At 36.4% G+C, this 274,917-nt stretch overlaps 6 protein-coding genes, 1 long non-coding RNA gene and 1 pseudogene across 12 annotated transcripts; 2 read left to right on the forward strand and 6 right to left on the reverse strand.

Annotated features, from left to right (window-relative positions):
- Positions 1-14,276: 14,276 nt before the first annotated feature.
- CALR3 (calreticulin 3) lies at positions 14,277-33,138 on the reverse strand. Its single transcript, XM_051969612.1, has 9 exons — positions 33,036-33,138; positions 31,112-31,213; positions 29,973-30,176; positions 28,114-28,208; positions 26,148-26,351; positions 22,853-22,960; positions 22,589-22,732; positions 20,480-20,572; positions 14,277-14,854 (listed from the first exon to the last, which is right to left on the reverse strand). Exons 1-9 carry the CDS (start codon positions 33,130-33,132, stop codon positions 14,720-14,722), a joined length of 1,182 nt encoding a protein of 393 aa, XP_051825572.1. The 5' UTR covers positions 33,133-33,138; the 3' UTR covers positions 14,277-14,719.
- Positions 33,139-33,361: 223 nt separating this feature from the next.
- Positions 33,362-60,173, forward strand: C1H19orf44 (chromosome 1 C19orf44 homolog). 5 transcript variants are annotated; one of them, XM_051972085.1, is made up of 10 exons: positions 33,366-33,483; positions 34,900-35,051; positions 35,666-35,769; positions 37,383-38,109; positions 39,172-39,493; positions 41,535-41,611; positions 42,556-43,045; positions 43,996-44,088; positions 47,996-48,162; positions 54,610-54,719. In XM_051972085.1, exons 4-10 carry the CDS (start codon positions 37,384-37,386, stop codon positions 54,688-54,690), a joined length of 1,956 nt encoding a protein of 651 aa, XP_051828045.1. In that variant the 5' UTR covers positions 33,366-33,483; positions 34,900-35,051; positions 35,666-35,769; position 37,383; the 3' UTR covers positions 54,691-54,719. The 5 variants fall into 5 exon arrangements, with proteins under 5 accessions (XP_051828046.1, XP_051828043.1, XP_051828045.1 ...); XM_051972086.1 differs by lacking the exons at positions 35,666-35,769; positions 54,610-54,719 and adding an exon at positions 60,083-60,173 and having other exon boundaries at positions 33,362-33,483; XM_051972083.1 differs by lacking the exon at positions 35,666-35,769 and having other exon boundaries at positions 33,364-33,483.
- Positions 57,333-88,832, reverse strand: CHERP (calcium homeostasis endoplasmic reticulum protein). The gene is made up of 17 exons (XM_051972088.1): positions 88,416-88,832; positions 87,933-88,106; positions 83,438-83,634; positions 82,612-82,749; positions 81,667-81,818; positions 77,855-77,966; positions 77,168-77,257; positions 76,163-76,451; positions 72,929-73,110; positions 70,111-70,540; positions 67,867-68,105; positions 62,206-62,339; positions 61,160-61,246; positions 60,399-60,542; positions 60,163-60,279; positions 59,738-59,832; positions 57,333-59,094 (listed from the first exon to the last, which is right to left on the reverse strand). The coding sequence occupies exons 1-17, from the start codon at positions 88,438-88,440 to the stop codon at positions 58,901-58,903; spliced, it is 2,799 nt and encodes a 932-aa protein (XP_051828048.1). The 5' UTR covers positions 88,441-88,832; the 3' UTR covers positions 57,333-58,900.
- A 3,401-nt stretch (positions 88,833-92,233) lies between these two features.
- SLC35E1 (solute carrier family 35 member E1) lies at positions 92,234-114,159 on the reverse strand. The gene is made up of 6 exons (XM_051972087.1): positions 113,700-114,159; positions 112,590-112,660; positions 109,807-109,944; positions 107,597-107,722; positions 97,122-97,367; positions 92,234-95,993 (listed from the first exon to the last, which is right to left on the reverse strand). Exons 1-6 carry the CDS (start codon positions 114,130-114,132, stop codon positions 95,763-95,765), a joined length of 1,245 nt encoding a protein of 414 aa, XP_051828047.1. The 5' UTR covers positions 114,133-114,159; the 3' UTR covers positions 92,234-95,762.
- A 210-nt stretch (positions 114,160-114,369) lies between these two features.
- Positions 114,370-158,534, forward strand: LOC127545062 (uncharacterized). 2 transcript variants are annotated; one of them, XR_007949582.1, is made up of 4 exons: positions 114,370-114,714; positions 139,994-140,117; positions 143,744-143,827; positions 157,840-158,534. It is a non-coding gene; the product is annotated as an uncharacterized LOC127545062 (long non-coding RNA). The 2 variants fall into 2 exon arrangements; XR_007949583.1 differs by lacking the exon at positions 157,840-158,534 and having other exon boundaries at positions 143,744-144,837.
- MED26 (mediator complex subunit 26) lies at positions 117,549-231,318 on the reverse strand. Its single transcript, XM_051972091.1, has 3 exons — positions 231,005-231,318; positions 122,848-122,922; positions 117,549-122,004 (listed from the first exon to the last, which is right to left on the reverse strand). Exons 1-3 carry the CDS (start codon positions 231,074-231,076, stop codon positions 120,313-120,315), a joined length of 1,839 nt encoding a protein of 612 aa, XP_051828051.1. The 5' UTR covers positions 231,077-231,318; the 3' UTR covers positions 117,549-120,312.
- Positions 231,319-246,692: 15,374 nt separating this feature from the next.
- On the reverse strand, positions 246,693-249,061 carry LOC127548353 (glyceraldehyde-3-phosphate dehydrogenase-like; annotated as a pseudogene).
- Positions 249,062-264,396: 15,335 nt separating this feature from the next.
- Positions 264,397-273,493, reverse strand: SMIM7 (small integral membrane protein 7). The gene is made up of 5 exons (XM_051972093.1): positions 273,374-273,493; positions 273,223-273,264; positions 271,924-271,976; positions 268,418-268,508; positions 264,397-265,606 (listed from the first exon to the last, which is right to left on the reverse strand). The coding sequence occupies exons 1-5, from the start codon at positions 273,397-273,399 to the stop codon at positions 265,591-265,593; spliced, it is 228 nt and encodes a 75-aa protein (XP_051828053.1). The 5' UTR covers positions 273,400-273,493; the 3' UTR covers positions 264,397-265,590.
- Between the last annotated feature and the right edge of the window lie 1,424 nt (positions 273,494-274,917).

Raw genomic sequence — 274,917 nt, forward strand, 5'->3', positions numbered from 1 at the left:
AGGGATAATGTTGTAAAAAAATTATCCTGGTATGGATTCTGTCAATATAAAGTTAAAATAAAATAAAATATTTTTTTAAAAAGTGAATGTTGAAAACTCTTTACATGTGATTTAGGAAAATAAAAATTCAAGTGCAAAAACAAAAACAAAAAGAGAATACTTGTAGAACTACATATCAAATTGTTAAAAAAAAAAAAAAAAAAAAAAAAAAAGGATCACTTCTCTCTGTGTTGCAGAGGATTCCGAAGCAGAAAAATGGGCTCAGATCTGGACTCAGTAGCTGTAACTTTATGACTCTGAGCAAGTCACGGCCCAGTTACTGCACTTGTGACTTTGGACTGTTCATTGGGGCTCTATAGCTCTATCTGTAAAAATGAATGAGTTGGACCAGGTCTTTTGTGTGACCTGAATTTGTTTGGCAGTCACAGAATCCTGTGGACTCTATAATCAGATTTTTAAATGCATCAAAAAATTTTATAGGATTAGAGAGGAAATCAATTATATTGAAGTAAAAGTATACACACACACACACACACACACACACACACACACACACACATATTTTTTTTAAATTCAGGTACCACTAGATTGAGAAATTATTTGACTGTCTTTAATTCCAAAGCCTTCTCATGTACCTCCTATTTATTCTATCTATAATTTGCTTTGTAAATATTTGTTTGCATATGATTTGCACAGACTGGTTTGCATAAACTTCATTTATACTTGTCTCCCCCATAGCTTTGAAAACTCTGAGAGAATAGGAACTATGTTATCTTTTTTTTTTTTTTTTTTTTTTTTTGATATCTCCAGGCTTAGCACACTGCCTGGTACTTTCTGGCATTTGACAAATATTTATTACAGTGATTGATGTCTAAACTCAGATTTCTCACTCTCAACATCCCTCACATCCAATTTATTGCCAAAGCTATTTTATCTTCCAAACATCTCTTCTGTAAGCCCCTTCCTCTCAACTACACACCTTAATGCTAATTCCTCATCATCTCACATCTGCACTACATTATGGCAGCCTGTTGAATGGTCTCTCTGCCATGCTCTGGTCCATCTTCCACTCAACTGCCAAAGTGATCTTCCTGAAGTACAGATGTGATGACCCTGTCACCTCCCTACTTAAACTCCAGCACTTTCCTATCACCTCCAGGATCAAATATTAAAGCCTGGGTTTTGGGGTTCAAATCCCTATTAACCTACCACCACCACTACTTTTCCAATTTTACAACTGATATCCTCTCTTATTTTTCAGTCCTATGACTAAACAAGACCCTCCATGTCCTGACTCCAGGCATTTTCACAGACTGTCTCCTATGCCTGAAATGCTCTCTATCCTCCTCCCAGCCTCCTGGCTTCCCTGGCCTCCATTAAGTCTCAATTAAAACCTCACCTTCTACAGGAAGCCTTTCCTGATCTCCCCTTTTCTCTATTGTTTATTTCCAATTTATATTGTATGTAGTTTATTTATGGGGCAGCTAGTGGTACAATGGATAGAGTGCTGGACCTAAAGCCAGAAAAACTCCTCTTCCTGGTTCAAATTCAGCCTCAGATACTCACTAGCTGTAAGAACTTGGATAAGTTACTTAACACTGTTTGTCTTGGTTTCCTCATCTGTAAAATGAGCTGGAAAAGAAAATGGAAACCACTCCAGCCATTTTTCCCAAGAAAACAAGAAGAAGAAAGGAGAACAAGAACAAGAAGAAAAAGAAAAACAAGAACAAATACAAAAAGTAGAAATAGTAATTGTAGTTGTAATAGAAGTAAAAGAAGGTAGAGGAGAAGTAATAGTAGTTGATGAATTCTGGGGTAAATAAGTGAGGTTGGCAGAGAAGGCCTGAATCACTGATAAGATTATTCCCTGAGGCAAGCTGGGAAAGACACTGTTGGGAGTCAGCTCCACCTTACAGTCTCACTCCCTTGGAAGTCTTGGGTAAACCCCTTACTATCCAATAGAAAGCCGAAATAGGATGTCAAACTCAGAGGTTAAATTTCTCCTATACATTCAAGAATGGCCTATGCTATCTTTGCTGAATCCCGTTTAGGTTAGTTGGCCATAGTTCTGCTTTGTAGTGTCTGTCCTCTCATCCTCTCCCATATCTCATAGTGTCTTTCTTCTGGTTGTAATTCTTTTTTTTTTTTTTTTTAACCTAATAGCTTTTTATTTTTCAAAATACATGCAAAGATAGTTCTCAACATTCACCTTCACAAAACCTTGTGTAAATAACTCTTTTAGGATGCTAAACTCCCCTATAGATTTAGCCTGTCAGTTAAGGACATACTCCCACCTCATGGTATATTCCTATTTCTCCTGATTAATTTGTAGGTTCTACTAGGGAACTTGTCTTTTCCATTGTTAATTTTTTTTTTAACTTTTTTCTAACTATATGCTCTCCCAAATCTATTTCAGATTTACCATTCCTAGTGTACATAGTCATTTCATTTGTAACTTTTTCTTATAAATAAAAATACCTTTTGGCAAAGAAAAAGGATGTAAATTCGTCAAATGACCAAACCCCAATATTTGGTACCTACACCAATCTCATCATTTGGTACAAATTGTAGTCCTCAATTCTGATCAGTAGTAGTAGTAATAATAGTGGTAACAGTAGTAGTAGAAGTAATAGTGGTAATAATCATAATAATTGATAGTACTTTAAGGTTTGCACAGCATTTTACACTTATTTCTTTTGATATTCCCAACAACTCTGGGAGGAATGGACATACTATTACTATTCCCATTTTACAGATAAGGCTGACAAAGGTTTAAGTAACTTGCTCAAGATTATACAGCTGACAAAGTGTCTAAGGCCAAATTTGAACTGAGATCTTCCTGACTCCAGGACCACCTACCTTCCTTCCTCTCTTTCTTAGCTAGCTGTCCTTCGTAGCCTTCTTTCACCTGCAAATTTGACGAGCCTTCACTGAAGCCACTAATTAAAAAAAAATGTTAAGTGACACAGAAGCAAGAATAAATAGCTATCCCCCATATCAAATAATTTTTTTAAAAAAGGAAACAAAATTCAGCAAATCCTATCAATACATAGGAAAAAGCTGACATTATATGTGATGTCCCATACTTATGTCACCCTCCCCCCCCCCATCTCTTTAAAGGAATGGAGATCTTTGCATGACCTCTTCTTGATAAAGATTTAGGTGTTCTTCTTGATCAGTACAAGATTTCTAGATGTTAATCAAGACCCCCTCTAGATATTAAAAAAAAAAATCGACCCATTTTCTAGGAATTACAGATAAACTCACTAGACTACAATTTGCAATCCTTATTTATTTTGATCTTTTTCATTTTACATGATTTTTCAAATATCACCAAAAGTGACTCAGACATCAGCTCTTCCCCCTCCTTCAGAACCCAAGAATGTGATTCATCCAGCTCAGGTAACCTGAATTCTTCAACAGCATCTAGGTGCTCACTTACCCTAATCTTACTTAACTTGGCTTGAACTGGCTTTAGCAAGTCTTTCATTTTAAGAAAGAAGGTAAGAATAACCTCAGGCATTTTGACCCTCCACTTATCCCCTGATTCTGCCATGAATTTATGTGATATTTTGGGAGTCCTTCTGATTAGAAAAACCAAACCCTTTTTAGGGTTCCTTATCTACCCTGGGTGAAAAGTGGTGAAAAACAATATAAACTGTGATCCTACAGTCTTCCATTTCTTGTTCACACTTCAAAATTATTGTCTATAAGTATCATTTATGCTCACATGAAAATCATCAGAAATGGAGAGTCATCATTTATTTTGATAAGTCTTGAGAGGTTCTCTGTTATGTCCAGGCTACATGGCCCAAGAAGATGTATTGTTGCATCTCTGCTTCAGAGGCTGCATTGAGTGCACAATCATTTACAAACCAAAATTCATGCACTAATACTCCCTCCATTTTTGTTTTAGCTTGTAGCCTTTTCAAATCAAAGAATTCGCCATCAATGAGATAGCTGACTTTGATTCCATGTTTATTCTCCCTGAAGGTATTTAACAATATGGCTACAAACAAGCATCCCAATTCTGCTGCAGAGAGCACAACCCCACTGGAATGGCCACATTGTTCAAATGATAAATGTACGCTTGCCAAAAAAGATTATTTTATGGAGAACTCACACAGGGCAAGTGCTCACTATGCGGTCAGAAAAAATGAAAAAAGAACCCTCTCAAGGCCTCTCAACTTTAGGATTGATTGTATGACATGATATGGGAGACACTGGCACAGGACCACCCAATGTGATGTGCCCTCATCAAAGAAGGTGCTGAGTTCTATGAGCAAAGCAGAATTAAATGATCTCAGAAGAAAAGGGAGATGCACAAAGTTAGAGCATGTACCACAAATGTTCATTGGGAGTATTTGGGTCCAACCTGTGGCAGAAGTCTCTGAGCTTGTATTGGTCTGATCAGCCACTCGACACAATGTAACTTGACTTTAATGTAGTGGTATAATTTTGGTCCTCTTCAAGAACAAAAAAACAACAAAAAACAAAAAACACCTTTTCTATAGATGTCTGTTCCTCAGTAAAGAATCTACTACTAATCCCACTACTCTTTTCTTCTTCAGCCCCTTGCTTTCTGATCACTCATCTGACAAGTCCTCTGACTCCACTCTATCATTCTTTGGAAGCCAAATGACTTCTTTTTCCTAAGAGTATACAGCTCTTTCCTCCTCATCAAGAGTCTCTAATCTGTCTTTTCTTTTTTTTAATTTCTCCCTTCTCCAAAGACCTGATAAGTAAATTATCCCTTGTTCTAATTTGTTTGTGATATCATCCTTTATGCCCAAATCATGTATCATTTTTGACATTTTGGTATGGGGTGTGAGATGTAAGTCTATGCTGAATTTCTGACATACTATTTTCCAGTTTTTCCAGCAATTTTTATCAAATAGTGAGTTCTTATTCCAGAAGCTGGAGTTTAGGGTTTTATCAAATACTGAATTACTATAGGCCTTGATTATTGTGTCATGTGTATCTAATCTATTTCACTGCTCCATCACTCTATTTCTTAGCCAGTATCAAATGGTTTTGATGATTGCTGCTTTATAAAATAGTTTTAGGTTTGGTATTGCTAAGACACCATGCTTTGTATTTTTTTTTCATTAATTCTCTTAATATTCTTGACCTTTTGTTCTTCTAGATGAGTTTTGTTATTATTTTTTCTGTTCTATAAAATAATGTTTTGGCAGTTTGATTGGTATGGCACTGAACAAATAGACCAATTTAGACAGACTTGTCATTTTTATTTTATTAGCTCAGCCTAGCCATGAACAATTGATTTTTTCTAATTGTTTAAATCTGATTTTATTTGTGTGAGAAGTGTTTTGTAATTATGTTCATATAGTTCTTGGATTTGTTTTGGCAGGTAAACCCACAAGCATTTTATTTTATCTACATTAATTTTATTTTTTTTATTATGGCTTTTTATTTATAAAACATATGCATGGATAATTTTTCAACATTGACCCTTGCAAAAACCTCTGTTCCAACTTTTCCCCTCCTTTCCTCTACTTCCCTCCCCCCCCCATGGCGGGTAGTCCAATACATGTTAAATATGTTAATATATTGTCTTTAACATATACTTTAAATAAATAAACTAAACTTTAACATATTTAAAGTATACGTTAAATACAATATATATACACATATTTGTAGTTAACCTCCTGCACAAGAAAGATCTAATCTAGAAAGAAGGTAAAAAAAATCTGAGAAGGAAAACAAAAATGCAAGCAAACAATAACAGGAAGAGTGGAAATGCTATGTTGTGGTCCACACTCATTTCCCATAGTTTTCTCTCTAGGTTCTACATTAATTTTTAATGGAATTTCTCTTTCTATCTATTGCTGCTGATTTTTGTTAGTAATATATGGAAATGTTGATGATTGTGTGGATTTATTTTATATCATTGCTAAAGCTGTGAATTTTTGGATTTTTGATTTTCTAGGATTCCCTAAGTATATTATCATATCATCTTCAAAGAGTGATAGTTTTGCTTCCTCATTGCCTATTCTAATTTCTCTAATTTCTTTGTCTTTTCTTATTGCTAAAGCCAGCATTTCTAATATAACATTGAATAAAGTGGTGATAATGGGCATCATTGTTTCACCCCTGATCTTTTTGGGAATGTGAACAGCTTTTTTCCATTACAAATAATGCTTGCTGTAGATTTTAGATAGATACTGCTTATTTTAAATAAAACTTCTCTTATCCCTATGCTTTTTAGTGCTTTTAATAGGGGTGGTGCTGTATTTTGTCAAAAACTTTTTTTGCATCTATTAAGATTATCATATGATTTCAGCTGGTTTTGTTATTGGTAAGAATTGATTATGCCTTTTCATTCTAATTGTATAGTTGTCCTTTTTTTCCTCCTCTTCCTTTATGTAATGCTCTTCTATATTTCATCATCTTGACATCTTTGATGTCTTGATGACATCAATTCACCTGTCCTCTAGATTTGATCTGCCCACCTGCCCCATACACAACCTTTTTTCCAGTCTTTCATCTATTTACTTTAGGAATCTTTCATTCTCCTAAAAACCTGGAATATGTTAAGGCATCCCTCTATCTCTCAGAAGCTGAGTCTATTCATCTCCAAACTATCATCTGTCATCCATAGAGATCAGTCTATACTTAGAACAGTTAACCATCTACTAGTCTGTGACAAAAATGTAAATATTGTAGATTTAATGCAAGTCATTTACATGATTGTCCTTGCTTTAAATAATTGTTGATATTTTCAGCTTTGTTTATTTGGGCTTTGTGGGTATTTACACCTCAGCCCTAAAAGGGTGAAAACTTTTAAAAGACAATTAGCAGCTCGGTGGCGCAGTGGATAGAGCACCAGCCCTGAAGTCAGGAGGACCCGAGTTCAAATCTGGTCTCAGACACTGTCTAGCTGTGTGACCCTGGGCAAGTCACTTAACCCCAATTGCCTCAGGAAAAAAAAAAAAAAAAAAAAAGCATGTTTAAAAGACAATTATCTTTTAATAATTTGACAAATCCACTTAAATCCCTTTTTTCATTAGTCGTGCTCTTCTTCAGACTTATACCAGGCCAGTCTATTTCACCAATTTTCTATATCTATCAACACACTCTATCAATATGCTTAACCTTCAAATTATTACATTTTTCTTTTCTAATTTGTCTTGGCTATGCCTTGCCAACTGCCTTTTCCTTATGAAGTCTGCATCTTCAGGCTATCTCTAATCTTCTAGACTCTTAATCCTCCTTAACCATTTTAAGCCTCTTTGTCTTGATCCTGCTTTTAACCAAAAAGTAGAATCTGGCCCAATATCTGGATCTGAGATTGTTGTCCTTTCAATTTCCTCAACTTCACCCAAATTTTACCAAATTTCAACTTATCTCTTCTACTATTCCTCCCACAAAAGACCCAAGCAAGAGTATACAACATATTATAAATTTTGTTTAGTTGTTTCATTTGGGTCTGACTTTGTGACCCCATTTGAAGTTTTTTTGGCAAAGATACTACAGTGGTTTCCATTTCCTTCTCTAGCTCATTTTACAGATGAGGAAAGTGAGGTTAAAAAAAAAAAAAAGTGAAGTGATTGCCCAGGGTCACACAGCCAACAAGCATCTGAGGCTAGATTTGAACAGGAGAAGACAGATGAGTCTTTTTCACTCAAGACCCAGCACTCTACCTACTTCACCATGTGGCTATACCAATATTACCAATATATAAAAAAATGCTAACTATAACAGTTATTGCCAGAGAAAAGTGACTTAAGATGGCTTTAAAAATATATGATATGGTCATGTTAGGAAGAGAGATAACTAGTAGACAACCTGCATAATCCACTCAAGTGTTATTTGTTGTTCTTTGACTTTCATCTTTACATACTTTTAAGATAATTCTTAGATCTCTCACCAAATTTTCCATAAATTTTTTTTGATCAAGTGACATAATAATTTGTCTTTAAAAGTTTTTTTTTAAAAAGGAAACTATTTGTCTTAAAAGCTAAAAAAAAAAAAAGCACTTTTAAAAAGTCCTTAGCACCATTACTGACACATAATAGAAGCTATATAAATATGTATTCTTTTTCTTCCCTTTTATCATTGTTTTATGAAGCAATATTCGGTGGAAGACATCTTGTGGTAGATTTATGATATAGAGAGGGTTATATAAGATGAGAAGGCAAGATATTAGTTTGCACTGCTGGAGGGTGTACTAAGGAGATAACAAATCCATCAAAATATTAAAGTACCTCTTTAAGGGGAGGAAGGTTGTGTTAATAAAGTTTGTATAGTTTTAGCTTCTTGAAGAAGAATTATGTATAAGAAGAAGAAATATTGAATATTTTAAAGATGATCAGGTGGGGAGGGATTAGATTTGTTTTACTTAACCACAGAGAAGGATGGGGAGTTACTGAGAGGCAGATTTACTTTCATGACAAGAGAGAAACTTCAGATTTGTTTGGATTTTTTTCGAGGCAATTAGAGTTAAGTGCCTAGCTCAGGGCACACATTTAGGAAGTCCATCTAGTTGCCCCAAGAAAGAACTTCTGGACAATTAGAGCCATCTAATGATTATAAATTGATTTGAATCTAAGATGAAATTTAATAGGAATGAAGTCAAAATTTTATATTTTGGTTAAAAAAAGACCAAGCACAAAAACCTAAATTGAGGGAAGAGAGTGGACCCTGGTTGGGCTGGGGATTAGTTTGTATGAAAAAGACTTGAGCTTTTGTTTTTGGTGGGCTTATTTGGTTGATGATAAGCATAAAGCCCAATACAAAATGCTGTACAAATACAAAATACATTTGTATTTTACAATACAAATACAAAAGCTGAAAAAATTAATATATATTTGGGACTGGTTTAAGAGAGGCACTGTTTTGAGGAATAAGGAGTGAGTAGGTCTACTGATTTCTGCTCTGATCAATCTACATCTGGAGCACTGTGTTCTGTTCTAAGAACCACATTTTAAGAAGACATTGGTAAAATGGATATTGTCCAAAGGAGAGCAAGTATGGTGAAGAGTCTTGAGTTCATGCGTATATGTAAGAATTAATTGAAGGGAATGTTTATCCTAGAGAAATTTCACAGGTCATTAGATTTGAGAGTTAAGATTATTAATAACTTTGGAGAGAGCAGATCCATTTGAATGATGAGGTCAGAAGCAGAGTAAGAGTGAAAGAAAATGAAGTGAAAGCCTCTACCTCAGACAGCCTTCTTCAGTTGAGCCACAAGAGAGGAAAGCTACAGAACTATGGCTAGTGAACATATGAGGATACTCTCTTCTCTCAAAGATACCATTGTGAGGCACCTAGATGGGGCAGGAGATAAGAGTACTGGTTTGGGAGTTAGGTGGACCTGAGTTCAAATCTGACCTTAGACACTTCACACTTCCTAGCTGTGTGATTCTGGGCAAGTCACTTAACCCCAATTGCATCCAAAGAAAAAAAGGCAGGGAAAACAAGATTTTGTCTCAGATTTGAAATCTTGTAACATTCTAGACTCTTCATTCTCTAATCCAATGAATTTTTGTTACTTTTTTGTTTGCTTGGTTGGGGAAGGAAGGGTGCTCTGGCAACAATGGTCTCGAGTGACTTACCTGGGGTCACACAGCTAGTAAATGTCTGAGGGTGAATTTGAATTCGGGTCCTTCTGACTCCAGAGCTGGTGCTCCATCCACTATGTCATCTAGTTGCCTATGCATATCCAAATAGTTTGCCAAAGTCTGCCATTTCTATCTTAACAATTCCTCTTGTTTAAGAAGATAGATAGAAGTTACTAAGAAGCAATTTTAGGCTAGACATGAAAAAAAAATTAGAACCATACTGGAACAGAATGGAATGAGGTACCTTGGGAAGTAATCGCTTCCCTCTTGTTGTAGGTCTTTAAGACTCCTAGAACAGTGTACATAGCAACAAGATTATGTGATGATCAACTATGATGTACTTGGCTTTTTTCAACAATGAGGTAATTTAGGGCAGTTTCAATAGACTTGTGATGGAGAGAGCATCTGCATCCAGAGGGAGGACTATGGGGACTCAACATGGACCACAATATAGTATTTTCATTCTTTTTTGTTGTTATTGTTATTTGCTTGCTGGTTTTTTCTTTTTCACTTTTTTCCCCTTTTAATCTAATTTTTCTTGTGCAGCATGATAATGTGGAAATATGCTTAGAAGAATTGCATGTTTAAAAGAAAAGAACAAAGAAAGAAAGAAATGATTCCTAAGCCCTGTAATCTTCTAGGAGGGATTCTTCAGATATGGAGTGAACTAGATGGCCCCTAAGGTCCCTTCAAACCTTGAAATTCTCTTTTCAAATGAAATTCTAATGGTTCTCATTTTTTTCAATTAGGATATCCCTCAATATATGAGAGGGATATCTCTCTCATAAAGATTTTCTTCAGATGAGAAAGTGTATAAACATTTAGGTTAGTAGCTATTAATATTTTCCTAATTTCCTTATTTGGACAATAATAATTTTTAAAAGTATTACATAATTTTAATACTTTGGGAAGATCTTTTAGAAGTTTTTTTTATTTATTTTTAATTTTAATATAAAAAGACAAAAAAAGAATATTTGCATGTGTGCATTTCAGCATAAAAAGAGAATTCAATATGAAACAATGAATTTCCTTTTCAAAATATGTAATAAATCAAAGCTAACTTGCTTTTCTGTGCTTCCTTCTAAAATTTCTTCTGTTAATTGCTATATACTTTTTTTCTCCTCCTTCCCCACTTCACCCTAGAGAAGGCTACAGTTAAACACAAATGTGTGTGTGTGTATAAAACCATACTGTGTGTATTTCTTTTTATCAGTTCTTTTTTTGGAGATAGCATCTTCCTTTATAGGTCCTTTATGGTTGGCTTAAGCATTTATGATGCTGAAGATGAATTAGTCATTCAAAGTTGTTCTTGCCTCAATTCTTTCAGATGACTTAGAGGATGATCCCTCAAAATTGTTTTACTTCCAACAAAGATATTGCCTAATACTAATTCCCAAGGGATTTAGACCAAAAGAATCTCAGCAAAAGCTCTCTCAGTCGGCAAACATTAGATCTCCTTGCCAAGAAGAGATATATCAGCCAAGGACAATATTTGTTTAAGAATATAAACTTGATGGTAAAATGTTATGGATGGTAGAAAATAATATGCAGTATTGATTCATAAAATAATGATAAAAGGAGAGGGAAAGACAAGAGGAAGGAAAGGTGAAATGAATACACATTGATATAACATCAATTGTATGTGAAGCACTGTGCTAAGCTCTTTTTAATACAAATTATGTCATTTGTTTTAAAAAAGTATGGAAAATTTGGTGAGAGATCCAACTAAGAAGAATCATCTTAAAAGTATACAAAGATGAACCTAGAAGGACAATAGATAAAAGATGGAAAAGATATATAAAGATGGTTTTCTCCATCAATGAAAAAGGAGTCCTCATTTGTGGATTCTAATTTCACAATCACTAATGTGGTATATGAAGAAATAGAAATGACACACAAAAATGTATGGCTGAATAAATTATGGTATATGAATGTAATGGAATATTATTTTCTGTAAGAAATCACCAACAGGATGATTTCAGAGAAGCCTGGAGAGACATGAATTGATGCTAAGTGAAATAATCAGAACCAGGAGGTCATTATATACGGCAACAACAAAATTATACAATAATCAACTCTTCTGAATGTGGCTCTCTTCAGCAATGAGATGATTCAAACACATTCTAATTGTTCAGTAATGAAGAGAGTCAGCTACACCTAAAGAGAGAACTATGGGAAATGAGTGTGGACCACAACATAGTATTTCCATTCTTTCTGTTATTGTTTGTTTGCATTTTTGTTTTATTTTTCAGGTTTTTTTCTTTCTTTTTAGATCTGATTTTTCTTGTGCAGCAAGATACTGTATAAATATGCATATATATATATAACATGTATTGGACTAGCTGCCATCTAGGGGAGGGAATGTGGGGAAGGAGGAGAAAAGTTGAAACAGAAGGTTTTGCAAGGGTCAGTGTTGAAAAATTACCCATGAATATGTTTTGTAAATAAAAAGCTATAATAATAAAAAATAAAAAAATAAAAATAAAAATAATTTCCCTTCCTGAGGCAGAGAGACAGAATTCTAGTCTGATGTCCTCTTTTTGAAACATAGCATGGGTCTGCCTCATGACCCTAAATTCCTTCTCTGCTTCAGACAGAAATTGAAGTCTCCCTTGTAAAGCAAGATTTCAGATATATCTATCCATGCTTCCCTTTTAACTGCATTTAGACATGGCTTATACACATATTTATACAATGTGTTCCAATGCAATCTTAAGCTTTAAACCTTTTTTAAGCTATTAAAACTCTTAAATTGTGTAAGTTTTAATAAATAGCCTAAAGATGCATTAAGATTTTTGGAATAATTGTTCTCCCTCTTTTTTTTCCCTCTCTCTCCCCTAGGGAAAATTCAGGGCTCATATATATACTGGTTCTGCTCCTAGGGGCTAACATAATTTTCTCTTTTTTATCTGGAATTCTATTAGAAATCTCCAAAGTACAGCTTAGGTGATAAGAATTTGTGCATATGATTCTTCAAATGTAGGCAATAGGATTTAGGCTCCAATGCAGGCATTGAAGGTAGTAGTGCCTTAAGGACAACATTTCACCAGAAAATAAAATGTAGAAGATGCAAAAGATATGATATAAAACCACAAAGAATACCTGGGAAGCAGCCAAACAGGTAACCCTTTGAAATCCTGGTAGATCACAGGCCCTCTTATACACAATGCCATTCAGTTCTTCCAAGAGTCATAGTGTCAATTTGAGATTAGAATCCCTAGAAATTCTAGAAAATAATTACTAAATAAGTTTCTGCCTTTTCAAGCACTTGAATGCTATAAAGCATTTTACCTTAAAAGAGAGGTGTTAAACTCACCACCCTTCAGGTGCTTAAGGCTTACAACATTCCAGCAGCTTGAATCAGATCAAAATGTAGTTGGGAAATATTTTTAAAAATAAGTAGAAATACAATAAAATATAGATATTACATTCTAAAACTAAATCAGTATGCAAGCTGCAGGATCTTAGGTAGAGATTATGGTCCCCAGGACATTTGAGATTGATATTACTGCTTTATATATATTATTTCATTTAATCTTGGCATCCAACTGTGGCCTTGGCCTATTTGGGAGGAAAGAGCTATCTTATTTGTACAGATAAAGACTCAAGCTCAGGGCCAACTAAATATCTGTAGCTTTGCTTTCTAAATACAATAAGACTCAGAAACTATATGCAAACTTTGTCTCTTCCAATAAAGGATAAACTCCTTAAGAGCAGCAATTATCATTTCGTCTTTGTATGTTCAGCACCCTGTCCAGTATCTGGCATGTGATAAATGCTTGTTGATTGATAGAGTTTCACTCATCTTTCTCTGATACTTCATTGTGGTGCGGAGATCCCTTGAACTCTTAAAGAATATTAAGAATACACGTTCTACAAAACCCCTCTTAATTTTGGGTACCTTTCCTGTTAACAATTCCCTAGTTATTCTGTGTATAGCTTTTGTTTGTTTTATTTATTTGTTATAGCATATATTTGTTTGCAATTTGTCATAGGGATAGGGTTAGAGATTTCCCTGGCATAGGAAATTCCAGGTGAGAAAACACCCCTCTCTCAGTACCTTTTCTATCATTTATGATCTTTTTTTTTTTTAAATTTTTTATTTAATAATTACTTTATATTGACACTCGTTTCTGTTCCGATTTTTTTTTCCCCTCCCTCCCTCCACCCCCTCCCCTAGATGGCAAGCAGTCCTTTATATGTTGGATATGTTGCAGTATATCCTAGATACAATATATGTTTGCAGAACCGAATAGTTCTCTTGTTGCATAGGGAGAATTGGATTCAGAAGGTATAAATAACCCGGGAAGACATTTATGGTCTTAAAGAACTACCTAGAACATTAAGAAGTTAAATGGCTTTTGCCTAGTATCACAGAGAGTGTTAGTGGGAGAATTTGAACACAGATCTCCTGACTCTCAGTTGAGCCATCTATTTATACTACATGGCCTCTTTATCATAATTGATAATATTTTTTAAAATTACACCCTAGGTTTTCAACCTAGTATCTTAAATTTAGACCATTTCAATTGTCTTATGTCTTATGAAATTTGTATTTTCTTCAGAAAAATTTCTCATTTAGTTTTTAAGAAAAAAAGTAACTTCTAAAGATGTTATCACACTTAAAATTATTTTTATTCTCAGCAATATAACAAATTGCTATATAAATGACCAAAAGCTTAAAATATTTATTGCAAAGGAAAATGCATGTGTGAAAAAAATTGCTCTTTCCAATAAAAACAAAATATGAATGATAAATATGCACAATTTTTTTATGCCAACACTTTTGGCTACATTTTTAGACTGAAAAAGTTCATATATATTACTCACAACTCAAGAAAACATTAACACATCCTTGTTTTATACAGCCTTACCAAATTCTAGCTTAAACCAAAAGTTTTCTTTTCCCTCCATCATTGATATGATGCATATCAAATTTTGATTGAAAAGTAACATATTACATACAGGAACTATCTGGGGGGGAAATGAGGACACCACCAAAAAGTAGCAGAACATTTTTCTAGGAAATTTTGACAGAGAACAAATAATTATGCAAGCATGTGAGCCTTTAAAATATAGAACTAAATAGAAGTCATATTAATATTATCAGTTATCAAAACTAAGAATAAGGATAACTAGAGCTCGTCTTTTACATGTTGAGTTTGGAAATGCTTTTCCTTAATGCTTTCTCTTAGCAATTGTTCTTCTTCCTCTCTTGCTTTTTTAATTTCTTCCTTAGCTTGTATCATGTCCATTTCCTTCTCTGGACCCTGTAAAAACAACAAAAGATTCAGTTAATTATAGTCTTAGAATTGAAGAAGCTGTCTGAGTTAACCAATCCAACTCTTGTATAAAACATGAGTTTCCTTTACATTATCTTTATGAAATTATTTCCTGTTTAATCACAATCAGTGAAGAGAAAAACTGACCTTGAAGAAGGAAATTATAAGGAAATCCCTGATAACCTAGATCAGCTTCTATAAATTCTATTCAGTAGTCCTAGTTCTCCTCTTTGGGGCCAAGTAAAACAAGTCTAATCTGGTTTTTTGATAATCCTTCAGAATTTAAAGACAAGAGTCATTACCCCTCATACCCTGTCCCCCTTGCCTCCCATACACAAATATGCACACATCTTTGCTAATCAATCAGGGTTGGCAACTAATAAATAAGACATCAAGCATTTATAAATGTCCAACACTTTGTCAGGTGCTTTCAGGGGAAAAAGAAACTCATTTTTAGCTGTGATTTTAAAAATCACTTATATACCAGAAATAATTAGAAAAATTAAGCCAATTCTATATTTGGCTGCTAAATTATATGGTTTACTAAAGAGATTAAACTGGACTAGTGTGGTTGAGGCAGGATTTGACCTGGAATCTCAAAGGAAGGGTAGGATTTGAATGAGTTTTAAGGGCAGAGAAAAGCATTCTTGGTGAATATGTGAGACAGGAGAGAAGAATAAAGGAATTTAGGTAAAAAGAGCCTGGCTTGTGTGAAAATTTGGAGTTTGAAAAGGATTGGCATGGTATATTAAATTTTTAGTGAGAACATTGGAAAAGTGGTCATTAGTGTATGCCAACATTTTCATTAACTTGAGATAATGTGGTCATAGTGTTCACATGCACACCACAGGTCTCATGACCTGTACTTACACAGGTCATGAGAACCAGGTAGTAGGCCTCTTCTTTCTTCTCTATCTCTGCCTCTTTTATCTCACCCCACCAGTTCTCTTTTCTCTACTAGATTAATACATCCAGTCCTAGCCTTTCCTTTGAGTTCAGATGACCTGTTCAGACTTGATGTCCCAAAGAAATCTTAAACTCAGATGTGTCTAAACCTGAACTCATGATGTCTTCCCCAAACCCAGCCCTCTCCCGACTTTCCTGACTTCTGTCAAAGTCAGTCCTATCCTTCTAGTACTTCAGGTTCTAAATCTTTGCATTGTTCTGGACCCATCCCTCTCCCTCACTCCACACATTCAACTCTGCCAAATCCTGCCATTTCTATCTTCCCATCTCCTCATGTATCTGACACCTTCCCCTCACTCACCCAGCTCTCTTGTTTCAAACTCCTTTACATAGATGATTTCAGTAAACTCCTAAATCCCTGCCTCAGGCTTTTCCCCACTCCAGTCCACTGGACACACTGTTACCAAAGTAATCTTCCTTAAATGCAGATCTGACAACTGACTCCATTCTTCAATTTCTCCAATGGCTTCTCTTGCCTCTCTCCTCTGTTTAGCTTGTTAAAGTACCATACAGCCGCAATCTACCTCCCCAGTCCCTGTGGGCCTTACTTTAACCATCACCCCCCCACAACCCAAACAAAAGGATCTCCTCTCTGTTCCTGGCCCACAAGTAGGGACTTTTGCTTCACTGAACACAGCACCTCTTTTTTAAGTGGTAGTCTCTTTTTCAAGAAGCTTGTCCTACTTCCTCTCACCTGTTAGTGTCCTCCCTACCCAGTGACTTCACAGATATGTTCACCTTTATTAACTTTACTTTTAGGCTGAATATATCACATGTCCTGAAGATATCATGGTCTCTCCCACTTCAAGTATGGATTATTTCATTTATCATACTTATATCCCCAGCATCTAGCATAGTAACTGGAATGCAGAATGAATTTAGTAAATGCTTGATGCTTGATTGGTTGTCTTTCCTCCACTCTTTCTGAAGCCATGGAGGATTGATTAGGAAGCTGTCTCTGCTCCTTATGTAATGTTCTAAGATCTTCCTTGCTGTTCTCTTCTGCATTCTGCTTCTTTAAGAAATCCCCTTGAATTTTGTGGATCAAGAAAGGCTTCAGGTAGAAGGTGGGACTTGAACTGGGCTTTGAAAAGAAGTAGGTGTTCTAAGAGGGGAAGGGAAGTAAGGCATGTGTTGAGAGAGGAAAGTTAATTTTATTATCTCTTAAAAACAGTTAGGTGCAGATCCCTGGACCAGGAGTCAGGAAGACCTGAATTCAAATTTTGTTTTAGATACAAACTAAATGACCCTCAGCAAGTCAGTTAATGGATCCCAAAAGCTTTTTCGTCTGTAAAATGGAAATAACATTACCTTCCAGGATTGTTAGGACAAAATAAAATAATATTTGTAAAGTGCTTTGCAAACCTTAAAGCACTAAATAAATGCTAGCTATTACAGAATAAAAGTAAACAATACACAATAATCCTGGAAGGGTAGGTTGGAGCCAAGTTGTGGAAGGCTTGAAAAGCCAAATAAGATTTTATGGACTTGATTCTAGAGGCCATATGTAGTTCCTGTCAGTCAGCCAGTCAACTACCATTTATTAAGCACCTACTATGTACCAGGCACTGTACTAAACCCTGCAAAGAAAGACCAAAAACAAAAAAAAAACAAAACAAAACAAAACCAAACCAAAAAATAGTATTCACAAGGGGCTCACAGTGAAACAATACAGAAATAATTATGTATAGATTAAATTTAGGATAGGCACTAAGGAAGTAAGAAATCACAGAGCAAAGACACTAAAATTAAAGAAGACCGGAGAACTTTGTAAAAGGTGGGACTTTAGTTTAGATTTGAAGGAAGGCAGGGAAGCTAAGAAGCTTGAGAGAATTCCAGGCATGAGGGACAACCAGTGAAAATATGTGTGAGAGATAATGAGGTGGCCAGTACCACTGGATTGTAGAGTACGATTAGCTAATAATTATAATAGTAATAGCTAACAGTTACATAGTTCCTACTTTACAAAGTGCTTCACAATTATTATTTCCTTTAGCTTCACAAGGTGCTATTATTATCCTCATTTTATAAATGAGGAAACTAAAGTAAACTAGAGTTAAGTGATTTGTCCAGAGTCACATAGTCAGCAAATATCTAAGGACAGCTTTGAACTCAGATTTTCCTTACTCTTAGCCCGGCAGTCTATTCACTGTACCACCTAGGTGGGAATAAGATATGAGAAGATTGAAGAAGGTTATAAAGAGTTTCAAAAATCAAAAAGAGGATTTTATATTTGGTCTTGAAGGTGTAAGGAACTCCTAAAGGTTATTGGATAGGAAGGTGGCATGTCACATCTACTTTCTAGGAAGATCAATTTGATAGCTGAATGAGGAATGGCTTAGAGTCGGGGGAAACTCAAGGTAGGCCGATCAACCAGCAGGCCCTTGTGATGGTCCAGTTGAGATGATGAGGGCCTGCAGCAGGTGGTGGCAGAGAGAAGGGGACATATACAAGAGCTGTTATAAAGGAAGAATTAACAACACTTGACACCTGATTGGATGTGGGGTTAAAAGAGAATGAGAAGTCAGATGATTAGGAACATGATAATATTCTCAACAGTAATAGAGAAATTAGAAAAGGGGAAGGTTTGGTGAAAAAATGAGTCCAGTTTTGGACCTGTTGAATTTAAAATGCCTATGGATTATTTAGTTCAAGATATCTAATAGGCAGTTGAAGATTATAGATTGTGAGAGAGATTTGGGCTGGACAAATAGATTAAAGAATCAACTTGCCAGATGCATAGATAAGTGAAACTCTGGGAACTAATAAAGTTACCAGGTAAAATAGTACAGATGACCAAGAGAGGTCAGGATAAAGCCCTGTGGGACTTCCTTACTCACTGTTAGCAAGCATGAATTGGATGAAGATCAAGCAAAGAGCATAGAGAAAGAGCTATCAATAAAATAGAACAAAGCAGTGTCTCAAAAACCTAAAGAGGGGAATATCAAGAAGGTGATCAACAAGGTGAAGGTCAAGAAAAATAAAAATTGAGAAAAGACTATTACATTTGACAATAAGATTATTTTTAATTTGGAAGAGAGCAGTTTCAGTTGGATGATGAGGTTAGACTGCAGAGTTAAAAAGAGAGTGAGAGTCCATTAATTGAGGCATGGCTGAATAAGTTATGGTACATGAACGTAATGGAATAATATTGTTCTATAAGAAATGATGAGCAGGTTGATTTCAGAAAAGCCAGGAAAGACTTACATGAATTGATGCTGAATGAAATAAGTAGAACCAAGAAAACATTGTACACAGTATCAGCAAGATTATGTGATAATCAACTGTGAGGGATTAACTCTTCTCAGCAATACAGTGATTTAAGACATTTCCAATTTACTTGAGATGGAAAATGCCATCTGCATCCAAGAGAACTATGAAGATTAAATGCAGTTCAAAGCATACTATTTTCACTTTTTTTTGTTTTGCTTTGTTTTTTCTTTCTAACTTTTTTGTTCTGATATTTCTTTCATGACATGACTAATATGGAAATATGTTTAAAATGATTATACATGCATAACCTTTGTTAGATTCCTTGCTCTCTTAGAAAGAGTAGTGGTAAGAAGGGAGAAAAAATTTGAAATTCAAAATCTTACAAAAATAAATATTGAAAATTATCTTTACATGTAATTGTAAAAAAATAAAATACTATTAAATAAAAAAAAAAAGAGTGAAAGGAAATGAGGTAAAGGCCTTTATTGCAGATAGTCTTCTCACTGAGGTTAGCCTTAAAAAGAATAAGAGATAGAACAGTAATTAGCAAAGAGAGATGCATCAGCTGAGAGTTTTTTGAAGCTAGAAGAGATATGAACATACTTAAAGGCAGCAGGGAAGCAAAAAATAGATAGGGAGTGACTGCATATTAGTGAGAGAACAGAATTGAGAGAGGGAGCAATCTGCTAGAGGAAAGGATGGAATGGGATCACTAGTGAATGTAGAAAGGTTTATATTATCAAGAAGAATATCCTGATTATATGAGTGAAAGAGCAGAAAGTGGCAAAACACATCTGAGTGATGTGAGTTGAAGTAAAAGGAAGAAGAACCTCAGTGAATAGCCTCAATTTTTTCAGGGAAATTCGAGACAATACAGTCCATTGCACAATGAAGATATTGAGATGCTGTTTAGCCTATCAACATCTTTCCACAGCCGTAGTGTCTATAATTAAACATAATACTCCAAATGTGGAATAACTAGGACAGAGTACAATATTACTACCTTCTTTCTGTAATTTATATATTTCTTAATATAGTCCAAGATTACAATAATCTTCTGTTTACCACATCATATTCACATTTGTGTTTTTAGTCTCTTAAAAGCTTCAGACCTTTTTCAGACAAATTGCTGTTTATTCTTATGACCATGTTGTACTTCTGAACAAACAAAGAATTGAAGAGCCAGGAGGGTACCTGTGCTCAAGACTTCTACTTCAAGATTCTGTGGAATCTTAACCTTCCCTAATTTCTCACATTTTGAAAACCTTTTGGTCAATGGTACTGACTATTCCACACTATATTGAAGTTTGCAACACTCTGTAGAAACCCAACTTTTCAGCATTTCTTATACACATGATCCCTTTCCTTCCTTCTATGATTTCTTATAGCATTTACTATCTGTTATATATTTACAAAAATCTGGATTCTATTTACCTTTGTCCTTCCCCAGGTTTTCAGTCCAAACTCTGCAGCATAATTCTCATCATCAGTGATCAAAAAGTTATCAAAGATGGTTCCAGATCTTACCTAGTTGTGAAAAGTAAACCAATGCTTTAAAAAAAATTTCATAAGATCATTAAGGTTTAGAACTATAAGGATCCTTAAAGATCACATAGATCAAGCCTTTTATTTTCCTTTTCTTCTTATGCAAATTCTTAAATGTATCTGTACTGTAATGAGTTGGATATTCCTTCAAAAGATACAGATCATAGCCCATCCTTACCATCCTACAGTACTCCAATAGGTTTATAAAAAGTGGGACCAGCTCTTGTATTATTAAAAGAAAAAAAAAAGGAAACTGAGTTTCAGAGATTAAGTGACTAATCCCAGTTTTCATAGCTAGCAAGAATCAGAGAAATGTTTCTTACACTTATGAACATAAAGAAAAGGCAAGAACTTGTGATTTATGATAATAATTCATATTAATTTTTAGATCCTTCAGTTTGGAAAAAGGAATACTGTATTTTTAAATATATAAATTTACTATAAAATTCCTACTCTGTTTTCCCCAGTACCATTTTTGTGATTACTCTTCAAGAAATCATGGTTAAACAAATTTATAGCTTTAGGTAACTCTAGTGTATTGCATTTAGAACATAATAATTAAAAAAAAAAAGATTACTTGATCCTGACCTTAGCCTCAGAGTTCATACAGTTTTATCACTTTATATTCTTTTAAAAACATATCTGTGCTAAAACCAAGAAGAAAAGAAATCACACCTTTCATTTAACTTCTGTATATGAGAAATCTTTTATTAGATTTCTATGTATCCTGCTTCTTGCTGAAAATATAAAGTTCTTAATCTATGTAACAATCAGATCAGAAGCAAAGTCTCTATACATATAATAATAATTTCACACCCATAGTTTTGCATCTCTCTATATAATATGTATATGCATTATATGTTTGATACATATATATGTATGTACATAATAGAAGCTTACTTTTTAAAAATTATTTTATTTTTCTTGATACCTTTTGTTTTTATATATTGTTCTGAATATCTCCCCTCTTCTTACCAGTGAACTACTCCTTATAACAAAGATTTGAAAAGTAAGAAAAAAAGCAATTAAGAAAGGAAAAAGTAGTTCAGCAAAACTAACCAACATACAGACAATATCTGATGGCATATACAGTATTCTACAATCCTTAGTCTGCCACCTATGCAATGAAATAAGGAGTTGTATTTTTTCAGCTTTAATATGGGACTAAGCTTGGTCACTATAATTACATTAAGAGTTTGGTTTATGGAAACTCATTTAAAACAGGATGTATTTAATATGTATAAATTATTTAGATCATGTGAAAATTGTAGTTGTTCACTTGCTCAGCTATGAACAACTCTTTTGTGACTCCATGGACCATAACATGTTTCAGAACTTTGTCTCCTCTACCATCTCCTAAAATCTGTCCAAATTCATGTTCATGGTTTCCATGATATTAATTATCCATCTACTGGGAATATTCTTTCTATTTTTGAGATAATGCCTTGGCCAAAATTACTTGCAAATAATTAAAATCTAAAAGCAAATTTAATTTTGTATAGGAAATGTTTTACTTTATCTTTTCAATAGAGATAAATTATATTCCACTGAGCTCTAATATTGACATAGCCTTTCAAGTCCAGGCCAAAAAGATAATAAAGTCCTTTATGTGACTTAATGGTCAACTCTTGGAAAGAATTCAAGAAAGATTGCTTTTACTGCATGCTTTTCAATAGTCAGTACTATTACAAGAGCTTTATAGGGTATATAGGATAAAAGAACTTGAAAACATGTTTGAGAAGCTGAATTCATCTATGTAATATTCAACTAATTTAGTTAAAAAAACAAAAATTAAAGCCTTCTCAAGATAATAAAATAAGAACCAGTTATTTCAACTTACACTGTGACACTTTTATCGGCTCTTCTTAAATATTTACTATCAACATTATGCTATGATGACTTTAATAAACCGACCAAATATACCTAGCCTGATATCAATTCAGGAGGAAAATATCAAACCTTTCAGTTTATAGTTAAAGTGAATTAAACTCAAATGACCTGCCAAAGTTCCAGTCCAATAACACCAATATTCTCATATTCTGATAGTTCAAAATCTTGCAAGTATCCTGAGCTTTCAATCTTCTGATGGAGCCAAACATCTTTATAATCTGAATTATCCATATTCTGTGATTTCAATCCATGCTGCAATAAACCACAAAAAAATCAAAAGATGACCTTATGATTACAGGACTTAGGTGCCAACCACCTCATAGTTATAGCCCCATAATGGTACAATGTAATTCTTGAAGAAACAATAGATACTTTATATTTAGTTTGCTGGATCACTGATGGCTGCCATTCTCCATCCAACTCACTATTCCAGTCACTAGGCTTGTTAGCACTGGCATCCAAAAAATGTTTATCCCAGTCCTATGAAAGAGAAATATTAGTATACATTTCTATTCTACAACAGATTCTCATGTAGTTTTCCACAGTTTAGGGGAATAGAGTCAAGAGTCTGTTCCTATCAATTTAGTCTTGGTACTCTATTGATCTAATTCTCTCAATAGTTCTTCCTGCTTCCAAGCTTATTCCCTCTCCAACTGCTAAAACAAATCTTTCTAGGGCACAAGTCTAACCATGTCTCTGCTCTGTAAACAAAACTGATGTGGTTCTCTACTGCTTCAAGGATAAATTACAAAGTCCTTGAGTTGGAGTTTAAGGCTCTCCATGGTCTGGTTCTAATAACCTATCTTTTCAACTTTTCCATACATGATTCTCCTTTATACATTCTATCCCAGTCAAACTGGACTGAGAGCTGTTCCTTGTCTTGAACTTTTCATCTTTTGCCTCAGTGCATTCACAAATTCACATTCATCTCTTCTCCCTCCTCTCCTCACCTTTCCCCCCATCCCATGCTTGGAAAACATTCCCTCCCTCCTCATCTCCATCTCTCAGAATCTTTATCATCTTTCAAGGCTAGCTTTAGATGCCTCCTTCTCTGAGAACAGTCCTCAAATGTAAGGCTATTAGTGTTCTCTCCGCTCAAATGACTTACCTGTGTAGCTGATATATCTATTCAGTATACTGTAAGTTCCTTAAAGTCAGGGACTGCTTCATCTCTGACTTTATATCTCCAGCATAGTGCCTTGTCTACAGTAAGCACTTAAACAATTAGTTGTTGAATTATTTGCTCACTTTGAATTCCCTTAACTGCTAAGAAGTCCTAGTCAAATCCATGTGTATATTCTTTTCTCTAACTAAATTAGCAAATACTTTAAAAATATTTAATGAACAACCTGGAAAGCACCAAAGATTTATTGAGTGTCTACCACATGCCAGAAATTGTGCTTGGTCTTGGGAATATAAAGATAAAAGTGAGTCAATCCCTGCTTACATGTCTATATATGTACATGCATAATGTAAGAGAGAAAGATTTGGTTCCATCCCTCCTTCCCCTAAGCTTAGTTGATGTGATGAGGTTTGGATGTATTCACAAGATGTTTATCGCATTATCCCATTACAACATACAAACACCTCTTTCTGTCTGAATTAGAAGGAGCAATGCAATTGGCTGGATTGAACTGTTAGTCACCTTCTCCCCATCCCATAATTAAGCCTGTCAGTGGTTCAAGAGACTAGTGAGCATTGCTTGAGAGACCTCTGTGCCTGTACTGAACAATCATAAAGAGTGAATAGGGATTTCTCTCAGAATTAAGAATGTGGAGAAAGTTTAGCTAGTGTGTATATATCACAAAGTAGCTAAAATAAACGTGTGTGTACAAAAATTAGTGAAAAGAATATGGCTTCTGAGGCATTTTTAGACTGAGATATTTCATTGTATTATGGAGGTGAAATTCCTAAATTGAGGTTTCCTCACCTCAAGTTTCTCTTATCTCATGTATCTTTCATGTATTTGCCAAATTGATACTCCTAATGCATGACTCTGACTATGTCACTCCCTTTCACATTCTGGCTTCCAACCTGTCTTTCTAGATTAATTTCACATTACTCTTGTTCACCCATTATACTTTCCAGCTAAACTAGCCTGTCTATAGTTCCCTCTGCACACAATATTACATCTCCTATAACTTTAAGCTATCTGCTGCATTTAGAATGCTCTCCTTTATTTTTACTTCTTGGAAATCCTAGCTCCTCTTTTAAATTATAGCTCAGGTGCTATGTACTATATGAAGCCATGTATGATCCTCCTCGTCGTCCCTCCCTACCTCTAAGTTGTTTATGGCCTTTTCCTATCACAAATCTTATATATTACTTGGAGTGAATATATACATATACCTTGACAGGAGGAACCAGCTTTTAATCCATCTCCATGCTCTTGTATAGGCAGTTCTCTATCTCTTGGAATCTTTAATTGTGTTCAAGCCTCAACTCAAGTACCATTTTTATACCAAGTCTTCCTTTCCTACAGATTACTCTTCTCCCAGATTTCTATTGCTCTCCTTGCCTCCTAAAATTTGTATATATTTTTGATATATTTATCTGTGTATCCTGCCTTCCCTCAGTAGAATGTAAACTCCCTTGGAATAGATCTGGTTTTGTCTCAGTATCCCTAGCACTTGGCACATAGTGGACATTTAATAAATGCTTATGGTTTTCTATCTTAGGTTTTCAAATACCAACAGAATACAAATTCTGGCAGAGCTTTTAAAATCTGCAAAATCTTCCTGTGATGATTTATGTGACTATCAGTTGAAGACCAAAGAGAAGATGGTTATTATTAGAAAGTTGGCACTATGTGATGTATTTTTTTGCCACTAACAAGTCATGTCAATATCTGATAAAAAAAAATTAAAAATAAATAAAATAGGGCTCATCAACCTTGTAAAATTCTCTCTATATAGAATTCCAAATCAGCTTTTTTATTTTGAAATGTTATCACTGACTAGCTCATATTATATAATTGCTTCTGTTTAGCTTGATTCTTGCTTAATACATAATATGCTCTAATATTTCTTTTAAAAATCCATAATTTCATAAGTGTGGATACTTCTACCTATGCAGTTTGCAATATCTCCATATTAGGTAGTTCAAAAATTTCTATGGACCAAAAAAAGAAATTCCAATTTGTAGTAGCCTAGCATTCTGGTAATGAACCTCTCCAATCTTAGCTAGATTGGTTGTAATATCTGTGTTCAGAATTCTGCTCAAAGTTTTTCCAGCTCAGCACAACCCATTAGAGATTTCACTCAATTAGCAAAGCCTTTAAAAACTTGAGATCACTTTGATTCCATGATAAGACACTGAAGAAAGACTAATAGAAGCAGAGTAAGTATAGCTCAAAAATTACTTCACATTCAAGTAAAAAAAAAAACTAATAAATTCTACTTTTATATGTCAGAGATACAAAAAAATATATACCACACTTACAGTAATAAGACAAAAAACAACAACAAAATCCAGCACCTAAACTAAATGTTACAGATCCTTTCTACAGTACAATGAATGCTCCAAAATATATGCCCAATATACAAGAGCTACATGCTTTCAAAAAGAGAATTGGGCATTTTCAATTGGGTACTGATAAACTAACCAGCTATTTATAAACTATATTTTATGTTTTCATAAATTCTACAACTGTTCAGAAAAATAAAACCTGAGATGGAACATCACTGAGCTTATCATTCTGAGATTTTTCCCAGTTCTTAGGCATCTTCATTGCAGATTTCTCCAGTTTTCTAAGTCTTAAATTCCAATCCTCTTCTATGTTGCCTGATTCAATTACGTCAGTATCAATTTTCACTTCATAAGTTAGATCTGGTCTTAAAGTCAGAGTGTATAAATGTGTAAAGCCATCAACCTGAAAATTTTAGAAATAAAAAAGACAATGAAACACATTCATTCTTCTCTTCCTGCCAAAATATATATTTAAAAATTCCTTCACTGGTAATAATTGTAAGATTAATTTTACAACTGTAAGTTTACTTAGCTATAAGAACCTAATATAAAAACCCAAATTAACATAAAAGATAAGAGTAAATATTTTATAGTAGGGTCTTTAATTATATAGATAAATTTCTTTTAAATAGAAAAATCCCATTCAGTACATTTATAATGATTTCTATTTACAACATGTTTTTTTGAAATGCTATATAAACTGAAAGTTACTTGTATTTCTTAAGTTATTGTTATATTTAGGAAACAACTAAGCATAATTTGCTATATTTTGTGTGCTTTAAAATCTACTTTTTAAAAAAAGAAATATACTTTTAAATATAATCTTTTTCTTCATTAAAAAATCACATAGCTTTAGCTCACTCGAGGAATATTTTCTTAGTGTTGAAAAAATTACTCAAGGCATAAAACATTATACAGATTCAATGAATTGAATTGATTCTCAAAAAATTAACAGTTTACAATTAAAATAACATGTCATAAGTCTTTTAAAAATAGCAAAACCTCTAAATTATATAGCTCTGGAATGTAATAGTTGGAAAAGACAATATAGATCATTTAGACCAGTCCTCTCTTTTTATAAAAAAAAAAAAATAGATCTCAGAAGATCTATTGCCCAAGATCATATAATTAGTGGCAGAGCCAGAAAAAAAGCGTAAGCCTTATTGCTCTACAAATTCATGCTTCTTTTTTTTTTTTTTTTTTTTTACTACACTGTACCATGTAGATCAAACTAAATAGTTTTTCCATTTCATGTCATTGTTGAAAAAGATTAGAGATGTACTTAGTATTTTATAACAGGTTCAAAGTCATATAGTAATACTTTAATTATCTTGACTTCAGACTTCAGTAACCTCAATCTTCCACAACACTAATCAGCCCAAAGGATACCAAGAAATTTTTTTTAAAAAGACCCTGGTCAGGAAACAGTAATAGCTTCTGTACAACTGGCAAGGAAAATAACTGAGAAGCAAGGATTCCAAAGAGAGGGAAAATGCTAATCTTCAGTTAATTTTTAAAAATTAAATATCTATGGTTAGGTTCTTTTTAAGTTTTTTTTTTCTTTCACAGCCAGCTAAGTATCAGAGGCAGGATTTGAACCCAAGTTTCTCCTAACTCCAAAGTAAATACTCCTTCCACTACAGGATGCTGCTTTTCCTTTAAGGTTCTAATGTTGGTTTTGCCACTGACTACTTTGTATGGTTCTTACTCAGTCTCAATTTCCTCGTGTATAAAATGAGCTAGAGAATTTCTAAGATCCTTTCCAGTTCTAATATTAGGACACTTGCATAGTACCATGTTTTAAAAGTTACACTGTCTTAGAAATGTTATGAAACAAATGTTTTTTTTTATTTTTTTTAAAATTTTTTATTTAATAATTACTTTATATTGACACTCTTTTCTGTTCCGATTTTTTTTTCCCCTCCCTCCCTCCACCCCCTCCCCTAGATGGCAAGCAGTCCTTTATATGTTGGATATGTTGCAGTATATCCTAGATACAATATATGTTTGCAGAACCGAATAGTTCTCTTGTTGCATAGGGAGAATTGGATTCAGAAGGTATAAATAACCCGGGAAGAAAAACAAAAATGCAGATAGTTCACATTCGTTTCCCAGTGTTCTTTCTTTGGGTGCAAGATTACTAACTTTTGCATGAAGGCATTTACCTTACATCTGATTGGTTTCTTGTTTGAATGATATTGATCCTTGTAAAATAAAATAACATGAACTTTCTTGATATCAAATCCACAAATATCAGGTCCTAAAAAAAAATTATCTACTCTTAACTTCTTTAGATATTTTATCATTAGTAAACACATCAAACATTTCTCCTACAATATATGAAAGCAAATTGAAGTTTACACATTAAGCAATAACCATTCAAGTTATAAGCCATAAATGTATAGCATTGTCCCACTTAAATGGATGCCAACCAATACAAAATAAGCTGCCAAAGTCCATGTAAACTTTACTTTTTCAAACTCTCATTTTAAATCCATTTCAATTATATTACATATAATTATCCATATTTGCCTTGGGGAAAAAAAAGAGAGGGAATGATCTAGTTTCCTGGGCACCAGAAGATTATGTGCAACAGATTTAAAGGATTAGGTATAAGAGGAAATGGATGGCTAGTGGCAGGCACACCATTAGCAACAATAAGGGATAGCTAATACTTTAAGAGAGACAGGGATCTCAGAGAATAAAAATCAGATACAAGAAATCAAAAAGTATAGTGTGGCCGTTTAATATAATAATATATTAATTATATTATATTATAATAATAATATTATAATAATAGCTCCATGAGAACACTAATATATTGGGTGATGACTGATAATCATAATAATGGTCCCAAGTCATCAAGAAAAAAGGCATTCTATTCAGTAGATTCTGTTTGAAAAGATAGAGAAGTACACAAAACATATTGGAAGGATTTCCACATAGAATATTAAAGGTTTAAAAATTGGCACTTAAAAGACATGTTTTATTCATGTCAAAAAGGAAGTTTTACTAGTGTACTAAATTTCTGACAAATTCTACTAAAATATTTGATAGTTTCAGTTACACATTTATACAAAACATTCAATTTTTTATTATAGTGATACAGTTAGGGAACTAACTGCATTGTGTATGAGCCCTACAAAATAATAATATAGCGCAAATAATAAGTAGTGCATATTTTATTCACTGAAGATAATTCTACTAGTCACGCAATAGCTTATATCTGCATAATTCTTAATAGTTTACATATGTTTACATATTTTATCTCATTTGGTATACAACATACACTTGTGAAGAAGGAAGGACTAACATTATATGAAATGAGTCTCAGAGAGATTAGCATCACACAGCTGAGGGATCTGGGATTTGAATTTACAACTCCTGATTCATCTATCGTTCTTTTTATTATACATGCTGCCTATCTTACTGCAAAGTAAATTCTCCCCTATTTTAAAGAATAAGTTTAATACCCAGGACCCACATAAAGGAAAAACTAATGTAAACATAATGTAAAGTATCCATGACACTTTTTCCTCTGCTATGGTCTTGAATTCACACACATTTCAAAATTCCAGAAAAATATATCATAAATAATTAAGAATCACTATCATGATGATAATAGTATATGCCAATTTTAAAAAAATTTTAATCTAGAGAAGGGTACTATCACTACTCCAGAAGGAAATATGACAAATTGTGGCTAAGAATTTTGAAAGATGATTTGAAGACATTATTTTTAGGACAATTCTTGAAAAACTTAATTCATGACTACATATCATTGTTTTCACATCGTCATTAGACAAATATTTCGATATATTTTGAAAAATAACTACATTAGGGGCAACTAGATGGCCCAGTGGATATAGCACCAATCCTGAAGTCAGGAGGACCTGAGTTTAAATGTGGCTTCAGACACTTAACACTTCCTAGCTGTGTGACCCTAGACAAGTCATTAAACCCCAATTGCCTCAGCAAAAAACAAAAAACAAAAAATACAAAAAAAGTGCATTACTAAACTCACCAAACATAATGTAATACTGTGACTTCCCATTTAAGTTCTTCTGATCCAAGTCTGAAGGAAAGATCTTAATATAACCCCCACCACAATCCATCTTCTGTTCATGTTTTACAGTATACTGAATAACCAGAGTCTTTCCTTTATTACTAAATGGTTTAAATCGTGAGGAGATAGCATAAAATTTTGCATTTTCTGTGGTTTGCAGACCTTTAAGCAAAAACATTAGTGTAAGTTAAATATTTCAACTGTAACAGCAATATGTAATCCGTGATATATGTCAATTAAAATAGTTACCTTCTCCAGACTTTACGATAAAGCAAATTAAAAATGTTTTAAGTGACCATAATACATTAGATATCTTATATCATACATATTACTAATAGGCAAGTTTACTTCCCACAAGGAATGGATTTTATATTCATGGGGATGTTTTTAATAGTAAATGTTATCTAATGTCTGTTAATGCTATAAAAAGCACTTAAATAAACAGAAATTGTATTCCTAGTAACTGAGAAGATGGTAGTGACATCAATAGAAATGAGGTTGGAAGAGGAATTTTCTCTCATTGAGAAAAGAAAGAAAACAAAAGTATAATATATAATGTATAAGGAAGCAAAACAAATTCTTACTTTAACGAGGTCCAAAAAAACAAAAACCCAGCTCTGCATGCTACATGTGTAACTCACTGGGAGGGGGATAGGATATTGCTTCTGGAATCATAATGAAGGATTTATTACATGCTTATTATATAAAAAGTACTGTGGTGTACTAAAGATACAAATGGAAGAGCAAAACAATTCTAATTGGGGAGACATGAGGAAAGTTTCACTTTGAAATAAATAATCCTTTGTTAAAATTCATTGAGAACAATGTAGAATTGCACTGGCCCACTACCAGATGAAGAAAAGGAAAGGAGAGTATAAACTTCTTGGGATCAGGAATTATTTTGTTTATGTGTTTGTATCCCCAGTACAATTTCTTGTTATACAGGTAATGCTAACATAAAGATTGTGAAACAAGGCAGGGGATCCCCTTATCTTGTGACTTCCTACCTCATCCCTATTAGCTCATTGTTGACAGGACCCAGTGACCAAACATTGAAAATAAGAGTTGGAATTTTAAATCAAAGGCTTACTACTAACCTTTATCTTTCTGTATATCACCATAAAATTTTCCTGATGATAGCCTAAAATGCCCAAAGTTGGAGTCATTAGTGGAAGGTATCCATCTATTCCTCCAACTTTCTGTTTAAGGTAAAAAACAAAAAAGATTAAGGCAAGTCAAGTATAAACATCATAAGCCAGGTATTATGATTACAGCTGAGAAGACCCTATTCTTCTAGTCAAAGATGGAAAGAGTATTCTTTCTTCTCTCACCCTATTCCCACTCCCAGAGTCCAAGAGAACCTAGGGTCAGAAGTCAGCCTAGAACCGAGCAAGAATTCTCAGGATTTAATGTTTATAATTCATCTATCTTTAAAGGTGATTTATGTGAAAATTTTCAAGAGGAAATACTAAGTGATTCATCATACTTTTAACTGAAGTGCCATGTTATTTTGCATTAATAGAGAATTACTATATCTATAATACTGAAAATAACTTGTATATCTAATGTACTGGGAAAAGTCTCTTGCCTCAGAATCTTTAAAAAAAAAAAAAAAAGGCAGTCTTTTCTAGCTCTACCTAGTATGAAGTTTTTCTTTATATCTAATTTAGCTGAAATCTGCCTTTCTGCAAATTCTACCCAATGCTCTAAAGATACAAGACTAATTGGTGCTATGGGAGAAACATTCAATTGGGAGTTGAAGACCAGTGCTGAAGACTGGTTCTTCCACTTAGTGCTCCTCTAATTCTAAATCCCATCACTTCTCTGGATCTCAGTTTCATTGCCTGTGGAAAAAAAAAAAAATGGGGGAGGGGAATTGAACTATATTACTTCTAAGGTTCCATATAACTTTAAATCTATTATCCTATAATTCTTCTTGCACATGACAGCCTTTCAAATATTGAAAAATAACTAAAATGAGCTTCCTTAGTTTTGTTTAAGCAAAACTTGGCCAAGGTCTTTTTATTGCATAGTCTCCAGTCCCTTCAGCATTTTGATCACTATTTTTGACCATGTACTAACTAGTTAATGTCCTTCCTAAAATGTGACTACTAGAATTGAACTAGTTTTCCAGACAAGATCTGATCAGGGGAGACAACATTAAAACACTCACATTCCCTCCCCACTCCCTATCCCCCCCCCAAAAAAAACCTGGTATCTAGATAAAATTTACTCATTTGACTCTTTTTGTACCAATTGATTAGTATTTTATTTTTTATTTTTTGCAGAGGCAATTGGGGTTAAGTGACTTGCCTAGGGTCACACAGTTAGGACGTGTTAAGTGTCTGAGACCAGATTTGAACTCAGGTTGTTCTGACTTCAGGGTGGTGCTCTATCCACTGTGTCACCTAGCTGCCCCCAAATGATTATTTTTAAACGACTGACTGGCTGTCAAGACATATCTCAGTTCCCTCGGGAACTCTGTAAGGTACCACTGCCGAGCTTTTCTATACCAGGAGATCCCTACAGAGAAAATAATCACAAATAGGGGCATCAAACATTATTAGGGGTACTATCTTCATGTCAGATGATGAAACTGAGGCTTAAAAGGGGTAGATGTTTTGAGCAAGGTTAGCTTCTTGTGATTGTCTGGAGAGAGGGTTGAACCCAGGTCTTCTTGAGTTAAGTGGTCAGTCAAGAGACATTGAGCACCTCCTCAGTCCCATAAGCTTCCCAAGGGCAGGGGCTATCATTTGCCTCTTTTCGGGTGCAATGTTTACTGAGACTGCCTTATCATGAAGAAGGAAACAAGGATGGAGGGCTCCGAAATTCAAAGACGGGAGAGAGGTGTGGTAACGTGGCTTGGGTCATTCGACGGGGATGTAGGGGGCCTCTCCTGCCTCTAGACAGGTCGTGGTGCCCCCCTCAGGCCCTCTTAAGGCCTTAGCCTGTTTGACAGCGGCCTGCGAGGCCCAAAGGAGGTTTCTTTCCCACCGAGCCCAGGCCTCCGTCCCCTTTCACCTCCATCGAGGAACTCTTCCTGGAAGTATACGGTGGCCAGCGCCGCCCGCACCAACCATAGAACCCATAGAGGCCCAGGTACCATGACCTGGGCCATGGCCGCTCGAAGGTAGTTCTTCTTTTCCCGCCCTCCGTCCAGCGGTGCCCTCTGATTGGCTCTCCAGAAACAGGAAAAGAAAAGAACTTCGATTCCCATGGTGCTTTGCTGAGCAGCTGGGCCCGGGCGCTCCGGCCTCCCGAGGAGTGATGCATGCTGGGAAACGTAGTTTCTCGGCCATCGACCCTTTCCCCTTTCCATCCCCCACCCGCGACGCGAGGCCGGAAGTCCAATTCCGTTGCCCTGAGAGACGGTTAGTGAGTACTGGGCCCTCCGGCCCTGGGCCGGGGGAGTAGAGTACGGAGATTTAAGATTGGACTGGGCCTCGGAGGAGGCGAACCTAAGGAACAGGTCGGTGTGTAGTACTAGGAGGAAGGGGTGGGAGGGGCCTAGGATGGGGATGGTGGCAGGGGAAGGCTTGACGTTCGAACGTAGGGAGGTTGAGAAGCCCCAGAAACCCCAGGCCTACGGGTGGGGAGGCAGAAGTCGGGGTCGCGCGCTTGGGGAAGGGAAGGGTAGAAGTAAGGAGGTGAAGGCGGACGCGTGCTCGGTTCTAGGCTTTCTTCTGACCCTAGGTTCACCTGGACTCTGGGAGTTGGGGAATGGGATGAGAGAAGAGAAGGTTGATCAGACAAGATCTAGCGGTCTTAGTGGACTGCAAGCTCGGAATGCTTTCACCGCATGACGTGGCAGCCCACAGCGCTAGTATCTGAGGCCTTGTTAAGAAGGGAGGTATAAGCATCCACGACGAAATCGATGGTTGCCGATTGAATGAATGATCGGGAGTGACCGCTGTTCCCTGAGGTTGTGTCATAGTAAATTTCAGGGTACCAGGAAAAGCCATGTACAAGTGGCAGAGTACCGGGAGCCGGGCTGCTAATGTAGCCCGATCTCTGAAGGGGCCACAAGATACTTCGTGCTATGAACTGCTGCCCTGCTGGGGTGTGTAGAGCACAGTACTTGGGGTTAGGAAAACCAGAATTCGAATGTGGCCTGAGGCACTTTGTTTGTGTGCCCCTGGGCAAGCACTCAAAGTCTTTTGGCCTCAATTTCCTTATCTAAAATGGGGATAATGGTGATGCCTGCTTCAAAAAGTGGTTGTGAGCATCAGGATAATGAATTATAAAGGGCTTTGCAAACCTTAAAGGATTGAATTCTTGCTTGATACGTGCTACGGATTTGATAAATATTTATTGACTAATTTACCTTGGTTAGCCTGGAAAAGACTAGACTCCATAGGAATTTAATTGATAACTGTTTTCAAGTATTTGAAGGGTTTTCATGTGTAAAACAAGTTTAAAGCCTTGGCCTTAACGGGCAGAATTTGGAAGAAATGGATGGAAGTTTGGGAGATTCAGATGTAGACTTACTGTAAAATGGAGATTTTTTTTTAAAGTTTTCAGCATTGACTTTTATAAGATTTGGGGTTCTAGTTTTGTTTTTCTTCCTTCCCAAGATAGCAAACATTCTGATATAGGTTACACATGTGCAATCATAAGTAAATATATTTACAGGTTAGTCATGTAAATATATTTACATTAGTCATATAGTTCCAGGTTAGAAATCAGAAAGGGGGAATGTATCTGAGAAAGAAAAAACAACCCCAAAAAAGTGAAAATAGTATGCTTCAATCTGCATTTAAACGCCATAGTTCTTTTGCTGGATGTGGTCAGCATTTTCAGTAAGATGGAAGTTCTTATTAATGTTCTCAAAAGTATTGGATTCAGAGTCAAGAGCCTCACAAAAACATTGTTTCTAATTTCTTAGATGGAGCCAAGCAGCTTAATTCCCCTTTCACATAATGGTTGTCCTTGAGAAACTGGATTGAAGGCCTTTCACCACCTTGTTGCCCTTTTCCCAATAGTCTCCAACTTAATGTCCTTCTTAAACTGTGGCATTCGGAATAAACAAAACTCCAGGTGAGATCTGAGGGCAGACACACCTTATCATCAATATTCACCCCCCACCTCCCACCCCTGCCTCCAACACACACACACCCTCCTCCCTGTTGCTGTGATCCAAGGATCTGGAATTGCCTTTTTGCTATTCACAGAAGACACTCCCATCTCCAAATTCTGGGCTTCCTTCAAATCCCAGCTGGAATTCTGCCTTCCAATAATTGCCTATCTCAAATCTCCCTCAATTCTAATATCCCCATTGTTGATTTTCTTCAATTTATCTTGTTTGTAGTTTGTATATTTTGGCATATTTTTACCATCATTAGACTTCTTGAGGGCAGGGGCTGTCTTGTGCTTTCTTTTTATCCCCAATATTCCATAAAAGTTTATTATTGACCGACAGAAAACAGAAGCAGCACCATCTCTTCTTGAAATCTGCTTGTCTTAATGCACTCAGATAAATTAGCTTTTTTGGCCACTATATCATTGTTCTGAATCATATTCCTTGCATTTCACTAATACCCCCAGATCTTTCTCAGAATTTTCTGTAGTCGTGACTCTTTTAACTTATACTTGTGAAGTTGATTTTTTACCCCTAATGTAAGACACTATATTTCTATTGAATTTCTTCTTAGATTCAGCCCAATGTTCTTGCCTGTCGAGATCTTTTTGGATTTTTACATTGCCCTCCAGTGTAGTTAGCTGTCTTCTCAATTTTTTTTTGTCATCTGCAACCTTGGTAAGTTTAGCTAGGTCATTGACAAAAATTTTAAATGGAACAGGGCCAAGCACAGATTTCTTGAGGCTGGAATTCCACTCTTCTTCTGCCTTAACATAATTCAGTAACCTCAAAATTACTTCCAACTCTGAGGTTTGTGATTTTGTAACTACTGTGGTAGTTACAAACTTTAAGAAATCTGAGAAGAATTTCTGAACTGCTATTTGCATTTATTCATTTACTATGCTTTGAATGAATTATTTTCTTTTCACTGTGGTCATCTCCCTGTTGGTTTTAAAATTCTGGAATGGAAGCTATGCTTTTTTTTTTTTTTTTTTTTGGTAAATCTTTGTGAACTACTCAATGCTGTATCCCTGTTAGGTGAGGTCCCTGTGCTAGGATCTTAAGTTGGAAGGGACTTTAGAGCTCTCCAATCTGTGAGAAATGGATGGACATTCTGGTTTCCACATGAAGTTATGAGAATTAAATTAGAGAAATGAAACTTAAGCAAACCGAAACCCATAAAGACATCAAGGAATAATCAAGGGTGGAAGTAATCTCCCAAAGAATGTAAACTCCTAGGGAGCAGGGACTGATTTTTATAATCCAGGATGGTGGCTGAGATTTGAAAAGAATATTTTGTTCTTTGCCCTTAGAAGCTCCTTTGGGGCAAGGATGTAGTGAGGGATGGAGATTCATGACATGTAACTTCTATAACATTCAATTAATGGGGAATCAGGGGAGGGACTTGTGCTTCAGGATAGGAAATAAAATGTTGTCTTTGGAGTTTCAAAGGTATGACTACTAGCCTAGGCACCCAATTTTTCCAAGAATATAAACTAAATCTTTCCTGCACTTATCAGTGAGTCATTGAAGTTCTTGATAAGATATTTTGTTTCTTACAAATCCAGCATTTTATGGGGAAGAAACTGAGATTGCGTGTAGGGATGAAAATATCCATGACAGTGGAGTGGGGTACAGAATTGAGATTCCAATCCATAAATATGTGTTGATAATTTTGTGAATCTTTTAAATGGCTTTGTCCTTCAAAGATCTCTTAAACACAAACTATACTTCATATAATGAAAACCTCCCCAAATAAAAAACTCTGACTTTAAATTTAAGCTTGTTTACAAAAAAAAAAAAAAAAATCATCTGGTTGCAGTGGCAAGAAACTGGAAATGGAGTGGATGTCCATCAGTTTTACTTAAAAAAAAAAAATCTGGGCTGCTCTCTGAATGTGATAGGCTCTCATAAGCATTTGTTGCATAATAGCAGCTTTTGTGTCACTTGAAACTTTGCCAAGTGCTTTATTCATAACAGTGTTGGGGTTGGAGTAGGTAAGGAAACTAAGGTCCAAATTGTTGTGACTTTCTCAAAGTCTTGTAACTAGTAAGTGGGAGAGCTAAGACTTGAACCTGGGTCTTTTTACTCTAACAGTATTACATTAGCCTGTATACACAAGCTACAGGCTGGTCTACAGATTGAAAACAGACACTTTGTAAGATTATAGGATTTTGGCCTTACAGGTAGATATTAGAGTTTAGAATTTAGATTCATCTCTTTGAAATTATACTGAAAATCAATAAGTAAAGGCCTCTTTCTGTCTTTCTCTCCACTCTCTAACTCTCTAGGATGTCAGCAGCAAGGAAAGCCAGCCTGTTAAATGCCAACCACTTAGCTAATGACTTTTTTTATGATTCCAGTGACATTTCCATAGGAGATATGAGGATAAAAGAAACTCAGAATAGGGTCTTTAGAAGTGAAGGCCTTGATAAGACATCATTTAGCCAAAGCAGATTCTTAAAGAGGAAACAAAATGCTGATGAAAACCAGTTTTTCTTCAAGGATAATACTGTAAAGGAGATAGGGAGCAGGACCTCTTTAAATAGATCAATGACTACTGCCTCCAAGATCAGGGCTAATGCAGCTTTGATGAAACTAGCACAAATAGAAACTAAAATTATGAGCCGAAAGCTGCAGGTTGATTTGTCTGACACTGACACAGATGGGAAAAGTGCTGATGGCCTTTCCCTGAAAAATGTAAGTGACATTCCCTGGCAACATAGGGATAAACTTCCCATTGCCGGTAGCAATGAAAGAGTGAATCGGTTTCTGAAGAAGAAAGGTCCAGCTATTGAAAAAATAGCCAGTACGGTACAGTCTGGAAATGTCAAGAATTCTCAATCACCAAAACAGAAAGAGCCGGTTGGAAAGTTGGTATCTATGGATAGTGATGAGGAGGAAATGAAATTGTTGCTGGGAAACTTCGTGAAGCCTTTTGATGACAAAGATGCACCTACGAATGCTGTTCTTATGAACACTAAACTTAAGGAGGATGAATATAAGGCATTCTCTATGGTAAGCATTTATTTACTTTCCATTTTAAAATGAGATTTTATTTTTTGTCCTTTACCAAGTTGTGTTACTAGGAACTTCTTGCAAAAGAAGTTGCCTCTATGTTACTTTAAAAGAGTTTCATAGAAGGAACTGGATTTCTACATTTATGTACCTGATACATGTGAAGCACTAAATCAATATCAATAAGGTATCAATAAGGCAATTTTTCCCACTACATACCTAACAAGCCCTTATTTCATAAGATTACAATTCTGATGATGATCTTGGTGATCTAGGGTTGAAAAAGAACTTTTCATCTGATATTTAACAATGTGGAGTCAATTCTCTTTTCAGCCTCATTATATCTTTCTCCCCTTGCTACACTGGGGAGCTCATTTCTTATACTTGACATTCTTGTATATTTTAGTCCTGGCAATTTCCTATAACTGAAATATACTCCATTATTTCCATTTTTGACAATCTTGGTGTTCTTCAGGTGCCCTCCTTTACATTATATTCTGTTTATACATACTTGCAGTCTTCAATGATAGGATGTGAGCTCCATGAGGGCAAGGATTGTTACATTTTTGTCTTTGTATCTTTGACACTTTGTACTGTGCCTGGCATTAAATAAGTGCTTGACACTTGTTGGTTGATTTCTTAATTTGTTCATTAACACTATGTCATTTTTCAAAACGGAGTGGCTAAAATAGGTGACTAAAGTGAAAGAGAAGCTGTAAATTTCTTGTGGGCAGGACCATCTTCTTTTGTCTTTGTTTAACCAGTGCCTTGTATAAATAAATGTTTGTTGAATTGAAGTAGAGAATTGTGAAATCTTGCGTCAGGCCAACTTTGGAAGAAAATGTTAAGAAATCAAAAGAAGGAAATCCACTTTGGCTCTCACACAATCTGAGCTGGACATGATAGATATGATGGGTGAATATTCAGACTTATGACCCATCAGATTTGTCTTTGAGATAGAGAAGTTGTTTTTCCTCTTTAATTGCTTAATAGTAATACAGTAGTATTTTTTGGTGAAATATCTTAAATTAATTACCATGAATTTTGTTCCCTTGAAATTAGGATGAGATTCTGAGTCCACCAGGTCCAGTTTCTCCACCTAGTGAAGAATTTTCCAGTCTCAAGCTTTTTCGAACATTATGTTTGCCTGAAGAAAGCTGTCAAGAAACTGCCTCCTGCAATAGCCCTTCAAGAACTCCTTCCCCACAGAGTGGCTTTTCAGATAACAAAACTTCAAGATCACCATCACTTTCAATAATGCATTACTTTTCAAGGCCAACATCCCCCAAAATGCAGCATATAAAACTAGCATTCTCACCTGGGGAGACTGAAATTGGATCATTGGATGAGTTGTTCTCTGAAGCATCCAGTGATAGCTTAAATGGTAATGTTTAGTCTAATATAAATTTATTTTAAGCTGAATTATTATTACTCAAAATATAAGATCAATATTTCTGTATCTTTATTCATTTAACAAAAATTTATGATACATCTTATTTGTGCAAGGTCCTGAGATACAAAGATAAAAAGAGAGCACTCCTTCAAGGAGCTTACATTCTTCTGGGGGGAAACATGTAAAGTGATAAATAAATTACAGAGTAAATCCTGGTGAGGAAACATTAGCAGTGGGAAACTCCAGATGGGCCTCCTGGAGGAAAGTGGCATTTGGCCTGGTAGAACAGCATCCCTCAAAGTAAGCCTGGGGATCTTTCAAGAGCCCTTGACTCACAATGAAGAAATCAGGTAAATGCTAGATCCAAGTAAAAACATAATTTAATAGAGTTTGCTAAGGAGAAATTCACCTGTATTTTAAATTTAGGAAAAAAAATTCGCTCAGTAAGTAAGAATATATACTTCAGTATTAGGGCTAAAAGGACAGAAAGGAATGGGAAGAAAATATGTTTGAAAACATTTATTTTCTTGCTCTGCAACTTAAAATTTTTTTTTCCACAGTAATAACCAAGTCAAATATGGGCATCTTTTCCTTCCATATCCCTGTACCACGTCAGGCATTTGTACCAGGTACACCATGAGAGAAATATGTACCAGGCTTCTTTTTTTCTTGTTCCACTAGTTGTATGTGGGCAAGTTTGGGGTGGGGGAAGAAGACACAAATTAGAAGCTAGATAATAGTGAGTGGCAGCTTAAAACAAAATAGAAACCATATCACAAGGCATGTATAATTCCTGTTTAGGAAAGATGTGCTCCAAATACATGCTTAGTTGTCATAAACTTTTGGTACTACTGGTACAAATTATTATATAAGTAGAATAGGAATCAAAACCCAGGTTTTTTTGCACTTTTCCAGATGGAAAAGTCATGTAAGCCTGAGTGCATGCTTGTACCTCTGATCACATCATGACTTCCTCTTTGTCAGCTGAATTTACAAGCAATACTTTGCTGATAACACAACTTATGACTGTTGGCCTTTCCCTCTAGAGGCCAACTGTAAAAGGCTTTTTTTTTTTCCCATAAAATAGACATTTCTTGAGAGGGAGGGGCTCTTTGTTTTTTGTCTTTCTATGCCTAATGTGTAGCACTATGCTTTGCTCAAAGAATGTGCATTTTTTAAATGTTGGCTTAATTATTATTGTTAACTATAATAGCATTTATGTAGTGCTTTAAGATTTACTAAGTGTTTTACATATGAGCTATCATTAGATCCTAACAAGAACTCTGTGAGATAGGTCCATTATTATTCTGATTCTTGAGTAATATAGCTAATAAGTATCTGGGACAGGATTTGAACTTGAATAATTTTGATTGAGTCCGATATTCTATACATTGTGTCAGTTAGCTATCTCAAATGAAAATGTTGGTTTTTAAAAATGATTTTTTAAAAATCTCGGGTATTGCTATGCATGGCTAATTGTCATGTAAACTATATAAATAGTAATGCTCTGAGAATTCTGAGGCCAGAGATAGCTTTAGGATAAAATAAGGTGTTTGGGAAAAACCTTATCAATAAGATTTGTATACTAAAGAACAAGTAGGATCTGGATAGCTATAGAGAAGCCAAGAGGCAATATCATCTTATGTCATTTAGGGAGGGCTTGAGCCCTTTGTTTTTTCTTTCATGGAACATTAACTCTTTTTCTCCATTTTCAAAAATTGGGCCCTGGAAATGTGAAGACTGATTTTCCAAGTCTGGGAGAGTCATTAGGAATTCAAGGAGTAGAAGAGACTTGACTTCCTTTTTTCTGCTCTCTCAATAATTTTGCTTTTGTCATATTTACAAAAATGATACACTTAAATTATTGTTTACATTTAAAAATTATATATATATGTATAATATGTTTACATAGAAAAATTATATATATATATTACATTTAAAATATATATACATATAAAAATTATATATTATATATACAAATAAAAATTATATCTATATTTCACTTTGTAACCAATTCATCTTTCAATGACAGATTTTAAAATAAATATTTTATCCCTTGATGATTTGGCTCCAGTTGATGTCAGTGAAAAAAAAGAACTCAGACAAAAAGTAAGTATAGAAGTTGATTTTTAAGGTTTAAGACTTCTGTGAAAGAGTTGTTAATTGTAGTGGCTTGCATTTAAATAATAACAGGATTAAGACAGCCTTGTTTATTAGCAAATGATGAATACTTGTTATAACTGAATTGTTCTATAAATGTTTCATGCTAAAGACATGCAAAAACTTATTGTAAGTATACTAATTGTAATAATGTAGTTTCATAGACATTTTAATATGTAATTAGTAATTTAATATGTAATTAGTAAAACTTACTGTAAATAGTTACTGTTTTAAATAGGAATAATGGAATGGATCGCAGAATTTTTGGTTATAGGGAATTTCTGGGTATGGAAGTTGCAGGTCAGCCCCTTCTCTGCAGCTTATAAGTCTTAAAGAGTTGTCTAGGCCAGGAGTGTCAAACTCAGAATCGGGGGCCACTAATTGGTATAGGAGTATCTCTGTGACTGTATATGGACTTGGAAAAACATATATTAATATTATCTATGTTCTATTGTATTTTTATTTATTTTGTTGAATATTCCCAACTATATTTGAATCTGGTTTGGGTTGCCATGGGTGCACTTCAGTGGATGTTTGATACCTCTGATCCAGAGAATGGAGATTGGTTTGGCTAGTAATATGGATCTAGGTAGATTTTGCTGGCTCTAGCCACTAGAGCTTGCTCCCTCTTATATCACTGTACAGAATGAATATGGGAGGCACCATGACGTAGTTGAAAAAGCAGGTTGCTTAGAGTTAGTGGACTTGGGTTTGAATGATAAGGCTTACTTAATACCAGTGTGATTCTGGAGAGATTGCTTACCTTTTCTGGTTTTTAGTGTTCTCTTCTCAGAATGAGACACTTGGATTAGATGTTCTTTGTTCCAGCTCTAAATCTATAATCCAAATCTTACAGAAATAGTTCCCATCAACAAATCACTTTTTTATTGTAGGAAGAAGATCATAGAATAAAACCATCAAACAAGGAATTAAAGAGAGATGTATCAGTTGTAAAAAATATACAAAGAAGAAATGTCAAAGAGATGAGTCCAGAGACAAGTATGAACATTACTTCTCTTGACCTTGAAGAGGAAAGTTGCATTGCAAGTGAAATATGTGAGGATGTGAATGAGAAGTCTGATACCTTTTCTAGAGAAGAAAGTATTTCCAGGAGATCACCATCTCCTAGACTGCAGGAAAATACTATAAACTCAGTATATTCTGAAGATTTTGAAAAATCAACAGCATCTGGGCAGGCAACCTACTCCCAAGAGTCATCAAACAAGACACCGGAGTCTTTGTCTGAGAGCCCTTCTCAAAGAGATCTTAGCACAGAATCAGGAGAGCCTGGTCCAAAATGGAGTGAGAATGTAAGGAGACTCTTAGTGAAAGAAGTGGCTGTTCAGACTTATGATCCTGCATTCACCTACAGCTGGAAAAAAGGTAAGCATGAGTTCAACCTGTGAAAATTTCCACAAGTGCTATTCTAAGGCAAGTGAAGGAAGATAACACTGTGAGGTGAATTAGTTCTGGTTTCAGTTTGCTGACCATTAGGTATCATCCATAAGAACAGTACTCTTAGTGGAATTAGGACTGGAATTGGAACTTAAGATCTGGAGTTAGTGTTGTGGTCCTTGACAGAAATAGCTGTGTGACTTTGGCTGTCTCTTAACTCACCTTTGGGCCTTTGTTTACTTATTTTTCAACCAAAAAGAACTGGACCAGATGAACTTAGGCACTTAAAAATGAACTTCAAAGACAATTTGAAATTGAGTTAGGTCAGCCCTTCTCCATCTTTTGTGTTTTATAAGTGAGAAAACATGTTAATGTCTTGTTTAGTAAACACAGTATTTTAGAATTGAGCCAGGAGGGACATTTAGATGTCCATCTGGCCTACTTCCCTCATTTTATCCAGGAGGAAAATAAGACTGAGACATGGCAGGGTCATACAACTAGTTAATTTTCAAACTCAGGTCTTCTTGACCTCACCTCCAGCAGTTTGAGGACAAGTCTTTGCCATATGAAAACAGGAAAATGTCTCCTATGCTTGAAAAAGTCTAATAAACAAACTGGTTGTCTAGGTCTAATCTTTTTGATCCAAACCACTCTTTAAAGACTGTCTGCTAAAGTCATCCAAGCATTATAGTTTGTGTCAGTAGAGAGAGTCATCACAAAAGACAGGACCTAGAAATATCTAAATATTTTACTAGTAGTAATATTGGTGATTTATAGAAAATAAAGAAAACATTAGTCTTCTTTTAATTTTAGGCACTTGCAGAGAGGTTACCCAAGCAATGAAAAGTTTGTTATATTACTGTGAAAAACATTTAGTTATTTTTCAATCCTTAATGTATACAGATCAGAACTCTTAATCTTTTGTCCTTCAACTGTAGAGACCATGGCGACCATTGGCCCAAGTTTGGGTAGAGCTTATGTGGACCCTGAACCTATTGCCACTCATGTGATTAGTGCAGATGCAATAGAAGGTAAAGGCCCTCAATTTATTATATCTTATATCATTTTAATTATTATAAACTTAACATTCAAAACAAATATTAATTAAAGTAAATATGGGATTAATTCTCCAACTAAACCTCTAATATCAAACTATTTATATTTTTAAAATTATATAAAACCTACCTTCTAATAAGGGATCTCAACAATCTGGTTCCATGTTGTCTTCTTAATCTTCCTGTATCCTTTTAAAAAGCAGATGCTTGTAGTTATTTTGTATATGGTTTTTATTTTACTTAGAACATTCTGAATCACTTTTTTAAAAAATGTCAATGGTATTCATTCAAATATATATAGAGATAATATTCAACATTAATTTTTGTAAGACTTTGTATTCCAAATGTTTTTCCTTCCCTTCTTTAGCTCCCCCTATACAAGACAGTAAGTAATCTGATATAGGTTAAATATGTATAAATATGGAATAAACATTTCCATAATTACCATGCTGCACAAAAAAAATCAGATCAAAAAGGGAAAAAAATGAGAAAGAAAAAAAAAAAACAAACAACAACAAAAAAGGTGAAAATACTATGTTGTGAACCACATTCAGTCCCCATAGTCCTCTCTCTAGATGCAAATGGTTCTCTCCATTACAATCTATTGAAATTGGCCTGAATCACCTCATTGTTAGAAAGAGCCACATCCATCAGAGTTGAGCATCACATAATCTAGTTGCTGCTGTATACAATGTTCTCTTGGTTTTACTCATTTCATTTAGCATCAGTTCATGTAAGTCTCTCCAGACCTTTCTGAAATCATCCTGCTGATCTTTTCTTATAGAACAATAATATTCCATAACTTTCATATACCATAACTTTTCCGGCGATTCTCCACTTGAAGGGCAGCCACTCTCTTTGCCACCACAAAAAGGGCTACTACATTTTTGCACACGTGGATCCTTTTTCCTCTTTTATGATCTCTTTGGGATATAAACCTAAAACAGACACTGCTAGAAAGGGGATGCACAGTTTGATAGTCCTTTGGCCATAGTTCCAAATTGCTCTTCAGAAATGGTTGGATCATTTCACAACTCCACCAACAATGCATTGGTGTCCCAATTTTCCCACTCCCCCTCCAACATTTATCATTATCTTTTCCTGTCATCTTAGCCAATCCAAGTATGAAGTGGTACCTCAGAGTTGTCTTAATTTGCATTTCTCTAATCAATAGTGATGTAAAGCATTTTTTCATATGACTAAAAATAGCTTTAATTTCTTCATCTGAAAATTGTTCACATCCTTTGACCATTTATCAACTGGAGAATGACTTATATTGGATCACTTTGTGTGTCTTGTTATATTTTCTTTAAAGTATAATTTTTATATATATGTACATATACATATATTTATAATATTTATAACTTGCTAGTGCCATAATATTATTTTACATTACAGACAATAAAAGATTCAACCTTTTCCTAGTATGTTAGACATACAAATTATTTTCAGTATTATTAAGAGGGCTGTTTTTGTGTCGTTGTGTTGTTTTTAATAGATAAACCCTTCTTCCTCCCATACCTCATCCCTTTCTTTAAAGTCACTTGGGGTTAAGTGACCTGGCTAGAATCACACAGTATCTGAGGCTGAATTTGAACTGAGGCCCTCCTAACTCCAGAACAAGTGTTCTTTATCCACTATGTCATCTAGCTGTCCCTCCTCCTCCCCTTCCCCCGCCCTCCATTTTAATGATATCTTTAGTGAAAAGATTCATTACTGGCATTACAGAATCAAAGGGGTAAAAGAATTGAGTGATTTTTATTATATGTTGCCAGACCAGACCCCTCTCTAAAAAGTTTGTACCAGTTCATGGTTCCATGTTTGTTTCTCTGAACCCTCTCTTTCCATCCCAACTTAGATTTTTGATGCATTTTGCTACTAGTGATATATTTATAAACTTCACTGATGTTCTCTTCTGCCTCACAAAGGCATAGAAATGGCCTTGGATTCTTAACTATTAGGCCAAAGAAGTGCAAAATCTGGCTGGCCCTCTAGAGGTGAAAGGCTTTGAGTGTTGGCCTAGTACAATGAACCTGTCTTTTATTCTAAGAGTCACCACAGCTTATAGAGAAGCTCATCCCTTGAAGGTTGGCCATTAGGTGATAAATTTATGGCCACAGCCACTCATAAACCTTTAAAAGCACAAAAGGTTTGGGATTTTGTAGAGGGCTGAAACTATTGAGTCGATGCACTGAAGTTGGGACTGCCGAGCACTTGAGGATAACTACAGATTGGACAATACTCTATGGGCATATGCTTGGAAAATGGTCCTTTCTACTATCTGTGCTGGCTCAATGATTGGTGTATACAGAGGATTGTAGGAGGGACTAGGGGGTGGAGTAAGACTAGCCAGGGTCTCTTTAGTGGTGGAGGAGGAAGAAGGCGCTTGCGGAGATTCTCTTCCATCCCCTTCACTACCCCTAAAGCCCAAGAATAAAGAACAAGGACTTTTGCTTATCCTACAGGCTGATTCTGGGGTGTCTGGGTGCTAGTGCGGTCGTAAAGGGATCTACATTTATAAATGTCCCATAAAGGTGACATTAGTTATGAAGAGTTGAATATGATCAGTTAATAAAAAGTAGCATTGACTCTTGGCTGTTCAACCTAGGTTGTTTAAAAGAACTTTTACCCATGGTTTTCCCAATAGTTTGGCAATTGCAAGAAAATGCTAATAAATACTAATTTAGTTGTTGTTATGAAAATTTCAATTTGGAATTCACAAAATCTGAGTTAAAAGGAACCTTATGGCTCTCTAGTCAGACCTCTCACTGAAAAAAGAATTTCATCTTCAAAATAGCCCACAAGAAGTTTTTTCTCCTTTGTTTAAAAGATTCAATTAGGGGAAACCCATTGCTTCTTGAAATCAGGCATGGTTGTTCTAGGCAGTTTTCATTGTTAGGAAATTTGTCAACTTTTAGCCACGGTTCCAACTTCTCAGATAACAAAAAGAACACGTTTCATCCCTCTTCCATATGACAACTTTTCAGATACTTCAAGACAGTTATCATATCTCCCCTAAGATGTCTCTTTTCCTGATATCCCTAAATTCCTTCTCAAAGGTCTTTCACAATTCTAAATAACTTTCTTTGGAAACTCTCCAAATTTTCAAAGTTCTTCCTAAAATGAGCCACTCAGAATTCAACACAACATTCCAGATGTGGTCTGAAAATGGGGATGATCACATCCCTATTTGTCTTGGTATTTATGCCTCTCTTTAAGAGTTAATCTAAAACTATGTTAATTTATTTGGCCATCATAGCACACACTGCTGACTCATATTGACATTGCAGAGTTCAAGTTTTATGGCTACAGCAGCATCAGTGTTCTATGGTATGAAAGAGTAGAATCTCCCTTGGCATCCTGCCATTATAAATGTGGATATACTGAGGATAAAGAATGATTCCAAAGAGTGCCCTCCAGTGATAGCTGAGATACAGGTTCATACCATACCTGTATGTGAGTGTGGTGGGGCTAGGATTCTGTAGAAATCGGGCTAGGTTTTTAGCCTAATCTTCCTTCTCCTCCGCTCCGGGAGGGGAGATGTTTTTATATTCTTGATACAAGAGGATATCATTTTGAAAAACTAATTGCTATTGAGCTGTTAAAAGGAACTGGTTCTTTAGACACTGAACCCCCCAAAGATAGGGGAGATAGCTTCTGGGGGACTATAAGACTTAGGATTTGACGTCTGATGTTTCTTTTCCCTTCTTTCATGTTTCATGGTTGGAAATGCCTTTAAATGTCATGTCTAAAAAGCAAGCAAAGAAATTACCTCTTTAAGATACTAACAAGGTGACTTACCTCTAAATAATGGAAAGATGACAGCAGTGCTATTTTTAACTTCATATCAGCATAAAATCTTTCTTTTAAAAAATGTTTACAGCTCTGACAGCCTATAGTCCTGCAGCCTTTGCTCTGAATGACATGTTAAAACAGCAGCTGACATTGACAAAGCAGTTTATGGAAACCAGCCGGTATCTGCATTATTCTCTCCTGAAGTCCCTGGAAGATGACACATTCCATTATCATACATTGGAAGAAGTTAAAGACGTAAGTGTAACACAAACCTACTATTTGGGGATGGGAGTGGCAAAAAAGTACTGTTCTAGTGTGATTGCAGTTTTAAGTCACTGCTTTGGTCACTTTGGCATTTGAAGTGTCTCTGGATCACAGGGAAAGGAGCAACCAAGCCTGTTAGTATTTCAAACAATGAGGCATAGATTAAGGGAGTATGGTTGAAGACTGCCATCATTCATCACCCACATATTATCCTTGCAAACTGAAAGAATTTTAGGTGGGAAAAGAACCAATTGCATTCAGCAAACAGTAAGCATTTTCTGTCCCAGCTTGGTATAGAGGTGAGGCCCTGGGGGAATATCTGAATCTAGGTAAAACTGGCCTTTTCTTTGTGAAACTTATGGTCTGTTGACATACTAATGTCTGTAATAATCATTAGGTATTTAAATATGTTAGAAATTCCACTTTTAGAATTTTGTTTTCTTGTCAGTTGATATTTAAATTCCCTTCTAACTCTAAACCAATGTTCTTATGCCTGCCATGCATCTGTTCATTATACTTTGGGTCACTCAATTTTGATCTGGTAAAGATGTAGGCATTTCACAATTTATAAGATAGACATGCACCACCCTGGGAGAATATTGGTTTCAGAGTTTGGGGTTTTGTTGTAGTGAGCAATTTGGGATCATTGAAAGGGCTATTCAATTTCCCAAAAATGTTCCAACTATTCTGCTGAACAGAACTGCAGCCAAATGGAAACCAATAAAGACAACATTTATTGGCCAAAAAAAAAAGAGAGAGAGAGAGAGAAATTCACCAAAGCGCTTATGATATAAAATACTGGTGAGGAATTAGATGACACTAAATTATGCACAGTTGAATGCAAAAGAATTTGAATCTGATTCATCCTAAGGGATGTCTATCGCAATCCTCCTAGCTGCTAATAACTTTCCTCTAGAAATTGTTTTATGAGAGGATAGAATAAAGAATTCCTGTTAATTAATGTACTCTAGATTGTTTATTAAATTATTAACCAATATTGATTAATGCAGTGTGATGTGATGTAAAGTATTAGACACCTCAAAGGAGAAATCCAGAGTATTAAGTAATAGGCTCAAAAATATAATCACATTTCATTTGGATATTGAGGAATTTTCCAACAAATTCCTCACATCATGTAAATGAACATTTAGCAAATTTGAGAGAGTTTATAGATCTAGGTCACAAGTTAAATGGTGTCATACAGTACACATCTAGTATTAGGCTGAAAGAATCCAGAGGTTTTTTGAGCCAGCTCAAACTAGCTTTTGAAAACCCATTGTTAAATGTCCAGTGTTAACATCTAGTTGGAAATCAGAATATATTACAGGTCAGGACATGATTGTTTTGCTGCACTTAAGAAACTGATAGAGAAAATGTTTAAAATACAGATTAAACTTTTAAAAAATATCTCTGTGCTTAAAAAAAAAAATTGAACTTGAGTTGGAAATAAGTAGGAAGCCACTGAAGTAGCAGAAAGACATGATCAGATTATGATCTGTAATGACCAACAGCTCCTATTTAAAGAATATCTCATATACCTTAAAGGGCTTTCATCACAATAACTGTATGTGATAGTTGGTACAGGTAAATATGAGTATTTCCATTCTGAGATTGAGGCAACAGAAGTTCAGTTAGATGACTTGGCCATAGTCACATAAAGAAATGATAAAGCCTGGATTCAAACTCAGATGCACAGAGCTGGTGGAGACAGAACAGAACATTTCTACTATGCCAGATGATTGGTAATAATGGTGTTTTACCATTATTACAGCCTCCAGGGAACCTCTAGCCATGAGCAGAAAGGACAGAAAGGAGGAGATGAAAGAAAAGGAGGTGATGGAGGCAGAGAAGTTCCTCATTTCCACCAACTAGTCATAAGAGATATATCAACTGGATAAAAGTAGAATCTGTTCTACATATTGGAGAGTTTTTGTGGTATTTAGTGGGGCACACTGGCCCCAGAGCACAGACTGACCAATGCTTAGTCATTTTATGACAGTCACAGAATTTGAAAGTTGGTAGAAACTTCAGTGGCAATTTAAGTCATATCACATGCAGAAATAAACTATAATACAACGTACCTGATTAATGGTCATCTGGCCTCTGCTTGAAGACTTTTGAAGAGGAATTCACATCCTCTTGAAATGGCACATTCAACTTTTGAACATATCTATCAAACTTGCGGTAACACTTTGCCTTCTTTAAAAGCACTAGGCATAAATGTTAGCTGTTATTGCAAGGCATTAAGTTTGCCTCCTTGCAACTTCTATCTATTGCTTTTGTCTGTTCTCCAGAGCCAAAAAGAATAAGTCCACACCTTCCTTCAAAGACCAGGTTTCATGACAGTCACATACCAAGTAATTTATCTTCCACACTAAATACACCCAGCTCCTCCAATCAAATGTCATCTACTCCTTCATCATTTCTTCACCAGCCACCATGGTTGATTTAGATTAGAATCCAAATCCTGGAGACTTAATCTTTCATACCTAGAACTGCTGCCCTGATGCCCCACTATCCTGATTGATGATGATGGTCTACTTTAACCACTATATCTAGTCCCTGAGCTCCAGCCATATTTCATTTTACTTTCTAGCCATTTCTTCTCTAGCAGAACTTACCTTGCCTCTCTACCTCCTTTTCTTTCAATTCTGGAGGCATAATCAAGTCTTTGCCATCTGGAGATGTCAGTTTATTGCAATATGGGTCTGGTCCAATAATTTTGCAATACAAAGTATCCCTTTTGGCTACCATTCCTATATATGGATATACTTCCTCCATTAAAGACCTTGAGGCCAAGACTGTCTTAGCTTTTGTATTGATTCCCCAGATCTTGACACATAAGTATTTAATAAATGCTTTCTCACTTAACATAACAAAGCTTCATTATCTTGATTACTCTCCTCTGGCTACTTTTCCCTCTTATCAATTTAAACTATGTACCCCCCAGAATTGAACAAAGTAATCCACATGAAGTCTAATGAGGGAAGAATACAACGGAACTACCATTTCCTTATTCCTGGAAATGCAATCCAAGACAATATTATCTTTTGTGGCTGTGACATCATGCTACTGCCTCATATTAAACTTGTAGTCCACTAAAACCTCCAGATCTTTCTCAGAGTAATTATTGTCAAACATGTTTCTCCAATTTATATTTGTGAAGTTAATTATTTCTATCTGACTATGAGATTTTACACTTCACATCTACTGAATTTTCTCTTTTTAGATTTAACTTTAGATTAACTAAAAGGATTTAGATCCTTTTAGATCCTGACCATCATCCACAGGAGGCAGTGTAGATTATGTGAATCAAATTACTGTCATCATTTCCCCTTAGACCTTAGAGATAATTCTTCAGATCCTAATTCTAAAGTCCTGGGAATAATAATGCCCTCTACCATCGTGGCCCCCATAGCCATCACTGTGGAGAGAACAACTTCAGTAGAAAATAATCCTATCATCCTTGACCATCACTTGACAAATTGCCAACAATCAATACATAAGCCACAAAGTGCTAATAATAACATCCTCCATACCACTGGCCCTTGCTGGTAGCCATCATTCAGGGAGCCAAGCTTTGTGGAGATGTGATCTGGCAGCTGTTTCCACAGGTGTTGCAGCCCTTGCCTCCTCAACAGTCATAGCTCCTGAAGACCTGGAAAACAAATTTCTCAACACCAAAGTCCTTGGCAGTGGCAAATGGTTCAAGATCAGAAATGAATATGCTTTTATTGTCAGTAGAAATGCTATCTCTTTTGTCATTGCACCCTAAGAACTATGGGATCTTTCCATTTGATTTACAGCTAAAACCAATATTTGTTGCTCCTTCCTCCCCTTAGAATGTGTACTCCTTAAAAGCAGAGACTATCTTACCTTTATATTTGTATTCCCAGGATTTACTTAGTACAGTGCTTTGCACAGAACAAATCTTTTTCATTCAGTGTGTTAACAGTTTCTTCTGGCTTTGTGTCTTCTGCAATATATTGTGCACGCTATCTCAACCTTGATTCAAGCATGGATTTCTGAGGTATTCTTCTGGAAGACTCCTACCCTGCTGGTATGAAACCATTAATAGCTCTACTCTTTGATTCCAGCTCCCCAACCAGTTCTGAATCCCTCCAACTATATTATTGCATAAATCTATTTTTCTCCAATTTTTGTGAAAAGAATACCTTAGGATAATAAACTTTGCTAAAATCTAGAATGGTGGTTCTCAAAATGTAATCCAGGAACCCCCTAGGACTCTCCCCAAGACACTTTTATATGTCTTTGAATCAGAACTATTTTTTAAACAATACTAAGATATTGTAATTTCTAATACAGCATATGTTAATAGATATAATCCACATAAACAAAAGTTCTTTGGAGGCCTCAATAATTTTTAAAAGTATAAAAGTAAAAAAGTCTGAGAATCACTAACCTGTAATATTTTTCATCTACTCATTTAGTAACTCAAAAAACAAACAAAAAAGAGATTGAGTTTTACATGACTTATTCTTAAATACATGCTGATTCTTTGTAATCACTTCCCTTTCTAGATGTTTACCCACCTCTCTTTAAAGATCCATTCGAGAATTTTCCCAAGAATTGGTCATACTTGCAGATTCTGATTTTTTTCTCTTGAAAATCAAGACCATAACTGTCCTCCAGTCTTATGTGACTTCTCTCATTTTATATGATCTTTCAGGTATTACTATCAGTCCCTCAGCCTTCACAGCTGCCAGTTTGGTCACCAAGATTTTAGTTTTTCTCTGCCAGCTGATACGAATCTCATCAAAGTTAATCAAATGCTCTTGATGCCTTCTGACTTGTCTTGGGTTTCAGCACTCTCTTTAGTCATTTTTGTTCAGTTGTTTCCAATCACAAAATGTCATTATTCTTGGTTGAGAAAATAGAAGAATGGAGCTGCTGTTGGCAGTCATCAGAATTCCATCCATCCATCCTGAGCAAAGATTTTGGGCGTTCTCTGAACCTTTCTACCCAATATAGCTAAAACTTCATTTGTGGTCCTTGCCTCCTTTGCCAGCATTAGCATTCCTGATGCTATCTTTACAGTCTGGTGGTATGCTCTTCTATTTATTGTTACCTGGCTTTTTGTATATTTCTTTTTAAAATCTAAGCTGGTTGGAGAGTTCCCTGTGCATCCACATCATCATCTTCTGAAAAATCATGTTTTTCTTCTTCATGGATAGTTTCCTTTTGTAATTAGACTTTTGAGCTTCTCCCATCCTTTCTGGGCTGACTTTCCCCTAGTCAATGGGATCCTCTCTATTATTGTTCTGAAACCTTTTAAATCTGTTTTGCCCAAGTCTAGGCTATCTGGTGGACTATACCTAGATTCCTCTTGTCTTTTATCACAAATTGTAGGAGGAATGGTCATTTTCTACCAAGATTCGCATCATTTCTACTCTTACCACCAATTCCTCCCTTTTAGTGGGAATAGAATCCAGAATATAATTTGTCCTTGTTGGTTCTTCCACATTTTGAAGGATTTGCTTATGTAAAGTAAGCCAAGTTATTATAGTGTTTTTGACAGAAAGATTCACATGAAAATAAATGAACATATTGCATACTCTTCTGTTCCCCATTACTAGTATCACTACTGTAAAAACATGCCTCATGGATTAAATGAGATAATATTTTAGGGGCAGCTAGGTGGCACAGTGGGTAGAACACCAGGCCTGAAGTAGGAGGACCTGACTTCAAATCTGTGGTCTTAGATACCTAATACTTCCTAACTGTGTGACCCTGGACAAGTCACTTAACCCCAATTGCCTCAGCAAAAAAAAAAAAAAAAAAAAAAAAAAAAACCACCAAAAAACCAAGATAATATCTTTAAAGAACTTAGTACAATGTCTAGCACATAATAGGCATTAAATAAATACTTATCACCACTAATCCCAGGCGTTGTTTCTCAAAATCACAAAATTTGAGAGTTGCAAATAACTCCAGTAGTCATCTAGGCAAAACGAATAACAGCAGTGGATTTGGAGTCAGGAAGACTTGAGTTCAAATCCTGCCTCAGATATTTATTAACTATGTGATCCTGATCAAGTCACTTAATCATTCTTAGTTTTATTTGTAAAATGGGAATAATAAGAACTGTCTCCCAGGGTTGATCAATGAGAATCAATGATATAAATAGTAAAGCAGTTTACAAACCTTAAATAAAGTACCATAAATTAATTGTTGTGGTAATAATAATGATGAACCAGTCCCTAAAGAGCTATCAGTTGCTATTATTTTCCCAAAGTTTTTCTATCACTTCTGATCTAGAAAGCTGGCTTGGCCAGCTGTGTTTCCAATGTTGATGCAGAAAAAACTTTTTACTTTTTACTATATAAACAATTTAAGTTAAACATCCATCATTTCAAATAGACTCTTTAATATAGATGTCTAGGTGAGAAAACTAACAGATTTCTGGTTATCTTGCAGTATATTAGGAAGCACAAGTCACCACCACTAACAATTGAGAAAGCTTTGGACGAAGTTCTGAAGGAAATGTCGGATCATTAAATGGAATAAGAGATTTGCTTCCAACATAGGTAAGGGTTGGATATCAAAGACTTAAGTTACTAAACTCATCTAGTCTACCATACTGTTGTGATCACATCCAGAGAATCATAAGAATTAGAACTGAATGGAAGCTGTTCAGAGTTCCTAAAGCTCTAAGCTCTAACAGAAAAGTTAAGTGACTTCCACAAGCAATCCCACTTCACCTGGGTACCAGACACAATTCAAATTCAGGTCCTTTCATCCCAAATCCAGTGCTCCTTCCACTGCATTGTTCGTTTGATTTTTCTACCTTAAATCTGTAAATATAATTACATTTTATATAATCTCTCCCATGTGCTTTACGAGGATTAGGCCTGGATCACCATAGATCCAAGTCCAGTCCTGTGAGAAAACCCCTCATTTGGCCCATTAAAAAGTTGCTCAGTTACTTCTGTTCTAGCTTCTCTTAAAAGGGTTTTTCCTGACTCTGTGGTCAGCCTTTTCATAGGATTTAGAGCCAAAAAAGACCTTGGAGATGATTATTGATTTAATAAGCATTTATTAAGCACCTAATATGTACCAGGGTTTAGGATACAAAAGCCAAGGATACAATTTTGCCTATGAGGAATTTACACTCTTCTGGGGGAAAAATTAAAATGTACATAGATTGAAAAAAACAAACAAACCCAAAAGCCATTATAATTGTGCATAGGGTTTGGATCTTGTTAGCAGAAGGCATCAGGAAAGTAGGCTTGAGGTTCTGAGTATTGGCATGAGCCAGGAAATTCCAAGAGGTGGAAGTGAAGAGGGAGAGGATTCTAGGTACTTGGGACATTATCCAAGGCATGGCAGGTGAGAGAAAGTGGTGATCTTATTTATCCCCCATCCCAGGTCATACATGTAATATAACTGTAATTATAGTGCCCTCTCTAGTGTGTGTTAAGCCCCTGATAAGCTTCTCCTCCCATGCCCTCAGTTCCTCTTCATCCCTTTACCCTTCTTAAGTGTAGTTGTAATCTCAAGGTTGTTCTCACTCTTTATTCCATCCATCCCCACATCTTCAAAAACCACTCCAAGTAACTATTAAGACATCACATCAGCAGCAAATCAAACTGTTTCCTCCAAAACCATCTTTTCCTCCAATTTCCCAGTTTGTGTTACTGACATTGTCTTTTTAACATAGAAACTTGAATCATCTTTAACTATTTTCATTTCTTCAGTCTCCCATCTGACTAACTGCTTAGGTCTTTGGGTTCTATCTCTGAAATATCTTTCCTATTTTCCAATCTAAATGTTGCAGCAATTACTGTAGCATTCCAACAGTCTCCCAAAGTCTTTTTGCTCCCATCTCTTAAAAAAAAATGTCCCCACATTCTGCAAAACCAAGTTTCCAACCCATAACCATGTTCTGATGATCCTGCTGCCCCTAGACCTTCAAGCAAATCCCTGTGACCTACTGAAGAAACTCTTTAGCCTTCAGCTTGCTGCCTCCATACTCTTGCAGTCTGATGTCATAGTTTCTATTTCCTGGCCAAACTGAATCTATGACTGGATATGCTTATCTTGTTCTTTCTTTTCTCCAGGTCCCTGATTAAATTGTCCCAAGTCCCTGCAATGCACTGCCCAGCGTCTCCCTCTCCATTTAAATCTTTCACATTCTTTACACAGGGTCTGTGGCCTAAAAGAAGTGTTCACTTTCTTTCCTTTCCTTTTGAAAATAGTTTCCTTTGGATTAAATTTTGCTTCAATATCAATTAAGCACCTACTTTAACTCTCATAGCATTGTTAATACCGGCGCTTATAATCAAATTTTCATATGGCTAACAACTTGTACATACTTAATGCTTAATAAACATTTGCCAAATAAAATGTGACAATGGGTTAAAACAAGTCATACTATAGGGCAGCACCCCTCCCCCCTGCCCTCGCCCCCATTTCTACCTGTAACATTGTCAGAGGACAGTATTAACCCCTATATTTCCATTCTGTTGCTATATTTGAGTAAAATGAGGTTTGGCCTGTGGTATCTTTGTAATTAACAGTAAAATAAAATAGCCTCCATTTTTTATTTTATTTTACCAAGTTTTTTCTTTGGCAGAGAAATTATACATAACTTTTCTAAAACAGATTAATGTTCTTGGCTTGTAAAAATCAGAAGGTAAGATAGGTCCACATTTGTATTTGCACTTTTTTTGTTCTATTAAAAGTCTCCCAAAGAGAATACTATTGCCATAATGACATGGAGACTCTCCTGTCATTTGGATGCTTAGAGTATTTGTGAATTTCCAGCTGTCACTAAAGCTTCAGTTCCTATTTCCTTGCCTTCTTTGAAAGTAAGGTCCATGAGGACAGGAATTGCTTCATTTTTGTCTTTGTATCCCTAACATCTGGCAAAATAGGTGCTTAATAAATGCTTGTTAATTGGTCGACTTAGAGATATCCCTGGCCAGTTCAACTCACTTATCAAGATTTATGGATCAGAAGCACTGATGAAATTATTTAAAACACTTTGTGGCATTTGTCATCAAATCAATACATTCTTGATTAAATAATTTAATCACTCTAATCATAGGTAGTGAGCTGTGCTATAATGGTATCAACTCCTAGACTGCTTAAAACAGCAAGCAAAACTCCCTTTTTTCTAAACTAAGACATTAAACATATTTCTTTATAAAAAGTCTTTATTTGAAGGCAAAACAGTAAAATCCACAAGAAATTTGTAACATCACACGTTGACATTTTATTCTGAATCAGACACAGTTGTATAGTTTCACAGCTACAGGAAATCTAGAACAGAATCAAATATTTCATCACCTTGGGTCAAAGAGTTTGGGAGAGATTTCTGCATCTTTTAAAACAAAAGTTCCAAAGTTGTTAACTGTACAACAGATGGCACTACACCAAAGTGCCCACAGCACTCAGCTCTGTATGTTGTTGTCACATACTTTTTAGGGTGTTTAGATAATGTCCAGAAAAAGAAAACTGCTCTTGGGGTTTCCAGTAATGCCTCACAATGATAATTTATACTTTTATTCCTCTTCCAACTCCCCTTGCTATTTTGGTTTCAACATAAAAATGATGAATACACAGAGCTGTAAAATGTTTAACTTTGCTTAGATGCCCAAGACAGAGTGTGAGTGGGCTGTGAGCACACAGGTGCTGGTGTTCAGGTCCTCCTATAAATAAAAACATTAAGTACATATAGCTTTTTCAAAGGTCAGCATCTCTAAAACAGGAAGATGCTTTAGCCCTATGTCCTCATATCAGTTTGCTCCCTCCTCCATTTCAAATGGCTAACATTTGAGAAAAATATAAACTTAATCCTAAGTGTCAGTGTATCCTAGAGGAATTAGGCTTTGAATGATCTCTATTAGGGAAAGTCTTAGATAAATATACATTTGACTAAAACTAAATTAAATGGTATTTTTAAAAAAATGCAGGTCATCTTCGAAACAAAAAGTTCTTACTTTAAATATTGTGTAGTAAAGTCTAGCCTTAGTTTTTATTACTACACAACCAATAATTTTAAGGTAGGGTAAAGCACATCCTGGCTTTTGATCTATTTCCTTGTTGGCTAAATGGCAATCACTTAATGTCTTTTCCTCAAGATACTAGTCTTGGCTTATGTAAGATGCTCAAATTTGATTTAAAGAAGGTGCAAGACATCCATTTCTTCAGATTTCAAGGATTCCTATTCAGGGAGTGGAGGATCCTGGATTTCACACTTCACTGGAAAGGACAAAAGTTCATGTGTAAATGGTGAAGATAGTTGTAAGGGCTTCCATATCCTTTTTCTTTTGAAATTTTTTGATATTAAGCATTCAAATCACAGATGAGCATAAGGATGCAGTTTCCATTATATTCAGGTGCGGGGCTTTGTCAGTATTACATGCCATGATCTTCCCATTTCATTTCCTGTCACTTTCTCAGAGAAGTAAACCTTGATAAAACCAAGTTGTTACTATGATCCTGACTTCCATACCAAGTATCAATTTAGGATTAAAATTTCTAACAAAGGACAGAAAAGGCTACGCAGCAGGTAGACAACAAAGAAGTGATTTTACTTATAGCAAAACTTTTCCAAAAAAGATTAACAAAATTCAAAAAAGACAGTTTTCAACAACAACAACAACAAAAAAGTTTTAACTTTTGAATCTTCCATGTTAAATTTTAGCCATGTAGCCTAGGCAACATGAGAGCCCTGCTCTCTTAGTGGAGAAACTCAACCAATTTACTTACATTCATCCCTGGCTTTCATACGTGCAATGAACGAATAACTTTTGTTTCTGCGGTAGTTTTCATATGGATCATCCAAAGCAACTCCCACTCCCTTGTACTGATCCCATTTATCTCTGATATCCCCCCCTTTTATCGGGTCCTGAATGCCTTGTTCCTTCACTCCCAGGCCACCTGATCCACTCCATCCTTGGGGAAAAAAGATGAAATGGACATTTATCAATCTAAAAATGAATTTTAATGAAATAATGCACTTTAATGTAACCTCTAACACGAATATTGAAAAGTCTTTGGAAGGTACAAATCAATTGTCTAGAAAACTAAAAATCAGTATTAAATCCGGTAATGATTATACTAAAAGTCTATTTTTTTTTAAAGCACCCAACACTTTCAGAAGTGTCTAAGAAACACTCCCAACTTTAGAAACAAAAGAATGTTATATAATGATAGTTCATGTTAAAATAAACCATAAAGTATTAAGATACTTGTGACATAATGGAAAAAAAAAAAACCACTACATAGTGGTTCTTCTAATGACTGGGCTATATATGATTTCCTGTACTATCTGCTCCTCCTTTTATCCTGTTTCCTTATGTGCAAAATGGTGATTAACAACACTTGTACTTCCTGCTCTCACCAGTTTGTTGGGAGAAAATGGCTTTGAAAACCTCAAAGCACTACTTAAAATCATGAGTATACAAAATCCTCATAAGAGCTTGCTAATAGGAGTGGTCATAAGAACCATCACCTACATTTTGCAAATAAAAAAACAGGTTCAGAAGTACGGAATTTCTTATGATATTAAGTAACAGGTTCATCAGACTAATCTTACCCATTTTCACCAACATTTGATGTCCTTTATTTTCTTCTCCAAGTCTTGAATCAGGTATAGGTGGTGCTGAATTAGAGCCCAAACCAGCTGAGGAACTAAAGTTAAGACAGGTTTGTTGTACCATAAAGTGTCTTTAGTGGATCAGAAAACTGAGCATAATACAACAGTAAAAACTAGGAAAATTCAAGTATACAAAGGCCTATAATATAATGGATTAATTATAATCATAATTAATTATAAAATTATAATTAGAATATTTAGATATAATTATAACAGGCTTATGCATAGAACTATGCCAAGGTGAATATGAGACTTCTAATTAGGACTTAATATTAATATTCACAGAAAAGCACCAGAAGATTATGATGAACTACTTATAACAAACAGTCTGCTAGCAGTCATTTAAAAGTGAAGAGGAATCTTACGGGGGAGTAGGACTCCGAGATCGGGATCGACGCCTTCTTCCCGGGGAGTAAGATTTTGACCTGGACCTGGACCTTGACCGTGACCTGCTGCGTGAAGAACGGGACCGGCTTCTGCTCCTGTATCACAAAAGTGTCTAAATTCAGTTACACTCTCCAGAAAAAGTGAGCATGAACATCCAGCCTTGAGAATCACTAAGGGGCTCTACTTCACGAAGAAAGGCCCAATTGTGACCTACCTAGACCGGGATCGTGAATATGAACGAGAACAGGAGCGAGAACGTGACCTTGAGTATGAACCAGATGATTTGGAAGATCTTGAATTGGATCGTGATGAAGAACGACCTCTACTCTTAGACCTGCTACGAGATCTAGAAGGTCCACTGCAAAGAGAATTTATAGTGAGCAAAATATTTTGATAGCTCTACTATATCTGGAGCCACACCCACAAAATACAAATATTTAATTAAACCTGCCCTAAATTAAACATTTTTTTTTTGCTTAAAAACTAGCCACATCTTACCTCTGAAGAAAAAAGGGCAGGACACTTTTTCATCTAGTCTTACTGAAGAACTTGAATAAACAATCTGACTAGAGGCCCCCTAGTGATATTAAAATAAACACCCTGTTTTTAAACCTAAATTGCTTTTTTTCCTTCCTGATATATTAAAAGTCTTTAGTAAACAATTTCCCAAAAACAATATGGATGCTGTGGTTTTAGCATCTAGAAGCAATCCTACTTCCTGATTTTGGGATTCTGCTGATTCCTAATGCAAATATTGATTTTCCTTTTGAATATTAACAAGTAGTCACAATTCAGCATGATTTCTTATTGTTGAAGGCAGATTAAGACAAACAAGGCATACATCCTATTGTATTAGCAAGAGGACATTGGTAATGACTTTGGTCTTATTTTAAACATGTAAGTGGGCCCCAGGAGTACCATTTGTCTGAACATACAATTCAAGGCATCAGAAATTTTTTTAAAAAAAGTTCTCACCTGTTTCTCTTTTCCTGCCCTTTTCTCCTCCTGGCTCTCATTTTTGCTCTGAAGAACTCATACAGCCCATTCTGTTCCCAGCCTTCACTGTAAAACACGTATATTTTCCTGAACAACTAATTCTGAGCATCTCTTCTTTAAATGTCATATTTTTTTTTAGAAACAACTTATAGAGTATGCAAAATCTGGATCAGAGGTCCCCAATATCCGAGGCCATACCATATTATCATTCCTAGCAGCCCCAAAGAAAATCTTACATAGAAAAAACTTCTACCAACCATATTGTAGTTTGTTGGAGAACTAGATGCTCTTAGCTTCAAATAATTTAGCAAATGGCTGAAGTATCAATTAATTTCTAATTTTTACTATTTAAAAGGCTATTCATCCTTTTCATTTTAATCCAGCAAATTAAATCCAGTTCAACCAACTATGAAGTAGTTGTATGGACTCTTTGGATACAATCAGATAAAACCAGACTTAAGCAGAATGTGTTAAGTGCTCAGGATGGGTGAGAAAAGTAAAAGAAAGTCAGAAGGGAGGGATTAACTTTTCTGTGAATCAGTCAGAAAAAAATTCCTATAGGATACAGGACATGAGCTAGGCTTCAATGAAAAACTGGGTTTTGAAGCAGATTGGACAGTAAATGCAAATAAAAGGTAGGATAAAGCAGAAAGATCAGGAATAATAAACAATGAGTGAATATTAGAATAAAAAGACCAGGGAGAACTATTAGAATGGGGGATAGTATAAAGGGTTAAATGCTTTTTTATACCTAGAGCTCAGGCCTGGCTGAATTAAATCCCTCTCTTCTGTAAAAATATCTTAGCTCTCCTCTGATTTTTTGACTACTCTGTGCAGTAGGAAGTCTTGCTATTAATCACTATCACTATTATTTCCATCACTTTTATTTTTAGATAACCCAACCAAGCTATAGAAATAAGCTGATTTCCCCAAGGTCAGATGAATGATTGGTGGTAGTGCTAAGACCAGAATCTCCATACTCTCCTCTGTCTGGGCGACAGTGACTACACCATACCAACCCTTACCTGTTTCTAGGTCTATCATGGGATGGAGGACTATAAAATGCCTCCACTGCTGCCAAGAGCCTCTCGCTGGGAGGCATGGGGGGTGGAAGACGTATGTCTTTTGGATCCAAAGGCTTATACTCATGATCTTCTAGCTGCAGGAGATAAAAACACACATTTGATACACCACACAATTCACTTACCAAGTCAATTCAAATAAACATTTATTAAGCATTCCCTTTTGTATAGGGCACTTTGCTACACTCTTAAGAATGCTGGAACAAAGACAGTCCTACCCTCATGGGGCTTACAGCTTAACAAGAGACTACAACATGCACACAAATAACACGTGAATTAGAACATGATAAGTGCATACATATGAGGACAAAAGCCGTAATACAAGAGACAAGGAGAAAGATTAATTCCAAACTGCAAAGGGGAAGGTAAAGAGGAAATCAAGATCACGGATGTCAGCTTGAAGCAACCTCGGAAGCCATCTAGGCCAAGCTAAACAGAACATGAGGACCAATCAAACTGTGTCTTTGCCTGGAATCTTTGACTGAGGAAGAACTTGCTACCTCTCCAGGCAGCCCACTCCATCTTACTATGTCTCTAGCAGTTAGAAAGTTTTCCCTTTAAATAAAACAATTTTACTTCTTTCCCACTTCATCCTTTGGGGCCAAGCAGAACATATTTAATCTAAATAAAAGTCCTTCATATAAATAGTTGACAGTTATCATAGTCCCCTTCCCTTCCCTCCAGATCAAGTTCCATGCGATTCCTCATATGGCATGAATCTGAGGGCTTTCATCATCCTAGTTGTACTTCCAGGAACACTGTGAAGCTTTCAATGTGGTTCCCAGACTTGCAAACAAGCCTCAAGAAGGGGCTGAATCAAAGCAGAATTCACTTCTTGTTGCTATCCCAGATTTGTTCATTCATTCTGAACTGGGAGTTCAGGAAAATCATGTAATTTTTCATACCATCAAAGACATAGCAATATTGTGAAAGTGATTTTTGAAAATCTATAAGATATTAAATTTCATACAGATTTTTTTTTTAAATTTTAACTTTTGTCTGTTAGTAACATTTGGATCATGTCATCCAGTATATTAGCTACTTCCTCTCAATTTTGCAAATTTAATAAGCAGACTATGTGTGTTTTTATCCAAGTCACTGAAAAAAAAGTTAAAACAGCTTGAGGTCTAGCACAGATTTCTGGCACCTTTGGAAATTTTTCAAGCCGATATCACACCCTTAATGATCCACTTTGTAACTAGTCCCATGTTCTTCCATCTTTTCAACATGAACGGAATGACATTTGACAAAGTCAAATGCTTTACTAAAATCTAAGTAAGAATGTTCTGCAATATTCCCTTAGTTTATCAACAGAGTAACTCAATCAACTAGATCCTATTCTGGATGACTCTGTAGAATCACTTTTGTGGTTATCCACTAATTACTGCTTTTATAACAAGTTGTAGAATTTTGCCAAGAACTTCAAGTCAAAACTCATTGGCCTGTAGCTTTTCTGTTGCCTTAAAAGAAGGGGAGAAAAAAAGGAGGCCATTTGTCCTCCAGTCTTGCAGTATATCCCCAGTTCTTCCCATTATATCCACGATCTGGAACACTAGCTCATAGGATGTATTTCATCTAGGCAAGGTGATCTGAACTCATCCTGGTGAACTACAGGTTCTAGTTTTCTTAGCTTAGATATTAACTCCTCCCTAGCTATGTTTATTCTGTCATTTTCCATACACAGATTATCTCCTTAGCAGAGGAAAAAAAAAAGCAGAAAATGAACTCTGCTTTGTTTTCATTATTCTAAGCAAAAGTTTTGTCCTGCTGATCCAAAGAAAAATTTTAAAAGCCTTATTTGTTACTCATGGCTTTACTTGGGTAAGGAAACCTTTGAGGTTTAACATTTCTGACACTAACCTTGCAACTGTTAATCACTTCTCAGGTCATCCTGTTATTCACCCTTATTTTCCTCTTCTGCACATTTTTACAAAATCTCACTAAGCTGATTGGTGAGTTCCCTATGCATGAATGCTAATGTCTTTAGATACTTTCCCATTCCATACTAGAACTGTTTCTCTTTGTACCTTCAGACTTTGTTCTGGGTTTCCCATATCTACTAGGTCAAGTTCCTGTGGGCAATTTTAGTCCGTAAGATCCTAACTACCCTTTTTCTGAATTCTTTGAAATATGCTCTGCTCCAAATCCATGGTACAATCCATATTGTTATCCAAGTCCCAGTTTATTTGTTGGTTAGAATCAGATAAAAACCCCATGGCATTTCTCTTTGTTGGTTCCTTTACCTTTTGAGAGAATTCTTTGACATGGTGGTAGTTAAGATGGCTACTGAAGATAGGAAAGGATTTCTGTGGGTGCAACTGGGGACAGAGGCTAATAATGTACAGGGTATGTAAAGACAGAAAATGCACAAATATAGTTTGTGAAGGGGAATAACAGGAGATAAAGCTGCAATGAGTTAAAACTTAAAGGCCTTGAATGCCAGACTATGCAACAGCATTTTGTCTCAAAGGCAATGGGAAACAACTATTGAGTGTTAGAGTAGGGGAGAGATGTAGCCAGACCAGCCTGTATGGTGGAGAGATTATGCTAGTAGCCTATGAAGGCTGGATCAGGGAGAGACTAGACTGGAAAACCAATTAAAGAGAGTAACATACAGGAGTTCAGATGGTAAGACGACAAGTTAATTTGGTAACACTTAGAATAGAAAGGAAGAGGCTGAGGAACAAGCTATTACGAGAGAGAATCAACAGGACTTGGCAACTAATTTATATATAGGGTAAAGGAGAAGGAAGAGTCAGATTTTTCCAACAAGTATTTTTTATTAAGTACCTACTGTGTTCTCTGCTAGCTGTGTGGCTTCTTTTTGATACCAGAAACACTGTTAGTAAACACCATCTTTGAATACAAAAGGATAGCAATGTTCCATATACACAGCTTTTTCGTCTACTGCAAGTATTTATCACCTTTCTCACCCAACTAAGTACCTTTCACCTTACAGCTCAGTAATACTTAGAATTTCTTACAATGATGCCTTCCCAGGAATGGCCTGAGTAAAACTATAGAACAACACTGGTGTGGGCATGTCTAACAACTTGTAAAACAGGCAGGAGTGCCATGCAGGATACCGAAGACAGTCTGGCCTGGTGGTGAGAGCAGCAACCAACAGTCCTCACTCCCTTAACTACAATCTGTGCAGAGGTTTACAATATAATGGGGAAGGAGTTGAAACTTAAGGAATTCTCTCATACTTTTGCAATTAAGATAGCTTTCAGAGCCTTTATCTGGATGGTCCTTCTGACAATATTGGGGCTGAAAATAAAATATAGGAGTGATGAAAAATAATGAACTAAATAGAAATGAAGGCAGCTCTTTTATCTTCTTCCCTTCTGGTTTTATCTTTTTATTACTGTTAGATTCCTATTTCAGGTCCCTACTGACACTCACCTGGACAAGTAGTTTCCTCATTGGTTTGATGAGTATTTCCTAAGGCTTCAAATTAATCTTTCTTTTAGACTAACCACCTCCTCAGTTCTGCTTTTCCATGATTTCTTACTGCCTGCTGGCTAAGCAAAGTTGAAAACCCTTCCCAGAGACTGCACTCCCTTTTCCAGCTTTCTCTCATACCTTTTCTATCATGTATCCTACAGTTGCACCTAACTGGACAGGTGCACATATCCTTTATTGTTCTCACATGTCATTATATTCCCTTTGCTGGCCTTCCTTCATCTCTAGTTATTAAACTTTTATGTATGTAGAATCACAGAGCTGGAGTTGGGAGGAAGCATGTTACCAAAGCTCACATTTTAGAGATGAAGAACCTGAAGGCCATTTCAGGGCACCTCCTCCACAAAGCCTGACCTCATACTTTGGGTGAATACAACCCCTCCTTTCTCTGATCTGACAGAAATGATAGTCTCTCTTCTACCACCTGATGCACTTCTTTAGAAAGGTAATGAAGCATAGAGGAAAGGACAGTGACGTTGGGAATGAAAAAGGATCTGGGCTGGACTCTGATGTCAGTTGCATGAATTTTAGCCAAGTCATTTCACTCGTCTGGACCTTAGTGTCCTCATGTGTAAAATGTGGACTATTATTCTTGAAATACCCATCTCACAAAGTGAGTGTAAGCACCGTACTTTGCAGTATCCTTAAAGTACTATATAACTGTTATCTTGGTTTTTTGTTATAATGAATATTTGTATATGTGTTGTAGTCCCATTACAACAATACTCCAGAGAGCAAAGATGGCACCAGATTCAATTCACAGGATGAAAGAATCTCAGTTTGAAAGAAGTGGAGGCCAAATGGTCCAACCTGTACCTGAAAAGAAATCTTTTCTTGAAGACCTGAAATTATAGGGAACCCATTGTTCCCAAAAGGAGCCACATGACCTTTGGACTGTTCAGGTTGCTTAGTTTGTCCTGTGACAACTAAATTTGCCTTTTGTAACTTCTACCCATTGCCCTTGGTTTTGGCCTCTGGGGTCTTCTACTTGACTCCCCCTTCAAACACTGCAGACAGTTCTCACCCACATAGGTTGCCTCTTTGCCAGATTAACCATTCCTAGTTCCTTGATTTCTAGTGTATGCCCTCCAGTTTTTGAATAACGCTCCTAAATAGGGCATCCAAAAATTAAATTAAATTCAACAAACATTTATTAAGTGCATATGTTATGCAGAGAACTGTACTAAGTGTTGGTAGAGATACCAAGTTTAAAGAAGACAGTTTCTGCCCTAGTGGAGCTTACAATCTAGCAGAAGTAGAAGAATACATAATATATCACATGCATTAGAATGAAAAACAAAATGCTATAAAAATAAGTAAGACTGTGGCATTAATGGAAGATGGGGGGAAGGTAGCATGAGAAGGAATTGAACAGTTGAAAGGGAGAAGGGCATTCCAGGTGTAGGATCAAGATAAGCAAAAGACTAGAGGTCAGAGATTCAAAGATTTAGAGTTGGAAGATCTGTTAGCACACATTTAGTTCAGCACTATCTTTATGGAGGAGGAAACTGAAGTCCAGAAAAGTTAATTGACTTGGCCAGGGCTATACAATAAAAAACAGAGCCAAGGTTTGATCACAGGTCTCTCAACTCCAAACAGTACATTTTTGAACCATACTAAGTTACCATCACTGTGACTGACACAGTTGTACTTAGTTTTCTATCTCCCTCATCTGGGCACTAAGCACAGGGCCCTAGCCCCTTAAATGTATGCATTTAACAAATGTTTGTGGCAGTGAATTTTCCAAATAAGTAAAAGCAGTTTTAAGACAATAGTGGGTTATGTGACTGAGGAAGGGATGAACAGTCAAGCATCACTGAAGGCAAATGCTTTCACAGACCAATCCAGCTTTGGCAGCAGCTCCTGGCTGAGAAGTCTCTCATCACACTTTAAAAAGATACCTGAGTAAAGTCCACCCGGTAAACTACAATGGGAAAAGTAAAGGATGAATTCAAAATAGCCGTTAATGAAGTTGACATTCACAGGAGCAAAATTAGGAAGCAGTTGCTAAAAAAGAAAGTGGCACATGGACATACGTAAAAGAGAGAAACCTCAGGGCAGACAGAGATCAGCAAGACTGCCCAGAAATGGACCAGAGCAATGAGAATTTCATTGCATTTCTGAGTTCTGCCACTTTACCTTCACAAGAGGAGCCATCAGTCCAGCAGGTAGGTCAAAGTATGGGACGTTGGGGACCAAGCTGGGGTCATCATGATTCATGTGAGGAGGCCCCTGCCTTCGCATGTGAGGAGGCTGGCCATTGAAGCCATGAGGGGGAGGCCCAAAGTCTGGGTGCTGGGGTCCACCCCATGGGGGATGTTCGTTGATCCCAGGATGAGGCAATCGGTGGCCAGGATGGTGATGAGGAGGTCCCATCTCTACACACAAAGGATGGAACATAAGAACTTACAGGCTATTAGAGACCATATAATAAATAGTACATTATTCAACAAAAAGCTCTCCAAAAAAGCAGTAACAAGCTTGCTAAAAAGATACCATCCTCATTTCCAGATGGACTCCAGACATGTTCATATACTTCAGCTCTAAACTCAATCTCTGAATACAGCTCCAGCTACTTCCTATATCTCAGGCTGGCTGGGGGAAGTGGATATGTCACACTGAATGAATGAAAGAAAAGACAAACTGTCTCCTTTAGAAAGAGTACTCATCATCTGACTGTGTTAGGGAGGGTCATTAAGATGCTTAGCATGCAAAAGGGTCATTAGATGAACACTGTTATAAGGAACATTTAATTCCCCAGAAACACTACTATAAATGAATGCTGAACTGGATGAATTTACAGAGGATTTCTGTCCTATTTTTGTCAAAGTCTAGTTATGAAGAAATCACAGATTAGAACCAACAGGACTGGGACTGATTAGAATGATCTGATGATAATAGGCCAGAGCTGGATCTATGTCTTTGTGGAAGAGGGAACTCCCAATGAAGGACGGCACCTGCTGCTATACAACTTAAGAACGTCAGGGAGTTGCCTGGAGTCTTGAGAGTATAAGTGACTTCACCAGAGTTACCAGAGTTCAAGTACAGCCAGGACTTGAACCTAGATCTGGTTCAGATACAAATTAGCTGAGTGATGAAATGGACTGAATGCTTGATGTGAAGTCAGAAGATTCACTTTCAAATTCTGCCTTAGATAGAGATTAACTCTCTTCTGATTTCCCATTCTTTATCTATAAAATGAGGATCATAATAGCAATTACCTCCCAGGGTTGGGGTAAGAACTAAATGGTACAACATCCATAAAGCCATGTCAGGGTGTAGTTATGCTACCCTGCTACTATAACAGGGGCTCCATTTAGAGTATAACCCTTTAAGACCTGTAGGATGCTTGATGTGTATTCTCTATTTGCTCTGGGCACATAAAATTAGTCACCTCCCTGGAACTCATTTCAAGGAAGAACACTGGAGAACTTCCCAGAGCTCCCTTGGTTTGAATAGCTGAAAAGCACTTAAACTACCATCTAATTGGGTCACTTCCCTTTGAAGAAAAGATAACTTGCCAAAGGTCACCCAGCTAGGACCAGCATTTGGTGCCCTGGTGGGAAATCCCATGTACTTCAAACATCTCTTCCTGCCTCTTACTCATGTAACTTCAAGTGTAAGCTTAGCTAATGATAAGAAAATGAAATTAGCAGAAGCCCTTCTAGAGGATTTATGAGAATAATATGGATGAAATTTGCAGAGAGGCAGTTATACTAGGGACCTGAACACAGGTAGAAGGAAGATGAAGGATACCCAATCAGATTTTGTGAAGTAATGGAAAATTTATGTATGAAAGGTCTTGCTTAAATAACTTAAGGGCTCTGATTTCACTGAGATGGGTATTCTCTCTGCTGAAAAAATATCTAGCCACTTCATACCCTATGCGTATGGTCCTATGTTAGTATGGTTAAAAAAAAAATTCCACTTAGGTAGTCTTGGTTCTGCTGATAAACTTCTCCCCAGAGTTACCATACTGTCAACTGGATCTGCACCTTAAGGGATGGTCCCTTCCCAACACTGCTCTGTGGGCATAAGAATTAATAGCCGATGAGCTTGGATTCTTTAATTTCCTTGTTTTGAAAATAGTAGATCTGGGGGCAGCTAGGTGGCACAGTGGATAGAGCATCAGTCCTAAAGTTAGGAAAATCCAAGTTCAAATCTGGTCTCAGACACTTTACAACTCCTAGCTGTGTGATCCTGGATAAGTCACTTAACCCCAACTGCCTCAGCAAAAAAAAAAAAAAAAAAATTAAAAAAATTAAAAAATATATATATATGGTCCTATGACATATATATATATAATATATATATCTATCTGCTTTCTCTACCATCCCCAACTGAAAGAATAAATAGTAAGAGCATTATCAATGGGTAACTCACCAGCAGGAAAATCTCCTTGAGGGTAATCAAAACGATGAGGGTATGGGGGTCTCTCAAATGGATGTCGAGGGGGGAAATCTTCCTGCATGAATCGTGGTGGGAAGCGGTTGAAATTGTGGGGGTGAGGAGGCTGGTTGAACTGTGGATGTTGCTGATGGGGAGGGAATGGTCCCCGGAAGTGGGGTGGTCGCTGCATCCGAAAGGGTGGTTCCCTTTGACCACCACCCCAAGGGGGCTGCTCATGCTGATTATTCCAAGGGGCATCAAATTGATTATTCCAGTTAGGGTCTGGTTGGTTGTTCCATGGAGGGTCTCGCTGATTGTTCCACCCTGGATCTCTCTGTTCATTCCACATTCCTTCATGGTTGTTGTTCCACGGAGGACAGTGAGGAGGTCCCTGGTGGTGAGGGTAAGGAGGCTGGTCAGGAGGCTATAAAAATAAAGAATGTAATAACATAATCTACTTTTAAGCCAATTAAGAGAGAACAAAGGCACACATGTTTTTACACATATATAATGTGTAATTCACAATTCTTAGTCCATTTATATTTTTGATAGGCCTGCTAAGTTGGGCTCACCACAGTTTGATGCTTCAACATGGTATGAAAGTATTTAATTCTACATAGCTGGAATAGTTGCAAATATAAACACAGTGATAATATTTCTATCTGCCACTGATGACCCAACTCACTTAAATTAGGTGAGTTAGATGAGGCTCATTACCACACCCAGCCACAGGGCAAATTATTAGTCAAAACAACTCACAAAGAATGACTAACTAATATCTCTAAACTAAAGAAAAGTTTGTGAATTTAATCAATGGAATCACAAAGTCACACATTCTTGTAGGATTAAAACTTAAGTAACAGAATGGTACTAGGGCAGCCAGGTGGCGCCATAGTGCACAGTGCTGGGCCTGGAGTGGAGAAGATTTGAGGTCAGACTGGACAAAAATCTTTTAACCCTACATGCATGCCCCAGTTTCCTCATATATAAAGTAAGCCAGAAAATGGCAAACTACTTTGGTATCTTTGCCAAGATAACCCCCAATGGGGTCACAAAGAATCAGGCATGATTGAACAGTACTAGAAAGGTAAATCAGAAGTCACAGAATATACTATATTTTTCTTGGGGGGCAAGGAGGGAGGCCCCCAACACAGGATAATATGGAAATATGCTTTGAATGATTTTATGTGTAAAATGGATATTACATTGCTTGCCCTGTTGATGGATGGAAGAAGGGCTACAGGGAGAAAAAGAATATGGTTCCCCTGACTCAAGGAGCCAGTGTTCCATATATCCACTGTGCCATCTAGCTGCCCCAAGGAAAAGAATTTAGAACTCAAAATTTTAAAAATGAATGTTTTAATTTTTTTTCCTAAAGGGGGTAGAATTTCAGATCTTGGAGGCTTCTTAGAACACAGAATGTCAGAGCTAGGAGAGCCCCAGGTGTCAGAGCTGGGAAACTTTAGAACCCAGGAGGTCAGAGCTGGAAGAGCCCTTAGAACCTAGGTCAGAACTGGGAGAGCCCTTAGAACACACAAGGTGTCAGAGCTGGGAGAGTTTTTAGAATCCAGAATATCGGGGCTGGAGGGCCCTTAGAACCTGGGATGGCAGAAGTGGTACATAACCTTGGCTAGAACCTGTTGTTCCTCTTTGTATTTAGAATTCTTAACAGTAAGGGTTCCAAACCTTTTCTTCTCCTAAAATTTCTAAAAATATCTCTAAACTAAAAACTTACTAGAGAATCTCCTGCTTGACAGATGAGACTGAGGACACCCTACAAAATTATTATTGCCTTCTACTCTTTGGTCACAAAGAGGATTGGAATGAGACCTGAGAGATCAGAATCTGAATCCAATTACTCAGACAATTCTATTCTGCCACAAGGTTCTCCTTATTCTTGTGTTAAACCCACTTACTTGTAACCTTCAACCTTTTCCCTCCTCTGTGTTAGGATCTTAGTGCAGTAGATACCCACTTTTCCTCTCTCTCTCTCTCTCTTCCCTCTCTCCCTCTCTTCTGGATCATTCACAAAATGCTTAAGCAACTCAAATTGTAAACACCTTCTATTAACTCTGGTATTAATCTCTCTTTAGTCCCACCTTTCCTCTCTACCTGATGTGGTCATTTAATTACTATTAATGTCCTATTAACTTGTACTTTTACCAAATGTCCTATTAATTTGTACTCACCTCCCAGGAGGTTCTATGCCTCACCAACATTCCTGCACTTTATTTTGTACTACGGTTAGCTATGTATGCATTCCACCCTCCTATTAGGCTATAAGGACTATGTCATAAGAGAACATTTTCTCTTTCAGCACTTAACCAAAATATCCTTCACATAGTACATTTTCATGTATTTCAGCTTAATTCTCTGACAATATTAGAGCTTGAAAGATTCTTAGAGATTATTTTACAGATGAGAAAACTGAAGCTGAGAGAAAAGCATTGCCAATGGGCAGCTTTTCAGAAATGTCTCCTCTATGGAGAACACCCAAGTTAGGGTTGCTGTGAAAATAGGTCAGATCCAACACATCTATCTACCTATCTAGCCCTCTGAGGCAATTGAGGTTAAGTGACTTGCCTAGGAGGTCACACAGCTAGAAGTGTTAAGTGTCTGAGGCCAAATTTGAACTCAAGTCCTCCTGACTTCAGAGCTGGTGCTCTATTCACTATGCTATCTAGCTGCTCCTGATCCAACATATTTTATAATTTCCTGTGATGTTCATGAATTTCCCCAAATGTTCCAATACCCAGGAAATTTTTTTAATGAAACAACAATGTGACATAACTCTCCTTCCCTGATACAGTACCTGTTGTTGGCCCCAGGGAGCAACAGGATGAGGTTGGTCAAACCAAGGAGGTTTATTGGGAGGAATGGGCTCATGGGGCCCAGGTCCTCTTGGACCAGGGGCTGCAGCAGGGTCTTGTACGCCTCCCCCTGAAGCATCATATTCAGAAGAACCTGGCATTGGGATGGGAGGTTTGTTGTCATCTACAGGAGAAATAAAAAATCAGTTATATAAGGCTGCCATGTGTCTGGAAACAAAGCAGGCATGTAAAGGCATCAGCAAGTATGACCAGAGGCCATACCTGACATCATGCCTGAAAACCTAATGCAGGATGCTTCTAACACAATTCTCTTATTTATAATTACTATAGAAATTATGCTGAATAAAACCTCAAATATGGTCTTTAAAACACTGGAGAAACACAATTTCTGGAATACTTAAGTATTCTACTTCTTAAACAGTAACAACAAAATCACATGATTCTGTACTCATCCCCTTTTCTCCATTTTTACAGCTTGAAACATCTTTCATTTCATATCTGAAGGGGTCCCATGTGAAAAGAGGAGAGTTGGTCTATTTGGCATCAACAGGCAGAAGTAAAGGACAAGACAGAGGGATACAGACTTCAGCATTTTATAAAGAAAAAGACCAACTCCCCTCCTGCTGCAGACAGAATTGATACAATAAAGGCATTCAGAGTGGGCCTGGGAGTAGACTACTTGTACAGAAGTACTCCAGTCCACAGTACGAGTTTCTTTTTAATACCAATCGAAATCACAACAAAACAATGATGTTAATGATCATTTGTAAAGCACTTTAAAATCTGCCAATCACTTAGTATACAATCTCCCATTGGAGTCCCAAAACAAGTCTTTTGAGATATTATGATCACATTTTACAAAGGAGGAAACCTGGAGCTAACACCATTTAGGACTAGATGAGAAATCTGAGATGATATAGTCAAAGCCTGATAGATTTGAAGCTGAAAGTCTCTACTCAAGTGGTAGGAAAGGCTAAATGCTAGATCTGAACGGCGGGAAGATGTGGATTGATTCCTATATTATACACTTGGAAGTCAGTTCACTTACCAATACAATACAGCCTCAAAATACAATAGTTTCCTTAGTCAAATGAGGGGCTGACGTCACTTCTAACTCCATTATTCATCAACTGCCTACTGGGCATTTCAACCTCAACAGGTCCAAAACAAAACTCATTCTCTTTTCCCCAACATTTAGACTCTATTGAATTTCCCGATCACTGTCCAGAGTGCTGATGATTATCCTCCTGGTCAAACACACTCAACTCTGAACTGTTGAACCGAAGAGTTGGCAATCTGTTTCCACTACTGATCATTTCCACCTTTACAACATCTTTTCCTCCTCTTTACTCACACCAACCCAGGATAGCTTGAACTATTGAAAAAGGCTTTCAGTGCATCTGCCTGCCTTAAGCCTCTCCCCAAATATAGTCTTGTCCTTCATTTGGTCACCAAAATAATCTTCCTCAAGCTGAAGGTCTATGTCATTTGCTAATGGAACATCACTTCCAGGATCAAAAATAAAACTCTGACGTTTGAACCCTAGTCACTTGTCCCCCATGACTTTCCAGGCTTCTAAAAATTTTACAACAATCCACTGGTTTTCCTCACACAAAACATCCCATTTTTGGGCTCCAATAATTTTCTTTCTTTTGGGGGGGTATGAGGCAATTGGGGTTAAGTGATTTGCCCAGGATCACACAGCTACTGTTAAATTCTGAGACTGGATTTGAACAGGTCCTTCTGACTCCAGGATTGGTGCTCTATCCATTGTGTTATCTCACTGTCCTCTGCTCCAAGCCTTTTCAAGAGCTGGCTCCCATGTCCAGAATGCTGTCTCTCTAGAACTCTGCTTCTTAGCTTCCCTAGCTTTCTTCAAGTTCCTATACTCTACAAGAAGCCTTTGTTCAATACCCTAAATTCTAGTGCCCTCCCTGTTGATTATCTCATTTTCACATCACATCGTGAGTTTCTTGGCAGTCAGAGACTATCTTTTTGCTCACAACAAGCACTAATTAAATGTTTGCTGACTCATAGAGGGCTACATTTTAGGTCCAGAAGACCATAGTTCAAATCTTGCTGCAAACACTAGCTAGATAGCCTTGGGCAAGTAATTAAATCACTAAGTGCTTGAGTTTCATCCTCTGTAAATTGAAGAATTTACAGGGCTATGGCCCTAAGATCACATCAAGATCCTCTGTTCTCATTTTATACAACAGGATAATGACACACAAAGAAGTCAAGTCAGACATACATAAAACTGATGCTAAATGAAATGAGCAGAATCAGGAGATCATTATACACTTCAACAACAATACTACATGATGATCAATTCTGATGGATGTGGCTCTCTTCAACAATGAGAGGATCCAAATCAGTTCCAATTGATCTGTAATGAACAGAACCAGCTACACCCAGAGATAGAACACTGGGAAATGCGTATGGACCACAACATAAGATTTCTACTCTTTCTGTTATTGTTTGCTTGCATTTTTCTTTTTTCTCCTCAGGCTATTTTTATCTTCTTTCTAAATCCGATCTTTCTTGTGCAACAAAATAACTGTATAAATATGTATACATATAGTGTATTTAACATATACTTTAACATATTTAACATGTATGGGACTACCTGCCACCTAGGGGAGGAGGTGGAAGGAAGGAGGAGAAAAGATGAAACAGAAATTTTTGTAAGAGTCAATGTTGAAAAATTATTCATGCATATGTTTTGAATATAAAAAGCTATAATAAAAAAATTTCAGTCAAACTCTAAAATACGAGCTTCTGAATAACAATTTTTAAATGTCTATAAAACAATTTTTAATAGATTATGTCTACAGTTTTATCTCTCCTGAGCTATAGCAGAAAGACAAATTTGCAGTGGATCTGTCAGAGGAAAAGAGAACCAGGCATGACATCAAAAGGCCAAAAGTGAAGGCTGTTTCTGCCACTTATGGACCCTGTGACTTGGAGACAAATGCCCCTCCATTCTATACTTATTTTTTCAGTTCCAAAATAGGATAAGAATATTCTTACTATCACTCTCTCTCTTATAGTTTCTTCCTCCACCTCAAGCAATCACTTCAAGAACTATGAAGCAAAACATCTATATGTTCTCTTTCAGAAATCAGATGCCTATCTCTAGAAATAAAGTGATGTACAGATTGTCTTGGAATAACACCTGACCTGTGGCTCAGCCCAAATGGCTTCGTACCCACCTGGTTGTGTGGTTGGAGGGGCAGAGGGTGCAGGTGTGGGCGCTGGAGGTGGGGCAGGTGGGGGAGGTGTGGATTTCACTTCGCTTTCCATGGGTGGGATCTGGATCTGCTGTGGGGGTGGCTGCTGCTGCTGTTGCTGCTGTTGCTGCTGCTGCTGTTGCTGCTGCTGTTGCTGCTGAGCTAAGCTGTTAACAAACTCCTCATGTTGAGTCTTCAAGGTCTGTATCTGTTGTTGGAAGGCCATCTGAACTGGCTGTACCACAGCTGCATATTCAATGATCAGTGTTGCCTAAACCAATGAAAACCACAAGTCAAACATGAGCCAAAAAACATTTTTACACCAGGTATCTAAACAGCAGCCCCTGGAATCATTCTTTACTTTTTAAGTATCTCATGAGCACCATTTCCTTTTTTATATCATTGTAAACTTCCCAATGATTCCTTTTTCCTAAAGAAGATTTACATTTATTCCTATTCAGTGTCACTAAGATTCTCTATTTGATGTCAATTAGATTCTAAGTCTGCTAAAATGTACCCTCCCCCAAAATAAGTAAAGCTGATCGAAACAACACACCAGTTGTTGTAAAATGACAGTCTATTACTAATTCCCATGTTCCCCATAGAGCACCCTAAGTCTTTGAGGGTGGCCCACTTACTCTATATTCATTAGCAAGTCACAACTTATCTTGAAAAGATTCCACATATGCATTCTAGTTTTAAAAACTCTCAAGTAGTTTTTAACATATAGATGAACTTTGACATACTTGTACTTGTGTACAAATGAGTTTTTTATAAAAATAAATGACATGCTCACCACACTTGAATCCTGCCATTGATGGAAATCAATGCTAGTTCAGGGGTGGGTGTGTGTGTGTGTGTGTGTGTGTGTGTGAGATGTTTTCTGATCTCATTCACAAATGAATAACAATAGTAGGGATAGCAGCATCTAATCTACTTGGGTCATGTTATTTAAAAAAAGCAAGTGGAAGGGTTATTTACACTAACCTGGTACTGTCCAAGCCCAAGGGCTGGGCTCTGCAATTGTTGGATAATTGACTCATCAAAGTAACCATTCTTCTCCCACAACTGGAGGAGCTAGGTAGAGGGAGAGTAGGAAGAAAGAAATAGAAGTGAAAATCATCCCTTTTTTTGGGTAATAGTTAATATTTTTATTTTTCCCAGTTAAATGTAAAACAATTTTTTACATTTGCTTTCAAACCTTTTGCATTCCAGATTCTCTCCCTTCCTCCCCACGTCCACCCTCACATGTGAAGTTGTGCAAAATAGTTTTATAAAAGTCATGTTGTGAAAGAAAACAGATTCCCCCACCCCCAAAAAAAAGAAACCCCTCAAGAAAAAACAAAGTTAAAAAAAGAAGGGACTATTCTTCAGTCTGTATTCAGACAAAATTAATTCTTTCTCTGGATATGGATAGCATTTTTCATTGTGTCCTTCATAGTAGTCATGGATCATTGTATTATTGAGATTAGCAAAATCATTCACAGCTAATCTTCCCACAACATTGCTATTACTTTGTACACAAAATTTCACGTCGCTCGAGTTCATGGAGGACTTTTCAGGTTTTTCTGAGATCATCCTGCTTACCAAGAAATTATCCTTTTTATCACAACAATATTTCCAGGCTTTCTCAATCAAAGCCAAGAAAGAAGAGAAAGGTAGACAATTACTTACCCGGGCAATTTTCTGCTGTTTATCTTCTTCCACAGCTAAGAAGCTGGTACAGTAAATGGGAACCACCACTTTCTGCAGGGCAGCCAATAAATCCCTTGCCTGCTTCCGTTGGCTTAAAAAAAAAAAAAGAGAGAGAGAGAGAGAGAGAGAGAGAGAGAAGTTTCCTGTGTTAGGGTTTATGCCTTAATGTAACTATTGGAGATGTGGCACCTTCAAGGGAAATGGAGGATGGGAACTGTGGTTCCCAGAAAAGAGATGAGGTCCTCTACTGCCCTTGCCCTTAAAGGGGCCCAATACACAACAAGCATGAAGCAGACTGCTCAGTTAGGATCCACCCCGACTCTACCTCCTGCATACTCTTTCTTAAATCCCCTTTTTTTTTGCTTGATATAGAACAAGTCAGGTTATATTCAGAAACAACTGGTATAAACACAAAGGGCAACAATAAAGCTTGGAGAGAGGAAAAAGAAATGAAGTAAACATCTATCAATGAAAAATTCCTGAGAAAATAGAAAGTCTATTTGGTAGCAACTAGATTAGACATTAATCAGTGTCTTACCCCACATATGATATGTTCCAAAAAGGTATATGATCAAAGATAAGGAACCTGAGAGAAAGAAAGTTCCTTTCACAGCCATGGCTGTGATGAAAATGTTTTTTTAAAAAAAGACACAGTAGATAATATAAAAAAATAAAAAATCAGATTTTTCATTATGCAAAACTTAAAAGCTGTCATGCAAACAAAATCAAAATAGCCTTGAATAAGAAGAGGGGAAAAAAATCTTTGCAATAAATATTTCTGGTAAGATTCCAGAATCCAAGATTTAGAAGGAATTCTTATAATTATATGAGGATAAGAGTCATATGCCAAGAGATAAGAAAGATAAGTTTTATTAAGTAAGATCAATGGGTGATCATTCCAAATCATTAAGAGAAATAAAACTTAAAACAATTCTGCAGTTCTACCTCATACCTGTCAAAGTGGCAAAAACAGTTTTTTAAAATGGAAATAATAAATGTTGAAAAAGCAGAGAGCAGGTCCACTAATATGAAGTTGATGGAGTTATAAATGAGTCCAACCAGTCTGATTATAAATTTGGAATTACCTGAATAAAATCAAACCCTTTAACGGAGCAATCCCACTCCAGGGCATATCCCCCAGGTAAGAAAAACTCTATACATAATGTTTGCAACACATTAAGCAAAAAGTAGAAACAAAATGAGTTTGCTGGCTGAACAAAGAAAAGCACTGAGGCGCACACATTACTTGCAATAATTTTTACAGGGCTTTACTATGTAGCAGTAACTGTTCATGTATGTATTCCTAATGACCCTAGGCCAACTTAGGCTGTTTGACTATGACTAGATGACTCCATAGCTGAGTTTGTTTCATTTAGCTCAGTTAGGTGAGTGGTGGATCGCGTGCAATATAAACATATTTCAATGCTCTCTTTCAGTTAAATTTCAGCTTAAATTTTGTAATTTGAAAGAACAGCTGTTACTTCAAGGAAATGTGCAAAAGGTCTATTTAGAGGGTGCTCTTCAAGGAGCTAATACAGAGTCATTGCTGGGAGATAGGAAAAGGTATAAAGTGGAGAAGGAAGCTAAGTGATTCAGGGATCATACAAGTTCTATTATACTGTCAGAAAGATAAAAACACAACCAACTTAAAAATCGTTACTACAAAATAATTTAAAATTAAACTTCAAAAGACAAAAATTTTAAGTTGGGTTTGCTCACTCACTCCTCTACACAGGTATGTTAAGGTTGAAAGGACAGAACATTAGGAAAAAATCAGCTGCTAACTATTCCCAAGAAAATATACTTTTCACAGGCAAGACAATGCAAAGACTGGAATGAATGGAAAAAGGTAATCTTTTACTGATGAAATTCACTTTTTCATTCAAGATATACAGAAGCTGTTTTAAGAATCCATATTATCAAAAAAAAAATAATAATAAAAATAATAATAAAAAAAAAAGAATCCATATTATCCTGTAAAATCTGATCACTTTCAGCATGTAAAACATCCGCATTCCTGACTGCCACCCTCCTTCCCCCAAATAAAAAATTGAGGAAATTTTTATTTCCAGTGGATCTGAAAGTCTTATTCCTACTGAGAGAAAGATAAATTCTGATCAATATATTGACATGATGAGAAGAACTGTTCTCAAATTACAGAAATTCCCCAGAGGAAATGGAATCCTGCAATATATGTTTTTGTATAATGCTATATCACAAAAGTTAAAATATTTATCCAAGATACTGAGATAACTAGGATGCTGTGGAATGAGAACTTGCCTGACTTAAACTCCATTAAAATATTATGGAATAACAAGACTAGAAATAATAGACTATTTATTACATATACTTAATAGGATCCATTGTGATGTGTTTTCCTAATGAATATACTAAAATCTTGTGAACTCAATTCAATTTCTGCAAAACAAATGACTGTAGCAAAAGGATATATTTTATATTAAAAGTTTAAAAAAAGTATTGCTAATAAATTCAATTACTTTGTGACACACATCACTATATATGTATACAATGAGACATTATTGAACTAAATTATAATGAACTATAATTAACATTATTGAACTAAAATTATCGAACATAATTTCAAAATTATGAAGAATTCAGAAGGATAACTCTTAAGAAGTGATATAAGATAAAGAAAGAACAAGCAAAGGAATCTAAGCAATGATTTCAAAAATATACACTGAAAATCATGTATGGAGAACTATTAAAGAAACCTATCTCCTTTTCTGAAGAGATGTTAGAACTTTGAATGTAAAATGTGGTTTCTATTGTTAGATACAGTTGCTTTGTTGTCTTCCCTAACTCCACCGCCCTCTTTATTTCTTGGCAACAAAGGATTGTTGATGAGAACTACTAAGGAGAAACAACTATGACATGAAAACAAAAGTAATGATAAAACCATTAAAATGTTAACCATAAAACTATACAAGAAATACTACATAGAAATAAAGGATCCCCTTATCTTTTCCAGATACAAGTACAAATAGGTAACACACTGTAAGACTGAATCAGGGTCCAGAAAAATGATAAACTGGAATGATATTAAAGAGTGAGAAAGGGATTCCAGGGCATAAAAACTACTTAAAACTGAAGGAAGTTGTAGATGGTGAGGTCTATACATGTAGTGGTTTTTTTCTAATAGTGAGCTATAGTAGACTGAACAAGGAAAGAAAAAATTAGATGCTGGAGATGATTCAGGAATAGGAATTATCACTGTGAAAAGTCAAGAGAATAAAAGATCTTAGCACTCTATTAAATAGAGGCAACATTTAAGGAATGGTTTGGAAAAGTACACTTATTCACATGCACACAATTCATTATAATAGGGATCCAGAGGGTGGACAATCTTTGCTAAGATATATGCATCCCATTGATCTTATCTTTCTACATTAAAGATTTAATAACAACCTCTTTTGAGACACCAGACCCTTACTACTTTGAGATATACAGATGGAAACAGATCCAAATAACAAATTAGTCTGAACATAGGCTAGGCCAGCAAAAGGAGCTATCTTCAAAAGGATAATATAGCTATATCTGAATTTGTATGTATATATATACACATCTAAATGTAAGAGTAAAGTAATTATAGAGTATGTTCAAGATTTATAAAAGTTAGATTTGGGGATTTGAGAAGGGCAGAGAACGATAAATAACAGAATGATACACAATAGAAAACCAGAGAACTTTACAGGTAAATGTACATCTGTGTAAAAGAGCTAAGTACCCCAGAAGACAATTTAGAAAATATATTTAAGGAAAGCACTTACCAGTGATGCAAAACATCATTGATCAGGTAAATCAAATGCAATCGCAGCTCAAAATGTGCTCCATCAGCAGTGATCCGATTTCGAAGGTGGCCAGCCATCAGCTCACAGTGGGGAGGAGTCTTGGCATTACTAAACATCCAATTCTTTCCCGCCTAGAAATGCCAATTTAATAACTGTCAACTGGATTAGAAATTTAAACATTCTTAAAACTTCACTTAGAATCATCATGGCAACAGTGAGGATTAGGTCACTTTTCTGCACCACATTTTACAAACATTTTCCTCAAAAGTGCTTAGGAGAAGTAGTCATGGCAGTAACCTTCTAAATGATGTACACATCTGAAAAGCACAGGAGAGTTTCTGAGGTCAACAACCTGCTCAATGTCATATGTAGGCCATGCTCAGATGTCAGTCTAAGCTCAGGCATATCCCCTATCCAGGCATATGCCAGTCAGTTGGAACTGACAAGGGATAAAATAGGTTGAGAGAATGAAGTGTTTTTGCCAAGTGTCTCAACCTCATCCAAACCTTCATTATGACTTTTCGTCTGATGCTCTTCCTTTTACACTGATCATGTCTCAGAATTAGGGAAAACACTAGAACTCATCCACACCAAATCACATATTCAGGCAAAAATTCCCAGCAAGGTCTTTTTGAACTTTTCCCAACAGCACAGAATCTATCCTAATAAAGCAGCCTACTCCACACTTTCATTTTTTTCTCAAAATAGAGCAAAGGAATAAATGGCCACTTTGTCATCAGAATGACCAATCAATGAAACACCTGTGACTTAACAGAAGAACTCTCTACAAGAATACAAATCCAATAAATGATTGAAGGAATGAACAACTCCTTTCTAGCCAAAAGAAATGTAAGTGGTCCAAAGCTTGGTCTCAAAGTGACAATACCCATCCGTCTAGGCACACTTTCTGGAGGAGTCACTTACAGAGATTGCATCTTTGGTACACGTATCAATTATTGGTTGTAGCAGGTTATCAAATTCATTCATGTCCAGCTGGGTTTCCTCCAGTAGTTTCTGCATCTGCTGCTCCACTGCATGGGCTATTGCAGATGTAACTTGCTCCTAAAGACCACCAGACCAAAGACATTTTCATTTATTTGATACAAGGATTTCTTTAAAGCTGGACTAACTATATTCTGGATTCCAGATTTAAAAAAATCCTATACCTAAGAGGAAGATCAGCCTTCAGACTATATAGTTAAATGCTTTTCTTTTCTTAAGCTTCTTGTTTTCATAGGAAGTTAACAAAATTGTTAACACCATATCAATCTTTACTAGCATGCACATGAATGGGATTACCCAGAGTTGAGAGAGAACCAATTGACATAGTAAGCTAAAGTTGAGAGAAACTTCAGAAAAGAACAATCACTTAGTCAAATAACCCCTCTTGTCCCATTTGATAGAAAATACATTGAGATCACGAAAAGGATGTGTTTTGCCCAGGTTAAATAGCTGGAAAATGGCCAAATTAAGACCAGTACCCAGGATATCTCTTTGTCCAAGGCTCTTGGTACTACGCTATACTTCATAGTTCCCATGCCCATTAATGTCCCCACAATGTGAAATTTGCATATTTTTTTCTATTAAGAGAACTTCCAAAGCATTTTCAAAAACCATTATTATCAATGGTGGCAAACAGAAAAGAGTCACTTATATCTGGTGACCTGGTGAATCTCACTGGAAGATGAGGAGGGAGAGTCGTGGGGAGGGTGAGGAGCCAGCAATATTTTAGAAATAACAATAACTTTACCTGTCTCATGGCTAGAAGATGCTGTTCCTGCTGCTGTAGGTTCCACTGGCTCTGCTGAATGAGTTCTTCCATAGAAGGGGCTCCCTGAGAGGGATTGATGGTTGGAGCTGGTGGTAAGGAGGGCTGTGGCAAAGGCTGTGGCAAGGGCTGTATCTGGGCAGCAGGTTCAAGTTCTGGGGTCTGCTGTTTGCATATCACTGCCAGGGTATAAAAGATAAAACAAAAAAATTCCATTATCAAATATTCAGTTTTTCCATTCTTCTCTCCAGTTTTGCTCTGAAACTTATTCTGTTTCTATACCAAAAGGATTCCTTCAAAGATATGGAAAAACAAAGCTATCTGAACTGTCAAAGAGACATGAGTAGATTAAAAAAATTTCCTCCCCAAATTGTTCTCTACTTTAGATTTTCTCTTCCTGCAAATGAATCTTTTCCTGTCAACTTTAGTCTCTCTTTCTCTCCCCCTACTCCACCCCCAACTTTCAACCATGCCAATGGAATGTCACAGATGGAAGAAACTAGGAATCAAGACTTATATTCAGAGGTTAAAGCTGGAAAGGGATCTTACAAGTGATCTCACCCAACTAATTCTTTTCATAGATAGAAAAACTGAGGCCCACAGAGGAGAAAGGCCTTTTTCAAGGTTCCATAAATAAGTGTTTGTAGAATTTCACAGTATTCAGAGTTGACTATCTACTCTAATTCTCTTATTCTGCCTAAGAAGAAACTTAGATCTAGGATAGGTAACGGACAACTCACTATGCTTCAACAAAGCAAATCCTTTCTTGAAGTACATCAAAAATTCCTTTGCATAGGTATCAGTTCTGATATATACATATGATATATTTTTGAGATAACAGACCCTATGCAACAAGAGAACTGTTCGGTTCTGCAAACATATATTGTATCTAGGATATACTGCAACATATCCAACATATAAAGGACTGCTTGCCATCTAGGGGAGGGGGTGGAGGGAGGGAGGGAAAAAAAAAATTGGAACAGAAACGAGTGTCAATATAAAGTAATTATTAAAAAAAAAAAAAAAAAAAAAAAAAAAGAGATAACAGAGACTTCCATTCATAAACTACACTCATTACCTCCAATTGGTCCTAGGTCCTGGAATAATTTAAATAGAATTTACTATCAGATTAGACAAACCACTAAAGTATAAAGGTTACAAGGTTAGGAAAAATCTATAGTACTATCAATCCCTTCCCCTTTTTCGAATCAATAAAAAAAGATAAAACTATACACTACTAGGCCCTAAATAAGCACTTCCTGAATGAATTAACAAACCTCCTTCCTTTTTCCTGTCCACATGGGGACCCTTCCATGTGTGTGCTTATACTTTCCAAGATATCTTGGGGCTTAGAAGTTAGTTTTTTTCCCTCTCTCTCCCTTACTTATTTATTTTATCCTTGTTATTTTCGTTTGATTTTTTAAAAATGGGACAATCAACCCTTTCGTTCATAGTTTCATTTATACTTCTTGAAATATAGCTCTGAAAAACCAGGCTTTGATAAAGCCCACTAAGATTCAAGTGAAGCTATTTAATCATATCTTTAAACCCAAATCACTCTAGTTCTGACTAATAATAGGTTTCAGGCCAAGCCTCACTTCCTCACCATTTAGGTTTTGATGGCTCAGAGTGAGTGTGTAAGTAGCAATTGTTTCTGTTCTGGTCAGAAATTTTGAGGACTCTCCCCTTCTAGATTTATTCATTTGAGGATAAATGAGAATCTTTTAATCACTGAAAGGGTATTGCCCCAGACAAACAGACCAAGGAAAGACTTTAGCTCAAAAAAGGCCAGTGTCTCCTACTTTAACTGGGGCCATCACCAATCATCCTAACCTATGTCTTGCCACTAGACCCAAATAATTTTGGAGTAGAGAGTGAGAATGATGATTCTGCACAGCCCTCACTCACTTAATCCAGTTTACTTACAATTCAAGACATCACCTTGCTGATATCAATAGTCCTCTTCGAGATGGATGACAAACAACAGTAAAGAACAGGCCCTTCTTGTCAAAGTAAATCCCTCTAGTAGTGGCCTTGACCCAAACTGTCCTCACCTCTGGCAGATACCTTGATTAGGGTTCTGATCCTTTCTTCTCATTCTTAATATTGACATGTTTTCATGGCAATATACAAACATATTCATGTCTCCTCTACCATCAAAAACCTTCACTGATGCTGCCATCTGTTAGACCTCTCCTCCCACTCATAATCTAATTTTTAGAAAAAAACAACTGTTTGCCACTCCTTGAATATGATCTCACTGTAATCAACTGAGACCATGTTAGAGGTGAGCTATGGTCTCCTAAATGCTAATAGTAATAGTCCTTTCTCAGTCTTCATCCTTCTTAACCTCTTCGAAGCTTTTTGAACCTAAGGACCATCTTGAGGGAGGACATGGTGTACAGAAAGAGTACTGGTTTGGAGTCAAAGTCTAGGCCCACCACTTACTCCCAGTGACTCTAGACCTATTCTTCTACTCCCCTTCTCTCCACCTGTAAGATTAAGGGATTGTCTTCGATCAACTTTACCTTTAAGTTTTAAATGTGGCATCTCATCTTTCTTTCCATATATTCACTCCCAAAAAACTTTTAGGTTTTTTGTTACAATGTTCTTTATCAGTTCTCTTCCTACCTATGTGACTGCTCTTTCTCAGTCTCTTTTGCTTGGATCAAAAATCTACTGATTAAGTGTATATGCCATATAGAGCTTTGCTGGTTCTACTCTCATTTCTTTCTTTTTTAGGTTTTCATGAGCTCTAATTCAATTATAATCTCTATTTCAATGATTCCCAGTTCCACATATTTCATCCTCACTTCACTTTTCTTCAGCTATAGTCTACTGCAACATATTTACAGCTTTTTCTCTAATATCCAACTTAAAATATCTGCCAGAGAAATATCTTCAATTTTCAATTCACTTCTCAGTCAGAACTTCCTTTATTTCTTGTAAGGATACTTCAATCCTTTCAGCTACTAGTCAAAATCTAGGATTTATCCTTGACTCTTCATTCATAACCATTAAGTTCCCATGTTTAATCAGTACTATTTTAACATCTTTAAAATTCTTCCCTTTTATCTCTACCAATCAGGCCTTACCACTTCTTACTTGAATTATAATTTCCTAATTAATCTCCTTAAAACCAGATTTCCTCCCTTTCTAATCCTCCAAACCAAAACTTCTTAAACTGTAGGTTGTAATCTTATATGGGGTCATAGAAGTGAATGAGGGATATCACAAAATTATGATTTATTATCAGTAAATGTTTGACTTGTAGTCCTATTTTATATATCTACAAACCAGGGATCACATAAAAATTTCTCTAGTGAAAAGAGATTGTAAATAGAAAAAGTTGAAGTCCTGCTCTATACAGATGCCCCAGATGCCCCAAATCCCCCAAATGCAGAGTTTTTCTAGGATAAAATACAAACTTTTCGGCTTGAAATTTAATGCCATTAACATTCTAGCTCCAGCTTATTTTCCCAAACATGCTTCATATTATTTAGCTTCTTACACTAAATATTACAAACTGATTTATTTGCTGTTCTTCAAATTCAATGTTTAGTATCAGAACACTCTCGGGACCATGTATAAATTTGTTTGCCATATAAAGTTCTTTATAATTTGGCCTCTTCCTAACTATCCAATCTTTTTATACATTATTCCTATCCTTGGAATCTATGCTCCAGTAAGCCTGGTCCATCTGGCATTTCCTCAAACGTAACAGTCATCACCAATCTAAGTACCTTTACACTGATTTTTCCCTATGCCTAGAAAGTTCTCCTACCTCGCCTCTTCCTTTTTTTTTCTCTAGCTTCCTTTAAGGCTTAGCTCAAATCTCACTTTTTACAGGAAGCCTTTCCCAGTTCCTCCCCAGTAGCTAGTCTCTTCTCCATTACTTTCTATATCCTCTAAACATATTTTTGAATGTACTTTGTCATTTACATTTTGTCTCCCTGATTAGGATTTAAGTTTCTTGAAGGCAGTGATTGTTACCTTTTCTTGTATCCCCTTCATTTAGCACAGTGTCGGACATATAGAAAAGTACTTAATAAATGCTTATTAAAGGACTTTATGCCTTTCAAAAAGTTGTTCCTCAGGCTAAAATGAACTCGCACCTTTTCATAAAATTCCTACTTTCCTTTGAAGCTGAGTTCAGAGGTTCAAGGACACCTCCTTTAGGATATCTTTCTTAATCTCCACTGGTCAATTTTTTCTTCCTCCTTAATATGTTCATTTATATGTGTCAAGGTTGCATGGCCCAGGAGAATGCAAGCTTCTTGAATGGAAGATCATTTTTTTCTTTCTAACCTCAGAGGAGTATTTAAAATAAAATATATCAAGTACTAACAAAGCACTAGCATATTGTGGATGCTTAATGAATACTCGCTGAAATGAATGGAGGAGGCTGTTACAATCCACTCGCGTCAGAGCCCGTTCCAAAACCCCACTGGTTCCAAGAATGTCTGGACCCACTCACGCTGCTGCTGCTCCAGGGCCAACTTGCACTTGTAGTAGTTGTAGAACTCGCCTCCGAAGAGGAAGGAGAATTTGGGGTTGTCTTTCTGTTTCTCCATCGTCATCTTCTCGAACTCTGGCCCGTTGCGGGCCACGAACTGGGCCAGCTTGTCGATGACATTCCGCAGCTCCTGGTCTGGGGCCCAGACAGAAGAGAAGAGGTCAAAGAAAAGACGGGGTGGGGGGTGGGGGTAGGGGAGAGAGGACATATGGGGGCGGGAAACCCGCCCGAGTCGGAACCTTCCACTCTCCACCCTCCTTCCCCGGAGATGGGGAAAATGATGCGGGTCCAGGGGGGAAACTGAGGCGCCAATAGGGGGCGGGGCTCACACGGGAAACGGGGACGCTGGGGGCGGGGCTGCGGGATCCTGGAGATTGTGCGCTCGATAGGGGATGGGAACGGGAAGTCATAGCCGGGGCCCCCGAGGCCTGGGCCCCGACTCACCGTCAGGCGGCAGCGGCAGCTCCATGGCTCCGGAGCCGGAGAACGTCCTCGGGAAGATCACGATTCCTCCCCGCGCCAGAGACAGAAGCCGGCCGGAAGTGTCGCACCTCACTTTTGCGACGTACCAAGCTACTTCCGCCAATGATCTACGGCCTTCGACACTTCCGATTATGAATTACGACCATCACCATGGAGAACCGGAACTGAGATCTTGAGAGGGCGGGGCTTCCAGTCTTTGGGGATCTGGGCAGATGGCGGGAAATGACTATCCCGTTGCTGTTCAATGCCTTTTTTTCTTTTAAATCCCCAGGGCTATCTGTCTCTACCGTGCTTCTCTACTTTGGATTACTGCCTTCTCTTGGGCCCCGCAGCCCACCCTCTTTCCCAGCTGGAGCCGCTGCTCAACTCTAGTGGTTTATGAGTCGCTTATTGTGTGCGAGGACTCCGAGACTGCGTTAAAGTCTGTTGGCCGAAGAACACGTGCACAAACGCTAAACAAAGAAGTTGGGGGTCAGAGACTATCTGGTGTGGGGCACCGCCGTTTGCACAAAGGCGGGGAGGCTAAATGGTTAGAACTTCAGGTACTGTGCATTGGCGCTGAGGAAGTGCAGCCTGACGCGGAACGGGGTTCCAAGGCTATCCCCCTGAGAGCTAGAGGCAGTATTTAGGATAGAAGTGCCCATGGTAGCGAGTGAGGAAAGGCATTGGGATTTTTATGCATAAGCGTTCCGTAGCCCCGGCCTGGGATCAGGGAACCCCGATTGCCCGATTTCATTATGACCTCGTGCGAAACCATACATGTTCCCATTCTTGGGAATCTCAAGGAACACACATAATCTTATGGTGTACTAAACTTTCATGTATTCTCTCTCTCTCTCTCACACACACACACACACACACACACACACAACTTTTCTGAATTTCAGCCCTGCATTTCCACACCAAAAGCCTAATTGTTAGACTTCTCTACTTGGATGTTCAATAGGTATCTCAAACTACGATTCCAAAACAAAATTTAAACCTTTATTATTTATTTTATGGCGTTCCTTCCTAATCTCACCCCATCCCTTCAAATTTCATATTAGTAGAAGGAATACTTGCTCCTAGTAATCTCACCACCAGCATATACAATCAGTTACCAAGTATCCTTGATTCTAATTACCAAGTACATTTGTTCCTTTCAACTCAGGATACTGTAGACTACCATCACCTCTTAGACTAAATATTGTAATAGTTTTCTGATCTCTTTGCTTCTATTTCCCCCCAACCCCCACCTCCCCGTAATCATTCTCTATGCACTGCCAAATAGATCTAACAAAAGCAAACACCTGAAAAATCCTGTGTTTGCCCGTTGTCATTTGAATACTCGATAAACTCCTCTGTCTGGCACTGAAGGTTCCAACAATTTAACTCACAACTACCTTTTATAGATTTCACAGTGGTCACCTTTGGGCATATATTATTCTAAAACTGGTCACTTAGCTATTTCTTAACTTTAAAAAATCATCTCCTCACAGCATTACAGTACAGCTTCCCCCATTCCCCAACCTGTTTTTTGGAATCCCTAACTGCTTCAAGGCTCCTCACAGATCTCCCTCTTCCATGCAAATTTTCCAGATCTTTCCATCAAGGTGCTCTCCTGCTTCAAACTTTTATTACTTTTACAGATCTATGTACACATCTACTTATGTTCATTATTAAAGTATTTAGTAATCACAAATTTATAGACAAGTATGAGGTATTAAGATCACAATCAAGTTAATAGCAGAGCAAGGACTTCAAACCTAGTCTTCAGGTTATAGGCCAGTACTTCTATGGAACCATAACGCAAATTCACCAAGACTAATGATTAGTTTAGTGGAACCCCAAGCCCCACTTCTTCAAGACAGGCCTTAAACTTTATAACCTTGGTCAGACAAGCTTTCTCACTTGGAAGAATGAGCATTGGCTGATATTCAAATGACAAATATCCATGCGTTTCCTGGTAGTGTTTAGGAAAACAGCTAACAAACAAAATCCCCCCAAATCTTTGCCAATAAAATTCTCCCAACTCATATCTTTAGATATTACTCACGTTATTTTTCTATGCTCGGTACCAAGTCTACATAATTTTCAACTTATTTTTCCTAAACCCTTTTTCATACAAACTGTTAAATGACTGATTTGTTATAAAATACAAAAACCAGTCAATTCTTTTAAATTAGGCTAGCAATTGTTTATATGTATACCAGGCTTTTGATAGCTACAAAGAATGTTTTTGACAATTACCCTATGAAGCTGACAGTACAAATATTAAACTTCAAGTGACCTGAGACCCAGAAGTATACTAGTGTTGGAATCAGGACTCAAAATCACAGATCAAAGCAAAAGGACTTTTGATCATTCAATTCACACTATTGCCAGAATTCACTGAAAAAATATTCATCTAACTGGTTAACTACTGCTTCCTAAGGCAACCCATTCCATTTTTGAAGAGTTTTAATTGTATAAAAGTGCCCTGAGGCAATACATAAAATTTCTCCCTACTAATTATGTCTTCAGGAAATGAGATCATCAAATCCCTTCAAACACTATTAGACATTTATGCCACTCCCACATCTAATCCAGTCATAAAACTGACCTACAAGGAACCTACCTCACTGTCTAGCTTAGTCCTCACTGATAGCAAACTCAAGACCAACCCCCAAAGTGGAGTTTGCCTGTGCCAAGCAGTGACCTCCTGTGCCATGTTGCATCCAGGGTGAGTGTTCTTTCTACTACACTACAAGGGGCTTCTAAGAGGTTGGAAAAAATTCATTTTCAAAAAGGGAGGCTGTGGTTTAGTGAACACTCAATGTGGCCTCGGGAACAAGATTCAAATGCCAGTTGCTTCAGCTAAGTAGCAACTTCCCAGAGCCTGTTTCATGTACAAAATTGGGGGGAGAAGGGTGGACAGCAGAAGAATCCTTACAAGGCTAGAAAAACAGGATGAAAGATTTTCAAGAAATGTAAATTTTTACTGAAAAAATATAAGTAGGCCAGGTGAAAGAGTAATCTCCCTATTAGACCCCCTAGAGACAAATGATTCAAGGATTCCTCAAATAAAAGAAAAATTATACATTCACAGCAAAATCCAATCTGAACGTTTCTAATAAACCAGATTCAAATTCAGGCAAATATGAGCTTTTGGTGTAGATGAATTAACTTTTAGCTTCATTCAATTGTGTCTGTACCTATACAATGAAATCCTAGTAATGGTAACAGAAACACTTTTGCCATGAAAAAAATAAAACATTGTATTGAGGAATCTAGAGAACTAGTTAAAAGTGAAATTGGTTATTTCCTTTTAATAAGATTATGTTCATATATAGGAGAGGAAAAGTGCCTAGACTATTTTAGTAAATGGTTGTGAATATCAAACAAAAGAATATGACAGGGCTTTGTATATATAAGGTATATATATAAGGACGTCATATATTTAAGGCATCCTTATTATGAAAAATGAGCTCCCAGGGTTATCAGAAGCCCTAAGAATCAACACCTCTATTTCCCCACTTAGGAAATGAATGTGTCCCACAAAACCTTTAAACATTACCTGAGATTAAAAGCTACTTGATGCTGAACCGGTTTTAGTTGTTTCAAATCCTTCCCAAAACATAATCCCTAATACTCTGTGGAGTATTATCTCCCTAATTCTACTGTGGAGTCCTACAAGAAAAGCCATTTACTTTGTCCAATCTCTCTGGTCTTCTTGAGTGCAGACACATCTTGCAACAAAAATTATTTTAAATAAAGCTCCCAGGAGAAGCTCATCCTGGAGGTTGAACGAATGCACAGTGTTCTTTGTTCCCTGCGGAGGCTTCTTTATTTTGTGGTAAATGCCACTGGTGAACACATACAACATGGAAAAATTCACTTTCACACACAATCTGGAAGCATTTTGGTCTGGAAAACAGGTTCAACATAATTTAAACAATCCTGTAAAATTTCAAGTTATTTATAAATAATGTTTTGTCTCTAAGAAGATTATAATTGTCCTATGTCTTGTTATTTTCCAGGGCAAACAAATATTTTCTTTTATGACTGTATCAAGATACATAACAAAATGATAATAGGTTAGAAAAGCTGAGAGGTTAACTAACTACAGTAATAGGAATTTCCTCTTCCTCATGTAAAATTACAAAGAAAGTAAATTATCAGAGAACTTCAACACAACTAAGTGCTCCACATAAACAGTACACTTTGAACAACACTATAATCTTAAGGATTCATTTTCTTTCCTTTGATAATAAGGAACATTTTTGTTGGATTGTCCCCCTAAAGTTTTCATTCCCAGTGTACGTACCTGCCACAAGTTGATGGTACGGGAATTAGAGACCACTCATTAAATTACACGTAGTATTTAATAGCTGTTCCACCCATATAAGACCCTGCCTTTTAAAAATTAAATAAAGACTACAATAATATCAAAAACTTCCTTTTACCAGAATTTTTTTTTTGGAGCTAGAGTTCTGTGTTCAGGAAATCAAAATGGCAAAAGTCAAAAACTTTACTGTTTTAACTAAAATGAGCAAAATGTCTCAATATTTCTCAAATGCTGCTAAAAAGAAAAAAAATCTATGTTTAGGCTCTAATCTCTGTCATGAAGAAACCTGATAAGTCTTTTCTGGATCTCTCTCCTGTCACATCTTGTGATTTTAGGTACTAATTGAACTGGGGCTTAGAAGCAAGAGCTGAAACATAAAATGATACTCTACTATCTGCAGCACATAAAAGTCCAGCCCAGTAGGGGGATTGTAAGCAGTGCTGGTACCTTACAAAGCTGATCATTTATTTTGACTGTTTTTATTCACACACTACCATATTTACTATAAAAAAGTAGCAACCTAAAAAACAGATTCAAATGTTAGGTACAATACTGGCTCATATTCAGGCCCTCCCCAAAAAATTACACAAAAAATTGAATTATTTCATTAGTTTATCAGAAGAAAAAAAAATTTCTTCATGTCTGCCTATTGTGTCGATGAGCAGTTACCAGTATGTCTCCCTCTAAAGAGAACTCATTTTGTCCCATGTATGAGCAGAAAAAGTAGTGGAACTCAGTATGTAGCAAAAAAGAGGATTAAAAGATGAAAAGTCCAAATGCTGCCCTGGTCTCTATGAAATACTTCAACATCTAGAGGAAGGCAGGCCATCAGTACATTGGGTAAATCCTTTATGAAAGGACAAAGACAAAAATGGCACAAAACAGGAAAGTTTACATGGGTAAGAGATGTCAAATTCAAAGAGAAATGGGGCCACATCCATACAGAAGGATCCCTGTGGGACATATACTGATAATAGTTTAAAAAACTCTTATTTTGTTAAGTATTTTCTAATTACATTTTAATCTGGATTAGATGCACTCAGGAGTGTTATGGACTGTATGTTTACATGTCTGACACCTCTAATCTACAGTACTATATGTCATTAAGTTCAATAAGGATGCATTAACATATCCAAATACTATTTCACATGAAAACCAGTATTTAAGATCCCAAAATTTGTGCTAATTAAGAGCTCACCAAAAGCAATACTCCCTTTAGGAGGGTAGTGGCATGGGATTGAAATACACTTACCACATGGGCCAATCATGTTCTATCAGGTTTTTCAAAATGCAATAATGATTAGGAAGTTGCAAAGAACAGGACAGAAGATACTTATATTTTCAGTAGAACCAAAATCCATGGAAGGGTCAATTGCTTTAAATTGGGACTCAACTATTATTTTCATTACCCAGGATCTAAAGTCTAACCTTATTAATCCTAGTCAATATGTTTCATTCATTTAAGTAGTTTTTTTTTTTTTTTAAATCAAAGCTCAACTAACATCCTTTTATCCTACAGGAGAGACATGATTCTGAATAATGTAATTAAAAACATATTCAATATAGTTTGACCATTTCTATTAGGAAATAGCTTGATTCCTTTCTGTTTTTCCCTGATTACAGTACAGATACAAAACTACAAAGTGAATCTTCCTACTGTATACAGAAATGTATTCGGCAAATATCATAGTTTTGAAACACTTAAAAGCAAAGAGCTTTAGATGCAAGGAGTCAAGAGGACCCAGGATACGCACATACACACATTTACAAAATCATCTATAGAAAGTGCAAAATCCTTCTCATAAAAACAGAGCTTCATTTGGCAGTATCTATTTGCCAAATCTTTGCTCAATTCAACATCAGAGAATGACAGAGTTCTAGTCCTGGGGAAAGAGCTGTTTTAAAGCACCAATTTACATTTCCTCATGTGCCTTTTGTTAATCAGGGAATATCTGCAATGATACTCCCCTTGCTGCTACCACTTGCCGCATCAAGGAGAGAAAAATATTCTGCTATCTCCTGCAGTGGAAGAGAAGATAAAATTCCTTCTATGGATATGAGCCAGTACAATTTCACAATATCAGGTCAAAGAACCAGGCCTTACAGGCAATGAAAACAAATAATGCATGCTCAGAATGCAAACAGGATGGAAATCCCATTCTACTGATTTGCAGTTCTGTTTTTTACATTTGTTGAGGATCACAAATGGATTGTCACAATGCCTCAGGAAACTACTTGTCTTTTTCTTATATTTGAAGACTACTTAAAGTACTATTCATAGTCATTAAAATTTTTCTAGCACAGACCCTTCTTTGATTAAAATTTCTTTTCTTTTCTTTTTTTTTTTTTTTTTTTTTTTTGGGACAATCTATAGAAACCATTAAAATGGGGTCACAAATTCCTAACAAACAAACCCTTTCCCACCCATGTAGTAGTTATGACCCAGGCATGTTCAAGTAGTGCAATGCAAACTTTGGTTTCTAGATAGTCAGGCATAATCCTTGCCAATGATACCACAAATAGCTGAATGTCAACCATTGAAGAGTAGACCTAGAAATTTAAATTTTTCAAAAAGGATCTCAAGTAACTTCATTCAGAAAACAAAAGTGATAACTTAGAAACACAGGGGTTCAGAAAATTAAGCACAGAAAAGTAATACTGGCCACAATTTTCCTTTCAACACAATCCTTCGGTGTCAAACTCTAAGACAACACAACCAGCAAAGACCTCCCTCTCAGGGAGTTGGAAAGTTTATCTTTCATCAGAACCCAAAAGTCTTGCACTGCAGGTACACACCCTGCTCCCATATCCCTATGGAAGGTGCTCCATGCATAAGAATGTGTTTAGCGAAAGATACCACTTGTATCACTGACACTCATGCACCTTCCCAGCTGCAGGAGAAGTACATTCTATGATTGTGAATTCCCTGGTGTGTCAGAAGTTTCTGATACTGCTTAGGGGGAAAATAATCTCTTAAACAGTCTCTCCCTGTCTTCTACATTCTATACATCATAATGATTTAAACTGTATGTGTTGGGATAGTTTTGCCTATTGTACTGAAAGTGATCTGTGAAGACGCTGCTTCGACCATAGTGATAGTCCCCATGCTGAGGGAAGAGTATTCCATTTTGAGATTTCTCTGGTATGTTCCGATGGTGATCAGGGCTTCCGAGGTCTCCAGTTACCACAGGTAGAAGATGCTTCTTGGCCTCTTGATTTGCATCATACTTGGTCTGAACAGTAAAAAGTTAGATGAAACATTCAGCATTTTTCACATAATGCCTTCTTACTGCCAAATCCAAAAGCTTAGTTATTCAAAGATTCAAGCAAATTAGTCCTTTTAGAGAGGCAGACAACAGAACAATAATAAGCCAAGGACTAACTTCTGTTTCCCAAAAAAAGATATTGGTCTATTTTTCTTTTCCTGGCTATTAAAATTCCCAATTATTGGTCAAACAAGAAGAAAAGACTTGGCAGAATTTAAGCTTAAAAAAGGAGGAGGGGAAGAAGACTATGCCATGTGAGATTTAATTAAGGAAATAATTATGTTTAGCCCAAGAAGAGATTTAGTAACACAATCACTGTTTTTAAATATTTCAAGGATTCCTTTCTGAGATGGAGCTAAAAATAGAGCCCAGGAAGACTTAGATTCAAGTCCAGTGTATAAAATTCATCCTGGCTATAAGACCTCAGGCAAGTTCTTTAACTTTTAAGTGCCCCATGCAAGTCTCTAAGGTAACAGGTATTGGTAGAGGAAGATTCCTCAATAAGTTTTCTTTATATTAGAATTCCTTTCACTCTTCCAAAGAGAATTTATTATGAATGGCTCCAGGGACCAAACTACAACAAAAAGTTTAAATGTAGAGAGGCAGACTTGAGGTCTAATATAAGGAAGTACTTCCTAAGAAAGACAGCTGCCAAAAAATTGAATAGGCCCTCTTGTTAGTTGTTGAGTTCTTTGTCGCTAGAAATGTTAAAGCACAAGTTGGACAATGATTTATAATAGGCAAGTCATGCTTTGGGTGAAGATTAAAATGCAAAGGCTCTGAAGGTTTTTTAAATTCTAAAAATTCTTGAGTTCTATGAATGCTGAAGGTAGAAACAAACTGGCCAATTTTTTTTTTCCAAAGGAGAGAGAAGGCTGCAGCACACATATCCATCTCAGACAACTTAAATACAGATGAACAGCTAGCTGCTTAAAAGGATGAATTCTCAATTTTTGGTCCTTGAAGCCTCCAACCAATGGGTCTGTTCAGGAAGCATCTGCCAACCCCAAATGCTTAAAGCACTAAAATACAATTACTGAACACTAACATTAGTGGAAGACTAACCTGAACTGGATTCACAACACATTCACTTACCTTATTATATAAGAAGACCCCTAAGATAGCTGTCATCATGCCCAGAACATTAGTGCTGGTGACTGGGTTGCGTAGCATTATGAGGGATACTGTGATAACCATGATCCTTTTTGTAGCATTTGCAACAGAATAACTCAGTGGACTGATCAAATTAAGAATACTAAAAGCAATGACGTTCTGTGCAAAGTTACAAAATCCGCTGATTATTAGCAGCATTAAAGTCCAGGGCCACTGGGAAATCGAATTCTACAGAGAAGGAAATAAAAAAATCCACAACATTGTGTTACTTCAAAATTCCAAGCCTGGAGCAGTGGAAAACAAAATTGTTACAATGTTAGAGGAAGTGCTATAACATCTGGAAGCATTGACAACTCATGTGTATAGAAGTCATTAGGATGATACATATCTTTCAAATACCTCATTCCACCTTAAGAACTATCTTATGATCTGGTTGTACAAACACTATTTTATCCCATTTTACAAATGATAAAAATGAAGTTTAGAGAAAAAGATAACTTGTGAAAGGTTAGGTGGTAGGCAACACACTTGAACCCAAGTCTTCTGATAACAAGTCTAGTGTTCTTAGCCCTATACAGATGTTTAATTGTGTGAACACAGGGAGATTGGGTCCTAGCATCCCCATTTGAAGGATGGATGTCCTATGAGATAGATTTTCAACATCTATTCCAAATGAAGTTGGATCTGATGTCCTTTTAACTCAGGTTATGGAGAGGCTATGACTGGATGGATGACAGCAAAATAATAATTAGAACTTTTTCTGCAAAACTGATGAGTGATCCATATCCTCCACAAGGATAGACAGCTGTTGAGGGATCCTCTTCCTATTGTCTTCATGTACAGAATCTTAGCATTGGAAGGGACTTCAGAGGCAATACCTACCAAGAATCCTTTCATTATATGATATTATATGTCATTATATGACACTGAAAAGTTATCATCCAGGCTCCTCAAAAGGCAGCTTATTTCACTAATGTAAAACTCAAATCAATAGAAAAATTTTGCTTTTGTTTCTATTTTTAAAACTATGACTTCAAGCTTTTATTGGATATATATCAAAGACCTATAGCTACAAATGTGAGAAATGAAGGACACAAGCCACCCAGCTCAAGACACAGCTTCAAAAAAATTTTCAAACAAGGAGAAACAAAAATAGAAACAAAGATGATTAGACAATAAAAGGATGACTAAAGGACCAATCTAGGTTGTGGGCACAGCCAATAGTTGAAGCTTCTGGGACCTTTTGATCTTTCTACATCTCATCCTAACCCCATACTTCCAACCTCAGTTTCCTACTCTCACCTTTTATGTTTTTGGTCTAGACTTGGGATTATATTAGGGTAGAGAAGAAAGAAGGCTGGCTACTCCTTTTGACAAGATGAAGAGCTATGCCGTGTCTTTCTTTATCTTAAAATTTTAAAGGATCATTTAGCAAGTTATTCAAAACTTAATTATCTTTGCTTTCTTAACTTTCACATCCTTCAAATACTTGAAAAGGACTATAAAATCTCTGTCAGTAGGCTCTTCTCCAGGCTACATATCTCAACTTTCATCATTTATCATTTTCTTATATTTGTCAGCACTCCTTGTCAAAATCTCTTCTAAAATGAGGTATCCCAAAATTCAACAGCAATATTAATATAATGCCTTAAAATTTTCAAAGTATTTTACATGAATTTTCTTACCTGATCATTAAAACAAGCCTACATTTTACGTTTTTAGAGACGAGAAAATCCTCTATGATATTCCCAAACACAGAACAAAGACCAAAAAGTAAAGAATTTTAAAATAAGTCCAAGGCCAAAATAAGGCCAAATTAGCAAGCCTATTATTACATTCTCTAGGTTTATATGTAGTATCTATTAGCTCAGATTTTCTCTTCTATTTCCTTAATTCAAAAATGACCTTAATGTTTGTGTATGCCTATAAAAGAATACATATTTAAGTTCTGACTATCCACAAATAATCCTTAAGTAGTCACTGAAGACTTAGTGTGCGTAAGGGTTCTGTGCTAGCACTGAGTAGAAAGATAACTGGGAAAATTTTAAATGACAGAAAAACCATCACTCGTAATTTGGCTTTAGAATATACACTTTTGAATTGACAGGCCAGTATAGGTATATTTAATGTTTAGGATATTCACTTTAACACAGAAAAGTACAGTATAGCATAATCAGGAAGATGTGAATTCAATTCATGTCTCTGACATTTCTTAGCTGTGTGACCATGACTGTATTATTTAACTTGAGCCTCATTTTCCTGATCAGTAAAATGGGGATTAGCATTTGCAAAACCTTTGTCAGAGAATGGTCCTGAGGCTTACATAAGACAATAAGAGAGAATGATTTGCAAATTTTAAATCACTAGACATCAGTTGCTGTGGTTGATATTAATATTACACCGAATAACAAAGTCATGGTGAAGATGGGATTCATGAGAGGCTGGAAGAATTTTCCACTTCCCCCCCAATCTGTCATATAAGCATCATAGTATATTTGGATAGAAAATTTGGATCAAATATTGGATCCCACTAACTCTCTGGGAAACACTAGGCAAATTATTTTATTATCTGTGAAATGTGATAAAAATTGCCTTCAACGTCCCTTTAAGTGCTGACATTTTAGGACTCTATAACAAGGACTTCCGGTTAAGATGGCGGAGAGGAGGCTCACAGTTGCATAAGGTCCGCGCTTTCTCTCACTATCCACTTCATTACAAGCCTCTGAATCAATGCTTGACTGAAAAAAACCCACAAATAGTTACCAAGAGAAGCCATCCTTGAGATCCGCCAAGAAAGGTCTGTCTTTACTGGAGGGCTGGGGCGGTTTTAGATCGGGCGCAGGCTGAGGGCAGCGGCAGTGAGAGCACGGGAGCAGAGCTGAGAGGGGGTGGAGAGTGATCGTAGCCGTTTCTGCGGGGAGAGCTTCGCTACAGGTTTGGATAATTTCCTCCGGCAGCAAGTCAACAGCCCAGCAGAAAAGCTAAAAACACCGGGGCTGAAGAATACAACCGCAAACAGCTGAAGTCTCTCAGGACCTGCCCCCCCCCCCTTTCCCCCCCTCAGTGACTCAGCACGCTCTGGGATCTCAGAGCGCAGGCGCAGCACAGTCCTGCTAGTGCCTCACTGCTGCCACCTGCAGTCTGTAGAGGAAGCTCGATAACACACCCAGCCCCTCCCCCAAAGAAAGACTCCAGTTTTTTTCTGTTTTTCTTTGGTAGTTTATCTCTGATTAATAGACAGAATGAGCAAGAAGCTGAAGAGGACTTTAACCCTTGACAGCTTCTATACAGATAGAGAGCAGACTCTAAATCCTGAGGAGACTAAAAACAGGCAGTCCCCAGGTGATTCCCCAAAGGAGGAGATCGGCTGTTCCTCAGCACAGATGAACCTCATAGAAGTGATTAAAAAGGCTCTCACAAGGGAGCTAGAAGAAAAATGGGAAAAGAGTCTGGAGAAAGTTAAAGAGAGAGTGGATAAAGAAGTAAAATCCTTGAAAAATAGGATTAGTGAACTGGAAACAGAAAACAGCTCTCTAAAAAACAAAATTGGCGAAATGGAAAAAAATTCCACAGAACAAAAGAACTCAATTGGACAATTAGAGAAAGATTTTAAAAAAGTGAGTGAAGAGAATACTTCACTGAAAATCAGAATTGAACAAGTGGAATTGAATGACTCGAGGAGACAAGAAGAATCAGTCAAGCAAATCCAAAAAAATCAAACAATGGAGAAAAATGTGAAATACCTTCTGGGGAAGACAACAGACCTGGAAAACAGATCCAGGAGAGACAATCTGAGAATCATTGGACTCCCAGAAAAACATGATGAAAAAAAAAGCCTGGACACTGTCTTCCAGGAAATTATCAAAGAGAACTGCCCAGAAGTCATAGGAACAGAGGAAAAAATAAACATTGAAAGGATTCATCGATCACCCACTGAAAGGGATCCTAAAATCAAAACACCAAGGAATATAGTGGCCAAATGCCAGAACCCTCAGGTGAAAGAAAAAATATTGCAAGCGGCTAGAAAAACCCAATTCAAGTATCAAGGAGCCACAATAAGGATCACCCAGGATCTGGCAGCATCCACATTAAAAGATCGAAGGGCCTGGAATATGATATTCCGAAAAGCTAAGGAACTTGGTATGCAACCAAAAATAACTTACCCAGCGAGAATGAGCATCTTTTTCCAGGGAAGAAGATGGACATTCAACGAAGTAAGCGAATTTCATCTATTTCTGATGAAAAAACCAGAACTTAACAAAAAGTTTGATCTACAAATATAGAACTCAAGAGAAATCTAAAAAGGTAAAGATTAATCTTGGGAACTATATTTTGACTATATAGATGTATAAAGAATACATGTATACCTTGTTCTAGAAATTGATGTGGAAAGGACATTGTACCAGAAAAAGGGTAAAGTGGGGGTAGTACATCTCATGAAGAGGCATAGGAAACCTATTATATCTGAGAGAAAGAATGGAGGGGGATGAATATAGTGGGTATCTTACTGCCTTCAGAATTGGCTTTAAGTGAAAAATCTTAAGACATATTCAATCTATGGTGAAACTTCTCCCATCTCATTGAAAAGTGAGAAGGGAAAAGTGGAAAGGGAAGGAATAAGCTAAGGGGAAGGGAATACGGGAACTGGGAGGGAAAGGGGTAAGATAGGGGGAGGAACTCTAAGGAGGGGGGAGGGATACTAAAAAGGGAGGGCTGTGAGAAGCAAGGGGTGCTCACAAGCTTAATACTTGGAAGGGGGGGAAAGGGGAAAGAAGGGAGGAAAGCATAAACCGGGTTAACAAGATGGCAAGTAATACAGAATTGGTCATTCTAACCATAAACGTGAACGGGGTAAACTCCCCCATAAAGAGAAAGCGGTTAGCAGAATGGATTAAAAGCCAGAATCCTACAATATGTTGTTTACAGGAAACACACCTGAAGCGGGGAGATACATGCAGGTTAAAGGTAAAAGGTTGGAGCAAAATCTACTATGCTTCAGGTGAAGTCAAAAAAGCAGGGGTAGCCATCCTGATCTCAGATCAAGCTAAAGCAAAAATTGACCTAATTAAAAGAGATAAGGAAGGACACTATATCTTGCTAAAGGGTAGCATGGATAATGAAGCACTATCTATATTAAACATATATGCACCAAGTGGGGTAGCATCTAAATTCTTAAAAGAGAAACTAAGAGAGCTGCAAGAAGAAATAGACAGTAAAACTATAATAGTGGGAGATCTTAACCTTGCACTCTCAGAATTAGATAAATCAAACCAGAAAATAAATAAGAAAGAAGTCAAAGAGGTAAACAGAATACTAGAAAAGCTAGATATGATAGATCTCTGGAGAAAATGTAATGGAGACAGAAAGGAATACACTTTCTTTTCAGCAGTTCATGGAACCTATACAAAAATTGACCATATATTAGGACATAAAAACCTCAAACTCAAATGTAGTAAGGCAGAAATAGTAAATGCATCCTTTTCAGACCACGATGCAATGAAAATTACATTCAACAAAAAAGCAGGGGGAAGTAGACCAAAAAATAATTGGAAACTAAATAATCTCATACTAAAGAATGATTGGGTAAAACAGCAAATCATAGACATAATTAATAACTTCACCCAAGAAAACGATAATAATGAGACATCATACCAAAATGTATGGGATGCAGCCAAAGCGGTAATAAGGGGAAATTTCATATCTCTAGAGGCCTATTTGTATAAAATAGAGAAAGAGAAGGTCAATGAATTGGGTTTGCAATTAAAAATGCTAGAAAAGGAACAAATTAAAAACCCCCAGTCAAACACTAAACTTGAAATTCTAAAAGTAAAAGGTGAGATCAATAAAATTGAAAGTAAAAAAACTATTGAATTGATTAATAAAACTAAGAGTTGGTTCTATGAAAAAACCAACAAAATAGACAAACCCTTAGTAAATCTGATTAAAAAAAGGAAAGAGGAAAATCAAATTGTTAGTCTTAAAAATGAAAAGGGAGAACTCGCCACTAACGAAGAGGAAATTAGAACAATAATTAGGAGTTACTTTGCCCAACTTTATGCCAATAAATTCGACAACTTAAATGAAATAGAAAAATACCTCCAAAAATACAGCTTGCCCAAACTAACAGAGGAAGAAGTAAATATCCTAAACAGTCCCATCTCAGAAAAAGAAATAGAACAAACTATCAATCAACTCCCTAAGAAAAAATCCCCAGGACCAGATGGATTTACATGTGAATTCTACCAAACATTTAAAGAACAATTAACTCCAATGTTATATAAACTATTTGAAAAAATAGGGATTGAAGGAGTCCTACCAAACTCCTTTTATGACACAGATATGGTACTGATACCTAAACCAGGTAGGCTGAAAACAGAGAAAGAAAATTATAGACCAATCTCCCTAATGAATATTGATGCTAAAATCTTAAATAAAATATTAGCAAAAAGATTACAGAAAATTGTCACCAGGATAATACACTATGACCAAGTAGGATTTATACCAGGAATGCAGGGCTGGTTCAATATTAGGAAAACTATTAACATAATTGACTATATCAATAACCAAACAAACAAAAACCACATGATCATCTCAATAGATGCAGAAAAAGCATTTGATAAAATCCAACATCCATTCCTAATAAAAACACTTGAGAGCATAGGAATAAATGGACTTTTCCTTAAAATAGTCAGGAGCATATATTTAAAACCATCAGTAAGCATCATATGCAATGGGGAAAAACTGGAACCTTTCCCAGTAAGATCTGGAGTGAAGCAAGGTTGCCCACTATCACCATTATTATTTAATATCGTATTAGAAACACTAGCCTCGGCAATAAGAGTCGAGAAAGATATAAAAGGAATTAGAGTAGGCAATGAGGAAACCAAACTATCACTCTTTGCAGATGATATGATGGTATACCTAGAGAACCCCAGAGATTCTACCAAAAAGCTATTGGAAATAATTCATAATTTTAGCAAAGTAGCTGGCTACAAAATAAATCCCCATAAATCCTCAGCATTTTTATACATCACCAACAAAACCCAACAGCAAGAGATACAAAGAGAAATTCCATTCAGAATAACTGTTGATACCATAAAATATTTGGGAATCTATCTACCAAAGGAAAGTCAGGAATTATATGAGCAAAATTATAAAAAAGTCTCCACACAAATAAAGTCAGACTTAAATAATTGGAAAAATATTAAGTGCTCTTGGATCGGCCGAGCGAACATAATAAAGATGACAATACTCCCTAAACTAATCTATTTATTTAGTGCTATACCAATCAGACTTCCAAGAAAATATTTTATTGATCTAGAAAAAATAACAACAAAATTCATATGGAACAATAAAAAGTCAAGAATCTCAAGGGAATTAATGAAAAAAAAATCAAATGAAGGTGGCCTAGCTGTACCTGATCTAAAATTATATTATAAAGCAGCAGTCACCAAAACCATTTGGTATTGGCTAAGAAATAGATTAGTGGATCAGTGGAAAAGGCTAGGCTCACAAGACAGAATAGTCAACTATAGCAATCTAGTGTTTGACAAACCCAAAGCCCCTAACTTCTGGGAAAAGAATTCATTATTTGATAAAAACTGCTGGGATAATTGGAAATTAGTATGGCAGAAATTAGGCATGGACCCACACTTAACACCATATACCAAGATAAGATCAAAATGGGTCTATGACCTAGGCATAAAGAACGAGACCATAAATAAATTAGAGGAACATAGAATAGTTTATCTCTCAGACTTGTGGAGGAGAAAGAAATTTGTGACCAAAGATGAACTAGAGACCATTACTGATCACAGAATAGAAAATTTCGATTACATCAAATTAAAAAGCCTTTGTACAAATAAAACTAATGCAAACAAGATTAGAAGGGAAGCGACAAACTGGGAAAACATTTTCACAGTTAAAGGTTCTGATAAAGGCCTCATTTCCAAAATATATAGAGAACTGACTCAAATTTATAAGAAATCAAGCCATTCTCCAATTGATAAATGGTCAAAGGATATGAACAGACAATTTTCAGAGGATGAGATTGAAACTATTACCACTCATATGAAAGAGTGTTCCAAATCATTATTGATCAGAGAAATGCAAATTAAGACAACTCTGAGATACCACTACACACCTGTCAGATTGGCTAAGATGACAGGAAAAAATAATGATGAATGTTGGAGGGGATGCGGGAAAACTGGGACACTAATGCATTGTTGGTGGAGTTGTGAACGAATCCAACCATTCTGGAGAGCAATCTGGAATTATGCCCAAAAAATTATCAAAATGTGCATATCCTTTGATCCAGCAGTGTTTCTATTGGGCTTATATCCCAAAGAAATACTAAAGAAGGGAAAGGGACCTGTATGTGCCAAAATGTTTGTAGCAGCCCTGTTTGTAGTGGCTAGAAACTGGAAAATGAATGGATGCCCATCAATTGGAGAATGGCTGGGTAAATTGTGGTATATGAATGTTATGGAATATTATTGTTCTGTAAGAAATGACCAGCAGGATGAATACAGAGAGGCTTGGAGAGACCTACATGAACTGATGCTAAGTGAAATGAGCAGAACCAGGAGATCATTATACACTTCGACAACGATATTGTATGAGGACATATTTTGATGGAAGTGGATTTCTTTGACAAAGAGACCTGAGTTTCAATTGATAAATGACGGACAAAAGCAGCTACACCCAAAGAAAAAACACTGGGAAACGAATGTGAACTATCTGCATTTTTGTTTCTCTTCCCGGATTATTTATACCTTCTGAATCCAATTCTCCCTATGCAACAAGAGAACTGTTCGGTTCTGCAAACATATATTGTATCTAGGATATACTGCAACATATCCAACATATAAAGGACTGCTTGCCATCTAGGGGAGGGGGTGGAGGGAGGGAGGGGAAAAAAAAAATCGGAACAGAAATGAGTGTAAATATAATGTAATTATTAAATAAAAAAATTAAAAAAAAAAAAAAAAAAAAAAAAAAAAAAAAAAAAAAAAAAAGGACTCTATAACAAGTAAACTGTATAAATGTACCTAATAAAAATATATTTGAATTATAGGTATGCCTAGCTAGAAAGAAGGGTATTGGGGGAGGGGGGGGAAGGAGGAAAACAGAGAATCACAGTTAGAAGAGGAAATTGAGAAAGCTGACCAAAAACAAAACAAAAAAAAAAACAAAACAAAACAGGCCAAATAAAAAGAAACCTAGTAGTTCAAAATAGAACTTTAAAAAGAGTTCAAAAGACACTCAGTCTACTTTAATTCAGAAAGTCTCTGGCAACTATGCCCAAAAGGCTATAAAACTGTGTATACCTTTGATCCCGTAATACCACTAGAAGGGCTGTATCCCAAAGAGTTTTTTAAAAAGGGAAGGTGAGAGGGAGAAGAAAGGATCTATTTGTACAAAAATATTTTGGTGGTGGCAAATTGGAAATTCGGGATGTCCAACATCTGGGGAAATGGCTGAACAAATGGTGGTATACCTGTAATGAAATGCTACAGGCTATAAGAAATGATGAGTATCGTGATTTCAGAAAAACCTGGAAAGATTTATATGAATAGATATAAAGTGAGATAAGCAGAGCCGGAAGAACATTGTATACATTGACAGCAATGTTGTATAATGATCAACTATGAATGACGTAGCTGTTCTCAGCAATACAATGATCTAAGATAATTTCAAAGACTCACTATGAAAAATGCTATCTACACCTAGGGGGGGAAAAAAACCTGATGGAGTCTGAACAGAGATGGAAGCATACTATTTCTACTTTTTTGTTTTTTGGAATTTTTTTAATGTTTTCTTTCATAAAATTACTAATATGGAAATGTTTTGCATGATTGTATATCTATAATCCATATCAAATTGCTTACCATTTCAGGGATGGAGTAGAGAAAGAAGAAGAGAATTTAAAAAAATAAAATGTTAGAAATTGTTTGTATATGTAATTGGAAAAATATTGTTTATAAGGTAAAAAAATTTTTTTCCAGGCACCTATGCCTGAAAATGGTGAGAGAATTCCAACTTTTCATTTCTTCTCTCACTGCAAAAGTAAGTTGAGATGTTGCTGCTGCTAATGTCAACAAAAGAAAATAAAAGATCACAACACGAAGAAATTGAAATGTAGATTTCTTAGGAAGAGGGTAGACTTCCAGAAAGACTTGCCAATACCATGTTGAAGGTAGTAGCTGCAGAACCATTCTCTTCTTGGCTTCTTTTACTCTGTGATAAAGTGTTAGCAGTAGGCATGATCTAACATACAGCATGAAGAATAGAAACTGATTTCCTTCTTAAGATATCACAAAAGCTCTGTGTTAAAAGGGCTACATTGGATGGTAGGGACTTTAGAAAGTTCAACAAAAAAAGTGGTAACTCCAAAAACAAAGAATCTACTTTGAAACTAGTAAGGAAAACAGGATTCTTCGCTTTGGCCAACTTACCAGGTCATTCTCTACTAGGAAAGAAGAAAGGTCAACCAAAACCCATGTTGGGATCATGAAAAAGACAGCATGACATCCAAGTATGTTCAATAACCGAAGATGATGGATCCTTGAATCTCTCAGCACCTGAAAATTCAAAACTTTTAAAGTAACCAACCAATTTTTCCCAAAGCTGAAAATTTTAAATTCACAGAATGATAGCACTGCATGAGAGGGTGGGGAGGAGGAAAGAGGAGCTCTCAAAACTATTCTAATGTCTCTGAACAGGACATGTATACTCAAGTGGTCACCCAAATTCCACTAGCAGACTGCAAGAAATAGGAACCCACTGAATATCACCAGCAACTGCAGCTACCTCCTTCATACTCCAGGAGTAAGTTTTCCTTTACATCTGTTTCATTATGATTTCCACTTCTGCTGCCAGTTCTGCCAAGAAGAATGAATCCAATTCTTTATAGCCCTTCAAATTCTTAAAGAGCAGCTACTGTGTACCCCAAAGTTTTGTTCTTCTCCATATTAAACATGACCAGTTAATTTTAGTATGACACAATCAAACGATCTGGTTGTAGTAAAACTTGCAATTGTTGTTTTTTCAAATGAGGTCCATAGACCTGAACAACAGCCCCCAAAGGATCTCATTTAGAAAGACTAGTTATCTTCCTCATTATGAATTTTTAAGTGTTTTAATGAAACCCAGATTGAATTTTTAGCCTTATACACCAAACAACCATTTATTAAGCATTTAAAAAATACTGGGTTGTGCTGGGATACAGTTTAGATAAAACAACTTACCTACCTTCATGAAGTTTACAGTCTAAAAAGACTTACCACATGTCTACGTATTTATATGGTATTTTAAAGATTATATAAAAACTTCACATACATGGACAAACAATTCTGTAAGCTAAGTACCTTGGGTAATAACTTTATTTTAGAGATAAGAAAAATAAGACTTAAGAGAGTTAAAGAGATGTGCGTACAGTCACAAAACTGGCAACTATCTGAGGCAGAATTGAAAACAAGGCCATCCTGATTGCATTTCTAACACTCTATGAACAATCCCATGCTACTTCTTTAATAAAACTGTGTGTGTATGTGTGTGTGTGTGTGTGTGTGTGTGTGTATACCTATATATACATAAAGTATTACCTAATGTCAAAAAATGGGCATCTGATGTTTTCTAAATGAATAATTCCATATCCAAATATGACACTTTAGGAAATAAGCAGTATAGGTGTTCTTAACACAGGGTAAGTGAACTTGGTTATTTGTTTTGCTTAATTTTTTTATGTTCTGATAATTTTATGATGATATAATTGGTTTCCTATGTATTTTATGTCACATATTTAAAAATATGATTCTGAGAAAATGTCCAGAGGCTTTTGACCTACGGCCAAAGAGATCCAGTCATTTTTGACCAAAAAAAGAAAAAGTGTAAGAATCCTTGCTTCATAGTATTTTAGAGATCACAACCCACCTGATTCATAAAACTATGTGAAGCAGATAGCACAATTATTATTACTATTTGTTTTCAAAGATGACGATAGCAAAATTCATACATTAGTAGCCTTGCTTAGAGTCACACAACCACTTAAGTGTTAAGAGTTATTATTTAGCCCAGTTATCTGCTGTCTAGTCCAGTATTCTTCCAATTTAAAAAGCTATCTCTTTGCATTAACCCACATGAATAGATAATCACTTTTGGCAAAAGACAAAAGATCTTCTTTGAAAACTATAAACTTTTTAAGAGAAGAGGTCATGTCTTATTTTGTTGTCTTTCCAGTACTTAGTACATAGATAATCAAGCATTACATGGTAATGCTTAATGTTTGCTGAATGTAAAGATTTCTCATTTTGAATATTCTCAACAATATTAACAGAAATTTATATTAAAAGAGCAGTTTATAATTTAGAATTCTTCCCATATACAATTTCATTTTATCTTGACAAGAGTCATAGATGGGAAGTCATGCAACAATTACCAGCTTTTTATAAGTTAGAAAACTGAGGTTTAGAGGTACACTAACTCACCCACAAAGATAGAATGAAGCAAATCTTAACATCTCCATCTTTTCAACTCTCCTGCCCAGTGCCCTTTCTACAACATCCAGCTATGTAATAAAAAACAAAATAACAAAAGACACCCCATATCATTAAGATATTTCCCATTCTTGGGAATTCAATCACACTGACAATGACTGAATGAATACCTTTTTGGAGAATATGTTCTGAAGGGAAAAGCAGAGGGTCGCTGCCAGAGCACTGATGAGCCCCCACATATCAAAGGACAACTCAGTGACTGTGGCCAACAAAACACCGCTGATGATGGGGATCAATGATAAATATACCTGGAAGAGGAAGAAGGGAAAAGAAACTTCAGTGTACATGCTGTCATGGTGGCTGTGCTGCTATACACGTAATAAACTAACTACCACTGACCTGTGACTAAAAACAGAATGTATACTATAAAAGAAATTCTTCAACTCTGCCCTCCCCTCTTCCCCACTTCATTTTCAGCTAAAGCAGGGGGCCTCAAACTACGGCCGCGGGCTAGATGCAGCAGCTGAGGACGTTTATCCCCCTCACCCAGGGCTATGAAGTTTATTTAAAGGCCCACAAAACAAAGTTTTTGTTTTTACTATAGTCTGGCCCTCCAACAGTCTGAGGGACAGTGAACTGGCCCCCTATTGAAAAAGTCTGAGGACCCCTGAGCTAAAATATCAAGGGCAAGACAAAGCCAAAGAAAAATGAAAATTAGTCAATTCTGTTAAAAACAATGCTCCAGGATTTAAATGTTCCTTCTCAGAAAAGGTTGTTTTTCTTAAAAGGAATTGATTAACCAATCTTTCTTGTGCAACAAGATAACTGTATAAATATGCATATATATATATATTGTATTTAACATATACTTTAACATATTTAACACGAATGGGGCTACCTGCTATCTAGGGGAGGAGGTAGAGGGAAGGGGAAAAGCTGAAACAGAAGTTTTTGCAAGGGTCAATGTTGAAAAATTACCCATGCAGATGCTTTGTATATAAAAAGCTATAATAAAAAAAATAATTTTTTTTGAAAAAGAAATTAAGTCTTACATCCTTTAGCAACTAATCTAGATTTTGCATTCTATTCTTGTCATACAATAATTTCAAAAACAATTCAGAAATGCCTACCTGTAATGATAATACTAACATTTATTAAGTGCCTAGCATGTGCCAGACACCTTATGAATATCATCTCATTTGATCCTAACAAAAACCCTATGAGCTAGGTGATATTTTAAATCTCCATTTTACACCTTTGGAGAAACTGAGGCAGAGGGTAGTTAAGTTGCCCAGGTAACAAGCTATTAAGTTTATCAAATTGGATTTGAACATGAGTTCTTCCTGATTATAGGCATAGTGCGCTAATCATTTTACAGTCAGGTACCCCAAAAGTGCCTCTTCTCTAGTAAGTAAAGCAGTTTACTGAAGCAACCACATGTAGAATCCCTTTAAAATTCCACAGAAATAGGGCTTTTCTGCAAAACTGAGTTTTGGAACATTTCCTAGGGTACAGATTTCTGGTGGGTAAGGCTGCTGACGTTTCATATAGTAGACATTTATCCTTCTTTACTTAGATGGATCTTCTAAACTAAGGACTTTTAGAAAAGAGAATAAATAACCCTGAGGTCCTTGGGTAGACTCTGTAGACTTTCCCGAAGGGCTGTTCCACTTTCATTTCTGTGCAAGGAAGTTTAAACTCCCTCCCTCATTTGTCCAGGCATATGGCCTTAGGCAATGTTAGATTATAATGTACAATGAGGAACACTAAATCGCAGAGACCCAAAGCTCAATTCTATCATTAACTAGTTTTGTGAATCTGGACAAGTCTATTTCCTTTTTTTTAATTAAATCAATTAAACTAAATTTCCTGTATGTCTAACTGGAATGAGGCATGTCAGAGGAGACAGTGGGCTTATTCTATAAAGTAAGGTCTTTCTCCAGAAGACAGATGACCTTGGAGGATCCTAGTCCTAATCTAAGAATGTGTAATTCTGTGACCTCTAAGGTCCCTCACAATACCAGCAATCTGTTAATCTATGCTATACTGAATGATGTGGTTTTGTAATTTAAACAATCAGTCAATCAAGCAAGCAATATTTATAAAGCCATGCACAGTGGAGAAAAGAAAAAAAAAAGATAGCCTTTAAAGAGGGGTATAAAATTCTTATATATGACAGAAGTTTAAGTGAGTAAAGATTTATATGGAATCAGCCAAAGGAGACCTAATTTTCTGTGAAATGGGCTAAGATCTAGAACACTGCATGATTGTGAGCTATATAAAACACATAGGTTACAAACCACTGGTTTTTAAAACCTTTTTATAATCCGTCAATCCTATCACCATAAATTCTCAGCTTTCAGCTACAGATGTCACAGGCTCTAGAGAACATAAAGTCTGGGTCTACATGGCGAAGTACTTCAGCCCTTTAAATATTACTAATGCAGGCTAGAAAAGTTTTATTTGTACTGTTAGGTGCTCTTGGCAGTATTGGTTATTTTCATGAGGACTAGAGACTCAAAAGACAATAACCCAAATTCTGTTTCAACTTCTAAAGAGTTCCTGGATTTCACCCAAAGGAGAAACTTTGGTTTCCAGCAGATTAAGATATCATTCCTGGTTCCTTGAAATGACCTGTTTGTTTCTTTCACCTATGTAACCAATTAGAAACTGCCTTGATTGTAGGGAGGGGAAGGGGGTGTGTGGGCAGGTTCTTTGCCAAGTACAGGAAGTGCAGCAGAAACTGAAGAATGAGCTGGAAAGGAACTGGGAGACCATCTTGTCGTCAAATGAGCCTCCTTTGACAGGAAGAAACAGACTCAAGTGTGTGGAGAAGTATCAAAAAGTCATATCAAAAGTTAGTGGGGGATCTCCCCTGCCAATGGCTCTAGTCTAGTGCTGTTGGGCTGTCCCACACTGCCAAGTCTGAGTGCCCAGTAACTGTCCATTTTACCTTGGTGCTCTGCTTCTCCTTCATGATGATCCGGGACAGCAGCACCACCCAGATTGGCATGGTTGCCTTCACTACAATGGAAGGAGTTTGGAGGATGGGGGATGAGGTGAGCTTAGGTGTTTCAACAGATACACAATTGATGTGTTAGAGGGACCCTTAGACTGGTGCCCCTTTCCACATATCTTTTGGGGTCTCCTCCCAACCATTGCCCCTCAAGCAGAATTCTCCACCCACTATTCAACCACCAGGCCCTGTCTTCTCTGCTCTATAGTTTCCTAACTGAAGTCCCAATCCGTTTCTCTTGAGAATAGGAGTCCATCTCAGTCCATCACAATTGCCTGCAATCCAGGCTCCCTATTCTCCTAATTCTTAGAGCCACCCCCCCCCCCTTTTATCTCTATCTTCTAAGTTCCTCAATTCTCTCAGACCCATCTGTTCTGTGGATTAGAGACTCTCCCTAACTTGCTCCAAAGAAGAACCCATTCCAGAACCCTTTCTGCCTCTAGACATGAAGACTTAGTCTCTCAAGTTAGTTTCCCATTCTCAATCTCCCCCCACTCCCCCATGAATCTTAAAGAGGCCTTCTTCAATTCAGTCCAATCATTTGGGAAACAGTTGCCGGTTGGACTAGAAACAAAACTGTCCCTGCGCTGCCCTTCTGCTCCCACTGCCCACCTTCATTTCCTCCGTCTCCGTTGGTCTCTGGCTGGCTTCCCTTCCTATCCTCTGCTTCCTCACCAGTAAGCTCTCATCGGGCTCTCTGCGGGTTTTCTCTCCAAGCCCCCCAGTTTCTGGGGCACCCCTTTAGGCTTCGGGAGATTCCCTCAACCCCCTCCCCTTGGCTTTCCAGATTCCAGGTTGCCGAGGGCCTCCCGCAACTCAAGTCTCTCCGATTCGCTCAGATCCTTCCTCAGCCTTTGGGACACCCAGCAGCTTCAAATGCCCCGGGCACTCACCGGGCCTCAAGGATATCTCCCCCGGGCCCCCGGGCCTTCCTCGGCTTGTCCTCCGATTCTGGGCCCCTCCCCCTAGCCCTCCTACATTCCCGGGGCTTCCCCGGTCGTGGGCCCCCCTGGGTTCCGGCTCCCCTTGGGCCCGCTAGGGCCTCACCCGTGTGCGCGTAGGACACGGGCACCTTCCAGATGCTGAAATGAGCCGATACCGAGGCGAAGTACTTGCCGAAGGCGAGCGGGAGTACGTAGCGCGGATAGAAACGGGGCGGCAGCGGGTCGGCGCCCGCAGCCGCGCCAGGGCCGGAGCCGGGCCCCGGGCCGCGAGCGGGCGGGATGCGCCAGGCCCGCAGCAGCGGGGGGAGCCCCGCGCACAGCGCCAGGATGTGGCACAGTGACACGGTCACGGGGAAAGGGAAGCCGCTTAGGATGATCTTGTTCACCACGTTCCCGCCCGCGCTCAGCGCGTACCAGAGCAGGCATAGAGCCGCCACCCGAGCGCCCTCCCGCGCCCCGGCGCCCCGCGCGCCGCTAACCGACCCGGTGCCGGCAGCCGAGGCCGCCGCCGAAGCCGCCGCCGCAGTTGCCGCCATCCTGCAGCTCCGGGCCCGGCTCGGGACCCCGCGCGCCGGCCCGGGCGGGGCGGGGCCGGCCCGGGGACGCGCGTCGGGCCTTTTCTGCCCCGCCCCCTTCCGTCGTCGCTGTAGCCTGATAGGTCGGAGTAGACCCCTACGTCACCACCACCAGCACCGTCCGGCTGACGTAGAGGAGACGACGTGGATTGCTTCCGGGAGGAGAGCAGTGGTCCACGCAACTTCCGTCCGCGTCGGACGTGAACTTTAGAAGGGGCGAAGCTGCCTTTTTTTTTCCTGCCGCTGAGAATGGTTCCCTTTCCCTAGTTCTCAGAGGCATGCATTCGGATTTCCTCGGGACTACTGTGGCCTGAGTAGGGAATGCAGCACGCGGGAGACCAGTCGATAGCGAAGGATTAAAGCTTGGGCAACCTTGCCGAGGGTCTGATGTAGCAGCAGCTCTGTCGCGGCACCCACGTGACCTTTGGACTGGCCCTTTAACTGTTGATAATAATAGCTATCTTTACTATGGCGCCTCCTATGTACTAGGCACTGTGCTAAACGCTTTACAATTTTATTTGCTCTTTCCAACAACCCTGCAAGGTAGGTGCTGTTATTATCCCCATTTTATAGTTGAGGAAACTGAGGCAAGTCGGTTAAGTGACTTGTACAGCGTCAGGTAGTGTCTGAGACGGGATTTGAACTTGGATCTTCATGAATCCAGGCTCATCATATGTAGTTTCTGGCCTGCAGGGAACTTAGCCAGATGACTTTGGTCTTAAGATTCTTGGCGAGTCCAGGGGGAATTTGCAGAGATCTAGTTCAGTCTTACTTTTACGATTGGAAACATTCCCTTCCCAAGGGCTTGCTTCCTTCCCAAGACAGGCTAAATTTAGTCCCCGGAGGTCTCTCCGGTAACAGCTGAACTTTGTACTCAGAGTGGTCCTGAGTCCAATTCCACCGTCCTGGCTAATCTAATAGCTTTTCCCTGATCGAAGAGAATAAAGGTGTAGTGGGCAGAGAGTTGATCTGTGTGACCGAACGTAATCTTTTTTTAGGAAACGCCTATTTTGTTTGGCACTGGAGAGCAAAGAAGAAAGGGAAACGGGCAACTTATAGATGGAAAATAGATAATTTGCTGGGGAAAGTGATGGGAAGAAGGGAAGTAATCAGGAAGAGAGAGTGAGGCTGATGACTGCAACTGTGTCTCACTTAAACCTAAGTCGGGAGCTGCAAGTCAAGACGTCACTCTGGGATGCCGTTGGTCTCTTGGAAAAGAAAGGATCTACAACTGGTTGTAGGGAGCTAGAGGAATGCATAAATAGGGGAGTGACATAGTGAGGCGGACCTGTGCTTCAGGAAAAGCACTTTGGCATGAGGATAATTCCGAATTAGGCTGTTGCAATGGTGCAGGCAAGAAGTGATGAAGGCCTTAGTGACGCTGGAGCCTTAAGGGCAAAGAACCGGAACACTTCTAAGAGCTGCTGTGAAGATAGGACAAGATTTTTACTTCTCATGCAGGGAGCTGTGACACTGAAGTTGCCACCTGGAGTGGAGATCAGGAAAGCTGGGTCTAAATCTTGGTTTTGCTCTTTCTTTCACTCTGAAATTGTGTTCTCCTAACTATATTTGGATTGTGAGAGATAGGCTAGACTCCATTAAAGGCTTAGGTCTACCAAGTTCAGGGCACTAAATTTCTAAGGGCCTTTCTGATTCCTTATGATGCTGGACAGATGATTTTGTTCTTTGTAAAATGAGGCTTATGTTTGTACCACCTGTATTGTTCAACACTACTTTGAGGAAACTGCTACCTAGACAGTAAGCTTACTGAAGGGAGATTCTCTATTTCTACCTTACCTATCACCCATCTTATTACAGAAACAAATAAGACACCTTGCACTTTTTTTTTTTTTTTGCAAAGTATTACTGAGACAGATGCAATGAAAAACCCATCCTCTGCCACATTGGCAGAGCCCCATTCAAATGCAGTTGTCCTGATTCATGTTACTAATCCTAACCCTTGTGCCACTTTCCCTTGTTTTCCCTCCTCAAGTCTCCTAAAGGAAGAGCATATTTTTAATTGTTTGCATGTGGGGAAGATGTTTAGAGTGTGGACTCTTAAAAGGTTATCAAAAGGACTTTCTTTTGGAGGTGCAATTTCTGTCTTATGGATTATAACACAAAAATGTGACAGGATGTTGTTCATCATGCCAGAAAAGCAATTAACTGGCTATAACTTACTTTTTACCATTGATTGCATCATCTGAAATGTTCTTTAAGCCTGTAAAATGAGTTTAAAACAATTTGTGTCTAAATTCCTTCCATCTTCAGCATTCAGTGTTGAGGCCTCTTCTACCTCAAGTGTTTTCTACAAATTAAAAACCTTTGGAGCCAGGAAGACCCAAATTAGAATTTTGAATGATCCTAACTTTTCAGATTCATTTCTTTACAGCACCTAAGAATCGAGAATCAAATGATATAATGTAAATGTTGTGAATTCCAAAGTGTTTATAAATGTGAGCTATTAAATTTCCTATTTAGGTTTTCTTTTTGTTTTCTTCTAAATTGACCCTTGTTTGCTTTCTAGTTTCTTCAAAGTAGAATTCTGAAAATAACAGGTAGAACCAAAGAGCAAGTCTAGGAGCTTTTTTTTTAAACTGTTGATAGAAAACTTTCAGACTGACTACAGTTTGAAGGTTCTCAGGTCAGTGAATTGTATTGGGTTCTAGCATCCTAGAATCAGCCTTGAGTTAGAGAATTAAATAATTTGGATAGATCTAACAAACTATCTTACTGATGAGAGTAAGGCTTAGAGGGCTTTCACTGTTACAAAGGCAAATTGGCAAAAGCCAGATCTTGTGGTTCCAAGCCCACTTCATGTTCCCCATGCTTTAATGTGCTTTCCTCATTCCAGAAACAAGGAAACCAAGACCCACTGTGATTAAGGGACCAAGGTAGAGTCACAAAGTAAATTAGGAACAGAAAATAGGTCTGACGAACAGAAAAAAAATGTTTCCAGCCAAACTTTCCAGCTCTTAGAGGAAGACGTGCTATTGGGAGATATCATCATCTTAGGGAGTCCAAAGATTTTGGATACATAACTGATTTTAATGTAAACAATTGGATTGATGTTCAGGAGACCTATGTGCAAGTTCCAACTCATCGATCCACTTGGTCAAGTCATTATCTTTCTAGGTCTTGGGTTCATATGTAAGATGAAGTTGTACTGGATCATCTCCAGAGTTTCTTCCAGGCTTGATATAATAGAATTCTAATTAGGGAGTAATCAAAGGATTCTCTTAAGGGTCTTTAAAAGTTTTAGAAGTATTCACATTGTCTCAAAAATTCAGTACCAAAAAAAAATTCCATGTACATAGTTATAAGTGTCTAAAAGTAAAAGCAAACTTAAGTAGAAAATAAAACAGCTAAGAAGTATATTTTAAAATATCAATGTAGTTATAATTGGTATACATCCAGTATAGAGAAGAAAATAAAAGGCTTGAGAAATCTTGTCCAAAGTTGCAAAACAAGTGAGTAGCAGAGTGAGAATTGATTTCCAAGTTTCCTGACTGACAGCTCAAGTCTCTTCAAAAGACAAGAATCTGGCAAAGCTTGTTAGTAGCACTAGCTATTTTACTAGACAGAATTAAACCTCACATTACAGAAAAGATTACTGAGACACAAGCTTCCTGCACATTTAGTTTGGTTTCGTAGCCTGATTAGTGGAGGAGGGTTGGAATGAGATTTCTGCCAAAATCTAGCTGCCACCAAAATTTTACAGATTGGTCTTAAAGTGCTGCTAGATAAAGACTCTTTTAATTGTTTACACATACTTTTCCTTATGAATAGCCTCCAGTTCATAGATTTAGAAATTGAGATTTATCTGTGATCACTTGGGCTGGTTAGTGGTACAACCCCCTGCCCTCACTAACCCCCCCAGAAAATTTCTCTGACAAATACAGTCCAAATAAGACATGAGCAAAAGCAAGATACTGATGCATTGTAGGCAAACAGCCAGTTGGCAGTAAGGCTGGCAGCCCTTTCCTAGGGAAAGCATCAATGTTTTATCTTGTTTTTCTATCTCCCTTAACGATATTGGTGCCATCTACATAGCAGAGAAATATTTTTCAGAAATAATGACTTGATTTCTAACAGTAACTTTTTTCTTTTCATCTTTGCCAGTTTTATTAACTGCTTATAGTAATCACTGCTATGTAGAACTTCTCATTTCCTTCCAGACTCTTATCACTTTCCCTCTCACAAGTTTTCCAGACACCTCAGTTGCTCATATCCTTCCCTCCAGTGCATTTATTTATTCTGTATGTATTTATAATTTACGCATACTTGGAGAACAGAGAATGTTTCAACTTTGGTCTTTGTAGCCCTATCACCTAGCAGTAGGTGATATTTATGTGCCTAATAAACGTATTGATTGATTACTCCCATCTCTACTTTCTTCTAATCTCAAAATGGGGGAGGAGTTGTAGGAGAATCTGTTAAATTGTTGGGAGTAAATGAATAAATAATACTTGAAGTGAATTAGACTGAGCATTAGTAACTGAATCAACCCAAATATTCGGAGAAGGGAGCAGGGAGAGGAGAGAAACAGCTTATGATTAAACTGATGGTTCATGATGTGCTTGGCTTAATTATCAATAATTCAGAAATTAAAAGTGTATTTTCCTAAGAGTTGATTATATCCCAATTGGAATTTGTAGTAGAGGAACAATTTTCCAAAAGAAAGTTAACTGGATTCCTTCTAAGAAAATGCTTTTTATTCCCAACTTACAAGAAGCTTGTGCAGTTGTCCTACATGAATAAGATACTCCAAGATGCCTGCACTAACCTTTATATAGCATTCCTAAGCAGAACCTGAAGCTTTTAAGTTGCTGACATATTGCATATTAAATCCTGACACAATTTTACTTAGCTCTGATGGAGTGGTCTCAATGATTATATATGAAACTCTCATTTATGTGGACCATATATTTAAAATCCGTTTTTTTCTTTTTACTTACAAGTGTATTCTTACTGCCTTGGGTAAGGGGAAATGGAGAGGATAATGACGTAATACAACAGCAACTCTTAGGAGCAAACACCATTCCACGATTACAGTTGGGGGGAAAAAACCATTTATCATTAATAATTCACAAACATTTTTGTGCAAATTTTTTTTATTTCCACATTTATATCACAATGTGTCCACTTAAAGGACCAAATAGCAAAGTTGCTCCCTTCTGCATCTGAAGAACACAGAAGTCTAGTCACTGTACATTCACTAAGGCTCTTTGTTTTTGCAAATCGCGTTTATGATGAATATCCGTAAGGCAAACAATATCTAAAGGAATGGTAACAAGTATATTTCCAGCATACAAAACAGGCTCCCTCTTCCCTCACAGGACAGTTACACACTAGTAGCACCCGCAGTTACATTTTTTGGACTCTAGAATGTTGAAGTTTTCTAGAAATTTGCAGGAAGGGAAAAAGGATAAAAATTATTTGGCTACTGGGTTGGGGAAAGGGTGGGGACTTTAAAAAAAAAAAAAAACACAACTAAATTTTTGCAGCATTTCTTGAAGACTGGATTTAAACTGAAACCAGACTAAAATATGTGGATGCCTACGGAATGTGAAGTTGGAAATTGATTAACTGCAGTAGTGCATGGCTGCAGTTTGAAAAAAATCTCTGCACCATGTGACTTAAAATAACCCAATCGTTCAACAGAGAGATGATGCAAATACAAATAAAACTACAGCTGTTGCACACTGTCTCACAGACATCTCACTGCCAAATTTAAAAAAAAAAAAAATCAATGCAAATAAATAGATGCGTACTTTTAAGGTAACTCTTTCACAAGTATTCTGTACCTGCCTGTAGATAAGATTCCGGCATTCACATGTGCTGGAAATCATTTGAACCTTTTGGGGACTAACACTTTTTATAGCTGGTTTGCTATAGAGTTTTGAACTCAATTCTTTGTCCTTCGTACGCCCTTCCTTTGCTATTTTTGTTAGTAAACTGGTAGCAGCATTTCACAAAAGAAGAACTTAGACAGAAGAGCTACAAAGGATCAGCCCCTCGAGACCCTCTTCCAGGCCTGTTTTCCAGGACAAGAGGTGCACTCTCCATGTTAAGCATCATGGAGTCTGCCCCGCTGTGTTTGCTAACTGCAGATGTGAAAGCATTTTAGCATCCTTATATTCAGTCTAGGCAGACATAAGGCAGGATGTTCAATCTACCATCATCACCATGTGGATCTAAAGATATGCACTGCGTCCAATCATACCAATTACCCTGTGTATCATAACAACCATTCACCCCTGGCCAATGGAGTTGCCTTATTCTGTTGAGGTCATCATTTGTGACCTCTCTACTAACTCCAGGCAGGTCTGTGGATATACTGTTTGGCACTAGAACATGAGTCTTTCTAGCTTCTCTTCTAGTGCTTTCTTCCTGCTTTAAATATTCAGACATGAAATAATGAGCTCCTGGTGTTTGTACGCCTGATGAGGAAAGCAAACTACTCTGTCTGTTTAAATAGGACTGAATTATTTCATTTCTGGACAACTCTTTCCAGTTCGTTTGTTCAAAAGGACTCTGCAGATTCGTTTTTTGCTCCGGCTTGTCCGGTTCTGTCCTGTGCTGGTCAGCAAGGGCAGGGATATCTACCTGCAAAGAATCCTTTTGTGTTAGAGGTTTAATTTGTCCAGTCATAGGATCAAAGGTGATTTTTCTTTCTTTTAACCTGACAGGCTTGACACCCCCTTCTAGAACCTGTCCGTCTAAGTTCACTGTGTAGTCTCTAGATCTGTATCTCTTCTTCTTCTTACTGTCAGACCCAGAAGCAGCATTGTCATCACTGTCCATCTTGGAAGCCTCTGGGGAAAATCCCACTCGTGGCATCAGGGTCTCCCCAGGGGGTGAGCTCACTTTGCAGCCAGGAGAAACATGTTGAAGGGTCCCTAGATGCCGCTGATGACTTTCAGAAGATGTGTGTTCCTGCCAGTGCTGAGAAGTCTCCACTCCAGTTTGATGGGAAGCCTCCGGTCTTTTTGCAGTTACTGGAGGAGTTGAGGGCTGCATCAGTGACGGTGCTCGTGACGACGGTGATGAAGCCTGTGTAGCATCTAAGAAGTGGGACCTTTGAGATGGACTAGGCAGAGAACCCTTTGGTGCATATGTGGGATGCTGCCGGACAAATGGCTCATGCCTTAGGTTGCTAGGACTAAATGAACAGCGGGGACTCTTAGGTTGGTGCTGCCCTGTAGGTTCTTCCGGCTTTTCATGGTGCTGTAGCACTGTAGTCTTTAGCTGTGAGGAAGTGCTGGAAGGTTTTACAAGTCCGGGAGAACTCGTGTGAGGTTTGACGGCATTAACTGGTATCTTACTGTGTTTATCATTCTCACTATGTTCTGTCCTGCTGCTTTCAGGCCCTGTGTGCAAGTTGACATCAAGAGGGCTAGGGAAATTTTCAGGGCTCCCCCCAATCCCATTAGTTGGAAGGGGAGAAGAATTTTGTAACAGTTCATGGCTAGCTTTGGAAACTTTGGAAGGAGGGCCTTGATGTCCATCACGGTGTTCTCCTTTTCTTTTTCTATTTCCCAGTTTTTCTGTTTTCGGGGAGTTTAGCTTTTGAATATCATTTCTATTTTTCAACTCATGAATAGGTTTGGACCCTGGAACTGTAGCAGGTGACACATCTGGTCTACAGTTGTGAGCGCCACCATTTGCCGACCCTGGTGGGTTTGGCAATCCCCTTGGCACCGGTTCATTTTGGGTCACAGGTTCAATTAACTTTTGCCAACTCCGCAACAATTTCTTGGCACGTTTGGCAAGTTCTTCATTTTTCGTCTTCTTTCTTACATCATTGATGAGTTTTCCTAGCCTTGTTTCCTACAACCAAAGAGAGATATTTTATTCCCCCAAAATCACGAACATTCTGAACAAAAGCATATTCACAAATGATATTCCTGAGAAATGGGAAATTTATCAAAAATACATAAGGATAGGAACAAACTAAGTCTGAATCAGGGCAAAGGCAGGAATTTGTATTCCCTACTAAAGTTTTTCAAAAACTAAGCCCCCATTGTGTTACTTGCAATCTATGGGAAACAAGTCTTCTTGTAACAAGCTATTTGACTCATCACAAAATAATTATACAAATCCTAGAGCAAAGTACATTTACAAAAAGCCTTATTTTAAACTGCCTTCACTACACTTCTATGCATGTATGCATATATGCATACATATATGTATATATGAAAGCAATATCCCAACACACATATAAACAAGGTACACATACATATGTGTGTACAAGCATACCTGTGTAATGCCCTACAGTTTTTCTTTCCTTAAATAAAACAAAAGCAACTCAAATTCTAATCTAATTCTCTTAAGAGAAAAAAAAAAGCAGCAACTGAAACAAACCAATTTTCTCCATGCAAATACAAAAAAAGAATCTCTAGTTGATCTCAACTAGAGATATGCTGTCACACTAAGATAGCAATACAAATTGAAATTATGTTTGAATTCACAAAGACCGGTAGATTTGATGTTCAAAATAAAGGCAAAGCTGGGTAAAAATAAGGTGAAATACTTTAGCTCAAATTGCTTTGGAACACTCCAGATTCTTACCAAAGCCAAGAATGACAATACCTGAACAGGTGGTTAGTGCTTATACTTCTGAGTCATAAAATTAGTCTCAATATTACATTATTTTATTATAATAGGTCATACCTCAAGTGCCTCTTTGGTAATGGGATATTTCTCCAAGCTGGAGATAACTTCCAGTACTGCCACCATGTTATGGATCTGCAATGATAAAATTATTGTCATTAGTTCCATTTCCTTTCCCAGCACAGGTAAAGAAATTGCTATATTGGGGTCATATCAGGCCTCTTCCCTGAAAAGACAGGAATAATAATATAAGTTCCTTGGGGCCAGGGATTGCCTTTTGCCTTTCTCTGTATTCCCAACAATTAGTATAGTGCCTGGCACATAGAAAGCACTTTACATCCATCTCCTCATCAGTAGTTAAGACAAGTAGAGGGAGGGAGATAAGAAGAGAGAGAGGTTCCTAGGACAATATCTAAGGGAAATAGATTGGAATAATAAGCCAGGCAAGGCAGAACAAACTCCACAACAGTTCTAGGGCCTAAAAATAAAATTTTAGAAACCAGAAGAAATCCAAGTTTTAACTAATGACTTATTAGGCAACACTTATATGAACAATATTACAGCCATTCCATTCCACCTCTCAGCTAGCCTGCAAAGTTTTAAAGTACTGTGTGCCAAGATGCTATGCTAGCTCCTGGGGATACAAAGACCAATTTCCTGCTCTCTAGGAGCTTACAATCTAGTGGAACACCAAGGATTACAAACAAATGACTTGTTGACAAATGACAAGTGCAAAGGTAAAGGACCAAAATGTAAAGATAAATTTTAAGAAAAGAATTGTGACCACAACATGCAACTATCACCTTCTCCAATGCTGAATTGGGGGCATAAAGATAATAACACTCATAAAAAATTAGATGCAAATTTATGCTTTTATAAAAACCACTCTGGCACAATGATTTATTTTCTACAAAACAGGGCTAATGTTATGTAGCAAATAAGTTTTCATCTTTCAAGAAGACACTAAAAGTCTGAAATGTAACTGACAAAGTAACAACATCCTATTAGAGAAATGCACACCAAAAACAGAGTTTTTACTCATACCTAGGTAAACCAGTGAAGAAGCCTATAGATGGAAATGGTTAATGTAGGAGAGGCACACTGCTATGAGGAGGTCTGTACTTGGTCAAACCTCCATGAAAAAGAATATGGATGATATGGAGATGAAAATTATACATTACTATCTGACCCAGAAATACCAAAATAATGCTTAATCTCTCTTCCCAGTTCTCATCCCTGATAAAAACAAAGGTCATAAATAAAACAAATTACTCACACAGGCCCTTTGTGTGGCGACAAAAACTTGTCGCCACACAAAGTATGGAGGTGCCCATCAATTAGGGGAATAGCTAAACAGAGTGAACAACTACATAAATATTCCACCACAAGAAACAATGAAGATGAAAAATTTAGAGAATGTCGTATGAGCTGAATCTAAAAAACAAGCAGAAATAGGAAAAAATAATTTATATAATTACAACAATGTGAACGGAAAGAACAAGGGAGCTGAAACTTAAAGCTGTGTAATTGCAATGACCAAGTCTGAACTCCAAAAATCCATCTCCATTCCTTGTTTGTAGAGAGTTTGGAAACCTACATATATACATATTCATTGTGAGACTTGGCTGATATGTTGGTTTAAAAATGAAGGTGTCTATACCAAGAGAAGGTCAAAAGGGTTCATGATTTAGATATAGAATATACTATAAGCAAATCAGGAGAACAAGGAATAGTCTACCTCTCAGATCTGTGGAAAAGAAAGGAATTGACTGCCAAAGAACTAGAGAACCTTATAAAATGCAAAAAACTGAGACACTATTACATTGGTGGTGGAGTTGCGACCTAATCCGACTACTCTGGAGAACAATTTGGAACTATGCCCAAAGGGCTATCAAACTGCATACCTTTGATTCAGCAGTGTTTCTTCTGGGTTTGTATTACAAAGAGATCATAAAAAAGGGAAAAGGACCTACATGTAGAAAAATGTTTGTAGCAGTCCCTTTTGTAGGGGCAAGGAATTGGAAACTGAGTGGACTGCCCATCAGTTGGGGAATGGCTGAATAAGTTATATGAATGTAATGGAATATTATTGTTCTATAAGAAATGATCAGCAGGATGATTTCAGAAAGACCTGGAGATACTTGCATGAACTGATGCTGAGTGAAGTGAGTAAAACCAGGAGAACATTGTACCCAGCAACAAGAAGAACATGTGATGATCAATTGTGATGAATGTAGCTCTTTTCAACAGAGAGGTGGTTCAGGTCAATTCCAATAGACTTTTGATGGAGAGAGTCATCTGCATCCAGAAAGAGGACTGAATGTGGATCACAACATAATATTGTCACCTTTTTTATTGCTTGCTTTTTTCCCCTCTTTCCCATTTTTTTTCTTTTTGATTTGATTTTTATTGTGCAGCATGATAAATGTGGAAATAGGTTTTTTTTTAAATTGAACGTTTAACCGATATTGGATTGCTTACTGTCTGGGAGAGGAAGCTGGGGAAAAGGGAGGGAGAAAATTTGGAACACAGCTTTTGCAAAGGTGAATGTTGAAAACTACCTTTGCATGTATTTTGAAAATAAAAAGCTATTAAAAATTTTAATGCCTTTAACTCTGTACCATGCAGTTTATATTTTCCACTGTTGATTAGGCACATATTAGATATTTGATTCTGTAACTTGAGATCCTTTGATTGTTTTTGAAGTTTTTGTTGTTGTTGTGAACATGGGATAAACTATTCAATTTGTCTCTCTCTCTTTTTTTTTTTTTTAAATGTGTCAATGAAACGAGGTAACATGTAAAGTGCTGTGCAAAGCTAAAAGTGTTCCTATAAATAGTGGTGATATAAAAAATATAAAGGGATAAGGATAGCTCTAGGATCACAATGAGATAGGGACCTCTCAAATGAGGACATTACTATTAACTGTAGGTCAATACTTTCTGTTCAGTTTATAGTTTTAAATTAGAATTGCCAAGAGGTCTCCAAAGTAGGGCCAGCAACAATCCCATCTTCCTGTGACAGTCAATCTGTGGGGTTTACCTCAAAAATTATCACATCTTTATTCCTCAAACTGTGCCCCATTCTTCCCCCTCTCCAATCTACCCTTTTTAAACTATAGCCTAAAACCCAATCTGTGTACCTACAACAGTAGCAAGCAAAAGTATCATTGGGAACATCCTCTCCTATCTCTAGAATGCTTGTTTCAACCCCCTAGATCACCCAGTGGCTTCAGGAAGCATTCTTCAGAGGTCAAGAATCTTTACTGCCTCCCTCTCTTCCTTCTCAGTGGGACAGTGTGATTTGCATAGGAAATCCTGGCATAGATGAATTGATAAAGATGGCATAAGGAAAACTGTCTCAACTCATCTATGTATGCTCTAGACTTTCCCGTTTGATCTCAAGGGGAAAACCAAAACTAAAAAGGTAAGAAGTTGGATGAAAATATTCATGATTTGGTGAGGACATCCTGACAATGTGAATTACCTAAAAATAACCTATTGCTTCAGTAGATATTAAGTTCACTTTTATTGAAGGTTCTCTAGCTAGATGACCATTTGTTAAAGCTGTTATAAAGGAGATGCTTCTTTTGGACAGAAGGCAAAGTGAGGTAAAAAGACAAAACAATCCATACCTATTTCAGTATACTCTAGATTTGGAGTAACAGGACTTGGGTAGAAATCCTGGCTTTTCTAGCTGAGTAACACCCCTGGGCGTACTTCACTTTTCTGTAAAAATAAAATGGTAAACTTGTACAGCTAAGTGGTACAGGGGAAAAAGAGCACCAGTCCTAGAGTTAGGAGGACCCAAGTTCAAATCTGGCCTCAGGCACTAGCTATGTAATCTTGGGCACCCATAACCCTGTTTGCCTTAGTTTCTTCATCTATGGAATGAGCTGGAAGAGGAAATGGCAAACCACTCCAGTATCTTTGTCAAGAAAACCCCAAATCGGGTCTTGGAGAGTAGAATACAATTAAAATGACTAGACAAAAGAAATAAGTTTGGGACAAGGCTAAGGGGCTAACATCAAACATGAGCCTTAGAGACACTGGAAAGCTAGTTTTTAAAGATCTGGATTGCTTGACAGAATTCTTAAAACACCAATGGCCTGAGGTGATGCTTAGTCATCACAGTACCCTGATAGTTTCAAAGGCAAGCAATATTATCTTCTGTCTCAAAACCACTCTCCTCAACCTTTCCTCTCATTCTTATTCCTAACCAGGTTATATTTTTCTTTGATTCCCCTTTCCATTGTACCCTCTGGAACTTTTGGTTTCTTGTTTAACCCCATTCATCCTGGATTTTTTCATTCTTTCCACAATTTCCATCCACTAATTTTTTTTTACTGTTTACTCCAACTATCTATATTAATGCTCTATAGCTCTGTCAAGGATACCTACCAGCCTTGAGGCTATATTATTCATTCCGTAAGGACCAACTTGGAGTCTGTCTCTCCCCACTATAACCCCTAATCTTATAATTTAGGAACTTTTAAAAGTTCTTCTTGAATATTTACACCAATCTCTTCAAATTCTTTGACCCACCTATTCAAACTCCTTTAGCCATTAGAAAAAGAAAATCATACTCTTAAATCTTACTGTCATCCAAAGCTGAGCTATCTCTTACCAAGCAACAAGCATTTATTAAGGACTTACTATGTGCCAGCCACTGTGCTAAATGTCAGGAATGCAAAGAAAAAACACCAATCTCTGCCCTCAAAGAATTCAGTCTAAGGGAAAACAAAAGAAGAAAAATAGAGTAGATGAAAGGTAACCTTAGAGAAAAAGCCCTTAACGGGTCTCTACAGGGAGTCTTCCAAAATCAATAGCAAAGGGCCCCCTCCCCCCCCACCCTTTGCTGCTCCTTATGTCTCCAGCTCTAAGCTTTTGCATTGTCTGGCCTCAAAATCTCAGCCACAGCACTTCATTTTTCTGGTTTCAAAAAGTTTCTTCTATAGGAGACTTCATAGTTACTATATGTTGCCAACCCTATTAAAATGTGAGCCCTGAGACCAAGGACAATGCATCCCTAAATGTCCAGTACATAATGCTTGCTGACACAAAGGTGAACCATGATTTTTTGTAAGATGGTCTAACATATGGAATACTGTCCACAAGCTACATAAATTATGTAACCTACAAGCCATTTTTTTAAAAATCACCTTCTTAGTCTGTTTGCCCAACCATTACAATTATCTCACTGTGCTTCTACTAAGAAAAGGGATCTTTTGTGACCTTCTATCTCTCCCCAAATCTTCACCTCAAAACCTTTCTAGCCTCTCCTCCCTGCTCTATTCATTTACATGAATCCCTGGAGAATTTGCCTCTTCCTTCCATCTTATCTCTGGCCCTGCTTCAATCTAATATACTTTTATTCCTTTCAAAAGGCAAACACTTAAGGGATTTTCAATTGGTCTCTTCCATCTTTTCATTTCCTCTCTCTTTACTGAGTTAAAAATTACCCCTTGCAATTCCTGAATTTACCACTCCTATCACTAAATTGTTTTCTCCAAGATTACTGAATTGTTTTCTTCAAGATTACTAATAATCTCAACCATTAAATTTAAGGCTCCTTTCCCAATGCATAAATGGTCAAAGCATATGTACATGCGGTTTTCAAAGAAGTCAAGACAAATAAAAATGTCCCAAATTAATAATTAGAAAAATGCAAATGAAAATAACTGGAATTCTATTTCATACCCATAGTCTAGTAAAAATGACAAAAAAGGAAAATGCCCTGTAGTTGTGGAAAGAGTTATTATGGTGAACCACCAGTACAGCTGTGACCTGATTCAGGCATTATGGAGCACAATTTGGAACTATTAACCACAAAGTCACTCAACTGTATATACTTTTCAACTCAGTGATGTCACTATTAGATTTACATCCCATGAACAGGAAAGTTGCAGAAAAACTTGGGAAGACATATGTACTGGTGCAAAGTGAAATAAGAAGAAACAGGACAACACTGTACACAGTAACAACAACTATTGTGAATGGCTTATTCTCAACAATATCTCCAAGTCAATTCCAAAGAACTTATGGTGAAAAATGCTGTCCACATCCAGGGAAAGAATTGATGGCGTCTGAATATAGATTCAAACATAATTTTTTCACTTTCTTTTCTTTCTTTTTTTTTTTTTTTTTTTTGGGGGGGGGCAACATGGCTAATAAGGAAATATGTTTTGCATGATTTTGTGCACATAAGTGAGATCACATTTCTTGCCTTTACAATGAACGGAAGGAGAGAATTTGGAACTCAAAATTTTAAAAAAGCTAAAAATAAAGAAATAAATTTTTTAAAATAAAAAAAAGATTTACATCCCAAAGAAAGGGGGAAAAGTCCCATATGTATAAAAATATTCCTAAGCGCTCCTTTTGTGCTGACAAAGAATGACTAATTTAAAGTGTGCCCATCAACTGGAAATGACATGGTAGATGAGGGTAATGGCGTATTACTGAACTATAAAAAAAGATATAAGGAATATGTTAAAGAAACATAAGACTTGTATAAAGTAAGTATAATCTAGAAACTAAATGATACAATAATACTGTAAATAAAAGCAGATCTAAATGATATGGGAATTGATCACTGCAACAACCAATCATGATTCAAAGACTATTTGATGAAATATGCTACCCAGCTCCTGATATATAAGTAGTGAATGCAATCTACAGGAATGAGATATTTATTTTTCAGACATGACCAATGTAGGGAACTTGTTTTGCTTGATTATGTACATATTTTTCTTTATTATTTTATTTTCTCCCCAATTATATATAAAAGTTTTAAACATTTTCTAAAATTCTGAGTTCCAAATTCTTTCTCCCTTCTTTGCCCTACCTCCTCATTGAGAAAGTAAGCAATTTGATACAGGTTATATACATGCAGTCATACAAAACATATTTCTATATTAGTCATATTGTAAAAAAAAAAACCAACCAACAAACAAAAAACAGAACCAAAATGATTTTTTTTTAAAAGTATGCTTCAATTTTCATTCCTATTCCACCAGTTCTTCCTCTGGAAATGGCTAGCATTTTTCATCTTCAGAAATACCTTGTATCCCCGAATTGCTGAGAATAACTAAGTCATCCACAGTTGATTATCATGTTCAAATATTGTTGTTACTGGGTACACTGTTCTCCTGGTCTAGCTCATTTTACTTTAATCAGATCATGTAAATTTTTCAGGTTTTTCTGAGGGCATACTTGCGCTCATCATTTTTTATAATAACACAATAGTATTCCATCATAATCATGTATGATAACTTGGTCAGTCATTTCCTAATTGACGGGTACCTCTCTATTTCCAATTTCTAGTAAAAGTCTTGCTGCAAATATTTTAGTTTTTTTTTGGTTAATTTTTTATTACTTTGGCATATAGACCTAAGAGAGGTATTGCTGGGTCAAAGGGTATGCACGATTTCATAGCTCTTTTAGCATAATTATAAACTGCTGTATAGAATGGCTTAAATCAGTTCAAAACTGCTAAAACAATCCATTAGTTTGCACATTATGCACATTTGGTTAAAGATTTTTTCTTAAGATTTCTTTCAATGAAAGGGAAAGTGATGGGAGAGGGGACCCTAGTGATTCGGTTACAAAAATGGAGAGGAGAGAAGGGGAAGGGAGAAAACAAAAGGAAAATAAAAGAAGCTCACAATCTTTTTTTTTGTTTGTTTTAAAGACATTTGAAAATAAAAAGCTTCAATAAAAAAATGGACAGAAGTAAACAGATTAGCAGAAAACACAATAAGCAAGTCAACTTTGAAAACAATATTTTGAATTGATTATTTACTTTAAAAAGTAAATCTTCATATACAAAAAAATAAGTTTAATGGTCCTTTCCAACTCTGAAGTTATGACCCCTATTTCAGGTTTTATCACCTCTCACCTGGCTTACTGTAATAGCATCCAATTTGATTTCTCAGTCTCTCCATTGCCTCTAGGATAAAATACAAAATCCTCTTAAATAAAGGCTCTGATCTATTTTTTTTTTCAGACTTATACATATACTCCCTTTCAAATATTTTATCTATTAGTCCATAAGCTCTTCCCCAACTCCACATGACATTTTCCATTTCTGTGCTTCTGTCAAGGTCTCTGTCACCCATGCCTGAAATGTACTCAACTACTTACCTTCATCTATCTCTTTATATCCCTAGATTGTGTCAAGGTTTAGCTCAGGTGCTATTCTTGCTCTTCCTCCTGCCCCAAGTGCTTTGTCTTCTTTCCCTCTTGAAATTATATATACTTAGTAGTAAACAAGGTTTAGTAAAACATATGCTCCATGAGGAGAGTATGTTTTCTTTTTACTTCCAATGCTTTATGCATTGTGAGTATTTTATAAAAAGAATTTTAAAAATTCAATCTAAGATTCCTTACAACTCTTAAATCCTATGGTGAAAAAACAGTAAACTTATAATAATGGAAAGGTGATATTCTTATGTCATCTCCCAACATTCTCAGCAAATTCAATCTGTCACAGACATGGTAATACAAATCATGTGGTATCACTATCTTCCGAGTTGCAATGAATGGCCACTGCACAGAGAGCAAAAAAAAAAAAAAAAAAAGTAATTTAGAAGAGTATTTAAAATGAAAAGTATAGAATTTTGGAGCTAGAAAACGAATACAGAACAAGAATCCAAAGGACCCAGAATTAGGAACTATTAACTGTGATTATTTGGAAAAAGTCTTCTAATCTAAGGTGAAAGGATAAATTTATTACTGCTCTCTTGTGCTGGCTTTTACCTAAAATTCACCAGACAGAAAGGAAGAAATGGAATGGGACAATGGAACACTTATCAACTGCTTGTAGGTATTGATTATCTTAAGCTCTTTACACTTATTTGAACCTCACAGCAACTCTAAAAGAAACTGAGGCAAATAGGGTTAACCAACTTGCCCAAGATTACACATCCACTAAGTGCCTGAGGTCACATTTGAATTCAGGTCAATGCTCTTTTGTGCAAAAAAGCTGCCTCAAGGTGAAGTAAGTTTTCTAGAGATTGCTTTCTAATCATTTTCAGAGAAAAGTTACTGGCATTTAAAAAGGCTTCATCTTGATAATGACTGTGCTTGCTAAAACCTATTTCATTCAACAGTAGAGAACAGATGAGGGAACTATGAAGTAATAGGATTGAAAAAGATAAGTTGATTTATAAATGCATCTCTGAATTAGAGTTTCCTCATCAGAAAAATCAAAGATCTGAACTAGCGGATATCTTTAAGGTTCCTTCAGGCTCTTACGGCAATTCTGAAATTTTAAATTTATAAAAAAGCAGTATAGTCTGGATGATATTCAAGATATTCAAAGGATCTCTTAAATGTAATTCAAGAGAGGGAGCATTATATCTCAAATAGTAAATGTGCTCATTAGAAATTCCTTTATTTGAAAGTTCTCCAAGAGAATTTCAATGAACCAAAATGAACAAAATAAATTGTATCCCAAAAAACAATCTAAGCCAGAGGTTGAGTCCTTTGGGTATCACAGATCACTTTGGCAGTCTGGTGAAGCCAGGGATTCTTTTCTCAGAATAGTATTTTTTAACACATAAAATATATAAATTACTAAGTAAATCAATGACATGGAAATAAGATTAAGAATCCCTCATCTAAACCCTAGTGGTTTCTCAACGGACATATCAAGATAAGATGATCCCAATTTTTGCTGATGACTAGCCACTCACCCTCTTGATTTCAGTTCTAAAATATATTATTATATTCTGCCCATACCTTTGTCTACAGACTGCTTTTAATCCCCCACACTCATTAAGTTCTATGAAGACAAGATATCTTTCCTACTTATTCTCTGTGTATCTCTTCTCTTCTGTCTGCATCTCTCTCTCACAACCCATCTCCTACCCCTACCTGCAGGCCAGCCACTCAGGAGAAACCACAGAGTAGGTTAAATTACAGAGCAGATGTGCATTGTCTAACACTGAAATGGGACATGGTCAGAATGAACAGATTGGAAAATTATTTTCCCTGAAGTACCTGTATTTGAATGACATTTAAGAACAAGTAAAGTATAGGCGAAATAGAATATGTAAAACACTGACAAATATCTGAATTAAAATCCTGCAAGTCAATTAAAGTTGTGTAAACCTAAGCAAGTCACTTACCTACTATATTCCTCAGTTTCTTCATCTGCAAAATGAGGATAATAATAGCACTTACCTTGCAGGATTGGAAAGTGCTCAGCTAATCTAAAAATGCTAAATAAACGCTAGCTATAATAATGATTATTATTAATTAGTATTACTGTTGAAGCTCAATTGAAAGATTTGAGGGAGGAGATGTTATTAGAAGAATAAAAAGATAATGGACATTAATAATTTCCAAATAATTACCAATAATTTTAGTTTTGCAGACACGTCATGTTATTCCTTTTCATATACTTTACATTCCAGTCAATCTCATCTCTATCCTCTGTAGTGTTCTCTTCTCTAAAATATAATGTTCTCTGGGAGCAGGTTTCTTGGGGAGCTTCTCGGAGCAGCCTTAGTTTCATTTCAGTGTAATCACCCCAAATGCAGGCAGGAGTTAAAAGTTCAGATCCTTTATTATTTCCTTCAAAATAGCCCGGTTAGCTTTCTTAGAGGCCTCTCTCTCTCTCCTTGGTTCCGAGAGCTCTTGCCGCTAGTCCTTTGTCTCTTCCAGTTTCTGCCTTTAGCTCCCCCTCTGAATCCAAAACCTCCAGCCACCACAAAGGTGGAATATGTGATGACTCTGCCTCTGCCTCCGAGAGTGGGCTTGTGGGCTTCTGTCTTGTGAATCTCCTCTACTGAATCCTGGCTCTGAATCTCCTGAAATCCCCAGCCAGCACTAAGGTGGAAGTTGGAATGAATCTGACTCCGCCTCGGAGAGAGTGGGCTTGTGGGAGCTCCTCCTTATAAATGCTCTCTTAAAGGTGTGAACTCTAATAAGTTGTACTTAAGCATTGTCTCTATCAATTCCAGTAATTTAGCACCTAGTTTCAAGTTGTGGACCCTAACAATCCTCCAAGGCTTTGCACAGCCTGTCCCATTTGTTTAATTTAACAATACCAATACTTGACATTAGTACTCATGTTATCAAAGTTACCTTGCAGAATATTAAAAGTGAACACGCAACTGTTCAAATGTTATTTCTCAAAGGAACACTATCTTCATATAGTTATATGATTGAAAAGTACAAAGAGAAAAAAAAAAAGATCCCTGAAATTTATTTTGTTGTTTGTTGCTTACCAAGAAATGCATTAAGTTCATGGAGCAAAAGAATATCTTAAAGCAACACCTCCAAAAAGGAGATTTTCAGGCAGGTTAAGATAAAAGAAAATTCTTTGAGAGAGTTCTACTCAATGATTATCTGATAAACCTCAAACAAATCAAAAGGCACACATTCAACCAAGGCCTTGGCTCCTATAATAAAGGATACCTCAGGGAGTAAGCTCCAAATTGAAAGTTTCTATATAGAAAGTGACCATACTTCCAACTGTCACTATTTCAAATAATATTGCAATCATGATCTTTTGGCCTTTCAGAAGCTTTTAGATGAGACCTATGAATAACTGAAAGAGGTAGAACTAAAAATCAGTATCAGAAAAACAAGAAGACTTATGACATGACTTGGGACAAGTAGCCCACCCACATATCAATTCATTTATCTCACAAACACTGCAAGTTGGAAAATGAATAACGATTCAACAATGACCTCCAAAAAACAACCTATAGTTTTAACAATAATACTATCTAAACAATATTTGTATGTTTAAAAGAAGTTGGAAACACTACAGTTTTCAGAAAATCAAACCTGTTAGTGACCTAAAAGTTAAAAAGGAGTCATGTGGTAGATGGAGGGAGAATATATTATAATTCCAAACTATGTATAATATGTATAATACATAACAAATGATAATCAATATATGATCAGAAAAAGCATTGGAGTAGTTATTTGGCCAAAGTAATAGCTAAAAGAAGAAAATCAAGAATTTTCCCCTTGATACACTGACTTAGAAATCTTGGCTACCAATATACAAACATCAAGATCCATCCCTATCTGCCTACAATCATTCTTATTTACTCTTACCCTGTCAATACTACCCCAAGAACAACTCATTATTGATCTGCCTCTTTTCCACTTCCATTGTGCCTGCTGGAACATTTGCTCCATGATTTAAAAACTTCTTCTCATTTATTTTAAAATAGATGAATGATATTTCCTGTTTTTTGATCATCTAGATAGGTTTTCCTCTTCTACCATGAGCTATTCTTCATAATATTTTTTTTTGGGAAAAAAAAAAAAAACGGAGAAAAAAAAAAACAATAACAACAGTGAAACTGATGAAAACACTGAAAAAAAAAAAAAAGACATTCTATGCAATGTTCCACACCTGGCGACCCTTCATCTCCATAAAGCAGTGAAGAGGATATTTTCTCTTAACTCTTCTTTGGAGCCAAACTGGTTTCTTTGTAATTTTGTATTATTCATTTTTCATTTTTGACAATTATTTGCATTGTGTGTGTGAGTGTGTGTGTGTGTGTGTGTTTAAAAACGATGTGTTCTAAGTTGGTTCATTAAGTCTCAATGCTTTTGGGGATTAATAATATTTGCCATTTCTTATAGCATAATAATAAAATGTTTTCCTTTCCTACTTGTATTTTCTGATACTCAGCAATACTTGGCTACTTCCTGATGATACTGCTTTCCTTCACACCCTTTACATTTTCTCTCTTACACCATACCATATCCAATCCACTGTCTTGGGAACCAGCGCTGGAAGATTCCTTGCTCTCCACAGTCACTTCCAGGGTCCCCAGGTTCCACCATCAATTAATCAGCAAGTTCTCCTTGGAGAATGATCCTTTCCAAATTTATTATTCCATGCACATCCTTTGTCTACTGAATCCCAGAATAATATAATTCTTTTTTTAATGATTTTGGTGCCACGCTCACTGTCTTTTTCTCCTACTCAACTTCAACATACTGACCTATGTGAACTACTAAATTTCTCAATCTACTTTTTCCCCATGATTCATTTAACCTTGGAGAATCATCTTGTTCATCTAATCCCAAAATTCTTTTATCTGTTCATAATTTATTATTCTTACATTAACAACTCATATAAAACTATGAGATACTAGTTAATAAGTATTTACTTACTAGGTACTTATTTAATACTCAGTAAGTACAAGTACTTAATAGGAAATGCCTCTTTTCAGTGGAGCCTAGCCTATAAGGACTAACCCTATTCTTAGTTCCCCTTACCTCTCCAATTCATTCCCAGGCCATTTCCTACACTGGATACATTCTTCTCTATTACCTCTCTTAATTCTAGGTGAAAAGAGTTCAAAACGTACAATTTTCCCTACTTTCATAAACTTATCCTGGTTCTGTTTCCAAAACCCCAAACCTATATTAGTCATAACTTTCATCTTCTTAGTTCCTTTTCATGTGCTGTTAAACATAAGTCTGCCACAAATTTATATCATTTAATTCTAACAAGAGAATGCATGTAACAAAGCCGTAAATCTAATCCTCTCTGGCAAATTTGCCATCCTATTCTACTTAGCAACTGATTCAAACATCTGTCAACTGTCCAAAAGCCCTCTTCTCCCATATTCCACATTATTTGGAAATTTTCATTCACTATCTCTTCCTGCACTCCTAATACCAGGAAAGGAAAGCAGTTTTTCTCTTTACCAAAGTAAAACCCTTTATATGCACTTTTCCCATTCCCTTCACTCTTCTCTAGCAGATCATCCCTATTATATCATCTACCCTCTCTCTTTAATCTTTTCCAATCTACCAGATATTTGCTTGCTGCCTTTAAACACACACATCTATCTCTCCATTAATAAAATCCTTATTATCCTATTGTTCTATGACTCAGAGAAACCATCTGAAAAATCATCTAAACTCTATATTTTTTTCTTTATTATCTATCTAATGACCTTTTCTTAACCTGAGCCTTCTTGATTGATTGATAGCATTAAATACTGTTGATGGATCAACTCTTCTTTCTGGATACTCTTTGTAACTAGGCTTGTTTTTTTTTTTTTTCCACATCACTGTTCACTTGTGCTTCTCTTTCCAGCCATCCAATTGCTCCTTTTCATATTCTTTTTTGTCTGATCTCCATCCATGTCTTACTCACGAATACAGTTATATCCACAAAGACTCTGAACTGAGCACCTTGAATAAAATCTTACTTGGTGATCAAGTACACAATGAATTCAATTCTCATTTCTAAGCAGCTAATTCTCAGATCTATATAACTATCCCTAGCATCTCTCCAATGGTATAGTCTCAAATTGACAACTACTTGTCAAGTCCCCAAACACCTGGAAATGGATGGCACATAAACAATGCAAATAACATGTAAAAAGCAAAACACCACATGTTGTCTATTTTTTTTGTTTGTTTCTTCAAAGCCTTCCCTTTTCCAAACCTTACTACATATAAGATCCATCTACACTACTCCTTCCCACATACATTTATTTACACCAAAAGAATTGGTGGAGGTAGTTAGTCTCAAAAGGGTAGATACTACTGGTATCTAGGTAGAACTACTGTGAAGAGCTAGATTTGAGCTAAGTCATGAAAGCAGAGATGACATGGGGAGAGCATACCAGGTATGCAGAGCAATGTCAAAGCTAATGATGATCTCCCCAATCATCCAGACTTACAAACTTGTATCATCCTTGACTCCACACTAACATGTGCTCCACTTATCCAATCTGTTGCCAAGACTCGTTTGTGCATTCAAAACATCTCTTCTTTATGTTCCCTATATCTATAATTACAAAGGCAATCTACAAAGTCTCATCACTTTTAGCTGGGATTATTTCAATAGTTTTCTAAATGATCTCTCTCTTTATGTCAATCCATTTTCATTCAATGGTCAAAGTGATATTCCTACGGCAAAGGTCTACATCTACTCAATATTCCAGTAGCTCCCTATTCCTTTCAAGACTACATATCTTATTTGGCATTTAAAGCTCTTCAATATCCTGGGCCATTTTTATTTGGAACCAGTTCTCTCACACTGGTTCTCTATACAGTCTGTAAGTCAGCCATGTTGGCCAATAACTTGATGTTCCATATTTAGAATAACCAACTCCAGTATTTATCCTAATGTAGAAGCTGTCCCACAGTTGGGATCACCTTTCATCATCTCTGCTTCTTACTTTCTCTGGATTCCTTCAAAACTCAGCTCAATTCCAACCCTTCACAAGAGTTCTTTTCTGGCCTTCCCTTAATTAATATCCTGAGCCTTCATTGGGAACCAATTCTATAAATATCTTGTATATGTATACTTATTTTCATGTTTGTCTCCCTCCTTAGAAAATGAGATCCCTGATTTTTTTCCTTTTATTACCAATATCTTCTCCATACTAATTATTTTTTATTTATCCTGTATATTTCTTATTTATACATTTATATGCGTGCTGTCTTCCATATTAGACTAGATTCCTTAAAAGTAAGAATTTTAAAAGAACACCACAAATTTTTATTTCATTTCCAGTATTTGGCAAAAGGCCTGGAACATAGTAGGTGCTTGAACAATGCACATTAAATTGACCATTTCCAAAGCTTGGCACAATGATTAGAAAAGTGCCTAATATGACTGTGAAATGACCTCTGCACATTGGCTAAGACCAAAGAATTGCAGCGTGATGAGAAGACATAAGATAGATGAGTTATGATATGCACCAATGGAAAATAAGATGAGATCAAAGATGCAATGAAGTATTTATTAGTAGCTATTTCATTATAAGGTTGACAAACACATTCAATAAGCAAAACCCCATGCTAAATGATTTCTTTGACATATAATCTTATCTACAAACTGAACATTTCAACAGAAAGAATTGACTGATGTTAGTGCCATCTCTGATATAAAATTGGCTTCAAAAACTTGGATAAATCCATTCTCACTATTCCACAACCCCCTCCCTACCAGTAGCATTTTATTTTTTCCAATTACATATAAGGACATTTTCAATATTCATTTTTGTAAGATTTTATTTTGAGTTCCAAATTTTCCCCCCTTATCTCCTCCCTCCCCAAGACAGCAAGCAAGCTGAGATATGTTTAAAAGAATTGTATATATTTAACCTATTTCCATTATGTCATGTTGTTGTACATCATTTTTATAGGTCAATATTATTCCATTATATTCATATACCATAACTCATTCAGCCATTTCCTAGTTGATGGGCATCCACTCAATTTCTAATTCCTTGACAATACAAAAAAAAGGTGCTATAAACATTTTTGCACATTTCCCACTTTTAATTATATCTTTGGGACACAGACCAAGGAGTGACATTTCTGGATCAGAGTATGAAGTTTTTTTCCAAAATGATTGGATAGTTCATAATTCCACAAAACATGTATTAGTGTCCCAGTTTTCCCACATCCTCTCTAACAATGATCTTTTTTCTGTCATCTTAGCCAATCTGGTAAGTGTAAGATAATATCTCAGAGTGGTTTAAATTTACATTTCTCTAATCAATAGTTATTTAGAGCATTTTTCCATGTTACTATAGATGTACTCTACAATTTCTTCTTCATTTAAAGAAAAAGATAATGAAAATGTTGGAAGGGCTGTGGGAAAACTGGGACATTAATGCATTATTGCTGGAATTATGAACTGATTTGGTCATTCTGGAGAAAAACTGTGTATACCTTTTGTTCCAGCAGTGTCACAACTGGGTCTGTATCCCAAAGAGAGAGAAGCACTTCCAGTGGGAATCAGAAGAAAAGAACTTGAGTCTTGAAACAATGACTATGTGGTTCACCCTTAATGGAAAGAGAATCCTTTCTAAGATACATAGAACAAAATTTTATGCAGGCTTTGGTGGAGCACCTGGTCAGGAAAATCCTTAATTGCCCAGGAAATCAATTCCTCTTTTAGATCACCCTAACAGGAAGATTTGCTTCCAATTGTGCCTAATTGTGACAATCTAACATACCAATTCTTCTCCTACTTTGACCCTTTGGGAGGAAGCAGAACAAGTTTAATTCCTCTCTTCCATTAATATCCCTTCAAATACTAACACAAAGTCATGTCCTCTTTCAAGCATTACTCACACTATAATGATGCATGGCTCTTTTATGTGTTTGTTTTTTTTAACTTAAAAGTTTTTCTTGGAATCTTCTGTTTCTTCCATCACCATATTTATATCAACTATCCATTCCATTCACCCTCCTAGAGAGCCATTCATTCCACTGGAAACAGTATTTCTTAAGAGAAGAAATTAAATCAGTACAACTGATCAACACACTGTCCAAAAACATGTTATGGTTAACATCTGTGGATCTATCGTCTCCACAAAGGTATGTATCCTCTCTCATCTCTTCCGGTCTTCCTTGATCTTTGGTGTAATTATTGTATACATTAGTTCATAAAGATCTTTCCATGCTTCTTTGCATTCAATACACATAATCATTTCTTAGAACATAGTAATATTCCATTACATTTATAAACCAAAATTTGTTTAGCCAATCCATTATCAATGGACATCTGCTTTGTTTCCAATTCTTTGCTATCTGAAAAAGAAATGTGGATTATAAATACTTTGGCAGATGGATTCTTTAAGATATAAATCTAGTACTGGAATCTATGGCTCCACGTATATATTAATTTTATTTTTATGATTCCAAATTGCAATCCAAAATGGATGCATGAATTCACAGCCCCACCAATAATGTGATGGAAGTGTGGTTTATCCTTCTACAATCTCAGCAACATGGATTGTGGCAAATTTTTTTTTGAGGCGGGGGAAGGGAGGGAAGGAGAAAGAGAAGAAGCATGCCAATTTGTAGGATGTAAAGTAAAACCTCAAGATTGTTTTGATTTGCATTTCTCTTACTATTAGTGATTTATAACTTTTTTTTCATGTGGTTTCTCTTTTGAGAACTATTCATGTTCTTTAAACACTTTATATAGTGGAGACTAGCTACATAAATATATATGACTAATTAATGGCCAATTTCCTCCCCACACACATATATGTTTGTATATATGTTAATTTGACATATCTTGGATATCAAATTGTTAGCCAACAAATCTTATACAATTTTCCCCCTTATTAATTAGTTCCCTTTATTGTCCTAAGTGCATTAATTTTGACTATACAGAAGCTAATCAGTTTTATCTATTTATCTTTTGTAATTACCCCTTTAATCTTTTGTTTTATTAACAAAATACTCTTCATAGTTGTGAAAAGTATATGATACATCTTTTCTAATTTTTAAAAATAATACGATCTTTAAAAGTTGACCAATTTTGGCTCGAGAAATTTTTATGAAACCTTATCTTGAATCTGAGCCATAGTGTTTCTGGTAGCATTCTTTGGCCTTGTGTGTGATGGCACAGTGCAAAATGTGCATGTTGTATGTTTAGAATAAAGACTGCATTGAAGTTGTATGACAGAATATGGGCAAGTGCTGCCAGAAATAACTCAAGATTCATTATACACTTGACTTTGAATTAATTTTTGGTTGTTGCATGTTCAGAAACTTTTTACTATTGTCAATTTTTTTTCACAACCTCCATATTAAATTAGGTTGTGAAAGTTTAAAAAGTTTTGATTTACAAGCCATTTTCCAATTGATAAATGGTCAAAGGATTTGAACAGACAATTCTCAGGTGAAGAAATTGAAACTATTTCTAGCTACACGAAAAGATGCTCCAAGTCATTATTAATCAGAGGAATGCAAATTAAGACAACTCTGAGATACCACTACACACCTGTCAGATTGGATAGAATGACAGGGAAAGATAATGCAGAATGTTGGAGGGGATGTGGGAAAACAGGGACACTAATATATTGTTGGTGGAATTGTGAATACATACAGCCATTCTGGAGAACAATTTGAAACTATGCTCAAAAAGTTATCAAACTATGCATACCCTTTGATCCAGCAGTGTTTCTACTAAGCTTATATCCCAAAGAAATCTTAAAGAAGGACCTGTATGTGCAAGAATGTTTGTGGCAGCCCTTTACGTAGTGGCCAGAAAATGGAAACTGAGTGGATGCCCATCAATTGAAGAATGGCTGAATGAATTGTGGTATATGAATATTATGGAATATTATTGTTCTGTAAGAAATGACCAGCAGGATGATTTCAGAAAGGCCTGGAGAGACTTACATGAACTGATGCTGAGTGAAATGAGCAGGACCAGGAGATTATTATATACTTCAACAACAATACTATATGATGATCAATTCTAATGGACGTGGCCATCTTCAGCAATGAGATGAATCAAATCAGTTCCAATAGAGCAGTAATGAATTGAACCAGCTACACCCAGCAAAAGAACCCTGGGAAATGACTAAGAACCATTACATAGAATTCCCAATCCCTTTATTTTTGTCCGCCTACATTTTTGATTTCCTTTACAGGCTAATAACACACTATTTCAAAGTCCGATTCTTTTTGTACAACAAAATAGCTGTTTGGACATATATACTTATATTGTATTTAATTTATACTTTAACATATTTAACATGTATTGGTCAACCTGCCATCTGGGGGAGGGGATGGGGGAAGGAGGGGAAAAATTGGAACAAAAGGTTTGGCAACTGTCAATGCTGTAAAATTATCCATACATATAACTTATAAATAAAAAAGCTATAATTAAAAAAAAGCAATATACAACAAACTGGGGAGGGGGGAGGGGGGAGAGGGAAGGAAGCATTTATTAAGTGGCTACTATTTTCCAGGGACTGTTAAAACATTCCATACCCTCAAGGAACTCACAATCTAATGAAGGAAATAGCAAGCAAACAAAAATGTATAAACAAGCAATGTAGAGATAAAAGAGAAAACAATTAAATGGAGGGAGAAAGTAGTAGAATTAAGATGGACTGGGAAAAGCTTTTGATAGGAGATTTTAATTGGAATGTCAAGGAAGCCAAGGAAGAGTATTCCAGGTATGGGGGCAACATTTTCTTCTAAAATGACCAGACATGAGAGAGATGGAGTGTCTTGTCCAGGAAATAATAAGAGTGCTTGTTTTCAATATTACAAGATGGAAAAATTGGAAGGAGGGGCTGGGAAAGGGAGGAGATATAGAATAAAGCATAAGCAGATGTGAGAGAAGAGGATGCTTGCTAGGTTATGAAGGACTTGAAGATTTTGAATTTTATTATGGAGGTGATAAGAGAGCCACTTAAGTTTAATGGAGGGTGGATGGAAGAGAGATGGATATGGTAGTATCCATAATTTAAGAAAACCACTTTGTTGGCTGAATGGAGAATGGACTGAGAGACTTCTAATAGGCAAAATACCAGCAGGCTATTACAATAGAACAAGCATGAAATGAGTCTTAGCACCCAGAATATTGGCACTATCAAAGCAAAGAAGGGAAACCTATTTGAAAAATATTGCAAAGGTAAACGAACCAGATCTTGAAAAGAGATTGACAATAATATCTTTATATCTAGTTAGCTATATTTCCTTTTTTTGAGGCTTTATTATTTCTCTTCTCTATTTGGTCTTCTCAGTTTAGATTGTTTGTATTTGTGAAAGCATGGTTATTTTTCTTTTATATTCTCAGTTTTATTCTGATAATTGTTTTTCAAAAAAAAATTTCTAGTTTTGCTGTGATTTTATCCTGGTTATTTTATTTTTTTATTAATTTTTTGAGGGGTGAGTCTTCTTTTAATAATAACAATAATAATATCTAAAGACTTATCAATTGTTCTAATCTTTTCAAAAAAATTTTAATTTTTTTTTCTATTTTTTGATTTCCAAATTTATTTCTCCTATAACTTTTAACAATTTCTTTTTTGGTACTTAATTTAAGGTAGTTTTTGGACTTCCTAATCTTTAAAAAAACAGATTCAACTTATTAATTCTTATATTGTCTATTTTGTTAATTTATGCTTATGGTGAGTAAAAACTCACCATCATCACATCACCACCACCACCACCATCACCACCAAAATCAAAAGAGAATTTTGCAGAAGTATAAAGAAAAAGCATGGCTTCAAAAGAAAAAAGATGACAGGACAAATTAACTCCATTTCTTGACAAAGGTGAGAAGGCCACAAGAATTGCATATATTTTCAGAATTTTTGAAGGTCATTGTGTTTGTCTGTGCTTGTTTTTTTTTGTCTTTTAAAAATACTACTTGTTACAAAATATGGTTCACTAGGTTAGGAGCTCAGAGGAAAATAGATTGTTATGGTAATGTAAAAAAACAAAATTGGGAGCAAAAAAACATTTAAGAAATAAAAATGTTGATAAAGGGATTTCTTACTCACTATGGACCTTTAGACTCCGATAAAAGTTATTTCTTCTGGTTTTGTAATGATCTTAAATTTTTTATCTTTTTCTTTATTGATTTGACTTTCTGCTTTTTCTTCTATTTTACTTTCAGATTAGTGAAAGGGTTTGCCAATTTTGTTTGTCTTTTCAAATAAACAGTTTTTAATTTGATCACTTTTTAGTTTTTTTACCTCTTTTGTAATTCTCAAGATTTCTTCTTACTTTGACTTGCTAATTTAAAAAAAAATGCATGTCCTTTTCCATTTTGCTAGTGTACTTTGAAAATTTATTGAACTAAATATAATAAGAAAAAACAGAATAGAAAAAAGGCAGAAAAGGAAAATAAAAAAACAAAACATTGTCATGTGCCCAACAGAATATCAGGGAAGATTCAAAATATATAACAATAAGTTTCCATTTCAAAAAATATATATATATTACAATAGGAAACATTATATTCACGAGTGTTCATCTTTGCTTTCTTGTAGATTATTCTTTTGATCTCTGCTGAGCATTTTTTACTTTGTTCTTATTAAGAGAGGAAGGGAGTTTTATTGCAGATTTTGTTGTTTTTGCTTTGTCTGATATCTTTAATGGATGTGCAGGAAGACGAATTCTTCACCAAATAAGGAATAAAGTAAATTATAAAAGAGCAAACAGATAATCTTTATTTCAAGAATATTGAAAAGCCTTTGCATAAACAAAATATATACAGGATAGAAGGGAAATATTTAAATATTTAAAAAAATCTTTCCAACAAATTTCTCAGATAATGATTTGGTATATGTGACAGATAGATATAACATAAAAACACATAAGACCAAAAGCCATGCAAGTGTTCAACAGATATAAGCAAACGGTTCTCAAAAGAAAAACTGCAAAATATTAACAATTTTATGAAAGAAGAAAAGTGAAAATCTAAACAATCCAAAGATTCAACTCACTTCTAACAAACTCACAAAGATGATAAAAGACAAGAAAAGTTAATGTTGGAAGCTTTTTGGAAAGAAAAGAAAAGCAGACTAATGAAAGTTTACTTTTTTATTTTTCTAATTTATTTTTAACATTCACTTTAAAGGGAGATAAGGGAAAGGAGAAGGAAGAATGGAAAAGGGTAATCATGAAAGAGAGAAAAAAAACATGCCTCAATCTGTGCTTAAAGAGTTTATTAGTTCTTTCTCTGGAAATAGACAAGCATTTACCATCATGAGTCCTTTCAAACGTTGTCTTAATCATAGTAGCTAAGTCTTTCACAGGTAATCATACTGCTATTACCCCGTATGTTCATTTGATTTTGATCACTTCGTTTTATAAGCGTGGCCAGATTTTTCTGAAACCATTCTATTTTTATAGCACAAGTATTCTGCCTGGATCATATTTCAATTTGTCAATCACCCCAAAACTGATGAGCATTCCCTTAATTTCAAATTCTCTGCCACTACAAAAAAAAGTGTTATTAACACTTTTTTTTTTTTTAATCTCTTTTTCAGATACAGAGCAAGTAATAGAATTTCTGGGTCAAAGAGGGTAGAGTTTAGAGTCCTTTGGGCATAGTTCCAGATAATTCTCCAGAATGACTGGACCAGTTCACAACTTCACCAACAATGTACTACAACACTGCAATGTTAATGAAGGCAAATGAAAGATTTATTACAACCATTCTGGAAAGCAATTTGGTGGAAAATCTCTTTTCTTTTGCCCTGGAAAATTCTACTTATAAGCTTACATCCCATCCCAGGGATGTCACTGGAAAAACAAAAGGTTCCACAAACACCAAAATATTTATAACCACACTTGTGGTAGCAAAGAAATGGAAATGAAACAGATGTCCTCAGACTGTAAAATTACTAAACAAATGGTGGTATATGAATTTAAAAGGATATTTCTGTGCCGTGTGAAATGACAAAAGAGAAAAAAGCATGGAAAGACTTACATTCAAAGTAATGTAAGCAGAGTCAAGTAAACAAAACATACAATGATTAAAATAAGTGGGAAGGGGAAAAAACTCACCATAACATAATCAAAAATTAATGCTGCAAAATTCCAAAAAGCAATCGTGGCCCCTAAAAAAAGACAATGAAAAGAAACTACCACTCTCTCCCTAATTCTTTGAGTAGGGAAGGAATTCATGTCACACTTCATGTGATGACTTTCTATTCGCCTATCTTTTACTGGTTTTACTGGTCTTTTCCCTCTGTTTTCTTTCTTTCTTTTCTTTTTTTTAATTTATTTGTTCTAAGGAATAATTCTTAAGGGGAGAGGTCTTTGGAAAATCTAAGTGATATAAAAATTTTATCAATTAAACTTCATAACATGATAAATGTGGAAATATCTTTAGAAGAATTGCACATGTTTAACCTATATGGGATTACTTGTCTAGAGGATTGACAATTGAGGTTGGGGGAAGGAAGGAAAAAAAATTTGTAACATGAGGTTTTGCAAGGGTAAATGTTGAAAACTATCTGCATGTATTTTGAAAATAAAAACCTATTATTAAAAAAATTACATGAAATGAAAAAAAAAACTACCTTTATGATTAAAAAATAAAAAGTTCCAAGAGCAGAGTGGACTGAAGTTGGGCTGAAGTGGTATTGATTTCCTCTTGAATGAAAGGAAAATCTTGACTACCCTAGCCATTTATCTGGCACTCCTGTTCAGCTACAAGCCAAATCTGAGCTTCTATGATTCAGGTTTTGGAAATGAGTATTTTCCAATGCCTCTGAACTTTAGCTAAGGTAGTCCTTATGAATAGACAGTTAATCAATGGACTCGAACTCCCATCCAGCTTGGTAAAAGGTATTAGAGTTTTCATGCCACTAGCATATTTTTCAAGAACCCGGGAGGTTATATGGCAAAATATTTTATAAATAGCAGAAACTTCAGTGTCAATACCTGAACATCAAGATTGTTTAATTGTATTTCAATTGTATTTCAATCCTCGGTCCCTAAGCATAATGCTCTCACTTATAAAAGACTACTGAATAAACAAGTACTTATCAGATACTTATTACTTGAAAGCAATGTAATATACTAATGCAATATCAAGGCATAAAACCCAAGGTCAAGCCAAAATGTTATTGAAGCCACTTCTCCAAAGCCGCATGATGATGAAAGATGTCTCTTTCTTTTGTGTATCCTTGAGCAACCTGAGATATCTGAGAAAGTAATTGTTTGGGGGAATTTCAGAAGCATGCCTAATATATGGATGGGAGTAGGCGGAGAGGGAAACAGGGAAGATGGGAGGGAAAGGGAAAGGGGAAGAGGAGAGGAGAAAAAGACTACTCCCCTAACACTTTTGAATAATAATAGAATGAATTAACCAGTCATAGCAAGCCTATCTGAAAAGCTCTATCCCACACACAGTTCTACCTCACGGTAATTCCCAAACATTTTTTTAAATATCAAATTATGTGCTCCAAGCATTCAATGGCAAAATAGGAGTCCCTCATTCAAGGTTAATTTTGAGCAAGGGACTTTTCCAAAGAGGAAAAACAAAGCTTTTCCCTAGGTTTTACATGTTAGCATATTGGGGAAAAAAAAAAAAAAAACTTAAAACAGTAAACTCATATTGAACAATATACTACACTCTACCCAGCATCAGGTCTCCTTAAGCCATTAAAAGACTTCTTTTATTTAAAATCTTCTTTACCTCCTCTACCCTCAATCACAGAATTTCAGAATTCAAAGCAACCTAAGTTACCATCTAGTCCAACATATACTTGGAAAATAATTCCCTCTATAACATAACTAAGTGGCCTTTATTTGAAGGTTTTTTGATGAGATGGAAACAACTATCTATCAAAGCAGGATATTTTATCATTGTATAGCTCCAGTGGAGAGTGTTTATTTCAAACCTAAAATTTCCAAAATACCAGCAGAAACATTTATATAGAACCTACTAAGTGATAGGCACCACTAATAAGCACTTTACAATTATCTCATTTGATTCTCACAATAATCCTGGGTGATGCATATTATTTCCTCCATCTTAAAGATAACAAAACCCAGGCAAACAGAGGTTAAGTGATTTGTCCAGAATCACGATGCTAATAGGTGTCTGGTTGGATCTAAATTCTGGTATTCTTGCCTCAAAGCTAGACACTATCCATTGGGCCCCCTAGATGCCCAATAATTAAAATACATAAGATACACAAGTCTTTCAGAGTCTACTTTTCATTCCATCAAAACATCTCAACATTCCCCAATCTTTACATGCTTTGAGTCTATCATTGTGGTTGGTTGTTCAATTTATTTGTCTATCTCACCACAAAATGTAACACTCACAAATGAACAAGATATTCCAGACAGTGCCTGAAAAGTACAGTAGGATTACAAACTCCTTATATTCCATTAAACTATTCCTTTTTTAATGCAGCCTAGAGTTAACTTAGCATTCTGGCTGCTTAATGACTTATGTTGCTTTCAAGTCCACTAAATCCACAGATATCTTTTAATTTTGAAATAAAATGTAAGAATTTATATTCACCCCTGTAAACTTTAAATCATATTTGTCAAACCATTCTGGATGATCTATTTTTCATTCTTACTGTCAAGAGAGATATTAACTATTTTTCCCAGCTTTCTGTCATGTACAAAATGAGTAAGCATAATATGTATCTATATATGCCATCTATTCAAGAAATTGATAAAAATGTTTAGCAGCATAAAGCAAAGCATGGTTTTCCTGACTAATAAGTTCCAATTTAAGTATTCATAACTATTCTTATGATCTGGCTACTAAAGTAGTTCCAAACCTACCTATACACCTCTTCAACTTTTCCACACAAATTACATGGCAGACAAACATTGGTTCACATTCTTAAAAACTGAAGGGACTCCAGAAGTCATCCAGTCCAAATGCATTTATAAAATTCAGCTAAACTGTACTTACAGCTTTCCCCTGATCTACCAGTTGTATAAACCTGTCAAAAAAGGAAATAAGGTTAGTCTGATATGACTTGTTCTTGTGGAAGCCAGGGCTAGTCCTTTATGATCATTGATTCCCTTTCTAAATTTTACCAATTAATCTTTTAAATACATTCTAGAATTACTCCTATTGTCAAAGTAAATGTTCTTGGACAATTGATTCTGTTCCTTTCTGAATGTGACAGCATCTGTCCTTTCCTAATTTTGTAGCACTTTCTCCATTGTCTAAGATCTTTCAGAGATTTTAACAGTGAGATAGTTTTATTTCAAAGACTGTTAACAGTGATTCAGTAATCAAATCAAAACACATTTGGTTTCCCCCCTCCCAATAACTAAGCATAGTTTTTATGTGCCTTAAATTTAAGACAATGATTAGGTAATTATTATAAATCCTTACTTCTCTTTAGTTCCTCTCTCAGCATTTCTTAAAGTAACATCTCATACTTTGGTATTCATTCTTACCTTGTTTTCACCTTAAGTATGTAACTTCTATTCTGAATGCCTATCTCATAAAACTAGAAAGATTATTTTAGTGTCTTTTTAAGGGTACACAATTACAGAGAGCATAAAATATAATAATATTTAATGAACTAGTATGGGGGCTTAAGTTAGTGAAAAAGAAGTTTACTTTTATTCACAAGAAATAAATCATCCAAACATTCCCTTGGATTTGCCTAGAAAACAGAAAACTAAATATAAATAAATCAAATGACAGACTGAGGGGAGCTTACAAATAAAACTCACCAAATACCTTAATATCTTGCTATGTGTCTGGTTCTATTTCTTATAACCCTATTACATATCCATGCAGTTTACAAATGAAAATTAGCTGGTATGGGGTAGTGGATAAGAATCCACGAACACTTGGGTAGGAGTGCCATGTCTTAATGCCTACTGGTCATACTTTAGGCAAGTCACTGAACCTTTCAGTGTCCCAAGCAACTCTCCAAGACTCTCTTGTTGGCCGTACTCACTGATATAGAGAGTATTTTCTAACAGGAAATATGACAATGAAACCAGAAATTCAAAACAAAAAGGGTATGAGGTTAATACATTGATTTGTCTTTAACTTCAGGAAATCTATAGGCTTGAGTCAAAATGAAAAAAATTTCCAATCAAACTAGCTTAATTTAGAAGGGCAAAAGATCACTGGGATTTCACTTGATGGACCTGACTTGATAATTAATTTGCAACATCTCTAGAAAATTCATTTAATCTCATCTATAAACAGCAGAAACAACTCATGGTGTCAAGCTATTGACCTTAATGCATCATCACAGAACAGTTGTCACTATTGGATTAGTGTTATATGTTTACTCCGATTGTAATTCTTTATGACTTCAAGGACTATAGCAGGCACCTTCTATTCTTCACTATCTCTCAAAATCTATCCAAATTTATGGTCATTGTTTCCATGATACTGTCTATCCATCTCATTCTCTGTCGTCCCCTTTTCCAATACCTGAATTTTTTCCAATTAATCCCATATTCTCATTATGTGATCTAAGTTTTTAAGCTTCATTTTCAGTTTTTGACCTTCCAGTGAATTGCCTGAATTAATTTCAGTATTGACCTATTTCATCTCTTTGCTCTCCAAGGGATACTCAAAAGTTATCTCCACCATCACATTTTGAGAGTCAATTATGTGGAGCTTTTCTTATATTCCAATTCTCACAGCCACATATTGATGGAAAAACCTCTGCCAGAGACATCTACTCTGCCTTTTAGTATGCTGTTCACATTTGCCATAGTTTTCCTTCCAAGGAGAAAGCATCTTTTAAATTTCACCACTGACATCACTATCTATAGTGATCTTTTAGCTCAAGAATATTAAATCTGAATATAAAGACTATAAAATTTGGAAGGAAGTAATGGGACCAATTGCCACAGTCTTTTTCATGTTAAGCTTCAAGCCAGTTTTTACATTCTCCTCCATTACCCTCATCAGAAGTTTTATTAATTACTCTTCACTTTTTGTCATCAGAATGTTATCATCTGCCTGAGATGATGTTTCTCCTGGCAACCTTAATTAGGACTTTTGATTTATCTAGTCTGGCATTTCACATGAAATATTCTGCATATGAGTTAAACACAAAAGATGCCAATACAGACAGCCTTGTCGTGGTCCTTTTCAATCTTAACCCAATGAAGTGTTTCATGTTCAGTTTTAACCATTGTTTTTTTGGCTTGCATTCAGACTCCTCAGGAGAGAATTTTAACGTCATTTGGTACTACTCTCATCTCTTTGAGATCTTGGCGTTAGGGCAGGAGGCAGAGCCCAGATACCTAAGTTCTCTCACAAACCCCTCCAAATACTTTTAAAAAATGGGTCTAGAACAAATCTCAGTGTAGCACAACCTGGGCTCCAAAGTGGCAGCAATCTCCAGACCACAAAGCCCAAGGACAACTCAGCAAGAAAGGTTTGACATATTAGGTATGAGGGGAACCCCAGTCCAGGAGTGAGCTTTGGAAGGTGACGCAGAAGCACTGCTCCTATGGTGACCAATGAATCGACAATCCATTTCTTGTTTTCAGGAGATCTCAGCTCACAGGTGGGGAATGGGAAGGGTGATAACTGGTCAGATGGAGATTGCAAGGGCTTTTTGCTGGCATAATGGCAAGACTACTGCTTTGCCCATACTCACATCTGTGTAGCAGCGCTTGCTTACAGTATAGGTTCCCTAGAAGGATCTATGAAAACAGCTACACAAAATCCCTGAAGCTTGGGATACCGCATGCTCCACCCTACAAATAGCACTACTTTAACAGAGTTTTATTAAAAGCTAAGTGATAGGCTAGGGAAATGAGTCTACAGAAAAAGATTCTGACCATAGAAAGATACTCTGGTGACACACTGCCAGAAGAAGATAATAAAGTCAAAGCTCCTACATCTAAAGCCTCCAAAAAAAAAAAAATAAATAAGAAATTAGTCTCAGGGTATGGAAGAGCTCAAAAATCTGAAAATCAAGTAAGTAGAAGAAAAACAGTGAAGAGAAATGAGAGTGATGCAAAAGGAAATAGAAAATGCTAATAAAGAAGAATATTTTAAAAAGCAAAATTGGCCAAGTAGGAAATGAGGTACCAAGGCTCACTGAGAAAATAACTTTTCAAAAATTAAAATTGAGCAAACAGAAGCTAATTAATGACTTCATGACATTAATGAAATCAAGATACATGCAAAAGAATGAAAAAAAAATAAAGGGGGAATGTGAAATAACTCATTGGAAAACAACTGACCTAGAAAATAGATGTAGGAGAGATAATTTAAAAATTATTAGCCTACTCGAAAACCACGATCAAACAAAAGAGGCCTGGACATCATTTTTAAAGAAATTATTAAAGAGAACTGTTCTGATATTCTAGAACCAAAAGGATAAAAGAAAAACTGAAAGAATCTACCAAACATCTTGAAAACTCCCAGGAATATTAAAGCTATATTACTACTTTCAGGTCAAGGAGAAAATATTGTAAACATACAGAGAAGCATTCCAGAAGCAATGGAATCAGGATTACAACCAAGACTTAGCCATCTAACAAAACTGCACGTAATCCTTCAGGGGAAAAGGCAGATAGTAGATGAAATATAGGATTTTTGAGTATTCATGATAAAAAGACCAGAGCTGAATTCAGAAAATCTGATTTTCAAATACAGGACCCAGGAGAAGCATAAAGAAATAATATCAAGAAAGGGAAATCATAAGAGACTTATGGTTTATTTACATTTCTATATGGGAAGATGATATTTATTCCTCATTATTTTGGCAGTCAAGAGTGTATAATATATGTATGTATGTATATATATATATATTTGTATATATGTAGAGAGAAGGAGAGACAAAAACAGACAGGTGTGAAGTGAATACAAAGGGATAATATCTAAAAACAAATCAAATAAAGGAGTGAGAAGTACTGGAAAGGGAAAGATAGAATGGCATTGATTATCTGCTAGAAAAGAAGCAAGGAAAAGCTTTTACAATGGAGGGGGGAGAGAAGGGAAGTGAACTTTATTTTCACTTAGTAAACTACACATTCAATATGAATAGAGAAATCTATCTTACCGTAACCAAATCAGTTCCAATAGTGCAGTAACGAATAGAACCAGCAGCACCCAGCCAAAGAACTCTGGGAAATGAGCATGAATCACTACATAGAATTCCCAATCTCTCTATTTTTGTTTGCCTGCATTTTTGATTTCCTTCACACATTAATTGTACACTATTTCAAAGCCCAATTCTTTTGTACAGCAAAATAACTGTATACATATACATATATTGTATTTAACATATACTTTAACACATATAATATATATTCACCAACCTGCCATCTAGGGGAGAGGGTAGGAAGGGAAGGAGGGGAAAAATTGTAACAAAAGGTTTTGCAACTATCAATGCTGAAAAATTACCCATGCATATATCTTGTAAATAAAAAGCTATTTAAAAAAAAAGAAAGAAATCTATCTTACCCTGCAGAAAATTATGAAGTTAAGGGGATTTTAAAAAGGGGAAAGGGTAATAGAAGAAAGAGCACATAGTGGGAGTATTGGTCATAAGCAAAACATTTTTGAGGAAAGAGGGTAAAAGAGAGAATAAAATAAACAGGAGAAAAATACAGTTAGCAAAAGTAATTATGAAAAAAATTTTAAAGCAAGTTTCTCTGATGAAGGCCTCATTTCTCAATTTCTTATAGGGAACTGAGTCAAATTTATCTAAATACATAAATGTCCATTCACTAATATGGTTGAATAAATTGTGATGTGGTATTATGGAGGAATATTATTGTTCTACAAGAAATAATAAGCAGTATGCTATCAGAAAAACCTGGAAAGTCTTCCAGGAGTTCAAGCAAGTGAAATGTGCTGTGTATAAAGTAAAATAGCAAAGTTGTGTAATGATCAGCTGTGAATAACTTTGCTTTTTTTAAGAATACAATAATCCACTACTATGAAGGATTGATGAAAAATATTATTCAAATCTAGTGAAAGAACTGATTTGTGTCAATACAGCTTATAGCATTTTTTTTTTGCTTTATTTCTCTTTTCTTTTTAAATAAACAGAATAAGAAAAAAAAAATACAGAAAAAGAATACAAGAGAGAACATTCTCATGTGCCCAGCAGAACAGAGAGAATTCAAATATATGACAACAAATTACCAGTTCAATAAAGTATCTTAGTAGAAGAAATTATATTCACAAGTGTCCATCTTTTCTTTACTTCCATGTAAAGTGTTCTTTTGTCCTCTGCTGCACACCTTCCCCTCCCCACTTTTATCTGCACTCACCCCCAAGCAGGCTATAATTAAGAAAGGACATATTGTGTATATATAAATAGGTAGATACACACACCCCTATCTGCTGACTCTTTGCTTTGATTCTGCTCCTTAACTTGCTTGCTATTACTGAATCCCCCCTCCACCCAGGATTTCTTCCCTTGTCTTCTTACTTCCCCCCTTTGCTTCCTCATCCGCTCATTCTCTTCCCACCCTCCCCATTTCTTTATAAATTTTGGAGGATGCTATATCCTTCACGATGTATATGTAGAGTTGCTATTTAACCTATTCCCAATGTGACTATATTTTCAGAACTATGAGCCCTCCTCTACTCTCTAACATTAGAGTCTAATGTCTCTATGTTTATTCTTCTGAACTTCATTTGTATAACATAATTATTATTTTTACCTTAACTCTGCTCCAATATTTCTTTTGAGCTACTCTTTGTTTTTTTAAATAGCCTTTTATTTACAAGAATCAGACTTTGAAATAGTGTACAATTAACCTGTGAAGGAAATCAAAAATGCAGGCAGACAAAAATAGAGGGATTGGGAATTCTATGTTGTGGTTCACACTCATTTCCCAGAGTTCTTTGGCTGGGTGCTGCTGGTTCTATTCGTTACTGCACTATTGGAACTGATTTGATTCATCTCATTGTTGAAGAGGGCCACGTCCATCAATTTTCATGTCATATAGTATTGTTGTTGAAGTATATAATGATCTCTTGGTCCTCTTCATTTCACTCAGCATCAGTTAATTTAAGTCTCTTCAGGCCTTTCTGAAATCATCCTGTTGGTCATTTCTTACAGAACAATAACATTCTATAACACTCATATACCACAATTTATTCAGCCATTCTCCAATTGATGGACATCCACTCAGTTTCCAGTTTTTGGCTACACAAAGAAGGCTGCACAAACATTCTTGCATATACAGGTCCCTTTCCCTTCTTTAAGATCTTTTTGGCATATAAGCCCAATAATAACACTACTGGATCAAAGGATATGCACAGTTTGATAATTTTTTGAGCTTAGTTCCAAATAGCTCTCCAGAATGGCTGGATGTGTTCACAATTCCACCAACAATGTATCAGTATCCCAGTTTCCCTACATCCCCTTTTGAGCTACTCTTGTTGATGAGCTACACTGTTAATATTAATATTAAACATATGGCATACAGGTAAAAAAAAATTTGTCCATATTAAATTCCTTGAAATTCATCTTCAATATTGGTTTTTACATGTTAAATTTTCTACTAAATTCCAATTTCTTGATAGAAAACCTGAAAGTTTGTTGAATGTCCATTTTTTCTCATTCAATAACATGATAATAATAATTAAATTTGGCAATAATATACCTGTGTTCTCCACAAACAATCTTGTTGAGGTGATGATTGTTAAGTTTTTTTTTCTACTTCTATTTTCTCCTCATGTTCTATCTCACGTTTTATCATCATGCCAGGGCAAATTTTTCTTGAATTATTTCTTGCATATTGTGTCAAGGTTCTTTTTTGGTCACAACCTTTAGGCAGTTCAGTTATTCTTGTATTTTCTCTACTGATCTGTTCTCCAGATCTGTCATTTTTCTTATGTTTTACATTGTGTTCTATTTTTTCATTCTTTAAAATATGTCTTATTATTTCTTGGTCTCTTATATCTTTATTGGCTTCCCATTGCCCAATTCTATTTTTCAAAGAGTTATTTTCATCTTTAAGATTCTATCTCCATCAAAAAGAGTAGCTCAAAGGAAATATTGGGGCAAAATTAAGGTAAAACTAGTAATTATGTTATACAAATGAGGTGCAGAGGAAAAACAGACACAGAAGCATTTTTTCATAGTTGTTTTTCTTGGATGGTTTTTTTATTTTAGTTTTCCCTCAATGTCTCTCATTTGACTTTAAATCCTTTTTTAAGTTCTATAAATTGTCTCTGGGCAGAAAAGCGTATCATATTACTCTTTGGAGTAGGTTTTGTCACTTAACTCCAAATGCCTTAACCAAAAAAAAAAAAAAAAAAGTATTAGTGTAAGCACCTCTAATTATGAAGAGGGAGATAATGCCTCTAGTTTTATTTGAGCTCTCCACTCTGACTTGGAATCCCAAACCAAGGGCTTCTCCCTTCAGCAAGTGTCCACAGCCAGCAGCATCCCTACCCCCACTGTCTCTGCATTCAAGGGTATGTTGCTTTCTTCTTACCCAGGGCTACCTCTCAGCAACACAATTGGGTCTGGCATTCATGATCCCTCAAGTCTTCCTGGACTTAGACCCTGACTCCACAAACAGCCCAGGAGGTAAAAATCTCGTGGTTCCTGTTGAGGTTTCAGCCACACCCAGCTCATCCCAGGGCTCCCCACTTGATGTTGCACTACACACAGGTTAATCCCCAACATGGGGGTCATTCTTCAGATTTTCTCTGTTTGAACCAGGGAACCCCTAGTCTTCTTGATTTTTCACCAGTCTATGTTCCAAATTTGTTCTATTTATGGGAGAAATCTGGAGACCTTGAAATTTACCAAACTACTCTGCCATCTTCCTAGAATGCTCCCTCTTTTAACATGACTTCACATGGATCTTTTCAATGGGATGAGGGGGAGGAGGAAGAGAATCTGGAACTCAAAATTTTAAAAAACAAATGTAAAATTGACCACAACATAGAAAATTTTGATTATATCAAATTGAAAAGTTTTTGTACAAACAAAACAAATGCAAACAAGATTAGAAGGGAAACAATAAACTGGGAAAACATTTTTACAATCAAAGGTTCTGATAAAGGCCTCATTTCTAAAATATATAGAGAATTGACTCTAATCTATAAGAAATCAAACCATTCTCCAATTGATAAATGGTCAAAGGATATGAACAGACAATTCTCAGACGAAGAAATTGAAACTATTTATAGACATATGAAAATATGCTCCAAATCATTATTAATCAGAGAAATGCAAATTAAGACAACTCTGAGATACCACTACACACCTGTCAGATTGGCTAGAATGACAGGGAAAGATAATGGGGAATGTTGGAGGGGATATGGGAAAACAGGGACACTGATACATTGTTGGTGGAATTGTGAACACATCCAGCCATTCTGGAGAGCAATTTGGGAACTATGCTCAAAAAGTTATCAAACTGTGCATACCCTTTGATGCAGCAGTGTTTCTACTGGGCTTATACCCCAAAGAGATACTAAAGAAAGGAAAGGGACCTGTATGTGCCAAAATGTTTGTGGCAGCCCTGTTTGTAGTGGCTAGAAGCTGGAAAATGAAAGGATGTCCATCAATTGGAGAATGGTTGAGTAAATTGTGGTATATGAATGTTATGGAATATTATTGTTCTGTAAGGAATAACCAGCAGGATGAATACAGAGAGGACTGGCGAGACTTACATGAACTGATGCTGAGTGAAATGAGCAGAACCAGGAGATCATTATATACCTCAACAACGATACTGTTTGAGGATGTATTCTGATGGAAGTGGATCTCTTCGATAAAGAGAGCCTTAATTGGTCAAAGATGGACAGAAGCAGCTACACCCAGAGAAAGAACACTGTGAAATGAATATAAACTGCTTGCATTTTTGTTTTTCTTCCCAGGTTATTTATACCTTCTGAATTCAATTCTCCCTGTGCAACAAGAAAACTGTTCGGTTCTACATACATATATTGTATCTAGGATATACTGCAACCCATTCAACATGTAAAGGACTGCTTGCCATCTGGGGGAAGGGGTGGAGAGAGGGAGGGGAAAAATCAGAACAGAAGTGAATGCAAGGGATAATGCTGTAAAAAATTACCCTGGCATGCGTTCTATCAATAAAAAGTTATTTTAAAAAAATGTTAAATGATTTGTGTCACATGTAACTGCAGAAAATAAAAATGGTTTTATTTTTTTCTGGTTATACATATAGCGTTTTCCATCCAAAGTTTATTGGGACTGCCTTGGATCACTGAACTACTGAGAAGAGTCAAGTCTTTTATAGTTGATCATCACATAATCTTGCTGTTACTGTGGGTCCTTTTCCCTCTTCTGTGATTTCCTTAGGATACAGACCCAGTGACCTGTATGTGCCAAATGTTTGTGGCAACCCTGTTTCTAGTGGCTAGAAGCTGGAAAATGAATGGATGCCCATCAATTGGAGAATGGTTGAGTAAATTGTGGTATATGAATGTTATGGAATATTATTGTTCTGTAAGGAATGACCAGCAGGATGAATACAGAGAGGACTGGCGAGACTTACATGAACTGATGCTAAGTGAAATGAGAACCAGGAGATCTTTATATACCTCAACAACGATACTGTTTGAGGATGTATTCTGATGGAAGTGGATCTCTTCGATAAAGAGAACTAATTCAGTTTCAATTGATCAAGGATGGACAGAAGCAGCTACACCCAAAGAAAGAACACTGGGAAATGAATATAAACTGCTTGCATTTTTGTTTTTCTTCCCGGGTTATTTATACCTTCTGAATTCAATTCTCCCTGTGCAACAAGAAAACTGTTCGATTCTGCACACATATATTGCATCTAGGATATACTGTAACCTATTCAACATGTAAAGGACTGCTTGCCATCTGGAGGAGGGGGTGGAGGGAGGGAGGGGAAAAATCGGAAAGAGAAATTTATTGAACCAAAATTTAATGTTGAGTTAACTAAGCAATGTGTAGGTAAATGGCTGACTCAACCATATTAGTAATATAGTAACATATTAGGTGTCACAATGGGATGTGAACCTAAGTCTTGCAGACTTAGCTTTCTAAACATGATGACACATTGGCTTTCATTATATGGTTGAGTATAAATATATTCAGTAATTATATTGTTCCCAAATCAGATATATCTGCTATAAGACAGCTAGTCTATATAGATATTATCTACTAAAGCTGCTACATTTTTAAATGTGCCTTCTATATTCTAGATAATGTGCTAAATTCTGGAGAGGCAAATAAAAACAGACAGTCCCTGCCTTCAAGTAGCTTACAATCTAATGGGAGAAAATAAGAGAGAGCTGGAAAGGGGAGTGGGGGGAAAGATGAGAGAATCGAAAGAAGGGGGAAAGAAAAGACAGGGGTATGCTGGCTATGTCCAAAAGCAGTGTAGCTGGTAGTACATAGTAGTTTGTAACTAAATTCCTTGCTTAAAAAGAAGCCCTGGAGCTCATGGCACTGTCCTGTAGTCATATGGCCCACTCAGAGGGACAGAACATACCATGAAATACTAGATTCAGGCAGATTCAATCTTGCAACATAATGAGATTTCCTAATGATAAGTTTTCTTAGATAATCTTAGATAATTTTAGAGATAATCTAACTTCCAAAGAAGTTCAAAAGCAGTGTAGGTTGCAGGAAATCACCCAATAAATATCTCCTATAATAAGAACCCTATAATTTCAGAATACTACCTTGAATTACAGTTCTTAACTATGACATTCAGTTAAAAGAAATTTCATAGCTGGAAGGATCTCTTAAATTAAGGTCATTTGGTCCAACTCTCCCTTTCACAAATGAAGAAATTAAAGCCTGACAGAGTAAAGTCACAGAGGTGGTTAACTAGGCTCTAGGAATCAAACACAGGTCTCTAAATCTGAATTTATATGTATTATTTATTATATGTACATGTAGCCACAAGAATCTTTATGTATGATATTAGAGTAGTCCCCATTTCTATGTGAATTTGATACCCTTGACATGGAGAACTGAAAAATGAATTGACATCCCCATGGAGTCACAGCCAGCAGATGTTAGAGGTGGGACTTGAACCAGGAACACTGAACTAACATTTTATCTGAAAATATAAAAACTCCCCCATCCCAATGCTTTCACACATGATCTCACATTGTCTGCAATGCCCTCTCCCAATATCTGTCTCAGGAAACTCAATTTCTTCAAAACACAAAATTCCACTTATTATGGAAAGCTTTTCAAAGATTTGAAGAATTGTAGACCTAAAGCTGAAATAAACCTAAGATACAATTCAATTTAATACTTGTTTTGCAGATGAAGAAACTGTGGCCCAGAAAAGTAGACTAAATTGCCCAAGTCACAAAAAAAAGCATATTGCATTACAACTATCAGAATCCAGAAATAAAATCACAGATTTAGAGCTGGAAGGGAGCTGAGAAATCAAGATGTCAATAAGCATTAAGCCAGTCAGTCTAGGTGAAAGCAGTAGAACACTCGGAAGAAGACAGGCATCATCTGCCAGGCAAGTAAAAGCAGCACTTCCCCAACAAAACCTGGTAGAGATGGCCCCAAGAGTTTTGGTCAGAAGAATCCCTACCCAACCTGATTCCCGATCAGCCCTCACAACTGTGATTGAGGGGGAAAACTAGAGAAAGAGGCCCAACTTTCCCCCCATGAAGGACAAAAACTGCTGATTAACTGCCATCAACTGAAGGGTAATAAGATCCCTGGGAAAGATAAGTTCTCTGAGGACCCATTAGGTCTTCAGTCTAGCTCCTAGCTTAGCACTCCTGTGGAGAAGGGGTCAGCTCCTACCAATTGCCAGCAGACTGCACAGATGTAGGGTAGGGATTCCAAGCTAGCTAAACAGTCAAACTGCCACCATTTCCCCTCAGACCCCAATGTAAAATGCCCAGGATCCTGAAGCAAAAAGCCTTGGTTATAGCAAGGCTTCTATTCTAGTTCAGTGCCCGCAGCCATCTTCTCTAGAAAGCAAACCCTATGGAGATGCTGCCTGGACCTGCTCTTCCTTCTTGTTCTAATAATCCCAGCTCCTGAAAACCCAGGGGAAAAAAGGTCCTGTCACTAAAATCCTTGGCACTGTCAAATGGTTCAACATCAGAAACTGATAGGCTTTTGTCAGTAGAAATGTCATTTTGAAAGACATCAACTTCGAAGGAAAGAACTGATAAACAGGAGTATGTATAAAAGAATTTTACACACACAGCCTTCAATCCTCCACGACTTCACACATCCCTCTATCTGTGCTAACAGTAGCCATCTCTAGGGTGGGGAGATGGTGAGGAGATGGTGTGTGTGTGTGTGTGTGTGTGTGTGTGTGTGTGTGTGTGTGTGAAATTTGCGTGTTAATTTTGTTATATATTTGAAAGGAATAGCAAATTGTGAATAGCAGATTTGCAGTTTCATGCACAATCACTTTTTTATTGTACTGTTAGGAAAATGCTTTTTTTTATTCCACAAATTAAAAATAATTTTAAAAAATAAAAGAATTACCGAAGCTTCACCAACTACTTTGTTGCTGAGGATCATAGGCCCTTTCCATCACACTTATAACTGAAACCTCCTAAATGTGCTATCTCCCCAACAGAATATAAGCTTCTCGAGAGTAGGCACTGACTTTTCTACTTGTATCCCCAGTGCTTAGTCTTAAAGTCTCCCTGAGAAACCTGATCTCTCCCAGAGAGAACCATCTTATATTATATTATTTAAAAGAAGAAAATCATCACATTTTGGCGCCAAAACAGGGACTAAAAGACCCCTCAGTGGATTTCAGTAGAAAAGCTCCAATCCTGATCCAGTGGGAAAGTCTCTTCAACCCAGAAATTAGGGTGAGTACAACAAAGAAATTTTGTTAAAAGAGTTAAAGTAGAATTTCAGCTAAGATGGGACAGATGTTTAGAAAACAGCCTTAGTTTCAGTTAAGAGTAAATAATCATCCAAAACACAGCCAGGTGATAAAAGTTCAGATCTTTTATTGTCTCCAATATAGCCCGGTTAGCTTAGAGGCCTATCTCTCTGCTTGGTTCCAAGAGCTCCCTCCAAATGTCTTCAAATCCAAAGGTTTGTCCTTCAGTCCTCCAGCCAGCCAAGTGGAAAATGGAATGGATCTCTCTTGCCTCAGAGAGAGGGCTTCTGGCTCTCAATCTCCAATCTATAGCCTGGTTAACTTTTCTTAGAGGCCTCTCTCGCTCCTTGGTTCTAGGAGCTCTTGCAGCTTTGTCCTTTGCTTCTGCCCTCTGCTTTCTTCAGCTCCACTCAGTGTAATTCAGCTGAAATCTGCCAGAGAGCCTCTGTCTGTCTCTTATATATGAGAGAGTGGAATTGTGGGATATGAGAGAGAGGGATTATGGGTTTCTTCCCAGAGTGCTCTCTGGCCCTAAGAGCTTCAAGGGAGGTGTGAATTCGGATATCTCATACTAAACCCTGAAATCTCCCCAACGTGTGAACTCCAATGAGTAAAGGTGTGAACATAAGCATTGTATCAATTAGTTCTACTTAGTACCTTGTTTCAAGTTGAGTTAACACTAGGATTCCAACAATTCTCCAAATAATGGGCACCTCATTTTCGATTTAGTTCCCTACACCTACTCCAAAAAAGCCCACTATAAATATTTTGGTACATGTGGGTCCTTTCCCCCCTTCTTTGATCTCACTGAAGTAAATGCCTCAAAGTGCCTAGTATCAAATGGATCAAAACATGTAATAATTTAATGACTTTGGGGCAGAGTTCCAAAATGCTTTTCATAATGGTAAGAAAAATGGGTATTAAAGGATGGATCTATATTTCAGGGAGAAGTCAGGAATCATTAAAAACCATAGAATAATTTCTCAGAAGCAGTCTTGCTAGCTCCCTTTCTCCTGTCAAATTTTGAGTGCATTTTATTTTCCATTTATATTCCCTATGAGTTGTTCATATATCCTGTTTAAGTTCATACAATAATTTCTCATTTGCAAAGTGGAACACCTGGAAGACCTCATAAGTTCAAGTTTATTCAGATACTTTCTATATTGTATATATTTACTTATGTACATAATGTTTCTACTGAGAAAATATGTACTCACGGAGGGGAAAAAACAAGTTACCTCTGAGTCCACTATGTGACTCTAATAATTGTAAAGATCTGGTTTATCACAGAATATGGTTTATTAAAAACAACAACAAAAACTGCTGGTTTCCTTTTCATATATCTTCCATCTCAAGAAACCCTTACAGAGTATGTTATTTAAAAAATTTTTTTAATAAAAATAGAAAATCAGGTGTGAAAGTTGGTATTTTCTTCAATCCCCTTTTCTTCCTACCCTGAGAGTACCTCCCCACTCTCCCCCTCCTCCCTCCTTGTGCTTGTGGTAGTTGGGTTAACATAAAGATAAATAATTCTCTTCCTCCCTCTCCCCAAGCATTTGATATGCTTGGAGGTATTTTGTTATTCCTCAAAGTTTTAAAACCTGTACCACATTCATTTGTATATCTCTGGGTATACAGTGTCTTAGTTGTTCTCTTTTTCTCCATCAGGCAACAAATTGAGAATTTGGATGTTCCGAAGTAGAGAATCTACTGCCTTTGATAAAGAAAAAATAAGAGACTTAAACAAAAGTATAAAAGAGTTCTATATGAAGAACTGGAGAGTTGATAGTTTCGACTTGACAAAACATGCTTCTCAAACCTGCTAGGTGACCACACTGAGCCATAGGTGATTGACTATATAAAACTTCTCTGTTAAGTTATATTATAGTGGTACATTGTCAGCTAGTGAGCCTATCTTTAATTTGTGAGAAAATGCTAGATAATATTAAAGGGATTCTTTATGAATATTTAGAAAGAGAGGCAGCTTAAGACTTAAGACCTGTCATGGCATTAACAATATATCATATCAAATTACCTTTATTTATTTTTCTAAGTTATTTGAATGAAAGAAAAATGCAGTAGACAATTTTTGTTTTGGGCAAAGTATTTTAAAAATTCTTTTTATTGTTATGAACTTAAACAAATACAAACACTTCAATATTAAAAAAACACAATGAATCAATTAGATAAATTGCATATTTCTATTATGAATGTACCTTTTAGAAAGCATACACTGAATTTACAATTAAATGACCAAAAAGAATTATAGAAGTGAATGAGATGAGATGAGATCTCTTAAGACAGTTGTGAAAATCGAGTAAGGCTTCATCTACTTCAGAGTTTGAGTAGGCCTGAAGAACTCTGAGCATTGAGTCAAGGGCATACTTATTAAGTCCCCTTCCTGCTATCCTCCCATGACATCATTTTCTCCCCATTTCAGTCAAATATGGGCAACTATGGTCAAGTTCAATTTCTTGGGTAGTTCCTGCATTTAGAATGTAAGATCCTCAGCCAATGAGGATGAGAGTCAGTGGTGTGAGGTGGTATTTGCATTAGGGATTAATTAAAAGTGTTGACCCTGCCCCCAACGGTTCTTCCTCCCTTCGATTCTCTGCTCCACTGGTGGGACGCCTGATTCTCGAGAGAATGTATAATAAACTTTGCTTTGCTTCTAGAAATCTCTTCAGCTTTTTTTTTTTTATTAATGGTGACTCCTCACCATTTCTGAACCACACAGAAGGATCAAAAACCAAAATGAGCAGAATCTTGATGCTCTTGACATAAAGACCATCTCTTTTTTGTTTGTTTGTTTTCTTTCATCCTTTTATTCTTTCATCAAATTTCGTTCTGAAGCTTTGAATAACTGAATGGCTGGGTCTGATCAAGACTTATACTTAAATGGAGTTTAAAAGTACCTTAGAAGTCATCTTGACCAACTTCCTAATAGATGAAGAAATTGACATCTCGAGAGATTTAAATGATTTGTCCAAAGCCACAGATAATAAGTACTATCTATGCATAATTAACTGTACAAATATAACTCAGAGAAGTTATAGCTAGAAAACAGTTTGTGTGATAAGGAAAAACAACAACAAAGCAAAACACCTTGAGTTTTTATTAGACCAGAAACAGAATTAAATCAACAATGTTAATTGCTAACATTAATGTTAAATAATAATGTGGAAAATAAAAACTATTATTAGGAGGGGCAGTGGATAGAGGACCAGCCCTGAAGTCAGGAAGACCAGAGTTCAAATATGGTCTTAGACATATAATAATTTCTAGCTGTGTGGCCCTGAGCAAGTCACTTAACCCCAATTGCTTCAGCAAAAAAAAGAACAAAACCCTAATATTAGCTTATAAATAAACACAGGTCATATTGACAGAGATGAACTTTGAAAACTGTGTTCCCTTTAAAAGAAGGGAGATTCAGAGTCCCAGGCCCTCCTGGGAAAGCATACCTCCCCAGACAAGTTAAGCTTAGTCGTTCAATTGGAAATATCAGGCAAATCACCCCCCCCCCCCACCACCTCCCCATTGATCTTTTGGGGATGGCCTGGATCTTCAGGAAATTCCAGAGATCTCAGCTTGATATTGAGTGGCTTGAAACTCCAAATACCTAAGCCTGGGGGCACTGGCTTTCTTTTCAACTGGAAGTTTTAGCCTCATACTTCAATAAAGGACAATTCTAAACTCCATATTTTTGCAGAATGTCCAAAGCTGGATTTTGCCCTGTCAATGAATCTCTCTTCTTGGCATAGATGCCTGCCAGGACTCCTGCCGGCTGTGAAGAGATTCTCTTTTTCAGTGCCAATAAACTTCCTTTTTTGCCACTAATATTTCGGGTTCATGAATTCTTTCACATTGAACACGTGCTGACCAGAAGGGGATTCTCATCTCAATTTTCTGCTCTGCCACTAGACCATCATCAACATCATTGTTACTACAAGGAGATGATAATCCTGATGTCCAGTTCGACCACATATGAAATACTATGATCAACTTCAAGTGTCATACCTTCAAAGAAGGACTTTGTAAACCAAAGCAGATCCAGGAGAATAACCAGGATGAAAAGAAGACTAAAGACCATGATATATAAGAATTGGCTGAAAAAAATCTAAATAAGGTTAGCCTGCACAAGTAAAGACCTAGGGAGGATGTGATAGCTATCTTCCAGTATTTGAAGAACTCAATTTGTTTGTTTGGCTTGAAAAAGCAGATAGAACTATAACATTTGTTCTACAAGTTCTATAATGACAAGTTTCAGGTAAAAGAGAGGACTCAACAATCAGAAGTTTCCAAGAGTAGAGTAAGTCTGCCCAGTGACTGCCCTGCTAATGGAAGTCCTTAAAGAGAGGTTTGTTGACTTGTTGGAGATGTTCTAAAAAGGTATTTAAATAGAGAACTAATTAAACTTAAATAGAGGGGAATAGAGAACTAGTCCTAGAGTCAGGAGGACCTGAGATCAAATATGATCACAGACACAATACTTAGTAGCTGTGTGACTCTGGACAAGTGATAACCCCAACTACCTTGCAAAAACAAAAACAAAAAGAGGGATTTAACACTGTCTAATGACATTTTTCAAAGTTCAAACTCAAATGGGTGAGCCTTAGGGTGAAGTCTCTGCTGTCCTTGGAACTATTTTTCCTTTTTCATATTATTTGCTTTGAAACTTTGAAAAATTAATAATTCCAGCACTGTAAATCTATCTTTATATAAAAATGCCAAATCTGCCAGTGACTCAGCTAAATATGTAAGCACTGTCCCAAAACAGTATTAAGAAATTAAAGTCAGTTTACACACCTATGGCTCAAAGTTGCAGATAAAGTATAGTGCAGTTTCTTTCAACAATGAAATCACAAGTTATATCCAGAAAAGGACTAGAAAAATAGTTGAAGCCAGGTATTGAAGGGCCTTAAATTTTCAGTTATAGAATATATATCATAGGCAAAGAAGAAATACTGGAGGTTTCTAAGCAGAGAAGGATAGAAGGTGATCTTCAAAGACTATTTCAATAATAAGATATGGGGAAGATTAGTACTGGGATTGTAGGACTGATGAGTTAAAAAGGACCTTAGACATTACTAATGCTGAAAAAATAACCAATGAAGTTAAGTGAGAGTTAAGATCACATCAGTATGTTCAAAACAGATCTGTTTACATTTCCCAAAAACCTCAGCCATCTTTAAAAGTTCTAATTTATATATATATACATATATATATATATATATGTACATATATATATATATGTATATATATATATATATCCAGAACACCCCAATTTTTCCTGATATTCACTTTCACAATTTTTAAGTCATCCTGGATTTCTTACTCATGGCCAAGTCTCACAGACCCTACCTTCACAACTCCGTTGTCTGTCCCTTTCTCTGTACTTAAATATCATCACATTAAACCCTAGTTCGAGTTCCTATCACATTTCTCCTGAATATAGCTATACCAAGATTCGTGGAAATTTGAATAGTGCAAAATTCAATTTAGTACAAATTTTAAAAAATTAATGCCAAATTGGATTTATTAATAAAAAATTGACTAATCCAGTTTGTGAGAACTAATTAAGAGTTCTGATGCTCTTAAAGTACAGTGTAAATTTACCAATCTTCCCTATTGCCTATGGGAACATGGGAAAATCACTTAACTTACCTCAGTCTCATTTTTCTCACTTGTAAAAATGGGATAGAGGTTGATATGAGGAGATTAATATGAGGATAAAGTGAGAAAATATTTATAAACCAAATAGCACTATATATATATATGTAATTATTCTAGAAACAGACCAGGTACAAAAAATAGTTGCCTGAAGTTAGGAAAACCAGAGTTAAAATCCTGCCTCAGTTACTTAATTAGCTGTACGATGCTGGGCATCATTTAGCCTTGTGTGATTCAATTTTCTCATCTATAAAATGAGGATAATAGCAGCACCTACCTCCCCCTTCCAGGGTTGCTGTGAGGATCATTAACATTTGGGAAGATAATAGATAAGAGAGTTTATAAAGTTTGTAAAATGATTAGCATAGTGCCTGGCACATAATAGACACTATATAAATTTTAATGATTATTATTAAACAGGTTTATTCTACAATTCTTTACACAACTCACATTTCTAAGAAAAGTTCAACCTGGATTTAAAATGTCTAAGATCTCTAACACTTGTATTGGGAGGTGATACAGAAGGAAATCTTTTGATTAAAAGCAACATTTGCTTAGTAGTTTAGTTCATATTCGAAGAAGCTATAACACCATTGTTCACATTCAGTTCTCTCTGATGGTCAATTAAGAAAGCATAGCTTTCTAAAGTTGAGTTTCAAGTTATTTTAGCCCAGTTGTTGAAAAATAAGCATATACCATTGTCTTTATAAAAGACATTACTGATTTTGGATAATGCCAGAATCATACAATTACACTTGGTTCACTAGATAAGAATGTGAGGATACAAATTAGTTAAAAAGTAAAAATAGTTCCCTCTGTATCTACCAGCACAGAGATTTAAAGAAAATACAACTGACTGTGTACTGCTAAAATATATTAAACAACATGAATGACATTTGTACTATATTACCAGGGAAAACTAATCTAATATTAGTAAATTAATGTAATATTAATTAAATAATTCTAAAATTCATAAATTTTTCTTTCTATAAGTACTCTATTACTTTAACTTTAGAAAATGTTACATTACATTAGTCAACAAACAAAAACATTTTTAAATGTTTATCGTCCCAGTGATCTGTCTAAAATTCAATTCTCACCATGTCGTTTCTGAATTCAAATTTCTTAATATCACTAAGATAAAATATAACTGCTCTTTTCAGCATTTAAAACCCTTTGCAACCTGGATCCAATGACCTTTCCAGCCTGTTATTAATCAAAGTGATTATCTCCTTTTGGAAATACATAACATTTTATCTCCTAATTCTTATGCCTTTTCAATATCTATCTTTTTTGGAATTCCTACTTTCCTTTAAAGCTCAGCCAAAATGCCATTTTCTATAGGAGATTCCTGGGTGCTACTTTATTCATTCACCCACCCCTGCAAAAAATATTACACTTAAATTTAATGAACATATACTTGCATATTTATATGTATTCTTCACAGAAAGAATGTAATCTCTAGAGAGTAGGTATTACTTCATTTTAATGTTCAAAGCCCCAGAGCTCAGTTCACTGAGTTAATTGTTAATTTAACTGATTGATGAAAAAAAAATTTTAAATCCAAACTTAATCCTAACCTGGAGATGTTTTGACTGGCTCTCATTCTCTGGGTATTTAATACATAGAAGAGGATGATGTAGTTAGAAAGAAGCTTATCTGATAAATATAAGATCATTTTGGATAGAACACTGAATGAGTCAAAATGTTGTGGAAGCTCACAAAAGCTAACATTATATGTACACACACACACATTTTAATATATAATACAAAAACTATAAATTATATAATAAACACATTTATATGTAAATTTATATGTAACATATATAATTTTTATATATAATATAAAAACTGCATTAATAGGTATATTTCACAAGGTAAAGAACTCATAGTCCCTTGTTGCCATAGAAGGCAGATCACATCTGGAATTTAATAATTCAGTTCTGATAAAAAATAATGATAAATTAGAGAGCTTGCAGCAAGGAAAACAGCTAATAAAAGCCCTCTGAGCTCCAGGGTATGCTGGAGGAACTACGAAAGTTTATCTTAAGGAGAAACATAAAGGGTCAGCTAGGCTATACAACAGATAAGAATGAATGCTTGGGAGTAAAGAAGGCACTTGGCCTCACTTATTAACTATTCGATCCTGAGCAAGTTACTTCACCCCAGTTTGCCTCAGTTTCCTCATCTCTAAAATGAACTGGAGGGGGTGGGAGGGTGAGGGAGAAAAAAAGGTAAATCATTCCAATAGATTTGCCAAGAAAACCCCAAATGGGGTCAACAAAAAGTCAGACTTCACTGTGATATCACAAAAGAGACTTTTATAAAAGTAGGATGGGTTGCTTGAGGCAAGTGGGTTTCCCCCATCCTGGAAACTCTTCAAGCTGAGATTGCATGATCACTTTTAGGATATGCTCTAGAAGAGATATAGAGATATATTTTAGATTAGATGGGTACTTGAGGGCCTGTCCAAACTATCAGAGAAAGAAATTTTCTCTCATTTGACATTTAGCACCGACTTGTGAAGAAAAAGCAAGCAAAGAATGAATATATGACAACTACTGGAAAGAGAAACTGAACATCTCTCTTAGTTCAAGTACAGCACTCCATTTATCCTACCCCATAACCCTTCCCAGTCAGCCAAACCTAGCTAGGTGTCATAGTCTATGATGAAGTCCTGGATATCAATGTAAGCAAAAAGACAAAGTCAGAAGCACTGATAAGATTATATTTCTCCATGAGGCAAGCAGGGAAGGGCAAGGATAGGATCATCTTAGCCTTTAGTTTTGTTCAAATAGATACTTCCATTACAGCCTCAACCCAGTCCCATCTGGTGGAGGTCTTTAGAAATCCCACCTTACTGTATCCAATCAGAAAGCCAACTTACTCTCCACCTTAAATGGTATGTTTCTTCTCATTTCCAACCACGTGACTCAAGAGGTCTTTTTCCTAATCAATTCTCTTAGGGTTATTCCATCAGTCAATAGCATAATCCCTTCTTTTTTAATTAATTGTAATTTTATGTAATATTATTTCTATTGCTCTCCCCAATCTATTTCATATTTACCACTCCTGGGCCTATTTTATCCTTAATTTCTTCTTGTAAATAAAGGTACCTTTTTTTGTTTAATTATAGCTTTTTATTTTCAAAACATAAATGGATAATTTTTCAACACTGACCCTTGCAAAACCTTGTGTTCCAAATTTCCCCCTCTTTCCCCCCCCACCAAAAAAATGAGAAAGAAAATGCAAGCAAACAATAACAAAAAGAGTGAAAATACTATGTTGTGACCCACACTCAGTTCCCACAATAGTCCTTTCTCTCTGAGTATAGATGGCTCTTCATCACAAGATCATCTCATTGTTGGAAAGAGTCTCGTCTATCAGAACTGATCAGGGTCATGATATAATCATGTTGTTGTCATGTATAATAATCTCCTGGTTCGAATGATGCTCATTTCACTTAGCATCAGTTCATGTAAGTTTCTCCAGGCTTCTCTAAAATCATCCTGTTGATCGTTTCTTATTTAAAAAAAAAAAAAATTCCATTAACATTCATTTACCATAACTTATTTAGCCATTCTCCAACTTATGAGCATCCACTCAGTTTCCAGTTTTAAAGGTACCTTTTGTGAAAGAAAATGCCATTATGAATTCTTTACATGTGCCTTGCCCTAGAAACTGCTAACCCAGTCCCAGTCAATTCTACTTTTACAAGATCTATTATACACATCCCATTCTTCTGACACTGCCATAACCCTAAAGCAAGCTTACCTCATGCATTATAATGCTTATTTTGTCTATTTAAAGACTGATTAAATGCTATATAATCTTGACATTCCAGCTCATCATTCACTCAAAACCACTTTCCCCAATACCAATAATCACTTAACTGCCTAATTCTAAAACCTTTTTTCAATCCTTATCATCTTAACTTCTTCTCTTCAGTCTTTTCACACTGAAACAAGATTTTCATGACTACTCGTTCCAGATTCTTTCCTACCAATTCGAAAGTTGTCTTCCTCTTCTCTGGATCTTCATCCATAATTTTCCCTGATAACAGTGGATATCTCCCAGGGCTCTGTCCTGCATCATCTTTTCTCCTTCAAATGAAGTCCTGGGCAGCTAGACAGACTTAAGTTAGATCCTAAATTACTGTATGCAATATTGAAATCCAGCTATATTGGAAGAGAAACAAGGTGGAACCCGTAAGATGAACTAGGATCATCTCAGCCTTAAGTGAGCCTTTTGTTTAAGTGGACTTTTAACTGTAATTACAGCCTCACACCAGGTGGAGGTCTTAGGTAGACATCATTATAATCTATATAATAAAAAATAATTTTAATCCAATCAGTAACCAAGTTATGATGTCAAACAACTGAGGTTACATTACCTATGTCTTCTCCCAAAGCCTCTTCCCCATCTCTGGCTACCATCTTCAAAAGTAGATATACCTTCTGTCATTTCTGCTCTTCTATCCCTAGCCCTGACCTCAATCATAAAGAGATTGTAACTTCTAAACCTGTTCCTTCCACCACCACTCAGTAATCTCTATTTGTAATAGTTCATACTGCATTCGGTAGTGACATTTTAGACATACAGATCCAGATATTATCTGTTGGCAAGATCATTCTCTCTTCAGTCTTTTTCTGTACCTCAACCCTTTCCCTTATGCTTAAGGACGTAAGTAATTATGTTGATATGTACTCAGAACATTGAGGCCTTTCAGTTCAACACCCTTACTCTTATGATTTAGTATCTTCACCAGTCTGTGGGATTGCCTTCATGATCTAGAATGCTGAAATTTTCTATGATCATAATGACTTACTTTCTTCTTATGCTTTTCTCAGTGCAAACTCTAGTTATGCCTTTCCTTCATGCTTTCTTAGGCCATCCATTATCTGCGCTTTTGCTTCAGTTTCTAAACTTTTCAATTTTTATCTGGTGAATAATCATTTGAACTTGGCATTATTTTGACCTTGAAAATTCCTTATTCTCTTGATGGTCATGTTTTGAGTCAAAGCAGAATACTAGCTAATCCACATGGCTAATGAATGGCCTCACAAAACTTGTTGTGACCAGCACAACACAAATTATGCACATTACATTTGTTACCTAATTTCAATTGGATGCTTACAATATAGCCAGGCAATTCTTTTATTTTTTCCTAATCTACTCGATCATCAAATCTCTTTTGTTTGCAAGCCTCTTACAACTCTTCCTTGTCCCTGCCTAAGAACAGCATTGTCATCTTATACTGAGAAAATGACATTTTTCAACTTGATCTCCTTTTTTTCAATTCTGTTCAACAAACATTTGTTAACCACCAATATATAAGGTATTATATGTTAGATATTGGATACAAATTAAAACCTGACCACTGGGAATTTCCTGGGTATGATAGAAACTCTGAACTGGAAAGCAAAATGATTTCTTAACTTAGCTATTTCATCATGTGACCATAGACAGATCATTCTCTTCTTTGGGGCTGATTTACTTATCTGTAAATTTGGGAGAGGGTAGGATCAAACCAAATTATTTTCAAGGTATCTTTTAGTTCACATTAGCTACATTCTAGGGAAATTTGATTTATTCACTTTGCCTATTCCATCTATACTTGAGATCATTATCCTATTCTTTACTTAAAAACTACTTAATATGCTCTATTTTTTCTCCTTTATGTGAGGCCAACCAACCTCCACTTGTGATCCTAATCTCCTGATCTAGTCTTTCTCCATTTCTTCTGGAAGCCAGTCATCCCAATTATTTACACTCTTTCTAATCTTTGTTTTCTTCCCTATTACCTAAAAATGCAGCCAAGTTTACAGTATCTTTAAAAAAAAATCATATTTTATAGTCAAATAGCTAACAGTTTAAAAAGAAGAAAAAGAAGGCCCTTGAGGAGGATCCTCATAATTTAGAGGTGAGTCAAAGGATGACAAACCAACAGAGGAAAGTGAAAAGAAAATAATCAGGCTAATTGTCCATTTCTTTTTTTTTCTTACTTCTGAAGATTGTATTCTGATTTAATTTAATTTTCAAACTCTACCTTAAACTATTCTTTCCATGGTTACCAGTGAACTCTTAATTGCTGAATCTGGTCATGAAAAATGTTCATTTCTTTGTATTGCTTAATTTTTGTAGAATGACAGCATGTATTTACTAATACCTTCCTCCTAAATAATCTGTCTTCTCTTCAGAGTATTTTCTCCTGATTCTCTTCTGCTTTTTTCAGTCTCCTTTGCTGCTGCTTCTATAGCCCATCTCCCAAATATCGAATACCTTCAAATGTTGTCTTTTCTTTCTTTTTTAAAACTTTAATATTTAATAAATGCCTTTATAGTTTTCTTATTTCTTTACTTTTTTTTTATTCTAACTGGATCACCAGCTATCTCCTTTTTTGAAATTTTATTTCTTTTATTCTGAACTTAATTTTAAAAAGCACTTCCATAATACAAAACAGGTAAAAAAGAAAAGAAAAGAAATAGAAGATAAAGTAAATTGAAAGACCTACCCAAAGTCCCATTAATGTCAAGGCCAAAAATCCAGAACTACCAAATCAAAGGAAAAAATATTATAATCATCCAGAAAGAACCCAAGTACCAAGGAATCATAATCAGACTCACAAAATGTTAGGATTCTTACAAAGTGCTAAGTCAGTTGTCTAATTTTAGCATCGTGCTTAGCAGTTCTCTAGTACAGACTTCACACCTTTCACACCTTTAAGAGTTCACACATTAGCATTGGAGATTCACAAGTCACAGCTCCCACAATCCCACTCTCAGAAGAGGAGTCAACCTTTGAGTTCACACCTCTAAAAGAACATAAAAAAGGAAGGGCCTCAGCCAGGATTCACTTTGGAGGAGATTGAGAAGCCAGAGATTTCAGCTGGGCAGAACTGGAGATTTGGAAGAAGAGAGGCTGAAGCTGGCAGAAGCAAAGGACAAGCTGCAAGAGCTCTTGGAATCAAGGAGGTAGAGATAGGCCTCAAAGGAAAACTAACAGGGCTATTTTGAAGGAGACAATAAAGGATTTGAACTTTTAACTGCTGGCTGCATTTGAGGTAATTATTGATCTGAACTGAACTGAAACTAAGGCTGCTTCCAGAAGCTCCCCAAGAAATCTGTTCCCAGAGAACGATGCAGCTTTTTAGCTATATAGCTCAATTTGTTACTTCGAAGTCTCTAAATTACAGTTAGGGCATAGTTCAAGGTCATATTCCCATGAAAGGTCTTCACTCAGTTTATCCCATTCATCCCTTTTCCCTCTTTTTTATTTATTAACCTTTGAAGAACTCACGTATTCTTGATAACATTTCCTCAACCATCCTTAGTCTCAGTCTCCAATCTCTCTGGACTTGATTTGTTCTTTTTTCTCTACTGGGGTCCATCCTTGTCCTTTTAATACTCCAAGTCTAACTGGACCTCCCCCTCCAGGCTGTTCAATCTTTCCTCTGTGGCAATCCCAATTATGTCCCTGAGGTTAATTTTTCCCTATAAAACCTATTTGTGGACCATCCCAAGGCTGCTACATTCCTTTGGGTCAGCCACCACAGCACCTGTGGTCTCTTTTCCCCTTTCCATTCCTTCATGGTATCTCCTCTAATTCCACTCTATTTCTCCTCTTTATAGCTAACCCACTCTTTTAGGGTGCCAAGTCCCTTTCAGGATTTAGCCTGCCAGCTTAGGGCATATCCCAACTTCATGAGGTGCTTTCTTTCTACTGGAAATTGTGAGTTCTACTGAGGAACTTGTCTTTATTACATGCTCCCCAAACTTTATTTCATATCCCTTCATTTTGTTCATAACCTATTCCCCCCAAATAAATCTACCTTTTGCCAAAGAGAATGGCCACTGTGAATTCTTCACATGACTGAACCCCAACTTTTGGTGCCTGCCATCATTTGGTGACAAGCCCCACACCATAGATCACATCAGTGAGGACTAGAGCTGGAATAAGACAGGGTCAATTTTTCTGATGTCTTTGGCAATTTCCTTCACTATTTGTTCATTATCATCAATTTTCACACAGCAAAAACTTAATTTCCCATAAACTCTACCTTCTTCAGCCAACAAATAGTCTAATACCAACCTATGTTGGAGTGATTTGGTCTGCTAACAAATCCAGTGCCTTTATCATCTGGTTAGTAATTGTTTTAACCATGGCCTGGAGTCTAATGAGCATATTCAGCACACAAATTCAGGTTCTGTACTCCCAACTCCCACCTAGGTTCATCTATCATCCCAACCATTTGTGTCCCCAGTAATTAGATCTGGTATCTTCATAAATAAAGATGTCTATCAGGAAATTCAACAGCAACAGAAATGCTATAGATGACTAGGCTAAATTCTCACTTACCTACTTATTTAGGATATAATGACCACATATTTTCAGATAGGAAACTGCAAAATATTACATACCTGAATTGTGCTCATGAACATTTGCCCTGATTATAGGAATTTGCTCTAACAGGAAAAAGCAGGGACCTGATTAAAATCAGAAACTGGTGCTTCAGGCTTAGCTTGAGAGCACATATATGACTGGATAAAGCATACTTAGCTAATTGTATGCAATAACAATTCCATCTTATAGCCAGACTCAGGAAGAATCAGATGGCTTCTTATTCAAAGGAACACCATTAGGAAACTGAATCAGAAGAAACCCACCTTAAGTGAAAGCTATCCTCCCAACTCTTGCCCAGATACTAACTTCCACCTGTAACAATTACTCTGAGAAGCTAGTGGTATATTCCTTTCAGATGGTGGATTACTGGCTTGATCCATCAGACAAGCATACCTGAATTTAAAATTCCAAATAATATCAGCTACAGTGCCAAGAGATTTTACCTCAAATAGCCAGTCTCATTTATCAAAGTTTTTAGCACTCAAGGATCACATATCCTAAAAAAGTCTTGGCTATAATGTTACATTGATAACAATAAAAGATTCATCCTAGAAAGCCTTCATATTTAAGTAGATGGGTTTTAAATTCAACAATACACAAATCATTTTACTCTAAGATGCTCATAACCATTCTATATCAAAACATATTCAGGTATTAATTATGTTCAAAGGGACAAAGACATATACACTATTCTCAAAATCTCCCTAAGCAATGAGAACAACTTGAAAATAACGAAATATAAGCAATTAAAACTCACATAGGATACAGAAGAATACACTGTCCTAATTTTACATTAAAGAACTCTATCAGAATTAACATTAATAATTTCATCTTTAAAAAACATTAAATAACTTCCTCCAATTGAGAGTATAAACTTATCTAGAAATATAAATAACATACAGACATATGAAAATATGCTCCAAATCATTATTAATCAGAGAAATGCAAATTAAGACAATTCTGAGATACCACTACACACCTGTCAGATTGGCTAGAATGACAGGGAAAGCTAATGTGGAATGTTGGAGGGGATGTGGGATAACAGGGACACTGATACATTATTAGTGGAATTGTGAACACATCCAGCCATTCTGGAGGGCAATTTGGAACTATGCTCAAAAAGTTATCAAACTGTGCATACCCTTTGATCCAGCAGTGTTTCTACTGGGCTTATACCCCAAAGAGATACTAAAGAAGGGAAAGGGACCTGTATGTGCCATAATGTTTGTGGCAGCCCTGTTTGTAGTGGCTAGAAGCTGAAAAATGAATGGATGCCCATCAATTGGAGAATGGTTGAGTAAATTGTGATATATGAACGTTATGGAATATTATTGTTCTGTAAGGAATGACCAGCAGGATGAATACAGAGAGGACTGGCGAGACTTACATGAACTGATGCTAAGTGAAATGAGCAGAACCAGGAGATCATTATATACCTCAACAACGATACTGTTTGAGGATGTATTCTGATGGAAGTGGATCTCTTCGATAAAGAGAGCTAATTCAGTTTCAATTGATCAAGGATGGACAGAAGTAGCTACACCCAAAGAAAGAACACTGGGAAATGAATACAAACTGCTTGCATTTTTGTTTTTCTTCCTGGGTTATTTATACTTTCTGAATCCAATTCTCCCTGTGCAACAAGAAAACTATTTGGTTCTGCACACACATATTGTATCTAGGATATACTGTAACCTATTTAACATGTAAAGGACTGCTTGCCATCTGGGGGAAGGGGTGGAGGGAAGGAGGGGAAAAATCAGAACAAAAGTAAGTGTAAGGGATAATGCTGTAAAAAATTACCCTGGCATGGGTTCTGTCAATTAAAAGTCATTAAAATAAAATAGATGAGAGAGAGAGAGAGAGAGAGAGAGAGAGAGAGAGAGAGAAAAGAAAAGAAAAGAAAAGAAAAGAAAAGAAAAGAAAAGAAAAGAAAAGAAAAGAAAGATAACAGGTACAACCAATATTGTTAAAATTCCTCTAAGCACAATCAATCTCCCCTCCCACTAAAACACTCCTAATTGCAAAGCCAATTTTAGAGGTTAAGAACTGTCCTTAACAATCCACTCTTGAGGATCCTCCACAGATCCTTTAACCCTTGTGTTTTCAGCCTCCAAGTTGCAGTCTCAATCATCTGTAAAGTCTGGCAAGGTCCTTCCCATTCTTGTTTCTTCCAGGATTTAGTAACTACCCACTCTCTTGGAACTGCAAACTCCAAAGGTGGTATCTGGGACAGCAATCTTTGCTTCCTAAGGGCTAAGGACACTGCCAGCACATAAGTACTTAAAAACTTAAAGTTTCAAAAGAGGTCTTTTCCTTTCTCCTCCTAAATAAAATAAATCAATCACATGTGGGGAAAGTCCCAGATCATTTCTTGGAACATCTCTCATTCTTTAACAAATCAGTAATAGGCAAACATTTGGTCCAAGTCAAATATCAATTTAAATAAGCTGTTTCTTAATAACCTGATTCATTCCTTCTACTTTTCCTGATGAGGGAAGTTGCCCAGGTGTATGGAATTGTCAATTTGCAATCTTTATTATTTCTTATAAAATCTTAAAAGCAAAATATATTCCTTTATCAGAATCAATATTTTCTATCAATCCATACTTGTATCTAATTTGTTCCAATGTTATTCCACTAACTCCTCTTAAAGCAGCAGAGCCCAGGGGAAAGTTTCCACCCACCCATTACACCTGTTTTCCCCACTGGTATCATTCATTAAAACCTAAACTAAATATTTTGGAGCCACACTCCCTCTCCCTGGAGGGATACCTCTTCAATACCTTCTTGTTTATCTTTAAACATATTACACACTTTTCAGATATAATCTGTTCTGCAATTACACATATGCCTATATGCCAAATTTTCTTGCTTTTACTTCTTTTTTAATGGGAAAAAGCAAGATAAATTTTAAGATTAAAAATATAGGTAATATCTAAATAACTTTGGACCAAAATTCACACAATTTATACCACATATCCAACAAGGCTGACAAAATGTTAAAGCACAGCTCATACAATTTTTACAAATTACTCAATATACAATTTAGAAAGCAACATGGTCTAATTACAAGATACAAATATGTGACTTCTGTAGTTAATTACCAAAGAACCAAAAACCCTTTAACTTAAAATAAAATTAAATATAGATTTAAATTTCTAGTATTAATGCATACATACTTCTAAAATCTTACACACCAGAATAAATAAGTTAACAACTTTAATATGCATTTTACTTAACAGTACTCATCTCAACTTCAGAATCAGAATTTTAATTTAAACACACAACCCCAAAATTTAAGGTGGCAGAAAACTGCCTTTTCAAGTTCGTCTACAGGGCTTTAAGAAATTGATGGACTTTAGGACCCTGGGGGGAGGGTTGGAGAAATTTGGACCCAGGTGTCCACCTGCAGGTCTGTTGTTCGGTGACTAGTCCATATTCCATACCAGAAAGACTGGAAGGGGGTGGGGGTGGGGTTAAGGAGGAGAGGATTCCATGTAGAAGATGTTGGGGCACTAGCTCAAACCTCAGATAAAAACAAAATAGACAAACTCAAATAAATGGACAGAGTGCCAAACAACTCAAAACTTTCTCTCAAAAACCCTAGAATCTGCTAAAATGTTTTAGCAATTCTGTTACTTTATTTCTGCAGGCCCAAACTGACCAGTTCTAGATCCACAGAAATGTCAGTTTTTTCTTTTTTTGATGGGGCAATTAAAAACATTCCCTAAGAACTAGTCTTTCCTCTCTCAAGCTAAAAGCTATTTACATAAATCCAACTATGTACAAAACATTTTAAAATCCCCAATAGCCAGATCTTTTCCTTTTCAATTCAGCTGACAGAGAAACATCAAAGACAAAACACAGGTGTTCATACATGTACACACAAATACAAACTGCTTTTCTAAGTCAATCAAGCTCCCATTATCAGGTCCCACCCTGGGCAGGAAGCAAGGAAGGGAGTGATAGAACAGAAGCCATAGAGGGCTGTTTTGAATTTACACCCAGTTTTGGGAGAGAGGAGGGAGTTTGAGGAGGAAGAGAGGGGGAGAGAATGAAACGTCTTCCTTTGGGGCTTCTGCTCAAACAAAACAACAGTATTTAATTCCCAAACATTTTGGTTTTTCATCTCAATTATTCTAAAGGGCTATCTTCCTGGGATACTAGATAAGTTTCTGGAGCCAGTTACCATAATTGTTCCTTTCCCAAGGTTCAGAGTATCTTATCCTCTTTAGTGGAGGAGTCATCCCATCTTACTGAATGAAGTGAACTGTGAAAGCTGTTTCAAAAGATGGAGATAGTGTTCTAAAGAGTGAAGGTCGACTGTGCCCCAGGACCAGGTTTCTTTCACATGTTTTACAAGCAGTGGGACCATTTCTTTGTGAAACTAAATTGGGGCTACCCTGGCATTGAAACTCCCATGTAAGCTAATTTAGTAATCCTAAAGATATAGTTGGTTTGAAAGTTTTTCCTCATTCTTATGACTTAGAATGTGAGGTCATTTGTTCTGGCTAATCAAGACAAAGATCCAGCCTATAGGGAGTGTTAGCCCAGGTCCCTATATAATTCTTGTCTGTTAACTGGGTCTTGCCCAACTACTTGTGGGGAGGGAGACGCTCTTTCTCGAAAGATTGTAATAAAATTCCTTTCTGCTTTTACCTTGAGAAATCTCCTTATTTGATTTATTTGAGCCAGTGGTCTTGTCCCACACATTACCTCCCACACATTACTAAAGGAAAATGGGAGCCTAAATTCTCCTAACCTCAAAATCCCAATCATCCAGGGGGCTTACCAGTTCTTGATAAAGTCATCTTACAGACTTGAACCGATCAGAGCATCTTCTCCTTCCTTCCCTCTCCCAATTTCTTGCCCTACCTGGGTCAGGAACTTACCTGACTGATTTCAAACTTTTCTTAGCTAGCTTATCTCCTGAGTCAAATTAATCCTTTATCTTTGCTAGCCCACTTCCCTTTTTGTTTTTTCCAAGTCTCTCTTTGGGAGCTTACCTGATAGGAACGGGAGTTCCTGAGCCAAGTCCAAGTACCACTAGAAAATTCTCTGAAGGGTGTCTGCCCAAGAATTCTATAGAGGAGAGACCCCTCATGAACAGGAAACATCCTAGATAAAGCCCCCACAACTGTGTGGGACAGTGACCCTTACCCAAATTAAAATCAGAGACTCAAGGTAAAAAGAAGAAAAAAAAAAAGAAAAGAAAAAGGATTTATTATAATCTCAATGAAAAAAGGGCAACTCCCAACAGGCAAGGTGTCAGCAAAAGAATGCAAACTGGGAAACACAAGATTATATAAACTCTAACTAGAACCCCCCCACACACACACACACCCCTTTCCTTCCCCTGGCTAGAGTATTTTAATTTACCGAGAGACTAAATATTGACCCCTGAATACACTTTACCTAATAGATACTTAAATACCAATGAAAAGGGGACAGGAGGGAAATGGTTGTTTATCCAAGATAATCAAACACCCGCAGCTTTTAGCTATAGCTTAACATGTTCATTGCAAAGTCTCAAGTCACAATTAGGGCATAGGTCAAGGCCATATTCTTGTAAACTGTCTTCACTCAATTTATCCCATTCAGGAAGAAAAAGTGATCTAAAATAAGTAATATTTACATAAAGATTTAATTTTTGGAAAACATTTATTATTTATTATTATCTCATTTGAGCCTCACCAAAAAACAACAAAAAAAATTAGCAATAGTTGCTATTGCTACACTCATTTTATAGATGAAATTCCATCTCAACGAGGTTATCTCAATTACTCAAGTTCACACAGCTAGTAAAATATCTAAGACTTAATATGAATCCAGGTTTTACTTATTACAAATCCTGAATTCTATCCATTACAACACATTACCCTACAACTTTGTTCTCCTAACAGCAATCCAAGTTTGTACACTTTTCCTACTTATTGTAGTATATTTTTACGGTAGTTACTCCATATTACCCTCCTTTAGTATCTAAATTCTTTTTGAGTAGGGATTGTTCTGTTCTTTTTATCTGTATCCAGTGCTATATAGATACAAAGTAGGTGTTTAATAAATGCTTGATTAACTGATTAAGTAATCCATTGAACTATTTCTTCCTTTTTAAAAAAAATCCTGCTCTAACTTTCTTCTTTCCATAATTCTTAGTTATAGAATATAAACGTTTTTAGGGCAAGGACTACTTGTATACTTCCTCCTCCTTCTCTCCATCACTCCACTAATGTTTAAATGATGTTGAAAAATGTTTAAAAGATATAGCTGACTGATCCTATAGTGAAATGTAGACCTATTGCATGTTGAACAGGAAATAGCTAATCTCTTAATGGAAAAGTAATGGACTCAAAATGCAGATTAAGATGTATTTTGTGAAAAAAATGGAAATTTGTTTGACCCTCCCCTCCCCAATTTAGAAGTGACGAAAGGAAGAAAGAAAGCTAGGAAAAAAGCAGTAGAAAAACAAAAAGGAAAAAAGGGTCAGCAAATCAGTTTTTTCTCTAAATCACAGAAGAGAGCAGCCTGAAGGAAACATAAAACAGGATAGCTTTCAAAGTTATATAAATCAAAATATCATCAAATTAATAACTACATTAATGAATTAATCTATAAACATAATGACCTAGGCACTAGGAACCAAAAAAAAGTGAAATAAATGGTCACTATCCTCAAGTAGTTCACATTCTATCAAGGGAGACTACATAGACATAGCCAAGTAAATATAAAACAATCATGATATTACAGAGGGCTGCTTGGTTGAATAAGGAGATGTAGCACATCCAGTGATGCCTGAACTGAGTTTTGAAGAACAGGAATTCTAAGAAATAGGAATAAGGAAAGAGCACTCTACTCCACTACTCTTCTGAGTGCAAAGACACTGAGTAAGAAAATGGAGTATCTTGTATGAGTTGTGGGTACAGGGACAAATATCCCTGAACTATATATAAATGGGCATTAGGGGAAGTAATAACAATCACTTTAAAAATCTACATAAGCCATTTCCATTTCTTTTATTTTAAAGATTTATATATTTCTAACTATCAATGAATATGAAATTTATTAACACAGGACTGATAAGCTTCCTGCATATGAAGAACATATAAAGCCTTCCTTATGATAATATGCTGAAACAAACATTTGAATCTAAAAAACATAATTTTTTTTGGGCTAGAATTAGTTTTCTGGTTTATCAAACAAAAATTGTACTATGTATAAAACCATCATTATATGAAATAGCATATAGTCTCGATTCTTTTATGAAGATTATGACCATTAATAAGTTTTTTAAAATAACTATAACTACATCAATGGCACAAAGTTTAAGAAATTATGTATCAAAAGCAAGCTCACAATATTATAGTTGTCAAATTATCAATATAAAAATTATAAAGGATTATTAGTAAATATTTCTATATTTCATGCTATTTTCTTCATGCTTAATTTTTTTTTTTTGGGGGGGGGGGGCCGGTTGGCAGTGAGACAAATGGGATTAAGTGACTTGCCCAGGGTCACACAGCTAAGAGGTGTTACATGTCTGAGGTCAAATTTGAACTCATGTCCTCTTGACTTCAGGGCTGGTGCTCTATCCACTGCACCATCTAGCTGTCCCCTTAAATTTTTTTTTTTTAAAATAAAAACTAGTGCATCCTTTTTTTGAATAAAAATGAAACATGGGCATTTTTTTGCAAATCATTTTATGAAAGGAGCAAAAGAATTTTGTCGTAAAGGAGGCTATGGGTGATGATGCCAAATAAAAGTTTGGAAACCACTATATTGTTACTATTTTGAAATTCTTTAAGAATTTCTTCAAAAAATTACATATGTAACACTGGACAGGACATTAGAGGTTATTCCAGTAAAATTCTTTCATTCTACAGTTGAGATTAAGTGACTTGACAAATACTACAAAGTTATAATTAGTCTGGGCAGAATTTAAAGCCAGATTTTTTTGATTCCAAATTCAAAGAGCCTTCTAAAACACACAATATCTAATATTTCTTTGATTGGACAATTATTAGTCAATGAAAAATTTAAAACCTATTTTCCTCTAATTCTGACAGTGGGACAGAATTGTAATAGAATAAAGAGGCCTAAACTACACAACAAGGAATTTTACAAACTTTCATGACATCTTCTAAGAGCAGATCTGGACTAGATGAAAACATACAAGATTCAGAGCTACTTGATGGACCAGACCCAAAGATTAGTGATTAGATGAATATATTGATGTCAACTTAGATGAAAGTTTGTAGTATAAGACAGAACTCCATGATTCATCTGTTTAAAAGAAAAACCTTGGATAAAAGGTATAGATAGATTGTATGGCTTATCAAATTTGAAATCGAAAGTTAAACTAGGATAATAGATAATAGACTTAAGATGCAATGAATCAATAGCCTAGAACTGTGGTTTGACTTTTAGATAAATAAAAAATGTTAATATAAATGTTTGCCTGGAGGAGAAAAAAAACATTTGCCCTCAAACACTTACTAGCAGTTAAGACTTGAAGTATTTCCTTCAGTTTTCTCATCTGTAAAGTGGGGATAATAAGAGTATTTGTTCACCAATACTCCTCCAGCCCAGTGCCTGGAATACTGAAAGAATTGTCATTGTTGTTATAGCCTTTGAGCTTTTGTTCTTAAACTTTTTTGTCACATGGACCCTTTTAACAATCCATTTTCAAAATATTTGTAAATGCACAGGATTACACAGGAAAGCAATTATACTGATATATATATATATATATATATATATATTAAACCAAGTTAGAGAACCCTAGGTAAAGGAGTTATTACCACTTCTCAGGGATCCAGCACTTGTCAAGCATCTCTGACAAATGGTTATTAAGTCTCTGCCATAGTAGTTCCAAAAAAAGACCTCTTACCTCTTACCCACCAACAGGGCCAGTTGCATTATAGATGGAACTCTACAAACTTTTTATCTAGGATTTACAAAAGTGAAGTAAATGAGAGTTAAGATACTCTCCCCATCAAAGTGGAGTAATAACTATTCAAAGTGCAGTTTACCAAACCACAGATGTATATGACTACCAATTCATCTTAAAATAGTACTCTCTCCTATTTGCCTAAAATAATGAATATTTAAGGATAGCAATTATGACCTAATCAACAAAATTGCAGAAATAACAATAATCTCAAATAAGTTCGCTTCTTCAGAAAACTGGGAAACAATTTTTACAGCCAGTGTTTCTGATAAAGGCCTCATTTCTAAACTGTATGCAGAACTGAGTCAAATTTATAAGAATACAAGATATTTCTCAATTGATAAATGGTCAAAAGACATCGACTATTTCCAGATTAAGAAATTGAACCCACCTACAGTTAGTTGAAAAAAAAAAGTGTCTAAACCACTTTTAATTAGAGATATGCAAAATAAGACAATTCTGAGGTACCACTTCACATACTTCAGATTGGCTAAAATGACAGGAAAAGTTAATGAAAAATGGTAGAAAAAATGTGAGAAAACTGGAATTCTAACATATGGTTGGTGGAGTTGTGAAATGATCCAGCTATCTTAGGGAGCAATTTTTAAATATGTACAAAGGGCTATAAAACTGTGCATATTCTAATTCAGAAGTGTCACTACTGGATCTGTATCCCTAAGAGATCATAAAAGAGAAGAAAGGATCCATGTGCCAAAATGTTTGTAGCAGCTCTCTTTGTGGTAGCAAGAAATGTAAAACTGAATGGATGCCCATAATTTAGAGAATGGCTGAATAAGTTATAGTATATAAATGTAATGGAATAATATTGTTCTATAAGAAACAATCAGCAGGATGATTTCAGAAAAACTTACATTAACTGATGCTAAGTGAAAAATGAGCAGAAGCAAGAGAACACAGTGACAACAAGATTATATAATGATTAACTGTGATGGATTTAGTTCTTAACAATATAATAATCCAAAATAATTCAAATAGAATTGAGAAAGAAAATGCCATCCACATCCAGAGACTATAGAAACCAATTGTAGATCAAAGCATACTATTTTCACTTTTTATTTGCTTTCTTTTCTCATAATTTTTCCCTTTTGTTCTGATTATTTCACAACATGACTAAGAGGAAAATATGTTTTAAAGGAGGGAGAAGAGAAAAAAAATTTGCAACACAAAATCTAACAAAAATGAATGCTGAAAATTATCTTCGTGTGTAACCGAAAAAACAAAATACTATTGAGAAAAAAGAGGAAAAAACATTTTAGCTTTTTGCTTCCTGCTAATTAATTTGTCTTTCTTCATATATAGGCATACCAACTACAGCTCAGGGTCCCTAACCCTCATTTCTTTATTTATATGAAAACAAAAGAGGTATGTAATTGACAGTAGATTTACAATCACCAAGAGTCTTCTTTTTCCATCCTATGACATAGGGGAAAGACATTGGGTGAAATAAAACCAGAGATGTAGGGTTTTCACGAGAAATTTTTATGTGACACTAGGTATGTAGAAGCCTGGTAGAAGATCAATTGAGGGGAGAAATAATAATGAGTAAATTATAGACAAAAAGAAAACAAATGAGAAATGTAGGTCATAAGACTGGCATGGAAACAAGCCACAGCTGAGAGAACAATTATATAGGCATCTGCTAACAATCTCTACACTAAAAACAGAGCAAATGCTCATTTCTTGGCTTGTCCTAATGATTTTATTTCTCAGAAATTATAAAGAATAAGAACTTTCAAGCATACAAGCACTTCACATACAAGCACAGGACGATTTCCCATGAGATAATTACTGATGTTATTATTAACATTTATTTTTAAGTTCAGATTATCAATAGTATTTTACTTTCGTAAAGATAGCAAAAACTTTGATTCACATTTAGTCTCCATACTTCACTCTCTGGATATGAATGGCACTTTCCATTGCAGTTCTAATGGAATTGCTTTGACTCACCATATTATTGAAAAGTACCAAGTTCATCACATCACATAATCTTGTTACTACTGTGTACTGTGTAGTTGGTGCTGTTCACTTTACTCAGCATCATTTCATGTAAGTTTTTTCAGGCTTTTCTGAAATCAATTTGTTTTTTTCATTTATTGAATCTATTACAGAATAGTAATATTCCAATACATTCATATAGCACAATTTATTCAGTCATTCCAACTGATGGGCTTCCATTCAATTTCTAATTTCTTACCATTCCAAAAGGGCTGCTACAAAAATGCACATGTGCATCTTTTCCCCTTTTTTATGATCTCTTTCGGTAACAGATTCTTTACTGTCTGTAAAGACACTTCTGGATCAAAGAGTATGCAGTTTTGTAGTCCTTTAAGCCATAGTTCCAAAATGCTTTACAGAATGGTTTCATCATTTCACAACTACATCAACAATACAATGATGTCCCAGTTTTCTCACATGGCTTCCAACATTTATCCAAGTCATTTTAGTCAATCTCATAGGTGTAAACTGGTACCTCAGAGTTGTCCTAATTTGTATTTCTCTAATTAATAGTGATTTAGAACACTTTTAAATATGACTAGAGATGTCTTTATTTTCTTCATTTGAAAACTGTCTGTTCATATTCTTTGACCATTTGACTGGGGAATAGCTTATATTCTTATAAATTTGAGACAATTCTTTATATATTTTAGAAATGAGGCCTTTATCAGAAACACTGGATATAAAAATTTTCCCAGCTTTCTATTTCCCTTCTTATCTTGGCTGCATTGATTTTGTTTGTGTGAATCCTTTCTAATTTAATGTAATTAAAATTATCTATTTTGTATTTCATAATATTCTCTATTTTTTTCTTAGGTCATAAATTCTTCCCTTATCCACAGATCTGACAGGTACTTTGCTTATATTATCACCCTTTATGTCTAAATCATTAACTTATTTAAACTTTAATCTTGGTATAGGGTGTTTAGTATAAGTCAATACTTAATTTCTGTCACACTACTTTCCCAGCAATTTTTGTCAAATAGTGAGTTCTTATCCTAGAAACTGGAGTCCTAGAAATGGAGTTATCAAACATTAGATTGTTACCGTCATTGACCATTGTGTCTTGTGAATCTAACCTATTCTACTGATCCACTACTTGTTCTTAGCAAGTATGAAATGATTTTGATGACTGCTGCTTTATAATATAATAATATAAAATAATATAATATAATAGTTTTAATTCTGATATAACTAGTCCACCTTCCTTTGCATTTTCTCCCATTAATTCCCTTCAAATTCTTGATGTTTTGCTCTTCCAGATGAAATTCTTTTTTAGCTCTATATAGTAATTTCTTGGCAGTCTGAATAAGTAGATTATAATAATAATAATAATAATTAGGTAAAATTGTCATTTTTATTGTATCATCTCAGCCCACCCAGAAACACTTGATATTCTTCTTCCATTTAGCTCTAACTTTTATAAAATTAGAATGAAAAGTATTTTGTAATTGTATTCATATAGTTCTGTCTTAGCAAGTAGACTCTCAAATATTTTAAATTATCTACAGTTATTCTAAATGGGATTTTTCTATCTGTTACTGCTGGACTTTGTTGGTAACACAAAAATGTCAATGATTTATATGGGTTTTTTATATTCTGTTAATTGAGTAATTTTTTAGCTGGTTCTCTAAATATACCATCATCTGCAAAGAGTGGTAATTTTGTTTCATTACCTACTCCAATTCTTCCATTTGGTTTTGTTCTCTTACTGCTAGAACTAGCATTTCTAGGACAATATTAAATAACAGTGGTGATAATGGGCAACCTTGTTTTACTCCTGATCTTACTGGGAATGCTTCTAGCTTATCCCAGTTACACATAATGCTTGCTAATGGTTTTAAATGGATGCAACTGATTATTCTAAAGAAAACTTCATTCCTATGCTCTCTAGTACTGGGTTTTATTTTGTTTTATTTTTTAATCAAAAATGAGCATTTGTCAGATGCTTTTTTTTTTTTGCATCTATTGGATAATTGATTATTGATATGATCAATTATGTTTACAGTTTTCCTGATATTTAACCAGCTTTGCATTCCTGGTATAAAGTTGATGTATTCACTTTGCTAATATTTTATTCAAGATTTTCCTATCAATATTCATTAGAAAAATTGGTCCACATTTTTTTGTTTTGTTTTGTTTGGGCTTTTCCTGGTTTAGGTAACAGCACTATATCTGTGTGATAAAAGATATGCTAGGGCTTCTCATATTTTTCCAAATAGTTCATATAGTATTGGAATTAATTGTTCTTTAAACTTTTGCAGAATTTACTTGTTTCTTTCTCTCCCCCCCCCCACTTTTTTTTTGCTGAGGCAACTGGGGTTAAGTGACTTGCCCAGGGTCACACAGCCAGGAAGTGTTAAATGTCTGAGGCTACATTTGAACTCAGGTCCTCCTGATTTCAGAGCTGGTGCTCTATCCACTATACCACCTAGTTGCCCCCAGAATTTACTTGTAAATCCACCTGGCCCTTGAGATTTTTTTCTCAGAAAGCTGTTTAATGGCTTGTTCAATTTCTTTTTATAAAATGGAACTATTTAAATAATTTATTTCCTCATCTATTGATCTGGGAAACTTACATTTTGTCCAAAGGTCTAGCATACCTAACTTTTCTAAAATTCTATTCGCCTCCTTAACTTCTTTCTTCTTTATTTTTTGCCCTCCCTTCTATTATACTTCCCTTTTCCTTTCCCCATTTCCCCTCCCATTTCCCTATAGGGTGAAATAAATTTCTATATCAAACTAAGTGTATACTATTCCCTCTTTGAGCTAAATCCAATGAGATTAAGGTTCAAACAATACTCATTCCTCCTTTCTTTCTTTCTCTTAACTCTTCATGTGACATAATTTTACCCCATCTTATCTCCCCTTTTCTCTTCTCTTTGTATAATCCCTTTGTTCAACTCTAATTTCTTTTTTTAATCATGAAATTAAAATTAACTCACACCTAAACTCTCTAAATATACCTTTTCTAACTGCCCTGACAAAGATAGTTCAAGAGTTACAAGTATCAGCTTCCCATGTAGGCATGTAAATATTTTAAACTTAAAAAAAAAAAAAAAACCCTAGGTTTTTTTCTTTCTAGTTTACCTTTTTAATGTTTTTCTTGAGTCTTGTATTTGAAGATCAAATTTTCTGTTCAGTTCTGAAATGTTCATCTGAAATGACTGAAAATCCCCTATTTCATTGAATATTTTTTCCCCTGAAAGATAATGCTTAATTTTGCTGGGCAGTTGATTTTTGGTTGTAGTCCAATCTCCTTTGTCTTCTAGAAGTTCATATTCCAGGTCTCCAATTTTTCAATACAGAAGCTGCAAAGTCTTAGGCAATCTATTTGAATTGTTTCTTTCTGGCTGCTTGCAGTATTTTCTCGCTTTCATCTGATAATTCTGGAATTTAACTACAATATTCTTTAGTTTTCATTTGAGTCTCAAGGTGGCAATCGCTGTATTCTTTCAATGACTATCAGCCCTCTGCTTTTTGGATATCAGAGTTGTTGTTCTTGATGACTTCTTGAAAGATGCTGTCCATGCTTTTCTTCCATCATGGCTTTCAGGTGGTCCAATAATTCTTAAGACTGTCTCTCTCTTGTATCTATTTCATATTTTCTCCTATTTTTTTAGTTTTGTTTGACTGATTCTTGATATTACATTGAATTGTTCACTTCCATTTATCCAATTCTAATTTTTAGTAAATTATTTTCTTCAGTTACCTTTTTTACTTTCTTTTATAGTCAGCCAATTGTACTTTTAAAGGACTTGTTTTGTTTAGTGGATCGCCCCCCCCCCCAATTATTTTTTAAGGAGTTGTTTTCTTCAATCGATTCTGTGTTTCCTTTTCCAAACTGTTCCAAACTTTCATAATTCTTCTGCATAGCTCTCATTTCTCCCTCCCTCCTCCTTTTCCCCCAATCTCTTTTAAGATCCTTTTGGAAGTTTTTCAAGAGAGGTTTTTGAGCTTGAAACCAGTTCATATGCCCCTGTGGGACTTCAAGTAAGGTTATTTTACCTTTACTGTCCTTTTCTGGGTTTGTGTCCTGATCGTCCCTGTTTCCATGTAGCTTTCTATAGTCAGAGTAATTTTTGCTTTTTTTTTCATTTGTAAAAATTTGAGCTCTGATCCTAGGGCATAGGGGAGATCGTCCCAAGTACTTTTGCAGGGGGACAAGGGCCTCTCTCTGACTACACTGGGGCTGGTGATACTGCAAACTTTCCCAATGTACTGGGAGGCCTGGATTAGTCTGGCCTGTTATGCTGGGGGTGGGAGTAGGGAGATTGCAATTTGACTTCTGTGGTTCTCTTGGAGGTCTCACAGCTAGTCTGCCGATACAGTGGTCTTCTGAATAGAACTGAATAGTTAACATAGCTGTACTTTGGCTAAGAACTTCCTGTTAAGATTTACTCCAGGCCTCATCTCGCTGGGTCTCCCAGTATTGCACCTGTTGTGGACCACATTCCTTCCTGCCCAATTGTGATAGACCTTTTCTGAAATCTTTCCAAGATATTTTAGGCTGGAAAATTATTACAATATGAATATGGGCTCTGTCACTCCAAAATCCATTCAGAGCTTGATCTAATTTTAATTCTGCGGGAAGCTCGGGAAAGCTCAGGGAATATCCTGTCCACTCTCTGCCATCTTAGTTCTGCACTACCTCCTCCCACTCCCCCAGCCATAATCACCATTTTAAAGAGGAAAATGTTAACTCTCAGAAAGTAAAATGATTTTCTGATGCTCACAGAATTAATCAGCTTCACAAACAGGCCTTCTTAAGCACTCAAAGCTCCATCTACCAGGCAATACTACTAATAAAGATACAAATAGCTAGGTAAGTAGGGCAGTGCATAAGAGTGCCCATCCTGGAATTAGGAAGACTGAGCTTTATGAGTTCCAATCTAGCCCCAGATTTGTGTGAAACCTTGGGCAAGCTATTTAACTTGTTTGCTTCAGTTTCCATCTGTAAAATAAACAGAGAAGGAAAGGGCAAACCACTTTACTATTTTTGAAACCAAACTGGGTCACAAAGAATCGAACAAAATAAGTGAACAACCACCACCAAGGAGCAAAACTGATATTTTAAAAGTTATTCTTAACCAGATTCTGGAAATCTTGATGGGAACTTCAGAAGATGGAAAAGACCACTCAATCATAGATTTTGTGAGTCAAGAGAAAATAAGTAGGAATATCTCATATGTACCTTATATCTTCAGAAAAACAGATTCTGAGTACAAAAATGGATAATATCTGATAACCTAAAATTCCACAAGAGAAATAAGCCTATAAGGGAGGAGAATCACAAGAATGGAATTCCTGAAACAAAAGTAAAACAAGAAGAAAAAAGGAAGTTGTTCAAATAAACTACGTGGCTACACTGGTCAATTTACTTCTTGAAAAGAAGATGTTAGAGCAAGGGCAAACAAAGAAATCTGATAAAGAGAAAACACAAAAGGGTCAATAGTAGGCTCACTAAATTGCAGGATGAACTAAGGTAGACAAAAAAAGCTACTAAGAAAAACAAAAACATTTTGGTCACAATGGATAAATAGATAAACATTTAGTAAGCACATGTGTCAGATCCTGTTTTAGATTTACAGGGTACAAAAGAAAAAAAATTTCTGGTATCAAAAGAAGCAACAGATATATATGTAACTCTGCAAAATGAAGGGTCTTTTTTTGGGGGAAAAAGTAGTTAATGATGATAGAAGTTAATCTTGGAAGGAAGAGATTCTAGGAGATGAAGATGAAGAGAGAGCAAATACATTTCCAGGCATGGGCGAAAGCCAATACAAAGGTAGTTTTGTGAGACCGTGTGCATGTGAAGAATACAGAAAAAGCCACATGGAGTGAGAATGGGAGAAATATGCATAAGGAAGTTGCAAAGTAGATGAGATAAATGCTGCAAGGAGCTTGAAAGGATATGGAGAGAGAGGAGGCAGAAGTCAATTAGGAGGTTATTATAAGTATAGATGAAAGATAATAAGGACCTAAATTATGGTAATTGCCTCTACAAGTAATTTTTAAAAATGGAGATATGTGAGAACATAAGTTCTGTTTTGAATGTGTTGTGTTCAAAAAAAAAAAACATTCAAAATATCTTATTCAAAATGGAGATGCAACTACAGCTCAAAAGAATGTTGAAAGAGAAGAGGAAAAGCTCTAAGAGAAGTTATGGGAAAGGATAAGTTTAATGAACCAGCAAGGAGTCATTAGACAAATAGAAGTAAAAAGTAATGTCAAATGCTGCAAAGAAGTCAAGAAGGGTAAAGACAAATATATCTGATTTGGAAATTAAGACTACATTGTTAATTTTGGAGCTAGTAGTTCCAGTCCAGAGATGGGGTCAGAAGCCAAGAAGAGACAAGGAATGCAAACAGCTTTTTCTAGAAGTTTGTCTGTGAAATGAAGAAGAAATAAGATGACAGTTTTAGAGGGTGGTAAGGTTCTTCTGGATATGGAAATTTTAGAAGCATTTGTAATCATCAAGGAGGGAGATAGTAGACAAAGAAACCAAAGATTAGAATTAGAAAGGAGATGGCTAAGGGGATGGAAATCAAAGGTACATATAGAGAGAATTGATCTTGGTGAAAATAAATGTTACCTCTTCATAACGGACAAGGGAGGAAAGATTGGATGATGTTGCCAAAGGGTTCTGAACTAAAAAGAAAGAGAACAGAAGGACCTCATAGCAAATGACATCTATTTCCTTAGTATGAGAAAGTATGAGAGAGCAAAATCCTCAACTGAGAGGGTAAAAGGAAGGAATAGTCAAGAAAACTTGAGAAGTGATTTGTCCTTCATTTTGAAGAAATGCCAGACTCCAGAGATCATCTCTGACCAGTCAAATGATAGCTCTCCTGCCTCCTTCACTCCTCCACAACGATCTGTTGATCCTGAGGTCCTCCAGAGAGCTAGCCTAGATATTACAAGCAGCAACTAGAGAAGGTAAATGGTGAAAGTAACCCAGGTTGGGCAATGGGTAGAGACAATAGGACAAAGGAAAAAGGATTCAAGAATGGAAGGCAATATAAAGTTGTGTTATGGGCCAGAACTCTGAACTTGAAACAAAGGATTCTTAAAAGGTACTAAGTCAGTGGAATTGATAGAGACAATAGTTATTTTATTTAGTATGGTTCGGTATGATTGATTTAATCCTACAAGAAGATTTTATGGCCCAGAATTTGAAACAAGGTAATAAGTGGAATTGAGGAGACAATGGTTAAATCTAGTTTAGCATTAATTTAATCCTACAACAAATAATGGTTTCCTAGTGATATAATGATTGGTGTATACTCAGTGTGGAGCATATAAACTAGGAGCCTTAGCCTGGAAGGATATTTGAAGAAAAGGCAAAGGACTGGTAGCAGGAGCTTAAGCTCTCAGAACCAGGAGCTTAAGCTCTCAGATGTTGGAATCCTTACTAACTGCTAAGTAATTAGAGTTGATCTAATCTTACAAGAAGTTGTTTTGGCCAGAACCTGAAACAAGGTACTAAGTAGAACTAATCAAGACAAGGCTTGTGTTCCCACCTTTACTCAAAGTCCACACCTTAAAGCTCTTTGGGCCAGAGAGCACTATGGGAGAAAACCCATAATCCCATTCTCTCAGAAGGTTCACATATAAGGCGAGACAGCCATTCCAGAATACACTTTTTCCTCTTGGCTGGCTGATCGCGCCAGACTCGAGAGAAACGACTCTGCTGCAGAGAACACTTTTGACGGATTTCAGTGGAGCTACGCCAGAAGCCCTCTCTCCGGGGCAAGTGTGGCTGGGCTCCCCAGAAGGAGATAAGAGAGATCTTCCATCTCTGTTGGAGGCAGAAGAAAGCAGAGGCAGAGGCTGAAGGACAGAACCTTTGGATTTGGAGACATCCGAAGGGCTCTAAGCCTCTAAACCGGCTGTGCCCTGAGAAGAACAAACTCCAACATTTGAACTCTTAACACTCAGAACCACGGGGAAAAATTCAATCTGATCTTCAATCTTCCTTGTGGCTGGCCTGGACTCCTGCACTTCCCCCACTAAGACCAAGGCCAGACTGAAAGGCTCTCCAGAAAAGGAGACAATAAAGGATTTGGACACCTGGCTGCACTTGTGGTGATTACTGAACTGAAACAAAGGTTGCTCCCAGAGACCCCCAAGGAAACCCAAAAAAGAACATTACAAAATTGAACTGGTTAACTAGAATAAAGAGTGACGAAGGAAAAAAGTGAAGTTAAGGCACAAGGCATACTGAAAGGACAAAAGAGAATGATACAATACAGGAAGAGTTTTGATCACAGAAATAGAACCCAGGATCAAGAGTATTCAAGCTTCCCCTCCAGGAAGGGAGTGCATGGGGAGTGATTCAAAGAGATAATGAGAAAAACTGACTGCAACCATTGTTGAAAAGGTTGTCCAGGAGCTGTACCTGATCTAAAATTATATTATAAAGCAGCAGTCACCAAAACCATTTGGTATTGGCTAAGAAATAGATTAGTTGATCAGTGGAAAAGGTTAGGTTCACAAGACAGAATAGTCAACTATAGCAATCTAGTGTTTGACAAAGATCAAACTTTTGGGATAAGAATTCATTATTTGATAAAAACTGCTGGGATAATTGGAAATTAGTATGGCAGAAATTAGGCATGGACCCACACTTAACACCATATACCAAGATAAGATCAAAATGGGTCCATGATCTAGGCATAAAGAACGAGATTATAAATAAATTAGAGGAACATAGGATAGTTTATCTCTCAGACTTGTGGAGGAGAAAGAAATTTGTGACCAAAGATGAACTAGAGACCATTACTGATCACAAAATAGAAAATTTTGATTATATCAAATTAAAAAGCCTTTGTACAAACAAAACTAATGCAAACAAGATTAGAAGGGAAGCAACAAACTGGGAAAATATCTTCACAGTTAAAGGTTCTGATAAAGGCCTCATTTCTAAAATATATAGAGAACTGACTCTATAAGAAATCAAGCCATTCTCCAATTGATAAATGGTCAAAGGATACGAACAATTTTCAGATGATGAAATTGAAACTATTACCACTCATATGAAAGAGTGTTCCAAATCACTATTGATCAGAGAAATGCAAATTAAGACAACTCTGAGATACCACTACACACCTGTCAGATTGGCTAAGATGACAGGAAAAAATAATGATGAATGTTGGAGGGGATGCAGGAAAACTGGGACACTAATGCATTGTTGGTGGAGTTGTGAACGAATCCAACCATTCTGGAGAGCAATCTGGAATTATGCCCAAAAAGTTATCAAACTGTGCATAACCTTTGATCCAGCAGTGCTACTACTGGGCTTATACCCCAAAGAGATACTAAAGAAGGGAAAGGGACCTGTATGTGCCAAAATGTTTGTGGCAGCCCTGTTTGTAGTGGCTAGAAGCTGAAAAATGAATGGATGCCCATCAATTGGAGAATGGTTGAGTAAATTGTGATATATGAACGTTATGGAATATTATTGTTCTGTAAGGAATGACCAGCAGGATGAATACAGAGAGGACTGGCGAGACTTACATGAACTGATGCTAAGTGAAATGAGCAGAACCAGGAGATCATTATATACCTCAACAATGATTCTGTTTGAGGATGTCTTCTGATGGAAGTGGATCTCTTCGATAAAGAGAGCTAACTCAGTTTCAATTGATCAAGGATGGACAGAAGCAGCTAAACCCAAAGAAAGAACACTGGGAAATGAATGTAAACTGCTTGCAGTTTTGTTTTTCTTCACGGGTTATTTTTACCTTCTGAATCCAATTCTCCCTGTGCAACAAGAGAACTGTTCAGTTCTGCAAACATATATTGTATCTAGGATATACTACGACATATCTAACATATATAGGACTGCTTGCCATCTAGGGGAAGGGGTGGAGGGAGGGAGGGGAAAAATCGGAACAGAAGCGAGTTCAAGGGATAATGTTGTAAAAAAAATTACCCTGGCATGGACTCTGTCAATATAAAATTATTATAAAATATAAATAATAATAATAATAAAATTCTAAGGAAAAAAAAAAGTTGTCCAGGGGGGCATCTAGGTGGCACAGTGGATAGAGCAACAGCCCTGAAGTAAGGAGAACCCAAGTTCAAATCTGGTCTCAGACACTTTAACACTTCCTAGCAGTGTGACCCTGGGCAAGTGTCACTTAACTCCATTTACCTCAGCAAAAGAAAAAGAAAAAAGGAAAAACAACAAGGATGTTCAATAGGACAGTGTCACATAGAGGAAACCAAGCTTCTCAGAGTGCACCAGCAAGTTGAAAAAGCACAAAAGGAATTTGAGGAATGGCTGAAATTGTGTCTTATAAACAAATGGAATACTACTACACCAAAGAGTGAAAAACTATAAAGAACTTGGAGAAACATGGGAAGACTTGTTTGAACTAAAGGAAAGTAAAGAAGAAAGCAGGACAATATATATGATTACAATAACGCATGACAACTCAGGATGACAAAATCAGCTATAATAACAAAGATTGGTTGATTATATTAAAATTACACTTTTCAGCTCTATCAAGAAATGGCAAATTCTAATGTTATATATTCTGTCAACTAAATGATGTATCAATTGGTTCTGACTTTTAGGGAGAGGGAAAAGAATTTGAGTTAATGGTCCCTTACCTGTATTGGTTACAATAGCTACCTAATTCATCTCCCTTGCCTCAAATTTTCTCCTCCCCAATCCATTTACCTCACAAATATTCTTTCAAGATAAAGAAGAGATGGAATAACTATACCACACTTCTGCTCAGTAAGTCCTGTGGCTCCTTATTGCTTCTATGGTAAAATATAAACTCCACTATTTATCACTTAAAACTTTTCACAATCTAATTCCAGCTTCTTTTTCTCCTTAATCTACTGTATTGCCCCTTCAAATACAGTTATCCTCCAATTAAAGAGTACTTTGTTTCTCATAGAAGGCACTCCACCGAAGTCTCCAAGCCTTTCAGATTGTCCTTCACATTCTTACAAGTATACTCCCTCTTCCTCCTCCTCAAGATAATCTCCACACTTGCCAAGAATTTACTTTTTCTTTTTTTTTAAATCTCCTTACATATCTATGCATATTGTTCCCGAGTTCCTACCCCTAAGTCACAACAAAAGATCTGGTTTTGCAATGAAGGTTTTAAATAAGATGACTTCCAAGTTTCCTTTCATTTTTAAATCTATACTTCTACGATATTCTTGTCTACATTTACAATCTCTTCCGGTTCTCCCTTCTCTCTCCACTGGCACAGACACCACCTAATCATTGTTCATCTGTATTATTGTAAAAGCCTGTTCTTCCTCAAGTCTCTCCACATTCATCCTCCAGACAGCTGCCAAAATGTTTTTCCAAAATGGAGATCCATCTATATCACTCCCCACTCAATAAATTCAAATGACTTTCCACCTACTTTAGAAAAAATATCAAGTCCTCTGTTTGGTATATTATAATTAGAATTCCTTTTGTGTTGAACTGGACTAAAAAGTCCGAAGTTGTAAAAACTTTTGAAATCTGTGATTCTGTAATTTTTTTTTAGCCCAACTACTAAGTAACTACCATTCACTACCAACCTATATGCCAACTTTATGAGAATAATCTATTAAAACATCAAGATTATGTTGATGAAAAAAGGAATGAGTGGGCTTTTTAAAACAATATCGTACAGCTGATTTATATGGGCATACAATTGACAAAAGAATGAGACATCTAATAACACTTGATTGACTTTTAAACATAAACCAAGAGGATGGTGAGATAAAGGCAGGGACTCAATAGAACTCTCTCCACAACTCCTCTAACAATGACCCTAAACAAAATTTAGAGCATCAGAAGCCACAAAAAGATGGAGTGAAACAATTTTCCAGCAAAAGACAACTTGGAAGGTGAGTAGGAAAGGCTATTGCACCAGGGTTGCAGTGTAGTCCTGGCCCTAGCAAATCAGAAGTGAGCCTTGAGGTGTCTGAATCAGTGGCAGCTCCAAGAGGTTCCAGACCTCTCAGCTCCCAATCAACAAGAACATGGAAGAGTGTCACAATATTGTCTGCCACAATTTCACAACATGGAATTGTCTGTCACAATAGGGTGTGAGGGGAGCCTCAGCAAACCAGGATCCGGCCTTGGGAGTCAGTGAATCAGCAATGGTGGCACCAAGAACATCAGTAGTAGCTTCTGAAGGTTTCAGGTTAAATAGTTGGTCAGATTACTGGAGTCTCTTTGTTAGCACTGTTAGTAGGATTCTAGTGCTTGTCCATGCAGGGAATAGTCCTGGCTCACAGTCCCAGGGCAAGGATGAGCCCGAACACACTAGAACTTATAAGGCAGAGTGGATGGGGGAACCCTCCTCACAGTTCCAAGCCAGGAAAAAAAATGCTTGTGGTCGCTCACAGATCAGAAGAGTAGCAAATAAATACTATATGATGATCAATTCTGATGGACGTAGACATCTCCATATTAACCATATGATAAGAGGCTCTAAGTAATTAATAGTTATTATTGATCCAGCCATTGTAGAAAGCAATGCAGAATTATGCCTAAAAAAATGACTAAATCATGAGATGAACCAAATCAGTTCCAATAGAGCAGCAATGAATTGAACCAGCTACACCTAGTGAAAGAACTCTGTGAGATGACTATGAACCATTAGATAGAATTCCCAATCCCTCTATTTTTGTCTGCCTGCATTTTTGATTTCCTTCACAGGCTAATAGTACACTATTTCAAAGTCCGATTCTTTTTGTACAGCAAAATAACTGTTTGGACATGTATACTTATATTGTATTTAATTTATACTTTAACATATTTAACATGTATTGGTCAACCTTCCATCTGGGGGAGGGGATGGGGGGAAGGAGGGGAAAAATTGGAACAAAAGGCTTGGCAATTGTCAATGCTGTAAAATTACCATGCATATAACTTGTAAATAAAAAGGTATAATAAAAATAATAATAAAATTAAATTAAATTTTAAAAAAAGAAGAAGAAGAAGAGTAGCAAATAGACTTCTCTTTGGATCATACCATCTTGGAAGAATTGAAAACATACAAGTTACTAGAAGGACACAAAACCCCTGAAGGTTGGAAGATTTCACCCTCTACTCTGGAAACAGAGCCCTACTTTAACAGAGTTAAAAGTCAAGTAACAGGCTGGGGGAAAATGAGCAAACAGAAAAAGATCCTGACCACAGAAAATTATTATGATGACAAGGAAGATCAAAACACAAAAATGGATTTTGTATAGTCAAGCAAAACATCACCATAACATCTCTCTCAGCTCCAACCCTGACAAAAATAAGTGCTTACTATTTATTTATCCTAACCAATTGATGTTCTTTGAAAGAAGTATAAAAGATTTAATTCTATTCAAAACTTTTGATTACTGAGACATACAATAGAAAAAAAATGTTTGGTTCCAAAAGTTGTTTTCCCACTATGACAGTATCTAAATAGAAAAAGGATTTCTCAAACCTTAAGAGGTTCATTTTACGTAGGATCCTCTTTGCATACATTATACTGATGACACCAGGTCCAGAAACATTGCAGAGTTGCCTGAATAAGATCCATAATCACTTTAAAATATGGCCTATCCACATAAAAGATGGATAACTATTGTTCAGACTAAAATATGAATCTGGATGAAGAAACTCAGAGCTATTCCATTAGTACAAATGTCTGGGATAGTTAGTGAAAATAGGTAATGAGCTAAAACTAGTTGTAAAAGGGAAGGAACGCTGGCTGAACTGTCTTTGTAAAATAGTATGGCACTTTCAATGATTATGGGTACGGGTCCATCCCTCCCCCCCAATAGTTTCTCCATAAAACAAGAGGAGGAACAAGGAGGGAAGACCACAGTATTGTTCTGGCTACTATATGTCTACAAATCACCAAATAACAAAATCTAAAGAATTAAAGTTGAGGATTACTGAAAGATCAAAAGAGGGGCAACTAGATGGTGCAATAGATATATCATCAACCCTGGAGGCAGGAGGAACTGAGTTTAAATCTGATTTCAGATACCTAACATTTCCTAGCAAGTCACTTAACTCCAATTTCCTCACAGAAAACAAATAAAACTTCAAAAATTAAGACAATTTGATCACTTACAAAATCAAAACTAAAATAATAATAAGAAAAAAAGATCAAAAGAATGGTGACCATGTAGTAAACATGAAAAATAATCAATGGATAGTCTGTGAACTACTCTACTGGGAACCCCAACAAAAGAACAAGAAATGGCCACCAATAAGAAGGCCACGTGCAAAAGTAAGGAACTATACAGTATAGGAAGGCATACATCAATAAAATCAGCTTTTTCAAAGTATTAAGGCAGAAGTCTTAAAGGGATGGTTAGAGAAGAGCTAGAAAAGGTAATAATGATCAAAAAGTTAGCATGGCTAAAAACAGGTGAATGAGAATGTAACTGCATTTATAGAAAGCTTACATTATATTTTAATTCTCACAATAAAACCTTTGAGGTAAGTGCTATCATCCCCAGGATGAATGAAAAATGTATGACACTTTATATACAAAAAGAATTTGAAACAAATTTTAAAACCTAATAGCCATTCATTCTCCAAGACACATAACCAAAGGATATATGAACAGACAGCTTTCGAAGGAAAAAATGAAAGCTATCAACCATATGATAAGAGGCTCTAAGTAATTAATAGTTATTATTGATCCAGCCATTCTAGAAAGCAATGCAGAATTATGCCTAAAAAAATTACTAAATCATGCATGCTGTTTGATCCAGCTTTATCATTACTACATCTATATGCCAAAGAGATTAGAGAAAGAAGGAAAAAAAACCCTAAATGTACAAATGTATTTGTAGTAACATTTTTTTCTCAGAAAAAAGTTTTAATCACAATCTTTATAAAACAAAAATTAAGTATTCATATATGGTTAGTAATATGAAGAAAACAAAATGACTAATAGATATTACCAAACAATAATAAACCAAACAAATAAAAAATTAGGCTCTTACTATAATGCCAGTCACTGTGCTAAACATGGGATACAAATATAAAAAGGGACATAGGACAGTTCCTCCCCACCCTGCCCCCCCAATTTATTTACTTATTTAATAAATATAACTTTTTATTGGCAGAACCCATGCCTGGATAATTTTTTACAACATTATCTCTTGTACTCACTTCTTTTCTGACTTTTCCCCTCTCTCTCTCCACCCCCTCCCCCAGATAGCAAGCAGTCCTATAATGACACTTTTTTGTGATGACAAAGAACTAGAAATTAAGGGATACATATTAAATGGTAAATAACTGAATAAATTATAGTATATGAATACTGGGATATTATCTTACCATATGTTGGTCAATTTTAGAGTAAATTAAATAAGACCTCTGTGAATTGATTCAGAGCAAAATAAACTGAACTAGGAGAACAATTTATATAATGAAAATATTGTCGATTAAAATAACTCTGAAAAACCATAAAAACACATCATTTACCTCCTGCTAGAAAGATGAATATAAAATCAAAGAGAACACAAATTTTTGAGCATCTCCAATTTTTTTTTAACTATGTTTGTTTAAAACAATGCTTTTCTCTTTTTTGAGGAAGTATTTGAGGACAGCTTATAGATACAAAAAAATCCATTTTAATTTTAAAATTTTTAAAGAAATTGATTTAAATATAGCTATTAGATAAAACTGAATTATTTTATTGTTAGCAAATGCTAAAATCTAACGTATGTGGTTTTTTAAATTAAGTCAGCATGGCTTTACTGAAGGACATCTAGCCAATTGCAAATTCAGATTAGTGCCACAGTCACTAAGGCACTGAAAAATGTCAATTGTAGAAGGGCTTTAAACCTTTAAGGTTAGGGACTCCTAGTATTAATATCTTCCGTGAACCCACCTTCCTCAAAATCCATAAAGTGCAGAATAAAGAGTACTGAATTTGGAGTCAGAGGATCTGCACTTGAATGCTCTATTTTCTATCTCAGCGTTCTTTGGCAAGTCATAACCTCTATGGGCTTCAATGTCTTTTTATCTATAAAACGAGGATGTTGATATATTTTTGCCATGTTTAGCATATATTGGATTACTTGCCATCTAAGGGAGGGGAGGAAAAATTGCAACACAAGGTTTTACAAGGTTTAACGTTGAAAAATTATCCATGCATATGTTTTGAAAATAAAGTGAAGACATTGAACTAGATCTCTTAGTTCTCTTTCACCTCTAGATCTATGATTTATAAGGAACTACATGCAAGTTTAACTTAACCACAGTACACTATCAAGTTATTCTATACCAGTTCTTTATCCAGTAGCATGGGTATGAACAAAGAGTTCTCAAAAGAAGATCAACAAAGTATTCACAAACACATAAGGGAAAATGCTCCAAAAATCGATCCAAGAGAGAAAGGCAAATCACAATCATCAATATTGAAAGGATTATGGAAAGACTGGCACAATAAGACATTGTTGCTGAACCTGTGAAATAGTACAATTTTAGAAAGATATTATGAATTATAAAGGTAAAGTTAATACAACATCCACAGCCACTGAACACAAGAACTCCATTACTTGGCTTATACACCAAAGAGGACACTGATAAAAAGCAAAGTCCCCATATATTCCAAAATATTTATAGCACTTTTTTTGTGATAGCTAAGATTTGGAAACAAAGTAGATGTCCATCAACTGGGGAATGGCTATGTTGTACATCAATGTAATTAAAAATTACTGTGCTGTAATAAATGATGTGTCAATAACAATATTGTGCAATAATCAACTATAATTGGCTTAGCTTTCCCCAGCAACACAATAATATAAAACAATTCCAAGACTCATCATGATGGAAAATGCTGTCCACATCCAGACTGCAACATTGTAAATGGAAAAAAAAACTATAAAACAAAAGGTTAAAAAGTAAATGTAACAAAATTATTAAGATTAAGTAGTATACAGGATGCAAAGACCCAAGAAAACACCTCTAACGTATCCCTTTATGGGGGTGAGAGATCATAATTGTTAAAACATTGTACATAATTTTAGTTTTTCTATATAATTATGAAGCCAGTATTTTGGTATTTTTTGGTCCTCTCCAAAAAAATCTACCATATGGAAAGCTCTTGAAGGGCTGAGACAGAATATATAAAATAACACAGTAATGTAAGAAACAGAAAATATTGGCTTTTTTTTTTTTAAATGGACACACTAGCCCAAGGTAAAAAAAAAAAAAAAGTTCAACATTGATAAAGTATCAAATGTTTATAGCAGACACCAAATCTAACAGGATAATAGCATAGATAAAATAAATGATCAACAAGAACTTTAGTCCTGGTTTGATCAACATTTATACAAAACTGATCAAGGAAAAAAACACTCATGAAGACCAAATACAAAACCGTCCAATCATTTAGTGCTGTACATAATAATCTCTGTTTTGGAATGTTTGACCAGAACCAAAAGCAAAAGTTGATAGTCATCACAAATTAGAATACTTTATATATTTCTATATGACAAATTACCTGCTGAAACACATGGTTGGCAGATTATTTTCAAAGCCATTTCTTTCAAAATGAATTGCTAAGTGGGTAATACAGCAAGGTTGCGCTATCTGATTTACATATTTAATCATGGGAAACAACTAAACAAATGGAAGAAATCTGGTCTAATTTAAAATAAAATTTTTACTTGAACAAATGATTAATTCTAGTTATGAATGAATCTACACTTTATCCTGATGAAATGAAATCTTCTAGATCAGGACTTTTTCCACTCACAATCTTTTACCTGAGAATTTTTTAAACAACTCCAGGTATAAAGGTATATAAAATAGGTATGCAAATAAAAAATTTACTGATAATGAATCATAATTTTGTAATCCCCACAACTCAGCTACAAGACCTCATATGGGCTATGATCCACAGTTTAAGACATTTTATATTAGATCACTAAAGAGCTCAAGACAATTAGGTTTGAAGTGATCATGTAAATAATCCTAAAACCACATGCATTACAAGTTGATACTTTTGAATTCTTGATAAAGTAGCCTATAAAACATTTTTAAAAATTTTTTTCTTTATTTACTTTACTTATAAAACATGTGAATGGGTAATTTTTTCAACACTGACCCTTGTAAAACCCTCTGTTCCAATTTTCCCCTCCTTCCTCCCACCTCCTCCTCTAGAAGGCAGGTAGGCTAAAACATGTTAAATATGTTTAAATATATGTTAAATCATATTTATAAAGTTATCTTGCTGCACAAGAAAAACGGGTCAAGAAGGAAAAAAAAACCTGAGAGAGAAAACAAAAATGCAAGCAAACAATAACAGAAAGAGTGAAAATGCTATGTTGTGGTCCACACTCAGTTTCCATAGTCCTCTTTCTGAGTATAGATGGCTCTCTTCATTATTGAACAATTGGAACTGGTTTGAATTATCTCACTGTTGAAGAGGGGCCTATAAAGCATTTGAAGCAATAAGGTTCTTCTATTTTTTTAAAATGGTGAAAGTGTGTATATGATGGGGAAATGAGGTGGAATGATCATGTATTTAAAAAACAAAACAAAGTGCCCCCCCCCCCAAAAAAAACATCTGCAGTTGTGGAAGGAGAATTCACACCCATAAGATAATATCCACTGAAGCAGGTAGGTACCCATACAATGCAAATAAGAGGGGCCAGAACAAAGTTGCTGCACTGGCATCCATATACAGAACCATAAGTACTCCTTTACATGAGATGGAACATCTATAAGGGATTTATAAGAGCAAAAAAGTCTTGCAAAATAGTATGGATGGCTTTAGTCTGCCTTGTTGACATAAGTGCCATTTATGAGACCTCAGGTCTATTACTGCATTCTCAAATCAAGAAATAATAACACATTTCCTCACTAACTCAGCAGTCAAACTAGTCAAGGAAAAACTTGTTAACTTGATTAGCAAATCAATTCACACCAGCAGTCAAGATGAATATGATTTCTATGGAAGGAATAAGTAGATAGCATTACATGGAAAATTGCAATAACTGTCTTCCTTCAAAACTGAGGGGTGGAGGGAAAGTTGAAGACACATTTAAAGAAAATACCTAAAAATCAACTTCCCGCTACCCATCCTGCAAGTTGTAACTATTACCTAACTGAAGGATTCTTAGCCTGAAGTTCTTGAACTAATTTTCTTAAAATGTTTTGAAAATTGCATTTTAATATGATCAATTTCCTTTGTAATTTTATTATTTTACACACTTCAGACATTCTGAGGAAAAGATTATAAGCTTCATAAAACTGCCAAAAAGGTACAAGAAATTTTAAAATATTAAAATTGGGGCAGCTACATGGTACAGTAGATCTGGAGTCAGGAGGACCTGAATTCAAATATGACCTCAGACACCAGCTATGTAACCTCAATTGCCTTGGGCAAAAAAAAAAAAAAAAAAAAAGGGGGGGGAGGGATAAAACCTATAAACGGAAATTTTAGAAATTCTTCTTATTGAATGAAAAGAAACTTCTAATGCTTTCTGCTATAGTAATTCCTATCCTGTTTTTCTTTTCTTTTTAAAATTTTTTTATCATAGCTTTTTATTTACAAACCATATGCATGGGTAATTTTTGAGCATAGACCCTTGCAAAACTTTCTGTTCCAAATTTTTCCCTCCTTCAGCCCACATCCTCCCCTGGATGGCAGGTAATCTAATACATGCTAAATATGTTAAAATATATGTCAAATCCTATGTGTATGTATGTGTGTGTATGTGTGTGTGTTATATACAGTTATTTTGCTGTACAAGAAAAATCAGATAAAGAGAAAGAAAACAAAATGCAAGCAAACATCAACAGAAAATGTGAAGATGTTATGATGTGCCCACAGTCCTCTCTCTGCATGCAGATGACTCTCTTCATCACTGAACAATTGAAACTGGTTTGTATCATCTCATTGTTGAAGAGAGCCATATTCATAAGAATTGATTATCATACAGTCTTTTTGTGGCCATGTATAATGATTTTCTAATTCTGCTCATTGCACTTAGCATCAGTTCATGTAAGTCTTTCCAGGCCTCTCTGAAATCATCCTGTTAGTCATTTCTTACAGAACAATAATATTCTGTAACATTCATATACCATAACTTATTCAGCCATTTTCCAAATGATGGGCATCCACTCAGTTTCCAGTTTCTTGACAACTAGGAAAATGACTGCCACAAACATTTTTACACATGTGGGTCCCCCTTTCCTCCTTTAAGATCTCTTTGGGATATAAGCCCAGTAGAAACACTGCTGGATCAAAGGGTATACACAGTTTGATGACTTTGAGCATAGTTCCAAATTGCTCTCCAGAATACTTGGATCACAGGATCCAACCATTCTGGATCCATTCACAGTCCCACCAACAATGTATCAGTGTTCTAGTTTTTCCACATCCCCTCCAACGTTTGTCATTCTCTTTTCCTGACATCTTAGCCAATCTGAGAGGTATGTGTGGTATCTAAGAGTTGTCTTAATTTGCATTTCTCTGATCAATAGTGATTTGTAGTACCTTTTCATATTTCTAGAAAGTTTTAACTTCATCTGAAAATTGTTCATATCCTTTGACCATTTATCAATTGGAGAATGGCTTGAATTCTTATATATAATTTTATAATTATATATTACATAATATATATAATTATATAACATAATTATATAATTATAAATTTGAGTCAGTTCTCTATATATTTAGAAATGAGGCCTTTATCCGAACCTTTAGATGTAAAAAGGTTTCCAGTTTATTGCTTCCCTTCTAATCTTGTCTGCATTAGTTTTGTTTGTACAAAAACTTTTTAAATTAATATAATCAAAATTATCTATTTTGTGATCAATAATGGTCTCTAATTTTTCTTTGGTCGCAAATTCCTTCCTCCTTCACAAATCTGAGAGGTAAACTAGCCTATGTTCTTCTAATTTGTTTATAATAGTGAATTATTATTCCCAAAGCTGGGGTCTTTGGGTTTGTCAAACACCACATTACTATAGTCTTTGACTATTTTGTCCTGTGAACCTAACCTTTACCCCTGATCTATTTCTTAGGAGCAAATGGTTTTGATGACCACTCCTTTATAATACAGTTTTAGATCTGGTACAGCTAGGCCACCTTCATTTGCTTGGGCTGTGGTATTCAGATCTAGACTTCTGCTGATTACTTTTAAAAGGAAAACCAAAGATCTAGATTTAAGTCCCAACTTTAATTTACATTGAGGGATTCGCTTAAATCTTACATAGCCCTGTCCCTTAGCAAGTTTACAGATTGGTCAGAGAAACATATACTCTTCCACAGATGCAGAGCATGCATGAATCAAGCACAAAAATTAATGCAGAAAAATCACTAAACTTGACATGAACTTTTAATCCTTATGTCTCCTTTCATGCAGATCCAAACCTTCATTAAAGCTACTTTCTTTCTTTCTTTTTTATAATTTTTACTTTTATACTTTCCCCCTTTTTTTCCCCTCCTTCCCCAAATCCCAAATAATTTAACAATATGTAAAACTGATTTAAGTTTTTCAGATCACTTAATGCCAAGAGACAATATTTGCAAAAGAACAGCAACTTCAAAAATTCAACATGTATATATACACAATCCTAATCAGTGGCATGCGACCTCCAAAAAAAAATTTTCTCCAGAGTTATTTTAAATGTTTATTCTGGGGGCTGCTATGTGGCATAGTGGATAGAGCACCAGCCCTGAAATCAGGAGGACCTTAGTTCAAGCTGGTCTTAGACACTTAACACTTCCTAGCCGTGTGACCCTGGGGAAGTAACTTAACCCTACTTGCCTCAGCAAAACAAAACAAAACAAAAAGTTTATTCTGAAATTGAGGATTTTGTAAAAGACACTACTTAGTGAACAATGTTCTGAGGCCCAGATCACTACAAAGACTTCCAATATAAATCTATAGATTCACAAGAACTAGGTATGAAAAAATGAAAATGTATATTGTGCAGAATCTAAAGTGCAATTAGTAAAGGAGTAGATTTGGTGAATTCATTGATATATCTATATGGAAAAGGACTTGATTTTTTATTTTATTTCACTGGCACAGGAATAACTTATTCTATAGTAAGTTAACAGCTTTGTCAAACATATCGATCTTAATAAAAGCACTATTGGTGCATGGAACTTTGAACTTAAACCAACCCTTTTGGAGAACAATTTGAAACTATGTATCAGAGTTCATATAAATCTACCCAGATTTCTTTAAAACCATTCCTTCCATCTTTTCTTATAGCTTAATAATAAAATATAATAATATTCTATTACACTCATACCATAATTTGTATAACTATTCTTCAATTGATGGTCATCACTTTAGTTTTGCTCACTTGACTGTATATAAATTCTTTTTTTTGTGTGTGGCAAGAAAGAACTGGAAACTAAGGCAGGCTACGCAATGTTGTAAAAACAAATTAATCAGAAAGACATAAGAACTGTAATCAACCAAAGGACCACCAATTCTAGAATACTATGAAGTATTCCATCTACCTTCTCACAGAAAGGTAATAGGAGTTAGAATATACAATCACATACAATTTTTGGATTTGGATGTTTTGCTTATTAAATGTTTTGCTTGACTCTAAATATTGGTCATAAGAGTTGTGCTTTTCTTTCCAATGAGAAGTGAATAGAAAATAGATGTGTGCTCATTGTACAATTTTTTTTTGAGAGGGGAGTGGTCAATGCTGGGCCCATTAGTACACTAATTACTCTTACAATTCTTTTTTCGTTGAATCTTTAGGTTTACTGAAGTAAATTATCATATCATCTACAAAAAGCAATGATTTATTTTTCTTGTCCTATTGCTATAGCTACCATTTCCAACTCTATTCAAATAATAATAATGAGTAACTTGCTTTATCCATGATTTTATTAGAAAGATCTGTAGTTTATCTCCATTACACCCTGGCTTTTGGATTTAGATAGATACTATATATCACATTAAGGAAAAGTCTATCTATGCCTTTATTTTTAGTGCTTTTAACAGATGTCTATTGTATTTTGTTAAGTTCCCCTTTTTTTGCACCTATTTAAAAATCGATGGTTGGATTTTTTTTTTGAAGGCGTTATTAAGTTGTTTTTTTTTATTGCTTTCTTAATATTCAATCAATGCAGAATTCCTGATATAACTCCAACCTGGCCTTGTAGTTAGTCTTTTTAATAAGTTCCTATAGCCTCTATGTAGGATTTTATTTAATATTCATTAGGGATGTAGGTCTCTCCTCTGGTTTTATGCTCTGCTTTGTCTCTCTCTGGCTTAGGAATCATGACTCTGTATTATGGTAAAGTTTGGAAGGATGCTTCCTTTTTCTATTTTTGGAAATCATTTACAGAATACTGAAAGTAAATGTTCTTCATAAGTGAATCTGATTTGGGTTTTTTCCCCACTTTTGGGAAAAGCATTTATGACTTAATTTCTTTTCTGAAATTGTATTATTTCTTCATTTTTATACTATTAAACCTGGCATTTTGCATTTTTTGCAAATTCATCTATTTGAATTATACTCTGAGTTGTTTTCTATTAATTGTGCCAAAGTTTCCTAATTTCTTTTGTTTCATTATTTATTATGAATTACTTTTCATTTTTGATATTCAAAATTTGATTTTAAATTAAGTATGTTTGGATTTTTCCCCCAAAACAAAACTACTTGGATTAGGCATAAATTCTCTTTTTGGATTTTCAGAATTTCTTCAGTGACATTCTTGAATTATTCAAAGAACTCTCCAGAATGTGGATTGAATAGATCCCTCTATTATTGATAAGGATAATTAACTTAGAGTTCTTGAACTTATTTTAAAAATATTTTTATAATCACATTTAAACATAATTGGTTTCCTTTAAAATCCCATATATTTAATTTTATGTGCTTAAAAATATTGTTCTCAACCATTCTGGAGAGCAATTTGGAATTATGCCCCCCAAAATTATCAAATTGTGCATACCTTTTGATCCAGCAGTGTTACAACTGGGCTTATATCCCAAAGAGACACTAAAGAAGGGAAAGGGACCTGCTTGTGCCAAAATGTTTGTGGCAGCCCTTTCTGTAGTGGCAAGAAACTGGAAAATGAATGGATGCCCATCAATTGGAGAATGGTTGGGTAAATTGTGGTATATGAATGTTATGGAATATTATTGTTCTATAAGAAACGACCAGCAGGATGAATACAGAGAGACTTGGAGAGACTTACATGAACTGATGCTCAGTAAAATGAGCAGAACCAGAAGATCACTATATACTTCAACAACAATACTGTATGAGGATGTATTCTGATGGAAGTGGATTTCCTCGACAAAGAGAAGATCTAATTCAGTTCCAATTGATCAATGATGGACAGAATCAGCTACACCCAGCGAAGGAATACTGAGAAATGAGTGTAAACTGTTTGCATTTTGTTTTTCTTCCCAGGTTATTTTTACCTTCTGAATCCAATTCTTCCTGTGCAACAAGAGAACTTTTTGGTTCTGCACACGTATATTGTATCTAGGATATATTATAACATATTTAACATGTATAAGACTGCCTGCCATCTAGGGGAAGGGGTGGAAGGAGGAAAGGAAAAAATTGAAACAGAAGTGGGTGCAAGGGATAATGTAAAAAATTACACATGCATATGTACTGTCAATAAAGTTATAATAAAAAAATAAAAAATATTGTTTTGTCAGTGGTCCATAGGTTTCATTTTACAGCCAAAGGTGTCCATGAAACAAACAAACAAAAAAGATGAAGAACCCCTGCTCTACAGATATTTACAAAAAGACAGACAAGAATTCACATAAACTGAAAAGAAGTTCTTGGAAGGATTGCAGTCTATACAGGTATGCAAGGAAAAACTGACACCATTTTAGAATCCTTTTAATATAAATTCTTATTAAAACTTTTTAAAAATAGTTTAAAATACTTTCTCCCTTAAGTTAAAAAAAAAAAAAAGAAATCGTTAAGATAGTGAGTGACTGGTCAATTAACCTCTGAAGTGTCAAAGATTGGCTAATATTTTAGAGCAGACTCAGTGCTGCTTAGCTAAATGTTCAATTGCCCTGCCCAGACACAAGTCAACAAGTATTTACTAAACACTTACATATGTCAGGCACTGTGCTAAGTGCTGGACATACAAATACAAGCATAAAGAAAAACAGTTCCTGACCTCAAGATCAACATATTCTAATGAGAGAAGACAACACATAAAAAGAAACTGAAAAACTAAGGTCCAGAAGGTTGCCAGACCACAGAGGCATATAGTCCAGAGAGTCAAGATTCAAGCTCAAAGAGAAACAAGATAAGTCTAGCTTGGATACTTTAATTGGATACTTTAAATAGAGGTTATGAGAAGAACCAGCCTATCAAAGAAAGGGGCCTCAAGGCAGAATAAACTTCCAGGGTGAGCATGGTGCAAAGTGTCAGGAGGTAAATTTAAGGTAATTCTAGTGCTATCTAGGCTGGACAGAGAGCAAAACATTAGAAAGAACTTTTGCCCCAGGGAATTTGTATGCTATATATGCTTGGTAAGGGAAGGGGAAGGAGAGGGAAGGATGGAGGTGGGGGCTGGAAGCTGTGGTTTGTGGTTTTGGCAGAATACATCGAATAAACAGATAAGAAAAAAGAAGCTAATTTGTGGAGTACCCAATCAGCAAAGACTTTAAAAGTTTATCTGAACACTCTCAGAAGGAAAATAAGAATTCTAGATAGTAGAAATGATGCATTCCAAGCAAGGTCACTTGCAAATGTGGAGAGGGAGGAATAAAACTGTAAAGTGAATAGTAGGGAGTATATAGAAGGAAACTGACCTATATATGGCCACACTGAAAGTTACCAAGGGCTTACTTTATAAATTCCTCTCTTTGAGAAGTAACACCAAGGGCTGTCAAGTTAAATAAATAAGACTTAATGTGCCAGAGTAGCTGTGGAGGATAGGACTTGAGTGAAGACAAAGGAAGACAGGGAAGGTAGGAAATGAAAATGAAAGAAAGACTTCTAGGCATGGAAAACAGTAAATAAAAATGCAAGGAAATGAAATGTCTAGTATGAGGAACAGAAGGGAGGCCATGATAATTGCATCACAGAGTAGGTGCAAGGAAAGTAATATAAGAAAAATGGAAAGATATGAAAGGCTAGTTTATGAAGGGCTTTAAAAGTTACCCAGAGAATTATATATTTGGTCCTGAGGGCAATGGGGACCCACTGGAATTTACTGCATCAGGGGTGTAACTCATTCAGACTTGTTCTTCAGAAAGATTACTTTGACAAATGAGTGCAGTATATACTGGAATATGTTAGCAAATTAGTCAATAAACATTTACTTAGAGCCAGACACTGCTAAGTAAACACTAGGGGATAGAGAAGAAAGGCAAAAGAACCTGCTCTCAAGGAGCTCACAGTCTAATGGAGGAGACAACATGCAAAAGCTATGTGCAAACGATTAAATTAGAGACAGTCAACAGAGGAAACACTAAAATTAAGAATCAACAAAGGATTCTTGCAAAAGATAGTACTTTAGAAGAAAGTTAGGGAAGCTGGGATGTTGAGACGAGAAAATAGAGGACTGCCAAGTATGCGAAGTAATCAGAGTAACTTCCAGGAGTCTGAAGATGGGAGTATCTTGTTTGAGGTACAGCAAAGGGAATAGTGTCTCGCGATAGAATACAAGGCGGATTTTGTTTTGTTTTGGAGGAAGAGAGGTAAGGAGTAAAGGAAGTCATGGAGGGAGAACAATCAGTCACAGCTATTTTAATAGTCTAGGCATGAAATGATACCCTTACTGCACTAGGAGGTGTAGTGTTGTAGGACAAAAAGAGAAACTAGAAGATAGAATTGACTAAACTTAACAAATTTGATTGGGGGGAAGAGGACTGTAAGAATGAGGAGTCAAAGATGATTATCTCTGTCAAATTAGGTCATCAAGTCTAGATTACTCTATGGCTTCAGTACTGGAAAGAATTTAAGACTTATATAAATGTTCATTACCTACAAATTTCATGTTAAAAGTAAACCACTTTCTCCCATTCCTGGGTTTCTTAACTTGTTTGTACCCCAGAGTTGCAATACCACATGAGGAATCAGGATCTGGGTTAGTGTCTAATAGTTCCACTACTTATTGACTGGACAACCTTGGGTAAGTCATTGAAATCATGAGGTTCAAGTTCACCTACAAAAATAAATGTATTAAAATTAATTGTACTACCTCCTTCACAGGAACATGAGCCAATTAAGGAACTGGAAACTAAGTAGTTGCTCATCAGTTGGACAATAGCTGAATAAGTTATATAGCATATGAATGTAATAGAATATTATTGTTCTATAAGAAAGGATCACCAGGCTGACTTCAGAAAGGCCTGGAAAAACTTATATGAACTGATGCTGAGCGAAATGAGCAGAACCAAGAGAACACTGTATACAGCAACAACAAGATTCTACAATGATCAATTCTGATAGACGTGACTCTTTCCAACAATTAGGTGATGCAAGCCAATCAGCCATCTGTATCCAGAGAAAGGACTGCAGACTGAATGTGGATAAAAGCATAGTATTTACATCGTTTTGTTGCTATTACTGTTTACTTATTTTTTTTCCTTGTTTTTTCTCCCTTTTAATCTGATTTTTCTTGTGCAGAATAGCAAATATGGAAATATGTTTAGAAAAATTGCACATGTTTAATCTATATTGGATTGCTTGCTGTCTAGGGGAGGAAGAAGGGGGATGGAGAGAGAAAAAGTTGTTATACAAGATTTTGAAAGGGAATCTTGAAAACTATTTTTGCATTTATTTGAAAAAATAAAACGCTATTATTAAAAAAAAAAATTTGAGCCAGTGCTACCATATGAGACTAGTTAAATAACCAATCAGGAATAGAAAATCTTATTTCATAATGTCTATAATATTTATTAGAAAACTTCATCTTAATTTTTAATGGTGAAGTTGATACATAAACATTGTTACTACCAGAAAAAAGATTGCATACCATGAAATCTCTATTATATAGAGCTTATTTTTAAGTCTATGTATATTAAATTTAATTGTAATTTGATAGCTTATCTGCTATCCCTTAATTTCCCACTGCTCTCTTCTGTGTAAGCAAAGCTTCTAACTGAAGTTGGGGGTTTTTTTGGGCTTGTTTTTTAATCTAGCCCTATCAGGTTAAAGGTCCAAGTACAAGAAACAGTAAGTCATACCCATAGCAACTAGGTGGTGCAGTGGATAGAGTACAAGCCCTGAAGTCAGGAAGACCAGAGTTCAAATCTGTCCTCAGACACAATACTTCCTAGCTGTGTGATCTTGGGAAGGGAAGGAGAGGGGGGAGGAAAGACGTCATATCCTAAAACATTACTGAACTGTGCATAACAACTAATACCTTGGTATTTGGCGCCTTTGGTCTTAGAACTTTTGGTCTATACATTAAAGAAAAAGGACCTATATATACAAAAATATTTGTAGCAGCTCTTTTGTGATAGAAACAATTAGAAACTAAGGGAGTATCTTTCAATTGGCTTAACAAATTATGGTAAAATATAATAGAATATTATTTTGTCATAAAAAATGATAAAAAAGACTTTCAAAAAGAAACTTGGCAATTTACATGAAATGTTTTAAGATGAAGAGAATCTGTCAATTTTACCTTTGCAATATCTCTTGAATACACCCCCCCTTGTCACTGACACCACTCAGGTATAGAACTTCATCACTTCACAACTGAACCAGCCTGCCTCAAGCCTCTCCCCAATCCAGTACATCCTCCATTCAGTTGCCAAAATGATCTTCCTAGAGTGGTGAGGATCTGACCACATCATAAACATATACCTATTGAATAAACCCCAGTGACTCCCTATTACCTCCAGGATCAAAAATAAAATTCTGTTCAATATTCAAAGCTCTTTATAACCTGCATACAAAAAAAGGTAATCTTCAACAAAACCCTTGCATTGTTGTTCCTACAACTACCCAAATTCGATTATAGATTTAGAGCCAGAAGAAACCTTGGAAGCCATCATATCTAAATCTTCATTTTGGTACACTGTCTAACATAACATAGTCATCACTGTCCAATGCGGGTCATTCCTTAGTCTAGTGTGCCTCATTTGCTATTCCAGAAAAAGGAGGCTTCATAATCAGGAAATACTCATTCCTGGACATGGCAGTTCACATTGGCAAAAAAGGAGAATAGGATAATACCAGGCACTGTCATAGAGGAAAGGAAAAGGCTGGAAATCAATGGTGGAGGGTCTTGAAGATTAAGGAGTTCACATTTTATCTGCTAAGCTAGAGGTTCTCAAAGTTTTTGGTTTTGGGATATTCTTAAAAATTACTGAGGACCCCAAAGGACTTTTGTTTCTCTGAGCTATATTTATTGCAATAGAAATTAAAGCTGACAAATTTTTACTTATTCATTTAAAAATAAAAATAAACCCATTATGTTAACCTGTTTATTTTTAGTGAAAAATAACTGACTCTAAAATAAAAAAAAATTAATAAATGCCATTATTTTACACTTTTTGAAAATCTTTTTAATCCTGTAAAGATAGTTGGAGGAGGACATCTGGATTCTCCTGTTTCTACATTCTTTTTTTTTTTTGGTTTCAATTTGACCTTTAATATCTCTTCTAGGCTTAATCTTTTTTTTTTTTAATTTTATTTTATTTAATAATAACTTTGTATTGACAGAATCCATGCCAGGGTAATTTTTTACAACATTATCCCTTGCACTCGCTTATGTTTCATTTTTTCCCCTCCCTCCCTCCACCCCCCCCCCAAGATGGCAAGCAGTCCTATATATGTTAAATATCTACATTCAATCTATTGTAATACGTATATTGTTTCAATTGAATGAAGTATATGAAGAGAATCTGACCTCATAAAGACATGTGAGTTGGAAAAGGAGGATTTTAATAAATGAACATCTCAGTATTATTATTAAAAGTCTTGACCTCACAGACCTCCTTGAAAGATTCTTAGGGATCCCCAGAGAGTCACTGACCACTCTGAGAAAGGTACCAATGGGTTTTGCTTAAGTAACTCCAGTTTTCATCAAAAGCTCTGCCTGGTATGGATTCCCGGGAATATTATACTTTTCCCAGGGGAAGCACATTAAAAAAACAAATAATAAAATCTCAGCCTGAACCACTCAGACTGGACTCAGTTTTTGAATATTCAATACCCTTTCAACTCTTTCAGTTATCTTTTCACTGACTGAAAGCTGAAGGGTAGAAGGATAGAGAAGGAAACTCAAAGCCTTCTTACAAATTGATCAGAACTTTCCATTTTCAATCAGCAGCTCTGCTTGGTTCAACTCATGCCCTCAAGAGCATGACTCCAAGTTCAGTGTGGCCCTTAACCCAGTTTTTAGCTCTCTTTTGTGTATTTTCTTCCCTAATTAAATTATAAACTCCTTGAGGGCAGGGACTATTTTTTTCTTATTTGTATTTCCAGCAAGTAGCACAACCCCGTAGATGTTGAAGAAATGTTTATTAAAAGAACTGAATTGAATGAAACTTTGAGAAGAATGATGTGACTCAACCTGAGCAGCATTCAGAAGATGACCCTGGCAATTTTAAAAGAGGTAGAAGAGAGGTGGGTATCAAAGTAGATAGCGCATCAAGCCTGATATATGGAAGACTTATCTTCCTAAATATAAATCTAGTCTCAAATGCTGTGTGATCCTGGGCAAGTCACTTCACCTTGTTTGGCTCAGTTTTTCTCATTTGTAAAATGAGCTAAAAAATGAAATGGCAAAACCACTCCAGTACTTCAGCCAAGAAAAACCCACATGTGGCTACAAAAATTTAATGACTGATAAACAACCAAACATAAAATAAGGTTAGGTAATATTTTCTAAAATTTGTTCTCAAGGTTTTCAAAACTCCTTTTTTTTTTTTCAATAAATACAAATTCCTGCTTAAGAACATATACAAGATAAAAGGATTTTTGCCTATCAATACTCCCAAGATCTTAGGTCTTTTACAGCCTTAAGATTAGATGTCCACTGGTAGCAGATGGACCTTAAATCACAAAATATAAATCCATAAATATCTATCTGGTGCCTCATACCTGCAAAACATTGCACTACAAGTTCTTGTGACATACTTAAATACACAAATGATTCTGTGATTTCATTCATTTTTTAAAAAATAATGCTACTTATATAATATATATTTTATATAATTATATAATTTACTTTCCAAGGTAGTTCCACAATGATTTAGAAGGTTATAACTGGATGAGGGTATCTGGTCACCGGATTTGAAGTGTCATAAAGTCCTACTCTCCCAAGTACTTCACAGCTGAAAAAACTGAGACCCAAAATTATCAACAGTACCTTTAATGGTATGTCTAAGGAATCTCTGGGGAAATATTTTCACATAAGGTGCTTCTAGAACCTTCACCATTATCCCCACCATGAACTTATCAATTCAATGTATACAATAATAGGTGTAAAATAAGGTCAGCCAAATTTCTTAAACTGTTTCTTCCTTTCACTGTCATAGGCTGCTTCCCAATCTCAGTCAAACACTCTAAAATTTACAGGGAATGGATAAAGGTGACTCATTTCTGCTACAAAAAACACTGCAACACACACTCTATTGACAAAGTAGAGCACTAAGAAAAGAATCCAAGCTTCTAGCAAACAATAACAGCTGATTAGGAATAAACCTACCAGTTCAATTTTCCAGGAGGGAAAAAAAAAAAAAATCATCAAACAAGCTCACAACTGTTTTCTAAGCAACCTTCTTTAAAGTTCAAAAGCAGTTGACTTAGACAATGAAAACATGGTAAAAAAAAAAAAAATCATCTTAACTCTCCTCATCTTTAACTATTGGGATTCCCAGCCCTGAGGAGTTGCTGATTTTTAGTTCTAAAAATTCAAGAATCAATTATAATTGCTTTTATCCTTTTCACTTTAGGTCAAAATTTAAGGCTTCTTTTTCTAAAGAGATAATCACTTGCTTCTTTAACCTTCATGCCCAAGAGAGCTTAGAATATGTACTTTCTAATAGTCTAGAAACTTTTAACAATTACAGAAAGCTTCTGAGTATCCACATCACCAGCTTGGTATCTGTCCTTAGGGAGTCATGACATAGAAAGAAGAAAAAGTCTTGGGTTGAATTTGGAAAATTCCCATTCTTTTACTTTTTTCCTTAAGTACAAAAAGTCACCAGAGGGAAAAACAGGAGACAATTTATGCCAATCAAACCAACCACCAATCCTACAACCACCAACTATCCTCACACCCTATTAAACAGAAGAAAAGTAGTGTTCTTCAGACCACCATTCCCACTTCCGGCTCAGCCCTTGCAATCATCATCAGCAACTCCTTTAAAGGGACCAATAATCTCCGTTAATAGTCACTGTCCAACAAAAAAGTCCAAGAGCCTTAGGAGAGACAATGTCCTCCCTCCATCCCTATTCACTGGTCCTGCTTCCAGTAGACTCCTTGAAGCCATTCTAAGAAGCTATCTCCAACTAGATGGGACCTAGCAACTACTTCTTGTGTTTCATTTATAAAGTTCTTGCCATCAAAGTCCCCAACATTGTCAAATGGTTTAACATCAGAAAATGATATGCCATTTATTAGTGGAATGATACCTAAAATTATGTATTGCAACTGGTTTCATGTATGAAAGCTAAGAATGGGACTTTCTACTAGATATGCAACTGAGATTTTCTATATATTTTCTTTCTCAATAGAATTTGAGTTCATTAAGATCAGAGACTATCTTACTTTTCCACCTGTATCTTCAGCATTTAGCCACAATTCTGTATACATATTTATGTGTTTAATAAATGTTTTTTCATTCACTTATTCTTTCAATTAATTCATCTTCCAATCAGGTTATACATAGCTTCTATGAAAATTTTTTTAAAAGCACTAGTTTGAACATATTTCCTTGCACAATAACCTTCAGTATTCTGATATATTTAGAATAAAACAACTCTTCAACTGGCACTTTAAGTCCTCCATAGTTTGACTCCAACCTAAAAAATGGAATGGATTTTGTAGTGGCCAAAAACTGGAAACTGAGTGGATGACCATCAACTGGGGAATGGCTGAATAAATTGTGGTACATTAATGTTATGGAATATTATTGTTCTGTAAGAAATGACCAGCAAGAGGATTTCAGAAAGGCCTGGAGAGATTTACATGAACTGAGGCTGAGTAAAATGAGCAGGACCAGGAGATCATTATAGACTTCAACAACAATACCATATAATGATCAATTCTGATGGACGTGGCTTTCTTCAACACCAAAATCACCACCAAATCACTAAATCAGTTCCATTTGTTCAGTAATAAATAGAAAATCAGCTGTGCCCTGCGAAAAAACTCTGAGAAATGAGTGTGAACCACTACATAGCATTTCTAATCCCTCTGTTTTTGTCTGCTTGCATTTTTGATTTCCTTCACAGGTTAATTGTACATAATTTCAAAGTTGATTCTTCTTGTGCAGCAAAATAACTGTATGGCTATGTATACATGTATTGTATTTAACATATTTAACATGTATTGGTCTACCTGCCATCTGTGGGAGGAGATGAGAGGGAAGGAGGGGAAAAATTGGAACAAAAGGTTTGGCAACTGTCAATGCTGAAAAAAATTACCCATGCATATATCTTGTAAATAAAAAGATATATATATATTTAAATGGAGTGGAAAACATGCTGAATCTGGAATTAGACAACCTAGAGTCAATCCAATTAAATAAGACTGAGGATACAAAGATAAAAACAAAACAGTCTCACAACTTGAGGAACTCACATTCTATTGGGGAAAATCCACATAAATTTGGTCAAGTAAATAAAAAATTTATACAAAGTAAATACTACATAATTTGGAAGAACAGAGCAATAACAAATTGGCGGGGATGATGTAAGGTCTCCTGGTAGGAGATAATACTTGAACTTAAACCTAAAATAAACCATGGGCTCAAGAGGTGAAAGTTGAAAAAATTAATTCTGGGCAAGAGAAAATAGTATGTACATTATGATAGAAGCAGGAGGTTGAATATTTTATTCTAGAAACAAGTAGAGTTGAAAAAGACTATAAAAATCAGTTTAAAAAGATAGGCTATAATGCCCGTTCTCTATCCCCCCCCCCCAAAAAAAGAGGAAGATTTACATGCACAAAAATATTTGTAGTAACTCTTTTCAGAGTAGCCCAAAACTGTTAACTAAGATAATGACTAAATAAATTTTGATATATGGATATCACTGAATGCCATAACAAATGAAATGGATAACAAATTTCAGAGGTCATTATAGACATAAGTTTATGAATTGATGTAGAACAAAGTGAACAGAACTAGGAGAAAAATTAATAGGATAACATTATGGAGAAAAACTAATTTGAACAACTTTAGAACTCTGATCAACACAACAATAAAACTATGAATCCAAAAGATTCAACATGAATGATATTCATGAAGTTAAAATGCTGAGCTACATATATTTTCAGACATGGCTACTATTGGGATTTGTTTTGCTGGATTATTTATTGAGAGTTTTTTTTTGTTGTTGTTTAAATTTGCTTAATAGAGAATAGTGAAAGGAATCGGTTAATTAAAAAAAAAAAATGCTTGTTACTGGAGGGGGAGGGGGGGGAATCTAATTTTTTTAAAAATAAGTTAGAACCAGACTGGGAAAAGTTTTAAATACCAAATTAAATTTTATTTTTGGTCCTGGGGTTATTTATTGTCTTCAATCATTTTCAGTCTTATCCAATTCTTTGTTGATCCCATTGGGGATTTTCTTGACAGCCATTGGAGTGGCTTGCCAGTTTCATCTTCAATTCATTCTACAGACTAGGAAAGCTGAAGCAAACAGGGTAAAGAGACTTGCCTAGGGTCACAAAGTATCTAAAGCCCTAGAGGCAAAAGGAAGCAATTAAAAATTTTTATTTAAAATCAAAGGTTTTGATGTATACATGATAATTTTGTCCCCATCAAACTGAAAAAATATATAATGAAGATAGATCATGTGACAAAGAAGGTAAAGCAAGATTTCCTTTACTTATCTACTAGTTATCCAGAAACTGCCATACAAACACAATATTTATATAATGACAATGCCCTGTCTTATTTAAAATTAAAATTTTATTAATCAAAATTAACAAAACTAAGGGTTAAAAAAGGAGAAACTTTCAAATAATGGTTTTTGTAAGTCTGTGTAGCATTTATATTTCTAAAGTTGCCAACCTTGTTAAATGGTAAAAGGTTATGAACAAATAGTTTTCAAAAGAACTGAAGTTAAAAATAATAATAAAAAAAAACAATGCTTTAAATTACTAATAAAAGAAAACAATTCTGACATCTCACCTCACTCCTAGAAAATTAGCAAAGATGACAAAAAGATGGAAATAGTCAACATTGGAAGGATTCTGGGAAGATATGGACACTAGTAAATTGTTGGTAGAGCAGAATCAGTATAATCATTAGTACAATATGTGGAAAATTATTTGGAAACATGCAAATAAAATGACTTTTACAAACTGATCAGTGAACTAGAACCAAGAAAACAATGTGAGGAAACACTACAATGTAAAAAGTCACAAAACTTAAAGTGAATTTTGCAAAATTACAAAGTTCTAGATATGTGATCCTCATCTTAGTCTTTTGAACACATTTTGTCAGTGTCCTATGATCATAGCTTACGCTGCCTTCCAAAGGCTGGGAAAGAAAGTCAAATGTCTCTCAAGTTATTACGAACCAGTTCTATATGGTCTCAAACAATTGTTAAATCTGTGTTTTCAGCATCACCATCTCTTGGGTAGTTGTTCCAAATATATATTTTCCACATACTACCTCCTTATGCTGGTCCTAAAATTACATTTCCCCAGTTATTTTTTACAGCCCAAGATTCAATTCAATCCTAATTCAATGCAAGCACTTATTTTGCATAGACCTCCACTAAAACTATTCCTATGTGGAACAGTTTCCACACCATGTTAGCACAGGACAAGATGTGCTACCTCAGACAGGTCCCCACTAAGGTATAATTCCCTTTCAAGTATAAACTAAGAATCTCCAATACTCTAATAGATCTTCCATATAGCTGCTAAAGGAATATTCTATTCCTAAAGTGTGGGTCTGATCATGTCACCTACTTACTCAATAAAAGCCCCTTGGTTTATTATACCCTCACAATCAAACATAAACACTTCTTTTAAAAATTCAAAGCTAATCACAATCCAACTACCTCCTTTTTTAGTCTTCTTGGAAATCATTTCCCATTATGCAGTCTCTTTATCTAGCCTTATTGGCTTACTTGCCATTTCCCATCTATGATTCTCCATCTTCTCTGTCTAAGCCTTTGTACTGACCATTCTTCAATCTTAAGAGCAACATAAAGCCTTTCCCAACTCCCCCAGGTGCTAAGATACTCTGTCCCACAAGCTATTACTTATTTTGTAAATGTGTGCATATACTATATATTTTATATATGTGTGTGTAGGTGTATCTCTCATGCTCACATGTGCACTCACTCTGTCTCTGTCTCACTCCTCCCTTTCCCCACCCCATCTTGCCTTCCCAGAGACAGAACTATTTGATTCTTGTCTTGGTATACCCAACACAACCCCAGGAACTGACACACAGTAGTACTTGCTTAATGCATATCCATTGACTGATTAGTTTGAAAACTCCTATCTGACACCTGGTCACCAAAGAACAAATTTTAGGGTCATAATCACTCATATAATTAAACTAAATTGAATAAGCAATCAAATCAGGTATTTTGTAATTTTTTGACATATTGAGAAGTTTTGATGATTTTTTTCCCCTTTTCCTTTTTTTCTTTAATATTCTTTGTTATATGGGATTACTCCCTAGAAGGAATTTGGAAGAATGGGACTGGGAGAAATTTAAGCAATGTAAAAATAAAAGAAATATAGGATGTACTACAGCATCATAATGAGTAGGATTTATGATCAATAAATATTTTCTTAATCTATAGTCAAAAATTTATGACATAGTCCAAGTCATAAATAAAGATAATAGAAAGCCCTACACTGGAATTAGCAGACCTAAACTTGAATCATGGTTCAGATACATTAACTGTGTAACCAGAGGCAAGTAACTTTCCCTCTCTGATCCTCAGTTTTGTCATCTGCAACATGGGAATGATATTTGCAATACCTACCTTACAGAATTGTTGAGAAAAAATAATTTTTCAAATTTCAATGTGCTATATAAACTTATTCTTGTACTTATGAGACAAAAAAGAGATGCTAAAAATTAAATTTCAATCTATTACCTTTTCCTAAAGGAATAAATAATAAAAGTAATTCCATACTTCTACTAACTCCTACTACCTATAAAATTAATTGGTGCAAGTGTAACTTAGAAAAAAATTTATAAAAAAGACTTTACACTAATGTACAAAGATGTTTTGAGGCACAAAAAGGCAAAACTTAGTTTTTATAAACAATCTCAACTAGCGAAAGTCCAATAATATGGGTCTGAGTTCTAGCCCTACTATTTACCAACAAGCCATTTCTCTCCTGACATTCAATATCCTCATCTGGAAAACAGGGATAATGTGCCTACCTTACAGAGTTGAAGGAAAACTACAAAAAATATTCATGCCTTGATAGTTTTCTATTATTTTCTTCTATTCATAAACCTCCTATACTGTTAATGCTGAAGAAATCAATACACATGTATTAAGTGCCTGTATAAATAAGAACTACTATGGCCTAGGCAATGGAGCTATAAAGGGAAAAAATGAAATACTGATCAGGTCCACTATAAATTCAGTAGTGTCCAACCTCAACTGGGCCCTTGCGGCTATACTTGGTAATTTTTCTGTTCATTTCATTTCAACAAACATATATTTATAAAATTTTTATGGAAGGCATACAAAGACCTATCTCTGCAGTCAAGCAGTTACATGGGGTAAAAGAAGAGAAAACTAGAGCAATACAAGTAAATACAAGGTAATGGGAGCAGGGAGTGAACATAATTGGGGGGAAAGCAGCATAGACTTTGGGATCTGAGCTGAAACTTGAAGGAAGACAAGATTTCTAGAAGTAAAGACTGCATGTTAAAAAGCAACAAAGTAGGAGATGGAATGTTAAGATGGGGAAGAACTTGGTTAGAAAACAGTGTGTAATAACAAGTAATGTGAAAAGAAGCTAAAAAGGTGGAATCTAATTGTGTACTGAAACTACTCTCTCCAAGGTACCCAAAAATATCTTAATTGCCTTTTTATCCTTGACCTTTCTGCAGCATATAACAATGCCCATAACCTCCTCCAAGGTCTATTATGCCCTCCCTTCTCTTGGCTATCTCCTGGTTCTGCTTGTCTCCAATGACTCCTCCAGTTCACTGTCCTCCACTAGTTGCCAAGTATGAATATATCCCTTTGAGTTCTATACTCTCTCTTATAGCAATCACATCCACTCCCAAGGTTTCATTATCTCTAAATGGACAAACCCTCAAATTCACATATCCTGCCTGACTCTCCGGAACTCACATTTCCAACTGCCAAGTAAACATTTCTACTTAGACGTTTCATCACCATCTCAAAACTCAACGTATCTAAAACTACAATCATCTTCCCTCCCAAAAAGATCCTGCTTTTTACACAACTTTTCTATTTTTGCTGATAACATCATCATTATCCTAGTCCCTCATTCAAAAATTCATAATCTTTAGTTATTCATTTCTTATCTCCTTTAATCAGCTACTTATTATTATTGTTATATGAAATATAATTACATTAATGTCTATTGCCACATTCTTATAAAGTCTTCTCTTCTATCCGCTCTACTTCTACTACTCTCACATCTTCTCATATAGGCTCCTAACTAGTTTCCTTTCTCCAATACATTTTTCATTCATATACTAAGATAATCTTCTTAATACCTAGGCCTGACTATTACTTAAAATAACTCTAGGGCAGCTAGTTGGTGTGGTTAGAGCACCAGCCTTGAAGTCAGGAGAATCCTGAGTTCAAATTTAGCCTCTGACACTTAACACTTCCTGAGTTAACACTCGGGCAAGTCATTCAATCCCAATTGCCTCAGCAAAACACACATACACACACACAAAAAACAACAACAACAACAACAACAAAACCTCTAACAGCTCTCCCTATGCTTAGAGCAAGAGTTACCAAATTAATGCCTGTTTTTGTATTATTTAAAATGTAAAAACTATTCTTAGTCCACAGATCATACTAAAGCAGACATGATCAAGATTTATCCCAGTGGTAATAGTTTACCCACATACTCCTTGGGAATTGAAGGTCTGCTGCAATGATCCCAATCTACTCTACTCTTCTTCATGAACTGTCAATCTCATCTTTTTGTTTGTTCCCTAGACTCTCACTCTCCCCAGCACTTGATTGTGAAGCTGTTTCTTCTTCTGGGATTTCTCTAAATAATCCTTTACCATATTTCTACCTGAAATTGTTCTTTTCCTTCAAGAGTCAGCTTAAGTGTACCCTAATGGATCGTGAAGATCTTTCTTTTGTCTTTATCACATTCTATCTTGCATCATACTCATTTCTATATATGACTTTACAGATTCACAAAAGGGACATGAAAGAAATATAAGCAGAACATTCCATGATTCAGGAAAAGGCCATGGATTATAAAGAGGAGGAGGAGGAGGAAGAAGATTCTCTCAGAGCCATCTGATAGATCTCTCATTATTTCTGATGTCACAGAAAAGATGTTGGGAATCAAACATAAAGATTTCTAAGTATGGAAGATTGGGAAGATGAGGGTTAAGAACAGAATCACTAGCTCTATGACAGCCTAGGTGCACCCCAAAAGAACAGCTTTTCAAACTATCACAATGGCTTATCCCTTTTCATCTTGTCCCCTACCAGATTATAAACTCCTTGAAAGAGGATTTTATCCTCTACCTTTGCATCCCCACTGATTAGCACTGAATAGATGCTTAATGATTGCTGAATTCAATATACAAATATAAACTAACACTAGACTGGGAACAAAAAGACAAGTTTGAGTCTCAGTTCTGTCATTTCCCTTCTCCAGCTTAGCTAACTCCAGTTAGTTTTCCCTTCTAAGAGAACAATGCTACCTCATAGAGTTGTGAAGAAAACACTTTTGAATTGTAAAGTGCTATATAAATGTGAGCTATAGTCCAGAGCAAGGAAATACTTTTCCCAATAGCAATAATCTTTTTCTATAGAGTTATTATTAGCAAAAACAGCAAAGTGACTCCCCAAAGTTACAGACTTGTGAATATTAGGTCAGTTGTCTGACAATTTTCAACTAAAAAGTAAATTTAGGCACTAAACTATAATTGCACAGCCACAAAGTTAAGAATTACATGACACCATTTCTTTATTACATCTCTTAGAAGGTTTAATTTTAGTTGTGTCTCTGACAATGTCCCATTTTTCTCCCCACAAGCATCTTAATTGTGTCAGTTATCCAGAACTTTTAACATTTAACTGGGAAAGACAAGGCCAGAACTTGTCCAATCCATGTAAATATATGACCCCTGTTGATGTGATCTTAGATCAGGGGTTCTTAAGTGTTTGTTTGGCAACCTGACAAAGTCTACCTATCCCTCCTTAAACTAATGCTTTACAATGCATGAAACAAAAATATGTATTATAAAGGAAATAAATAATATCGAAATAGTTATTAAAGTTTCTTATTTATTGATTTGCAAAATTCACAGACCCCAGTTTAAGAATCACTGCACACTTATTTAACTATATCAGATTGCTTGTTGTCTTGGGGAGAAAAATTTGGAATACAAGGTTTTGCAAAGGTGAATATTGAAAGCTATTTTTTGCATGTATTTGGAAAAATAAAATGCTATTAAGAAAAATCAGTGTGCCATAAATTCAAGACGAAATACAATTTTGCATGCCAGGCTCTCAAACCTTCATTCTTCAAATCAAGCTCAAGAAATATGACAGAATCTCAGAATTAGAATTATCAGAGATCATCTAGTTAACCAGTAGTTATAGAAAGACTCCAGCATGGTGGGACCCATTTTCATACAACTCTAAATTTTCCCTCAGAAGGCCTCTAATTCTATAAATTCTACTTGAAGCACTTATATCACTATATACCTTTTACATTAAAAAAACAAACAAACAAACAAATATGGAAGCAGGGTAAAAGAAAATGCCTAAGCCCTTAAGTTTATAAAGAAGGGAATCAAATTTGAATAGAGGCAAGAAAAATTTGATAAAATAGAGACTAGAGCTGTGGGGAATAATCAAGGAAGCAGAGCAAGGAATCAATACTTGAGATAAACCTTTAAGGAAGAAAAAGATTTCAACCTACAGAAATAAAAAGAGGAAAACATTCCATACAAAAGAGGTGGTATGTGGAAGCATCATGATTACTAAGGAGAAGTAATAGTACAAAATGGGTGGACTGCAAAAGCAGTAGAACAAAAGTAGTGAGAAAGTACAAAGAACTTGAAAACACATGATGACCCAAGTTCATTTATTTGGAGTTCAATACCAAACTCTTATTATAAAAACATTTGATAACAAAATACTGGATTATCCATAGAACTGAAAATACTCTTCCCAATTTAAACAGTAATCCAGGAACTAATCTCATAAACTATCTTTGGTAACTGATTCAAAGAAAAGTGGGTTGGTATATCAAAAAGAATCTGAAATTTAAATTTCCTTAATATCTAACTCTGGATCTCTAGAGTACAGAAAAGTTAAAAAAAAACAAAACAACATAGATGAGACACCAGAAATGCTGTGCCTATCTAAAAAAAATTGTCTTTGCCTGAATTGATTTGGCTTAAGGGATTCAAAAATCTATTGTCTATCTTGTCAATTTTACCTCTATCACATATCTTGCATCTATCCAAGTACAAACTCCTCTTCAGAACTGTTCTCAAAACCTAAATTTCCCCACTTCTCTTCAATCCATTGTCCATTAGCACAGAGGTGCTAATATAATCTTCTGACCATGTCATCTCCTTAACTAAAAAATCTTCAGTGGTTCCCTACTAACTCTAAAATACAAACAATTTAACTTGATATCCCTTCAAAATCAGGCTCTATCACAGGACTATTGCAACATTAATTCCCTTCATGAATTCTACATTCTAACCAAAATGCCCTGCCTGCTTTTCCCTGTCAGTATTTCATGACTCTTTCTCTCAGATGTTAGTGTTCACTCCCTCTTTGAATTAATACCTTAACTTATTTGTGTACATGGTTGATATACCCATTCGAAAGCAAGTTTCTAGGGAGCAGAAACATCTTCATTCAATCACTGGACCAAATACAGTGCTTTTACACAGAGCAGTTTACTTATTGAGCTGAAAAGTTTTATGATAACCAAAAACTCATCTGCTTTTTTCTATCCATCTCTTCTGTTTATTTCTTCACCAACTTTAACTTATCTTTGCAATCCATGCTTTAGCTAATCCATGAAATTCATATGAGGTTTCTTCCAAGCTTATGAACAAACAAGATTTCTTTCTGATTATACTAATATTACTTACTCAACTGGCCTTAATGATTAGTGTTAACAGTTCTCAGTAATGAAAGAGGCATCTTCTGGAATAGTTGAAAATAATATGCCAGCCAAGATTACTTAAAATGTTTACTGTTAAGTTTAAATTAAATTTGCTTTTAACTCTACTAAAAATTACAGTGTTGTATTAAAAGAGGGAGAGAGAAAAGAAGGATTTTCTGGTATTCCTTTTGGTGATTCTACTTCAGAGTAAAAAATATGCTGAAGACATTCTTCAAGAGCTTCTATTATCAACTTTTATCATACTGGACACTTTTGAAGCCCTGTGTTCTCTGCTACCAATGCTAAGGACAAAATAATCTTTATGCCTCTCAAATCTTTTACTCATTTTTAAACTAAAATTGTACAGGCAAATACATTTCAATTAAAGTCCTCCAGAATTCTGGATAACAGATTATTAATGTTCCAGTTTACTTGAAAAGAAAAACAAAAAAATCCCCCCCTTTCAGTAAGACACAATCTGCCTTTACTTGCCCAAATGTAAGATGAATTTGACTGGCCCATGGAATATTAGCTATGTGAACTAATATTACTTCCTGGTCTTTAAGCAAATGCAATACCTTATTTCAAACCTTAGGAGCTCACCATCAACAACTACTACCCATTTTCCTATTGCCCAACACATTAAAGCCACAAGAATAGGTTCTTTCAGTCAGTATGTACTAATGAAAATCCCTCAGGAACGTGATAACGTGGTGCCCATATCCCCACAAGGGGTCTTGGGCTAACACACTGTTTTTGCACCATGAAAGGCCTGAATGGCCCAACCTCTAGAGTGCTTCTGGGTCATATAGTCATAATTAGCAATCCAGAACAAATACCGAGCCCTCTTCCCCAAATGTTAGCATAGGAGGCAAGATTTATTCTTTCAGAGAGGATGGAAACAAGAGCAACGAGTGAGAAGGCAAGGGAATAGACCTCCCACTCCTAAACCAACCCACTACTGCTTCATGAATGCAGCCAAGACTGCCCAAACTATCCCCGCTCCCTAACCCTGAGCCATCCAAAAAATAAAGAGGGGCAAGCAGACCCTACAGCCCTGCCCTCGCTCCGAGGGGAGAGCCCTCAAAGGCCTTCCTCTCTGAAGAGGGGAGCTGAAGCACCGCACGCAGGACTTCTCAGTGAAGCCGAAGGAAGAGTCAGGACAACCGCCTCAGGGGTCAGCAGAAGGGCTCCAGAAAGCATTTCGAGGGCGGCCCGAGACACCAGTTGCTCCGCAGCCTCCTCCCATCCCTCGGTGTCTGAGACAGGTTTTCCTGTGTCCCCCGGAAGAGAAGAGGGCGCAGGGAAGGGAGTAAAGACAGCCGGGTGCTGGGGCCATGCCTCCCCTTCCCCAAATCCTCCTAGGAAAGATCACTCAGTCCAAAACCCCAGCGCAGGCCTCACGGCCCAAACGTGAAGCCGCGGTCTCGCGTACCCGGCGTCGCCGAGCTCCCCCTCGCCGCCTCCGGATAACACCACTCCGGCGGCGGCCCTGGGCTCGGGTCCGGGAGACCAAGTCCGGGTCTGTGCGAGCTGGGGGTGTCCTGAGGAGCAGAGGCTCCGGCGGGGCGCAGGAAGCTAGGCGGCGCGGTGCCGGGGCTAGGGGACCGGGGGAGAGGGGAAAAGGGGCCCATGCGGCCGCTGCCCCGCCGCCCGCCACCCGCGCTCCGGCCCTCGCCGCCCCCTCCCCGCCGCGGTGCGCGCAGAGCGGCGCGGCCCCCCGGGATACTTACGTTGCTCTGGGGGTCGATGGCCTGCAGCAGCCGGTCCCTGATCTGCTGCGGGGAGGCCGGAGCCGCTGTCATTGCCTGAGCGAGGCGGGGGGGGCAGCCGGGCCGGCGGGCTGGCGGGCGGGCAGGCTGAGGGGGGACCGGGGACCGGGCGGGGGGTCACTCACTCGCCAGCCTCCGGGAGCGGAGCCGCATGTTCCCCGCGGGGGGACGGGGGGGAGCCGGAGCCACCGCCGCCGCCTGAGCTGCCCGAGCCGCCGCCGCCGCCTGAGGAGCCGCCACCGCCAGGAAGGAGCCTCCTCCACAGCAGCCGCCGCCGCCGCCGCCACCGCCGCCGCCGCCGCCGCTGCCTCGAGAACCAAACTCCAGTGAGCTGCCCCCGCGCCAGGCACTCTGGGTAACCCGCGCCGCACGCAGCGCCGGCGCCACGCTGAGGAGATTGGGAGGTGGGGGGGGGAAGAGACGAAGGCAGGGAGGGAGGGTGGGGAAGGGAGGGGAGAGAGGAGAGCAAGGGCAGGGGGAAGCGTGCGCGCCCCCTATGGCCCGGACACGCGCAGGGCGGTGCAGGGCCGCCTGTCCCGGAAGAAGCCTCCTTCTCCCTCCCCCACCTTACCCCGCCCCGCGCCGTTCTGGGCCGCAAAAGAAACCCTACGCATGCGCAAGTGTAGTACCAAAAATTACCTCCTCCCACTTCCCCGCCCCCTTCTCCCCCCAACACGTCTCCTCAGTCTTGCAGTCCGAGACTGGGTGGGACGGACGTTGAAAGGCGGTTAGACCAGCGAGTAGGCCGTTGGTTGTGGACCTGAGAGGGGCGGGGCAACGGCTGGGAAAGGAGTAGAGCCCTTCAGCTGGTGAGGTAACTAGGAGTAGGAGAGGGGAACACGGACGAGGACTCGGGGGAGGCTCCGCCCCACTGATAAGGGGCTGCCCGAGTCTGAGGCGCCTCGGCTGGCCCCTAGAGGCGTCCTTCCCGCTTCTCATGCCCCGCCCACTGCAGGCCCTAAGGCGCATGTGCAACCGGAGCCGAGGGGGCGGATCGACCCTGAGGAACTGTGGCGACGACGGCTGCTGCGGCTGCAGGGGCAGCGGCAGCGGCAGCGGCAACGGCAACGGCAACGGCAACGGCAACGGCAACTGGGAGGTTGGAGGTTGGAGGTTGGAGGTTGGAGGAAAAAAGGAAGCAGGCTACTTAGCGGGGAGGCAGGTCCGGGGAAGCTGAGCTTCCCACTCTGCCCCTCACCGGCCAGCCTCTATAGCAAATTCTTGGCGGCAGCCGAGGAGGCCAGGGCAACCCGGGCTGGGCTGAGCTAAGCCGCTGAGGCGCAGGTTCGGCCCAAGGCGGGGCCTCTGGCTTTAAAGGCCCTTAGGCTTGGCCGCCCACTTGTGTGAACGGCAGCCTTGCTCCGCTCTCCCCCAGCCGGGCCTCTGATCTAGGGGTGAGCTCGCTTCCGGGCCCCACGTCCCGCGGTTATTGCCCAGATGTCTTGTCGGACAGGGGGCAGGCTTAGCTTGTCTGCTGGGCAGCCCGCCAACGGTGGCTCTTTACTGCCCTTGGAATAAAGGTGAGGCTCCTGGGCTCGGCCTCCCTCGGCGCCTGCCCCCGACCTACCTCTGTGGACTGCACTCTCCTCTGCGACAGCCAGACTGGGCTGTTAAATTGTTGCCCATCTCCTCCCACTTGGATGCATTCTATCTAACACGCCACTGACTGCCCGAAGAGCACTTCCTCCTGGCTTTCAACCTCAACAGGGCTTGGGTCAGGGCTACCTCCTACTTGCCATACTGTGGAGGACTCTCGGAGTCTCCAGTGTCTTATTTCAATACATCTGTTTTTCTTAGTAGACTATAAATTTGTTTAAAAGTCGCTACTACCCTTTTTCATCTAGTTTTTCTGACACCTTTTACATAATAGGTGCACAATAAAGTTTTGTTAAGTCTGAAATTCTGGGAAACCAAACGGAATTCATTACCTATTACTCTTGTTTTTTAGAGCACTCAAAATCCTTTCGTAGCTCTAAAATAAAATAAATACCTTACGTACCACTTAAGGCCTCCTATAATCTGGTTCCCACCTACCTTTACAACTCATACTCACCACACATTTCAGCCCGATTTGTACTACTATTATCAGAACCCATCTTTATCTTGTGTTCAATTAAGCCAATAGTCCTCCATGTTCACTGATCTCCATCTCTTAGAAACCTTACCTCTTCAGGCTCTACCCCAGGGATCACCCTAATATCCTCAATTGTTATTATTCTTAAAATTAGACCGTTGTACACAGTAACAGCAATATTATAATGATAATCAACATGAAAGACTTGTTTACTCTGAAGAGAATAATTCCAAAGGCCTCTGGTTAAAAAATGTTTCCACTTTCAAAGAAAGAACTGATCAACTCCGCAGAATGAAGCATAATTTCTTTCACATTATTTTTCCCGTTTTTTTTTTTTCAAATTTCATAACATGGCTAATGTGGAAATTTGTTTTGCATGACTTCATCTGTATAATGTACTTCTTGCCTACTTAAAGGGTAAGGAAGAAAAAGGAAGGAGAGAATTAGAACTAAAAATGAAAAATTTTTAAATTGTAATTAAAAAAGAAATTTAGTATTCTTTTAACTCAGTTTTCCTTTCTATATGTATTTCAGTCCCTGTTGTATCCTTCAAATAGGGTGTAAATTTTTTAAGGTCAGGCACTTTGACATGTGTTATCCACAGAAACTTAATATAGTATCTTACACATTTTAGACAAATTTATATTAAGAAAAAAATGAAAAGAAACAATTCTCATAACCCATAATAATGTACCACTTTAATGTATAAAAGCATATTTTTCAAATGGGTTTTAATCATCCTATTTAAAGCGCCATTGTAATTTTTTATATCCTCTTAAAAACAATATGTTAAAGCTGAGACTCCAACATACCCCTCCCTAGCTTTATTTTTAATACTTGTGCTGTTTCACCTACTCCGTGCATTAATCATCACTCTCCACTTATCTTATCTGTATCTTATACCCTTGTGTATGAAAGCCCTCTTACAGGAAACAACTCCCTCTGCATCTCTACTTGTCAAAAAATCTTTCAAGGAGTGACTCCAATGGTAACTCCAAGAAACTTTCCCTGGTCCCTTTTCTTCTTTTTTTCTCAAACCTTTAATCCTCCTATGACCTCTCCTGTATTATATTCAGCCTTGTAATATCTTGATTATAGATATATAAGTATTATCAAATTATCAGCTCTTCAAAGACATATGACTGAATTCATAAGTCCTTAGCATCTAACACAGTTAGTTGGTATGCATTTTATAAAATATTGACATAAATATCATCATATTTAGAAGTTCCATTAACATTCATTTTGAGAATCTAGGACTAGTCAGTATTGAAATCAAGAGAAATCTCAACTCTCCTCTTCCAGGGCTTTGTTAGTATAGTGGGAAACAGCTTGATGCATTCTGAACTTCCATTTCTGGAAATACTAACAATTTGTTTTTAAAAATAAGACCACAGTATGGAATCCAAAGGAGACTACTGATGAGTACTATGTGTTAAAAGGGATCTCTCTGTGGCATACCCATTAGTTTACTTATTGTACTTCTGGAGCATTTTTAGTTGCTAAAAAGCATTTTCTTCATATGTTGTTATGGGTCTCAAACTTTTGTATTAAAGTTCTAAAATAAAATAGATAATATGCATAAATGTTAATGCTTTTTTGACTGATTATCCTAGTTTTCCCATTGGAAAGTATAATGTTATAGGGAAACTGGCCATTTGTGGATAGGAATTATCTAACAAGACAAATTAGGTTAAACAAGCCCTGTCCTTGTAGTCTCTAAATTTCTTAAACTGTTTGTTTTTTGTTTGGTTTGGTTTTTTATCTTGAGCCCACATAGAAGTGAAAAGTAATTTAAGGTATGCATTTTTTTTAAAGGTAAGAAATATAAAACCATCTAGTTTTTAATCTGAAGATAGAACATTGACCATTATAGTATCAATAATATTTTTTTAATACCTTCTTTATGCAGAGGTTCTTCAGGTTTTCTCTGATCTAGAGTAACAGCTAAAAGAAAAAAGTGAAAAAGAAAAAATCATTTGAACAGGGTGAAAAATGGTTAGAATAAATAGAAATAGGAAAAAAAAAACAATTGAGGAAAAGAAGGTAAGTCTACTGCAGGTACGTTTGTCACACCCTGTGCTTCACTTGCACTGTTTCATAAATTATTAGTGCCCTTTAACGTATTATGTAAGTTCTCTTCTGAACAGGAAAATCATTAGACTAGGGTAGAAATTCTACCAAGGCCCATATCAGTTGGAGCCAAAACAATTTTACTTTTCATCAACGGGATTTATTCAAACAATGGGGCTGGGGGGTGAGGGGGAGAGTTCTCTCTTATTTTTCTAACCCATAATAAATAATAATTGGAAGAAACTAGCTAAAGAGCCAACCTTAGAATCAGAAGACAGTTTCAGGTATGGCCTCTTGACATATTGTGGTTGAAGGCCATTGGCAAATACCTCAACTTCTCAGTGCCCTGACCCTAAATTATATAAGAATGGCCAGTGACAAAAAGGAGTTTACACTTTGGAATTTGCCTACACAAGTGAAATCAGAAGCCCACGACCAAAAAAGAATTACTTTTTTCCCCCAATAAACTCTCAAGTTTCCAAAATGTTAATATCTTCAAATTTTCTTCTAATGTGTTTCATATTATGTTTCTGGCATTTATTTGAAATCATTTATACATATGTGTGTGTATGTGTGTGTGTGTGTGTAATATATGTAATATGAATGCCCTTTGGTACAATGGAAATGGCATTGGATGTGGAATCATAGGACCAAGTCCTTATTCTTTCTTACTTCTGTGACTAGATAAATCACTGAAATGTCACTAAGTATGACTTTCCTTTACAAAGATGGAAGGATTGGATTAAGATCCTTTCAATACTAATCCAAGGATTTTTTTTTAAACAACCAAAGTTTACCTTCTTATATGAGAATAAGGGTGAATAGACCTGATTTCATTGCAGGGGGTGCTGGAACCACTCCTACCCCACACAGATGGTTTAGGGCTTAATTTATTGTTTTGTGGATTGGATTCAAGGTGATGAATCAAATACTCCTAAAGCATATTAAACTTTAAAGTATGTAGTGCAATTTCAGAGAGCTAGTTATTAGACATTTCCCAATATATATTACTGGGTAATAAGGATCTCCCAGATGAGGAAAGTTGCTCTATTCTTACTAGGACTTAGAGTCTTAATTGCTAAGAGCTTTTAAGCTAAGTGACTTGCCCAGGATTACTGAGCTCTTATGTGTCAGAGGGATAATTTGGGTCTAACTTAGTTCACTTCTATTCATTACACTACACTGCTCCTCTTTGTCTGAAAATGGACAAAATAATTCATATATAAGCTGTAAAGAAATGTAATTGGAGGAAGAGGTCTAGACACAGAGAACCCCGGGACAACCTTCTCCATGTTGAAGACCTGGGAAGTTTGCTTCTGGGAGAATCATAATGAAGGAAGTGCCTGAAGCATGCACAGACATTCTGTAACTGGTTCCAGTTGGCTAACCAGGTATTTAAAGAAGAAACTTTTAGATTGTCTTCAGAGGGATTCCAAAAGGTTGTCAACTTCAGTTGTGGTCTCTCCGCCTCTGTATTCTTTAGAAAAACTCTTTAATCTGTGAAGGGAATTCAACCTTGTGAATTCAAAAGGTCTACAAGGCTACTCTTGACATCTCAGCTTTCTAAAATGTGGCTTTGCAACTAACAGAGCATTTATTCCTCCAAGATATAAGGTAAGTTGAGCCTCCCTCTTCATTCCAATTTTCCAGCATTACAATTTGCAGACAACGTAAGCATTGATGCCTCAGGCAACAACCTTTGGGAGTAATTTTTAGCACTCAACCCAGTGATAGCTGAGATAAAGGCTCATCCAGTGGTCCTGCCAAATCAGGATATATAGTGCAAGAGAGAGTGTCACTCCCAGGTGCTAAAAGGAAGAAATGTACATTTATTCTTGCTATGCTTTAAAATAAATATCCTTTTGAAAAAAGCTAATTTGAAATAATTAAAAACTAAGTGGCTAAATGGAACTGAGAGTGCTAGTCAATGGCCCCCTAACAGATGGGGTAACACAACTAGAGGAAGCTCAAGTCAAGAGCAGACAAAAAAGATACCATAATCATTCTGGGGACCCTAGTACCTTGAGGAAATATAGCCAATCTGAGAGTGAAGAACCAAAGAATACATACCATCAATAATTATTACTCTTCTCAAGGACAATAAAATGTATTTGAAGGACACCAAGAATTTTGTACTAATAGATTACCAGAAAAATGTCTCCAGTCTCTGGAGACAGTTAATCCAAACAAATTTGGAGCTTCAACCTTGGGCCAGGATTTCCTAGCTGTCTTGATTGGAATGAAAACAAATTCAACTGGTCTCCCATAGCTAGCCGTAGACCACTGAACTTTGTTGTTATTTAATCATTTAAGATGTATCTGACTCTGTGATCCCATTGGGTTAGCAAACATACTGAAGTGGTTTGCCATTTCCTTCTCCAGCTCATTTTATAGATTAGGAAACTGAAGCAAACAGGATGAAGTGACTTGCCCAGGATCACACAGCTAGTGTCTGAGTCCAGATTTAAACTCTGGTCTTTCTGACTTCAGACCTAGTATTCTATATACTGTACTACTTGGATGCCCACATCATACTTTACATCCAAGCAATCTTGCCAGCCACTTCCAACATTCTATTGTTTTCAGCTCAGGAATCAAAAAAGTACTGCCAACTACCACTGTTCCTGGAAAGGGCTTCTTAATCATATATCTGTGGATCTTTTCACTATCCTTATGAATTCCCAGGACACACTCTTCCCTGACCACCACTCCTATTTAGGGTTATTTTTCCTAATAGTAAGCTCCTTGAGAGATGGGTTGTTCCAGTCAATAAAAAAGCATCAAGTGCTCTTCGATAGGTACTATGCTAAGCTTTGCCAGATCTCCTTGTCCACCTTTCTAGGGAGTTTACAATAAGTACTTAAAAAAATATGGAGATTGGTTCTAGGGTTCCATTGGTATAATTTCTAAGCAAGGAAATGCCCTCTTAACCAATTCAGATTGTTACCTTTGAAACTTTTAAGTTGCCTAGATTAAAGCACTGAGAGTTTAGATGACTTCCCCTGAGCTACATGGTGGATAAGTTTCAGAGGTCAAACTCAAACCTGTATCTTCTTGGATTCCTCTCCATGCAACACACTACACTCTCTTTCATCATCTACTCAGGCCTTTATAGAGTATATACTCTATTATTAAATAGCTCAGGCCATTTTGGAAGGGAGGAACTAACATCTAGGAAATTGAAAGTCTACAAAATAGAGAGGGGCATTTGAAGAAATCAGATTCCCAGAGGTGGAGATGAAGAGGGGATAAATTCTTAGCATTAGGAATAGCCAGTGCAAAAGCAAGGGGATAGAAGAGGGAATATCTCACGTGCAGAAGATTGTGCAGGCCAACGTGATCAAAGCATAGAACATGTGGAAAGGTATAAGAAGATTGGGAAGACTGTACAGACCTGTAAATACAGAAAAATTATTCATAGATATTATAGGGGGCAGCTGGAGTTTAGTGAGTAGGAGGAGTGAAAGTCAGATCTATGTTTTAGGAATTTCCCATTGGTGGCAGAATAGAGTAAGGAGATCCTTGAGGCAAGAAAACCAAAAACAACATTACTATAAGAGCCAGGCAGCTATGCTAGAGTGGATTCTGTGTGGGTAGAAGGTATTCATTCAGGCAAAAAACAAATGGCAAGGTCTTACTTGGTAATTTAATTCCCAATGCTTATCAAGCTTCCTAACATAATCTTTTTCATTCATTCAAAGTTAAATCACTTTATAAGTAATTAGGAGACTTAATTAGGGCTAGAGCCTCCCCAAATGTCCTGGTACAGTCTCTGGAACCAAAATTACACACAGATAAACTACCATGAAAATAGAAAGTCCCATTTGTATGGTACTATATAAGGCAGTGGTTCTCAAACTTTTGTTTTCAGTATCTTTATCCTATTAAAAATTATTGAGGATCTCTCCAAAGCAGTTTTGTTTATCTGGATTATATTTATAGACATTTACCATATTGGAAATAAAAACTATTTTTGAATCTGTAGACCCTCTAAGGGTTTCAGAGATCCCCAGGATTCTCTAGAGTCTAGACTATATTTTGAGAACCACTGATATAAGGGCAAAGGAATTAAGGGAAGAGAGACTGGGGTAGTCTTCTTGGATGAGTAAGAAAAACTTGAGCAGTACCTTTTAAAAAAGTCAACAATCACTTATTAAGAGTTATCTCTGTCCTGGACCCTGTACTAAACCACAAGTATACCAAAAAAAAAAAAAAAAAAAAAGCAACTATGTACATGAAAAATATACAGAAATGGAAAGATGGGAAGTACTGATAAAGAGTAGAAAAGAAGATGAGAAAAGGCCCCCTGAAGAAAGGAGCTGAACTTGTCAAAGGAGCCAAAAAACTCAAGAAATGGCAGACTGAGAGCAGTCAGGAGGGACATTGAATGTTACAGATGTTAAGACCTTCCCCATCTTCTTTTCTGAGAAGCATCCAATGGATGGTTTGACTTTAGACAAGCAGATAGAATGAGAGAAGGTATTCGAGGAAGAATTAAGAGCATTAAAAAAATAGAAAAGGAAGTAGAAATTACTAGTACATATAAAGGAGATTATCTTATAGCAGTGTTGATAAATTAGAATGGCTAGGTGGGGAAGCACATAAGATAAGCGGATAAATTTCATTTCTGGCACATGACCCAGGATAAATCTTGGTCCTAGCTATTGAGGTAGATGGGATCTCTGAAGTCACCAATGAGGAAACTCAGCTTCCTAGAAGTTAAGTGACTTGCCAGTGATAGTAAATAGCACAACTGGTATATGAACCAAGGGCCAGTGATTGCAAATCCCTAAACTTGTTTTCTCATCTGTAAATTGAAAATAATCATCTCACTACTTATCTGGATGAGTTTTGGAAATGAAAGTGCTATATACACTTCCTCTGAGTTTTTAGGACAGTAGAGTCAGTGTTAATAAAAGACAAGCAAGTGCATTCAAGGGCTGGCAAGGTCCACCAGGAGTTTATCAAGCATTTATGAAGATTGCATGGTACAGGGGAAGGATCACTAGATTTAGATATAGAATGAGTAAAGATCTTTGTTCAGATTTTGACTCTCACATTTACTGGAGGTATAACTATTGTTTTTTTTTTAATATTTTATTTTATTTTATTTAATAATAACTTTATATCGACAGAATCCATGCCAGGGTGTTTTTTTACAACATTATCCCTTGCACTCATTTCTGTTCCGATTTTTCCCCTCCCTTCCTCCACCCCCTCCCCTAGATGACAAGCAGTCCTATATATGTTAGATATGTTGCAGTATATCCTAGGGTATAACTATCGTTAAGATATTAGGAGACACCCTGTTTTCCAGAGCTAAGTACCAGCATGCAAGCTGTACCCAGAGCTTGGCATTAACAACAATCCTTTGCTTCCATCCTCTGGATAGTCCTACCCCTTGCAAATCAGCTATTTATTGTATTGCACCAGATGCTCTCTGAGCTCTGACAAGTCCCCACATTTTGGTCAAGAAGCCCTGCTGTGAATCAAACTTGTCTTCCTGTTGCTGTTATCTCTCATTGTCAGGGCTACAGCTTACTCTGTAGCTCTTGGGGTAAATATTGAGATCTACCCACACTGCTTCCTCTCCCTCCCATTATGGACTGGCACATCGTGTCTAATCTGCCTCCTTGTCTGAAAGCAAGGGATTTTGATTTAATTTAATGTGAAGTTAAACTTCTGCTTGATTCCTGACTCCTATCTCCAGACTGCTCTGTTCACCTCTAGCCAACCACAGGTTAGAGGCTGTTTGGTCTTTTTGAGCTTGGTCCTTTATGAAATGTGGCTAATAATACTAGAGTGCCTGTTGTGCCAATCAGACAATTTCTGTTAAAAAAAAAAAAACAAAAACGAAAACCAACTGCTAACAAGGGTTTGGACAGTATGTAGGAAGCTAATGCAGTCATCCAGATATGAAGTGATAAAGGCTTGAACTAGAGTTGGGACCTTAGGAAGGGAGAGGATTGAATCTGAGAGACACTTTAAAAGATGTGGGAGTACATATATTTGCAAGTCAAAGAGGCAGTTTAAGTATGTGCGGGAGCAGTAGGGGGAAAAAAAGTCAAACCTTTGTGTTCCAGTTCTTCATTCATGGTGTCTTAACTAAAAAATTTGATAACTTACTGATGCTAATTGCTAAAATGCTGATGCATTACCATTGGCACACTCATTTATTAGCTCTCCTAGGAAGCAAAGATGGCATAATCTTTGCTCCTATGAAGGTTATATGGTCAACTAGAGGACATAAATCAAGTTTTCAAAAAGGGAAAGAGGAAGAAAAAGAGATAAAGGGTCAGAAAGTTGGTGTGGAAGAACAAAACAGGAAAATGCAACAAGGAAACAGAAAAGAGATGAGCAACTTGCCAAACCCAAATGGCCTTTTCCCATTTGTCATTCTCCTCAACCTCTCTGTAGCTTTTGAGACTGTTGATCCCTCTTGATACTTTCTTCTCTCTAGATTTTTGTGACTTGACTTTCTCCTAGTTTTCCCCCTCCCATTCTGACCCTGCTTTTTCAGTTCCTTTTGGAGATCCTCCAGACCACACCTTTTAACCTTAGGTGTCCTTTAGGCTCTCTTCTCCCTCTATGCTACTAGGTGAATTCACCATCTTCTGTGGACTTAATTATCATCTTTATCTTGATGGTTCTCAAATCTATTTTGCCCTAATCTCTCTGCTGATCTCTAGTCTCAAATCTCCAACATACTATAGACATCTAGAACTGAATGTTATTTTAAACATGTCCAAATCTGAACTCATTTTCATTCTCTCTAAACCTTCCCACCCTTGCCCATCTTCCCTTTTATTGTAGAAGGTAGTAAGGGATGTCACCAGTCATCCTGATCCATGTCTACTCACTGAACTGGAGGAGAGTGTGAGACAGATGACTGCACAGCTCTGAATTACTTAAATCCAATTCACTTGCAAGTCAAGACATCCCTCTCCTGATGTCACTGGTCTACAACCAGAGCTAAGGAGGATCAACAAGAGGGCAATATCATCCTGGTCAGGCTTATAACTCAGGAATCATCATCCTGTACTCCAGGACCAGGTGCATTCAGAAGTGAAATCTACATTTAAAAAACAATTAATTTCAAAACTATATTAACTATTTGGAAAAATGGGCAAAAAAGGAATCCCCCAAATTCCTTTTACAGAACCAATATAGTGCTGATGCCAAAATTAGGAAGAGCAAAGACCCTGAAAGAAAATTATAAAGGGGCAGCTAGATGGAGCAGTGGATAGAGCACCAGCCCTAAAGTCAGGAAGACCTGAGTTCAAATCTAGCCTCAAACACTTAACATTTCTTTAGCTGTATGATCCTGGGCAAGTAACTTAACCCCAATTGCCTCAGCAAAAAAGAAAGAAAGAAAGAAAAAAAAATAGAAAAGAAAACTATAGACTAATTTCTCTAATGAATATTGATGCAAAGATTTTAAATAAAATAGTATCAAGCAGATTATAGAAATATATCACAAAGATCATCACTGGGTCAAAGATATGCAGACTTTTATAGCTCTTTGAGCATAGTTCCAAATTGCTTTCCAGAATAGTTGGATCAGTTCACAACTCTACCAATTATGTATCCCTATTTTTTCATGTTTCTCTCTTTAACATTTATCATTTTCCTTTTCTGTCATATTAGCCAAACTGATGGATATAAGGTGATATCTCAGAGTTATTTTAATTTGCATTTTTCTAATAAATAATGATTTAGAGCATTTTTTTCATATGAGTATAGATATTTTTGATTTCTTCATCTGAAAAAGAAAAGCCCAGAAAAGGCTTTATACCAGGTTAAATATCAGGAAGACTATCAGCATAGTTGAACATAGCAAAAACAAAAACAAGAAAAATCATGTAATTATCCTAATAGATGCAGAAAAAACTTTTGACAAAATACAGCAATCATAGAAAACATAAGAATAAATGGAGCTTTCCTTGAAATGATAACTAGTATCTATTAAAACCATTATCTGTAATGGCAATAAGTTAGAAACCTCACTCAGTAAGATCAGGGATGAAGCAAGGATACTCATTGTCACCAGTATTAATCAATATTGTACTAGAAATATTAGCTATATCATTAAAAGGAATTCAATATATTTAAAAGAATTGCAGTTTGTTTAACCCATATTGGATTGCTTGCTGTCTAGGAGAAGGAAAAGATTGGGAGGAATGAGAAAAATTTACAGCCCAAGTTTTTGTAATGGTTGGTGAATGTTAAAAACTATCTTTGTATGTATTTTGAAAAATAAAAAAATTATTATAAATTAAAAAAAAGAAATTCAAGGATTTAGAATAGGCAAGGAGGAAACAAAACTATCATTCTTTGCAAACAATATAATGGTGTACTTTAAGAATCCTAGAGAAGCAACTTAAAAACTCTTTGAAATAATTAGCAATTTCAGCAAATCTGCAGGATATAAAATAAATTCACCAAAGTCATCAGCATTTCTACATATTGCCAACAAAATTCAACAGGAAGGGATAGAAAATTCCATTTAAAATAACTGGAGAAAATGTAAAATACTTGAGAGTTTACCTGACAAGACAAACTCATGATCTATATGAACACAGTTACAAAATACTTTAACACAAAGTTAGATCTAAACAATTAAATGAGCCGGTATGATAAAATGACAATTCCGTCTAAATTAATTAATTTATTTAGTGTTATACCAATCAAAATGGAGCAGCTGTGTGGCACACAGAACAGCTAGGTGATGCAGTGGATAGAGTCCCAGGAACTAGAAAGACCACAGAATCTGACCTTACATTAACTAGTTGTGTGACCCTGGGCAAATGACTTAATCCTATTTGCTTCAGTTTCTTTTTAAATGATCTAGAAATGGCAAATTGCCCCAGTATTTTTTATAAGAAAACCCTAAGTGGGATCATAATGAGTCAGACATGACTAGAAGAACTGAACAATAACACTACCAAAAATTATTTTATGCAGTTTGAAAAAATGATAAAATTCATTTGGAAGAACAAAAGGCCAAAAATATCAAGAAAATCAATTTTTAAAATGTGAAGAAAGATATCCTAACAGTAGCAGATCTCAAACTGTATTATAATCATGAAAACAATCTGCTACTGGCTAAAAAATAGTGATGAATCAGTGGAATAGATTAGGTACACAATATGTAATAGTAAATAACTGTAATAATCCAGTGTTGACAAATACAAAGATCCAAGACATTGTGACAAGAAATTCACTATCTGATAAAAATTTCTAGGAAAACAATTTGGCAGAAACTGCCACAGACCAGTAGATGACAATAATAAGTGAAAACAAAGCCATAATGGGTATGTAAAAGATGATATGAGCAAATTAGGGAAGCATGGAGTATTTTACTTGTCAGATCTATGGATAAGAAAAGAATTTGTGACCAAGCAAGAGAAAGTATTATTGGATGTAAAAAGGATAATTTTAATTACATTAAATTTAAAAAGGTTTTACACAAACAAAACTAATGCATCTAAGGATAGAAAGAAAGAAGGAGGAAAGATTTAAAAGTTTCTCTGATAAAGACCTCATTTCTCAAATACAGAGAGAATTAAGTTCAAATTTTAAGAATATAAAGCATTCCCCAGTTTATAAGTGGTCAAAGGATATGAACAGTTTTCAGATGAAGAAATCAAAAATATCTATACTCACAAGAAAAAATACTCTAAATCACTATTGATTAGAAAAATGCAAATTAAAACAACTCTGAGATACCACTTCAGTTTGGCTAATATGACAGAAAAGGAAACTGATAAATGTTGGAGAGAAATATGGGAAAATAAGGATACATTATTGGTAGAGTTGTGAACTGATCCAATTATCCTGGAGAGCAATTTGAAACTATGCTCAAATTGGAACTATGCTGCATATATTTGACCCAATAATACCACTACTAGGTCTATAGTCCAAAGAGATTAAAGAAAAAGGAAATTGACCTATTCATATAAATTGTTGTATAGTGAGTAGAACTAGGAAATCATTGTATACATTAACAGTAAATGTGAATGACTGCTATTCTCAGCAATGCAATAATCCAAGATAATTACAAAGGGCTTATGATGATTTATGGTCATATAAGGACTTAAAAACTGATGAAGTCTGAATGCAGATCAAAGCATATCGTTTTTACTTTATTTTTCTTGGATTTTTTGTCTGTATTTTCTTTTAAAACATGGTTTATATGGAAATATGTTTTTCATGAATGCACATGTGTAATTTGTATCAAGTTGCTTGCTTTCTCAAGGGAAGGAAAGGGAAAAAGGGAGAGAATTTAGAACTCAAATTTAAAAAATAAAAATAGAAAACTAATGCTGGGGCAGAGAGAAGGCACAACGGAGAGAGAACATACCCTGGAGTCAGGAGGACCTGATTTCAAATTTGGCCTTGACACTTAGTATGATCCTGGCAAGTCACTAAACCTTGATTGCAGCACACACATAAACAAAATAGTGAAAGTTGAAAAAAAATTTACACGTAATGGAGGGGAAAAATTTTTAATGTCTTTAGAGGGAAAAAAAGGAATTCTGATGAACCCAATGATCAGCTGCAATTTCAAAAGTCTAATGATGAAATATGTTGTCCACTTCTTGACAGTGAACCTTGTTTCCAAAATGAAGGAAAGAAAAGAGAATCATTAAGCACTTTAAAAATGCAAAGAAGAGAACATAAGCAGGACATCTTTGAAAATAATTTTAGTTTTTATAATTGGAGAGTCGGTCAAGCTTTATACACACTGTAGAATCATAGCTAAATAAAGAATACTCTTTTTCTCTTTTGTTTTGTATATGAAAATGCTCGTTCTATTTGGAGTTTTCCAAGTACAGAATTTTAAAATTAATTTTTTTTAATTACTTGGAAAGTAAGTTTATGCAAATACAATTTCAACAAGAACACTTTTTATTTCTAATTAGAATGGTTAAGCTGGAAAAGATTTTAGAGATCATCTAGGCAAATCTTTGGTTTTACAAATTGGGAAATTGAGGGTAGAGAAAAATGACTTATTCATCATCATGCATCAAATTTGTGGTCAAGCGATTTTTTGAATCAAGTCAAAATCAGCATTATAGGATTTTTAATTTATTTTAAAGTGGATTTGCCAAGACTAAGCAGGCAGCATTTAGTGGAAAGCGTGTCAGCCTCAGACTCAGGAAAACTTTCCTATCAAGTTTTACCTTTGATGCAAACTAATTTTTTGACCCTAGACAAATCATTTAAACTTTCAGTGGCCCGGACCCTTCTCTAAACATATTAGAGAGAAGGTGGTAAGCTGCAGAGAAAGTTTTCTTCAACAATGAAATAACCTTCACAATCTATCCAATGGGCTGTACGCCTTTGGGGATTTAGGAAGGACTTGTCTCTGTTGTTCCTCACTCTTCCAAGATTGGTCTACTTCCCGTTCTTGTCATATACCTCCTTGGTCCTTTATATCCCTTCACCCTTGTTAATATGCTATATATAGTATTAAACTCTAAGAGAAATGGGGCCACTTGTAAAGGTTCGGAACTCTGGAGAAGTATACTTGAAACAAAGCATTAATTTGGTGGAATTGAGTATAAATGTACTTAGTACTTAGTAGGGTGATGTAATGGTTCTCTAGTTCATATATACTCAGTATACTGTAATGATGTAATTGTAATAGAGTATTTAAACTGGGGACAAAGTCAGACTCAGGGGAGACTGCTTGAGACTGCAGACTGTCAGATTGATGGAGGAGACTGGGTCAGACTATGACCAACACAGATGCTTTCTCACTTGCTCTTGAAGTTCCTTAAAGAGCCGATATATATTGGAAGCTACAAATTTTATTTGAGCTATGGCAATTCTTTATATCACACCTACTGAATAAGCTGAATCAGATATTATATTTACATCTTCTGGATAATAAGTAAGAGCTAGCATGAAGGCCTTGCCTGTGAGCTTCCTATTCAGCTCAGGGATGCCCTTGCCTATGGCCTTCATCCACCAGTGGCAGCAGGGATGATTTCTTGAGCAGCACCATAGCCATCATGCCATAACTTGCCAAAGGGGCCTTCTACTGTTAGAAAATTCTGAGTAGCAGTAATGGCAGGAACTATAGTCATGAGTCCTTCCACAATATCAAAGTTGTCATAAATAATCTTGGCCAAGGGGTCAAGCAATGGTAATGTAAGAGGCATTACTGACAATCTTAAGAGAATTATTGTATTTCTCATGGGTTGCTCTCATCATGAATATTGGGACATTAGCAGAAGGGGCAGAGATAATGACCCATTTGGCTCCACCCTTTAAGTGAGCCCCAGCCTTTTTTATAGTGATAAAGACATCAGTAGACTATATAACATAATTGACTCCAGTGTCTTCCCATTTAATATTGATGGGATCTTGCTCCTGGAAGATGATGGTGACTTTTTTGATTTTGTTTTGTTTTTGTGTTTTTTTTTCCTTTTTTTAAATAATAGCTTTTTATTTTTCCAAATACATGTTTTCAACATTCATCTTGTGCTCCAAATTTTTCTCTCTCCCCCCTTCCCATTCCCTGAGACAGCAAGCAATACAATATAGATTAATTTCCATATTTGTCATGCTGCACAAGAAAAATCAGATCAAAAAGGGAAAAAAAAAACATGAGAAAGAAAAAGCAAACAACAACAACAACAAAGGTGAAAATACTATTCTTTGATCCATATTATCTCCATAGAGACTCCATCTCTGAATGTGGATGGCTCTTTTCAGCACCAGTCTATTGGAATTGTCTTGAATCACCTTTTTGTTGAAAAGAGCCAAGTCAATGGTGATGGCTTTTCCACTGATGACTAGGTTTCCCTGAACTTGCCATGAGTGGAATCATATTGTAGTTGGGGTCTGTAAAGGGATCACTGATGGTCACAGTGAGTTGAATACAGTCCTGTGCACTATGTGCTTGATGTGGCCGAAGCTGTTGACTGATCTTCACTATCTTGTTTCAGCAATGTTATAGCAGTGGATCCTGGTGCTCAATTTGGGAGAAGTTCTGAGAGCAAATAAAAACATTTTAAAAATAATTTTGGAGAAAGATCCACTCCCTGTGGAAACTTTATATACAGAGCTGCACAGTACAGGATGGCATGGATTAATAGTACTGTTAGAAAGGATACCCACATTGATGAGTTCTGAGATATGTCTTAAGTAGGGAGAGCTAACCTAGATCCTTACCCTCTCTCAATTCTAGCTGCAGCTTAATGTTCTAAATGCCTAAACAGGTGTATATTTGTGTATGTGTGTGTATACATACACACATACATATATATATATATATATATATATATATATATATATATATAATATATATATATATATATATATATATATATATACATATGTAAACAACATATATATATCTTATTCTATAAGATATGTTTATAAAATAATAAGATATATATTTTGTTTACACACACACACACACACACACACACACATATAAACAACAGAGATGTTGTCTATACTCCATGATACAAGTGAAATTAAGGTAAATTGAGGTACAAATTTTCAAGCAGATTCAATTTATTGGGAAGGCTAGGAATGACCAACAAAATATTCCTCTTGGCTCCTCAGCCAAGGTCTTTTGGCTTGACCACAAAGTGAGGTTTAGTAACCTTCATATAGTATTGGTAAATTCAAGAAAACAAAGAACAGGAATCATAGATGGAAAACTGTAATTTGTTACAAAGTCTGAAGTGTCATAGATGATAGAAGATTGGAAGGAAGTCTGGAACGCAGCATTAGCAACAAGCTCTCCTTCCATCTTGTTGCTATAGAAAGTTCATCGGTGATGTCCGCCTACGCAGCCCGTTAGTGTCGTAGCAATAATAGACTAGACTTTTTTGAAGCATAGCCAGCATTGCGAAGATAACAGATGAGACTCCCTGGCATCCACCTGCACCCTTCAAGGATAACAGATTTCTTCTCATTGTACAAAGGTAGTTAGTGATATAAAGATAACAGCTTTCTTTCAATTAAAGTGATTTATAGAGAGACTTAACTTTTAAACTTAATTCAGAGAATAAAATCAAACTTCTGAACTCATGAACTTCTGAACTTAACTCCGAAGCAAAGCAATGAAATACTCAGGCTATAATGCTATAATATTTAGGCATTATAAAATAGAATAAATTGCACAATGTACTCAAATATAAAACATTAAATCAACATTTGATTTACTCATGTCCAAACCCACACAGATGCTAATTACTAGCTTAGCCATATGGTGATGAATGTTCAACCATAGCAACTTTGCATCTACCAATTGCTACTTCTATAACATTGGGTAAAATCCCTTAATTTCTCGTCTCTAAAATGAAGGAACTAATCTAGAAGAATAAAATCCCTTCCAGCTACAATACTATAAGCCTAAATTATAAAAGGGTTTTGATTAGTATCAGTATAGGGAATACCCACATTGACAAAATTACACAGAATTACAAATGTATTAATTTAATTGACTATCCACCTATATGGCATAAAGTACCATTTTTCATGCATTCTATTTTTCAGCTCTACAGATTTAACTAAGGAGAATCTAAAACATTTCAAGGCTTAATGCAATTTTGACAATATCATCTCTAAATAGGAACAACATGGAGAACTTTGCTATCAGTAGGAAATCCTTCTATAATCATAATATTTAAAGGAATTCAGAAAGAATGTTATTCATATATGCTTATTAGTAAAATGTAAACAATCAGGAGAGAGGAATAATAATGAATCAGATTTTGTGAATATGTTGAGATTTACAAAGTTGTTTTTTCAAAAATCCTAAAAGTAATACTACCTTTATTTAGGATATGAGAAAATTTCAGATCAGGGAAATTATGAGACTTATTTAGGGTCAGCAGACAAATGAATGCCAACCCAAGAGTATGGAAAGTACTGTGTTAAAAGTTAGTATTACAAAGATGGCCATACCACAGAATCTGGTTTTAAGATATAAGAATATAAAGGAGGAAGGATGATTCTATGAATAATTATACTAATAATCACTTATTGGATGCTCAGTTATGGGTTGGACAAGATAATCTCTGAGATCCCTTCCACTTTTTGAGCATCTCTGTCTCTTCTGACTCCATGTCCAGTGTTCTTTCCAGGAATAACAGAAGCTAATCTAATTTTAAAATTTATTTATTGAGTATTTTTTATCCATTCAATAACCATTTATTGAGTATCTTATATGTGCAAGACACTGGAAATATAAAGATAAAAATAAAATAGTCCCTGCCTCCAAGGAGCCTGTGGGGATGAAATCTCCCCTTTATTTAAAACTATATTGCTTCCTATTTCAACAAAATATTTCAGAGAACTTTGGGACCACTCCTGAGTATGGAATTTTGCTGATAGTGGCTTCTCATTTCCTAGAATACCATCTTTTTAATTAGGTGGTAATCTGTAATGCTATTAAGGGCCAACATTTCCTAAGCTAAAAGTTTCTTTAATAAATTTTTTTAAAAAGCAAACAAAAACACTACCTTTTCATATGTATCTCTTGAAGACTGAAGAGTATTTTTCCTAAAATATCTCATAAAATTGTACTTTTCTTTCAAGGACAAACAGTTTAGTCTAGATTCTCTTATCTCTGTTTCATAACAGGAGGGTTTAGACTACATTTCATTATCTCAGTAAGTCTCACAAGTGCAGTTTGGGAAAAAGAACAGTTTTCCAATTAAAACTCAGACAACAATTCATAGATACATATGATCTTTGCTATTTGACAGCCTAGTGATTGTAGTTCCCAGAAACCATAAGTGAATGAACCAAAGTGGGATTCAGTTATCTCAGGTCACACAGTAATAAGTAATTTGAACCCAGACCTCTTCTGAGTCCAAGCCCAGTCCCTTCTGAGATGATAAAAAGTGAATGAGTTGTGTGTGACAGAGACAGGCTGCAAGGAACTGGTAGCAGTTTTATGATTCATGGGCCTTTGAGATAATCCCCTCAAGATCAGGGCAACCAAGTGGCTTGGATTCAATGAATGTAAACTCCTTTTAAAAAGGTACTATTTTTGTTTTTCCTTCTATCTTCAGAGCTTAGCACAATGACTGGCACATAAAAAGAGCTTAATAAATGTTTTTTTGGTCTGTAGACTTTTGAAACAGGTCTATAAAGGCACTTTCATAACCAAGAAGATCAATAACTGCTTCCTTCCTATAAATGTATATGATGTGAAATATGCAAAGTTATTAAAGTCATTACTTCAGTCTTCAGTCTCCAAAGGGTACAGAGGTCTGGAGAGATATGAGTAGGCTGTGATTTTCTGTTTTTTATTTGTTTACCAGTTTTCTATTGAAATCATGTTTTAGATTGGGAAATGCTGGCCCCAATTATATAAGAGAAGAGACTAACTGTGGTACAGTAGACAGAACCCTGGATCTAAGAGATAAGAAACTCAGTTTTGAATCTTGGCTCCAACAGTTCCAAGTCACCTTCCCTCTTAAGAGCTCTAGCTTCCCAATTGGGAAATGGAGATAGATAATGCTTGCATTGCCTACTTCATAGGGTTTTCAATCTGAGGCATTATATGCAATATGAGTTATTAAAATAAATACTGATAGAAAATTTCTATTTTGAAAGTCATATTGGACATATGCATTCGCTGTTAATACTTGAGGACAAAATCAGTGATAGTTTAAGAAGTCACAAAAAGATAATATTTCTAAATGGATCACTGCCTTAATTAGCCAAGAAAGCTACATTTTCTATTTAAAGACTTATCTTTATTAAACTACTAACAAAAAACTTAATTTGAGATGTGGTTTTTAGATCCAGATCTGTGATTTCATCAGCATAAGGAATCATAACACATTAGTTACTTAGAGCCTTAAGAATTGCCTGAAGCATTAAGAAATTAAAAAGTGACTTTCAGGAACCAGTACCCAAGGACCCCAAATTCCAGATCTAGCTGCCACTACAGGTAATATTGATCATTCAAAGATAATAAGCTGAAGACAACCCACCTTAATCAGAATAATGATAGTTTTAGGTAATCAGAAGAAGGAAGAAGTTCATTATGAAAAGAAAAATTTAAGTCAAATCAATGAAAATTACTGTAAATACATTCTTGTCAGAGTACAAGTTTTTTTTTTAAATTACATAAAATGTTGCTTTCAACATTTATTTATTTTTATAAGCATTTAGTCTCTCCCTCCCACTACTTCCCAACCCCTATTGAAGTTTTTAAAAAAGAAACCTTAATAACAAACAAATGTGCATAGTCCAGTCCCCAGAAAATGCATGCCTTGTTTTCAAGTCCATAATCTCTTTGGAGGTGGGTGGATGACCCAAGCTAAATGTTCTCCTCATCTTCAATTTCTAGACAACCAGCTTATCATTACATGAATCAGAGTACTAAAATCTTTCAATTATTGTTCCTCTATAATGTTGTTATAGTATAAGTCACAATCCTAGCTCTTACTTCACCTTGCCTTAGATCATAGAAATCTTCCCAGATTGTCCAGAACTTAAAAAACAAAACAAAACCGAATCTCATAGGTTTAAAAATTGTACAGAAGCTGATCATCAATCTTTTCTGATCCTGAAGGATTCCAACTACCTAATGGCTCTACCATTACCTTGCACTGACTCACTGGAGAACTGTGGGGTGGTAACTTTACTCTATGAGCCATTCTTGATCATGTGCAGGTTGGACTTGATGAGGTCAATGGCATCTTGCTTCTCTAACTAGGTATGACTCTATGACTCCATACTTTTGGGTGTGTTGAGTCTGACTTCCAGCTAACACGCTCATTTCAATTTCCTGTTCCTTCTTGAGCTTCTAGGAGCATCTAGTTGAAATTAAAAGGTACAGTCCTAAAAGAGCTTTTTTGTTTATAAATGTACCTGGATAATAATCTTTAAGTGACAAGATTAACCCTTGGGCAGCTAGAGGCAAGGTCCATAGTTTACTACTTACTTAACATGGTAATGCTGGCTTTGTGAGAATTTTAAGAAGGAGGAACAGCAGTTAACCGTCTCTTTCAAGTCCTGGCTCTACCACTTATCGGGCGTGTAACCCCACATAATCAAATGTATTACTATCTTTGGGGGTAGGGGAAGAACCAGTCGTCCGGACTAGCAATTCAGCATACCAAACTCCTTATGTGGAAATTCTGTCCCTTGATGCAGGTTACCAACTGTATTTTTAAAGAATTTCCTGGGATACTGAAAGATTGGACCTTAAATGAATGAGTTAGCATTTATGAATTATTTAATTATGTACCATGCACTGTGCTCACCACTGGAGCTATAAATAGGAAGGTCATACAGTACCTGGGCTCAAAAAACATATATCCTAATTGATGATTACACATTGAACAAGAATTGAATGGAAAAGTCCAGTAGTACTTTGGGTATCAGTGGAAGATGGCAGAGTAAGGGGATTCTGGGTACAGGACATGGTAGTTCTTAGGGCACAATCAGAAGGCAGCTGATAAGGTCTGATGGTTTTCCATCTTATAACAAGAATAGTGGGTGATTCACTGATCGTCAAAGAGGTTCAAGGTTCAATAAGCCAGGGCATCCAGGGATGAGTAATAAGGACCTGGAAGGGGAAAAAGGGAGGGGGGAATTGGCAAAGAAAGTTGGAGGAAGGGAAAGAGTGTGGGCTAGGGCAGGAAGTTCTCCTCCCTTAAGGCCTAGTCAGTTCTGCCCTCCTACTTCTCCAAGATCTTGCCCATGAAAAAAGAAGTCAAGAGTATTCAGAGTGAAGACTTGAACCTACAACTTCCTGAAGGTAAGGCAGAAATTTCATGCTTCCTCTCAAGACATTTCTTAGGAATTTAAATTTACTTCACAAATCCAGTTTTATCAGTAGGAGTATTTACTTATTGTCATGCAATGTAACTCCAAACTTTAATAAAGAGTTATTTGTGAATTGTTATGGCTAAAATAATCATTTTTGGGACCAGATTTTGGGTGATGAGAGCTTTCATAATTCAAGGAATCACTGCGGGGAAAAACATTAGCAGATAGCTTTAGAAACATCAGAGTGAAGTACAACTATGCTTGTGATGTCATAGGATTTATTATGGAGTTAAATAAATGAATGCAAAACTTTTAAATTAAACACCTATTTATTAAAAAACATAGTGTTTGCATAGCATTACGTACTGGGAACAAAAGTTGTATAAGACACAGTCCTTGCCTTAATTGAGCTTACAATAACATAGTCATAAGGAACTAGAAAACAGAATGATGCATATTGAGTAGACAAAAGCAAGGAGGTCATTGCCAACTGGATCAGGGCCTATAGGAGACATTTGTAATGGTTTTTAAACAGGCCTCAAAAAGCAATGAATGGAAGAATACAAGGCGAGCATAAGTAGCTTACAGAAAGTTACTACCAACAATAACTGGTGCACAAAAAGTGGAATAAAAGATTTGATTGAGGATGGCCCTAAAGTAAAGAAGAGGTAGCCAAATGGAAGATCTGAATGTTGCACTGTGGTACCCCGGTTATACAGAAAAAATAGGAACACTTCTAATAAATATACTGAGCCAGTCTTTCAGGGGGGATTTTCTGAAAGGTGTAGACAAAAAATCCATACCTAATGGCCTTTTTTGCTTCCCTGGCCTTGTTGATCTACCTATAGCACTGCTGACTGCCCCCTCTCCAAGACTCACTACTCCCTCTGGGTTTTCATGACAGCTTTTTTTTCTATTCTCTTTCTGTCTGGTGGTTGATCACCTTTTCTGGATTTTCTTCTATGTCATACTCCCTAAACACATAACATGATCTATGTCATACTCACTAAGCATATTAACCTGGGGTAACCCCCATGGCTTTGTCCTGGATGCTCTTCTTCCTTTGTATTATCTCACTTGGTGATCTCATCAGGTCCCATGGGTTTAATTATCATTAAATTCAGGTGATTCTTAGATTCATAAATCTAGTCCTATTCTCTTTCTAGAACTATAGATTACATCACCAACTGCCTTTTGTACATGTTGAACTGGATATTCTGTAAACATTTCAAAATCAACATGTATAAAACAGAACTCATTATTCACACCTTCCTCACTCTCAAACTTCCCTATTACTACTGAGGGTACCACTATCTCCTTGTCATCACTTGTCCTCACCACCTTACAGGTATAATCTTGTCCAATTGTGTTGTTTCTGGCTTCACATCTCCTAAAATGTCCCCTCCTTTTTACCTCCACTGCCACCACTCACCTCACATCTGAATTATTGCATTAACCTATAGGTGGGTTTCCCTGCCTCTTCCCCCTCCAAACAGTCCTCAACATGGCTGTCAAATGGCTCATCTTATAGTAATTTTCACATGCATCATCAACCCCAGAATCAAATGTTTGACACTGAAAGCTGGCCCCCCCCATCATCTTTCTAGGTTTACATTTTACTCCCCCACCACGCAACACTGACCTGTGTACTTTTGTCCAAAGACAAGTTCAAGGTCTCTGTGCCCTTGTATGGGCCAAATTCTGTGCTTTGCTTTCTCCTCACCTAGCTCCCACCACATGGACCCAAATCCCACTTTCTTGTGATCTTTCCTGACTTCTCCTTTTCCCTTTATACAGTAGAGATCTCAGGTCAGATTATTAGTAGAATGTCTCCCTAGTAGACTAGAGTCCTTAAGGATAGAGATTGTTTTTCCCTTTCTTTGTATTCCCAGTGATTAAACATAATGTCTGGCACAAGATAAAAAATAAATGCTTGTTAACTGACTAAAATGTAAATTCCTTGAGGAAGAAAATATTCATCACCTAGTACCCATTAGGCACTTCAGAAGTATTTCTGACTCAATAAAGAAGGAAAGTTTGTATAATTCGGAGGAACTGTCTCCAAGAATAAATGTACAGATCTATCAAAGTAAACGGCAGAAAAAGAGTGGATTTTAAATCACAAGACTTTCTATGCCATGAGGGCATGGAAGCTTCCTCTGTGTTTCCTCACCTGTAAAACAGAGATAATAATGTTTGTACCACCTACCTCCCGGGGTGGTCCCAAAGAGCAAACACATGTAAAGTGCTTTAAACCACAAGGCATTCCTATTGGTACCTGCTCGCCAGATGGAAGAAAGGAGAACCTCAATATTCAAACTGATGTGACCTCAATAATTCCTTTTTGATGTCTCTTCCTCTTGTAGAGGTAACCTTAGGTTTGTTTGTAAATTCTAAGCTTTAGCAGGTTTTATAGTAAATTAAAATATCTATGATTGTCCAGTCATTTTAGTTTTGACTTTTAATGACTCCATTTGAAATTTTCTTGGCAGAGATATTAGAATGGTTTGTCATTTTCTTCTCCAGTCCATGAAGAACTGAGGTACATGGAGTTAAGTGGTTTACTTAATAAGTGTCTCAGGCCAAATTTGAGCTCAGGTCTTCCTGACTCCAGGCCCAGCACTTTTTCTACTAAGCATCTTGCTGTCTTGCAACAGACTGAGTATTTTCTGAAGACTGATCTCAATTATGATGGCAAGACATATCCCAAGTAGGCTAGCCACCTCCTGATGAACTTGATTGTGGCAACTCATGAAACAAACACAATGAGTCTCAATCAGGAAAAATTTACTTTTAGAAACTACTGTTCCCTAGAAGGAATATATCATTCTTAATTGAACATAAACAAGAGGAACAGTATTCTTCATAAGTGCCTAGTGAATAATAAGTATTTAATAAATGCTTTTTCATCCATTCATTCATTCAGAAGGAACAATTTAGCTTTACTGGATATCTTTTTTTTGACCAAATACTTAATTTGAAAAAATGAAACATAATCTTTTATTCATCTGAGGAATCTGTCTTCAAACAGTCTTTTTCATTTTTTCACATATCTTTCATTCCATCATCTCTTCCTAAAGGATATGAAATGTTTGACAAACTTGTAAATGTTTTGTTATATTGATGAAATTTCACAAGTTATAAAAGTCATCCTTTAACAAATGAATGTAAATTCTGCTTGACATCTCCAGGCTCTATAATTTTCCTGATTTTCATTATTGCTGTAGAGAAAAGCACTTGATCTTTCTTTGGGACTATTACTGGCAATAATAGGACTCATCTCCCCTTTGAGAATTCTTGCAAGACAGGTTTTTATAGCAAGACATCATCCTCAAGTACAAATTATTGAATTCTTCCCACAGAGGCAAGAGTTTCTTTTTTTATATTTATTTATAGCTGTGTGCTTTAACTTAACAAAAGGGGGAAGAGGAATTTCGTAGGTTTACAATTTGACAATTGAAAACTGAAAACCTAAAGTACATTGTTTTTCCAACAAGAAAATGACAGGGATTGGTTTAGCATATAGTTCCATTGTTAGCATAAAAGGTTTATGGGATGATTTTGGATTATAAGAATAACTTATGTATTATTCCCCTGACAAATATAAATCCACAAAAACATCATTAATATATTATAGCCAAGCTCTTCCAGAAAATCATGAAATCTCACTGTAATGTTATTTGGCTGATTACTGAAGATATACACCAAGGGGGTCTGTACCCATCTGGATCAGTGTTCTAAATATCAGTCTGCCTTCTGGTGAACCTCTGACTATCAGTAATTCCTTCTGAGAACAACATGAGATCAAATAAAAATGTTATAGGGGACAATTAGTTCTTTAGAAATAATTTTCTATAAAAGGATGGTAGACTTAATATCACAATGGGGTTTGTTCTAGAAGAGTTTTGTCAAAGTAGCTAAACAGTCTTCTTGAGAAACAACATTGCATGGGGCAATTTTAGATGGGATATGTATGTTTAACATGGAATGACCAGTAACACTGTTTTCTCATGTTTTTACAGAACCAGCTAATAATGTGAAGCAAAGTATGCCTCATTACTTAAAAAAAAAAAATTGTTGGCAAGATAATCAGGATTAAGTGACTTGCCCAGGGTCACAGTTAGTGTGATTAACATCTTAGAAATAGGTCAATCATATAGGAAGACAAGCATACTTATACACTGTTGGTAGAGTTGCAAAATGATCTAACTATTCTAGAAAACAATTTGGAATTATTCCAAGAGTCACTGTACTTTCAAATGCTTTGATTCAGTGATTTCACTTCTCACTGATGCATACCCCAAGGAAGTCAAAGACAGAAGTTTCATTTAATATTCAAAATACTAATATTCATGTTGAATGCAAAATATTTATAGCAGCATCTTTGTGATACCCCAAATTTTTTTTAAGGATGTTCAGTGATTGGGGAATGAAGATAGGACACTGGACTTGGAATCAGGAAGATTAAGTTCAAATTTTGCCTCAGATGCTTTCTATCTATGACTATGGGCAAAGTTACAACCCCTCTCAAACTTAGTTTTCTCACCTACAAAGTTGGGAGTAATAATAGCACCTTCCTTATAGGGCTTGAGGTCAAAACCTAAAAGTGCTAAATATTATTAATGCTATAAAATACTATTATGCCATTGGCAACAAATGAAAAATTCAGAGAAACCTAGGAAGACTTATAGGAACTAATATAGAATGAAGCAAGCAGAACCACGAGAAAAATACAATTACAATAATATAAGCAAAAATAGCATTAAAAGAGAGCTGAACTTTGAGTTATAATGACCAATCTTGATCCTAAAAACATGTGAAGAAACATAGCTGTGGTAGATGAGGGGATTACAAGTATATTTTCAGACACTGCTTCCATTTTAATTGGTTAAGCTTAACTGTTTCAGGGATAATGGAAGTTAGAAGGTGGTGGATAAGGGCATATCTGGAAACGACTACTTTTTTTATTACAACTTTTTATTGACAGAACAGATGCATGAGTAATTTTTTACATTATCCTTTGCACTCACTTCTGTTCCAACTTTTCCCTTCCCTTCCTCTATCCCCTCCCCTACATGGCAGGCAGTCTTATACATGTTAAATATGTTATAGTATAACCTAAATGCAATATATGCGTGCAGAACCCCTACAGTTCTCTTGTTGCACAAGAAGAATTGGATTCAGAAGGTAAAAATAACCTGGGGAGAAAAACAAAAATGCAAATAGTTCACACTCATTTCCCAGTGTTCCTTCTCTGGGCGTAGCTGATTCTGGAAATGACTATTTTTTCAAAAGCACATAACCTTATTTACCAACTTCTCTTGATTCATTTATGACTTATTCATGTAGAATATCCATTGTAGAAGTGGATGTTGAAGTCTTATTCAAATACTTTATCAAAGTATGGGGGTGACTCCTAGGTTCTCACAAATGATATCAATCAATCTTCAGCACTGACTTCTTACCAAGCCGGAAATGTTTTGGACACAAGTCAGTAATAAACACTATGTCTTTTGAGAAGCAGCTTGGCTAAGTATATCACTAGAAGGTCAGCTACTAAGTAATGAAATGTTTTTGCCCATCAAAACTCATGAAACTTAGAACTTATGACAAATCCACGATTTCCTTTGAGAATTTGTAGATGGCATGTATTTAATGATTCTGGGTTTATATATTTTTCAGTTTTATTATTATTATAGCTTTTAATTTACAAGATATATATATATATATATGTAATTTTTCAGCATTGACAATTGCAAAACCTTTTGTTCCAATTTTTCCCATCCTTCCCCTCACCCCCTCCTCCAGATGGCAGGTTGACCAATATTAAATATGTTAAAGTATATGTTAAATACAATATATGTCCATACAGTTATTTTGCTGTATAAAAAGAATCAGACTTTGAAATAGTGTACAATTAACTTGTAAAGGAAATCAAAAATACAGGTGGACAAAAATAGAGGGACTGGGAATTCTATGCAATGGTTCATACTCATTTCTGGGTTTATATCTTAACCATTTTTGGCTCTATAACAGTTTGTAGCATTTTCTTATGTTTATTCATTTCTCTAGGTTTACTTCCTGAATTGGAACTTTTTGTGTCTAGCCAGGCTCAGACCATTTCTGAAACGGATATTGAAGCCTCCTTTAAAACTGATCTCTATCATCTGGAGTTTGAGTAATGAGTACTATGCTCTTTAAGCACATTAGGAGTGGCTGTCTACTGTACCAGAGCAGTTGGGGAGACACAGATGAGGTTCTGAGCCCACTCTGAGCCTTCTATAAAGGAGAAAGAGTGCTTAATTCAGAGCCTATCCTGATTGTTGTCGCCCCAGACCCAAACTTCCCTAGTATTCACAGACTTCTGGCTTAGTTTCTGTGAATATCTGGGCTGGCAAAATATATTTTCTAGTTTCTCTTTGGAGTTTTTGATCTTTTCTCAGTTTAGTGATCTTTTTTCATGCTTACTAGAAGAGCTGAATGCTCTGGACTGTTATTCTGCCATCTTGTGCAGAATATCACACATATGAAATTTGTCTACTAATACCAATAGATCTGTGATCAAAATACCAGAGGAGGCACCCACAATGATGAAATCACAAATCTTCTGAAATGATCAAGTGCCCTATCGTTAGGGAAAATATTTCAAGGAGATGCTGGTGTAAGATAGTAGAGTGGGGTACTTATATCTTGGAAAACTGAGTACCTTGGGACACAGAATTTACTCAATGAATAATTCAGTGTGTGGCATAGGACAAAGAGAAATAATTCTCTTTTCTTCTCAACCAGACTCCCAGAAAAAGCCATTTAGACTCATTACTTTCTCTTCCTCTCATCTTTCAATGCTTTGCATTCTATCTTCTAAATTGTCATTCAATTGAAACTGCCCCCTCCAAAGCTAAGGATTGGTTAGTGGTCAAATCTAACTTAATTTGCTTCTTATTCTTATGCTTCAGGATAATTTTTATCCTTCTTGACTTCTGTAGCTTTGGACATCACCAATCATATTTATTATACAATCTTCTAAGTTTTTATGACACTGTTTCCTTGTTGCTACTCCATCTGATCACTCCTTGGTTGGTTCATGACCTGTATCATACCAACTAACTGAGGGTTTATATCCCATGATTCTGCCTTGAACCCATTTTTATTTTCTCCCTTTATCCTCTCTCATTTGGTAACTACATCAGCCTCCATGGGTTTAAGATGATCCTCAATCCTGTCTATTTAGTCCTAATCTCTTTCCTGAACTCCGACCCCATCTCCAACTGGCCTTTGGACATGTCAAAATGAATGAGCTGCAATATCTCAAATCCATTGTTTAAGACAGCTCTCATTCTTTCTGCAAAATCCACGTGTTTTTTCAACTTTCCTATTTTACAGAGGGCATCACAATCCTTGTAACTCAGGTTTATAGTCTCAGAATATCCTCAAATCCTTAAATCTTCCTTATCTTACATATATCCAAGTCAGCTGTCAAATTTTGATGTTTCACTTTCACATTTCTCTCATCTTCCTACCAATGACCCAACAACCCTTGTTCAGACACTCATCATCTTTTACCAGGACTATTGGAATAATCTCCTAATATGGTCTCCCTGCCTACAGTTACTCCCTACTTCAGTCCACGCAGGATTTCCCTAACACACAAGTCTGACAAGATCACTTCCCTATTAAATAAGCTTCAGTGACTGACTACTTGTTGCCTCTAGGAACAAATATGTTTGGCATGTAAGCTTTCTTACAATCAGACCCCCAAACTACCAATCTGGCTGTACTCTCCCACATTCTATGGTTTGCCCATTGGCTTTCTTACTGGCCATCACACATAATTTTCCATTTCCCATCTCCATGCCTTTAGAGTAACTATTCCCTATGACTAGAATGCTCTCCTTCCTTATCTCAGTCTTTTAGAATCACTTGTTTTCTCCAAAACTTGGTCCAATTGCTACCTCTCTCTAGAGTCTTTTTTGACTCCTCCCAATTCCTTATGCCCTCTCCCTCCAAATTATTTTTCTGCTATTTATGTATTTGTCTCTTTTAAAAAAATATTTTAGTGTGTACATGGAATCTCCTCAATATGATGTAAGCTCTTTGACAACAGGGACAATTTTATTTGTCTTTGTATCCAGCATGTAGCAAAGTGTCTGGCATATTATAAATGGTTGTGGATTGAATTGACCTAAAAATCAAGACCCATTGATTGGTCAATTGACCGTTAATGTTGACATCAAAGACTTCTGATTTTGGGCAACTCACTTTACCTGTATGATGTTAGTTTTCTCATTTAGAAAATGAGGGGGCAAGATGGATTCTGCTTTGGGACTTCATAACTTCTTGTAAAACAGCTCTTCACTTACCATCACTATATGTTCTCATCAGGCACAGAATGAGTCTCTTTCAAATCTGATTAATTCCAGGGCATTTGCCAACAAATGAACTTTCTATCAAAAACTCACTCCCTAAGGGTACTTTCTTATCTTCCTGCCGCTTGTGCTGTTTCTGAAATACTTTTTCCTTTTACTCCCTATTTTATTTTTTATTTATCTTATTTTATTTCCTATTTATTGAGATCCTATACAGTATTCTAAGTCCAACTCAAAAGTTATCTCTACCCTAACCCTTACATGATGCCCTACTCCATGTAATCAATCCTGGCCTTAGCAAGATTGTCTTGTTTTTTTATGTGTATCTTCAACACTTACCAAAGTGTTTTGTACATAGTAAACAATAAATGCTTCTGTATTCACCCATTCATCTATACTTTGTATTCTTATGCATTTTTCATTTTCCAACTTAAATTATATTTATGTACATATAATTGAACATTACAAATTCCATAAAAAACAGTAAGTCTATATTATGAGTGCTTACTGTCTCTTGAACCAATTAAGCACAATTCATAGACCCTTTTGCTTATGTTTAACTACTTTTAAATTGCTTTGTATATTATTTTTATTGATTTTATTATGCTTCCTACATTTCTAATTTTTTTCCATTTTCTACAATTCATGTAAATAATCATTAATATTGAACACTTACTATCTTTCCATCTTCAGCACTTCAAAAAATCCTACCATATCATTAATTAATTCATTACTTCTAGTCATACAGATAGACTGTCATTAGGCAGGTACTTGAAACCTGTCAAGTGCACAAGACCTGAACCTACAAGGTCTTTTCCATGCCACTGGAAAGCAAAGAACTTCTGTGAAACAGTCATTCCCCGAGATGAATCAATATAACCATTTATTAAATTATCAATACCTTTTCTGGAATTAAAGTGGAATTTCTCAATTTCTCATTGAGTTTATTTCTTAAAACTTTGATACAAACTGGATAAAAAAATCATATACGTAATTGAGTTTACAACTTAGGTGCTGCCCATGTGCAAGTTAATTAACTACAAAGAAATGTTGGAGCTGTATAAAGAATTTTTGGGATCTGAATCTAGTCCAATGACTTTGTTCTATGAGATGAAGAAAAGGCCTGTAGAGATTAGATTAAGGAATTTGCCCAAAGATGCCCATTTAGTTACTGACAGAACCATGAGAGGTTAGATTAAATAATTAATCCAAAGATGCCCAGTTGGTTACTGACAGTCAGAACTAGAACCTAGTTCTATTGATTCTCAGGTTAATGTTTTAGCATGACTCCATCTGGCCTCCTAAGAAGCTAAATAATACCTTCAACAGCTGAAGCCAAAAAATGTAAGACTTCAAGTTTGGTTTAACAAAACACTGCAGTTTTTATGAGTTACAGCAAAGTCTTTGTTGGGTCTAATGTGATATTTGCATAAAAATGGTATTATTCAGTATTAGGGAAAGTCAAGAGAAGATATGTTTGTATTTATGTATGTGCCATACTCTCCCTTCCTTTCCAAATAAATTTTGAGTTCCACAAGAGCAAATTATGTTTCGTTCATTTTATATTACTCCCAGTGCCTAAGACAGTTCAATACAATTCAATATAACAAACATAAATTGAGTCTCTATGATTTACAAGTCAAAGTGACTTAGCATAGTGGGGATACAAACACAGAAATTAAACAAATTCTCAAGGAATTTGCAATCTAATGGGGAGAGAAATAAAAAAGTAGAATGAAGTAAAAAGACAAAACCAGACAAAAAGCTGGAGAATTTCTAAAAAAGGAAAGACCAACAATTTCCAGCTCAGTACATCCAGGAAGGCTACATGGAGGAAGTAATACCTGCACTGGACTTTGCTCTGACAGTTAAGTTTTGCTGAATTTTTCTTTCTTCCTCTTTCTTATTCTTTAAGGGATCATTTTCTGTGAGGGGTTGGAATAGTGATACAGTGGAAGAGTGATACAGTGGATTGAATTGAATTTTGATAGTACTTCAAAACAAACCCCTGTGAGACATATGAAACTGAAAATGAGAATGAGATCAATTTCTTAGTAAACAAAGTATAGGCCACAGACTCCTTTTACAGAAATTTTATTTTCAATACTAGTTTTTGCAAATCTCCACATGTCTTTTCCCTCCTTGGGATTCTTTACAAATAAAGAATTAAAAAAAAGAACAAATAATAACATAAGAGTCTTTTTGAGTGTAGTGATCTGACCCCAGAATTTCCTTTTGGCAATTTCATCTCTTGTTTCATCACTTTTTAAACTGAGAATTCCAAAATTCATCGGGTTACATATAGCAGTGCCAATTTCTTTGCCCTATAAATTACCAACTAAAAGGCAGTCCAAGGAGATCAAACACTTAGAATGAAGCCTTAATATCATAACTAAATAATACCCCGGCTCTTATTTAATAAAATACCTTGACTAAAAAGGACTTTGAGGTGAAGAGACTTTTAAAATGTTTTCCCTAAGATTGTTGGTACCAAAAACTAAAAAGTGAGTTTTTTTAAATCTTTAAGTGTTTCACTAAAGTCATAAAGTTCTCTTCCTCCCTCTGTTGAGGTGTTAAAATTAGCTTCTCCTATAAAGGAGCATCTGTTTCCTAAAACAAGATAGTAAATTAGTATACTAACCAGTGGATCTGAATATCTATCCTGACTTAGTAATGAGAACTGTGTCTGTCCAAGAGCTCCAATAGATTAACACAGTGCAACCACCGCTTTCTGGTCCAGCAAAGCTTACTTAGAAACTTTAGTAAGAAAAAGACCACACTGGAGCTTAAAACTGACTAGCTACTAAGCTGTGTACAGGTACTAAGAGAATTTATAGTTCTCTACAAATACTACAAATAACAGTTTTGTTTTCAAAACCAAAAATCGGGTTCACAAAAAATAAACTTTAAATACAGATTCTTCTAAAGCAATCCTCTAGAGGTTAGTTTGTTTCCATGCCAGATCTAGACATATTTCTTTATTTGAAGGGAGTGAAAATTTACCCCAGCACTTTTAATACCTTTCAAATATCAAATAACAAGTTAATTGAGCTGAATTTCAAAGGCTACATTAAAGTGTCCTTTGAAAATTAAAACTGTGGCTAGAAGACCTTTGTGATCTTTGCATACATCTTTTCCCCACCCCACCCCTGGTCCCACAAACTTTTACTCTGCAGGAAGGTCAACAGTTTCTGGTCAAACACATTCTCAAAGTTGTCAGAAACAGAATCAACGTCCTACAAGGTTGGCTCCCGATTTTCAAGCCATGACTTTCAAGAGCCAAATAACCTGTGGGAAATGAAGGACAGAAATATCAGGTAGAGAAAGAAAAAACTCCCTGATTTTTATTAAGAAAAGTGCCTGACTACATCCCACGATCCCCACCTCACCCCTCCAGAGGAAGCTGATCCACAGTATAGGAGACAAGGACCCTACAGTAAGAGCACAGCTATCCTGAGGTTTAGAAGGGATCAAGCAGAGCAGCTGCTGGGGCCACAAACTTTTTACTTCTCCACTCCCTAAAGCCCAGAAGAAAGCACACAATCCTAGAAAAATAATGACTCTGCTTACTTATTTCTACATGCTCTTTCATAGCCCTAAGGCTTGTTGACATAAGTGCTGAAATGGAACCAATTTGTTTATTTTTTTTTTCTATAGGAAAACACATTCGAAAATTTAACCTTGTTCCAGCAACACTGAAGAGAGAAGGAGCTACTGGATTTAAGACATATTTTTCCACGTTGGCAGAAGCCCAACAAAGGCTATCTTAACGAAGCACAAGACACCAAGGCCAGAAGGTCAGGGGCAGAGATAATAAATACTCAGGTCTGATCATCGTTCTACTGCTCCAAAGCCTTGAGTAGATTTCACCTAGCCTAATGGGCCAGAGGACAAAAGTCCAAGAGTGAATCCAGCATGCTAATCTCTCCACATATGGCTCAACCCTGCCATTAGTCTTATCCCATACTCCTCACTGGCACACATGCCAGGCTCCAGTCAAACAGGAGGACTCTTCCCCTCCCAAACACATATTGCTTTACCTCCACACCTTGCATACCCCATTCCCTATTCCCCAAATACCTTCTACTCCTATCACTGCCAGACGTGCACATTTGAGGGTGACAAAACATTTTTCTCAACCTTGTGTGGTTGTAGTGGGAATATTTTGTTGCCACTTTTTCTTTTCTGAGGTAAATGAAGGTTAGCTGACTGCCCCGGGTCACATGGCTAGTAAGTATTTGAGGCCAGAGTTGAACTCAGGTCCTCTTTCTCTGCTGTGTCACCCAGCTGCCCCATCCCCATTGAGTTTGGTTTTCTGACAAAGGGGAAAGCCCACTCAGAAGGATAAATGATTGGCCTACAATCCTGTATTTCATTGAGTGGCTGACATGATTCAAACCCAGATTGGCTGCTGCCTCCCTCAGGGAAGGCTCCTTATCCTCCAGCACATGCTACTTCACCTTCTGATATACTTCCCAGCATGCTCTTCTTTCCACTCTGCTTTTTGCACTTACCAAACTCTAACTCTCATTATGGCTTTTTGCACACTTCCTATCACAAAAAGATCCTGGATACAGGGTCTTATAATCTTTGGGTCTAGGACAGAGTCAGTATCTAACAAGTTTATTTATTGCTGTTGGCAGATTCAAAGCTCCAACATCCAGCTGAGAATTGGAAACCACTTAGTTCTCTAAACTAAACTGCACACCAAGAGGCAATACAACATAAAAACTCATATTAAGGCTTATGAAATGTTTTCTCATAACAACCTCTGAACAAATGTTTAAAGAAAATGTCCTAGAAAATCAGGAACAACATCTCCCAATTTCTTTTTCTTTTAGATGACACTAGATTTAATGTAGTTCTATTCATTACTTGTACGTATCTCTAGATTCCAATCAGTGGTCACTGGTAAGAAATCGGGAGGATTGACCAAAATCCAGGTTCTCAAGTCTCACAAACCACCTGCAAGACTGGTGGAGATCGACTATACCACACAAATTTACATTTGTATACAAAGCATTATCGCATTTATGCTATCATCTGATACTTACATTATTGCTATGAAGAGGTATAAATATTATCATTCCCTTCTTATGAAGAAACTTTCTTTTAAAAAAAAAGGAAAATGATTTATTCAAGATTTCAAAGCTATCTAATAAAGCTAAGTCTCCAAGTATAGCATCTTGACATTGTATCAAGCTGTCTCAACACACAGACAAATCTACATACAATCCCTGCCTAGGAAAAAGGAGGAAAGGGGAGGTATGCATGTATCCTGATTAGGATTTTTTTTCACTTCAATTAATCTTTCTAGTATCTACTATGTGCAATATATCATGCCTTCAGATAAATGACAAAGAAAATACACTGAAATGAGGTAGTGAGGTCAGAAGATCTGGGCTTGTACCTTACTTAGTTCTTCCCCTTATTCCTTGTGTAAACTCACACAGACCAAGGCATGGCACTTCCTTATTGTCACAATATAGGCAAAGAGTTAGAATTTTCCTTGGCTGCTCTGCTTATATACCTTTCAAATAGTTAAAGGTTCACCCTGTGGACCCTGTCCAGAGCACTCCCTTGACTTGCTTCTGGATCCTGGCTGCATTCCTTCTCTCATATTTTCCAATAGATAATTCTATAATTCCTGGGGGGAGGAGGGGGGGTTCCCCCACTCCCAAGGAAGGGCTATAAAGTGCTTTATACAAATTATTTCACTAAGATCTTATAACAACTACTTGATATCAGTGCTATTATTATTGTCATTACTCCCTTTTTACTGATGGGACAATTTTAGAGACATATTCACCATTATATGGAAAAGGAGCAGAGATCTGAGATTCAGTGACTTGCTGAGGGTCACAAAAGCTAGAAAGTCAGAAATGGCATTCCAAGCCAACCTCTTCTGATTCCAAATCCAGTCATCCTATTACACCTGGCTGCTTCTCCAGTGGGCCTAGAATCCCCACTCTGCTATCATTTCAATACTTTAAAAGGTTCCAGAACACAGCTAATTTTCATATACCATAAGAAAAGGGCCCAAGTTATCTAGCAAAATGATAATTATGTAAAATTAAAAGGTAAAATAACTATACTTACACAATCATACAAAACATCATGAAAATATTCCATAAGGCAATGAAGATTCGAAAATATCTGAGACTCAGTAGGAATTCCCTGATGTTGTCACCTGAAAAGTTAAAATACATCATGTAAATCTTGTTTGTATTTAGCATAAGGTGCTAGTAGAACAGTTCCGTGAAAGAATCTTGGTCCAAGTTCTAGCTCTAACATTCACACCTGTTACACAAGGTAGATTTGGACTAGATAGCCTCTAAAGTCCTTTCTAGCTCAAAGCCTGTGAAGCTCCTGAGAATATCTGTCTGGTGGTAATTTACATTGAAAAATCAGACTTCTGTATATTTTCTTTAATAACTAACATTTATATGTCACTTACAGGTTTGAAAAGCACCACATTATCCCATTTGAGTTTCAAGCCAACCTGGGTGATGTAAATCCCCTATGTGTTATTGTGAATGTTTTCAGATGTGGAAAATGACCAACACTCAGAGATGGCATGAGTGTTAATAACATCCCATAGGCCCTAGGTGCAAAGGCAGGATCTGAACCAAATCTATTTTTATTCTCACACTCCCTAGAGTATTAAAAGAAATCCAGTTTATAGTTTTCAGCTTAATCACTGTAGTCTGGAATGGGAGGGGAAGGTCTAAAAGGTAAGCCAAATTCTTCCTTCCAAGGTTGGCATGGTGACAACAGGAGAGCTCTCACTGGAAAAAGCACTGGACTGGAGTGAGGAAATCTGGGTTCTAGTCATAACCCACTATTCTGAAATTCTCAGCAAGATCCTTTCCCATGTGGGGCCAACCTCCTCACCTATAGATGGATTCAGCTTTCCTTCCAGCTCCAAGACTGGATAAGGCTACAATTCTAAACTGGTTAAGCTAGAGCTTGTGTCTGCTAGCAGATCCCTGAAGAAAACCGTCTTTGAGTTCAGAATATGAGAATGAGAGGCTTTTACAAGGATAGCAAACAAAGACACTGAAAGAAGTTTTTGAAAATAAAACAATATGCTTTAAAACGCAGGCAAGTGCTCGATTATTTTTTGTTCAAGGCACAGACATCACTCCCAGTCAGTGAAGCAGCCCAGTTAACAGTCTTGGCTTCAGTTCAAGGATTCCCACTGTTTCTGATCATATACCCCCATGATTATTCTAGTTACTGACAAATGAAGCCCAGCAATGGCATTTGGAGAAAGCACAATCAGCATACAAAAGAAGTGTTGTCAAGATCCTAAATTAATCTCCCTACACTCAGCACAAGGGTCAGTGCCATTGCCTCTTCTAACCATACTCTCTTCCCTAGCTTCTTGCTACCTGTATTGTCCCATGAGGAATACTAAGTCTAAATGCTGCCAGTGGAGGGCCCCAATAGTGAAAAAGGCAAAGGTGGGCATGATGTACCATCTATGCTGCACAGAAGCCCAGTCTCAAGATCTCCCTATGACTGGGGTGTCATGTGAAATCAGTCTTTTTTGAAAGAGGATATGGGCCAGTGGAATGAGTGCTGGAACTGAATTCATATATTTAGAACTGGAAGGAACCTCCTTCCATGAAAGTCAACCCTCTCATTTTGCAGGCAAGAGAAGACTTTTTCAAGGTCGGTCAGGCAATAAGCACCTTCCATGTCTCAGACCCTGGACTCAGAGACTGCTAGGGATAAAACACAGTCCTGGCCCCTGAGGAGCATAGAGTCTACTTAAAAGTGACATGGGAGGAGAAAGGAAGACCATTCAAATGAGGAAAGAGCAGGAAAGGGGCCTGTGGGTGGGATCTGAGCTGAGTCTTGAAGAAAACCGAGGCTGAACAGAGAGGGAAGCCATGAAGCTAGTCAAGAGCCAGACTGTGGAGAAGGTGTGAGCTCTAGACCTCCAGATAAAACACAAAACCCTCTGTCTGGACCTGAAGTTCTTTATAGTTTTACCCTTCTCACCTTTTACTTCTTGGCTACACCAGCTTAATTTCTGGCTATTATCTTCCCCTAGACCTGAGTACAGATGCTTCTCCAGAATCTCTCTCTCTTCATTCTCTCAAGCTTTGGCAGATGCCTTCCAGCTCTCCCTACTCACCCCTAGCTTCAGGCCAACTTTGCTAACTTCATCCTGGATACATCTGCCTGGAGAGATGCATAGCATCCTGTGGCTGAATGACAACATGCCTAAAACTGAACTGATCACCTTTCTCCTCCCACCTTCCCTGCCATCCTACCGTGTATCCAGGATAGGGATCTCAGGCATATCTTGGACTCTTCCTGCCACTCAGCCCCACCAGCCATCCTCTACCTGACCCTAATACAGACAGCTTTCGAATGGGAATGATTCCACCTCTTCTTTTCCCTTTTACTGCCATCCCTTAGGCCCTCCTTACCTCTTGCTTAGATCACTCTTATAGCGTCTCACTTATCTTCCTGCCTCCAGTCTCTGTTCTGTCTAATCTAGACTTCATACTGTTGCCATTATCTTAATATGGAAGCTCTGACTGTATGACTTCTCTGTTCCAAAGTCTTCTACAATTCTGCACCTTCTATGGTATCAATTACAAATCCCTTAGCCTGACATAGGTCTTCCACAATATAGCTCCAACCTATTTTTGTAGCCCTGTTTTACTTTGATTCTTTCATTCACTCTAAAGTCTAATCAAACCAGATTATGAGCTGTTCTCCAAAGGCAACCTTCCTTCTCTGACTTCCATTCATCTGTGGTGACCATTCCCCTATCGTTAGGGACACTTCTTCTCAACAAAATGTTCTTTTTCCTTTGGGCCTCAGCTTCAATTTTCCTGTCTTGTGCTAGTATCACAGTCTACTTCATAGCCTAGTTAACAGTGTGCAGAGGGTTTTATGTTTGATCTGAAGGTCACAGGGAGGTCCCTGGAACTCACACCTACTCCAGTCCAGTTCTTCTCTGGCCCTTCATCCCCTCATCTCCTATTATGAGAGTAGTGTTATGTTCTTAAGAGCTGGGTCTGTTAGTATTAAACAATGCCTGTGATACGAAGTTGCTTAATAAATGTTTGCTAAATTTGAATTTTGCTTATTCTCTTCACATAAATGAATTTTTGAGCACCCCATATGCAAGACCCTGAGGATGTAGTCATCATTTTCATTTTTGTTTAACCAGTGAGCAGTAGAGGTGTTTAATAGAGAACAGGTGGCTGCTTTATGAGATAAATGAACTCTGTCTCTAAAGGTGACACAGATACTCTGAAGGGAATTCCCACAATGGCTGGAAGGTTGGAAACCCAACATTAGCATTCTATGACTCATCTTGAGCAAAAGATGTCAATAAACTTGCAAGTGCCTATGATAGAAAAAGAAAAACTTCAGAGCTGGAAGGGAACCACAGAGATCATCAAAGTACAACCCACTCATTTTATCAATGAGGAAACTGAGGCCCACAAAGGGGAAGTAGTTTGTTGAAACATCGAGGCACATTTACCACCAATCTGTTGATAAGAAGAAAGGGACTTGATATCCACATCTGTTTGCTCATTCAACATTACAGGCTGTTGGAGCTACCTGGGACTTACCTGTACTTGGCTCCTTTGACTCCTCCCCAAACCCTTGGGTGTCTTTTTTTTTCCTGCAAGGTAGGGAACAGTATGACATTTTGGTACAACAGAGAGAACTAAAACACATACAAAGATAAAGAGGATTCTTTAGATGCCATGGGAGCCCTCTAAGGATTCCATAAGGGTAACTGGGGTGGGGTCTTGAAACCTGATGGGAAGCCCTATTTGGCTAATAGATGAGAGAGCACTATGTGGGATGAGGGAGCTCCATATACAAAATCACAAATATCTTAAATTATCACATAAAATCATTAAATGTCATAAATACAGATCATAAATACAAGATTAAAAAAATTTGGAAAGGAACTCTGAAGCTATCTTGTGCAACTCCTTCATTTTACATATGAAGAAATGAAGGGTCAGGGAAGTTATGTGAGTTGTCCAAAGTCATACAAGTAAGCAGCAAAAGTGGAATTTGAACTAAGACCTGACTCCAGAGTCAGCAGAGGATTCTATGTGGGTGATAAGAATGTCTGTATGCATGGGGGCTCTATACATGAATGATGGCTCTGTGAGGGTGATAGGGGTGTCTATGCGAACGATGGCTCCACACAGGAATGATGACTATGAGGGTTAAAGGGGAGTCTATATATATGGGGGCGCCACACATAGAATGATGGCTCTGTGGGGGTGATGGGGAAGTCTATATATATGGGGGCTCCACACATGACAGATGGCTGGGGGGGTAACATGAATGACGGCTCTGTGGGGGTGACAGGGGTTCTAGAGAAGACAAGGTTCTATGTGAATGAAGTAAAGGGACTTCACAGAAGCTGCGGGTTCTAAGTATGTGAGTAGTTTCTAGAGGTGAGAAGGCTCTGGGGGAGTTCTAGGAGGTTAGGAGGCTCTAAATGGGTTAAAGGTTCTAGGCCAGAGTCTAGAGGAGGGAGTCGGCTGGTGGCTGGGTGACTAAGAAGTCGATTAGGTTCAGGGACTTCAAAAGTGGGAGAGGGCTACCTAGAAGGCTGGGACTCTGGAAGACACGCCCGGGTCCCTAGGGCAGGTGGCGGTGCCTGCCGGGGACTCTTTCCCCAAGAGGCAGGAGGAGTATCTGTCTCCAGATTGCGGAGGGGCGGAGAGGAGGTTTTGGGGGCAGGAACAGCAGGGAGGGTGGGTTTGAAAGCGGGTCACAGCCGGGAGGCGGACCTAGGGGCGGGTCAGGGCCTCGGAGGCGGATCTCGGGGGCGGGGCAAGGTGGGTCTCGGGGCGGGTCAGGGGACCAGGCCCGGGGCAGGGGGAAGCCGCCGCGTCACTCACAGCTTGAAGTTGAGCACGGCTCCCGCGTTCATCAACAGCGTCCTGAAAGGGGTCAAAGAGAGGTCAGGGAAGGTGTGGCTCCCCCAAATGCCCTCCCCCCGGCCGTCTCAGGCTCACAGCTCAACCCCAGGCAAACTTTGGGGCCCCTTACCCGAACAGCAAGATGTCCCCGATCATGGTGACTGCCGAGCAGCCACCGGAACCAGAATCGGAACCGGAACAGGAACAATCCGCGAGTCCGGGGCCGGGAGCAACCAATCAAAACAAGCGACTACAGCTGGGCCGGCCCACGCTCTTGTACAGCGTCCGGGAAGTCCAGTTTATTGGAGGGCGTCCAGGGAGGAACCCTCTGCATACATAGGCTCCACCTTCTGTCAGTCGGGGGCGGGGCTCGTCGACGTCTCCGCCCCGGCAGCGGGAGAGGGCGGGGCAAGGGTAAAGGGAGGAGACTATGTGAGTGTGTGTCGCCTATGTTGACATGACACAGGGATAATGTGAGCCCAGCCAGTGGCCCAGCAGCCGGAGTTCTATGATTTACAAGGGACTGTAGGTGACATAAGTTGACAGAGACTCTTATGAATGACAAGGAATTGAGTGGGGGAAGGGAGAGGGGAACTTCCGGGTGCCAATCAATCAGCAACCGTTTATTAAGCATGGATACACTGGGCTTTGTGCTGGGCTGGGTCCGTACGATGCTAACACAAGATGATCTGGGTAGGAGGAAGGCAGCTGGGAGATGGAGAAAAGCCTCTTGAAGGAGACGAGGAGTTCTCCCAGTGGAAGTGAGGGGGAGAGCGCGCGCCGGGCAGGTGGGGGCGGGGCTGTGCGGGGGGGAATGGAGCGCCGTGTTTAAGGGACAGTAAGAAGACTGGTTTGACGACACAGTAACATGTCCTAGCTGAAGTCAGGTGGTGAAGGACTTCAATCAATCAAGCACTGAGCCCTTATTATGGGCCAGGGCGTTTTAAATGTCAAATAGCCTTCTTATTTAATAGGGAGCCACTGGCATTGTTTGAGGAGAGAGAGCAAACCAGGACTTTCACAAAATCATTGTGGCAGCGGAGTAGAGAGAGCTGAGAGCGTCCGATCCGGAGATTATTGTAGTAGGCCAGGTGAGAAGTGATGAAAAGTCTGAAATTGGGTCATGACTAGGGAGGTAAGAGAGAAGTAAATGGTCACCAGCGATAGGAACAACAAGGTTTGGCAATTGGGAATGATGTGGGTGAGTAACAGGACAATAAGGTGGCAAATGTAGATGATGGGAAGGAGAGGAGGGCTCTTGAAAGTAATAAGGAAATTTTCCTTGGATGAACTTGGGAGAAAAGAGAGTAAGTTTTATTTTGGGCATGTTGTTTGAGATGATGTACAGGACATCTAGTTCAAAATGTTAAATGTAGATATGGAGTTTAGGAGAGAGACTAAATCTGGATGTATATTCAAGTCATCTACAAACAAATACTAATTAAAGGGATGGGAACAGACAAGATCACTAAGTGGGAAACTAGAGGAAAAAAAAGAAGACCCAGTGTAGAACCTTAAATATATCTGTTGGAATCTTTACAAACTGTTAAGTCATTAGAGTTGTTAGAGACAATAATTATCTCATTTAGCATGGTTCAGTAGGATTGATCTACTCCTATAAGGAGATGTTATGGGCCAGAAGAAACAAGGTACTAAGTAGAACTGATAGACAAT

The sequence above is a fragment of the Antechinus flavipes genome, chromosome 1 (assembly GCF_016432865.1).
Source record: "Antechinus flavipes isolate AdamAnt ecotype Samford, QLD, Australia chromosome 1, AdamAnt_v2, whole genome shotgun sequence".
NCBI lineage: Eukaryota > Metazoa > Chordata > Mammalia > Dasyuromorphia > Dasyuridae > Antechinus > Antechinus flavipes.

Bases quoted from the DNA above. Each gene is read 5' to 3' on its own strand.
- CALR3 (XM_051969612.1), bottom strand. From the start codon at position 33,132: ATGGCCCAGGTCATGGTACCTGGGCCTCTATGGGTTCTATGGTTGGTG. The intron at 26,352-28,113 runs GTAAATGCCTTC...TAAAATTTTCAG, and splicing joins AGAAACCAATCAGATGTAAG to GTTGATGGCTTTACACATTT. The intron at 20,573-22,588 runs GTCATTTGAGTT...TTTCACAACTAG, and splicing joins TTGGACTGGAACTTTGGCAG to GTAAGATCTGGAACCATCTT.
- C1H19orf44 (XM_051972083.1), top strand. From the start codon at position 35,008: ATGTCCTTCTTAAACTGTGGCATTCGGAATAAACAAAACTCCAG. The intron at 38,110-39,171 runs GTAAGCATTTAT...CCTTGAAATTAG, and splicing joins AATATAAGGCATTCTCTATG to GATGAGATTCTGAGTCCACC. The intron at 39,494-41,534 runs GTAATGTTTAGT...TTTCAATGACAG, and splicing joins ATCCAGTGATAGCTTAAATG to ATTTTAAAATAAATATTTTA.
- CHERP (XM_051972088.1), bottom strand. From the start codon at position 88,440: ATGGAGCTGCCGCTGCCGCCTGACG. The intron at 70,541-72,928 runs GTACTGTATCAG...TTATTTTTATAG, and splicing joins CTCCCTGGGGCCAACAACAG to CCTCCTGACCAGCCTCCTTA. The intron at 59,095-59,737 runs GTAAGATTAGTC...TTTTTCCCCAAG, and splicing joins TCAAATGTTGGTGAAAATGG to GATGGAGTGGATCAGGTGGC.
- SLC35E1 (XM_051972087.1), bottom strand. From the start codon at position 114,132: ATGGCGGCAACTGCGGCGGCGGCTTCGGCGGCGGCCTCGGCTGCCGGC. The intron at 109,945-112,589 runs GTAAAATGGACA...TTCCTCTTCCAG, and splicing joins AGGAGAAGCAGAGCACCAAG to GTATATTTATCATTGATCCC. The intron at 97,368-107,596 runs GTAAGTTGGCCA...CCTTCTCTGTAG, and splicing joins TCCTAGTAGAGAATGACCTG to AATTCGATTTCCCAGTGGCC.
- MED26 (XM_051972091.1), bottom strand. From the start codon at position 231,076: ATGACAGCGGCTCCGGCCTCCCCGCAGCAGATCAGGGACCGGCTGCTG. The intron at 122,923-231,004 runs GTAAGTATCCCG...TTATCATTGCAG, and splicing joins CCATCGACCCCCAGAGCAAC to ATCCATAACATGGTGGCAGT. The intron at 122,005-122,847 runs GTATGACCTATT...CTTTGGTTGTAG, and splicing joins TTACCAAAGAGGCACTTGAG to GAAACAAGGCTAGGAAAACT.
- SMIM7 (XM_051972093.1), bottom strand. From the start codon at position 273,399: ATGATCGGGGACATCTTGCTGTTCGG. The intron at 273,265-273,373 runs GTAAGGGGCCCC...GACCCCTTTCAG, and splicing joins GGGGACATCTTGCTGTTCGG to GACGCTGTTGATGAACGCGG. The intron at 268,509-271,923 runs GTAAGTCCCAGG...TTAACTTTTCAG, and splicing joins GTCAAAGGAGCCAAGTACAG to GTGACAACATCAGGGAATTC.